Source organism: Acinonyx jubatus, chromosome D4 (assembly GCF_027475565.1).
Source record: "Acinonyx jubatus isolate Ajub_Pintada_27869175 chromosome D4, VMU_Ajub_asm_v1.0, whole genome shotgun sequence".
NCBI lineage: Eukaryota > Metazoa > Chordata > Mammalia > Carnivora > Felidae > Acinonyx > Acinonyx jubatus.
Genome location: NC_069391.1, coordinates 68,346,373 through 68,585,499, shown reverse-complemented (window position 1 = coordinate 68,585,499; position 239,127 = coordinate 68,346,373). Strand labels below are relative to the sequence as shown.

At 37.8% G+C, this 239,127-nt stretch overlaps 3 protein-coding genes across 12 annotated transcripts; 1 reads left to right on the top strand and 2 right to left on the bottom strand.

Moving 5' to 3' along the window:
• Positions 1-31,073: 31,073 nt before the first annotated feature.
• On the bottom strand, positions 31,074-124,768 carry GKAP1 (G kinase anchoring protein 1). Of its 4 annotated transcripts, none has more exons than XM_053205212.1 (13): positions 124,748-124,768; positions 114,346-114,479; positions 101,398-101,650; positions 99,825-99,968; positions 90,242-90,319; positions 86,360-86,483; positions 83,949-83,971; positions 55,524-55,677; positions 43,365-43,462; positions 38,526-38,589; positions 34,443-34,513; positions 33,591-33,668; positions 31,074-31,396 (listed from the first exon to the last, which is right to left on the bottom strand). In XM_053205212.1, exons 3-13 carry the CDS (start codon positions 101,605-101,607, stop codon positions 31,349-31,351), a joined length of 1,092 nt encoding a protein of 363 aa, XP_053061187.1. In that variant the 5' UTR covers positions 101,608-101,650; positions 114,346-114,479; positions 124,748-124,768; the 3' UTR covers positions 31,074-31,348. The 4 variants fall into 4 exon arrangements, with proteins under 4 accessions (XP_053061187.1, XP_053061186.1, XP_053061189.1 ...); XM_053205211.1 differs by lacking the exon at positions 124,748-124,768 and adding an exon at positions 114,909-115,048; XM_053205214.1 differs by lacking the exon at positions 124,748-124,768 and adding an exon at positions 114,584-114,805.
• Positions 105,202-143,717, top strand: LOC113596113 (translation initiation factor IF-2-like). The gene is made up of 5 exons (XM_053204265.1): positions 105,202-105,575; positions 106,300-106,417; positions 114,487-115,162; positions 117,708-117,820; positions 142,835-143,717. The coding sequence occupies exons 1-4, from the start codon at positions 105,202-105,204 to the stop codon at positions 117,722-117,724; spliced, it is 1,185 nt and encodes a 394-aa protein (XP_053060240.1). The 3' UTR covers positions 117,725-117,820; positions 142,835-143,717.
• KIF27 (kinesin family member 27) lies at positions 127,144-225,261 on the bottom strand. Of its 7 annotated transcripts, XR_008291223.1 has the most exons (20): positions 225,110-225,260; positions 218,666-219,034; positions 208,635-208,862; positions 204,500-205,458; positions 197,660-197,803; positions 188,284-188,490; positions 182,605-182,774; positions 182,031-182,134; positions 180,162-180,317; positions 175,959-176,164; positions 171,365-171,562; positions 160,781-160,894; positions 157,526-157,702; positions 150,129-150,344; positions 145,330-145,536; positions 143,772-143,970; positions 140,163-140,327; positions 135,470-135,559; positions 132,182-132,328; positions 127,144-127,630 (listed from the first exon to the last, which is right to left on the bottom strand). XR_008291223.1 is itself a non-coding variant. In XM_053205203.1 (19 exons), the coding sequence occupies exons 2-19, from the start codon at positions 218,961-218,963 to the stop codon at positions 132,270-132,272; spliced, it is 3,897 nt and encodes a 1,298-aa protein (XP_053061178.1). In that variant the 5' UTR covers positions 218,964-219,034; positions 225,110-225,260; the 3' UTR covers positions 131,196-132,269. The 7 variants fall into 7 exon arrangements, 6 of the variants coding, with proteins under 6 accessions (XP_053061178.1, XP_053061176.1, XP_053061174.1 ...); XM_053205203.1 differs by lacking the exon at positions 127,144-127,630 and having other exon boundaries at positions 131,196-132,328; XM_053205201.1 differs by lacking the exons at positions 127,144-127,630; positions 132,182-132,328 and adding an exon at positions 221,725-221,953 and having other exon boundaries at positions 133,823-135,559; positions 225,110-225,219.
• Between the last annotated feature and the right edge of the window lie 13,866 nt (positions 225,262-239,127).

Genomic DNA, 239,127 nt, shown 5'->3' with positions numbered 1-239,127 from the left:
GAAAATGCAGGCGAGGTGCGCTGTCACTTCACATCTTTCCATTTGCCTACTTGTAGGATTTAAAATGCTTGATCTTACTGCCCCGTGCGCGGGAGTTGGAAGCTGAGTTAATGGAAGAATGATCCTCTTCATAACGAAAGGGAAAATGGAGTAGAAGCCGTAGCCACCCTGCGCAATCCTGCGGAGTCATTGCCCCACCGCCAGGGCGTCCCGCCCTCGGGTCAGCCCGGTTTGGTCTGGCGATCAGGCCACCTCTGTTGACAGTGGCCTCTCCTGACAGCCCTGCGCGAGCGCCCCAAATTCTCTGTAAACACCAGCCCTCAAAAGATACGGGACAGAAACAGGATGGTGCCCCCGGACTGCCCATCCAACTGGGGCAGTTTAATGTAGCCGAGATGTTCAATTTATAGTCTATCAAATTAGATTAAGTTAACTGCTGCAGTTCCGACTCTGGTTGTCAGTAAAAGCAGTTGGGAAATTGTTTTCAGCATGGTATGGGTACAATTAAGAAATATGTTTATTATTTTTACCGGGAGAATTCTGATTTTGAAATGACGTCATCATGTGTCTTTAAAGATGACTTGTAAGGAATATGGAACCCAGGACGTTAACTTTATTCATCAGTACTGCGCAAATGGAAACCCTGACAGCCCTCTGTGACTCAACTATACAAAGACATTCTGCATTTCTGTTTTTAAACAATGCAACTCTTCCGGGGATAAACAGTCACGTGAAGACTACCTTTTAGCAGAACCCCTTTGGAATGTGGGCGTAAGAGAAGTTCTGAAAGGATAAATTGCAATATAGACGACATTTGACATCAGCTAAATTTCTGGCAGCATTTTTCAATAAGGTGAGGAGGTTACTCAAGGCTCTCTGCTGAAGGACACCCACTGCTGAAGGGTGACTGCTTGCATACGTCTAGATGTGAGGTAATCACTACTCCTCAAGGTAGAAAGTTCCATTGGACAGCCAATCACTATCTCTGACCCTGCACTTATGAACTTGCTCTGTAATTATCTATGTCTAATTTCTAAAAAATGGTGTATGTGCACAATTTATGAAGTAAAATAATTTATTTCTAAGAATATACAGTATAATTATTATGCCACTTTTTAGAGGTAATCTTACCTTTGAAAGAACCGTTGGCAGTGGGGGTATGAATAGGGATCAGTACATTTTCAGGGAAGACTAGATAGTAAGTATGTTAGGCTTTGCAGGGCATACATTCTCTGCCTCTGCCCTGTAGCACAAAGCAGCCATAGACAATACACACATGAATAAGTGGCTGTGTTCTAAAGCCACTTAGAAAAACAGGCATAGGATCTGATCTGAACCACAGGAAAGGATCTCATTGGAACCACAGCGTCTACATGCCTACTTGAGGTATTTTCTTCTAAATAATTTTTTTTAATTAAATGGTCAGTCTAGAGAAAAATTACAAGAGCATATTTCATTTATTCTATAAACGTTAATTGTGCATGACTAATGTCCAAATAATATGTTGAGAATACAAGATAAAGAAGACGCGGTCTCTGTCCTCAGAAAACCTAGAGCCTAGTTGGATGGGAAGTAGAAGTGGGGGAGATAGCAGTGACATGCTGGTAAATGTTTAATGACCAACTCTCCAGAAAACAAGCTTTGATTTATAGCATTTGGCAGTTTCCTTGATGTAAATATTTGCAAAATGGCCCATCTCAAGCTACCACCTTGAGGTCAACTTGCTCACAAAGTTCCTAAAACTTTTTCAGTGAGTTCTCATCAGCTGATATGAGCCAGCTCTAACTGAATAGGTCCCTATTTGTTGGTCCTAATAACCAAACTTAAAGTATAAGATAAAAGGTTATCCTATGATAGAAGAATTCTTCCTTGACAAAATGAATCAATTAATTCAATCAACACAAATTCATTGAGCACACTTTTTTTTTTTTTTTTTTTTTAAGAGAGGGCGGTGTAGTAGGGGCAGAAAGAGAGAGAATGCCAAGCAAGCTCTGCATGGTCAGTGTCACGAACCTGAGCCAAAATCAAGAGTGGGACACTAACTGAGCCACCCAGGTACACCAAGCCGAAGCTTCTTAACTAGAAATTCAAAGCCTTTCACAAGTAACTCCTGGTTTGTCAAGTTTCACTCCCATTACCTTGTAGATACACTCCACTGCAGTCAGACATGTTTATTACCACCTGTTAGAAGCACTTGTACATTATACTTTTCTCCCCTCTGATTGTTCTTTAAGTCCTTAGGCCCCCCCCCCCCCCGCCATTGTGCCCATTATCACTGCCTCCTCTCTAAAACCTTCCTTGAACACCCAGGCCAACAGAATCAATTTTTTTTTCTCTAATCCTCCATAATTATTAGAACAATTCACTTACCAATTCATCACTTGTAACATAGCTTCTATTATCTATAACTATTTCTCCTGCTATCAGTCTAGTTCACACACTCCTGAACTCTGGCCTAGATTATTACAGCAATAACCTCCTACAGAGGCTCCTCTGCCTCAGTGTAAAGTCTCCAACCTCCTCTGTTGGTGCCATCTTATCCTTCTCCCACTAAGCTTTGGTTATGACACCTGGAAAAAAATTTTCATTAGCTCTCACCAAAGTTTTAGAATAATATCTAATGTTGTGCCATGGTGTTCAGGGCCCTCTCTGGCCAAAAGACCTTGCTTTTCATTCATAACTTCCTCCCAAGTAAGCAAGTCCACTAAGCTCTCCAAACTTGTCCTGCACTTTCCTGAATCAAGGCTTCAACGCAACAATTTCACTGCAAGTAGAAATCCCTCCCTCTCACACTGACCCCATTGTTTTACCCACCCTTGCTGCCTCACCTGAAATGTGACTTTCCCTATCAATTTATCCCTGATAACTTTTTTTTATTAGAAATTTTCTCTAAATACTCTGTATTTCCATATAGCTTTATGACCTTTTTGGTGTCAGGCCTTGTATTACACTGAATTGTGTGTACATCTCCTTTATTAGACAAGGTCCTTGAATGCTCACCCCAATGCTCAAACTAATTTCTTGGCATGAGAGCATTTACCATTGAACTGAATTGTTGTTTCTACTGGAGAGGAAATTCATTTGGAGCAATAGATCATTTTATACACCTTTGTCTTTCCCAAGATTTATGGCATAGTGACACATAGAAAGATAATAGATCTGTACATACATACCTTGAAACTGCTTTGCAATAGGTTCAGAGGAAGGAAACATTATTCATTCCCGTTTGGGATAAGGAAAGGCAAAGTGGGTGAGTCAGAATTTTGAAGGAGATTATTTGAGCCAGCCTTAAGGAATCGGTATGATTTTGTTAAGTGTGTTAAGAGGGGCAGCATCATGAGAAAGACGCAGTGGTGAGAAATAGAAATTCTGCTAGAGCGCTGTTCTCAGTGTGGTCCACAGCCTAGGAACGGTCTGCAACTATCTCCAGGGCTGCTTCAAAATCAAAGGGAATGGAGTAAAACATTCAATAAGTTTCTGAGCGTTAGGGCTGAGGAAGAGGCGGTAGCGATGAGAGGTGCTTACTTTATTGATTTGCCAACGAAACCGTAGACCACTGGGTGAAATATAGCCACCACAAACTTTGAAGAAAGGCTGCCAAGTAGGATCCCACAGCTGTGCCAGGCACTGCATAACATACAGAAGCAAAGAGAGGGCCAGCAGTGCACAAGAGAGGGAGATACAGCCAGCCTCTGAAGAATACCCCTGTGGTCCTTATTTTGTTCTAGTCTCACTATATTTTTACTTTTCATTTTGAAATAATTACAGACTCATCGGAAGTTGCACAAATAGTACAAAAAGTCCCAGGTACCCTTCACCCAGCTTCCCCCCTTAATGGTGACATCTTAAATTGCTGCATAATATCAAACTAGGAAATTGACCTCAACTAGACTGCATGCCGTAGTCAGTTTTCACTATATTTTTTAACCTGCATTCATTTGTGTATGGGTGTGTTTGTGTGGGTCTATGCAGTTTTAGCCATTGTATTGATTTGGAGAACCATAATCACAGCCAAGACACAGAATGATTCTGCCACCAGCCTCACTGTTTAAAATTTTCAACTTTTATTTATTTATTTTTAAAGTAATCTCTATACCCAACCTGGGGCTGGAATTCATGACTTCGAGACTCTACCAACTGAGCCATTCAAGCACGCCAGCCTCACTACTTTTTTTTAATATTTCAGAGAGAGAGAGAGAGAGAGCGCGCCAGTGGGGGAGGGACACAGAGAGGGAGAATAGAGAATCTGAAGCAGGCTCCATGATGACAGCAGAGAGCCCAATGCAGGGCTTGAACCCACAAGCTGCAAGATCATGACCTGAGCCACCCAGGCGCCCCTATCCTTCCTGTACAGCAGGGTTTCTCAACCTTGACACCACTGACATTTAGGGCCAGACAGTTCTTTATTGTGGGTTTGTGTGTGTGTGTGTGTGTGTGTGTGTGTGTGTGTGTATTGTTGGACATTTAGCAGCATTCTGACCTCTACTCACTAGATGCCAGTAGTAGCACTCCCAGCCCAACATACCCCTATCATGACAATCAAATGACACTAGACACTGCCTAATGTCCCCAGAAGGCAAATTGCCTCTGGTTGAGAACCACTGCTGTACAAAGAATCATATTCCACTACAAAGTCTCTTTAGTTCTGAGTCAGTTTAACTCATGATAAACCTTATAGATTTTCCCCAGTATTGGTAAGTATTTCCAGGATTCCATTATGAACTTGCATTTAACCTCGGTTGTTGCATTTTACCCACACAGCTCTTATCAGGAGACTGGAATTTACTCAGGCCTTATGAAAATGCCTAAAAATGTTCTAAGACTATTCTCCTTTGACCTCTTTTATGAGCAGGTACTACTGCTGTCCTGAGTCATGGTCCCTAGGGCGAGCATTGAATATCTTACAGAAGTGGTAAGACAGGTTCTCCTGGACACATATAAATACAACAATAAATATTTTTAAAATTAGACTCAAGCTTGGTTTTATTTTGTATGGAATTCCAAGCCCAGTGATTTCTTTTCAGAAGACAAGTTTATTCAACACATATGTATTTTCAATGTGTTTCCTGACCTAGGAGGTTACATTACATGAAGAGTGTGCCATTATGTTTGTGTGAACTAAGCAAAGGAACCATGGGGAAATTTTGGTACTCTCTGAGGGCAGAGAGAAATAGACTAAAGTGTACAAAACCTATTGTATGAAGCAAATCATCTAGGAACTCCAGAGGATAAAATGCTTCTGGGGAACAAAAATGCTTCTGGATGTTGGGAAGTTCTGTAGCACTCAAGAAGATATCATACACAGGAGGCTGAGAAGTGTTTTTTTCTTTTTTAAGTGTATAGTCTTCTCATCATTCCATTTCATCCAAATAATTCTTATCTCAGTTGCCAAGTGAGTTAAAAGTGAAGACAGAACAACACTATGGTTTGTCTGAGTTGTTCTATAATTTATGGAGAATTGTGAACAGTCCAAGGTTTCCCTCTATTTATAAGCTAACAATTTCATGAATGCTGGCAGAAGATACAAGACTCCTAGGTCAGAAACAAAGTACTTTGTTACTAACAGCAATAGCAGTAGCTGGTGTATCTACATTTTCTTGCACCAGTTCCCCAAGTCCTAACTTGTGCAGAATGATGCAGAGAGGGCCAGTGACACCTGCACATGCAGCGGGGTGCATTCTAAGAGAGGAACCTCAAGCATGGGGAACTTGGATCTTTTAAATGAGCAGTAAACATACAGCCCTTTGCTCTGGGTGGGGAGATATTACATCTTCAATGACTGTTCCCTATACAAATACCCTTGAAAAACCAGTCCAGAACAAAGGCAGTGTATTAGTTTCCTATTGCAGCTGTGACAAATAACCACAAATTTACTGGCTTGAAACAACACAGATTTACTATTTTACAATTCTGGAAGACAGAAGTCCAAAATGGATCTTTTAAAAAAGAAATTTTTAATGTTTTATTTTTGAGAGAGAGAAGGAGAGAATTAGTGGCGGAAGGGCAAAGAGAGAAGGAGACAGAATCCGAAGCAGGCTCCAGGCTGTGAGCTGTCAGCACAGAGCCCGACACAGCTTCGAACTCATGAACTGCAAGACTGTGACCGGAGCTAAAGTCTGACGCTTAACTGACTGAGCCACCCAGGCACTCCCAAAATGGATCTTAAAGGGCAAAAATCAGAGGCTGTGTTCCTTCTGGAGGCTCTAGAGGGGAATCTGTTCTTTGTCTTTTTCAGCCTCTAGAAACTGCCCACATTCCTTGGCTTGGGGCCAAATCACTGCAATCTCTGCTTCCATTGTCAGTTTCTGACTTTCCTGCCTTCCTTTCTCCCTTATAAGGACCCTTGTGATGACATTGGGCCCTCCCAGATAATCTGGGATAATCTCCCCATCTCAGAATCCTGAGTCATAACTGCAGAATCTCTTTTGTATGTAAAGTGCCAGAATCACAGGTTCTGGGGATTAGGATGTGAACATATTGGGGGAGTTATTACATTGCCCACCACATGCAGTCAGTGCCTATATTCACAAAATGTGCAGAATTGTAAGATACCCATGAAGAGCTATCTCCCAGTAATATCCCCCTTGTTGCTACAATTTCTTGGCTTCTAGCCAACTTTCCCATGAGTGTGCCACTCTGTCATCCTGATTAAATTGACCACAGAGGCTGGGGCAAAACCCATTCAACTTGTTTCATATAGCATTTACATGTTTATTTATGTTGAGACAGAGAGAGAGAGACAGAGAAAGAGAGAACAAGAAAGGTAGGGACAGAAAGATAGAAGCCCAAGCAGGCTTTTCCCCATCAGTTCAGAGCCCTGAGGCTTGATCTTACAAACCGTGAGACCATGACCTGAGCCAAAATCGAGTTGGACACTTAACCAGCTGAGCCACCCAGGTGCCCTCATATAGCATTTAATAAAGCTGATATCAACAGGATTCTAAGTAGCAGGATGAGGCCAACCATTAGTATTAATACTTGCACTCCTCAGGGGTCCAGACCCAACCAGCTGAACAAATCCCATAAACCATCAAGGTCTACTTTGGCTGCCTCCTACATATTGTTTCTGCATTGACTTTTCCCCTTGGCCCAAGGTATTAATCTAGGGAGAGTGGGATGCATCAGCAATTGTACATACTCTGCCATGGCCCACATGGAGGAAATCTAGGGCAATTATATCAATCATAACAACCCCGAGCAGCGAGTTGAAGCTTACTTGAATGCCTTCCAGGGCCAATGTGATACATTGATCTCTTCAGCAAAAGTCAGGACAAATTTTGTTCTACCTCTTCTAATTGGGTGGTTCTCATTTTAAGAATAACTGCACACAGGTCACATATAAATAGCAAGTTCTCTCTGAGAAACTCCTCCAAGCAATCAAGGGCAGCATCACTTGGGACATTTCTCCCTGTTATCTGAGGGCTCTGTGATATGCTAATGGTATTTTCTTAAACACCTGAAGTTGTCTTGTGAACACCCCTAAGGTCCAAGGGACTGTTGTTTTCAAGCAAGTTAACTCCTGACTTCCACTTAAGAAGTACAGTCCTGGGAGCTCACATGGTCTACCTGGAAAGAATGTTTATGATTCTTGGAACCCCCAAAATGTGATCTACATCAGCTGGGGGGCACAGGTTGGCAGTGTCTTCATTGTCGCCTCTTAGATGGTTGGTAGGCCTTCAGTGTCCTAGCTCTGTTTGAATTGAGTCTAATCCTTACTTATGAAGTCTAGTCAAAACTGTTCTGTTTGTCCAGGTGGCATCATCCAGTCCACAGAATGACTAGTAAAGGCTACGAGAATGAGGGTGGGAAAGATAGAGGTGTTGACAGATGTTTTTCTTAACATTTATTTATTTTTGAGAGAGACAGAGACAGAGGGCACAGGCGTGCAAGCAGGGGAGGGGCAGAGAGAGGGAGACACAGAATCGGAAGCAGGCTCCAGGCTTCAAGCTGTCAGCACAGAGCCCGACAAGGGGCTTGAACTCATGAGCCACAAGATGGTGACTGAGCTGAAACCAGACGCTTAACCAACTGAGCCACCCAGGTGCCCCTGTTGACAGATGTTTTGCAAGAAAGGTGCAGGAGCTGGGCAATTCCCTGCCATTTTCAATTGGCCTATTAAATCTATGGAGAATGGTGATCATTTGTGGTCAGAGCTGTCTGGTGGGACACAGCTGATCCAGCAGCTCTTTAAATTTAGTGTTAGTTCAGGAGAACCTCACCTGAGTACTTAAGAAAGGTCCAGAGATAGCTTGGAAATGTGGAAGATTATTAATATCTCTTCCTCTCCTGTGCCTCCCAAGGTCCAAGATGTCTCTTTCCCTGGTGCTGGAATTGCTTATATCCACCACCAAAACACCAGTGTTTTCTATTCCAGTAGCTAGAATTTTACCTTTTCCCGAATGGTCTCACACTCACACCCAGACCTTTTGTCCAGAGGGTAAGGTGCAAAAGGGATAAAGACATTTTCCTAAAACTTACAGAGACCCATTATATTCCCCATCTGGGCTCTCATGGGCCACTATAGGGGAACTCAGAATGCAATGTACTCAGGTAGGTAGTTATTATCTGGATGTGCTAGGTTCAGGTCAGTCCAACAGGAGAATCCAAGTAGCTGAGCCAGAATTAAGTTTAAGTCCCTTAGACCCCCTTTTGGCTGGGCTGCCACCATGAGGGTACGCCAACCAGGCCAGCCTGCAATCACCATTAGGACAAAGAAAGAAGCATCATGCCCAGGAATGCCCCAGGCTAGAATTCTGGATTTTCAACTTTATTATTTTTTTTAATTAATTCATTTATTTTGAGAGAGACAGAGAGGGAGGGGCAGCAGGAGGGAGAGAGAATCCTAAGCAGGATCCTCACTGTCAGTGCACAGCCCGACGCGGGGCTCAAACTCACAAACCTTGAGATCATGACCTGAGCCAAAAACAAGCGTTGGATGCTTAACCAACTGAGCCACCCAGGCCCCCAGAATTCTGGATTTTCGAAGTAGGTTTGTAAACTCTCTACCCCACCCATTCTTCCTTATCATAATCTAGGAAGTAGCCAAGACGAGGGGATGACTTTCTGGGGACAGACACATTCAGCGACCAAAATATCCCCAACTAAAGTATATGAACTAGGAGGAGGTAAGGGCTATAGAGTAAGAAAGCTTTCTGAATTGATTTCTGAGGTGAACTGTTGCAACACTCAACACTACCAGATGTCTGGGGATAATACAAAGCATGGAAAGCCCATTAAGTACCTTGGTCATTAGCCCACTGTTGAGTGGCTTTTGCAATAAAAAAGTATACCACTGTCAGACAGCAAACGGCCCAGAAAGACTAACACATGACAGGTTGACTTCAAGGGCCATGTGGTGTGACTACAGTCAGTTAATTGGACTAGACCAGTAACACCAAAGTTAAAGTGTCACAAGCAGTGAGGCACACCAATGGCCCTGGGAGAGGATCAAAAGTCTAATGTAATCCAGGAGTGGGTGGGGGTCATACTCATGCGGCATGGCCTCATTTGCTGTGAGACAAATGTGTCTGTCACCTTTTGTCAGGAGTCCAATCCTGGCAGGCAGTGGTAGCCTTTGCATGGGAAACATTAATTCCTGTTCTCTGTGCCCAGTCCAGGATTGGTGTGGACCGTGTCCAGCACAAAGCTCTGTCAGCAGCTGGACTCTAGTTAGTTGGTCTCCTCAGAACGGCCCCTTCCAGGGACACCTAACACACGAGAGGCCCATGTGGTTGGCTCAGCAGCTGTGATTTGTTTCCATAGCTCATGTCCCCAAAGAAGGGGGATATTTTCCATCTGTCAGCCTGTAGTTTTCCAAGTTCAGACCAAAGAGCCAGGCCATCGGCAACAGCCCAAGGCTCCACACAAATGTAACAAGAGCACTATTGGGCAGAGATAAAGAGAGTGGCCTTGGATTCTGCCCACTGAGTTCCTTTTGGTTCTACACGCTGACGCTGAGATTGAACAGCTGTTACGGTTCTGAAACCTACCAGGCTTCAGTGTAGCCAAACCATCAATGAATCAAACCCAGGCATTTAGGGGAAACCATCAATCTTGGACATACCATTTCCATTTGATAAGCGAGGCTTAGGGAGCCCTTCTCACTTTGGCAGTCATTCAGTCCAAGTGGACCCATCCCAAAATAGGAGTGTCATGCTGAGAGTTGCAAGGCCTTTATCAGTCAGGCCTTCCACTGCAGCAGCAAGAGCTCAGCAGCAAACCAACAGCTGCTTTTCAAAAGGGGTGTGTCCCAAACCCCAAAGTAGAACCTCTTACAAGAAGAGGTGCTGATCAGCAAAATCATCAGACTAATAGCTCAAACTGTGGAGTGTTGAAGGTACTAGCATTTCTCTACCTGAAGCTCTCTCCAATCAGAAAAATCTCCTCTGGCACTTTTGGGAGAGGAAACACAAGGATACACCACATCAACTTCTACTATATATTCAGACGTAAAAGTAACAACATCTGGGCCCGAGTATCCAACACAGCCATACAAGTTCGAGGTCCTCTCCTCCCCCAAATTGCCCAGCATACTTGTCAGGTGCACAGACCTTTGGTTCTCCTGGGTGACAGGGAAACCTTGGCTCTCTTCTAATCACCTTTCCCTTAAAGCAGCCGAGTTGGCATAGAGGGGGAGGGAGGGATCAAGAGGCAGGTAAGAAGGGTGACTACGTGCTGGAAGTAAGGTGCCTTGTCTTTGTTTAAAGAAGTGCAGTGGCTGATTGCAGCTTAATCAAACAGACTTCCAATCTTATCAGTCCACCCAAAGCCCTGCATTAGACAGCAGAGTCATCATTTGCTCAGACTAGTTCAGCCGTAGGAAATGTGGCAGGTCATAGACACTTTTCCCAGCCGTGGCTGCGGTTTGTGCTCTTTGGCCGATGACCTCTTTTGAGGAGTCCACCTCACTCTGATGCATCTGCTGCCTGTTGTCGAAATTCAACGTAAACGCTAGGGGGAAGTTTTCCATGATGGAAGGGCTGACTGCAAGAACTTACCTATATTTCTTTGGGTATGTTTCTCAGTCTTCAGGGGGTTACTTCATCAGCACTGTAAACCAAAACTGGGACAGTAAGAGCCTTAATACTCATCTAAAATGGCTCATTTATGGTTTCTCACAGGAATTGGTCTGCCTAAGGAAAATCTGAGAGGGCCAAAACTCCTTATGGATGCATTGTGAACAAAACCACAAGAACAAAAACTCAGACCCCTTACTATCATCTCTGGATGGATCTAAGATTAGCATGATAGACTTAAGGGAAAGACAGCTAAACTGTTGCTTTTTTTTTTTTTGCACGAGCGCAAGAGCAGGGAGAGAGCAGGGGAGGGGCAGGGAGAGAGAGAGAGAGAGCGCCCCAAACTGTGAGATCATGACCTGGGATCAAGAGGCAGGTACTTAACTGGCTGAGCCACCCAGGCACCCCGCTGTTGCCATTCTCTTGTTTTAATTTTTTTGAATGTTTACTTTTGAGAGAAAGAGAGAGTAAGGAAGGGAGGGGCAGAGACAGAGGGAGACACAGAATCTGAAGCAGGCTCCAGGCTCTGAGCAAAGGTGATATCATGACCTGAACCAAAGTCTGAAGCTTAACCAACTGAGCCGCTCAGATGCCTCCAGCTGTTGCCATTCTTAACAAGCATTGTATGCCCAGTCCCTCATCCCCCGAGCCGATCAGCCCAAATTCTAAAAGTTTGCCTGGTTTCTGCCCATAGCGGTTGTGAATTTCCCTTTCATGTTCAATGTACTGCACGTCTGAGTCACTGTTTTCTGAAAGATGGCAAAACTTAGTACTCATTGTTACAATGGGGTGAAGCTGAGGGTGATCTAATATCAGCCTCTACTGTGCTCACTTCGGCAGCACATATACTAATATCAGCCTCTACTTGCCATCTTGCAAGCTGACAAGCTTAGTCTGCCACTAGTTTCTTTGGTTTTTAACTTTTTTAATTTATTTATTTTGAGAGAGAGAGAGAGAGAGTGCAAGCAGAGGAGGGGCAGAGAGAGAGAGGCAGGAAAAGAGAAAGAGAATCCAAAGCAGGCTCCACATTGTCAGTACAGAGGTTGACACAGGGCTTGAACTCATGAACTGTGAGATCATGACCTGAACCGAAATCAAGAGTCAGACGTTTAACCCACTGAACCATCCAGGCACCCCAGTCCGCTGCAGTTTCATGGGCAGATGTGGATGGAAGACACAAGGCTCTCAGGTCAGAGACAAAGGACTTTATTCTTTATAGCAGTAGCAGTAAGCAGAATATTAGCATTGTCATGGCCCAGGATATAAGCCAGATTTGAGCCTGTGCTCTTAACCACTCTACTACACAACCTTGAATAAGCTAGGAAAGTCCAACTTGGGTGAGAAAAAGCCTTGGTGTGAACATGGAAGTTGTTTTCAAGTATGTGATGTGTAGTCATGTGGTTCCTGAGCACAGAATGAAGACCAATGAGTGAAAATGATAAAGAGGCAGATTCAGTACATCCGAAATGAACAGTCTTTAATAATTAGAGGTGCTTAACAATTGATCAAATCGACTTGTGAGTGTTCATGTAAAAGCCAAATGAAAATTTGGTATTACAGATGTTACAGAGGATTCATGCAGTGGCTGGCCTGGTACCCTTCATACATAGCTCACTTAAAAATTCAGTGTTCATTTTAAAATTCAGCTAAAATTTGTTGGCACAAATATTGTTTTCCAACTCCCAAAGGGGCTGAGTTGTGCCCTAGTTACCTGTGTAGTATCTATTCCTAGTATCCAGGAAGTATCTGAATTTTTTTTAAGTATAAAAAACGCATCTTAAGGGAGCACTGGAATTAGATCTTTATTGTAAGCACAGGCTGAATTTGATAATTAAATGAAAACTTTACAGGATAGGTACATTGGGTCTAGACCTATTTTGTAAGAGTTTAGACTCTGGAAAATAATTTACATAACTAGCTATTGTTTTAGAATGCTGTACCTTTAAATTCACTGCTGTGCAAGCTAGTATAAGAGCAGGGGAGAGAGAGGGAGAGAAACAGAGAGAGAAAAGCCGGGAGGGGGAACATACTTTGGGAGCTGCTGGCCATTGGGGGAAAAACAAATATTTCAAAAGGAGTAGCTTTCCTTCAATGTAGAAACTAGATCTGTTGGGGTCAAATGTACTAAGCATGCATGAGAAAAGAAAGAGGTCACGTTGCAGTAAAAGGGAAGAGAACATAGCCATCACTGAAATGTAAAAGGTATTTTTCTAGTTTGGAGTTGGATTGTTAAATTTATTTTACCACATTATTCAACACTGCGTTTATTCCAAAGGGCTCCAAAGGATAAACCAAAACCCTTATGAATCATATCATCAGTATCTAAAACCCAAGACTTAACAGAGACCCAGGCAATGCACAGCTAAATGACTATCATCAAGTAAACAGTCAACACAGCCAAACATGCAGTCTGGGTTTTCTGATTCTCATCAAGGATGCGTTCTTATTAGATGGACACTCAGAGTTTTCTATCTAGGGGAAAGGCTGAATAAGTAATACTTCTGAATCTCTGATTAATATAAAAGCAATAAAACTGTAGGGACCTGGATTAAATAACTTGAGGAATCCAGAACAAAAAGAAAAGAAAGGTTTTATATTAAATACTGAAGACATTAGCCCCAAATAGCATGATTTTCAGAATCAGGAAACTGCTTCCATGGTTTTACCTCCAAGGATCAGAGGACAGTTTTATTTTCTCCTGGGTGAGCAGCTGAAGGTAGAAATTAACTATTGAGCAAAGGAAACTAAGGAAGGGGGGATTATTTCAATGATTTCTCTTTTTCCTACTAGTAACACTATCAGAAAGTGGCAGGGGCTTGGTCCAATGCATGCCACACTCTGTTTATTCTTCTACTTTATTTCCACTCTTTGATTATTTTCTAAGTTTCACCTGAGTTAAGTTCTCTTGTTTGGGCTGCTTTCCTGTTTAAGGCTCAGGAGGCACCAGACTGCCTTGATAGAATTATTTGTGAAACATGTTAAGCTTCTCTAAAGAAAAGAAAGTTAATGAAAGAAAGTTTATATTCAGAACTCTTAGTTTTTAAGCAGAGGCATGCTGATGAATTGGATGGGGTGGAGGTGGGGGTGCTGATTTGCAGCATTTATGTTGCCAATTTCCATGCTGTAAATATTCCCACATGACCAATTACAAACTATCCATGTCATTGGGATATCACTGATTTTAGAGTTGGGAAGAGATGCACACAATCAACTCTCAGGAGCCAGGGAAAGTCATGACCACATCATTATGATCTTAAGTCACAGATTACTACTCAACATATAGTATTCCCATTTTAGTCATTTATGTTTGTTAAAGGGCAGTTTTAAAACTTGGATGGTGTTCAAAAATTCCCTATTTTTTAAATCACAAAAATGCACAATGAACATTTAAAGGCTTCTAGAGCCCCAAACATATCCATAAGTCGGAAAGAGACAGAGAGAGACAGACAGACTAGTCTCTTCCTAGAAGGATTTAAATAGTTATTTTTATTTAAGGTGCTAGGATCTAGGATCCTTTTCATTTTCTAATAGAGCATGGAACTGCCCTGTGGAGGGTACTAAAACAAGTGATGTTTGTAAAAAGCTTCTTTTTTTTTTTTTTAACTAATTAACTTTGTGATATATATTTTTACATTTTAAACATATTTACATAGAGGGGCTCCTGAGTGGCTCAGTTGGTTAGGCATCAGACTTCGGCTCAGGTCATGATCTAACAGTTTGTGGGTTCAAGCCCTGTGTCGGGCTCTGTGCTGACAGCTCAGAGCCTGGAAACTGCTTCAGATTCTGTGTCTCCCTCTCTCTGCCCCTCCCCCACTGCTGTCTCTCAAAAATAAATGTTTAAAAAAACACATATAAGCTTCTGCACAGCGAAGGAAACAATCAGCAAAACTAAATGGCAACCGACAGAATGGGAGAAGATACCCGCAAATGACATATCAGATAAAGGGTTATTATCCAAAATCGACAAAGAACTTATCAAACTCAACACCCAAAAAACAAAGAATCCATTGAAGAAATGGGCAAAAGACATGAATAGACACTTCTCCAAAGAAGACATCCAGATGGCCAACCAACACAGGAAAAAATGCTCAACATCAATCATCAGGAAAATACAAATCAAAACCACAATGAGATACCACCTTACACCTATTAGAATGGCTAACATTAACAACTCAGGCAACAACAGATGTTCGCAAGGATGCGGAGAAAGAGGATCTCTTTTGCACTGCTGGTGGGAATGCAAACTGGGGCAGCCACTCTGGAAAACAGTAGGGAGGTTCCTCAAAAAACTAAAAATAGAACTACCTTACGACCCAGCATGCACTACTAGGCATTTATCCAAGGGATACAGGTATGCCGTTTCGAAGAGACACATGCACTCCCATGTTTATAGCAGCGCTGTCAACAATAGCCAAAGTATGGAAAGAGCCCATCTATTGGTGAATGAAATGGATAAAGAAGATGTGGTGGTAAATATATACAATGGAGTATTACTTGGCAATCAAAAAGAATGAAATCTTGCAATTTGCAACTAGGTGGATGGAACTGGAGGGTGTTATGGTAAGTGAAAGTAGTCAGAGAAAGACAAAAACCATATGATTCACTCATATGAGGACTCTATGAGACAAAACAGATGAACATAAGAAAAGGGAAACAAAAATAATATAAAAACAGGGAGGGGGACAAAACAGAAGAGATTCATAAATATGGAGAACAAACAGAAGGTTACTGGAGGGGTTGTGGGAGGGGGATAGGCTAAATGGGAAAGGGACACTAAGGAATCTACTCCTGAAATCATTGTTGCACTATATGCTAATTTGGATGTAAATTAAAAAAAAAAAAAAAAAAGAACTGACAGGTGATATCTTGTTCTTGCTGTAAAATGTTAATATTGCTTAAAAATTGTATGATTATTCTTGTACTTGGATTTAATTTTGCTCTTTTGATCTAGATCAAAATACTTTTATATTCTGAGTTACAATCTGCTGTAAATTCAGCACCTGATATTCTCCCAGATAAATCTTGGTGACATAGTAATGTGCTTCATTTTATGTAATAAATATTAAACAGTCATACTGGAGCTACTTGCCATCTTTTCACAAGATACAATAGGTATATTGCTAAAAGCAAAAAAGAAAGCACAATTATTAAAGTATTTGTGGTAAGTAACTTTCAAAATATTTTCTTTACACAGTTTTAAATCTTTCTTCCCCTTGTATTTTAGAAATGTGGTTCTCCAAATGGAGTCCATTTCATTCAAAATGTCCCATTTGAAAGCAGTTCTAGCTCAAACGAAACTTCTTTAAAAGATGCTTCCACATAAAATTCTTTACTTAGAGATTATAATGAACAATACTATCTGCAAGGTTGTTTGCTTCATCCAAAGGAGGGTTATGTGGAGCTGGTGCACTGGTAGATAGCTAGTAATCTTTGCACATAACGTATTTGTTAAACTTGGCAGTGTTTTTTCATTACTTGGTAATGGTAATTTCCAATTATTTGGTATCCAGTATGGTACTTTCCACAGTCACTCTTTCAATACTGAATGTGCATTCTATAGTTTCAAGAGTTCTGTGAAGAACAACACTTACCTCTATTTTATTTGTTTTTTCTATCTTAATGAAAGATGTTAGCTGAAAGAAGGTTTATACACAGTGTACTGTATTTGCAATGAGTTAAGCATATGGCTCTTTCTACAGGCTTCTATAAGTTTACCAACACTTTTTTTTTTAATGTTGATTTTTGAGAGAGCGAGAAAGAGAGTGTGCGCATGTGCAAGAGTGGAGGAGGGGCACAGAGAGAATCCTAAGCATGCTCCGCAGTGTCAGCGCAGAGCCTGATGCAGGCTCAAACTCATGAACCATGAGATCATGACCTGAGCCAAGGTCAAGAGTCAGATGCTTAACCAGCTGGGCCACCCAGGTGCCCCTATCAACACTTCTATCTTAATGAAAGAAAATGTTACTTGAAAGGTTTATACATAGTGTAGTTTCAAAGACTTAAGTATACAGTGCTTTCCATATGCTCCCACACATATGTTTGCAAATGCTTCTATCTTAATGAAGGAAGATGTTAGTTGAAACAAAGCTTATATACAGTGTATAGGCTTAAGTCTATGGTACTTTCCATAGACTTACATAATTTGCCAACACTTCTATCTTAATGAAAGAAGATCTTAGTTGAAAGTAACTTTATACATAGTGTCATTTCAGAGTTAAGTATATGGCACTTTCCATGGGCTTGGACACATATGTTTGTAAACACTTTTTTTTCAAGTTTTAATTTAAATTCCAGTTGGTTAATAGACTGTGTAATATTAGTTTCAGGTGTAGAATTTCTAGACACATAACTTACATACAACACCCAGTGCTCACCACAAGTGCCCTCCCTAATACCGATCACCCATTTAACTAATCCCCTTGCCCACCTCCCCTCCAGCAACCCTCAGTTTGTTCTCTATGGTTATGATTTATTCTTTTATTGATTGCCTCTTTTTGTATTCACCTGTGTTAATCTGTTTTCTTTCTTGAATTCCGTGAGTCAAATCATATGGTATTTGTCTTTCTGTGACTTATTTTGCTTAGCATAATACTCTCTAGCTCCATCCACAGCATTGCAAATGGCAAGATTTCATTCTTTCTTTTTTTAAAAAATTTTTAAAAAATGTTTATTTACTTTTGAGAGAGAGAGAGACAGAGCATGAGCAGGGGAGGGGCAGAGAGAGAGGGAGACACAGAATCCGAAGGAGGCTCCAAGCTCTGAGCTGTCAGCACAGAGCCCGATGCGGGGCTCGAACCACAAACCGTGAGATCATGACCTGAGCTGAAGTTGGACACTTAACTAAGCCACCCAGGCGCTCCAAGATTTCATTCTTTCTTATGGCTGAGTAATATTCTACTGTGTGTTTGTGTGTGTGTGTACACACACATATACACCATATCTTCTTTTATCTATTCATCAATTGATGGACATTTGGGCTCTTTCCATAATTTGGGTATTGTTGATAATGCTGCTATAAATATTGGAGTGCATGTGTCCCTTTGAATCAGTATTTTTGTATCCTTTGGGTTAACACCTAGTAGTGGAGGGAACATACATTAACATAAAAAAGGACATATATGAAAAACCCACAGTTAATATCATCCCCAATGGAGAAAAACCTGAGAGCTTGTCGTCTCTGGTCAGAACAAGGAGGGATGTCCACTCTCACCACTGTTATTTAACATAGTACTAAGTCCTAGTCTCAGCAATCAGACAACAAAAAATAAGTAAAAGGCATCCAAATCAGCAAGGAAGAAGTCCGACTTTAACTATTTGCAGATAACATGATACTCTACATAGAAAACCCAAAAGACTCCAGTAAAAAACTAATGAAACTGATAAATGAATTCAGTAAAGTCACAGGATACAAAATCAATGTACAGAAATCTGTTGCATTTCTATACACCAATAATGAAGCAGCAGGAAGAGAAATCAAGAAATTGATCCCATTTGTATTGCACCAAAACCCATAAGATACCTAGGAGAAATAAACTTAACCAAAGAGGTAAAAGATCTGTACTCTGAAAACCATAGATCACTTATGAAAGAAAATGAAGATGACACAAAGAAATTAAAAAATATTCCATGCTCATGAGTTAGAAAAACAAATATATTTAAAATGTCTATACTACCCGAAGCAATCTACATACTTTAATACAATTCCTATCAAAACACCACCAGCAGTTTTCAGAGAGCTAGAACGAACAATCTGAAAATTTGTATGGAACCACAAAAGACTCTGAATAGCCAAAGCAACCTTGAAAGAGCAAAGCAAAGCTGGAGGCATCACAATTCCAGACTTCAAGTAATATTACAAAGCTGTACTGATCAAAACAGTATGGAACTGGCACAAAAACAGACACACAGATCAATGGAACAGAACAGAAAACCCAGAAATGTACCTACAAATGTATGGCCAACTAATCTTCAACAAAGCAGGAAAGAATATCCAATGGAAAAAAGTCTCTTCAACAAATGGTGTTGGGAAAACTGGACAGCAATATGCAAAAGCATGAAACTGGACCGCTTTCTTACATCATACACAAAAATAAATTCAAATGGATGAAAGACCTAAATGTGAGACAGGAAACCATCAAAATCCTGAAAAACACAGGCAGCAACCTCCTTGACATCAGCCATAGCAACTTTTTACCAGATATATCTCTGATGGCAAGGGAAATAAAAGCTAAAACGAACTACTGGAACTTCATTAAGATGAAAAACTTCTGCACAGTGAAAGAAACAATCAACAAAACTAAAAGGCAACCTTCGGAATGGGAGAAAATATTTGCAAATGACATATCTGATAAAATGTTAGTATCCAAAATCTATAAAGAACTCAACACCCAAAAAACAAATAATCCAGTTAAGAAATAAGCAGAAGACACGAATAGACATTTTTCCAAACAAGACATCCGGACGGCACATGAAAAGATGTTCAACATCACTCACCATTAGGGAAATACAAATCAAAACTACAATAAGCTATCACTTCACACCTGCCAGAATGGCTAAAATTAACAACACAGGCAACAACAGACATTGGCAAGGATTCAGAGAAAGGGGAACCCTCTTATACTGTTGGTGGGAATCAAACTGGTGCAACCACTCTGGAAAACAATATGGAGGTTCCTCAAGGAGTTTAAAATAGAACTAACCTACAACCCAGCAATTATACAATATTTACCTTCAGATCTTAAAAGGACTTCAGATATTATCTAAGAAAATTTTCACTTTACAGATAAAGAAACCAAGGTGAACTTTACAGTTGAAATTAAAGTTTTGTGGACTTAATATTATTTGAGAAGTGACTGTTAAATTGTAATATGTATAAGCTTTTCCTGGGGTGGGGAGAGGAGTTTGTTAGAATTCTTACTCAGGACCATCTCTAGAAATATCGATTCACCATGGCTGGAGTGAAGACCAAAATTACATGTTGTTTTAACAAGTACCACCAGGTAAGCGTAATGCAGATGGTCTGCAGATGAGTTTGGGAAACAGTTTCAGTGGAATAGAATTGCATTCAGAATTCTAGTACCTGGCCCCATGATTTGGCCACTTGGTGCCTTTGTGCAAATTGTTGTTTTATCTAATTAAAAACTATTAATATCCTGGTTGCACACATGAAAACAAGTTTTCTTTTATTCTTCTAGTGATCCATTTCATAAACTTATTAGTAGGAAATAATGCTTCCTTCTGTCTTCTCAGTGTAAAGGATAAAAAGAAACGACAGTACTAGGATAGCGGGAAGAGCTGAAGGAGAGTTATCATTCCAGCATCCTGGGAGTGGAGGAAGTGCCTCTAAGGAAGTCAAGAAGGAACGGTTTATTCACGGAGTTCTAGCACATTTAACACATACTAAGGTATATGGCCTTTTAATGTTTATTTTTGAAAAAGAGAGAGAGAGAGGAGAGGGGGGAGGAAGAGCAGAGAGAAAGGGAGACACAATCTGAAGCAGGCTCCAGGCTCTGAGCTGTCAGCACAGAGCTTGAAGTGGGGCTCAAACTCACGGTCTCCGAGATCATGATCTAAGCCAAAGTTGGATGCTTAACCAACTGAGCCACCCAGTCGCCACTATATTTTCTTTAAATTCTGCTTAAGAACTTAATTGTTCCTTTAGTTCATCAATTTCTTCCTGTATTGTAGCACAGGTATTTATAAGATGTCAATTGTAACTCTCTATAATGTCTGAAAAACCTTCCCAGACAGACTTAACCTTGGTGAGATTCATTTTCTATTTTCTATGTTACTATAGGCAAAAATGTAGCCAATCTTTCTGTCATTTCACAAGAAGCCCCCTTTCTCCAGCTTCCAATAACATTTGTCTCCCTGTCCTTTAAGCTGTCACAAAAGTCTTCTTCTGTATTCATTAACAAGCCCCTTGGGCACTTTCCACCTTCTGCCCCACTACCTGGTGCCAACACCAATGCCATATGCGCTGAGTTTTATTACAATATTATCTTCCTTCCAAGTAACAATTTTTGCTTTGGGTATTTATTGGTGTGTAACAAACTATTCTCAAACTTAGTACCTTAAGACAATAATTTGTTACTACCTCCCACTGTGCTGCAGGCTATCCTGGCAGTTCTCACTTGAGATCTCTCATGCAGTTGCAGTCAGAATGCAGCTCAGGCTGGGGTCATAATGAAGCCTTGACTGGGAGAGATGTCCAAAATGGCTTGCTCATATGGTCTACCGTTGCTGCTGGCTGTCGGCTAGGCTGCGGTCACCAACCAGAGTACCTATAGGTGGTCTTCTGTGTGACTTGTTTTTCACAGCATCAAGGCCTCAAAGTAGTTATACACATTAGCTGGCTTTCCACACAGGGATTATTCCAAAAAGGGTAGGAATGCAGTTGCCAGTCTCTTAAGGCCCAGGCTTAAAAAGAAATATAGTGCCATTTTTGCCATACTCTATTTGCTAAGAGTCACAGAACCCACCCAGATTCAAGAAAAGGAATCATAAATGCCACTTCTTGATAGAAGATAGACCAAATAATTCATGGCCAAATTAAAGAAGGGGCACTACAGAATATTTGTGGGTAACGAATTTCACACACACACACACACACACACACACACACACACACACACACACCTTTCCCTGAACCGATTTTAGTTCTTTTGCTTTTTTAGCCTAGTGGTTTTCAATCCAATGGTTGCAGTTTTTAAATCACCTGGAGAACTGATTCACTATAATATTCCACAATAATTTTGTTTTCTATCTTATAAGCATAAAAGACTGATACTTAGAAATAAGAGGAAAAGAACACATTATTCTGACACAAAAAATAATACTTTGCTAATAAGTCTAGATGATAATAGTATGACTAGCATTCTCCTTTACAGAAACCAAAAAAGGTATATATTATTTCTTAGTGTGTATATCTATATCTGTATCTATAGATACAGATATACACATAGTGTTACTGATCAGGTAACTAGACATAAATGTTTTGTCTGGTAAGATTAAAATCACTGGCTCAAAATGAACTACAGTGTTGAAGAAAAGTAACTAAATTCTAATTGTCAGCTGTTTTCCTCCAGCAATAGCTGGTTTAACGATAGGGCCTTGAAACAGTTATTTAAAAATGTCAACCCAGGCTCTGCAATAAAATAAAGTGGTGGGTATAAATCCATTAAAGGAAATAGCAAAACAGGACTAATAGAACTTTTAGTTCCTATTTTTCCAGGGATATGAGAAACCAGTTTGTTCAGACAAACTCTCCAGTTTGAAAAAGCTAAAATGTGGAAGGACTTCTTAAAGGCACTGAAGGTCTGACAAAGGAAGAGGTCACCAAGTCAATCACTAAAAGAAAATGAGCAAAAGAGAGAAACAAATACAGAAGATGTGTTAGACTGGGATTAAAAAAATTTTTTTTAATGTTTATTTTTGAGAGAGAGAGATAGAATGCAAGTGGGAGAGGGGCAGACATAGAGGGAGACACAGAATCTGAAGTAGACTCCAGGCTCCGAGCTGTCAGCACAGAGCCTGATGTGGGGCTCGAACCCACAAACTGTGAGATCATGACCTGAGTCAAAGTCGGACACTCAACCCATTGAGCCACCCAGGTGCCCCTAGACTGGGATTTTTAAAAGTGTGATATGCTGTGGCACAAAAACAGACACTCAGGTCAATGGAACAGAATACAGAACTCAGAAATGGACCCACAAACATATGGCCAACTGATCTTTGACAAAGCAAGAGAGAATATCCAACGGAATAAAGACAGTCTTTTCAGCAAATGGCGCTGGGAAAACTGGACAGCGACATGCAGAAAAATGAACCTGGACCACTTTCTTACACCATACACAAAAATAAACTAAAAATGGATGAAGGAACTAAAAGTAAGGCAGGAAGCCATCAAAATTCTTGAGGAGAAAGCAGGCAAAGACCTCTTTCACCTTGGCCGCAGTCGTACTCAACACATCTCCGGAGTCAAGGGAAACAAAAGCAAAAATAAACTACTGGGACCTCATAAAAATAAAAAGCTTCTGCACAGCGAAGGAAACAATCAGCAAAACTAAAAGGCAACCAACAGAATGGGAGAAGATATTTGCAAACGACATATAAGATAAAGGGTTAGTATCCAAAATCTATAAGAACTTATCAAACTCAACACCCAAAAAGCAAATAATCCAGTGAAGAAATGGGCAAAAGACATGAATTGACACTTCTCCAAAGAATACCTCCATATGGCCAACAGACACAGGAAAAAATGCTCGACATCAATCATCAGGGAAATACAAATCAAAACCACAATGAGATACCACCTTACACCTATTAGAATGGCTAACATTAACAACTCAGGCAACAACAGATGTTGGCAAGGATGCGGAGAAAGAGGATCTCTTTTGCACTGCTGGTGGGAATGCAAACTGGGGCGGCCACTCTGGAAAACAGTAGGGAGGTTCCTCAAAAAACTAAAAATAGAACTACCCTACGAACCAGCAATTGCACTGCTAGGTATCTATCCAAGGGATGCAGATATGCTGTTTCGAAAGGGCACATGCACCCCAATGTTTATAGCAGCACTATCAACAATAGGCAAAGTATGGAAAGAGCCCAAATGTCCATCAACAGATGAATGGATAAAGATGATGTGGTGGTATATATATATACAATGGAGTATTACTCGGCAATCAAAAAGAATGAAATCTTGCCATTTGCAATGACGTGGATGGAACTAGAGGGTATTATGCTAAGTGAAAGTAGTCAGAGAAAGACAAAAACCATATGACTTCACTCACATGAGGACTTTAAGACACAGAACAGATGAACACAAGGGAAGGGAAGCAAAGATAATATAAAAACAGGGAGGGAACAAAACATAAAAGACTCTTAAATATGAAGAATAGGGTTACTGGAGGGGTGTGGGATGGGGGCATGGGCTAAATGGGTAAGGGGTATTAAGGAATCTACTCTGAAATCATTGTTGCACTATATGCTAACTAACTTGGAGGTAAATTAAAAACAACTACCCATAAAAACTTTTGAGACAGAATTAACAATCATTTTAAGTTGTATTTTTGTTAAATTGCAACAGAGATTAACATGAACTTCTTTGACTTCGGTAAACTTAGGTAGAAAAAGTTTTATATTTAATGTTGATAATTTTAAAGACAGGTTTATCTTAATTAAATCAATAAATTTAAATTCTTTTTAAAAAAGTGTGATATGCTGTTTAGAAGAGATCTATTTAAAATAGAAAGATACTGAAAGACTGACAATTAAAAGGGTGGTACCAAATATACCGATGGATACACTAAGTGAAAGGAAAATAGTGTAGCTATAATAATATTGGATGAAATACTTCTAAAACAAAAACATACTAGGGATAGTCAGTTTGTAAAAATAAAATCAGCAGGAAGACAGGAAACATTCAAATTTGTATATACCTCAACAGAACTCAAAAACATAAAGAAAGTAAACAAGCGCATAATCACTGTTAGATTTTAACATATCTCTCAGTAACTGACAGAATCATTAAGGATACATTAGATTTCAAGAAACCTGATCTAATTGGACATATATAGAACACTGTACTGTGCCCAATAACTTCACAGTGCAAATTCTTTATAAGCCCACACATGACACTTACTAGGTAGGTCACATATTGGTGCCTAAGGCAAATCTTAATATCAGAGGATTAAAATCACAAAGCATGTTCACTTATCCCATTTATTATGTGCAGTTGTATGTCAATTATGTGTCAATAAGGTTGTGTTTTTAAAAACTAATTTTATGTAAGATGGTACAATCAGTGCACACTAATATATTGAGGTATGGAGAAGAAAACTGATCGCTTCCTTAACAAATTCACAATGAGGAGCATACTATATTTAGTAATATTTATAAAATAATTCACATCTTAATTTATAATATGAATATCAAAAAAATTAATACTGAAATGTCAGCAGAACAATATGACATGGTTAATGGTAGTAAAACTTCTAAAATTTTTTAAATGGGAAGACAAAATAAGGGAAACATCAAGCTGATTGATTAAAATTTACAAGTTTTCTTGCAGCCATACAATTATTTGACTCACAATGCTACTTTCTCCGCACCATTTCTACAGTGAAGGGTTCTGGTCTGAAAAACAAAACTTCCACGACCAAAAGATATCCCATAATAATCAACATGATTCACTTGAACATGTCAATAAAATTGGTAAGTAAATACAACATACTCCCATAACAGCAAATTACTTAACAAGTAGTAGTGTTCCTTTTTTATTTTAATTACAAAAACCGGTATATTAGATAAAATTTGGGGGGAAAACACAATGAACCCATAATTACCCATAATCCCCCTATCCCAACACAAGCAGTTTAATTCAGAATTACTACTTTCCAGGGGCGCCTGGGTGGCTCAGTCAGTTAAGTGTTTGACTTCAGCTCAGGTCATGATCTCATGGTTCATGAGTTTGGGCCCCACATAGGGTTTTGCACTAACAGTGCAGAGCCTGCTTGGGATTCTCTCTCCCTCTCTCTCTGCCGCTCCCAAAATTGTGCTCTCTGTATTGAGTGAATAAATAAACTTAAAAAAATTTTTTAAAAAAGAATTACTACTTTCCAGTTTGTCCACATGCACATATATTTTTATATAGCTATAATCAGTATACAAGTTTTATTTTTGTTTTTATATTTAAATGTTGTTCAACATATTCCAGGTTTTTACATAGTTATCCTAATTACACCTTTCTGAAGGCTGCATAATAACAATTCCCACTGATGTGTTATATTATTTAGTCATTCAAGCTGGATATTGGGTTAGACATTGAAGTTGGACATTTGGGTTACTCCATGGTTCCCTACCATGCATACTGTTGTATCTGTATTAGATCTTTTAAAATTTATTCTTCTCTCAAATTATTTCCTAAGGGTTAATTATCCAATATTGGTAATTATTGGGTATAAACATTTTTCTGGCTATTACCATAGAGCTTTTCCTAATGGCAAAAACCAAAGTTCAAGGCTGCTAATAGTACATATGTGCATCCACTTCATAAGAACCCCATAGGCAGTGGGGGTTCATATTAGACAACATTTTGAATTCAATTAAAAATTTACCCCAAGAAAATTCGCCAATGATTTACAGATTTTGGAGAATCTTAGACTTTCGCTTACCATCTTGCTTGTTGCTTCAGTAATTTTTCCTTAGCTTCAGTATAAAAGCTAAGTCATTGATGTTTATTAATGTCTGCATCATTAAATCATTTTGTTTCTTTTTAAAGTCTTTCAATTCTACTTAAACATTCTTAAGTTGTTATATGAAAAGGGCTATATAATTCCACTAACGGAGAGCAGCTTAACTTAGCTTTAAACTACGAATTACAGAAGGTTGATAAGGCAACCAAATAGTGTAATGGCAAGAAAATACCTAATTGGTGAGCTCACAAGACAATTCCTCACTCCCACCCCCAATCTCTTTGTCATCTTGACTGGCTCCTTTCAGTTCATGAACACTGTAAAGGTCTCCTCAGTCCTACATAAAACAAACCAATCCTCATTCAATCCTGTGGCCCCTTCAAGGCATGTTGGGGCTTCTTTAATTGCCAAAAGTGTTAAAGAGTTTAACTTTTTCCTCAATGCCTTGCTCTGTGCCAGAGCTATTTTGAAAGTCATCAATGTGTTTTAGCAGTCCTACAGTTCTTCCATGGGCTCATGACCTGAGACTTCTCTACAACATTCATGACCACGCCTCCCACCTTTCTGACCACTCTGTTTCCCACCATTTCTAAAGTCTAATGCTCAGCAATATCTTCCTTCAAAAACTTTTTCCTTTGGGTGTATCAACTATTCATACAACTTAATTGTAGGTGGATCCTAAAACTGTTAACTCCAGCCTTTCCTCAAAGGATCAGAGGACCCTTTAGAAAGGATCATTTCTAACTTGATGGCCTCTACATTAAGTGTTCTGGGGACAAATTCAATTTAACAAATCAAAGACAATTCTGTCCATTGCCTCTACATTCATTCTTCCATCAGTTGACCCTGCTCATGGTATTCTCTTGTTTATGCATGAGCTCTTGTTTGCATCTCTAATGTCCTTGTTCGTTTTCTCACTCTAAGCAAGTTTGCTAGATTCCACCCTGGGAATGTTTTTTTCATTTTCTGAATCCCATTGCCATCTCTGTAGTTCAGATCCTCTTTACCCCCTATTTCTATTATAGAAGCTTCTTTGACATTCTCTTCCAAATTAATTTCTTCTATAACTTGCTATCAATTTTCTTCTATAATTTGCTGTCATTTCAATCTTCTTAAAGGGCAACTTGGATTACATCACTCCTTTGTCTATAAACTTCTAATGGTTTCCCCATGCCTACCAAATTATGTACAGACCTCTTAATCTGAAATTTAAGATGAATGATAGCTATCCCCAAATCATCTCTCTGGCTATCTCAATACTGTCTTATGCTCCAGGCAAAATGAAGGCAATCCCTTTCCTCAACATATTCTTTGTTTATATTTCTGTTCCCTGAACACATCATTTTTTTTTTTTTTTGGTACATGACCTATACCCTTAAAAGCTACCTATTCTAAATTTAAGAAGCAGTTTAAAAACGTTATTTTTTTCTGTAAGTAACATCAGACTTTCCTAACAAATATATTCTCCTTATGGAATCCACTGTATTCTATATTGAATTTTACTTACTTACATGCTATGCCTTTTTACTCCTATCACACTAAAAATAATTTAAAGGAAGAGACTGCATCTTTCAGTTTTTTACCCAATATTTTCACTAGCTGCTCTCATTTGATACTCAGTTTCACTCTGTTCAATCATTTATTGAGTATTATGAGCCAAGGTCCATACAACTAAGTAATAGAACTGAGACTTCAACATAGTTCTAGTTCCTCTGGCTTTACTAACACTACAAAAAATGTCAAAAATCCCACAGATGTCAAAAATATTTGCTGAATTTAATTAACCAGCTATATTGCCATAATCACATTTTAAGTAAGACCTTATTAATGGAATTTGAAATAATTAAAATGAATTCCCTAATAAGAAATGATATCCATTGACTTACTGAAAATTCTGAAATGTGTATTCATTTCAATATAGCATAATGAAAATTACTTCCAATTTAAAAATAACTGAAGGGGCACCTGAGTGGCTCAGTCAGTTCAGTGTCTGACTTCAGCTCAGGTCATGATCTCACAATTCATGAGTTTGAGCCCCGGACCGGGCTCTGTGCAGACAGCTAAGAGCCTGAAGCCTGCTTCAGTTTCTGTGTCTCCCTCTCTCTCTCTGCCCCTACCCCTGTTCATGCTCTGTCTCTCTCTCTCTCTAAAATAAACATTAAAAAAATAAAAATCTCTTTTTGAATATATACATTAAAATGCAAATAAATTCTTAAATTTTCTTGTGAAGGCTAAAAAATAAACTAAATTGACCAAGATACCCCTTTAAAATGGTAAGATGCATTTCTTCTGTACTCCAATAGCAAATTGAACATATCAGTATTATTATTTATTGGAATATTTTATGAGTATTTCCTTACTTCTGTTTCCTTCCAATTGATTATGGAAATATTTGCATCTCTAGTACTTAGCACAACACCTGGCACATGTTAAACTATCAATAATTTCATTGAGCATTTAGTAAATTGAAAATAATCTAAGTAATAATATTTATTAAAAGAAATGCCTGAGAGGGGCTCACGGGTGGCTCAGTCGGTTAAGCATACGACTTCAGCTCAGGTCATGATCTCGCGGTTCGTGGGTTCAAGCCCCGTACTGGGCTCTGTGTTGACAGCTCAGAGCCTGGAGCCTGCTTCAGATTCTGTCTCCCTTACTCTCTTCCCCTCCCCCACTCATGTTCTGTCTCTCTCAAAAATAAACAAACATTAAAAACATTTAAAAAAATAGAAATGCCTGAGAAATCAATTTAATGGAAAAGAAACCACCACTTGATCACAGATTGTCTTTTCTATCTCTTACTAGATAAAGCTTTCCCTGGTTGAGACTAAGGTATCAGCCTACAAGTGGTAGATTGAGCCACAGAAGTGAATGTATCAATCAGGAAAAAGAAAATTCAGGGAGAAAAACAGAACTATGAATACAGTACTCCAGAGAAGACCCAACTCAAAAGAGGATGATCAATGAAGGTTTCTATGTGCCCAGGTGATTTTAAACCAATATACACTAGTAGAAAATGGCATATCTGTGTGCACCTGCGTGGCTTAGTTGGTTAAGTTCTTGACTTTGGCTCAGGTTGTGATCTCATAGTTCATGAGTTCGAGCCCCACATCAGGCTCTGTGCTGACAGCACAGACCCTGCTTGGTATTCTCTCTCACTCTCTCTCTGTCCCTCCCCCACTTGTGTATTCTGTTTCTCTCTCAAAATAAATAAATTAAAAAAAATAAAGAAAGAAAATGGCATATCTGTTTAGCATCTACCTTGTGCCAGGCACTGTGCTAGAAACTAGATAATGTACTAAATGGATAATGTGCAGGCAGAAAATCAAAAGCAGATGATGATACAGTACGGTTTGGGAATTCAGTTCATTAGCTCCTTGGGTAATTCAATTATAACTGAAACTATTCAGGTTCTGTCTAGCTGGTTCATATAAGACATTAGAAATTTGATTTTGTTCATCACTGGGTTGAAAAATATGGTATCATGGAATATTACCATATATATTTATTAAATTGATTAGGCTCTGATAGTACCTATTCTTTTTTTTTTCTAAGTTTATTCATTTATTTTGAGAGAGAGAGTGCGAAAGCATGAACAGGGGAGGGGTAGAGAGAGAGAGACAGAATCCCGAGCAGGCTCCGCACTGTCAAGCGCAGAGCCTGATGAGGGCCTCGAACTCACAAACCGTGAGATCATGACCTGAATCGAAATCAAGATTCGAATGCTTAACTGCCTGAGCTACTCAGGTGTCCCTGATGGTACCTATTCTTTTTTTTTTTTTAATAGTTTAATAATGCACAACTAAGGTAATAGTTCTTTAGCATCTCAAGACACTTTCTTCTCCTTTCTCCCTCTGTAGAAGGACTGTTGAAAGCTAATCTCAGCATACATCAAGAGGTGAGTTATAAATCATAAGCCAAATCTAATGGATTCATATAGACTAGAAAAACTCAACAAGGCACTTTTTCTTTTATGCAATAGTGAATATACACTTCAATAAGAGTAAGATTTTTTAATTTTCTATTTGGGGGCTTATGAGGTCTGATGGTACCTATTCTTCATCAAAGGTAAAATTAGTAAAGGTAAAACTATCTTAAAAGGCTTTACCACTTTATTAAATAATTATCCAGTATCTATTCTGTGCCACACAAAGGACTAAGTGCTAGGAATATAGGGAGAAATAAGAAGTCCCAATTCTTTGCAAGGTTCATTTAGCCTCATGTTAGAAGCCACACATAAAAGCAATGATGACATTATTTTTTTCTTCAAAAAAAAGAAAAAAAGGAGGCCAACACCAGTATTTATGTATTCATCTCTGATGTAAAACAAACAAGCAAAAAACCTCTGTATTTTTAGGAATCATATTTGTGTTTCACTGACTACACTAAAAAAAGAAAAACATCAATTCCACAAACCACTTATCACTCTAGTGATTGATGATACCAGTGAAAGATCTCTCATTCACTCCTCCCCAACTTCAACACTCTATTCTCAGTGTGTCATATTTTTGTCCTCAAGACATACTGTTCTTTAAACAAATATTTCAGCACAGATTTTGCTCCCTCTGCCTGGAATGCCTCCCGGCAAATTTACAGAATAGAGATCCACCCTGCAGAAACTAGCTCATGCAAGTGTTCTCAATTTCCAAACAATGTGCTATCAACGTTCTAGTCACTCTAATGCATACGTATTTTTCTGTCATCCCCAGCTTCGATGCCCACTGGAGGGTATCCACCACTTTTCACTCATTTTGTATGTCCTGTAGAGTTTAGCATGAACAAAGTGCTGAGTAAATGGTCATTGAACTTCAACAATCCAATTAATACTACTTTCACACCGTTTCTGAAATTTAAAAACTCAAACATATTAGTGGAAGAGTAAATTTTATTGACTGATGAAAAACTAAAGTGATAAGAAGTATGGATAGTAAACAATAATCAGTGAATTCTGCTGGAATTCTATTTTTCTTCTTTTCACTTTAAGCCAAAAGGACATAAAATTATAGACTGTTAGTGAGCTAATCACTTTAAGTTTCTTCAACAAAAACTGCATAGTTTAGCAGTTGCACAGCATTAAATATATACATTTTTGCAAAACCCTGAAAGTGTTAATTTTTGTGTTGACCTCAAAGGCTAATGCAATCACCTACACTGGTCGGATTCAGAGTTTCTTTTCCCTTTTCTGCCACCCTGTAAAGAAAAATAGGGCAAATTATTTAGGAAGTACCATTTTGGGGGCATTTTCATTTTAAGAATAAATGAGACCAAAGGCATTTTTGAGTATGAGAAGGAAACATTTTTTTTTTTTTAGTTTGTTGCAAATCTGAATGTGCAGACCACTAAATTATTTTTATAAGGTTATTTTTTTGCAAATGGTTAAAGCGGGTTGTATGAAATAGTTACTTCTACTTGAACTAGTTTAGACTTAGTAAGACTACCAATATTTTTTAGACCTCATTTGGACTGTCCCAGGTTTTTTTAAAAGTGCAATTTTTGATCACTTCTAAAATAAATAATTTGCTCCATATGATCTGCAAATCTGGTAATTCAGTTATTACCTTCTCGGATAATTCAATTTTTAATTCAAGTTAGTCTTGTTCATATTAGCATCAGAAACCTGATTTTGTTCATCATCAGGTTGAAAAGAAGACTATACTTTTCATATTGCTCAGTGATATACATGAATCTGTATTTAATTTGCTCCAAATAAAACTCCGTCTATGGTGTTTGATTTGAGCCAAGCAAAGAGGTAGGAGCTTAAAATATAAGAAGTATTTTACATTCATTATTTTTAACGTATCATTTTATGCCTGACTCTGATTTAAAAAGCAAATACTCATTGTAAAAATACAGAAAGTACAAAGGTGCAAAGAGGAAAATTAAAATCATCCTGAACTATTCTACCCCTCATTTTAACCACAAAATAATGGTTCCTTACAATAATTTTACAGTTTTCTTCTCCATTTTTATAAATTATGGCAATGATGCCTAAATTTAGTTGATCAACAGAATCACCTAAGTGGTGATATTTTAAAAACTCTGAGGTCTAGACTTTGTCCCAGATCCGTTTATTTATGATTACTAGAAATGGGCTCAACAATCTGTAATTCAAAAAGTTCCCAAGTGATTCTGATGGTCAGCCAGGTTTAGGAACCAGTACTTGGCTGTGGTTAAAGTGGTCAGAGGCCCATGGAATCCAGACCCATTTACTAGTGTTGGCAGCTATTCTCTGTTGCTTTCATCCTTGTTCTGCCTATAACTTCCCTCCTAGTGGTCAAAAACATTTCTTCATCAATCTTTTAAATAAAAAAATCAAGTATGAGAATGTCATGATTCATTCCTGACCAAATAAAAGTTATGCACAGATCTGTCCAGAGGAAAAAAAAACGTATGAAGAGGTTATGTGGGACTTGAGATGTGTAATGCCATGTATTAAAAATAAAATTTATTTCCTGTAGCAGGAAAATACAAATACACTTACTAAAAGCTTTCCTCAAAGTAGATACCCACTATGCATAGGTACCAATGTCACATAGCTTAAAACTCTTACCTTGCTTTTCCACAAGATTAAAAAAAAAAACCCACACACAAAATGATCAATGGATCAATGATATGACTTTTTCAAAGTCTCCCAGGCAAAGGGAATTCTTCCGGGAATGATGAGATGTCAAACCTGGGGCTGTTACAACTTCTATGTTCTCCAGGCCAACAGTGGTGGCTTTCAAACTTTTTTGACTATGACTCCCCACATTAATTAACACATTTTATATCATGACTTAGACACACATACATAAAATGCTTTATGTATGTGTGTGTGTGTATACACACACATACATATACACATATACTGAAACAAATAACTGATTTTTTTACTGCTTTGTCCAGAAAAAAATGCTGAATGCCAGGTGTAAATGCAGAAAAAATAACAGAATTAGAAAAATCACCATCAATGGATGCTAAAACCATTTAGTAAAAAGAAAAGGATATTCATACAATCTCCAAGTATCACTTCACATATTTATTAACTATAAAGGAAAAAGATATCTTTACAATAAAGATATCTAGGAGAAACTGCTGTACCCATGTGATCAAATTTATATAATAGGACAAATGTCATTATGTACCTTCCCTCGATATGATTCACTGGCACATATGCCACATCACATACCAAGGATTTTTCTGAATTTAGTTAGTACTGTAAATACCAATATCTAGAATGACCCTAACATTTTCTAAAGTGTAAATGATATGTCCAATAATAACATTATTAATATGTTTGGCGAATAGATTTTAGACTGAATAAAATAGTACTTTATTCTCACACAGTATCTATCCTAAGTGTATTATTTGTGATGAGAACACTTTCGAAATTAGAAACGCATACCTGGTATTTGGCTAGTTCTGCTTGTAATACTTTCACTTTCGATCTTTCTTGTTCTAATGCAGCATGAAGTGAAGTCACCTAAAACCAAACATTCAATTTAAAAAAGACTTCGTGTCTTCAGTCAAATACTCTTAATTCTTAACACTTACTCCCGGGGACGAATTTGACTACTAGATGACTAGGGATCACAGGAGAACCACCTTCCCACCACTGAGCACACACACAATTTCAATTAGGCATTTTACTCAGTTGTCTATTAAAAGTAGACAGGAGAAGCTCAATATTCCAAGAGAAAATGACAAAGTAAGGATGGGAAAGGAAGAAAGTCACGGTTCATGACTGGGTAAGTTCTACCTGCCCTTTTTATCTCTATATTTAGAGTTGGCATCAACTGAAATACAACCTTATCCTCCCTTACTCTTCAGGACACACCTAACTTTCTCAGCATGGAAAACAGACTCTTCATCCATCTGCTATTACATAATAATAAAAAAGTGTAATTTATTTATTTTTTTTTAATGTTTATTTATTTTTGAGACAGAGAGAGACAGAGTATGAACGGGGGAGGGTCATAGAGAGAGAGGGAGACACAGAATCTGAAACAGGCTCCAGGCTCTGAGCTGTCAGCACAGAGCCCGACGCGGGGCTTGAACTCACGAACCGCGAGATCATGACCCGAGCTGAAGTCGGACGCTTAACTGACTGAGCCACCCAGGCGCCCCTAAGTGTAATTTATATCACTTTACTGCAGTGTTGATGGGCTGTATTTTTGTTTAATCAAGTTTCATAATTTAGGACTAAAGTGTAATAGCTTAAGGAAACCAGTCCTGTATATTCCATAGTTTTTCTTACCTGTATAGTTAGCTCATTCTTGATACTTTGTGATTCATCAACTTGCAGCAGTATTTCTGCTTTATCTTTCACTGACAAGAAACGAAAAACAGCAGTGTAATGTTTTCAGTCACTCAAACACTTGAATAATACTTTAGTGAACCAAGACAGCAGTGCAATTGGGCAAAGATTTGTCCTTGTACTGAATCAATGTATTCCTTAGTTCTATATAGCTCTTATTTTTCACTGGTAAATTCTAATCATTATTATTACTATAGCCGTTTTTCTTGGAAGTTTTACATTTTCTGTGGTGTTAAAATATTAATTGTAAAGGTATCTTGAAAGATTAATTTTTTCCAACTATACTACAGAGAACAAGGGCATAAACAATTTCTCAAAGGGATAAAACAAATACTTTGACTAGTCTTACAGCAAGATTTTAAAAACAACGTAGAATGTTTTTGTTTGTTTTGTTTTGTCAAATTGTCAGGGCGAGCAGTACTGTAAGGCCCACAAAAATGATTTTTATCTGACTGTTCATATCAATACAGCACAGTCAAATAAATGTAGCTCATATGATCATAACTGATTACATAAGCCTGTGGACTTTTAGAACTATTCCTTTGTTGAGAGGTTTTCCCTCTTTGGGGAAGCACGAGCTCTACATTTTGGTGCCAAGGTTTCCTAAGCCTTAAAAATCCCCACATGGCTAACAACTCCTTAACCCATGGTAATGGCCAATGCATGAAAAACTAACTCCTGAACTCTGAAAACAAGCTAGGAGAAACCGAACAGGTAAGACTGTAATAAATTTAGTGAAGGAGGAAAAGATCAACTACATGAGTACTGATATCACCACAGCTGTACCATTATAATATAACACTGTAATTAAAATGTATTTTTTATAGTTTAATGAAGGTGAGACACTGCATCAAGAAACAAATCATAGGCTCTCAAGATTCAACTTGGTAATTTTTTTTTAATTTAAGCAATCTCTACACCCAACGTGGGGCTCAAACCCATGACCTTGAGATTAAGAGTTGCACGCTCTTCTGTCTGAGCCAGCCCAGGTGCCCTTCAATCTGGGAATTTTTATGTATTATGTTTTCTACTCCCCAATCCCCAGAATTACACACACTCACTGAGAACTAATAATTTTTAATAATTACGTAATATTTCAATTATAGTCACTTTTATAAAAATATGCTTGTTTTGAAAACACAAATTTGTTTCACTGAGATTACTGTATTGGGGAACAACTTGAACATAACGCGAACTTTACATTTGCTTGAGCATTATTTCACGAACACAGAAAACTGCACCCATGCACACACCTCAAATATCTCTCAGCTATCTCCATTCCCTGAGTGTTCAGAACTATACCAACTTTCCATCCTTCCACTGCTTCACAGTAAACACAACCTGCAGACCTTCTGAAACCTATTTTCTCAAGCAAATTTCAGGTCTTTCAGGTAAAGTGCCATACTTATTACAGTATTTGTGTTTAACCATTTTAACATGTATAAAACTGTGTTACTGTTTTAATTAGATTCCTATCTTTTTTTTGTAACACGTCTCTGATGAAGTTTTTGACTGTTGTGCACTCCTAATCCCATTCCCCCATAATCCTTGTGGTTTTAATTGTGTACTTAGGCAGAAATTGGTGATTGTTAGGAACATATGTTGCATTATAATAGAACTGACTGTATTTACATTCACATTATAAATTTTTTTTTAATGTTTGTTTATTTCTGAGACAGAGAGAGACGGAGCATGAGTGGGGGAGGGGTAGAGAGAGAGAGAGGGAGACACAGAATCTGAAGCAGGCTCCAGGCTCTGAGCTGTCAGCACAGAGCCCGAGGCAGGGCTCGAACTCATGAACCCTGAGATCACGATATGAGTAGAAATCAGAAGCTCAACCGACTAAGCCACCCAGGCGCTCCTACATTTACATTATAAATGCTAGCGTATGTATGCTCTAATGTACTCTTAATGGTGCTATATAAAATTCTTCTATTTGGATTTTTAAAAAAGTAATCTCAGACACCTGGGTGGCTCACTCAGTTAAGCCTCTGACTCTTGGTTTGGGCTCAGGTCATGATCATGTGCTTTGTGAGTTCAAGCCCCACATGGGCTCTGAGCTGACAGTGTGGAGCCTGCTTGGGATCTCTCTCTCTGCCCCTCCCTGCTCTCTGCCTCTCTCGAAATAAATAAATTTTAAAAAACTAAAAACATAATAATCTCTACATCCAGTGTGGGGTTCAAACTCATGACCTTGGGTTCAAGAGTTGCATGCTCTCCTGACGGAGCCAGCCAGGTGACCTCATTTGGATTTTTTTATAGTATAGCATGGACACTGAAGTCATTTACTGGTAGCCATTTTAAATGAGAGAAAGCTTTTATCATTTAACTTTCTTACTTTTCATAAATGTTTCTCTAAATAGAAATATTACTTTCTTTTTTACATATTTAAAAATCATGCATCCAATGTCCAATGATACCCTTAATTTCTTTAATTAGAAATACAGCTCAGAGGGGTGCCTGGATGGCTCAGTTGGTTGAGTGTCGGACTTCAGCTCAGGTCACAATCTCATGGTTTGTAGGTTTGAGCCCTGCGTCAGGCTCTGTCCTGACAACTCAGAGCCTGGAGCCTGCTTTGGATTCTGTGTCTCCCTCTCTCTCTGTCCCTTCCCTGCTCATGCTCTCTCTCTCTCACAAATGAATAAACATTAACAAAAATTTTTAATAAAAAAAAAGAAATACAGCTTATAAACAATTACTTTATTTTCATAATTTTATTAAATGATCTGCACAGAACTCAGTAACATGCACAGATCTAAAGTGATTTCAGAATGTTGGTATCTAATTGTGCAAATAATACCTTTCCCCATTATTCTTTAACTTCCATTTCATCATAGTTAAGCTGTATAAATTATATTACAAAAAACAGTAAAGTTATAAAACAGTAAGCTTGAATCTATTTCAACACTATATATTCTGTTCAATTGAACATAATTTCTGGTTTTTACTCATACTGTTTTGATATCTGTTTTTTAACATAGTTTAAATTTTGACTAGACAATTATACTCCCAGGATCTTCAATTTCTGTTATCTTGCTTATTCTTCAAGGTGAGTTTCACCATTTCTTGAACACTATACAGTACTCATAAGAGATCTATTTGGTTTATCACTGACACTTATTAACAGGGAAAACTGTTTATAGGCCTTAATTTTGTCTGTTCAGAAGATTTTCTCTTATTCATATCTTTCTATATGTCTTTTATTATTTATAATTTCTTTTGCATAAGCTTCATATTAAAAACTTAACACACAGGGGCGCCTGGGTGGCTCAGTTCATGATCTCATGGTTCATGAGTCTGAGCCCCACGTCGGGCTCTGTGCTGACAGCTCAGAGCCTGGAGCCTGCTTCAGATTCTGTGTCTCCCTCTCTCTGCTCCTCCCCCACTCATGTGTGCATGCTCTCTCTCTCTCCCCCCTCTCTCAAAAATAAATAAAGCTTAAAAAAAAATTTAAAAACTTAACACACACTTCCTTTTCTGTTATGAGTGGAAAATCTTCATAGAACTTTCAAGGTAAGAATCATTAGGTATACATAATCAGGAGTGCAACTGATGTGGGGAGGGGCTTCACATAGCATCTACTTTACTAATCTGATTATTTCTAATCATTTTTGAGTGATTTCCTTGGCTTCCTGCTGGTGAACTACTGCCAAAGTTTAGAGTGGCAACAAAAGTATAAGGAGTTGGGGAGAAGGAAAACCCAAAATAATAAGCATTCTCCTCTAATAATTAAAAAGAGAATCTTAAGCAAGGTCTATTCTTATTTTCCTGCTGAATGTAGTCCAGTACTTTAGAAGAATGGAAATTTCAAGCTTTCTCTTACCCAAATAGTCATAAACCTGTATAATACTAAGGTGCTGTAAGAGTGACTTGTAATAATAAAATTATCAGAAACAATTCAATTTGTATCACTCTGAGAAAATTTTTAATTTTGTTGAGTTAATAAATCATATATCTTGAAAAATTATCTTCAAATATTTTTTAAGGTTAACTTTTAATTCTAAAAACACACAAATCACTTACTTTCACCTTCCTGAAGCATTTTCAATAACTGTGCATTTCTTGCCTTTACTTCTTTATACTTTGCCTAATAGTCAAAGAAAAAAGATTTAATTTTTTAAAAGTAAATAATGTAATTAATGATTTACTATGAATTATGAAGTTATGAATTCTAGGCTTGCTGAAAGACAGGAATTACTTTTGAAAGAGGAAAATGTATTCATAACTGTCTACTCCTAAATTAAATCCCTGGTACAATAACAGAAATTAATGTTATAGGATATTGAAAAATCAAGAAGAGAGAGGTAAAACTGGATAAAATTTGGGACTAAATTTTCCTGGAGTCTTTCTCTTTTTTTCCTTAAATAAAATCCTTACACAATTCAAAATAATTAGGTAAAAACAAAGAAAAATGATTCACAGCTCTAGACCAAGACTGTCCAGTACTATACTAGAACTTTCTGTATCTGTTCTATACCTGCCACTGTCCAAAATGTGGCTACTAAACTACTGAAAAAGTGCCTAGGTACACTCACATAGTGGTTACTCAATTGTACAGTGCAGTACTATGTCTTCTCACTTACTATTTCACTAACTATATATTGTTAAAGTAAATTTGGATGGTATGAATTAATAATTTACTGAAATACCTTCCAATTCTTTTTCTATTTTTCTAAATGACTTAGCTTCTTATACTACATAATGGCACAATTATATACTTATGAACAAGAGGAACTGTGTTCCCACATTAACATCTTTATTCCAGGGAATTTGCCCACTCCACTACACTTATTCAACATATCTTAAATGGACTTAATTATTTATAAATATTTAACATATTAGTACATTAGACATAACACTAGACATAACAAGAGATCAGCGAAAGAAAGCAGATCAGTATAAGAAACTTGTCACTTCTTCTCTTAACATGTACATAGGTAAGTACAGAAGTTACCGATTCAAAAATCTTTCTTATAAAACATATTTAATGTATTTTAAATCAAGTTCAATAAAGATAAAAATGGCTTTTACTAAATACTCTATTCAGTAAATTGCTGATAACAAACCAGTAATGATACTCAGTAATAACTACAGTCAATACATCGAACAGAAGTAAATACCACAGTAAATATAAAAGGAATAGAACTTCTGAGAATCTTAGAAATGAATGAGGGCAGTAAGTCAGATGGACACATGGAAATATGAAGGGGAAAACCATACAAAGTCAACTATAAGTATATTCACTATGAATATAGAAATATATCCCCTAAGAATATGAAACTGTAAGAAATTCTCTCAAGGCTTTAATCAATGTTAATATCTTGCTAAAGGCTACCTCAGCTCAAGCCTTTTGTCCAAGGTATAGATCAGTGTACACAGAAACACCTCTTATTCCAGCTTTAGAGTCTAAAGTCAGCTCATAAAGCAAAAATCTCAAATGAGCAAAATTACCTGTGAAAAATCTTTATATTGCCCATAAAAATAGCATATATAGTTTTGTACATATAACCCTGAATAGCAAATGTATTGATAAAAACAAAATGTATAACACATGTGCCATGCAATTTGTAAGAGCACAAATGAAACATATAGTGCCTTATTAGTATTTTTAATTTCATGAAAAAGAGAGCACTTAAGTTAAATGATACATACGTTGTGAGTCAACTGTGTTCAGCTACATCCTGAACATCTATGCCTACATCTACAGCTATTTCAAACTAAGCATATACAAAATGGGGTATTAGTTCCCATTGCCCAAACCAGCTGAAAATGTGCTCTTCCTCTCACACTCAATACCTGTTCATTGTTTTACCAGACTACCTTCTTCACTCAAGGCTTCAGCCATGTGCATTATTCTCCCACAAAACAATTCTCATGCCACTTCCCTTTCTAAAGACCTTTACTAAAATCCAAATGCCTTCAGGCAGCCATTATAATAGAAGACATCTGCAAATGACATATCTGATAAAGGGTTACTGTCCATATAAAGAAATGATACAACTCAAGATCCCCGAAAACAAATAATCCAATTAAAAAATGGGCAGAAGACACTTCTCCAAAGAAGACATACAGATGGCTGACACGTGAAAAGATGCTCAACATCACTAGTCATCAGGAAAGTGCAAAACCACAATGACAGATCACCTCACACCTGTCAGAATGGCTAACTTAACAACAACAAGAAACAAGTGTTGGTAAGGATGTGGAGAAAAAAGAACCCTCTTGCTCTGCTGTTGGGAATGCAAGCTGGTGCAGCTTGGAAAACAGATGGAGGTTCCTCAAAAAAATTAAAAACAGAACTACCCTATAATCCAGGAATTGCACTTGTGGGGATTTACCCAAAAAATACAAAAACACTACTTCAAAGGGATACATGCACCCCTATGTTTATTGCTGCATTATTTACAATAACCAAACTATGGAAGCAGCCTAAGTGTCCATCGATAGATGAATGGATAAAGAAGATGTGGTGAGTGTGTGTGTGTGTATCTATCTATCTATCTATCTATCTATCTATCTATCTATCTATAATGGAATATTATTCAGCTATAAAAAAGAATGAAATCTTGCCATTTGCAACAACAGGGATGGAGCTAGAAAGTTTAATGCTAAGTGAAATACGTCAGTCAATCAAACACCATATAATCTCACTCATAAGTGAAATTAAAAAAAACAAACAAACAAATGAGCAAAGGGGAAAAAAGAGAGACAAACCAAGAAACAAACTCTTAACTACAGAGAACAAATTGATGATTACCAGAGGGGAGATGGGTGGGGGATGGGGGAAACAGGTGATGGGGATTAAAGAGTACACCCACCATGATGAAAAATATAAAATTAAATAAATAAAATTAAAAAAAACAAAGCTTCATAAATTATGAGCAGGAAAAAAAAACTGCAATTAGAACCACTAGATTGGTGCTACATGAATATATACTTCAATTCTTATCTAAAAACTTGGCCTAAATATATTTATAAGATATAGATGTATATAGTACCTGACAATTTCTTTTTACCTAGGGCCCAGATTGATGTGAATAAATATAAACTAAATGTTAAAAGCTGTCACCAGAAGGGAAATGTTCCATTAAAAGAATTACATCAAAGAACAAAAAGGTACTTAAATTTCTTGGCTTATATATATTTTTTGTTTAGCCATGGTCGACTAAAATTTTACTGCTTTCAATAGTAACTTTAAATTTTAATTTTCAGTTATAAATTCATTTGATGAATAAAAAAAAATCTGTTGGACTCAAGTTGCTAAGATCTTGTTAAGAATTTCCGCATGTTTGTTCATGGCTGATATTGCTCTGTGGTTTTACCTTCCTGTAATAAAATAAAATCCAATTGCCTTCAAATACTGACCCCAAATAACATCTCCAATATAACCTTTTACAACTTTCCATTTCTCTAAATTTCAGCAACAATATATTTCTTACCATTTCCATGCCTTTGTAGGTACTGTCTCTACCTGGAAACACCATCTCTTCTGTGAAAAGCTTAGCAATTTTCAATAGCAGCAACTAATTCAGTATTATTTCTGTGATTTGGGAGCACTCTGTCAAATCTCTATAAATTCTACAATGTACTACAACTATTTACATGTGTATCTTCCTCATTAGACTATGAGCTTCTTGGTAGCTCATATTTGTATTTCTTCTCTGTGCCTGGCACAGAGGAGAAAAGGAAAAGGAAAATATAAACCACAAGGAGAAAGCTAAGGGAGATGGGTGGATGCAGTCCAAAAAGGTTTTAGCAGGGATGATTCCTAAAGGCATAAGTAGAGGAGAAGGGGAAATGTAAGAACCATCAGAGCTCGAACTTGAGTTACCATTTTTTTCACCATTGCATATGTGGGGCCCAGAAAAGCACCTGGCACATTATAGGCACTCAACAGATAACTGTTGAGTGAATAAATATTAGTCAAAAAACAATGACACTTGAGATGAATAAGAGTTAAAAAAAAAAAAAAAGCCTAAGGAAGCAAATCAAAGAGTAATATGCAGGTTTGTGGTTAAAATAAACTGTATAAATAACAAATGTTGACAAGGATGTGGAGAAATTGGAACCTTCATGTATTTTGGTGATGGGAATGTAAAATGTTGCAGGTGCTATGGAAAACAATATGGCAGTTTCTCCAAAAGTTAAACAAATAATTACCATGTGATCCAACAATTCTACTTTTAGGTATATACCCAAAAACTAAAAGCAGGGACTCAAATACTTGTACACTAATGTTCATGGCAGCATTGTTCACAATAGTCAAATGGTGGAAACAATGCAAATGTCCACAAACAGATGAATAAACAAGATGTAGCATTTACATACAATGGACAATTCAGCCATAAAAGGAATGAAATTCTGATACATGCAAAAAACATGGATGAAACTTGAAAACATTATGCTAAGTGAAATAAGCCAGACACACAAAGACAAAAATTATATAATTCCATTTATATGAAGTACCCAGAATAAAGCAAATTCATTGGAATTACAGGTAACCAGTAGCTGCAACAAAAGAAGAACAGGAGTTATTTAATGGGTACAGAATTTGCTTGGGATGATGAAAAAGTTCTGGAAGTAGATAGTGGTTATTCACATAGCACTGTGAAGATAATTAATGCCAATAAATTGTATACTTAAAAATGGTTAAAATGGAAAATTTAATGTTATATATATTGTAACATGAGAAGAAAATTACACTGTCATTCAGATTTTATATCATTAATGAGAGTTTAAAAACCTGAACAGTAGAAATGTTATTTCTATTAATCAAATATTACACATATTTACATGTAAGAAAAACAGAAAAGTACCATGTAAGAGAATTATTTTAGTTTACAACAGTAAATAAATACAAACCTCCCATTGAGTGATCACATTTTTCAGCTTCTGGATTTCAGCATCTTTCCTTTCAAGTTCCAACTTTAGTCTTTCAATTCTTCCATCTTTCAGAACTACTTCCTAAGAGAGAAAAACACTATTTTAGAACTAAGATAGTTCTACCATTTCTGGTTTACAATATTTACAATATTTGTGAACGTTTAAGAGGAAAAAGCCTGATTTTTCCCAATTTTAATTCATTTTCTAAAGCAACCCTAAACCGTTGACTACATTTCCACTTCTACTCAATTATAATTGTAATTATTACAGTAAAAGCAAATAAGATATTTATGATTAATCTCAAACTACAAGCATAACAGAATAATATCAAACTTTGAAATATTTCTATACTGGGATAAACATATTAAAAGTGCTCTGTGACGGGGCGCCTAGGTGGCTCAGTCGTTTCGAGCATCTGACTTCAGCTCAGGTCATGCTCTCACAGTTCTTGAGTATGTAAAGCCCCATGTAAAGCTCTCTGCTGACAGCTCAGAGCCTGGAGACTGTTTCAGATTCTGTGTCTCCTTCTCTGTCTCTGTCCCCTTCACTGTTCATGTTCTGTCTGTCTCTCTCTCTCAAAAATAAATAAAACATTAAAAAAAAAAAAGTGCTCTGTGACAAGTTGCTATTAGTCTATCTTTAAAACTCAAAAGAATTCAAAACGTACTTATACTTTATTTAAGTATTTTATAAGTATTATAATTTTTATTATATAAGTATTATTTTATTATATTTTATAAGTATTTTTATAAGTATTATTTATAAGTATTATTTTATTATATTTTATAAGTATTATTTAAGTATTTTATAAGTATTATAATTTATACTTATTTTATAATTTATATTTTATACTTGATTATAAAATATAATAAGTAACAAATAATAATAGAACCCCAAAATTAACAGCTTTTCTGTATATCAGCAATTACTAGGCAGAAAATATAACTAGAAAAACCAATTCCTCTTCAGTAGCTATAAAAAATACCCCTAGAGGCACCTGGGTGGCTCAGTCGGTTAAGCATCCAACTCCTGATTTCAGCTCAGGTCATGGCCCCACATTGGGCTCGCACTGAGCATGGACCTGCTTGGGATTCTCTCTCTCCCTCTCTCTCTGCCCCTCCCCCTGCTGATGTACGCACATGCTCTCTCTCAAAATAAACATTTAAAAAGTATACCTCTAAAATTAAAATTCAGAAATGTTTAGGATCTATAAAGAAAATTATAAAATACCAAAGAGGACATGGAACAAAGTATGTTTGCAGATGAGAAGACTAAATATTATTTAGGTAGTTCAATAAAATTTCAATTGAAATTCCAGTCAAAACTTCATCCAGGAGAATACAGAACAGAAACAAAATGTTAATGCAATGAAGAGGAATTTGTCTACCGAATAACTGTACACTATACTGCAAAAATAACTAAAGTAGTGTGGTTAGGGTACCTAGGTAGACAGAGCCATTGTGCTAGAAAAGAAATTCCAGAAAGAGACTTAAGATATAAGAATGTTTTAAAATGTTTATTTATTTCTGATAGAGAGAGACAGACCATGAGTAGGGGAGGGGCAGAAAGAGAGGGAGACACAGAATCTGAAGCAGGCTCCAGGCTCTGAGCTGTCAGCACAGAGCCCCACGCGGGGCTCGAACCCCCGAACTGTGAGATCGTGACCTGAGCCGAAGTTGGGCACTTAACTGAGCCACCCAGGCGCCCCTAAAATGATTATTTCATTTAATTTGCACAGTTAACTAGAAGTTGGTAGATCTTATCTCCAGTTTGTAGATTCAGTGGGAAAAAATGACCTTAATTTTATTCACCTGGAGAAAACTACTGATAATTTGTTGTGGTCCTGCTTTTCTAACGATATATACTTTTTTCCTCCAATAATGTGGAAACCGTTCTATGGACCACTTTTTAGCTAAATAAATATGGTGAGCATTTTGAGTTAAGTAATAATTCTTATACATTAAATAATTGAGTATTTTAAAACACTAAATTGCTTTCAGTTACCCACATTGAGAAAAAAAAATATTTTAAATGTACCAGTTTGAGATAACATTTCTTTGCTTACTGGCGAAATTGTGTACTTTCTCATGTTTATTGGTTATATGCCTGTCATATGGTTGTGACTGTTTTTTCCAGTTTCTCATTTACCTTTTGATTTTGTTATAGTATTTTTGTGGAAATTTTTCATCAAGTTAAATCTATCAGTCTTTTCCTTTCAGTTTCTTCTCTTTGGTATGTTCAGAAGTACTTTCCTACTCAAAGATGATAGATATTCATCTAGATTTTCATTTTTTCAAAACTAGAATAGTAATTCATATTATTCCATACTCAGTATAAAACAATTTTGATAAAAGGAAATTTTAGTTTTTTTAAATGTTTGTTTATTTTGAGAGAGAGAGAGAAAGCAGGAGAAGGGCAGAGAAAAAGGGAGAAAGAATCCCAAGCAGGCTTCACACTGTCAGCACAGAGCCTGATGCAGGGCTCGAACTTACAGACTGTGAGATCATGACCTGAGCCAGCTGAGCCACCCAGGTACCATAATAAAAAGAAATTTTTAAATGATAAAGTCAAATTTCTATAATCTCACAAGAATAAATCTCCTAAGAGTTATTACATTTTTAGTGTATATTCTTCCAAATTTCTTCTTTGCATATGGTATCATAATATTAAGACCCTGTGAATGTTTTATAGTTCTATATCATTTTTAGTGATTTTGGAGTTTTCAGTTTTGTGAATTTACCACGTGTTTAGCCTGTACCCTGTTGTTGGGCATTTATTTTTTATTATTTTTTTTTAACATTTATTTATTTTTGAGACAGAGAGAGACAGAGCATGAACGGGGGAGGGGCAGAGAGAGAGGGAGACACAGAATCGTAAGCAGGCTCCAGGCTCTGAGCCATCAGCCCAGAGCCCGACGCGGGGCTCGAACTCACGGAGTGTGAGATCGTGACCTGAGCTGAAGTCGGACGCTTAACCAACTGAGCCACCCAGGCGCCCCTGTTGTTGGGCATTTAAATTGATGTCCAGGGGTGCCTGGGTGGCTCAGTAGGTTAAGCATCCAGCTCTTGGTTTCAGCTTAGGTCAGGTTATGATCTTATGGTTTGTGGCTTTGAGTCTGCTGTCAGTACAGAGCCTGCTTGGGATTCTCTCTCCCCCTTTCTATTTGTCCCTTCCCTGCTCACTCTCTATCTCCCTCTCCACCTCTCAAAGTAAATAAACGTTTAAAAATAATAGGGCTGCCTGGCTGGCTCAGTTGGTTAAGTGTCTGACTTCAGCTCAGGTCATGATCTTGCAGTGTGGGAGTTTGAGCCCCACATCAGGCTCTGTGCTGACAGCTTGGAGCCTGGAGCCTGCTTCAGATTCTGTGTCTGCCTCTCTCTCTCTGCCCTCCTCTTCTCAAAAATAAACATATATATATAATATATATATATATTATATAATTATTATATATATAATATATATATATTATATAATTATTATATATATATAATATATATATATAATAAATTGAAGTCCAGTTTTTTTGTTGTAATAAGTCTTCAGTGAACACTCTGATATTCTCCCCACTTCACTTATCTATTGAAGGTAAATTCCTAGAAGTGCAGTTCTTGGGCCTAATATATATATGTCTAATTTGGATCCACTCCCCTTATTCCTTAAACTAGAATCTTGAAGCCTATCATCCTCACCTGCCACATTCAACCCCCAATAAATACTGTAGATTCTGCTCCCAAATAGTTTTTCCTATGATATACTTCTCTCTATCTAAACTTCTAATCTCAGGCATAATCTTTTCTGACCTGGGTTTGCAGTTGTTATTAAAGGGTCTTTATACCTTTCCTACCCACTCTAATCCATTTTCCACAGCAGTCAAAGTGATCTCTGAAAAACATAAATGTAACATAAATATAAATCTGATAGTCCTGCTCAAAATCTTTCACTGCTTCACAAGGCCCTCCAAGATTAGGCCTCTGTCTTCTACTATCTTCCTCCTCACTAAACTCCAACCATACTGGCCTCTTTCCCCTTCAAATTCAGGCTCTCTCCTGCCTCAGACAGAGCCTTTAAACATACTGCTCTTTCTACTTGGAAATCTCTTACCTCTACTTTTTGCTTAACCAGTTCCTTCCCATCTCTCAAAGTTCATCTCTTTTTTTTTTTTTTTTCCAAAGTTCATCTTAAGTGTCACTACCTCAGAGAACACTTCCCTGATCCACCAGGGAATAGTCCACATTGTTCCCTTTATAGCACTGTGCTGCTTTTCTTCATGGCTTAAAACCTTGCATTGATGTTATATCTGCCTCCTCTGGGACAAGTCCCAGAGAGCAAGAGTCAGTACACACAGCACCTAGCAGTTAGGTGTAGAATTTCTGTAGAGTAAGTTAATGTTGCCACATTAGTCATTAGATAAATAGAACCAATTTATACTCTTATGTGACTGTAAGATGACTTTTTGCATTTAAATTTGTTTTGGGGGGCGCCTGGGTGGCGCAGTCGGTTAAGCGTCCGACTTCAGCCAGGTCACAATCTCGCGGTCCGGGAGTTCGAGCCCCGCGTCAGGCTCTGGGCTGATGGCTCGGAGCCTGGAGCCTGTTTCCGATTCTGTGTCTCCCTCTCTCTCTGCCCCTCCCCCGTTCATGCTCTGTCTCTCTCTGTCCCAAAAATAAATAAACGTTGAAAAAAATAAATAAATAAATATAAATTTGTTTTGGTATGTGGTGCAGGATGGCAGGGATTTATTTAACTTGATTTTTTCCCCAGTTAGCCATTTATCCTGTAACCTACATTTGTTCTGTAATTCAGCCTTTTCTCACTTCTTTAAAATACCGTATGTTACAATAAATTCTTATATTCCCTGCTCATGCTCTGTCTCTCTCTGTCTCAAAAATAAATAAACATTAACAAAAAAAATTTTTTAAATAAAAAAATATATTTTTCTCAATGTGGGTAACTGAAAGCAATTTAGTGTTTTAAAATACTCAATTATTTAATGTATAAGAATTATTACTTAATAACTCAAAATGCTCACCATATTTATTTAGCTAAAAAGTGGTCCATAGAACGGTTTCCACATTATTGGAGGAAAAAAGTATATATCATTAGAAAAGCAGGACCACAACAAATTATCAGTAGTTTTCTCCAGGTGAATAAAATTAAGGTCATTTTTTCCCACTGAATCTACAAACTGGAGATAAGATCTACCAACTTCTAGTTAACTGTGCAAATTAAATGAAATAATCATTTTAAATAATGTTTAATATATGTTAACCTCTCAAGTACTAATTTTTGCTATTATCATTTCTCCACTTTACAGAAAATCATACTTTTTTTTTTTTTAATGTTTTATTTATTTTTGACAGAGAGAGAGTCAGAGCATGAGCGGGGGAGAGGCAGAGAGCAAGGGAAACACAAAATCCGAAGTAGACTCCAGGCTTTGAGCTGTCAGCACAGAGCCCGACGTGGGGCTCGAACTCACAGACCACGAGATCATGAGCTGAGCCGAAGTCCGACCCTCAACTGACTGAGCCACCCAGGCGCCCCGAGAAAATCATGCTGTTTTAATGTACATTCATTTTTATAAAATCCTGTATTTCAAGAAATAACTTTAAAAAATATCTTCTAAGTAGAAAATATTATACTATAATGAAGATACAAGGATGTAGAAGATAAAGTCCATGTCTACAAGGGATTTGTAATCTGTTATAATAAAAATGTGCTCTGTGAAATGTGCCATAAGAAAAACAAAATGCTGTGTAGTAAGAAAAAGAAGGAAAGATCACATCCAGATTTTCTATGTTTCGCGTGTAGGGTGGGGCAGTGAGAGAAAGCTTCACAGAGAAGATAGCATGTGACATGAACCTTGAGCAAAGCTAGGGAGGCTTGAGCATTCTGTGTCAGGTATGCTCTGCTCTAGCTATGAGAAAATCTGGGAAAGAATATAGTTGGAGTTAATTAGGTTGAAACTATATCACAGAACAATGCTTTCCAACTTATATGACAGTGACCCACATTAAGGAATGTTTTAGATCATGACCCAGAATGCACATACATGTCAGTGTATGTATGTATATGTTGTGTATGTGTACATATATGCATTGGAACAAATTTCATAAAATACGAGTAGGTAGATGGTTTATATACTCTTGACACTTTTTTTCTATTATCTACTATATTTTTCTACTATCTATCTATAAATCTACTAAATTGATTTCTGGACCTGTTAAATGAGTTGGAACTCTCAGTTTGAAAAGCACAGACTGAGGACTTTACATATCAGGTCAAGGACATTGTACTTGACTCAACAGACATTGACATTTAAGGGCTTGTGTGGCATGGCGGAAGTCACACTTTTTAAAAAGCTATCTGGTGGCAGTGTATAAGAGGAATTACACCTACCATTAGAAGGCAGGAGGCAGGAAGACTTGTCAAAAATTACCGAAATAATACCAGTAAGACATAATGAGGGCCTAAATTAAAAAAGTATTCATGAAAATAGAAGAGAAGATAGATTTTAGAAATATTTCAATGATTAAAAACTCCCAAACCCTGAAAAACAGAAAAGTAGTAAAAGAAGTTTAGAGTCTGGATATCTGGATAAAATGACAGAACCAAAAACAGAAATGATGGAAGTCAAGCCAAATGTTTGGTTTGGAGAGTAAATGATGGGCATGAGTTTGGACATAGTGAGTATGGGTATCAACTGAACAAAAGAGCAAGATATACCACAAGGGCAATTAATAAAACAGAGCCCTCAAATCCATAAGACCAGGCATGGATGATCCACCCAATGCTGGTAACGTTATGGACAATCTAGTAAGCTCATACCCTGCTACTAGAAGACAATGTTGATACACATCAAGAGCAACACAGATGTTTATATCCTTTGATTTAATTATAATTACTACTTTTAAGAATTTATTTCAAGGAGGGGTGCCTAGCTGGCTCAGTTGGTGAAGTGTGTAGCTCTTGATTTGGGGGTTATGAGTTCGAGCTCCACACTGGGTGTAGACATTACCTAAAATAAAATCTTTAAAAAAAATTGCAAGAAAATAATTCATCAAAAAAATTAAACATAAGAAGATGTTCAATGAATATCAAGTGACCAATTCTCCACCATCTAAATATTCAATAATAGGGCAATGAATGACCAAGTGAATTATACTGTCTTGATTTGACAATATAAGGCATGGTTTACAAAAGGGGCTACAAAACTGTATTCCCTATTGTTATAATTATTTTTAAATACTCATGCATGTGGTATTTTCCTAGAAAAGCAGTATTCAAAAATGAGACATGTTGTGTTAAGGATGGTTGAATTAGGAGGGGATGCCTGGATGGCTCAGTTGGTTAAGTGCCTGACCCCTGATTTTGGCTCAGGTCATGATGTCAAGGTTTGTGGGTTCGAGCCCCATGTCAGGTTCTGCGCTGACAGTGTGGAGCCTGCATGGAATTCTCTCTCTCCCTTTCTCTCACCTGCTCATGCTCTCTTTCAAAATAAATAAATCAACTTTAAAAAAAAAATGGTTAGGGACATCTGGCTGGCTCAGTCAGTAGAGCACATGACTCTTAATCTCAGGATCATGAGTTCAAGCCCCACGTAGGCGTGGAGCCTACTTAAAAAAAATACAATAAAATAAATTAAAAAGATGGGGCGTCTGGGTGGCTCAGTAGGTTAAGCATCCGACTTCGGCTCTGGTCACGATCTCGTGGTTTGTGGACTTGAGCCCCGCATCAGACTCTATGCTGACAGCTTAGAGCCTGAAGCCTGCTTCGGATTGTGTCTCCCTCTCTCTCTCTGCCCCTCCTCTGCTCACGCTCAGTCTCTGTCTCTCTCTCAAATAAAACATTAAAAATTTTTAAAAAACAGAGGTTTATTAGGATTGACTTATTTTCTACCTTTGAAAATTCCTGGCATATTAATGTATAATAAAAGAGGATTTTCACCTTGGCAAAAAGAAAGTTTTCTTTTTCTGAGAAAGGAGCACAATGGAGAGAGGAAGGAGGTAAAGAGAGAAAAGTATTTTTTATTTAAAACAAAAAAATTTTTTTTAACGTTTATTTATTTTTGAGACAGAGAGAGACAGAGCATGAATGGGGGAGGGTCAGAGAGAGGGAGACACAGAATCTGAAACAGGCTCCAGGCTCTGAGCTGTCAGCACAGAGCCCGACGTGGGGCTCGAACTCATGGACCGCGAGATCATGACCTGAGCCGAAGTCGGCCGCTTAACAGACTGAGCCACCCAGGCGCCCTGAGAAAAGTATTTTTTAAATGGTCTCAATCTTTTTCTTTTCCCCGTTACACTCAATGATATACTATGAGAAAATCTTAATTTTTTTAATTTTGAAAAATTTTGCATATGCAGAAGTAGTCTATAATGACACACATTAAGGTAAAAAGAAAATAACCTGAAGGCAGATTAAGAAGTTGAACATTACTTTGGCATTCCCTTCCCTCCTGAGAATATCCACTATTATGAATTTTGTATTGTCTTTCTCTTCCTTTGTTACCTCTTTTACTGCATATAACTGTATCACCAAACAATATATTAAATTTACTATTTTTTGAAATATATATAAATGGCATCAAACTATTTGGTGACCTGCTTTACTCATTAAACACTGTGTTTTTGATATTCATCCATGTTGCTATGTGTAACAGTAGCCCACTGATTTCTCCTATCCATTTGGTTATTACAAACAACTGACTTTTGAACATTCATCTTGAACATGTCCCCAGGGTTTAATCTTAGGATGGAATTTCTAGAAAATGTGGTCTGCCCATCATCTTCAATGTTAGTGGAATTAGAGAGAGACTGGTGAAACAGCCCAAACTTTTAGCTATGAAATGAATTAAAATTGGAGGATCTAATGTACAAAGTGGTGATTATGGTTGATAACACTATACTGCATAATTGACCTTTTAAGAGGCTACAACTTAAATAGTCTAAGAAAAAAAAAAGAAATGTGAGGTGATAAATGTGTTAATTAACAAGATGGGAGGAAACTTCCCACAATGTTTAGGTACAGCAAATCATCATGATGTGCATCTTAAATATCTTACAATTTTATATGTCAATTAAAACTCAATAAAGCTGAAACAAATATTGTTGCATCTTTAACATAAATAAAAAGTTAATACCAAATTGTTTTCCAAAATGGTTATACCAATTTATACTATACCACTAGCAGTATGCTACTGTTGTTCTATACCCTTAATAATACTGAGTACTGTCTTAATTCTTAACACTCGTCTTCAAATTCACTCAGTTTTTCCTAGGCACTGTAGTGAAATTATTATCACATATTTTGTTCTCTGCTCAAAACTTTCAAAAATTCTTTACTTTTGACTAAACCAGAAATCAGACCTTTAAATCCTCCACAATACTTTCTAACCCCCCTTACCAAGCTTATACCATACTCAATGGTCCTTCTGTTTTAATTGAACTGGTTTAACTTCATTGCCTCCATATTTCTACTCATGGCCTTCTAGTTTCTTCTCCCTCACCTGTGCATAATCAAATTCTACTTTTACATTCCAATACAAAAGCCATTTTCTCCTAAGAAAGCCATCTCTGATCTCCATTCTTGCGAATTAGTATGGCACTTTACCAGCATATATCCTTTTTTGGACATACCATTTTCTACCTTGTACAAAAATAATTATATATTAAATAAGTACAGTGTACAACATGGTCTGATAAACATTTTAAGTCATAACTGTTAATTAATCATAACTCCTAATAACAGTACATGAAAGGCAGGTAATTTCATCTCAATGTAACACAGCTGGTAAGCTACAGAAGCTATAGTTTGTGTTATTAGGTCTGTTTGATTTCAAAGACTGTTGATCTACTCTACTGCACTGCCACTTTAGTTTTACTAGACCATTAATAATGTTACTTAATCATTTAAGTGAACTTATATATGCCCAAATTTGTTCAACAAAGGGTTCTGAGACACCTATTTGTTGAAATACACTTAATATAATTTTTTCTATACAAAAATGATCTGAAATGACTTTAAAAAAATAAGATACGGACCACAAAGGGGAAAATCATGGTCAATGAAAAAAGAAACACATATGCTAATGATAAATGTTAACATAGTTTCTCAGACTATACATAAGATTTGACAGTCAAGGCAAGACAGGAATATATTAAAATTCAACACTAGAAAGGAAGAAATTCACAAGTGCTTCTGGGCAGACAAGGATTTCCTGCTACTAAGGTGAAAATAGAGGGGTGCCTGCCTGGGTGGCTCCATCAGTTAAGCGCCTGACTTCAGCTCAGGTCATGTTCTCACCATCCGTGAGTTCGAGCCCCGTATCAGGCTCTGTGCGGACAGCTCATAGCCTGGAGTCTGCTTCAGGTTCTGTCTCCCTCTCTCTCTGCCCCTCCCCCGTTCACTCTCTCTCTCAAAAATAAACATTAAAAATTAAGAAAAAAAGAAAATAGATATCATGTGGAATTATGTTAGTGTTATTTATAAACCATCTTACTGCTACATTAGAATAAAAAGTTCTTAAAGGTCTGACTTCTTTTACGTCTCTCTATAACACAACACAGTAGGTGTTTAATTTGTTAAATGACTATCTTAATGAAACAAATAGATAATGTCAACAGAAGAGTAAAAGGATAGGAAACAGGCTTTTAGAATTTGGAACAGCTAGGGTGCTTGAGTGCCTCAATGGGTTAAGCACCCAACTCTTGATTTCAGGTCAGGTCATGATTTCACAGTTCGTGAGACTGAGCCCCATTTCCGGCTTTGTGCTGATGGCTCGGAGCCTGCTTGGATTCTCTCTCTGTCCTTCCCCTGCTTGTGTGCTCTCTCTCAAAATAAGTGAGTAAATTTTTTTAAAAAGTTAGAATTTGAACAGCCACTGTAGGAATCTTTCAAAGTCAAAATGTACAGACTTGTTAGATCATTATATTGCACACCTGAAACTAATATAACATTGTGTACTAATTATACTTCAATTAAAGAGAGAGAGAGATGAACCAAAGGCCTGTTAAGCAGAAATGAAGATATGGCAAAAGTTACATAGCACTTATTTTCAGAGGAGAACATTACACTGTTTTAAAAAAAACAGGTTGTGCAGCAATACCTGGAAGCCCAGGAATTAAATCAAAATAGAGGAAGTAGGTAATATTGTTAAAGGCAATGCTGTGCATCTGAAAGGGAAGAAGAGAAAATCAAGGAGGAAGGTGTTTGTGGGCACAATACTGAAATTACTACAAGTTCCAGGCTAGGAACAGTTACTGATGGATCAGAGGTCAATTTAAGTTAAAGAACATATTCAAGTTTAAGAACCAGTAAAACAGAAGACTAGCAGTTGTGGTGAGAAAAATAAAGGCAACTTATATGTCTCTACATGATAAGATCTTTACTTTCTTTTTTGGTTTTTGAGTGTTTTTAAATGTGAATAGCATTCTTAGCTTGCGGGCAATAGTTTGCAACCCCTGGTCTACACGTTAAAGTTCCAACTTCTTAGTTCCAAAAAAAGACCTTCATAATCTAAACCCAATCTATTTCCCCAGCCCTGTTACCCCACCTTCACATACCCTGTACATATCTCAGTGCAGAATCTTCTATTTTCTGAATATTCGGTCTATGGCTTATGCAGCTCTGGGCCTCTGCTCTTGCACTTCCCGCAGGCTCCCTCTATTTCTCTTACAGTTTATTCATCATTCAACATCCATCCCAAATGTCAATTCATCAGACACCTTTCACAATTCCCCCAGGGAGGGAGCTAGTACCTTCTCTATTCAAAGCCTCGTGTTTATCGTGCTTCTCTCTCTCAAAGCCTTCATCATGCTGAATGATACTGTATAGGTCTGCCTACTCCTATCCCCACTGCTCTGAGTATCTAAGTGAAGGACAGTCTCACCCATCTCAGTATTCCCACTCCCTGTACTGGTGCCTAACAGTACCTAGCACATAGCACACATTCAGCAATATTCAATGAATGGAGGACCTCACACTTGATAACATAAGAATCTATGTGTGATAATGACTAAGATAATACCCTAAAATTGTAGCATCATATCATAATTGGATTCCACTGCTTAAGTTTTTTTTTTTTTTAAGGAAAACTGCATCTTAATTTCACTGTGATTTTAAGAGAATTTTCTATTTTACATGCCTGGTTGTGTTCATGAGCTGCGCAATTATCTGTTCCATTATATTCTGTAAGCTGTTCTCTTCTTTTTTCTCTAATAAGAATTTTATGAACATCATCTTCCAGTCTATTGAAGAATCCTCCATCATGTGATAAAGTCTGAGAACTCAATTCCTGTCAAAAATGAATTAGGATTTACTATCATTCAACACAAAAGTGGATGCATTTAATAAACCTAGTCAGCCACTACAAGACTAGAGAATGAAAGAAAAATGGTTAACTAAGAGCTAAACAACCATCTGATTCTTTTCTGTCTCCAGAAGATAAATAGTAGAGGCACATTCTTAGATGTCCTTCTCTTCATAGTTTTTTGAGTTGGGTACTGCTTGATTTAAAAAAAAAACAACTGTCCATATACCATACAATTCACCCATTTAATATGCACAATTCAATGGTTTTTAATATATTCACAGGTGTGCAACCATAACTACAATAAGTTTCATCATCCCCAAAACAAATCCTGAACTTATTAGCAGTCATTCCCCATTTCCTCCTAATACCTTCACCCTTAGTTGTCCGCTACATGACATTAATCTACTTTTTGTCTGTATAGATCTGCCTACTCTGGACATTTGATATAAATGAAACCATTCAACATGTGCCCTTTTGTGACTGGCTTCTTTCACTTAGTACAATGCTTTCAAAGTTCACCTATATTATGACATGTATCAATACTTCACTCCTGATTACCAAATAATATCCTACCGATGGATAGACTACACTTTATTTCTCCATCCATTGGCTGATGGACAATTTAGGTGGTTTCTACTTTTGGGCTGTTATGAATAATGCTACTATAAACATTTAAGAACAAGTTTTTGTGTGGCTATGCTTTCAATTCTCTTGGGTTTATACTTATGAGTAGCTGGGACATGTGGTAACTCTATGTCTAACTTCTTGAGGAACTGCCAGATAGTTTTCCAAAGCAGCCATACCATTTTATAATCCCATCAGTAGACCTCATGAGGGTTCTAATTTCTCCACATTCTCACCAACACTTGCCATTATAGTGAGTGTGAGCGGTATCTCACTGTGGCTTTGAGTTGCATTTCCCTGATGGCTAATGGGGCTGAGCATCTCTTTCATGTGCTTATTGGACATTGGTGTATCTTTTTGGAAACACGTCTACTGAGATGTGCTGCCTACTTTTTAAATGGATTGCCTTTTATTTTTGAGTAGTAAGAGTTTTTTCTACATATTCTGGATACAAGCCTCTTATCCAATATATGATTTGGAAATATCTTCTCCCATTCGATGGGTTGTCTTTTCACATTCTTGATAGTGACCTTTGTATTACAAAAGTTCTGAATTTTACAATGTCCAGTTTATCCAAGAAACCATGACCTAACTCAGTTATGAAAATTTACTCATATAATCTCTTCCAAGAACTTTACTGTTTTAGCTCTTACATTTATGTCTGTAATCCATTTTGAGTTATTTTTTTATGTGTATGATGTGAACAAAGGGTCCAAACTCATTCTTTTGCATGTGGATATCCAGCATCATTTATTGTGAAGATCATTCCTTCCTCCACTGAATTGTCTTGGCACGCTTATACAAAACCAATTGAACATAAATTGGTTTCATAAAGAGTTTCCTTCTGGATTCACTTCTATTATGTTAACCTATATGTTTACCCTTATGCCATACCACACAACCCTGATTACTGTAGCTCTGTATTGCTCAATCTTTTATATTTAAGAAATAACTTTTACATAAATTCTACATACCAGTGATAAAGAAACAAGATTTTATCACAATCTATTCAATTACATTAAATTAGAAATTTTACATGTTCTCCAATAAAAGCAGCATTTCCTCTACAACTTCTTGTCATAAAGACAGAGACTAAAGAAATGTTCCTCTTATTCTCCTTGGTTTCACAAATGTCCCACATTCTTGAGCTGTAACACTCAAACTTTACCCATTTCAGTTGTTTTTGTAAGCAAATGATCCAACAGTTCAAATTCCTTTCCTTTCATATTATCTTAGAAAGCATCTGAAAGAGGGGTGCCTGGGTGGCTCAGTTGGTTAAGCATCTGACCCTTGCTTCCAGCTCAGATTGTGATCTCACAGGTCTTGAGATCAAGTCCCTTGTAGTCAGGCTCTGCTTGGCATTCTCTCTCTGCTCCTCCACCTCGCGCACGCATGTGTGGCCCTGTGTGGGGGCTCTCTTTTAACATAAACATTTAAAAAAAGATAGCATTTTACAGAAATAAAGATGTGTATTGCTGCTTAAGAAATAAACAAATGGCATTAAAAAGTTTGTGTATCACTTTGCATTTTGCAAAACACACAAACATCACTTTGATTCTCATTACCATAAGAGATTAATAGAGCAAGACTTATTTTGTCACAAAGTAATCATGGCCTCAGGAAAGTTGAATAACTTGCCCATGAGTAATTCTATTGTTACATGGTACAGATATAACTCTAAGTCTACTGCTTAATAAAATATGTCCAGTATATTCTGGTAAGATTTTACTTTAAAGCAATAAGTACAACAATGCTTAAAACAGCTAAGCTTTGATGGAAGGAATAACATGATGGCAACTAATAGGCCTCTGGATGTCACTTCTCTAAAGAGTACAGTTCTAGTCAACATCGTTGTTTTTTGAAGGCTACTACCATTAGCTGTAGAGGGTTACTACAGCATGCCTGTTCCAAAGGTACTCTGTCCTGGAGTATTATTCAGTGAAGCAGAAAATGTCTTTGTAGAATAAGGATAGAATTTTCCAAAATATAGTTTGATAGGAAACTAGGGAGAAAAGAAGCAAAAAGGAATTACCCACAACTCCCCTTACCACACACACACCCCAACAGAAAAAAGGCAAACATGTGGCAAATGTAAGAACACAGACTCTTTAATAAGTTGAGCCAATTCAATTTCAATTTAACTCAAATACTGAACATCTATTATGTGCCAAGCATACAGTGAGAAAGACAGTATGGTATTTGTATAAGTATAGCCTTATAGATCACTGGAACATAACTGAGACTCTAGATCCTAGCTTTCACATTTATGGTCAGTTTTTTAAAAAGGAGTCAAGGTATTCCTTTAAGGAAACAAGAGTATTCTCAACAAGTGGTACAGGGACAACTGGACACACACATGCCAAAGGTGAATTTGGCTTCTTTTTGCATACTGAATACAAAAATTAACTCAAAACAGATCATGGAGAGGATCCTGGGAAGATGGTGGAGAAAGAACCACCTCATCTAGACAACTGCACTGATAGAATCTATCTGATGTAACTATTTTAGAATTCTGGAATCTGTTGAAGGCTTGCAACTTCCAGGGAAAGACTTAAGTGGTAAACTGAGATGAATTTTGGTTAATTTTAGCTCTTAGTACAGTAGCAGCTACTCATCCCCTGTCCTCAGTTGTGTGGCAGGCAGCTGTGTGAAATGTTTGTGGAGCAATTTGCACAATTTATGGGAACTAAGGTGGGCAAAAAAGGACCCTGTCCTCCCAATAATGGGAATCTGCTCTAGTCACTGATTGTGGCTCTGATCACAGAAGTGCAGACAAGGAAACAAAGAGGCAGGCAGCCATTGTAGTTGTACCTCCTCACACTGTTGCAAGCTCCTCCCCCTCCAGCTGAAGTGACTTCCACTGGATTCAAAGGGTTGGTGCCCTTTTTCCCTCCCTTCATATTTTGCTTTTTCACTTTTGGGAGCCAGACATTAAAAACTAGGACACTCAAAAGCAAATGTCTAGAGGGGAAAATTAAAAAGTGACTGTGCACGTGCAAGGTAAAAGGCCCAGAAAAGACCTAAGAAATTAAGTTTACACCTCATGTTGATCCTTTGAACAGAGATAGCCTACAACAATTTTTAAAAAAAGGTTTGTTTTTTTTTTAAAATAAAACCCACCACTATCCAAGGAAGGAGAATTTGATTTCCAGAGTTACCACATTATTAGTTTCAAATGTCTAGCACTTAACAAAAAAAAATCACAATGTATTCAAAGAAATACAAAAGTACAGCCTATTGAGAGGCAAAAAATAAATCAACAGAAACTGTCCCTGAAAAAGACATATGACAGTTATATGTGACAAAAACTTTAAAATTCTTTTTTTAACATTTATTCATTTTTTTTTGAAAGGCAGAGAGACAGAGCACGACTGGGGGAGGGGCAGAGAGAAAGGGAGACACAGAATCAGAAGCAGGCTCCAGGCTCTGAGCTATCAGCACAGAGCCCAACGCAGGGATCGAACTCACGGACTGTGAGATCATGACCTGAGCCAAAGTCGGCCACTTAACTGACTAAGCCACCCAGGCGCCCCTATGTGACAAAGACTTTATAATAACTATCGTAAAAAGATGCTCAAAGAACTGAAGGAAGTTGTGGAAAAAATCAAGAAAACAATGTGTGAACAAAATGGAAATATCAGTAGAGACAGAAAATCTGAAAAGATACCAAAAAAAAAACCTCTGTAGCTGAAAAGTACAACTGAAATGACAAATTAAAGGCAGAACTGAACTAGCAGAAGAATCAGTGAACTTAAAGATAGGACAATGGAAATTACATAGGCAGAAGACTAGAAAGAATAATTGAAGAAAGTAAACACTCTAAGGGACCTATAGGATACCACCAAGCAGGACAATATACACATTGTGGGGGTCTCAGAAGGAGAAAAGACAAAGAAACAGAAAATATTTGAAGAAACAATAAGAAAATTTGCCATATTTGATGAAAGACATGAGTATAAACATCTAAGAAGTTCAAAGAATTTCAAGTAAGATGAACTCAAAGAGAGCCACACCAAGACCCACTATAAACAAACTTTCAAAACACAAAGAAAAAAATACTAAAAGCAGTTAAGAAGTAAATTACCACATACAAGGGAGCTTCACTGAGATCATCAGCAGATTTGTCTTCAGAAACGTTGGAGTCCAGAAAACATGGGCCAATATATTCAAATGCTAAAAGAAAAAAAACTTTCAACCTTTTTTTTTTTAAAGTGAAAGAGTACAAGCAGAGAAGAGGGGTAGAGGGGGAGAGAGTCTTAAGCAGGCCCCACGCTCAGCATGGAGCCCAACGCAGGGCTTGACCGCATGACCCTGGGATCATGACCCGAGCCGAAAACAAGAGTCAGATACCCAAATGACTGAGCCACCCAGGTGCCCCATAACCAATTATGTCATTCAGAAATAAAGGAGAAATAAAACTGTCATTCAGAAATAAAGGAGAAATAAAACTGTCATTCAGAAATAAAGGAGAAAAAAAACTGTCATTCAGAAATAAAGGAGAAATCGAGACATTCCCAAATAAACAAAAACTGAGGTTGTTTGTAAACACCAGACCTGCCCTGGAAGAAATGCTCAAGGGAGTCCTGACAAGGTAGAAAGAAAAGACAGTGACTCAGAGCCATTCAGAGAAACATAAACCTAAATAAAGGTAAATATATTGGTATGATAAAAGCCGGTGTTACTATAACAATGTATTTAACTAGGTTTTTTTTTTTCTAAAGATTTAAAAGATTAATATATTTAAAGAAAAAATAATTAGGGGTGCCTGGGTGGCTCAGTTGTTTGAGCATCTGACTTTGGCCTGGGCCACGATCTCTGGGTTTGTGAGCACAAGCCCTGCATCAGGCTCTGTTCTAACAGCTCGGAGACTGAAGCCTGCTTCAGACTGTGTCTCCCCCTCTCTCTCTGCCCCTCCCTAACTCGTGCTCTGTCTCTCAAAAACAAATAAACATTAAAAAAAATTTTTTAAAGAAAAAACAATTAGTGTAAAAGCTAGTATTACTATAACTTTGGTTTGTAACTCCCAATCTTGTTTTCTATATAATTTACGAAACTAATGCATTAAAAAAATTTTTTTAACATTTATTCCTTTTTGAGAGACAGAGAGAGACAGCATACAAGTGGGCAGGGGCAGGGTGGGCAGAGAGAATGGGAGACACAGAATCCAAAGCAGGCTCCAGGCTCTGAGTTGTCAGCACATAAGCACAGAGCCCAATGTGGGGCTCGAACTCATGAACCACGAGATCATGACCTGAGCCTAAGTCAGATGCTCAACCGACTGAGCCACCCAGGCACCCCATAAAATAATCATTAGTTTATGTTTTGGGGCATGCAATGTACTAAGATGTAATTGTGTAACATCAACAACCAAAGGGCTAGGGATGGCAGTGTAAAAAGCAGAGTTTTTGTATGCTAATGAAGTTAAGCTGTTATAAATTCAAATTAGAGTGTTATAGCTTCAGGATGTTAACTGTAATCCCCATGGTAATCACAAAGAAAATAGCTACAGAATATACACAAAGGGAAACAAGAAAGGAATTTAAACATTTCACTACAAAAAATCAACTACACACAAAAGACAGTAATTCAGGAAATGAAGGACAACAAAGCTATAGGGCATATAAAAAATAAACAGCACACTGATAGAAATCCCTCATCATCCATAATTACTTTAAATGTAAATGGAGTAAACTCCCTAATGAAAAGACAGAGATAGGCGGAATGGATAAAAACACACATCCAACTATATGGTCTCTACAAGAGACTCACTTGGGATCTAAAGACACAAATAGACTGAAAGTGAAGAGATGGAAAAAGATATACTGTGAATATAGTAACCAAAAGAAAGCAGGAGTGACTATAATGAATATCAGACAAAACAGACTTTAAAATCAAAAAAGTTTACAAGAGACAAAGACAACATTATATATTAATAAAAGGTCTAATACAGCAAGAAAATATAACAATTATAAAAATTTACATACCCAATGACATACCCATAAAAATATATGAAGTAAAAACTGAGAGAATTGAAGGGAGAAATAGGCAGTTCTATAGTAATAGTTGGAGACTTCAATAACCCGCTCTCAATTATGAAGAGAATAATTAGAAGCTAAGTAGGGAAATAAAGAACTTAACACAATAAACCAACTAGACCTAACAAATACAGAACACTCTACTCAACAATAACAGTATACACATGGGACATTTCCTAGGACAGCCCACATATGAGGCCACAAATGTAGTCTCAATAGCTTTTAAAAGACAAATTATATAAAGTATCTTTTCAGACAACAACGGGATGGACGTAGAAATCAAAAACAGAGAAAAGTGGAAAATTCACAAAATTGCAGAAATTAAACAACACAGTTTTAAATAATTAATGGATCAAGAAAGAAATCACAAGGGAAATTAGAAAAATACTTAGAGACAAATGAAAACCAAAACACACCATACCAAACCTTACAAGATGCATCAAAAGCAGTGCTAAAGGGGAAACTTATAGCTATAAATGCTTGCCTTAAAAAACAAGATCTCAAACCAACAACTCAACTTTACAACTTAAGGAACTAGAAAAAATAAAAAACTAAACCCAATGCTAGCAAAATGAAGGAAATAAGATTAGAGGTAAACAAAATAGAGAATAGAAAAATAAGAGAAAATCAATGAAACCAAAAGTTGGTTCTTTAAAAAGATCAACAAAATTGACAAATCTTTTTAGCTAGATGGACTAAGACTCAAATTGCTAAAATCAGAGATGTAAACAGGACGTTACTATTAGTTCTATAGAAATAAGGATTATAAAAGAAGACTATGAACAACTATATGCCAAATAAACTGGATAACCTAGATGAAATGAACAAATTCCTAGAAACAAAAGCCTACTAAAAAGAAATCACGAATAATAGAAAATCTGAATAGACTTATAACTACTAAAGAGATGTAATTAGTAATCAAAATTCTCCCAACAAAGAAAAGCCTTGGCCCTGATGGTTTGACTGGTGAATTCTATCAAACATTTAAAGGACTAGTATCAATGCTTTTCAAATTTTTCCCAAAAATGGAGAAAATGCTTCATAAAGCAGCATAACCTTGATACCAACACACAAAAACACTTCAAGAAAACTATACACCAATGTCTCTTATAAAGGGATGTAAATTAAAAAAAATAAAAAATAAATGTCCCTACAAAATATTAGCAAACAGAATTCAACAACTAATTGAAAGAATTATATACACCATGACCAAGTCAACCCATAGAAAAAGAAAAATATTTGCAAATCATGTATCTACTAAAGGATTCATATCCAGAATATACAGAGAACATCTAAAATTCAATAATAACAAAAAAACAACAAACAACCCAATTTAAAAATGGGCAAAGGACTTGAATAGACATTACTCCAAAGATCTACGAATGCCAATAAGCACATGAAAAAATTTTCAACATCACTAATGATTAGGGAAATGCAAATCAAAACTACAGTGAATTACCACCTCATACCCATTAGAATGGTGTGTCTAGAACGCAAGTGCTGGCAAGAATGTGGAGAAATCAGAACCCTTGCAAGTTGCTGGTGGGAATGTAAAACTGTACAACCACTGTTTAAAACAAGATGACTGCTCCTTGAGAAATTAAAAGCAGAATTACCATATGATCTAGCAACTCCACTTCTGGGTGTATTCCCAAAAGAATTGAAAGCAGGGTCTCAGAGGTATCTGCACACTCATGTTCACAGCAGCAGCACTCACATTAGCTAAAACATGGAAGCAATCCAAGTGACCACTGACAGACAAATAGATAAGCAAATGTGGTAAATACATACAATGGAATACTACTCAGCCTTAAAAAGGGAAATTCTGCAATAATGTATAGCATGGGTGAAACTTGAGGATATTAAACTAAGTAAAATAAGTCACAAAAAGACAAATACCAAATGATTATACTTATATGAGGTACTTAGAGTAGTCAAAGTCATAGAGACAGAAAGTAGAATAGTGGTTGCTGTGGGGCGGGAGAATGGGGAGTTATTAGTAAGTACAGATCTTCAGTTTTATAAGATGAAAAGAGTTATTTATGGGGATGGATAGTGACGATGGCTGCACAATTTGAATGTACTCAGTATCACTGAACTATACACTTAAAATTGGTTAAGATGGTAAATTTTATATGTATTTTCCACAATCAAAAAATGGATCATAGGCTTTAAAGGAATAACTGAAACTATAAGGTTTCTACAGTAAATCACTGTGGACTTGGGTTAGGCAAGAGTATTAAATGAAACACTAAAAGCACAATCCATAAAAGAAAAAAATGATAAACTAGACTTCATCAGAATTAAAAACTTCTGTGTTTCAAAAGACACCATTAAGAAAATAAAAAGGTAAATCACATCCTGGGAAAGAATATTTGCAAATCATATATTTGATAAAGGACTTATATCCAGAATGTGTAAAGGAATCTGACAAAACAGTACGACAATATACTTTAAAAATGAACAAAACATATGAATGGACATTTCACCAAAGAAGATGTAAGGCTGGCTGATGAGTACATGAAAAGATGCTCAAAAATCACTAGTCATTAGGGAAATGCAAATTAAAACAATGAGATATATGTTCTAGTATGGCTATCATCAAAACAAAAGACAACAGCAAATGTTGGCAGCGATGTGGAAAAACTGGAACCCTCATACATCACCGGCGGGAGTGATAAATGGTACATTCTGGAAAATAGCTTGACCTTATTACCCATCAACTGCACTTCTAAGTATCCACTTAAATGAAAACAAATATCTACACAAAGACATGTATCAAGTATTCACAGCAAATGTCCATCAACTGGTGAATAAACATTTATACAATGAAATGCCATTCAGCAATAAAGTGAGATGAACTATTGACAGATGCTACAATGTAACATGGATAAATCTCAAAATAGACTATGGTTATGATTGCAAAGTTCTTTAAATTTATCATAAGTTACTGTATTGAATTATACACTTAACAAAGGGTAAATTATAACTCAATAAGATTCTTTTTATTTATTTTTATTATATTTTATTTATTTTGAGAGAGAGAGAGAGAAAGAGAGAGAGAGAGAGAACACACACAAGCAAGGGAGAGGCAGAGAGAGGGAGAGAGAGAATCCCAAGCAGGCTCTGTGCCATAGTGCAGAGCCCGATGCGGGGCTTGAACCCACAAACCATAAGATCACAACCTGAGGTGAAACCAAGAGTCAGTTGCTTAACTGACTAAGCCACCCGGATGCCCCAAGACTGTTTCTTTTTAAAAAAGGACATCCGTGATAGCACCATTTTAGTTAAAAACTAGAACATTACCAGTACCTTGTTCCCTACATAAGAGTAACTGTTAATATAAGTTTAGGATTTATTATGTCCATATTATATTAGTGTATCATGGATGTATTACTAAACAATATTCATTTTGCATGGTTTTTATTATGAAATTTTCACCCACATACTTTACACCTGCATTTAATAATTTTTAAGGTTTTCCTTCACAATTTATCCCACCTCCTTTTGATTTTTACATTCTAGACATCATTTCACCTTAAAATTCACATGCAATTACAAAACATTTTCTACTTTAACCATATCATCACACTTAACAAAAATATTCTTTAATATTATCTTATACCTAGTTTAAATTGCTTCATAATATTATCTTATACCTAGTTTAAACTGCTTCAGTTATTATCGAAATGTCTTTTATTGCTAATCTAACTAGGGCTCAAAATTATATTGGTCATCTCTTAAATCTCCTTTAATTCAGAACACTCCTTTCCCACACTTCACTGTTCCTTCTCCATAATACTTTCTTATTGAAGAAACCAAGCCAGTTGTCCTGCAATTATCCATCTCCTAGATTTGCCTGACTGCTTCCTTTGGGTATCACTTAATTTGTACATGTAATCCCTAGATTCCTAAAATGGAAGTCAGATCTTAAGGCTTACTTCACCTATGACTTAAACATATTTGGCAAGAATAATTTCTTTTGCTTGATTTTAAGATTTATAATTTGGTTATCACTCTGATGTAGTCTGAGACCTTTCACTCACCATTCTCTTTTGGATTCATCCATGTTACATGTGCCAGGCTCCCAGGACACACATAAGTATCTCTAGGGCATCTATACCTATGAACAAGTAAACTACTAAATCGTAAGTTGTATCAAGGGTTACCAAACTATGGCCCAAAAGAAGCTTGTTGCCTTTTTTGCAAAAAAAGTTATATTAAAACACAGTCATGCTCATTCATTTATGTATTGCCTGTGGCTGCTTTTATACTACAGTGACCAAGTTCAGTAGTTGTGATAAAGATAGGATGTGCCCCAAAGCCTAGAATATTTGCTACCTCGGTTATAATGTATATTCGACTTTACAAAAACACAACATTTATACTAATTTATATTCCCTTCAATGTAAACTGACCTATAATCAATCCCATTCATCTAGAACCTCTGACTCTTAACATTTTCAAACTTCGTAATTTTTGCCTATCAGGTATTGCAGAGTGGTCTTAATTTGCATTTCTCTGATAGTAGCAAGGTTGGACATTTTTTACGGGATTTTTTTGGCTATCGTATTTCCATTTTATAAAATGCTTGATGTCTTTTACCTATATTTAAAATTTCTATCCTTTGAGATAGCAAGAAAACAAGACAGCCATTTCCTTTTTAATCATGTAATAGGAGTTCTTTCTGTATCTGGATAATAATTTTCTAGGAGTTCTGTTTTGAAAATACTTTCTCTCAACTTTGTTTTGTGGGTTTTTTACTATCTTTTTGCTCTTTTTGTAAATACAAGTTTTGAAAATATAAGTTATTCATTTTGAATAACAATTTACCAACCTTTCATTTTACAGTGTTTTTGTTAAGATTTTCTCTATGTATAGAGTCAAATATATATTCCATATTTTCCAGTTGTATGGGGTTTACAATTAATTGCCTTTCACATAGAAGTATTTAATCTATGTGGAATAGATTTGAATTAATGATAAAATATCGAGATCAATTTGACTTTTTCCCAATATGACTAACAACTGTCCCTTGCTTTTCCACATGTAAGACATTACAATGTTAACTAATGAGCACATTGTGGAATTAGCACAGGAACAAATCACTGAAAATGCCCAAAAACAGACCACTGCATATGTGGAATATTGATGAATGATAGTTAATACATTAAATACAGTTCTTCTTTAAGGAGCTCTTGGCTATTATGTAGCCTTTGTTCTTCAATATTAGTAATCTGTTGAGTTCTTAGGGGGAAAAAAGCTTTTAGGATTTTCATTCGAAATGCAAAGACAATTGGGAAAAATTGTTACTTTTATTATAATAAAGCTTATCCACACAAACAGCATGTCTATCTATGTAGATCATCTTAGTCTTTCAATAAAATTTTATAATTTGTTCCATATAGTTTCTGCATACTTAGATCTTTAAGTATCTTGTAATTTTTTTTGTTACTACTGCAAATAGGATCTTTTTGAAAAATAATTTCTCTTTTGCCACTTGCATAAAGAAAATCCAATTCTAAGCTTTTATTTTTTTGAGTTTTTAAATTTGAGTATAGTTGACACACAATGTTATATTAGATTTAGGTGTACCACATAGTGATTCAACTTCTCTATATTCTATTATGTTCACAAGTGTAGCTACCATCTGTCAACATACATCGCTATTACAATATCACTGACTATATTCCCTATGCTGTGCCTTTTATTCCTATGATTTATTCATTCTAGAAGTCTGTTATCTCCCACTCCCCTTCACCCATTTTGCCCATCCCCCCCCCCCATTCCACCGTCCTCTGGCAACCATCAGTTTGTTCTCTATATTTGCAGGTCTGATTCTTTTTGTTTCTTTATTCATTTATTAAATTCCATATATGAGTGTTATCATATGGTACTTGTCTTTCTCAGTCCGACTTCTTTCACTTAACATAATACCCTTAGGTCTACTCATGTTAAGCACATACAAAGCATATATACAGTTTGAAGATTATAAAAAAATGACATGCTTACAAGTTACTGTCAAGGTATTTATAAAACTCTCCTAGCGCCCCAGAAGATTCCTTGCTTCTCCTTTCTTCTCCATTAAGGGGGTGACTATCTGAACTTTCTGTGATAATCTCTTTGACTTTATTGCCTGTCAACCTATGCATGCATCCCTAAACATTAAGTTCAATTTTGCTTGTTTTTGAACTTTTTATGAAATCATGTTGTTCCTGATAACAATAATTCACTCACTTTCAATGCTGACTAGTATTCCATTGACTAAATTTGCCAGTTTGTTATTTATTTCATGGTTGATGGGCATTTAGATTCTTTACAGGTTTTGATCTTAACGAACAATGATGCTTTAAACTCTCATATAGGTATAGTGGTCCACATAAGCACACATTACTACAGAGTATGTACTCGGGAGTAAAAGTGCTGGGTTGTGGGTTATGGGCATCTTCAACTTCAGTTTGGAAAACTAATTTTTACTTACAATTTTTATTTAATTTTTAATTAAATATTTCTTATTGAGGTATAATTGACATAGAGCATTATGTTAGTTTCAGGTATATAACATAATTCATTTGTATATACTGCAAAATGATCACCACAGTTAGTCTAATTAACATGTTACCATACAGTTACAGAACATTTTTTCTATGATGAAAACATTTAAGATTTCAAATAAGTAATACAGTATTAACTGCAGTCACCATGCTATACATTATATCTCCATGACTTATTTTACAACTGTAACTGTACTTTTTGCTACCCTCCACCCATTTTGCCTGTTCCCTCACCCCCAATCAGTTCTCTGTAACTATGATCTTGGCTTGGGTTTTTTTTTGTTTGTTTTTTGTTTTAGATTCCACATATAGGTGAGATCATATATTATTTGTCTTTGACTTATTTCATTTAGCATAATGCCAAAGTCCATCCATGTTCTCATAAATGGCAAGACTTCATTTTTTTTTTTTTATGGCTGAATATTCCATTGTAATACATGTACCATGATTTCTTTATCCAATCATTCGCTGGTGAAACTTAAGCTGTTTCTAGGTCTTGGCTCTTATAAATAATGCTGCACTGAACATGTGGATGCATGTACCTTTTCAAATTAGTGTTTTCTTTTCTTCATATAAATACCCAGAAATGGAATTGCTGGGTCATACGATAGTTCCATTTTTAATTTTTTAAGGAACCTCCATATTGGTTTCCATAGCAGTTGCACCTCTGCATTCCCAACAACAACGCATAAGGATTGCCTTTTCACGACACCTTTACCAACATTTGTTATTTCTTGTCCTTTTTGATAACAGCTATTCTAACAGGTGTGAGATGATATCTCATTGTGGTTTGAGTTTGCATTTTCCTGATGATTAGTGATGTTGAGCATCTCCTCATGTACCTATTGGCCATCTGTATGTTTTCTTTGGGAAAATGTCTATTCATATCCTCAGCCCAGTTTTTTAAATGTTTTTATTTATTTTTGAGAGACTGACACAGAGACAGAGAAACAAAGTACGAGCTGGAAAGGTGCAGATAGAGAGGTAGACACAGAATCCGAAGTAGGCTCCAGGCACCGAGCTGTCAGCACAGAGCTTGATGTGGGGCTCAAACCCACTGATCACGAGATCATGACCTGAGTCAAAGTCGAATGCTCAACCAACTGAGCCACCCAGGTGCCCCCCTCAGCCCATTTTTTAGTGAACAACATGTTTGGGCTTTAGCTCTTGAATTGTACAACTTTTTAATATATATTTTGAATACCAACCCCTTATTAGATATATGATTTGCAAATATTCTCTTCCATCCATTTCTTCCACATCATTTTGATGATGGTTTCCTTTGGAGTGCAAAAAGTTTTTACTTTGATGTCGTCCCACTTGTTTGTTTTTGTTGCCTCTGCTTTGGGCATCAAATCCAAAAAATCATTGCCAACAGTGGTATCCAACTTGCCACCTAGGTTTTCTTCTAGGAGTTTTTTTTAAGTTGAAGTATAGTTGACATACAATACTAAATTCATTTCAGGTGTACAACACAGTGATTCAACAATTCTATACATTACATGATGCTCACCACATTAAGTACAGTCACCATTCCGTGTTGTAATACAATGCTATATTATTATATTCCCTATGCTTATAGAACTTATATGTTATGCCCTATAACTTTTTCATTTTATAACTGGCAGTTGTATTTTTTTTTCAGTATTTATATGGTCCTTTATTTGCCTAGAGTGTTTCAACCGCTTCCTCACACACATAATTCTTTTTTTTAATTAATTTATTTTTATTTTATTTTTTAAATTTACATCCAAGTTAGTTAGCATATAGTGCAACAATGATTTCAGGAGTAGATTCCTTGATGCCCCTTACCCATTTAGCCCATCCTCTCTCCCACAACCCCTCCAGTAACCCTGTTTGTTCTCCATATTTAAAAGTCTCTTATGTTTTGTCCCCCTCCCTGTTTTTATATTATTTTTGCTTCCCTTCCCTTGTGTTCATCTGTTCTGTGTCTTAAAATTCTCATATGAGTGAATTCATATGATATTTGTCTTCCTCTGATTAATTTCACTTAGCATAATACCCTCTAGTTCCATCCACGTAGTTGCAAATGGCAAGATTTCATTCTTTCTGATTGCCGAGTAATATTCCATTGTGTATATATACCACATCTTTATCCATTCATCCATCGATGGACATTTGGGCTCCTTCCATACTTTGGCTATTATTGATAGTGCTGCTGTAAACACTGGGGTGCATGTGCCCCTTTGAGACAGCATACCTGTATCCCTGGATAAATACCTAGTAGTGCAATTGCTGGGTCAGGGGTAGTTCTTTTTTTAATTTTTTGAGGAACCTCCATACTGTTTTCGAGAGTGGCTGCACCAGTTTCCATTCCCACCAGCAGTGCAAAAGAGATCCTTTTTCTCCGCATCCTTGCCTGGAAGTTGTATTTCTTAATCTCTCCATTTTACCTATTCCTCCACCACCCTCCCCTCTGGCAGCCACTAGTTTCTTCTCTATTTGTGAGTCTATTTATGAGTTCTGTTTCTTAGTTTTGTTTTTTAGAAGCCACATATAAATGAAATCATATGGTATTTGTCTTTCTCTGACTTGTATCTCTTAGCATAACACCCACTAGGTCCATCATGTTATCACACATGGCAAGATTTCATTTTTCTTCCTCCTTCTTTATTTCTTCTTCTTCTTGCTAACTTTTCTAGGAATTTTATGGTTTTAGGTCTTACATTTATATCTTCAATCCATTTTAAGTTAATTTTTGTGTATGGTATAAGACATTGGTCCAGTTTTCCCAACACCATTTATTGAAGAGACTGTCCTTCCCCATTCTATAGTCTTGCTTCCTTTGTCATCCACATATGTGTGGATTTATTTCTGAGCTCTCTATTCTGTTCCATTGATCTGTGTCTGTTTTTATGCCAATAGCATACTGCTTTGATTACTGTAACTCCAGTACAGTTTGAAATCGGGGAGCATGATACTTCCAGCTTTGTTGTTCTTTCTCAAGATTGCTTTGGTTATACATGGTCTTTTGTGATTCCATACAAATTTTAGGATTGTTTGTTCTATTTCTCTGAAAAATCCCACTGGAATTTTGATAGAGAGTGCATTGAAACCTGTACGTTGTTTTGGGTTGTTTGGACATTTAAACAATATTAATTCTTCCAATCCATGAGCGTGGGATATCTTTCCATTTATTTGTGCCTTCCTCAATTTCTTTCATCAATTATAGTTTTCAGGGTACAAGTCTTTCAACTCCTTGGTTAAATTTATTCCTACGTATTTTATTGATACAACTGTAAATGGGATTGTGTTAATTTCCCTGATAATTTGTTATTATTAGTATACAGAAACGCAACAGATTTTTGTATATTGATTACATACACTTCACTAGTTCTAACAGTTTTTTGGTGAGGTCTTTATTGGGTCTTTTCTATACACAACATCATATCATCTACAAATAGTGACAGTTTTACTTCTTCCTTTCTAATCTGGATGTCTTTTATTTCTCTTTCTTGCCTAATTGCCCTGGCTAGGACTTCCAGTACTATGTGGAACAAAACTGTTTTTAACAAGTCACCTTTTCATAGGCAGTATATACCATTATTTCGTATCCTCACCAACAATTCAAATCATGAGATGCTTTGGTTTTTGCCAAACTGGAGGTTAATTAATATTCTCACTGTGGTTTTAATTTGCATTTTCATGATTACTACTGAAGTTAAACATCTTTTCATATGTTTTTAGGCCATATGTATATATATATGTATGTGTGTGTGTGTGTGTGTGTGTATATACACATGTATATATATATGTATATATATACACGTGTATATACACACACACACACATATATGTATGTATGTATATATATACATACGTACATACATATATATATACTCTTTTGTGAGTACTTGTTTTTTCATCCATTCTTCAATTGAGTTCTATTTTGGAAAAAAATCTTTTCCTATGCTGAAGATTATCCTTTCACTTTTCTAATATATTTTGATGGAAAGAAGTCCTTAATTTAATGTATAAATTTGAATCTAGTGGGTTTTGTGCCTTTCCTACCCTAAAGTTATAAAAATATTCCTATATTAGCACCTAAAAGCTTTATAACATAGCCTCTGACTTTTAGGTTTTTGATCCACTGTGGAGAAATTTTTATGTATGATATGAAGTAATAATCAAATCTTGTTTTCCATAAAAATACTCAATTGCCCCAAAATAATTTATTTTAAAAAGTTCATCTTTTACCCAGTACTATTCCACATCACTCTGTTACAGATCAAGGTTACACAGTGGTTGGCCTGTTTCTGTGCTATTTTTGTGCTAATGGCTATTTATTAATCATTATCCCTATACCTACTATACTAATTATTAATTTTATAAAAAATCTTGAGGGACACCTGGGTGGCTTAGTCGGTTAAGTGTCTGACTTTGGCTCAGGTCATGATCTCATGGTTCGTGGGTTTGAGCCCCGCATGGGGCTCTGTGCTGACAGCTCAGTCTGGAGCCTGCTTCCGAATCTGTCTCTCCCTCTCTGCCCCTCCCCAACTTGCAACCTACCTCTCTCTCAAAAATAAACAAACATTAAAAAAAATTTATGAAAAATTTTGATATCTGGTTGGGCAAATTCTCCTATCTTTTTCTTCAAGAATGTTTTGGTTATTCTTGGTCCTTTGCATTTCCATATTAATGTTTTACAAGTGCTTTAGTTTTCAGTTTAAAAACTAAATTGTCAGGGCACCTGGGTGGCTCAGTCAGTTAAGCGTCTGACTTCAGCTCAGGTCATGATCTTGCCGTCCATGAGTTCGAGCCCTGCATCAGGCTCTGTGCTGACAGCTCAGAGCCTGGGGCCTGTTTTGGATTCTGTGTCTCCCTTTCTCTGCTCCTCCCCTGCTCACACTCTATCAATCTCTCTCTCAGAAATAAACATTAAAAAAAAAAAAAACCCTAAATTGTCAAAACAAAACAGACTCATAAATGCAGAGAACTGGTGGTTGCCAGAGACAAGGGGGTGGTCGTGGGAGACACAGATGAAGGAGATTAAGATATACAAGCTTCCAGGGGCGCCTGGGTGGCTCAGTTGGTTGAGCATCTGACTTCAGCTCAGGTCATGATCTCGTGGTTTGTGAGTCTGAGCCCCGTGTCGGGCTCTGTGCTGACAGCTCAGAGCCTGGAGCCTGCTTCAGATTCTGTGTCTCCCTGTCTCTCTGCTCCTCCCATGCTCATGCTCTGTCTCTCTCTGTCTCTGTCTCTCAATAATAAACATTAAAAAAAATTTTTAAAGATACACAAGCTTCCAGTTATAAAATAAATAAATCATGGGGATTTAAAGTACAACATAGGCAACATTCTCAGTAATATTGTAATAACTTTATATGGGGACAGATGGTAACTACACTTACTGTAGTGAGCAATCTGTAAGGTATACGAATGAATGTTGAATCATTACATTATATACCTGAAACTAACATAATATTGCAGGTCAACTTTACTTCAATTAAGAAAAAACTGAATTGTGGGGTGCCTGGGTGGCTCAGTTGGTAAGGATCCGACTTTGGCTCAGGTCATGATCTTATGGTTCGTTAAGTTCAAGACCCATGTGGGACTCTGTGCTGACCTCTCAGAGCCTGGAGCCTGCTTTGGATTCTGTGTTTCCCTCTCTCTCCCTCTCCCTGCTCATACTCTGTCTCTCTCAAAAATAAACAAACATTTAAAAATTTTTTTAATAAAAATTCAAAAAAACTAAATTGTGATTTTGATTGGGATTGCACTGATTTTATAAATTAATTTGAGAAAAAGTGACATCTTTATGACAATAAGTCAAGGTATATTCCTCCATTTAAGTCTTTACTCTCTTGCAATAAAGTTTAAAATTTTCCCAATATAGGCCTTCCACATCTTTATTAAATTTATTGCAAGGTGTTATTATAATGTATTATTATAAAAAAATACTGATTTTAATTACACTGTCTGCTGTTAGTGGCATATAGAAATACAATTATTGAAACTGCATCTTCATTTATAGTGAAAAGAACTAAAGCTAGCATCATAAAAACCTTCTGTCAGCCTCCCTACCAGGAATGCAAAAATAACTTTCCTTATTTCATAAACTCCTATAACTCCACAAGGGTAAAATAGTACATCTACTTTGAAAAACTGTAAGTAGTTTCTTACAGTTGAACATACATACATCAAGGCAACAAAAGACTCAGCATAAGGAATATAGCCAATGATATTATAACAATGCTATATGTGATAGCTACACCTGTGGTGAGCACAGCATAACATACAAACTTGTCAAATTACTATGTTGTACACCTGAAACTAATATAACATTGTGTGCCAAATACACTCAAATTTAAAAACAAGAAAGAAAAATAGGGGCACCTGGGTGGCGTTGTTGGTTTAGTATCAGGACTCTTGATCTCAGCTCGGGTCATGATCTCACAGTTCATGAGTTCGAGCACCACACTGGGCTCTGCACTAATGGCACGGAGTCTGCTTGGGATTCTTTCTCTCCTCTCTGCCCCTCCCCTGCTTGTTCATTCTCTCTCTCAAAAATAATGATAATAACAAACTTAAAAAAATAAAAAAATAAAAAATAAGAAAAAAACAAACATACATCTACCCCATGACACAGCAATTTCATTCTTAGGTTTTTACCTAAGGGAAATTAAACATATGTTCATAAAAAGACTTGAATGTTCATAGGAGTATTATTTATAATTTAAAAAATAGAAACAACCCAAATGTCCAACTGATGAATGTGTAAATAAAATCAAATACAATGGAATACTATTAGCAATAAAAAGGAATGAAGCACTGATACATGCTACAACATAAACGAACTTGTAAAAACATCATGCTAAGTGTTAAGAAATCTCAAAAAACCACATTTTGTATGATTCCATTTATACTAAATGTCCAGAACAGGCAAATCTATGCAGACCACATATATTACTTGTTACTTATGCTGGTGGGGGTGGGGGAGAAGCTGGTGGCTGGCTGGGCGAAAGGGGTATGGGGAATAACTGGTCATGTGCACAAGGTTTCTTCGGGGGTTATAGAAATATTCTAAAATCAGATTATGGTAATGGCTGCACAACTCTAAATAAACTAAAATCGACTGAATTATACACTTAAAATGGATAGCTTTTATTGTATTACACCTAAATAAATTGATTTTAAAAAATGCTCTAACAGCCTTATTCATAATGGCAAAAAATGGAAACTAAATGTCCATCAATAGAATAAATAAACACATTATGATATATTCACACCATGGAATACAACTTAGCAATGAAAAGGAAAAAAAGTACTGATACACACAGTATCGATAAACCTTCAACATTTTGGGAGGGAAAGAGCCAGTCCAAAGAATAACATATTGTATGCTTTACTTTAAATAAAGAGGGAAAATTAATCTATGGTGATAGATATCACAACACTGGTTGCCTGTGGAAACAGGGGGCAGACGAGTACATGAGAAAATGGCATAGGGCAGCAGGGAACTTACTGGTGTGATGGAAAATGTTCTTTACCTTGTTAGGGATGTAGGTTCGTATAGTTATATTTATGTGTCAAACTTCATCAAACTGCACACTTAAGACCTGTACATTCTATTGTGTGTAAATTATACTTCAATTAAAAAAACAAACCTCAATTTCTTTATCCTTTCATCAGTTGATGGACATTTAGGCTTTTCCCACAATGGCTATTGTTGAGTACTACGTGGCAATGAGAAAGAATGAAATATGGCGCTTTGTAGCAACGTGGATGGAACTGAAGAGTGTGATGCTAAGTGAAATAAGCCATACAGAGAAAGACAGATACCATATGTGTTCACTCTTATGTGGATCCTGAGAAACTTAACAGAAACCCATGGGGAGGTGAAGGAAAAAAAAATGAGGTTAGACTGGGAGAGAGCCAAAGCGTAAGAGACCCTTAAAAACTGAGAACAAACTGAGGGTTGATGGGGGGGTGGGAGGAAGGGAAGGGGAGGTGATCGGCATTGAAGAGGGCATCTTTTGGGATGAGCACTGGGTGTTGTATGGAAACCAACTTGACAATAAATTTCATATATTAAAAAAAATAAATTAAAAAAAATAAAATAAAAAAACAAACCTACCTTCCTATTGAGTCCCTATTTCCTAATTGAAGAACACATCATTTATAGAATAAACTGACAAATATTAATGCTTGATCAACATTCCTTTTAAACTTCCAGGGGATGCAAGGCACCTTGAGAAGAACAGTCTCCCAGCTTTACAGTTTTAAGATACATTAATATATAGTAACATGCAAACCTCAAATGCTCTATCTACATGCGCGATTTCTCTTTTGATACATTTGAGTGCTTTTAACTTATCCAAGGGGAAATCTAAATAATGGCATTATTAAATGAGCTATTATATTAAAGATGACATTATATATGATGTAAGTCTACTTTCTTCTCCTCCCTAAGATAGATCCTGGTAGATTCAAGTCTTAAACTTGAAATATTTACTTATTAAGCCCTTATTATGCTACATATGGGCTACTCTCATGGAACTCATTATCTACTGAAAAACACGAAAATTAACACATAATAAATACAATTAAGTGCTCTTCTACAGACATGTCAGAAATAGCAAGTATCTATAAGACATGCAGCCACTTCTTCCTCTTTATAAATGGCACACATAATTAATCAATAGTGGAATTTTTTCTTGCTGAGTAAGGATGCAGTCTCAGAATTCTACCTACATGCAATGCTCCATTAAATGGAAGGCCCTAACAATGTGCTTGGACAGAAGAAATAAAATCAATGTGCTTCTGATATATTGTAAAAATATATGGGAGAAACAGACCCAAAAAAGGCTAGAGAAGGTTTTAGTGAGAAAGCAGGACATTCATTCATTCATCAACCAACTTCCATTTACATTACCTACTATGTGAAGGGAATTAGAACTAACAGGAAAACTAAATCAACAACATATAGTCCCAGACCTCTAGGAACTCATTCTAGAGAAGACGCAAAACAATGATAAAAGTGTTGAGTGCTATGAAGTACATACAGAATATCCTGGGCATCTAAATAAGACCAGGAAAAAAAAATGACTCTTTAGCCAAGTTCTGAAGCATAGTTAGCCAAATAAAGAGTGACATCACCAAGATGGCGACATGGGTTGTTCCTGACTTCGCTCCCATCCCAGAACTAACAACTATTCATGCATAAGATACCACTGAGAAAGATGGTAGGGAAGAATACATAGGTAGACAAGGCAACATGAAAAAATACAGTATGTTCAGAAAAGCTCTAAACACTTTTGCATGCTTCATGCAGGGTCAATCATGACATATGAGAATGATTTTTAAAAAGTAGTAAGGGGGGCCACCTGGGTGACTCAGTCGGTTAAGCGTCTGACTTCGGCTCAGGTCATGATCTCACAGTTTTTGAGTTCGAGCCCCACATCGGGCTCTGTGCTGATAGCTCAGAACCTGGAGACTGCTTCGGATTATGTGTCTTCATGTCTCTCTGCCCCTCCCCCACTCACGATCTGTCTGTCTCCCTCTCTCTCAAAAATAAACATTAAAAAAAATTTTTTTTAAGTAGTAAGGGAAGGGCAATGGCTGGGAGACTACTGGTTTCATAAATTCTCCTCTACCATTCAATTATTACTATATGCATGTATTCTTGAAGTAAAAATTTTAATTTAATGAAAAATATGCTCTAAAAACATAATGGATAAAGGAAATAATCATTAATAGTTGCTAAAAGCATTAAGGGGAAACTTTATAATGGTTGACAACACTAGAACCCACTGATCAAGTTTTAAAATAAACTTTTTATTTATTTATTTTGAGAAACCAGAGCGTTGGGGAGGGGCAGAGAGAGAGAGAGAGAGAAGGGGAAAGAGAGAGAGAGAAAGAGAGAGAGAGAGAGAGAGAATCCCCAGCAGACTCGAGTCAACACAGAGTCCAACATAGGGCTCGAATTGATGAACGGCGAGATCATGACCTGAGCTGAAACCAACAGTCGGACATTTAACCAACTGAACCACCCAAGTGCCCCTAAATTAAACTTTTAATTTTAAAATACTCTTAGATTTACGTAAAATTTTGGATAGTACAATTTCCATATATCTCTTACTCAGTTTCCCCTGTTGATAACATCTTACATTATTATAGTATGCTTTCCCACTAAACAACCAACATTGGTACAATAGTATAACTAGATTCCACGCTTTATTTGGATTATACTAGTTTTCCCCTAATGTTCTTTTTCTGTTCCAAGATTCCACCTGGGATATACTACATTTAGTCGTCATGTCTCCTTAGCCTTCTCTGGTCAATGTCAATTTCTCAGACTTTGTTTTTAGTGACCTTGATAGTTTTGAGCAATACTAGTCATTCAGGTCAGGTATTTTGCAGAATGTCCCTTAATTTGGATTTGTCTAATGTTTTTGTTTGACTGGTTTTATGTGTTTTTTGCAAGGAAAATCACACAAGTATAGGTCATTCTCATCACATCATATCAAGATGGCATGCTATCAACATGAAATATCACTAGTAATATTAATATTGATCACCTGGTCAAGGTTCTGTTTACCAGGCTTCTACAGTGTAAAACTAATTTTCCTCCCTTTCTGTACTCTATTCTTTGGAAGCAAGTTACTAAGTACAACCCATACTCAAGAAGAGTGGAGGGAGTTAAGCTCCCTCTCCTGGAAGGGGAATATCTACATAAATTATTTGTAATTTTCTGTATGGAAGATTTGTCTCTTCTCTTTTATATATTTATTCAATCAGTTATTTATGTAAGTAATAGCCAATTCTTCAAGATCAATTTTATTATTATAAAAATAACCATTCTACATCCCCTAATGTGATATAATAGGAAGTAAACCATACCATGTAGGGAATATTTCTGCTTCCCTCATTTCCTCAAAGAAAAGTTGAACTTCAATCTGTCAAGCCTCAAAAGCTAACAGTTTACAGGAAAAGCTGTAAAGATGTACCCCAGGATCCCCTAGTAACCATGCGATCTACCATGACGTGAAGCCATAGATAGCAACTGAGACTTGGGAGAGAAATGAAAAATCCTAAACCTCCATAAATCCCTGGATCCAGTCAACTATGAGGCCAGTTCTTTCCCTAACCTTCCATGGTTTGGTTATACCAATCAAACAAGCAATTCTTTCTTGCTTGTGCTGGACTGAGTTGGGCTTCTTACTTACAACCAAAGAGAACTAACAACAAATATAATAAATACAAATAAGGAAAGGGATGGGAGCAAAAATCAGTTCAGGACATTGAGAAATAGGAAACAGGCTGAAGAGCTAATGTAAAGCCAGATTTTAGGTGAGGTATTTTTTTTTGTTTTGTTTTGTTTTTAACTTGGTAGAATTTATTTGCTTTTAAAATTTAATGGTCTAACTAGTTTTGGTAGTGTTAACTATGTGGTTCAATTTTTAGCACATAATATTTGGTCACATACTGATCATTTATAATTTTGGAAATGTTACTTTTCATCTAACATAACTAAGGCCTAAAATGAATAAATTATTCTTCCAAACTCATACATCTAAGGTAGACATACAAGAAGCAATGTGCAACAAAAATGAAACGGGCTATGGAGCCAGATAAGACCAGGTTTGTTCCCTAGTTCCCTCACTCGTCCATTGCTTTTTATTTTTGATATAATTTTTAAATACATATCACACAGACATAATAAAAAACTTCAACAATTTACACTGGGAAAAGTAAGCCTTTTTCCTATCCCAATAAGCCCTCCTTCCCCTCCCTTTGCTAACCACTATTACAACTTCTTGGGTACTCTTTAGAGATAGTCTATTCAAGAATATTGAAGACTTGACCTTTTAGACTTCAAGACATATGATGATCACTAAAAATTTTAAAGCTACTTAATGGTACCAGAAGGATTGCGGTTGGGAAGGCAAGATAAAAGTGGAGCTAAAGAGAAAGCAGTACCTATGAGACACTCCACCTTGCAGCACTGGTGTTTAAAAAGACAACATAATAGGGGCACCTCAGTGGCTCAGTCGGTTAAGCATCTGACTTCGGCTCAGGTCATGATGTTGCAGTTGTGAGTTCAAGCCCCATGTTAGGCTCTGTCCTGACAGTTCAGAGCTTGAACCCTGCTTCAGATTCTGTGTCTCCCTCTCTCTTTCTGCCCCTCCCCTGCATGTGCTCTGTCTCTCGCTGCCTCTCAAAAATAAATGTTAAAAATTATTTTTTAAAGACAACACAATAAAATTAAAAACAAAAACAACTTTTAAGGATCAAATAATGCTCCTTAAAAGGCATGATTAGTTAAGGTTTCTAAGAGGTATATACAAGCACCTATTCTATTATCCATTCTTCTTGTCTAGAATTCTCATGGGATATTCTTGACTATACTGTAGTGAAGAATGGGTAGGGGACTGGTATAGCAGTGGCAGCCAATATGTCCTGGACATTTAATGAAGAAAACTTGTTCCCATCTTCTAGTCCTGATAGTGTCATTTTTATTCTAAATGTTTCATGGTGAGAAAGATTATAAACAATTGGGACTAGAAAGAAAGCACTGAGATTAGTAACACAAAATCAAGACGGATGGAATAAGCAAAACGGGAATGATGTAACCCAAGAACAAGTTTAGTTGGCAGGCAGTTAGAGGAATATACCAGAAGTACCCCTCATCATCTATAATAAAGTAAAAAATCTTTTCTCTTTTGAATTTTATCCACTAAATACCTGATTTAAGAAGGAATGGATGAGATGCATATTGTTCTCAACAGAAGTTAGGAATTTTAAAGTTCCCATGGAAAAAAAAATCTCTTGGCATAAGTAACATATTAGAGATAGGAAGAATTAAGTCAATTATTGAGTATACACTGTAACAAAGACTCATACATTTTTAGGAGTAGAAAGCAGATCTCATTTCAGACTTGAAATCAGAAATATTTTTTCAGGCTTATTTTTGAACTCTCTGAAAAAGTTCATCTAGATTCCCAGAGCAATGGCATAACCATTGCAACATTTAAATATTCAAGTCATAAGAAAGTGAGTAATACCTCTAATGGAAATGGAACATAACTTTGGTATATTTTTAACAAGTGTTAAAGGATAATGTGAATTACATGTTCTTTTGACCAATTTCTTAAAATAGTTACATAGGAAATAAATTATAATTAGACTGCATTTACAAAAGTAGGAAATGTCTTAATCATTAGGATTATTCAAAGTGAATTTTATTACCTATCAAATTATTTTTAACAGAAGATGATCAAAAAACAGCTGTAAAATATAATGAAAGACAAAATATATGCTGTGTCACATACCTATGCTTGTTTAAATACAACTTAGATTGAATACATTAAATAGATGAGATCCTGTCATTCTGCATTATTTTTTCCTCTTTCAAATCAGGAAAGCAGGAAAAATAAGCATGGAACAGTTTATAAAAATTATTTTTCCCTCTACTAACAGTTGCTGGTAGTCTCTTAGGAATAGGGAGTACCATTTGTACCTGCTTTCTCATTTGCATAAAGTTATCCTCCAAATAAGTCAATGGATTAAAAGATAGACTCAGTTTTTCAAAAGTACATGTTTTCCACACTTCAGACATACAATGAATACTCAGACTGTATTTGTGTCATTTAAATTTTAATCTAAGAAATGGTGACTATGGTTTTTAAATTTAAAAAAATTCTACCATCTGTTTTAATAAATCAATTTTCTGCTTGTGTGCAAAGTTAAGGACTATATTATTACTATAGTCACAGAGATATTCAGATGTGGTTTTCTTAGAGATGATTTCATTTCTCTGACTTGTCAAATAAATACCTGAAACAACACCAAAAATGGTCAAAAACCATTTATATACTATAAAGTGAAATCAAGGAACATCTGACCATGAAAAAAAATCAACTGATAGAATTACTAACAAGAATATATACATAACAGAATAGCAAAGCTTTCAAGTTAGTACCTAAAGAAGTGAAAATAACACTAACATTTTATTAGTACTTCCCTCAATATTAGAAGATATTTTATAGTAGTACCTCCCAATTCTAAAAGGTTTATAAAATCTGGTATTGGAGTCTTTTTTTAAAAAAAAATTATTAAAAAAAAATTTTTTTTAATCTTTATTTTTGAGAGAGACAGAGAATGAGCGGGGGAGGGGCACAGAGATGGAGACACAAAATCCAAAGCAGGCTCCAGGCTCTGAGCTGTCAGCACAAAGTCCCACACGGGGCTCAAACTCACAAACCACAAGATCATGACCTGAGCTGAAGTCAGGACATTTAACTGACTGAGCCACCCAGGCACCTCTTAAAAAAAAAGTTTTTTTTAATGCTTATTCGTTTTTTGAAAGACAGAGAGATAGACAGAACGTGAGGTGGGGAAGGGCAGAGAGAGAGGGAGACACAGAATCCAAAGCAGGCTCCAGACTTTGAGCTGTTAGCACAGAACATCCCCACTTTGGAGTGGGGCTTGAACTCACAAACTGTGAGATCATGACCTGTGCCAAAGTCAGCAACTTAAGTCCAGGTGTTCCTGGAGTCTTAAAAAAAAGAAAACCAACCAATAACCCTAGGAAGTTACGTGTGGGTGGTGCTACTTGTGATGGTGAATGGTAAGAGTAGCATATGATCCACAGGTATAAACTACAGAATCACAGCTAACCTCATAATTTCCATAATTCCTAAATATCTTCAGACATGGTTTCAGGATGTTTTTAATAAAGATTGGAGTGTTACACCACTTTTCCCTAAAATTTTAAGCTTACATGTGGTAACCTTTTGCGGTGTGTGTGTGTGTGTGTGTGCGCGCAGGCACACGCAGACACAAATTAGGATACTAAAGCCAAATAATATACTTCCTTCATGCAAATAGTATTTTCAATCTACTGCAATATATTTTACATCCTTATAATTGCCAGACATGACTGGATTCACTCACAACAAACCTATGGGTTGTCCTTTAAATAGCTAGATCTGAAAAAGCACTGCCAAACACCGACTTATTATTCTTAAAATCATCAAGTATTTTCTAGAATAAAGATGGTTACAATAACACTTACCTCAGTCTTTTTACTAAGGTGATCTGTAAATGAAAAAAAAATGGTGACATTTCACTGAAGAAAATTAACAATAATATTAATACTTTATTAATGTTAATAATTAATACCCAGTATGTAAAAATATTCAAACAAAGTAATTGAGAAGACTTTCAAAATTATAATAAGAGTTAAAGAAGTCATTTGGGGGTTGTCTAAAATATCAGATTTCTTCTCTAGGGATAAGATGTTAAATTTCAACACATAATTACTAATTTGCTCAGCTTAGGGACTACGTTTTATATCCCAGTAAATGCCACCCATACCACAGGGTATTATTAAATTTTACACATTTGAATTCCAAATAATAAGGTTTTTGGTTAAACAATTTTTTTTTGGCCAAAGAGGTGAACAAATATATCTAAAATCAAATCACAGGGTATTATAACTGCAAAATTGTACCAATCACTGCCTTTGTGGGGGGAAAAAAATAGAAGAGTAATTTGGGTCCTTTAAACCTCTTAGTTTGTTTTAAAAATATACATCATAGTGCTTTGATAATACTATAAAAAAATCTTAAAAAGTGACATATATTTATAAAATGAATACAAAAAAGAAGGCAATAACAAAAATATCCAGATCCACAAATCATTGACTTAGTAACAACACAGCATTTTTGGAAAAGGATTACAGAATGAAGAAAAGACAGACATAAGGGAGTCCACACAGATACAAGGCTGAAACTCAAGTACAAAGAGGGAGCAAGAGGTCTTATTTAAATTAGAGATAATCAGGATATCTAATATCTAACATTGCTTCTTATGAACAGCAGAAATTTTCTATTCTCAAGGACTAACAATAATTTAATAGAATAGCATTCTTATGACTGAGAATTTAAAAGCTGGCCCAGTTCTCTAAAGCATTTGTTGATCGGAACAGAGTCTACAAGTATGGTAAATGTCAAAATCACAAGTTTCAGCTCAAACTACCAAATCCTATTTATTTCTAATTTCCTACTTATTCCTAACATCAAAGTCATTCTTCTAGTGTGTTCTACTTAGCATACAATGAGATGCAAGAAACTGAGGAATAATCATAACTTTTTAAATCATAGCTTGAAATAGTTGTCTAGCTTCCCCAGAACAGCATCATATTGATGTCTTTCTCAATCCATTTAATAAATTTACATAGTACTTATAATCAAACATATGAAAAATAAAGTTTTAAAAAGCTTTCTTTTCATGTTTCTGACTAGTTTTTAATAATACATCTTATATAAAATCTTTCTTACCAAAACTGAAAACTCTAACATACACCTGTGTCTTTTAACCTCAAATAAGAAACTTAACATACATCTCTTCTTTTAACCCCTAAACAAACAAACAAAAAAAACCACTTAATAAGAGAGGCAGACTATAGGAAAAACTGTCTTGATCCTTACACCAAAGCAAAACAATGCTCTAAATGTATTCCAAATTTCACAGGTAGGCTTGTTTCTGAAAATGGTAAAGTATTTCACTGTATTTTTCTTTTTAGATTATTGCTATCGTGTTATTAATCCTAACAGAACAAATGCCCAATGTATTCAGAGCTAAATTCATATGAATCAAATAGATCACTGTGTCAATGAACAAACGCAGTTCATTTTGTCAGCAACTATTCTGACATAAGCACAGCACCGTCCAATAAAATTTTCTGTAAGGATAGTAATGTTCCATACCTGTTCTAATGTAGAAGCCACTAGTTACACGTAGCTACTGAGCACCTGAAATGTGGCTGACACAACTAAGGAATTTTTTATTTTAGTTCATTTTAATTAATTTATATTTAAATAACCACATATGAGTAGTAGCTACCATATTTTACAGCACAGACTTAGGGTTTTCACCATTTCTCACATCAAAAGTAATGTGTTTTATGATCTGCCTTTAATTTATCTTTCTGTTCAATAAAAGAATATAACTATTATAAAGTTTTCTGGTAATAAGTCTCCTAAAAATTTGTATTTTAACTTTCTAAGGTGTAGTTCTAGATAATCTGAAGAGGTTGACCAATAGTGGATGAAATCTGAAGATACTATTCCAGGTGTACTGTAAGTCCAATCACTTTATGTATAAGGACAACAACGTTTCAAGATGACTCAAAGACTACAAGTACAATTTTTATTTTCAGTGAGTTTTAGAAAATGGACAAATTCAAATACAAAAAGATAAATCCATACTGAAGCTTTATGGGGATTTAATGACTGCTTTTAAGTTACACACCCCCTTCCCCCCAATTGTTTATTTCCAAACAGGGCTACATTTTTCACAATCTCAGTAACACATTAAAAAAACAATTCTTCTTATTTTAAAAATTAGCAAGGAACTCACAACTTACATATAAAAATACTTAAAATAGTTTCTCTAGCATAATAGATTTCATACATATATTACCTTCAGATTGAAAATCTTTTAGTGATACTGTAAGAGGCCTGTCTTTTCCCTGATGATTCTTTCTTTTATCTTTTTTATTCATAACCTTTGATTGAGTTGAAGCACTTTCAGCATTTTCATACTCCTAAAAAGAATTACCAACAATTAAGCTTGGTTAACACTAGTAAAAAAAAAAAAAATCAACATACCATTAGGTAATATATTTCTTAAAGTTTTATTTTTTAAAGATAAATAGTAAATTAAAAAGTCAACACATTAGGGGCAGCTGGGTGGCTCAGTCGGTTAAGCATCTGACTTGATTTTGGCTCAGGTCATGATCTCAAGGTTCAGGAGTTTGAGCCCCGCATAGGGCTCTGTGCTGACAATGCTGAACCTGCTTGGGATTCTCTCTCTCCCTCTCTCTCTGCACCTTCCCTGCTCATGCTATCTCTCTCTCTCAAAATAAATAAACTAGCCAAATTGTATAAAAAGATAGCTGTTTTTTTTTTATTTTTCAACTCAATCTCTTGCCTCTTAAACATTAAAATAAAAACAAAAAGCTATACCTTGGTTTATAACCTCTCCTAGTTGCCACCTCTTCTTCTTTATTTCAGGACCAAACTTAAGACAATCATCTACAGTCAACTTCCTTTCTCACCTCCCCATCAAATCTGGCTTCCTCTGTTCTCTGCCACTAAAATTAAGGTCAACCTCCCTCTCAATGCCAAATCCAAAAACATTATTTTTTTCAAACACCTCTTAGTTTCCTCAATACACTTCTAACTACTCTTCAGTCTCCATCACTGGCTTCTTTTCTCCAAACTCTTCTCATCATTATTCCACTCTTAAGCTATTCTTTTGCTTTATGACCCTTGTTTCTCAAAATTTAAAGCTCTAATGATACACTCATGATTTTGGTATGTACAGACAACTCAATTGGAATGTTCAGTAAACATCTCCAAGCTAAATATGTTCACCCTGCCTTCCCTACTGGATCCTCTCGTTAAAGCACCGGTTTAATGCTACCATCATCACACAACTCTGCAGACTAGAAACCTGAGTCACTTCTATCTGTTCTTCCTACACACTATATACAAATTAGTCATGAGGTCTTGTTGAGTTTATCTCCTAAAGATCTCTTACATCTGTTCTCTTCAGACCTTCTGTCATTACTCTATCTTCTGCTGGACATTGCAACACCCTCTAATTTTAGCCCCTCCATCTATCTTCTACACTGCTACAGCATGAGTTTCTAAAATGAAAACCTGAAATAAGTCTAACAGTTAACAATATTCAATAGCTCTCTGACAACAGATTTATAAAGCCAAATCTCCTTAACCTGGTGCTCAAGATTCTTTAGATCCTATCCTTCAGAAAGTGTCTCTAGCAACTCCGAATCAACTATGCTATACCCTTTCATACACACATAACCTGTATTCTTGCCACCCCTTCTCTGACAATGCCTACTTTCTCTTGCCTACACTGTGACCTTTTATACGACTTGTAAGACTCCTCTTTAAAAATCCTGTTCTAGGGGTGCCTGGGTGGCTCAGTCAGTTAAGTTTCTGATTTCAGCTCAGGTCATGATCTCACAGTTCATGAGTTCAAACACTGGGCTGCCTCTGCTGTCAGCACAGAGCCCACTTCAGATACTCTGTCCCCCTCTCTCTCTGCCCCACCCCTGCATGCAGGCATGGGCGTGTGCACACACACTGTCTCTCATAAATAAACATAAAAAAAAAAAATCCTTTTCTAAAACTCATCCCCATCAAAGGCAAAGAAAATTCTTCCATCTTTCTGAATTACCACTGCACTGAAAACATTCATCTATCAATACTATGCACAGTAATTACGTACACATCTCCCTCTACTAAATTCAAGGGCTGGGACCATATCTTTATCTTTGTATTATGTGCCTAGCACATTTTGGTTACTCAAAAAAATATTGGTGAATGAGTAATAGAACAGAATATAAAATGCCATCCCAAACTTTAGTTAATATAAAGATAGTTAGGCTAAAATAATTATAGTAATTTTTTTTTGGATATTGACTTAAAACTCAATGACTACGTTAATGTAATCACATCAAACTAGCTACTGCATACAAAAGGAGTTCCTCCCTTCTCTGAGAGTCATTATGGTCTGACAGAACCAATGCTTTTGGGTAATAGGCCTATGATTGTGCTAAGAAAACCGGCAGGGATCATGATATTTTATCAACACCATCTACTCTACTCCTCTAAAGATATAGCTAATTCTTTTAGCTTTAGAATCTAGACATGTATCTCACAACAATAAATCATTATTGTATGATAATATTCTATTTGATAAACTTTATCTCTGATTAAGCAAGTCAGGAGAACTTTTTTTTTTTTTTACACTTTTCCAGTATAACTGAAAGTCCATTTAAATTATTAAATCGTAGGGGCGCCTGGGTGGCTCAGTAGGTTAAGCGTCCGACTTCAGCTCAGGTCACGATCTCACGGTCTGTGAGTTCGAGCCCCGCGTCGGGCTCTGGGCTGATGGCTCAGAGCCTGGAGCCTGCTTCCAATTCTGTGTCTCCCTCTCTCTCTGCCCCTCCCCCGTTCATGCTCTGTCTCTGTCTCAAAAATAAATAAACGTTAAAATAAATAAATAAATAAATAAATTATTAAATCGTAGTAAAGCTAGCTGTATCCATTTTTCTAGTTGCCAGCTTTGTGCTTAAATGGACAACTAATAATAAAGATTATAGTTAGTCTTTATTAATTAGGGTAACAGGAATAGGGACATGGAAAATGAAACTAACATACACAATGCACAAAGTCCACTTTACTGGCAACTTTCATCCTTTTCCCTTGCGCTATAAATAAAAAGCAAAATCATCTGCTGTGAATTTTAATTCCTCTCCTCCCTTCATCTTAACTGAAGGAGCTAGTGTACAATGACATAGTCTAAAGGCCCATAAGCATGATCAGGGTCATTTATGATCAATTATAATCACAAACTGAATACATTTTATGGACCAAAAAAATTCCCAATACATATAAAAGACTAAAATGTCAAATTATATGAAAATAATAAATGTTCAACTTAAATACAGACACTAGAAGGCAACACTACTTTAACTTAAATGTTCCTATAGTTACAAGCTATACAATGCTTTTCAGCACATAAGCCAATACCACAATTTAGTTACACAGTTTAAGCGTGCAACTCTTGATTTCAGCTTAGGTCTTTTTTTTTTTTAATTTTTTTTTTAATGTTTTTATTTATTTTTGAGAGAGAGAGAGACAGAGCATGAGCAGGGGAGGGGCAGAGAGAGAGAGGGAGACACAGAATCCGACGCAGGCTCCAGGCTCTGAGCTGTCAGCACAGAGCCCAACGCGGGGCTCGAACCCACACATCGCGAGATCATGACCTGAGCCGAAGTCGGATGCTCAACCGACTGAGCCACCCAGGCGCCCCTCAGCTTAGGTCTTGATCTCATAGTTTGTGGGACTGAGCCCAGCGTCAGGCTGTGCACTGACAGCGCCGAGCCTGCTTAGGATTCTGTCTCTCTCTGCGTTGCCATCCCAGTGTCACCTACTCTCGCCCTGGCTCATACTCTCTCTCAAAATAAATAAATAAACTTAAAAAAAAAAAAAGGAGTGGGAACCTTTTTTTAAGGAAGAATTTCTTAAGGTGCAAGAATTTCTTAAGGAAACATTCCAAATCACCAAAGTTCAGTCTTCATGTTTTTGTTGCCTCTCAAAACTTGAGGAGTAATCTTATTATAAAAATTTCATAATAATATTGTTATGTTGATGAATTTTTAGGACAAGCTTTAAACGGAAAACTTTTCTATAAAATTCAGGAAGGACTGGTCCAAACCTTTGAACAATTAAACTTCTGAAATATCTAAATCAATAAATGTGTAAATACCTTTTTGTGCTCTTCATATTCTAATTTACTTAGCAATAATGCCTTCTCAAGATCTGCTTCAAACATTTCAGATGTCAGCTAAAACAAAAAGAAAGTTTCACAATTATGCCACATAAGCAAAAGAACTATGACTATATATACAGAAAGGAAAACAAATGCATTAAAAAATAACCTGCGTTCTCCAAAGTTATCTCTCCATGCCAAAGTAGGGAACCCTGTATTTTACAGAAGATACCAAGGCAAAACTTCCAATTTTGATATTTCTACTTCCCTATTCACCATCAATTATGTTTTATATATCAATTTTTCCCTTTAGCAAAAAAAACTTACAAAGAAATTGACAATATATTAGATGTCGATGATGGTATCCAGTTTAAGACACAGAAAAATTTTAATAGGGATTACTACTCAAAAATACTAAAAAATAACACAATCAACATTATAAAACATACCATTCCCTTAATACAGATAAATCCATGGGTACAGAAACTTTAAACAGGTGACCAAAAAACTTTAAAAGGTGACCAAATGTCCTGGTATATCCCTGATGTTATAGCATAATTATTCATAGTGCATCTTTTTACTCATATCCTTTTATTTGGTTGCCCTACCTTTTAAGGTAATCTAATACTATAAAAAATGATTCTTTAATTTTTGATCTATATCTTTTGGTTCCTCTTTCCCACCAGTCAGTCTCATCTTAACTTCTTATAATACAGCTTCCATTACCCTCTAATCAAACTACTCTCCAAGAATTACTTTTCTTAATTGCCAAACAGAATTGCTACAGTAGTTGGGTGGGACTTCGGGTTTCCACCACGGAGATAAGGTTATATCTGTAGCTGTACACAGGAGAGTCACAACATAAACTTCCTGGACTTGTGTACATGTATGTGTTGACCTATGTGGACTAGATAGTAAAAGCACACATTTAGTGGATATTTCTTGTTTCTGTCTGTTCAGAAACCATTCCTTTACTCCTGTGAATAACTGTATTTCATCCCAAAGTCCTATGATTCTAGTAGGACAGCCGGTTATATAATCCTATATACCACCCACCAACAAACCCACACAAAATCCAAGCTACCATCATCAACGACAGCATGGGGGCAAGGGATCCAACTCTTCTTTTGATCTCCTAGCAATTAAATTTTGAGAACAAACACAAAGCAAGCGGGGTCTAGTCATGTGACAGCCCTCTACAAATGAGCATGTACTAGTTGTACTAGGTCACTCCTCTAAGTACTCCAGAATTCTTAGTTTCCATCTTCCCCAAGGCCTACTTGTTTGGTTCTTAATTCAGATCTGTGAAACCTTTCAACAAATGATCTCTGCCAAGTTAATCAGAATTATTTCTACTGCTTGATAACAACAACAAAAATCTAAACCAAAACAGAAACCAACTCCAAAAAGGAGTGATATATTTCCAAGGGATAACTTAAAAATTGGAAAAATAGTAACACTGGACACAATGAACTAAAGCTTTTATTCCTAACCAAATCATACCTCTGAAAGCATCTCATCTAAACCTATACTAAGACAACAAAAAGGGGGGGGGGGGGGAAAGAGTAGGTTTATCACAGAAAAAAATTAATCTAATTCAGAGAAAAATGCAATTAGAATTAAAATGGTAAATAAGGGATTATAGCACTAGAAAATACCGTAAGCCCAGAGTAAATTGTACATAGTTCTATAAAATAACTGAAACAAACTGAAGGATTAATTCAACCCAAATTAGTAATAATCAAGAAAAATAAACTAACCTTTTAAGTAATTTACGATACAAAGGGACATTCAAAAACAATATAGTTATAAGGTAAAAAAGAATTGGATTCATGTGTTACACAAGTTTATATCAATTTCTCTACCTAAACTCATAGCCACTGAGTACAAATATTTCTCTGTATGTAAAGCCAAGAAGTCATCCCAACACGGAAAAAGTAACAAAACGACTTGAGTTTATTCTGAACAAAGTTGATTCAATTTACCACTAAACTTTTAATCCACATTAATGACATTTAACATTTATAAAAATTGCATTTAATATTATTTCCAATATATTACATATTCTGACCGATATTCCAAAAATAAGTTAGCAGGCAGGAGAAGAGGTTAGAGAGTTGGGAGTCTTGCAAGATGTCATTATTCTTTTTTCCATTAACTAGTAGCACTTGAATATTAAAGTAGCTGATTCCAATAGTATGATAAAAACTGAATGAGATAGAACTTTTAAAGTGACAACTATGGTTCTCTTCAGCATTTGATTCTAAATAGCAGTTTAGAACTTTTAATTTTTAACATCAACTAGTATACAAGGAAACATAAGTAGGCAAAAATGATTTAAGTTTCAATTTAAGTTTCTAAGAACTAGAACAAATCTTCCAAAAATATCTGTATGATCCAACAGGGTAACAGAGAACCTGGGGCGTCTGGGTGGCTCAGTTGGTTAAGTGTCCAACTCTTAATTTCGGCTCAGGTCGCTATCTCAGTTTCATAGGCTCGAGCCCCATATCGGGCTCTGTGCTGGCATTCTCCCTTTCTGTCTCTTTCTCTGCTCCTCTCCCACTTATGCTGTCTCTGTCTCTCTCAAAATAAATAAACTTAAGAAAAAAAAAAAGGTAACAGGGAACCTTCTATGTGCTTTGCCTGTAGGGCTTTAAAGAAACAGCATATGTATGGGTTTTGCCCTTAAAGAATTTCTACTCCAGTTGGGGACTAACACATATGAAGTGCAGAAAATAGAATAAGATGTTGAAAGTGCTACAAAAGTGGTGGGAAAAAAACATATACAACAAATAAAATTTAGAGAGGCATACAGAAAAGACATTGATTTAAGTCTGTCCTTAAATGACAGATATAATTTGGACAGGTAGAAAAGGGAATAGAAGAAGTTCAGGAGGAAAGAGCCAAGTAAACAAAGATATGATATTAAAAATAATGTATTATGGGTGACACTGATAAAGAAAGGGGATACCTGATAAAGTGTGAATTCAATACAAGAAAGATGTGGACAAAATCCAGGCTTTGGGAGATCACACAGGTGGATAATTTAAATTCCAATTCCATGTATGCTAGCTGTGACCTTGGGCAAATTACAGAAGTTCTGTAAATTTCAGTTTCTTCATATATAAAAAAGGAAATAGAAATATCAACCTTACAGAGTAGTTTTCAAGATTTAAAGCTATTAATACATGTAAAGTACCTAGCACAGTGCCTGCCTGCCACAAGAGTTACAAACGTGAATTAGAATTCCCCTTCTCTATCTTGGAGTACAGTGGAAAATGAGGTTGCTTAGGTAGGGTAGAATTAGATTCCAGACACTCCCTAAAAATTACAGACTAAGGGAACTGAAGGAGATATGCTGATAAAAGTAATTTTAAAGAAATAAACTGAACCCTTATAAAAATAAAGGCTTAGAATCAATGTGTTTGGCTAACCCTCTGTAATCTCAGCATATAGAAGCAGAACATAAAAGTACAGAAAATAAAGGCTATATCTTGGAAAAGAATAGCCAAGTTTTAGAAGACTAACTGAACATGAAGTATGAAAGAAGAATGAATTAAAGATAAGATTTTTGATCCTAGATAACAGGGAGAACGGTAGCATAAGACTAAAACTTCAAGAAAGAGAAAGAAAACATGATTCTAAATTCTCTAAACATATCTTACAGCATTAATTAATCATAAGACTACTATAAATACAGTTGTCAACCTAATTCATCAGAACACGTACAGGCAGAACCAACAGGGGAAAAGAAGTCTGAGCCTAAAAGATAGGTACCAGGCAAGAAAACACAAAAATCACCATGATTTTTAAAAAGTATCTTCTATTAAGCTTGCAAATAGAGAATTCCTCATTTATGAGAAGAGGAGGAAAGGAAGAAAAAGAGGAAATGGTAGGTAGGTACTACAATGCCTATAGGATTGAAGAAAATACTTACATGTGCCCAAGATGGAGTACTTCAGAACCCCTTCCTCTTGGCTTCCTTCATTGACTCCTATTCCTCATCTAGTAGTAAAACATTTTTTTTTCTATTTAAACAAACCTATAGCTCAAGGGCTTATGATCAGTTAAAGAGTATGAAGAACCAATGAAAAACGGAAAGGACAGTAAACATTTTGGAACTAGATTTTTAAAAATTGATTTGTAAGCCTAAGTACCATAACAATTTTACCCATTTTAAATTCAAGCAAAACCAATTCTAAATGAAGAGTTACTCCTCATTTCCCACAGGCATCATGGGAACAGGATTTTATAACACAACACAGAACATCATTCTGAAGACCTCTCACGCTTGCAGCCAACTGTTTATTTAGTCACAACAGCAGCAGTGCCCTGTCATCCTCTAACTCCATGATCTTCCGAGTGTGGACCACCTATCTTTCACTAATTTGGAAAGCAGAATTATCTTCCCAGAAATCTTCTAATAGTCTTACTGAACATTATTATTTTAAAGGTTGTCAATGTTCTACAAAAATTGGATCTATGTGTACACACTAATTATCAGGTTCAGTTCATTTTAGTTAATGTATCTTGATGTCTTTTGAGTGTTGTTTACATTTTTTTTAATGTTTTTTTACTTTTGAGAGAGAGGAAAAACAGAGTACAAGAGGGGGAGGAGCAAAGAGAGAGAGGGAGACACAGAATCGGAAGCAGGCTCCATGCTCTGAGCTGTCAGCACAGAGCCTGACGCGGGGCTCGAACTCATTAACCATGAGATCATGACCCGAGCTGAAGTCGGACATTTAACCAACTGAACCACCCAGGTGCCCCTTAAAAAAATTTTTTTTTTTAGTATTTATTTATTCTTGGAGTGTTGTTTACATTTTTTGTCTGCATTTTTGTTGTATGCTCTCTTGTATCTCTAAGGAACAAAACTGGTTTAATCATATACTGAGGGATTAAAAGTAGGAATGAAAACAGAACTATAAACATTGCAACTTATAAAAAACACCATGAATTTTTAAATGAACAGGACACAAATACAGTGAATACAGAATATATATCTGTTTGTGTCAGGACAAGAGCGATACCATATAAGCAACTGAAAAGGAAAATTATAAATAGAAAATTAAGACAGTGACTATTCGAAATTTTGATTTGTTGAGTCAACCTATTTGTTCCTAGCTGCCTGCTATGAGACATGGTCAGACCTGTAGCCTGAAGACACCAGTTTTTGTTTCACTTTCAAAGCACAATTGTAGGAGTCTTTTCCAGAACAAGTACCAAGTAATGCTTTTTCCAGAAGAAAAGTGATGAATTTTGTTGCTAAAAAAAGAGCCCCAAAATACAGAGGATTCATTTGAATTTGCACTCCTTATAGAGATATAGAGACACACATGCAAGTCAAACAATTGCCAAGGGTCTTATTATACCAGCCATCAGGTTAATGACAAATAGTATACTCACAAACATAGAACAAGCTATTGGCAAAACACCTTTAATCAAATGGAGTAGAGGATTCAATGTGAAAGAACAATTACTATTGTGCACATGCTAGCAGATAATCCACTTCGGAGTCAGATAAAACCAGTGATGTGCGGTTTGAATCAGTAAGAGGAAGAAACACACAAATTTTCATTGGTTTATCACTAAAAACTTACCATGAGAAGAAATTTTTCTATTCAGTTCATTATTTTTGAGCCATGATGTAGAGTTACAAAAAGGTACACTGGAATCAGTAATATCAATGTATCATGAATAAAGGAGGTATAACTATACCTGAACAATATCTCCACAGATTTATTCCCAGGCAACAGGTATTACTGAACAGTATGTCTCTTGATCTTAATTCAATATTAAAAGTAGTAAAAATTATAAATATGACCAAATCAAAGCAGGCCTATTCATCTGTTAAAAACAGCTTTACTAAGATATAATTCACATACTTCATATATCACATAAAACTCGTGCATTTCAAGTGCAAAGCATATACCTCCTTTTGATGTATACCATTCTGCAAAGAAATAGGAAATATAACACTATCTTTCCAACTCTGAAGTATGCTGAGATGGATACAAGTCTACGAAATGGAAAATGAGATACAAACATTTCTTAAGATACTAATATTGCATTGAAGATTATCTCTACAATTTCTAGCAACTTCCATAACATACCTCAGCAAAATATATAATATCTTGAATAGTCTGAACCTATTCTTTCAGGTCAATGTGTCACAACTTTTAATGTTAAGGAAAAGATAAGAATTAGGATCAAAATGTGTTCTAGGCAGTTTGCCCCCGTTGGTCTTTTAATGGGTAAATTCAACTATTTATATTTATTTATAAAACAAATTATTTGTCTATTATCCTTTTTCATATCTTATTTCAAAGGCTTCCTTGCATCTTCCTTTACTTTATAACTTCTGCTTATATGGACCAGGTTTAATTCGTTTTCTTCAACTGATTTAAAACTTATAGAATGAAAAGTCTTGTATATAAATAGTTCTTTTAAATTAAAAAAAAATTCACACTTGGAACTATGTATCTTGTCATCAATATGAAAAATCTTAAAATACCTATTGGCTTCCCCAACCTACTTCCTTACCAATTTTTGTGTTCAAAAACAGGGGTTCCGTTCCATTTTAGACAAATTCTTCATGTGAATTATGTTCTCATTAAAAACAATTTACAAACACTACTGAGAGTTAATTACGTATTGAACTAGCTTCAATGTTCGCCACTGGTACTTTCCAATTGTGCTCTTTATTTAGATTTGTCTTAATTGGCAGAGAGTGTATCTCAGAAAACTTTGCAGAAAGAATAATGGCAGTATGCCTCCTTAGCCCTTGCATGTCTGGGAATATATTTCTTTAGCATTCAAAAATATGACATCTTGGCTAGATACAGAATTCTTGGTCCTAACATTTTAATTCTGCCGTTTAAAGTAGCTGGTCTAATTTCTTACCTGTTTTCTCCCATGCATATATTTATAGTATTATTTTTGTGTCTCTTATTCTTAAAATTAAATACTTTTAAGAGAATTTTTAAAAAGTTTTCCCAAAAAATCCTTTGAAAAAGGCTTAAAAGTTCTTTCAAGCTCAGATTCAAGTCCTTTAAGAAAATTTTTATCAACATTACCTTTAATGATTGCCTCTATTCTATTTGTTTTAGGGACCCTAACTCTGCCTCTGTTGGATTTCAGTTCTGTGTTCCAATCTATTAGGTTGATTTTATTGGCAAAATTTATCTCAAATTTTCCTTCATACAATTGACTCAAGTTTCTTCAGTGTATACTCTGTTCATTAGTCTTTCTAGTGAAATTTTAGATTCTATGATTTTACTTCCCCAAAATTTTTTATTTCACCCACCCCTCTTTTCAACTTCTTTGGCACTTTTTCACCTCACCTTATATATATCATTACTAATCCCCTTGACTTTTACAAAATGGTCTAGCTCCTTGGTTTTTATTAAAAGAACAGGTGCTGTCTATAATCAACTTCTGCTCCCTGTAATAAATATTTTTCAAAGTATGCTTTCACTCTGGAGACTAAGTACAATGTTCTTTTCCTTTCACATGGCACAAACTTCTTCAGCTGAGATGAGATCAACTAAGTTCCACTGTTTGCTCATATGTAGACGGAGTAGATGCTTGTTTACTATCCACCTGGTTGCTGTTTAATGCCAGCTGTCAGATTTTATGCTGAGGCTCTGTGAAGCCAAAGTCACCTTGGTGATTTAGGAGTAGGAAAGTTTGTCTTAGCATAATTTCTCTCTTGTGATTGAAAAAAGTAGCCACATAACAGGCTAGCTTTCTATAGTCAGCTTTTTGTCTGGCTCAGCCCTCAATACTGGAATTTCTCACTGTGCTGTTTCTTTATTGTGTCAGGGAGAACACCCACCATTCTACAGGCTTTTTGCCTAGCTTAGTCACTGCCTGGTCCCTACTTTTAAAATTTGTTATTCCACACAGTAAAATAGATTCCAAATGGTTTACTGTCCATCTGTTCCAAGGTCTGCCTTTATCTCTTTGCCATTCATCGGTGTTAATTATCCTAGCATCTACTCTACTTCTCATGACCTTGATTATTTTCTGCAAGTGAGACTTCCAAATATGCTACCAGGTTTTCCTAAGTGGCCCATCAATAGCATATCCAGCAGAAGTTCCTCAAAGTTCCTGAGCCAGGGATGATATTCTTGTATAGGGCCAGGGCCATGTCAACTATTTCCTTTTCATAATTACCTGGTCATTCTGGCAGCAATCAGTAGGGGCAGGAAGAAGGGCAATCAAATATCTGTGCTCAGGTTCCCACATTACACAAAATGGATTTTGGTGCAAATTTGAGTAGTTTTCCTTCATTAATTTTCCAGTGCTCTTAGGGCCACTGGGAGAAATTCTCTCGGGTGAAGACACTGGTAAATTCTATTACTGTCTAAACAAAGTAGATCATTACATTTATACTTGTAAGAATTTGTCATAATAAATGCCATAGAAGGAAAAAAAGAAATAATCAAATAAAAACTAGAGGGTTTAATACAAGACAATGTATCTAGTATCCACTGCCTGGAAATATCTTTTAAATGGCATCTGCAAACAGCTCTTGTATAATAACTGATGCTTGTGATGATGAGCCTAAGGCACTACACAATCCTAATGAAAATGTGATAACTAATACAGCTGATGTGTTAAGAGAACACTTTAGTATACTCTAAATCTTTTAAAACTAGTAACTGAAGCATGATAGGTATAGCACTCTATTAAGCCAAATATCTGATAAAACAATACCTCTTCCCAATGGATTAAATGACAGTTTAACAAGTAAGCAAATAAGTAACTATTCATTTCTCATACAGCCAGTATCTCCTAGAGTACATTCTAGGCTTAGTATGTTATTTTCCTGAACACCACACAGAAAAAGAAACTGACTGGTCTTAAAAATTACCTGATTTGGTTATTACTGATATCTATTTAATAGAAGCACAAAATATCATATAAATAAGTTAAACTAACAAATGTCATATACTATGTTACATCAAAGTTGAAGAGGAAGTTTACCTTCAAAGTTTTTCTTTTTTAAGCAAAACTGTGACTAAGTATTAACAAGAGACCTCTGACCCTACAAATACTCATCTCTTGACATGAAAGAATTTAATCCTGTTGTTTTACCTTCTGTATCTCTCCCTCACTTGTAAAAAGGCATACAAACTGAAAACTCACAAAATAACTGCTTTGAATTACATAAAATAACAAATATATCAACTTTTTCCTAGATAAAAAACAGAGCCTCTCAGTAAAAGCAAAAGATGTGTGAATTAATCCAATACAATATGCTCATCAGGATAGTGTTGTCATGGATTCAGATACACTGCCATTTTAAAAATGCATAAATTTGGGGTGCCTAGGTGGCTCAGTCAGCTAAGCCTCCAACTCTTGATTTAGGCTCAGGTCATGATCTCAAATCATGAGCTCGAGCCCTGCCTCAGGCTCTGGGCTGTCAGCATGGAGCCTGCTTGGGATTCTCTCTCTTCCTCTCTCTCTGCCCCTCCCCCGCCAAAATAAATAAATAAACTTAAAAAATAATTAAATAAAAATGCACACATTCATCAAAATACAAAGCAAAACAATCTGATTTACTTAGCTGTACCTGTTCATCTCTTTGCCTCCACTCTTGCCAATTCTCTTCTCGTGAATCCTTCTGCACTGGGTTTGGTAATGAAAGCTCATGGTGAGCATTACAAATGGCATGGGAGGATTTCTGGGGAATTTTCTTAAAAGCAAGATTCCTGAGCTATGAAACAAATGAACAAAATCATTAAATTCAGTCTACCAATTCTAGAATACTAATGATTTTTTGTTAAGAAGTCAATAATATTTCTATTCCACTCATTAAGCTCAGAGTCACTATTTGTGCTTTTCTTAATCTTTGTAAAATAATAACTTCACAGGTATTTAGATAATATTGGTGGGTTTCTAAATGAAACAATAAGTGAAAATGGACTGTATTCTATTATACCATGATTTTAATGATTCTGCTTTACCTAAAGGAAGAAGTTTATAGAAGTGAAAAGCAGGATAACAGGTGTACTTTTCACTATGTTGTACACCTGAAGCTAATATGGCACTGTATGGCTTGTGGTGAGCATAGCATAATGGATAAACCTGTTGAATCACTATACTGTACACCTGAAACTAATGTAACAGTATGTGTCAACTACCCCCCAGTAAAAGAAAAAAATTTTTAAATGGGGATAATGATAATATATCATTACTGATTATTACAGGGTTGTTGTGTTGTTATTAACTGTGTCAACAGATGCAAAGTACTTAAAACATACATACGTGACATACATGACACTCTATGTCAACTATACTTCATTTTTTAAAAAAGCAAAACAGTGGGATTCAAAAAGATTAAAGTTGGGGTGCCTGGGTGGCTCAGTCGGTTAAGTGTCCAACTTTGGCTCAGGTCATAATCTTGCGGTTTGTGAGTTCGAGCCCCACGTCGGGCTCTGTGAGGACACCTCAGAGCTTGGAGCCTGCTTCAGATTCTGTGTCTCTCTCTCTCTCCGCCCCTCTGCTACTCATGCTGTCTCTCTCCCTCTCAAAAATAAACATTAAAAAAAATTTTTAAAAAAGATTAAAGTTTAATGGCTTACAAATTTAAAAGTTTAAACAACTCCAGCAACTACTTTGCTAGTCCTTAAAAATACAGGGCCTAGTCCACAAAATAACATGATGAGCTAAAATTGGACTGGCTAAACCAGTCTCAAGTAACAGTCACATCATCATGATCTGAGATGCAGCAAGTGAAACAAGAGATAAAACTATTAAGAAGTTGTTATGGATTGAATTGTAATCTCCCAACAGATATGTAGTAGGCCTAAAACCCTCAGGTGTCCGTGAATGGGACCTCATTTAGAAAATAAGATCTTGCAGACGTAATCAAGATAACTTACAATACAGTTTCACTGAATGAGAATGGGCCCTAAACCAATATGACTATTGTCCCCACAAGAAGAGGTGAAGACAGAGACACACAAAGGACGCTAAGTCACAGCAGAGGCAAAGACTGAATGATGCAGCCACAGAAGCTAGGAAGAGCCTAGGAAGGGCTCTACTCAGAGTCTCAGAGAAAGCCTGGCTCTCGCTGACCCCTTGGTTTGTACTTCTGCTCACAGTCTATTGGGAAAGCAGACACAAATAGTTCTAATTGTTACCTCATTTGCTTCACTCTGTTGTTGTTCCTTCTTTTTTCTTCTTTTTTCTCTCTTTTTCTCATTTGTAGTTGATTTGCTTGCTTGAGACTTTCCAGTATTCCGACCTTTGCCTTTTCCGGGCTCAGAATCAGAACCACTGCCACTATCTACTTGCAATAGGGCAAAACGAGAAGCAGTAGTGGGAACAGAACTGAGTACTGCTGAGGCCATTGTAACGATTTCTATTTTAAAATACTTTTGTCAAGAATAATTCCTGTAGGGAAGGAGAAGTGGCAGATGAGTAAATATGCTCAGTAAAATCTGTTCTAGATTCTAGAACAACACACACACACACACACACACACACACACACACTTCTCCCAACACTGGATTTAGTAATGGGTTTTTTGGGGTTTTTTTTGTTTGTTTTGTTTTCAAGTAGGCTTCACACCCAGTGTGGAGCTCAATGCACAGCCCAGCACCAGGCTTGAACTCATGACCCGGAGATCAAGACCTGAGCTGAGACTGAGTTGGAGGCTCAACCAACTGAGCCACCCAGGCACCCTTGGATTTAGTAATATTTGGATTCATACCCATAAGGCCTACTGGCAATAATATTCTTTTCTAATTTAAGTAAGCAATATACAACTGTAAAGTAGAAAATAGAGAAAAGATACGAGATTTCACAACTATTCCAAGACTACCACCAATAAAATGTATTCATTTTTCCATATATGGTTTTCAAAAATTCATGATTTTTTTCTTTTTTAAGTGTACTGCTGTAATATATACATATGTACAGAGAACATGTTAAACCAACATGGTTTACAATGAAGTAGGGATATTTTTTACATTGCAGAGACCCTCAGTCCAACTAACTACATGTTAATCTCCAACTTCCAAGACAGGAAAAAAGGAGTAGAAAAGGAAAAACACTCCTATCATTCACAAAATACTACCTTAAAATTGATTCTGGAGACTGCTACTAAGTCACAGAACTGACAACAAAATAGAGAACCAAAGGAAACTTTTTCAAATCACCTTCCACATTATCTTCTGGTTCACTAGCTTCAGCATACCTTGAGTGTACCTATACACTTCGGATATTAAAGGTCTTGCAGTAATATCTAACCCAAATCATTTAGTTTTACAGAGGAGGCAACTGGTACTTAGACTGGTTAAGTGACTTGCCTAAGGTCAATCTGCAAGTTATTGGCAGAGTCTCGACATGAACCTAGGTTTGCTGAACCTTGCTCTGCAAGTTCAAAGTAAGAAGCCCCATAACTACTAGAAGACTCTAGAAGACTTGGTACTCTTTCAATTAAAAAAAATTTTTTTTTCTTTTTTTTAATGTTTATTATTTTTGAGAGAGAGACAGAGAGAGACAGACAGACAGACAGACCACAAGCACAGGGGAGGGGCAGAGAGAGAGGGAGACAGAATCCAAAGCAGGCTCCAGGCTCTGAGCTGTCAGCACAGAGCCTGATGCAGGGCAAAACCCCTCGAACCCACAAACCTTGAGATCATGATCTGAGCTGAAGTTCACACTCAACCAACTGAGTGACCCAGGTGCCCCAAAAAGAACCACATTTTCTTAATAGATTGTGAAATTAAGAAATTTGTTCATTTTTATTTTGAAATGTATCAAGTACACAACTCAGTAAAAAAATTTTTTTAAATAAATGAACATTCCAGGTACCCAGCACTAAGATTAACAGAATGTTAACTCACCCTGTGCCTCTCCCCAATAGCATCCAACTCACCCTGTCGAGAGATAATTATCCTAATTTTCGTGTTATTCATTTGCTTGTCTTTACAGTTTTAACATGTCTATCTGGAGGCACAGTACTCATATCCAAACCAGCTACTGTCATTTCCAAAATATCGTATTTTTTCCACAGGTTCCCCCCTATTCAGTATGGTAGAGGACTATGCAAAAGTACAAATACTAGAAGTGAGAATCACTGAGGTCCATTTTGAAAACTAACCACACACTATAGTTTATGTTTTCATGAGGGAACGAAAAGGAGAAGCATGCATTCAAACTTCCATCTTAACCTAAGAATCCGGAAAATTATTTGGAAAGCTTTCAATTTTTTTGTGAAACAATGCACAAAAATTAAAAAAAAAAAAAAAAGAGCTGATATTTGAAGATGCTACCTAGTAGCTACTAAATCAGAGTATTTTTATTATAAAACCAGGTTAATACTTATTGCTCCTATACCCAAAAATATGCAAATTAAGATTGAATACCATGACATATAGAGATGGCATCACACTGATAAATTATGACATATTTTTATATTTTTTTAACGTTTATTTGTTATTGAGAAACAGAGACAGAGCATGAGCATGGGAGGGGCAGAGAGAAGGGGAGACAAAGAATCTGAAGCAGGCTGCAGGCTCTGAGCTGTCAGCACAGAGCCCGACGTGGGGCTCGAACTCACAAACTGCGAGATCATGACCTGAGCCTAAGTCGGATGCTTAACCGACTGAGCTACCCAGGCGCCCCAATTACGACATATTATTAGACTTAATCTGTGCTGTAAGCATGAGAATTAAGTTACTACACGGGAGAATATACTATATTACAAAATGAAAAAGAAGTTCAAGACTCAAAAACACTATGGAAAGCATTAATACTGCTTCAACTTTAACATGCCACGTTAAAATCCTTTTTTAAAAAAAAGCTTGTTTATTTTTGAGAGAGAGAGAGAGAGAGAGAGCGGGTGCTGGGGAGAGGCAGAGAGAGAGAGGGGGACAAGGGATCTGAAGTGTACTCCACACTGACAGCAGAAAGCCCTATGGAGGGCATGAACTCAGGAACCGTGAGATCATGACCTGAGCCAAAGTCAGACACTTAACCGACTGAGCCACCCAGACACCCCAAATCCTTTAAGTTTTAGTTGCTTTGAGCACTTTAGGTACAAAGATCCTGTACAGTTTTTCAACAACTATTGCCACATTTAATGTTAACTCCTGGGACTATAAATTGCATGTGTCAGCCATTCACAAATACTTACTGCCCCTCCCTGAAGGAGAATTACATACCACTCTCCTACTGAATGGGAGGCATGACCATGTCATTTACTTTGGCCAGTGAAATAATAGCTTTAAAAAGCTTTAAAAGCCAGAATGTGGTTCCTATTTCTGTGATTGTGGAAATATATGCTGAGCTGGAGTCTCCATCAGTCAAGTCTGATGGAGTCTGAAATTACAATGAATAAAATCTCCTTATTAACCTGTAATGGATATGTAGCTTAAGCAGGAAAGCAACTTTGCTGTTTTAGGCTGCTGAAATTTTCAGGTTGTTATTACAGCATAATCTGGCCTTATCGTGACTGATTTCTTGCACAAATAAATTTATTTTTCATTCTAGGACTAATATCAAAACCATGAATTTCACATTTAGATTGTTCTACATGAGCTAAATGTTCACAATTGTCTATCTAAAACATCTTGGGGCACCTGGGTGGCTCAGTTGGTTAAGCGTCTGACTCGATTTTGGCTCAGGTCATGATCTCACAGTTGTGGGTTCGAGCCCTGCATCAGGTTGTGTGCTTACAGTGTGAACCTGCTTAGGATTCTCTCTCTCCCTTGCTCTCTGCTCTTCCCCCTCTTACGCTCTCTCTCTCTCAAAATTAATAACCTTAGAAAATATTCTTAAAAAACTAAAACATCTCCACAAAGCTCACAGAAATTTTCTTTCTGTGGCATAGGGCAGAGCTTTCTGACCAATGTATCCTCAAATATTGTTTCCCTCAGTCCTTGGGGCACCTAAGAAAACCCTGGAGAATTCAGAGATGCTGGGCCCATCACCATCAGATGCAGGCAGCCTCGTGTGATGCTCCCCAGAGGACAGCGCCTGCACATGCTGCTCTGCAGTTATTTGTCAACTGTGAAGAGGGCAGTGCAGAAACCCCTGGAAATCTACTTCCTCAGACAAGTGTAGAAGGCACCGGTGCCCATCAGAGTAGGCAGGTCCAAGGAACTGTTGGAAGAGTTTGTATTCTAGGTGCCCCAAATGCAAGCCGTGCAGTACAGGGAGCAGCGGCTGCTGTGAGGAGGGGCAGAGCACAGAATCTCCTAGTGAGCAAGGTTCCAAGTAATGGCCTGAAAGCTCTATGTTCACAAGTGGCAGGTACTTCCTCCCACTTGCCGGTGATATGCCTTTTTAATGGCATAAATCTAGCTGCAAGGTGACTGCTCAAACAATGCACATGCTTTCTGAAAAAGCATTTGCTTTTTCATTTTTGTCATTTAAAATGACAAAAAGAGTTTTGTCATTTTAAACACTTGTAGTTACAAAGTCTTATTGAACTCCTTTCATTTTATCACAAAAAAAATTCTTTATTACATTTTCAGAGAAATGCTTTTAAATTCTCTAAAAATATTTTCAATTGTTACAAATTATTGAACAGTTATACAACAAAAATGTTTTGTTTTGTTTTGTTTTAATTACCTACTCAGCTAAACAAAATTTCAATGAGAACTCAATTTGAAGAAAACATCATCTAAAAGTCTGGGTCAGGAATAGTATATTTTTTCTGATTTCAGGTTTTTATTTAAATTCTAATTAGTTAATAGATATGGTAAAATTGGTTTCAAGTGTAGAATTTAGTGATTCATCACTTACATATAACACCCACTTGTATATTCTTATTTCATGGATAAACCTGTTTAAAAATTTATGTTCATAGAAGCAAGCACAATTTTCTCATTAGAAACCCTGAAAAGATTCTGAAGTTTTATACAAATACAACATTTAATATCTTTCCTAATACTTTATATTTTGTCTTACCCTAATCAAATACTATAAAGAAAATGTAACACCTTTTTCCACCCAGCTCTTTAAAGACGCTGCAGATCTCCTCCCAGTTTGGGGACAATGAGATGCTCTGGTCTTTTATGTTTGTACTGCAGAAGTCAGAGGGCAGGAAAGCGCTACCTTATGAGTGCTGGCCTGGAGCAAGAAGGCCTAGTCAAACCTGGTCAACTTGCTACTTGCTTAGAGCTCCTGAGCAATCCACCTGCTTCCTCTGTGAAATAGGGACAAGAGTGCATAGCTCACTGGGTTGTTGTAAAGGTTAAATAATATATGTGAAGAGCTTAGAACAGTAGCCAGTACAGCAGAAGCACTCAAATACAAACATCTACTGGTGTTCTTACTATGGTTTTTAACTAAAGTATGTCTCCAGGTCCTAAAAGGCACAGAACTGGCACAAGCTATTTAAAAATTTGGCTAAGCTTGTCTGACTCCATTGCAGAAAGTGTTATGAAACTTAACATCCAGCCCTTCTCAAAGCTAAGGCTTTAATTTATGAAAGGAAAAAGGATTTAGGCACTGAGAAGTAGTGGTCAAGCAGTCAACCACTGAAGACAGTCAAACACCTGAAGATTATGCCTAACAAATGGCAGAAGGGAAACACCCATCTACCTGAAACCCAAGAATCACAGTAAGGACTACGTCTTAAACACAGCAGACAAACAATAAACAATTCCTCAATGAATGTAAAGAAATAATAAAAGAACGACAAAGTGAAAAGAAAGCATTAGAATAGTGTTAATTGAAAAACAGTGAAAAGACAAAAAATGTTTTTCTGAGGAGGCAGCTACCTATGCTACACTTCAGCAACGATGTGTTAAAATACTTTTTTAACTTAAGAATGGATAGCTGGAAAGAGAAATGTTCATGGATAATGTTTCCTTGTTTGGTCAGAGGCAGGGATGTAAAACAGGAGAACAGAATAGGGGGTAGGGAAATGAAACAACTGGAAGGGCTGGATCATCTGTGCTACACGTTGTACTTAAAAAAATTGGGCTCCTGGGTGGCTCAGTTGGTTAAGCGTCCAACCGACTTCAGCTTAGGTCATATTCTCGATTCGTGAGTTCGAGCCCCACGATGGGCTCTGTGCAAACAGCTCAGAGCCTGGAGCCTGGAGCCTGCTTTGGATTCTGTGTCTGTCTGTCTGTCTCTCTCTCTCTGCCCTCCCCATCTCTCTCTCTCTCAAAAATAAATAAACATTTAAAAAAAAAAAAGGTAAGAGCTAACACATCGTCTACCTCAATAGCCATGAAAGAAATCTATGCACCATGTCAAAGGGTACACTAGTACTTCAGAAGTGGAGGAGAAAGGAAATGTAAATTTTAAATGAAAGAAGGAAATAAAAATATAAAAACAATCCCCAATTTGTAAATATGAATATAATTTCCATACATACCAAAAACAAGGAAATCCATGGGATTACTCAATATGCTTACTGTCTTTTCTACAGTTTTCACTATTTCCCTAAATATTCTATAATGACCATATTTCTTCTATAAGAAAAAAATTCATTTTGAAAAGGGAAAATGGTCATCTACACCTAAATTCAAAAGGGTAAATATAAGGTAATCACTGCAATATTGATTTTTTTCCTGCCCTGTATCAAAACTTAAAAAGGGCCAACTACAGGTCAGATTGACATTGAGATGCCCCTGGTCTTCATGTTAGTGATGAAGAAGACAAATGACAGACGGCAGTTGTCAAAGACTACACACTTTTAGGAGAACATTACCTGCATTAACAAACTTTTCAGAAGTTACAAAAAGATAGTCATGTTATACAATCCAGGGATTCATTTGAAACCTTTTTTTTTTTGGTAAACCTTGAAGAAAAAAGGGGAGAAACAGGCAGACCATGACAATATCAGGCATTTTAAAGACACTAATTCAGGGGCACCTGGGTGGCTCAGTCGGTTAAGCATCCAACTTCAGCTCAGGTCATGATCTCACAGTTCATGGGTTTGAGCCACACGTCAGGCTCTGTGCTGACAGCTTAGAGCCTGGAGCCTGCTTCAGATTCTGTGTCTCGCTCTCTCTCTGCTTCTCCCGTGCTCATGCTCTGTCTCTGTCTCTCTCTCATTCTCTCAAAAAATAAACATTAAAAAAAATAAAAAATAAAAATAAATACACTAGTTCAGGGAATGGCTACAGTTACTATGCCTTCAGAACACTATTCTTTCAGTCTTGTGTCCTAAACTTCTACATCTCCATCTATAGTCACAGCTAAGAGATATTAGGATAAACAGGTTCAAATAGAGCTCTTCTCCCTCCCCCTACTATTTCCCTTTTCTTTCTGTCTCATATGGTCTTTAAAATCCAAATACTCAAATGTCCAGATGTTTATATACCCTTAAGTGACCTGGACATAATTAAGATACACAAGGCAAAAAACACACGCCAGACATCCTGTAAGCTGCCAACGTTGGTCAGTCTATGAATGTGGTGGCTAGTGCTGGAAATTAAACAGCCATTTATCTATTACTAAAATACTATACAAATCACGTTGTTAGTCCAGAAATTTAATGATTATTTTGTATATTTCCCCTCTTCCCTTTGAGTCTCCTTTTAAAAATAACTTAAAAGCAGGGTGCCTGGCTGGCTCAGAGCGTTTGACTATTTATTTAAAAAAAAATTTTTAATATTTATTCACATTTTTGAGAGAGAGAGAGAGAGAGAGAGAGAGAGAGTGAGAGTGTGTGAGTGGGGAAGGGGAAAGAGACAGAAGAAGACAGAGCAAGCTCCAGGCTCTGAGCTGTCAGCATAGAGCCCTATGTGGGGCTTGAATTCACAAACTGCGAGATCATGACCTGAGCATTAGTTAGTCGCCTAACTGACTGAGCCACCCAGGCGCCCCAGAGAGCATGTGATTCTTGACCTCAGGATTGTAGGTTTGAGCCCCACGTTGAATGTAGAGATCACTTAAAAATGAAATCTTTAAACAAACAAAAAGGCTATCAGAAAGACAAATTAACAATCCCCTCTACAACTACATCAAAAAGAATAAATTTAACCAAGCAGCTGAAAGACCTGTACACTAAAACCTGTAACACACTGATGAAAGAAATTGAGGAAGACCCAAATAAATGGGTATTTTGTGCTCACGGACTAGAAAAATTAATATTGTTAAAATGTTCATATTACCAAAGCAATCTACAGATTGAATGCAATCCATATCAAAACTACAATGGCATTTTTCACAGAACTAGAACAAATAACTCTAAAATTTGTATGGAACCACAAGAGATCCCAAATAGCCAAAGCAATCTTGAACAAAGCTAGAGATATCATGCTTCTGATTTCAAACTATATTACAAAGCTACAGTAATCAAAACAGTATAGTACTGGTATAAAAACAGACACACAGACCAACAGAATAGAGCCCAGAAAACCCACACAAACATGGTTAATTTACACAAAGGAGGAAATACACAATAAGCAAAGAAGAGTCTCTTCAATAAACGGTACTGGGAAAACTGGACAGCCACATGCAACAGAATGAAACAGAACCACTATCTTATATGGATTACTATCTTATACCATACAAAATACTAACTCAAAATATTAACTCACATTTAGAAAGACCTAAATGTGAGACCAGAAACCATAAAACTCCTGTAAGAAAACATGGGTGGTAAACTCCTGGACATTACCCATGGCAGTATTTGTTTTGGATCCGACTCCAAAGGCAATGGCAACAAAAGCAAAAATAAACAAATGGGATTACAAAAAGCTTTTGCACAGCAAAGGAAACCATTATCAAAACAAAAAAAGCAACCTACTGAATGGAAGAAGATATTTGCACAGCAAAGGAACCATTATCAAAACAAAAAAGGCAACCTACTGAATGGAAGAAGATATCTGATAAGGAGCTACTATTCAAAATATATAAAGAACTTATACAACTCAGTAACAACAACAACAACAAAATCCAATTTAAAAATGGGCAGAGGATCTGGATGACACTTTTCCAAAGAAGTCAGAAGGATGGCCAATGGGCACATGAAAAGATGCTCAACATTGCTAATCATCAGGGAAATGTAAATCAAAACCACGAGATGTCATCTCACACCTGTCAGAATGCCCATTATCAAAAAAGACAAGAGACGTGCCTCGGTGGCTCTGTAAATTAAGTGTCCAACTTTGGCTCAGGTCATGATTTCAGGGTTTGAGTTTGAGCTGCATCGGGCTCTCTGCTCTCAGCTCTCAACACAGAGCCAGCTTTGATTCTCGGTCCCCTTCTCTCTCAGTCCATCCCCCTCTCATATTCTCCCTCTCAAAAATAAGACGTTAAAAAAAAGAAGAAGACAAGAAATAACAAGTGTTGGAAAGGTTGTGGAGAAAAGGGAAGCTTTGTGCACTGTTGTTGAGAATGTAAATTGATACAGCCGCTATGAAAAAACAGTATGGTGATTCTTCAAAAAATTAAAAATTGAACTGCCATATGTTCCAGCAATTCCACTAGTAAGTATATTATAACTGCCAAGATATGTAAACAACCTAAGTGTCCAGTGATGTTTGAATGGATAAAGAAAATGTGGTTTATATACCACACTTACTATTCAGTCACATAAAAGGAAATCTTGCCATTTGTGACAACATGGATAGACCTTGAGAGTATTATACTAAGTGAAATAAATCAGAGAAAGACAAATACCATCTGATTTCATTTATATGTGAAATCTAAAAAGCAAAAGAACAAATAAAACTCATAGATACAGAGAACAGATTGGTGGTTATCAGAGGGGAAGGGGTTTAGGGGATAGGTGAAAAAGAATGAAAGGGGTTAACTGTATGGTGGCAGATAGTAGGTAACTACACTTATTATGATGATCACTTTATAGTATATGCAAACATAAATTATGCTGTACACCTGAAACTAATGTGTTATATACCAATTTTACCTCAACAAAAAAATAAAAATAACATATGCTAACTTAGGTAGCTGAAGGAAGACAAAAGAAAATTCACAAAACAATTTAAAAAATTTTTTAATGTTTATTTATGTTTGAGAGAGAGAGACAGAGCGTGAGCAGGGGAGGGGCAGAAAGAGAGGGAGACACAGAATCTGAAGCAGGCTCCAGGCTCTGAGGTGTCAGCACAGAGCCTGAAGCAGGACTTGAACCCACAAGCCGTGAGATCATGACCTCAGTCAAAGTCAGTCGCTTAACTGAGCCACCCAAGCGCCCCCAAAAACAATTTAAAAACAAATGTTTCAGGTGAAAATGCACAAGAACACAAATAAGTTCACAAATGTAAATATACACGCAGCTTGTAACATATAAGTGCATTATTCTATAATTTCTCAAAGACTACCATTAGTAAAAACTATTAATTGCTCTATACTTGAGATGACAGCAATATCAAATTATAGTGAAATCTCCATTTAAAAAATACTCCATATTCAAAAGGCCAATTATTTGACTTATTAAATATTATAGCATACATTAGGGCTTTCTATAGCAACTGTCCTTCCTCCGATGCTACAACAAAATAAACTACTTAAAAATTTCCTGAACACACTTTTAGTTTTACTTGTTTATATCTTTTTTCTGTTCCCTTCACCTAAAATGCCCTCCCTCTCTTCCACTTACAATTTCTATTCATTCTTGGAGTGCCTGGGTGGCTCAGTCGGTTGAGCATCTGACTTTGGCTCAGGTCACGATCTCACGGTTCGTGGGTTTGAGCTCCACATCGGGCTGTGCTGACAGTTCAAAGCCTGGAGCCTGTTTTGGATTCTGTACCTCTGTCTCTCTCTGCACCTCCCCCACTTGTGCGCGCACTCTCTCTCTCTCTCTCTCTCTCTCTCAAAAATAATAATAAACAATAAAAAAAAAACACACCTTCTATTCATCCTTCAAAATCCTACTCAGGGGCCAGCATCTCTATGAAGCTTTCTCTGACCTGCCTCAAATTAATCATTCCCTCTGTAATATTTCTGTATGTTTATATTTACTTTATTGAATGGATTCCATTAAAATTATCTGTTAACCCTTGTGCCTAGCCACCTACAATCATGATGTCAACAATCTGAAAGTCAATCCCTAACAAAACCACAGGACCGGACACACAAAAGATAATTTCACTGAACTAAAAAAATATATTTATATTCCCCAAGTACACAGCTCTCTATGCAATGAAATATGTATCTTCAAGAAGAATGCACAGTAAAAGAAAATGCAAAGTGCACTATAGATAACCCCCCATTCCCATAATGCAAATGTGAACGAACAATGATTATTAGCAGTTCAAATTTGTTTCATTAGAAATGCCATTCTAGTAAGTGATCATCGCAACCGATTTTGTTCAGGAAACATATTTAAAAAACATACTGGTTAAAGCGTTGATTAAAAAGAATTAGGATATACCAGGTACTTAATTAAATAAACTCTTTCTAAAAATGAATAACCTAAACTGTAAACAGCAGGATTAATGGTTAGTACTCTCAGACTCTTCCACCAAAGTTCTGAGGACTACTGCCACTATGACCTCATTCCTCTAGACTGTGAGCTCTGTAGGGTCAAGAAAAATGGTAGCCGTAGCCCTATCTCAGTCCTGGGAACCACAATTAGGGCAATACAGAATTGACACCTGTATAAAATCCTCAATCAACAACCAAATATATTTCTTTAATAAAATGATAATTATCTTCCATTAACACTATCAACCAGTTTAGCCTAATCAAAAAAAGAAATTAATACAAGGTAGTGGCCTCCTTGAAATATAACTTAGATTTAGGAAAACAGATTGAGAGGAGCCTGGGCAGTTCAGCCAGCTGAGCTACCGCCTCTTAATTTTGGCTCAGGTCATGATTTGAACCCCTTCATGGGTTTGTGGGATTGAATCCTTTGTTGAGCTCCCCACTCACACCACGGAGCTTGCTTGGGATTCTCTCTCCCTCTCTCTCTCTCTCTCTTTCTCTCTCTCTCTGCCCCTCCCTCACTTGTGCTCTTGCTCTCAAAATAAACTTAAAAAAAATTAAAAATAAAAAATAAAATAAAAAAACAGAGTGAGCATAAAATGAAATGGCACTGAGTATCAGTGATTCAGTACCTGGTGAAAAAAATTTTAACGTATTATTTCATGTTCTGTTCCTCAAGGCAACACAACTAAGCAATCTTTCACTTTGGCTTCTTACAAAGTTCACAACCAACACTTGCCAAGTACATACCAAAACCTTGCTCCCAACACACTTACTACAAACAAGCCACGTAAATTTAATGGGTATGTCCTAAATTCCACTTTTTCTTCATAGTTAAGTACCGCTTCCCTAATCCAATCTGTGCCTAATTTTAGCAAAAAGTACAAGCAAGTACTAAGTGTATTTTCATTTGCTCCAATATGCTTTTGGTCAACTTCCAGTTTCTTGCTCTTAGTCCACAGAGTGAAGTCACTAAATTGGTACCTTATAGATAAGTCTGTTATAACCACTTATAACAATTAAGAATACCTCCCATTAATTAGGGGCGCCTGGCTGGCTCAGTCGTAGAGCACACAACTCTTGATCTCAGAGTTAGGAGTTTGAGCCACCCATTGGGTGTAGAGATTACTTAAAAAGTAAAGTAAACTTAAAAAAAAAAAGAATATTTCCCATTAATTAGGATATATGATTAATATCAACGACGGTTACAAACCTGTTGAGAAATAAAATCTGTATTTCCACAGATTAAGTATTTTTTAATATTTCAATTTCCCATAAAGTTTTTCCAACATTCCTATTGCTGCAAGTCAAATATGTTAAACTGAGGATTCAGGTTACAATCACAAGCACCGTTACTACATAAAGAAACAGACAACAGTGAATGATGTAGAAAAAATGTCACTGGCTTTTGAGTAAAAGAAAGATGATCTTTAATTAGTGCTTCTAATGAAAGCCGTAGCACCCACTCAATCGTAAAATCTGACTAAGGTAAGAGTGAAAAATCAAAGAAGCTGAGAGAAAAGACAATTGAACAAGCCATTTTTGTCATTACTGTTGTTCAACATCTACTAAACCCCCCAAAGGCTAGAGATCTGACAAAAATTCTTTGACGGCTGTTCCAAAGAAAAACGGCAAGAAACAAAATTCAAAACCCTTCTCGTTTACTTTTCAACAGCTAGCGGGAAGGAGGAGAAGGAGCACTTTATTCAAAAAGTAATACACTATACCTCATTCATGAACGAAAGCCAAATTTCACCCAGAAGCTGTCAACCGAGGCTCCAAAACTTATTCGCACAAAGTACACGGAGAAAGAAACAGGGCTGGGCGAGACCTAACTCGGGCAGAGATGCGGCTTCCAAACCTGAAAGGAAGAAAACAGCGAGTCCGGTCGTGGCTCCAGAAATTTCCGAGCGCCCGGCTCGACGAGGCAGCGCGATGCCCGCAGCGGGGAGGGGGCGACGGCACCTGTCACCCGGCGGCCCCGCCACCACGGTAGCCCCGGGCCCGGGCCCCGCGGAGTCTGGGGAGGCGCAGCCACGGCCCGGGCGCCGGGGCCTGAGGAGGCGCGGGTCCCTCTCCGCGCCGAGCCGCGGGGCCGCGGCCCTTCCCGAGGAGCGGCCCTCCCCGCGCCCTCTGCCCAGCGGCTCCGACCAGCGGGGCCCGTCGCCTCAGGCCGAGTCCCCAAGCGCCGAGCCCGAGGCGCACGGAGCAGCGCGGCCGAGGCGCCACCACCGCCTCAGGGGCGCCGGAGCCATCCCCCGCGAGGCGGGCCCGCCCTCAGCGTACTCACCCGGCCTCCCCGGCCGCCGGCTCGGTCCTCCTCTCCCTCCTCCCCCCCGCCGCCGCTCCCGCGGCTCCAGGGGCGGCCGCACTGGGCGTTGGGACTAGGCTGGGTCAAGGGGCAGGGGCGGGGGCGAACTCGCGCCGGGCGGGAGTCGCGCGGCGGCCCCGCGAGCGGGCGCCGGGCACTAACGGGCCCCGCGAGCGAGCGCCGGGCTAGGCGGGCTGGGCGGCCCGCGGAGAAGAGCGCGGCTGCAGGCTGCGGTGAGGGGCGGGGAGAGCGCGGTTGCGAGCCGAGGGCGGGAGGGAAGTCCCGGCGGAGGGGGCGGCGTGAGAGCCGCGGGGCGGAGCGGGGGCGGGGCCAGGCGCGCCCGCCGCCGCGCGCGGGGGTTTGTTTATTTTCTCGGTTGGTTGCGGCGCTGGCGCGTGGGTAGAGGTTCGCCGGTGACGTGAGCGCCCAGAGTTGGGGGAGAGAACCAGAACCACCTGCTGGAGAAGGGGAGCTACGGGGGCCGGGCAGGGTCCAAACGGCTCGCGTAGGCGGCGGCGCCGCGGTCCTCGGGGTTACCGGGAAGAGAATGGCTTTCCCTGGGCGTTTGGAAGGAGGGAGGCCTCCCGAGGGAATAGGGCTCCAGGCCACTCCCCGCAGTTGGGCAGTTTCACCTGCGTCGCGGAGAGCAATCTGGGGGCCTTGGAGTGGAAGAGAGTCGTGGGACCTGGTGGACCGGGTTTCACGTCCCGTTAGTGAAGTGGGGATGGTTCTGCAAATCAAGATTTCAGTAACAAGACTGCATCTGCTCTCCCGTGAGGAAAATAACCAACGTTGCTCAGTTTTCTGTAGAGTTACACAGCACTTTAGCGTTCTCTGTCTCTTGGTGCTCCATCAGGTAGGATTCTCATTTTACAAGCCAAGTAACTCACCCAAAGCCTCACAGTTAATAAAAGTCAGAGCCGGAACCCTGCTGTACTGACTTCACATTCTGTACTGCTTACCATCGATCACAAAATCTCCCTAAATCACTTTGATTTAACTAACAGTAGACACATACACTCCCATAGGTAACATCTGCAGAGTTAGGGAGGCTAAAGATGTTATTCTTGCCTTCAGAGACTAAGAAATAAAGATAAAAGTTACAATAAAAGACAAACCGTGATAAGTGCCTTATGAAAAACACGAAGAGTACTGAAGATTAAAAAAAAAAAAACTAATTGTGTGGGATATCAGGAAAGAAAAGGCAGCATGGAGGAGGCATTTGGGATTGACCATGGAGGAGATGGGAATGGTTTCACAGCAAGAAGGATAGCATGAGAACATAAATGAAGACTGATAATGAAAGTCATGGTCAGGAAAAAGCAAATGGTTAAACTCCAGGACATGTTGAGAAGTGGCACAGACAAACAGGAATGGGGCCCTATGCCAAGTGGGAGAATTTTGTATTTAATACAGCACTTTGAGTTTTCGTGGTTTAAAAGCCTTCCTTTTCTTTGACATCTCTGTGAATGGATACAGAAATCAGAGGTGGGAAAACTGCCAAATAGACCTGCAATAGGCCAGGTGAAAGGTAATGATGAGTCTGAACTAAAGGTAAGGCAGGAAGGATTTAAAAGAGCTTGGTTAGAAGATGATGTGGAAGCAGCATCCACAGAATTTGGCGATTGATAAATTGGTTTTACAGCGAGAGGGGATAACATGAGAACATATATGAAGGTGGAAGAGAAAAATCGAAGATAGTGGAGGCTTTGAGTTTAGGTAATTGTAGAAGAAATAGAGATAGAAGTAGGAACTGCTTTTTGAAAGATCAGTTGAGATTTGGACACTTTAAGAGTTTGAAAGATTGTTGAGACAGCCAGATAGAGGTGGATAGTAAGAAGTTAGAAATAAAAGCTTTGAAATATAGGAAAGAGGGTTGAACTAGAAAACAGGTTGGTAAGTTAGCAGCCTATCAATGATATCACTGTGAGAGAAAAGAAGAAAACAAAGGGTAGAATCTTGGAGAACATCTTCACTAGAACTTTGCTACTTGAAGTGTGGTCAGTGGCCTAGCAGTACTGGCATGACCAGGGGATTTGTTGGAAAGGTACAATCTCAGTCCCCCTCATCCCCAACTCGTGCTAAATCAGCATCCTTAACAAGAACCCCAAGTGATTTGTATCACATTACAGCTTGAGAAACTGTGACCTAGGTAAGAGAAGCCAACAAATAAAGAAGAGATCTAATCTAGATGAGGGAAACCAGCAAAGACAGAGGGAGGAGGAAGCAGGAGGGGAATCAGGATAATGCAGAATCACCAAAGCAAGGTAAACTGGAGTTCCATAAAGGCAGGGGCAGGAAGAAGTGTTTATTGACAATAATACCACAGAGGTTAAAGTGCACGAGGAAAGAAGGTATACTTGAATTTTGTAATTGGGTGGTATGATCCTCTGACCGACCATGTTCCCATTAAAAGCTTGGAAATTGCTCCTTTGTGATAGGGGACGACAGCCTAGAAATATAATCCCACCTCCCATCCCCCAGTCTCCACATATATGGGACATATGGAAGTAGGTAGGCTTATGGATTTGATAGAAATTCTTTTCTAACTGCTTCTATTTTCTCTGTGAACTAAGAAGCAAGATCATTCTGGCAGACTGCTAATTGTCTATCACAGGCTCTTCTCCCCTTGTTCCTGGGCACACAGACTATATTTTTCTCAGCTTTTTTTCCAGTTAGTATGGTCAAGTATTAAGTTATTGCTAGTGGAATGTGAGCAGAAATGATGTCTGCCACTACCAGGCCAGCGTGTCTCCATACATTTTTCCTTTCCACCAGCTGGATTATGCAGATGACTACCAGCCCCTGGGGGTGACAGAGCCACAAGAAAGAAGGTACCTGGAAGAAGGAGAGCTGCCCACTGACCAGGAACACCCACTGCCAATTTTCATGTGAGCAAGATATACATTTCTCTATTAAGTTGGAGCTGTAACATTTTGGGGTCTACTTAGCCTCCTCTAGCTAATGTAGTCAATAACTGAAGGGGGGGGGTTGGGAGGGGGAGGAAAGGTGAAATAGTCTGACTGTGGGAGAGACAATTGACTAGGGAAGCATAGTAGGGTTTTCAGGCACTATTAAGGGTCTGCCTGTGTGAGTGGTCATGAACTTACAGTCAGACCAGTCAATATGGTTGTGCATTTTCCTCCAGCCATATTCTGTTGCTTATGTGCAAACACTGAGTAGGTGGTTTGGGATTAACCAGGACAGAGATTCAGCCAGGTAAGTATAAATGGGGAGTGATAGACCAAGAGGCTGAGGGTAGAAGGAAAGGAGGCATCATAATTTCAGGCCAGATAAGAGGTAAGACTATGAGAGGGGTAGGGAAAAGTGCAAAGATGGTAGGGTGTATAGACTGGTGTTTCTGATCAGGTTGAAGAATGGAGTTTTGGTACTCTAGAGAGTGACCTGAAAAGATAAGAGATGGATTGGAGAGGAGGAGCCTTGAAATTAAAATTAGACGAAAATTAGACGTGGGGCTGTAGTTGTCAGCAATGTCAAGGTGTAGGGAATGATCATGAGAGTGGGTTGCTGAGATAGCAGATGGCATACGATCATTTGAAGGGAGCTGGTCAAGGAATTGAAAGACAGGAAGGGTTTGAATGTATTTATCTCACAAAGAATTATCAAAGGACTGTTAGTCATGTTGGAGTAGTGAATAGCCTTGGAGAGAGTGGTAATGAGCCTGGTACCAAAATCTTCAAAGAATGAGGGGTTGAGTTCTCTGAATTAGGGTGTTCCAGGCCATCAGTGCTTTAGTGTGTTAAACTCTTGCAGAGGTCATGTTTCATTTAAACAGGCACTTTTAAGTTTTGTGTTACTAATGTGGGATTTGTGATTGCTTCTCTTTGACCTCTCAGATTACAGATGGTAACTGCTTTCTTTAAGAGGAAATGCCCATCTGTCTGTATTATAAAACAAACACATGCCAGGCTTCCCAGTTTAAATGAATGTTTTAAAATTTGTCATAAACTACTCTGTTCTACCTCCAACATATATCCTCAAATAGATACATCAAATGTGATACTAGCTAACTATGCAGCATCAAATAATGGGCTGTAAATGTTCAAAATCTGCATGAAAAACCTTAGGTATAACTTCACAATAAATAGCAATTCACTAGAAACCTGACCAATTGAAAATAACAAGATTGCCTCTAGTTTAGAAAATGATGCACCACATTATCTACCTACGGGCTCTGGAGTCAGACTGATGGGGGTTGAATCACAACACCCATCTCATGGGTTATTGTGAGGATAAGATATATAATATATAATATACAGTACATAGAGGCATTTAGAAGACTGCTTAGCACATAAAAGCACTCAGTAAAAGTTATAGTTATTGTATCTAATTCTTATGGAATTGCCTATAACTATACTTTGACTTTTCCAACTTAGAAAATATGTGCATTACATCTATACATGTTAAGACCTAACAGTAAGGAGACTTCCAGTTAAACATGGTACATTGAACACAATTTTTTCTCCACTTACTCCAGACACCTCATTAAAATGACAGTGAAGCAGGGGCTCCTGGCTGGCTCAGTTGGTAGAACCTGCAACTCTTGATCTCAGGGTTGTAAGTTTAAGCTCCATGTTGAACGTAGAGATTACTTAAAATAAAATCTTAAAAAAACAGTTAGGCAATAAAAGTATAAACCCATAACATGAACCAAAGAGGAAAAGATCCCTGCTGAAAAAGGATGTCAACAAACCTTAGGAACATGGAAAGCAGATGGATGAATAATAACTTACCGAAACTGAGAAAATTAATACCTAAGCTTTTGGGAGGGGGGGTAGAGCCAGCCAGGGTGGACCCATTCACATCATAGACTCTGATGAGGAAAGGCTCTGAAACTGGAGCTGCCATAACTCTGAAAGCAGAGGTGAAATGGGGCTGAAAACTGAAATTTATTGTGAAAGTTGTATAAAGAACAGTCAGATCCTTCCTTCCCCCGAATCCCTTCTCCCATTCCACACTGCCTTAACTCAGTAGAAGATAGGATGTTTACTTTCTGAAGAGGTTGACTCAGAGCTCCGCTGGATACCAGGCAGAGAGCTGAGGACAGGGGTGACTCACTCCACAGAAAAGCAGAATTAAATGAAGTCATACATATTAAATCATGAGACATATTTCCCCTGTGTTATTCCCAAATTCAGGTTCTAGGTATTTGAAGAAACCTTCTCACATGAAAGGTCCTAAAATGAACTAACAGAAGAGAGAGAAGTAGAGAGAGTAAGGGGGAAGGAAGAAGGAAGGGAGGGAGGGAGGGAGGGAGGAAGGAAGGAAAAAAAGAAGAAATAGAGCAAATAGAGCTAATGCAGGGAACAGAAAAAGATGTCAAAATGAAACAAAAATCTCAAACATTTTAACTCACATATGCTCAGGTAGCTACTGGAGGGAGATACCCCACCAAGATCAGGGTGTAAAATAAGACACGGAAACACATAGGACCTGATAAACAGGAGCTACAACAAAATGAGAAAACAGAGAATTCCCGAGATGAAGGTGAAGAGAGAGGTTCCAGGATAACACCTATGTAGCAGCCTGGAGAGTAGCCAGTCCATTCCAACACAGGACGATGGAAGGCTCCAGAAGGGATGTCACCAAGAAAAAACAAAAACACGGAACTGATCGATTACCTAACATGTCTGAACCTTAGGAACAAAACTTCAAAGCTCTGATAGAACATATAGAGATGAAATGGTGACAAGTATAGAGGAAAGTAAGCAACACCAGAAAGAGGGGATTATAAACTCCAGGGGAAACAAAAGATTGGTGGTGGGCTGTATGACAGAGTATTTGATGTTACCTCCCTGGAGGAGAATTGTACTTCCCTGCTCCATTGTGAATTGCAGTGGCCAGTGACATAGGGGCACAGTGAATATGTCACTCCAGCCAGAAGTTTCAAGAGCCTTGTCTCTGTCCTTGAACAGATGGGCATTGCTCAGATAGAGGCTGCCTCTGGCCATGTAAGTCCTGAGTAAAGACACCATGGAACAGAACTGCAGCTGACCTGCCATCAGATAGGCAGTAGAAATAAGAAGTCAACCTTTATTGTTTTAGGCCACTGAGGTTTTGGTGGTAGTTTGTTAAAGCGGCATAATTAAAAAAAATCTTTTTTAATGTTTATTTATTTTGGAAGGAAAGAGAGACAGAGTGAGCAGGGGAGGAGCAGAGAGAGAGGGAGACACCGAATCCAAAGCAGGCCCCAGGCTCTGAGCTGTCAGCACACAGCCTGATGCAGGACTCGAACCCATGAACTGTGAGATCATGACCTGAGCCAAAGTCGTACGCGTAATTGACTCAGCCACCCAGGTGCCCCTAAGGCAGCATAATTAATCTCTCCTGACTGACACAACATGGGGCACTGTGTACAACATATAATAGACATTAAAATATATATGATAAATACTGAACAGTGTGATAGAAGCATACTGGGCAATTAGTAAATGGCACAAAGTGACTAAAACTGAAAAACTAAGATGTGGCAATAGAAATATGATCTTTCGAAATGTGGAATTAAGTAGCAGAACAACTTTTCTTTGGAAACAGCCATGAGAGTAATGATAGATGGAGCAGGGACTTCTGTTTATTGTCATGAGCCTAGTAATTATTTGACTCTTAAACCATATACATTGTCACTTTGAAAAAAATAAAAATTACATCTTTTTAAAAAATTAATGGTAAGTGGAAGGAGGGGAAGGTTGTATTGTTGTTTTTAATTCAACCAGTTTAACAGACTGACAGCTTATCATCCCACAGAAATACTAAGATTGTAAGTAGAACCTAATTTTTGATTAGGACTTTAAAAATACCCTTTTTCCCCCCAGAATATTGAATAAATTGAGGCACTGAAAGCTAACCTTTTTCATTCTACCTTCACACTGTCCACTGCAAAATAGAAATGTTAATGCTATATTTTGATTCAGCTACCTCCTTCCCTTGCCCTTACTGTGATGTTATTTATAGTGTACTATTTATATGAAGTCAAATGTCACTAACTTGAATTTGAAAAATGACCTACATGTATATGGAATTATGTTGTGAAAGATTATTTTAAACTTCCAAAAATAATTATTTTTAAAAATATCCTCTTACACTAGACCAAAAACTTTTTTCCTCAGACACCTTACAGTGATTAAAATTGATGTTATGGATAGTTACAGATATATATATACATATATATATATATGAATAGAGATATATATCCTGTATATATATATGGACAATGAGTATATATCTGAACTATAGGTGAACAATGGATATGTATCTGAACTATAGTTAAAAATAATATAAATTACTTGTAAATAAATTATTTGTAAATAATTAGTGCTACTTAATGGGTTTGTAGCTCTCTTCTGGTATTTTGTACATCATTTGTCTATGTCTAAAGGATCTGGAGCAGCAAAAGTAGACCAGTCCAAATTGCTGTATAAATTGGACAGAATAAATGTAGTAGGCTTTCCATACTTTGGATTCTTTGGTGTGGGCCCGTTGTGGTCTGAGCTGTCTTCCTATCCTCATTCCCAGCCATCCCCCATACCCAGCACTAATTCAGCCATTCAACAGATACTTATTTGGGGTACCCAATGTACTAGCATGCGGTTCCTTGAGTATGTGATGTTGTCTCCCACTTAGCCTTTGCAAAGTGGTTTCCTGATCTAAAATGATATTCCTCTCCTTCCTATACCTTCTAAAAGCCAACTTTTCCATTAAGATACAAGGAGCACCTTCTTGCAGTCACTCTGGAAAACAGTATGGAGGTTCCTCAAAAAACTAAAAATAGAACTACCCTACGACCCAGCAATTGCACTACGAGGCATTTATCCACGGGATACAGGTATGCTGGTTTGAAGGGACACACACACCCCCCATGTTTATAGCAGCACTATCAACAATAGCCAAAGTATGGAAAGAGCCCAAATGTCCATTGATGGATGAATGGATAAAGAAGATGTGGTATATATATACAATGGAGTATTACTCAGCAATCAAAAAGAATGAAATCTTGCCATTTGCAACTACGTGGATGGAACTGGAGGGTAGTATGCTAAGTGAAATTAGAGAAAGACAAAAATCATATGACTTCACTCATATGAGGACTTTAAGAGACAAAACAGACGAACATAAGGGAAGGGAAACAAAAATAATATAAAAACAGAGAGAAGGACAAAATAAGAGACTCTTAAATCTGGAGAACAAACTGAGGGTTACTGGAGGGGTTGTGGGAGGGGGGATGGGCTAAATGGGTAAGGGGCATTAAGGAATCTACTCCTGAAATCACTGTTGTACTATATGCTAACTAATTTGGATGTAAATTTTAAAAAATAAAAAATAAAGTTTAAAAAAAAGATACAAGAGGCACCTTCTTGGGGTAGCCTTCCCTTACCCCTGAAAGTTAAAAGCCATTCCTCTATACTCTCATAGTACCCTCTATATTTTTATCAGAGCCATTATATTCTCCTTTATTTTGTGAGCCCCATTAAAGCAGGAACTTGGCCTGTTTTACTCACTCGTATGTCACTACAATGCCAGGCTCATTGTGTACATTCAAATGGTCAAAATGTTATTGTCTGTCCTTCCTCAACATACCATATGCTCTTTGGTGGATGGGTCTGTGATTTATTCACCTTTTTTTTTTTCCTTTAGCATTTAGCATTTAGCGTTTAGCAGAAGACCTAGCCCATAGAAATTTGTTGAATAAGTTAGCTTTTTCTGCATTATCATTAATCTTTAAAATATACACACTGAGGACTATATAGAAATATCCTCATAATACAGAGAGATGGGGTGCTGAGGATTATTCCTTTTGTGTTTTACTTAAATAGGAAAAGTACATGTGAAAGACCTAAAACTGGAGATTACAAATGCCAAATTACCTAGCTGTGCTCTATGATCTTACCACCCTTAACCCAGATGAACAAAATAGAAATAATTCTTGAGGAATAATTTTAAAATAACCAGCTAAAAATTTATCAACAGAAGCAACAACAGGTTGGGATTTCTGCTCATTTAGTCAGTTTGTATGGGTAAACATTACCTAAAGCCCTTGATTTGTGGTATGGTGTATTTCTAACAATCAATGGAAACCAAATTATCAATATACAAAAATCAGTTGTATTCCTATACGTTAGCAATGAACAATCTGAAAAGGAAAGAAAGAAAATAACCCCAGGGCACCTAGGTGGCTCAGTCGGTTGGGCATCCGACTTCAGCTCAGGTCATTATCTCATGGTCCATGAGTTAGAGCCCTGTGTCGGGCTCTGAGTGACAGCTCAGAGCCTGGAGTCTGCTTCTGATTCTGTGTCTCCCTCTCTCTCTGCCCCTCCCTCAGTTGTACTCTGTTTCTCTCTCTCTGTCTCTGAAGAATCAATACATGTTAAAAAAAAATTTTTTTTAATTAAAAAAAGGAAAATAAGTCCAGGGGTGCCTGGGTGCATCAGTTGGTTAAGCTCAGGTCATGATCTCGTGGTTTGTGGGTTCAAGTCCCGCATCAGGCTCTGTGCTGACGGCTCAGAGCCTGGAGCCTGCTTCTGATTCTGTGTCTCCCTCTCTCTCTGCCCCTCCCCCCTCCCCCCATCTCTCTCTCTCTCAAAAATAAACATTTAAAAATTATTTTAAAAAAAGAAAACAAGTCCATGTATGGTAGCATCAAAAACAATAAAACATTAAGGATCAGATTACCCAAAGAAGCATAAGACTTTACACTAAAAACTACAAAACATAGTTGAAAGAAAACAAGATCTAAATAAATGGAAAGATAGCCCATGTCCATGGATTGGAAGACATAATACTGTTAAGATGATAGTACTCACCAAATGGAGCTAAAGATTCAATGCAATTCCTATCAAAATTCCAACAGGCTTTTTTTTTTTTTTTTTTGCAGCAATGCATAAGCTGTTCCAAAATTCATATGGAAACTCAAGGGACCCTCAGATAGCCAAAACAACATTGAAAAATAACAAAGCTGGTGGACTGACACTTCCCAACTTCAGAATTTACTACAAAGCTACAGTAATCATTATAGTGTGGTACTAGCAGAAGGAAAGACATAAGCCAATGGAAAAGAATCAAGGGTCCAAAAACAAATCCAAACATCTGTGATCAATTTTCAACAAAAGTGCCAAGATAATTCAATAAGGGAGAAACAGTTTTTTTCAACAAATGGTGCTGGGACAACTGTATATCCACATGCAAAAGAATGAAGTTGGATCCCTATCTCACATCATACGACAAAAATTAATTCAAAATATACCCAAGATATAAATGTAAGAGCTAAAACTATAAAACTCTTAGAGGAAAACATACATGTAAATCTGTATGATCTTGAAGTAGGCAATGGTTTCTTAGCTATGACAACTAAAGCACAAACAACCAAAGGAAAAAATATAAATTGGATTTCATCAAAAGTAAAAACTTTGTAATACAAACGCAACTATCAAGAAAGTGAAGACAACCCACAGAATGGAAGAAAATATTTGCAAATCATAAATCTGATAAGAGACTTATATCTAGAATATATAAAAAACTCTTACAACTCAACATTGAGGAGACAAATAATTTTAAATGGGCAAAGGTTTGAATAGACATTTCTCCAAAGAAGATATGCAAATGGCCAGTAAACACTTGAAAAAATACTCAGTGTCATTAGTCATTAGGGAAATGTGACTTAAAGCCACAGTGAGATACCACTTCACATCTGTTATGATGGCCATAATAATAATAATAAAAAGAGACAAACAATAATAAATGTTGATGAGCTGGTCCTCATACACTGCTGGTGAGAATGTAAAATGATACAGCTGCTGTCAAAAACTGTTTGACAGTGTCTCCAAAAGTTAAACAGAATTACCACGTGACCTGGCAATTTCACTCTGAGGCAATACCCAAGAGAATTGAAAACATATTCACACAAAAACTTGTACACAGATGTTCATAGCATGGTTATTCATAATAGCCCCAAAGTGGAAATAACCCAAATGTTCATCAGCTCATGAATGGATAAACTGTGGTATATCCATACAATGGATTGCTATTCAGCTGTAAAAAGGAGTGAAATACTGTTACATGCTGCCTGAGTGAATCTTGAAAACATTATCCTAAAAAGGCAAAAGCTAAAGGATACGTACTATATGATACTGATATGAAATGTCAAGAATAGGCAATTCCAAAGAGACAGACAGTAGACTGATAGTTGCCAGGGGATGAGGGAAAGGGGAAATTAGGAATGATTGCTAATAGGGAAAGATTTTCTTTTGTGGGGGTGGGGGGGATGAAAATGTTCTGGAATTAGTATGATTGCACAACATACTAGGTATACTAAAGACTATTGAATTGTGCTCATTTGGAATTATACCTCAATTTGAATTTTTTTAAGTGAAATGTGATCCTAAACTTGGAAAAACATCATAAGCAATTGTGAGCAAAGCAGTAGATCTAGAGCAGTTTTCTATTTATGGAAGGGCAAAATGGCCCTGAAAAATTAGTGCTCTTGCCCTCTCATAAAAACTGGTTGGATGTGGGGGCTCCTGGATGGCTCAGTTGGTTAAGCATCTGGCTCTTCATACCCACCCAGGTCATGATCTCACAGTTGGTAAGATAGAGCCCTTCGTGGGGCTCTGTACTGACAGCGTGGAGCCTGCTTGCGATTCTCTCTCCCACTTTCTCTGCCCCTCCCTCATTTGAGCTATCTCAGAACAATAAGTAAACTTAAAAAAAAAACCGGTTGGATATGATTTGTGTTCAGATACAGTTTTTGATGCTTGCTGCTTTTGAGCATGTGTACCTTTGGTCAATTGAAAAGCACTTTTTATGTCTGTGAGTTTACAGCTTTATGTGTGTACCTGGCTCAGAAGCATATTTCCTTCTAAAAAAAACCTCCTTGGAGCACCTGGATGGCTCGGTAAGTTGGGCATCATTAGTTGGGCGTTTGCTCTTGATTTTGGCTCAGGTCATGATGTCATGGTTCATGTGCACAAACCCCACCATCAGACCCCATGCTGCTGCTTGGGATTCTCCCTCTTCCTCTTTGTCCCTCCCCCATGTTCTCTTTCTCTCAAAATAAATAGACATTAAAAAAAATAAAAATAAAAAACCCTCCTTGATTCTCTATTCCTTACACTGCTTTATCTTCTCCATAGTACTTATCATTGGAATGTAAGTTCCCTGACAGGGCTAGAGTTTCAGCTCTGTCCTCAACAATAATAGGTTAGTTAGTAGGAAGCACTAAGCAGGAAAAATGCTTTATTTATAAAATAAATACTATGGAAAATTTCAATCTGTTGTATATAGATGCCCTTTTTGTGATGTTTTCAGAATACAAGTAACTTCCGTTACTGGTTCACCCTTTGGAAGAGGCACAGATCCTTCCCCACATAAGAGTTAAATCCCAGGACGCTGGCCCTGGTTCTAAGCGGTGTTTTGGTTTGCTGTGGCCTGGGCAATTAAACTCACACAATCAATTCCTTATACCTACTTCCCCTTCTCCTGGGAGATAGTAAACTTTGTAATAAACCTTAATGAGAAGACCTCAGTACCATTGAAGGTAACTCTTCCAGGGAAAGTGTACATTAGTATTCTTCCCTTCTGATTTATTTGTTCACAATCCACTAGAATACTTCTGACTGTAGGTTCCATTACTCTTCAAGTCTTGGCCTGTTCTTTGATTACTTGGCTGTGCAGGTCTTGGGTGCTCTGATCTAAAAAGAAACAAAATATTCTGTAACACTGGCAGATACTTGCAAACTGAGGGGAAGGAGCTTCCCTCAAAATGCATATGAAGGAGAGACCACCATGGTAATGTCAGATTTAATTCTAATCTGCTTCTTGTATATAGTAGCCAAGAGCATCAAATGCCAAACAAAGACTAACTTTGCTGTTAATTTGATCACATACTTATACATGTACCCAAAATTAACTTACTGTTTTAGTTTCCTTGAGGGGAAAATTTGAGCTTAAAACATCTTTGTGACTACCAAATGGAAAACATTCTTCTCAGTTTTAAGAAGTTACTTTCTGCCAGATTTCATTAATAACTCACAAATGTAATTGTTACTTAATAAATCAGGAACAAATAGGCAAAAAAAAAAAAAACTGGTGGTTAAAAACCCAGTGAAAACATACTCTTTCATTCATAACTCAAATTGTCATGAAGCACTTCTTACACCTATAAAACAGACTCAGCCAAGTCTTTAAAATATTTTCTTGGGAGAATAGATTTCACATGAAACTTTTCCAGAGAACACCATTGTTTCAACTGTTGCTAACAAATGTAACTAAAACTCTGATAATTTGTTTAAAAATATTTTAGGATATATGTATAAGATAAGCAACCACATTTGTGCTAAAATGTCCCACTTTGACAGCCAATTCTATGGAAAACCTACTTATAATTCCATCATAAACATATATGATGCTTTAGTTTTCAAAGTGCTTTCACGTATTTGATAAAGTAACAGACTATGTGCCTTATAAAATTAGCAATTTCCCTCCCAATTAATTTAATTACTTTGAGTTGCATTTGGTAAGATTTTGATTTAAAACACAAGGGAGTGATTCATAAATTGCTTTTTTTTTTTTTAAGAGAAGGCTGGTGTTTCAGAAAAATATTATTTAATGCACTCCATTAAGATGTTAACCTGAGTCATTCTGGTCATGTTGTGGTTGTATTTTACAATCGGTGACACCTGGTACTAGCTGGGAAAATGTCCAGTGAAACAGATAGGCTTAGCTCCAGGCTTCAGATGGAACAATTCAGACGCTGCCCAACCCCCAGTTTGATAGGGATTTCAAAAGGAGATCAGCCTCTCAGTATATAAACATGTTACCCTGTTCGCATTCTTCCCATCTAGAAAAATCATGCTAGAGAGTAAAACAAACAAACAAAAAACTTTGACCATTTTAATACATATCATTTATTACATAAGTCAGCCAAATTCATGGTGGACAGTGAAATGCCACTGCAGACCACAAACAAAAATGAATAACATCAATTCAGCCTCTCAGGCAGGCCAATAGCTGCCGGTTTGTAATCATGAATGGGAGTCTTTTATCCAGAGGTTTTTCAGTAGAAACATTCGAGGATATTTTAGCAGACAGAAAAACTAAGCAAAATGGTTACGTGTTGTATAAAGATAAATCCTGGCAATTTTGCCTACGGTGTTTGTTTTGGCATACTATTCATGGCTCTTCAATGGTAAAATCGCTTAACTTTATTTTCTTTGGTTTATGTCTTGGCTGTTGGAATCTATCCAAAACTGTTTTTTGTAATTCTCTATTGAATAGCTCCACAATTTCCATCCTATCAAGGATGGCTTCTTTTATATAATCCTGAATTTTAGCAATCATAGGAAAAGGAACTGGTGTAAAAACTGGGATGTATATTTTCAACTGGCAAATTCAATACTAACTGAGAGTATTCTTCAGGGTTTAGAGATAGCCGAAGATTGAAGTTAAGCTTTAGTGTTGTTGCCAGAGAAATAAAATATATTCTCTCAACATATTTTTTAAAACTCTTTTCTGGTCTACAGAATGCTTTAAAATAAACCTTTTTACCTAGTGTTCTTATCAGAGCTATTTGAATCCTAGAACATTATGGGAAATGAGGGTTAAGTAAGCCGTAATTGTCCTATAATTTGTTGTTGATAATTGGGGGGGAGGGTCTAAAAAGTGGTTCTTTTAAAAGACTTTCGGATCAAATAAATTCTAACAATATTTACTACTTTGCATTTAAAAAATGATACTTCCCTTTGTATATACTGTAATAAGCTTGAAAACACATTAATACAGTATACAAATATTGTTTTAAAATACATTTTTCTACTTGAATTACACAAGTATTAACTAATAAATGGAGTTTTAAATTTCCAACAATCATAAGTATGAAACATTTTTTTTTAAGTTTTTTTAAACATTTATTTATTTTTGAGAGACAGATACAGACAGAGCATGAGCAGGGGAGGAACAGAGAGAGAGGGAGACACAGAATCCAAAGCAGACTCCAGGCTCTGAGCTGTCAGCACAGAGCCTGGCGGGGCTCAGACTCATGAACTGCGAGATCATGAGCTGAGCCGAAATTGAGTCGGACCCTTAACTGACTGAGCCACCCAGGCACCCCTGAAACATTTTAAAAAATGTTTATTTTTTTACTCTTCTGTTGTGAATGAACTTGTTCCTTGGGCATATAAGGATCTTGCTCAGTATTAACAGCCTGTGAGATTGTTGTATTTTTCTTTTAAAGTACTATAGAGGGGACACCTGGGTGGCTCAGTTAAGTGTCTGACTCTTGATTTTGGCTCAGGTCATGATTTCATGGTTCATGGGATTGAGCCCTGTGACAGGCTCTGCGCTCACAGCGTGGAGCCTGCTTGGGATTCTCTCTCTCCTTCTGCCCCTCTCCTGCTTGCTCTTGCTCTCTCTCAAAATAAATAAACATAAAAAAAATAATAAAGTACTATAGATAAAACTCAGTAGAAGTGTGTATCACAATTTACCAGTAGAACATAATAGCTAAGTCTAAGTCAATACATTTAGACTCAATCATATTACACTGCTAGCATTTCACATAGGGGCTTTTCTCTTGACTCATTATGGAAATTCCTAGGGAAAAAAATATTAAAAGGGACAAAGAACTATGGAAAATATCAAAAGTCAATATTATAACATCAAATTTTTTTTTAAAGTTTATTTTGAAAGAGAAAGCATGTGTGAACAGGGGAGGGGCAGAGAGAGGAGGAGAGAATCCCAAGCAGGTTTCTCACCACCAGCACAGAGCACAGCCTGAGTGGGGCTTGAATTCATGAACCATGAGATCATGACCTGACCTGAAATCAAGAGTCAGATGCTTAACTGACTGAGCCACCCAGACGCCCCAACATCAAGTTTTTCTGAGCTTTCTTTTGATAATTTCTCATGTTCTAATTACCTCCATGTTGGGGTATTGTTGGGGTCAACACAAAGGTCATGATAAAAATCAAACACCATGTATACACTGCATTCCAAGAGCAAGGAATGCAGGCAGTCCCTCCTGGTGCCAATGACAAAGGGGTGCATTGTTTGTAGAGTATGTAAAACATTGAAACTTATGAAAAGTCAGCTTGCTTTTAATTGTCAGCATTGAGATAAACAATGACAGTGATAAAATATTCCTCCCCGCTGGGCAGATGCCCCTACTGCCCTTTGAAAACACTACTGCCCATATGAGCTCAAAAGTATTACATATCTAATGCACTTGAGATGTTTATTGTGGAAGGATCCATTCCCACATTTCTTTTCAAAAAAAAATTGTTTTTATTTATTCATTTTTGAGAGAGACAGACAGAGCATGAACAGGGGAGGGGCAAAGAGAAAGGGAGACAGAATCCCAAACAGGCTCAAGGCTCTGAACTGTCAGCACAGAGCCAGACACAGGGCTCAAACCCATGAACGGTGAGATCATGACCTGAGCTGAAGTCAGATGCTTAACAGACTGAGCCACCCAGGTGCCCACCTTTGTCTTCAATTTTTGAAAATATAAGTGTTGAAGAATGTGTTAGTACTAATGAAGGGAGCCTTTGGCCTGTTATAAATTTAAATGTAAAATATACATAGTTAATATTTTTTAATATTCCAGTGAAGTTGAGAGAAGAATGGTACACAAGCAGACACTGAACTTTCAGATATTGACGCACCAGTGTTTTAAGAGTCACATGTACCTAAGGGAATAAATGAAAGAGCAAAACGGGTCATTCTTGCATTTGATGCATGAGAATTTAGGTTGACTATAGAATCAAAACTCCCACTAAGGATGTGACTCCCTAGCAATTCATTCTAAGACTTACTATAAGACCTCTATTAACTTCTTTCATATAAGACACCTATTCTTTTTTTTTTTAAGTTCTTATTTATTTATTGTGAGAGAGAGAGAGAGTGCAAGCAGGAGAGGGGCAGAGAGAGAGGAGAGTGGAGAGAGAGAATCCCAAGCAGGCTCCACACTGCCAGCACAGAGCCCGAAGTGGGACTCAAACTCACAGGCTGGTAAAATAGCTACTCTTAAATAAGCATTTACCACATTATTGACCTGAACTAATACAAATAAGCCAATGACTAATGGCAATAAAGTCCACACTACTGAAGATCATTTGTATTTTTGCTGACTCTTCGGGCAAAGTCCATAAAGATATGAAGAACAGAGGGACCAAAAATCAAAACAAAAACATCACAACCAAAAAACCCATTAGCAAAAGAAAACAAATATTAAAGCACAAAATCACCTTCATTGATATTCTCGCCACCCAGAATTCCCATACTTATACGATTCTCCAACTCTGTTACCTGTAACATCTGATGTTACAGAAGGAACTAGTACTTTACAGAGGCAAATATGTTTCCTTCCAAATGCTCTAAGTGGAGAAAAACCTGTAATGAACAAAAAAAGAAAACCACACACATATTTTATATACACTCTAAAAAGGCAAATACAGTGACAAAATTGTTAGACTAAGGAAAGCATATGACTGAGTAAAATTTATTAGTAGCATTTGTTAAAAAATAAGTTTACTTGCCTTGGGGGAAGTGTCATAATTCTCCTTTCCTTTGTGAGGGCACTAAGCTAGAATGACATGGAAGTTCACTTCCAGAACATATTTATTGTTCAGGACATTACTTATAGGTATGTGTTTGTGTAGGTACATGAAATCTATTATAGCATATAAAGGATATATGTTTAACCAAAAGGAAGAAAAATTGTACCTTTCTTATTTAGAAGTCAGTTCACATTTGCATTATCAAATCTAATCACCATTGGTTTGATATAAATTTTTTTGCTTTGTTAGTGCTTTTAGAAAATACTTATCTGCTTTTAGAAAATACTTTTATGTTTCCACAGGCAAAACAAGTATATGTCAATTTCTTAGGGAAGCAAGATTCCAGAGTTAGAATATATTCTTATATGAATAATTTCTAAATCATTACTTAATTTATAAGGAATTTACAATTAGGACCTTAATTAATAACTATGCATTCATTAATAAATATATCATTGTTGTGCTTTGTTAAGGCACTGGCCTTTGCCATTATGTGTGTGTGCATATATATATATATATATATATATATATCACACATATATATATATTACACATACTATATATTGAGTATATATCCTACAAACTAAAGGCAAAAAGAAGAAACTAGCTTAAAACCAGAATCTGACTTGAAATAGTCTCTGCTTAAAATATATTTTCCAAGTTAGTTTGTAAATTCCTTGTCTAAAGTTGTTTCTCATTGGGCCAATATTGGACATTGTGGTAAGTCCATTCCCAGGTAAGTCCACAGCAGTCTATTTAACCTACATTTTTTTTAATGTTTGTTTTTGAGAGAGAGAGCAAATGAGGGAGGGCAGACAGAGGGGACGCCAGAGGATCTGAAGCAGGCTCTGCACATTCAGAACAGAGCCTGATACGAGGCTTGAACTCACAAGCCATGAGACATGATCTGAGCCAAAATCAGATGCTTAACCAACTGAGCCACCCAAACACTCCTATTTAATCTACAATTTAAATGAATTTCAGTACCATGCTTAAGAGATACACAAACTATTCACTGATTTAGAAGTTTGTTTTGTTTTGGTTTTCTTCTCCTCTAGGAACTGGTTTTTAGCAATGAGAACAAGGAACCCTACTCCCCAGGGCCTAGAAACCAGAAAAACAAAACCATAAGTGTTTGAGCACAAAGGGACAGTTTGGGTCTTAGGTAAGAATGCGTAGGGTCAATAACAACAGAGGAAAGGACAAAAGAAAAATATTAGTAGCAGCATCACATAAGAAAAACTGGAGTCAGCAAGGAAGTGGGTGACTCTAATTGAGTAGACATCCATAAGTCAGGGTGGTTTTACTACTGCCCCACCCAAACAGTAATTAGTTTAAGAAAAAATTTTATTTTACAAGTGAAAATGTGGAAAAGTAACACAAATGACAACAGCAGCAACAAAAAGTAACAAAATACCTCTGGTCATTATAATGGGATGTTTTCGTGATTAAAAAGTATGATGAAAAAGTACAAACCGTTTGTTGGGCCAATCAGTGTTCAGTTCTTAATTCCAAACTGAAGTTTAGATTATATAGTAAGATTTAGACTAAAAAAAATCATCAAGAAAAGTTTTCATTTACATATTTACAGTCCCAATGCAGTCTGGTCTGCCTGTGTGCATGACCTGACCTAGCAGGCCGTAGAAAAAAATCTCCCAGTAAGCCCAACGGATCATTAGCTATAGAGCCTCTGGTTAGACGTCAAGTTTATAGTCATACTCCCTGTGACCAGGTATCTTTTCCTTGAAATGCTGTAATGCTTTATTGTTATTCTATTATTGCTTCCCTGTGGCAAGGAACTGCATCCTTTCCCCCAAATCTAGTAGCCTAATGAGATATATGTTGAATAGACAGGGTGGGAGAGAGACGAAGACTTACATTCCATAATATTAGCAAACCAACAATATGACATTCTGAAAACAATCTCAGAAAAAGCAGAGAACCATGTTTAAAAAGTCAAGACTGATCACCTAACCTATGTGGACACTGAGGACCTTAAATTAACTTTAACCATAAACCTAATCAATTACCTTCATCCACAGACTGCATTTTGGCACAGATTTTCAGCTATGCCAAAACATATGCAGCAGGAGACTCCCCTGCTCATAAAGCAATATTTAACTGCATCTCTCCAAAATAACAAGCACATATTTATATTTGAGAATGATAATAATATGAACTTGTAAGATATAATTAATGTATTAAAACATACTTTTATATTATATGGCAATATACATTTGATGGATATTTTAGTTTATAATCCTACTTTTATGTTTTGTTCTTTATATATGCCTGGAGAGAAATTTTAAGCAAAGTTATAAGGGGAAATATTTAAATATTCCATTATTTGATACTATGGGAAAACGTGTTCATTTCGTTATTATGGAAATATCTGCAAGTCATTAAAACTCCCCAAATATACCACAGAAGATACACACGTCTATAGTATATAAAATGATTCCTTCCTTCCCTTCTTCCTTTATCCTGAGGGAAGAACTAGTGAGCATAAGCTTTAATTTCTAACAGGTTAGAAAAAGGAATCTTACACCTCTACTAAATTGAAAATTGTATTATCAAATGCCTATGTTTTAAAGTCACTCGGCTTCCTAGCTACTTCAATGGAATCAGGAGTCATAGATCCAACCCCAACTCCAAGACTGGAACGCCGTAGTGATAGTTCCAAGGCAGAAATCTGACGTAACTCTTTACGACATAACTTTACAGATGTGACACCATGAAGCTGTCCTGCGTTTCCCACTGGCTGGATTTGGGGTGATGGTCGACTGTGAGATTTTATGAAATGATACTCGTCTATTTCTTTTTTATCCTCATTGTTTAGCAAATGCCCACTAGTGGGTGCTAAAGAGCTACAGATTGGAGGTAATTCCGGGGCCTCTTCCAAGAGCTTCTGAGGATTCAGTTGTGTTCTTAAGCTGCTTGTTGAACTGTCTAATTCTCTTTCTCTTCCACTTAACGTTATACTTTCAGTTCTGGATGCCCATTTTAATTCTTCTGGAACCATGACTGCTTCTTCAGGGTTCAGGACTCCATCTCCAGCATCACGATCTTAAAAATAACCCAAAAAGCAAAAAAAAAAAAAAAAAAAATTAGAGATTTCCTCAAAAACAGGAATTTTAATGATATCCTATTATTATCACTCAATATAAATGATGTCTTTCAGATTAAAAAACAATTTTTTAAATCTTTATTTATTTTTGAGAGAGAGACAGAGTGTGAGCAGGAGGAGCAGAAAGAGAGGGAGACACAGAATCCAAAGCAGGCTCCAGGCTCTGAGCTGTCAGCACAGAGCCCGACACGGGGCTCAAACTCGTCAAACTGAGAGATCAAGACCTGAGCCAAAGTCAGATGCTCAGCCGACTGGGCCACCCAGGCGCCCTTTAAGTGACTTCTTTAGACAAACAGAAGTGTGAATACGAATTATTATTTCACTTATAGACATTTTGAATGTGAATAGCTGAGAACTTTTAATTCATGGAACAAAACTGAGAAACAGTCACCTACTGATTTTGTTTCTCCTTGGAAACACAGGAGTACTTTGGGCCTCTCTGGTGCCCTTCCATGCCTGCCCTCCACTGGGCTTGCCACTGTGAACCACAGTCCAAACCTTGGCTAAGTGAAGCCAGCATTGGAGAATACTGGCTCTATGTCTGGGGAATCTTTGGGGACATGGCATCATGTGTGTGAAAATCTAATCTTGGTTAGAAGTCCCAGCATGATGGCAGGGTTATGCTCTCTCAGGGTATTCTGGGGATCCACCATCAAAATGGAGGTGACAGTGTATCTCCTCAGTGGGGATACCCTGATGGAATGACTGACAGGAGTGAGTGAAGAGATCAAAGCTAGAGGTCTTCAAATCAAAGAACTATCTAATATCAAAGATAAAAATTTACTTAAAAGAAGTCCATATAGGCCCTAGACCTAATATGATGAAAAATGCCAACTCTAACATACACTGGCATGTGATTAGTACTTTTTGTCCTATGAATACCAAGTTTAAAAACAGAAGTTGCACACTGGCAGCTTCCAAGCCAAATCTGGCCCACAGACGTGCTTTATTTAGCCTATGAAACAACATGTGACCCCAACATTTTATTTTTATTTTATTTTTCCTTACTGTGTGTGTTTTATTTATTTTTGTTTTGTTTCTTTGGGGGGGGTTGGTTTTTGTTTTGATAATTATTTTTTCTTTTTAACCCCAACATTTTCAATTGGAAAGTTACATATAAAAATATAGATTTCTGAGGCACCTGGGTAGCTTAGTCGGTTGAGCATCTGACTCTTGATTTTGGCTCAGGTCATGATCTCATGGGCATGATCCTGCGTCAGGTTCTGCACTGTGTGTGGAGCCTGCTTAGGAGTCTCTCTCTCCCCCTCTCTCCCTGCCCTTCCCCCGTGTGCTTTCTCTCTCTCAAAATAAATAAATAAACTTAAATAAAGAGACTACTATCAAAAACCAATGAACTGAATACCAAGCCAGCTATGTATTACGGAAACTGAGTACTAAATGTATAATACTTTTTAGGGAATTCAGAATTTGATATATTTAAATTGCTGTATTTATAATTCAAACAAACCTTGTTTAATGTCATTATATTAGAGCAGCATTTTGAGATAGGATATATACAGTACAAGCTATATCTCAAATAGAATTCCAACTGTAACTTTTTTGACATTTGTATGGGGACAATACTGAAAAGAATTATGCTGTTAATGGTTGTGGGTAGAATTATGGGTGATTTTTTTTGGCTTTGTCTCTATATTTTCAAATTTTTCTACAATAACTATATTACTTTTTAGAGCCAAAAAAATAAAAGTATTTAAGATGTTTCTAGGGGTGCCTGGGTGGGTCAGTCAGCTGAACGTCTGACTTCAGCTCAGGTCATGATCTCATGGTTTGTGGGTTCGAGCCCCACATCGGGCTCTGTGCTGATAGCTCAGAGCCTAGAGCCTGTTTCAGATTCTGTGTCTCCCTCTCTCTCTGCCCCTCCCCCACTCACGCACTGTCTCCCTCTGTCTCAAAAATAAATAAACATTAAAAAAATTTTTTAAAAGGTGTTTCTAGGTGGGACAGCAGGTTAGCTGAACTAATATCTTCAACATTGCTATCAAGACTACCTTTTCAGGGCATCTGGGTGGCTCAGTCTATGGAGTATGTGACTCTTGATCTCAGGGTCGTGAGTTTCAGGCCCACATTGGGAGTAGAATTTACTTAAAAATGGATAAACAAAAAAGACTAGACTTCCCAAGTAAGTTGGTCAGACAGGTGTCATCACTTTATATATTTTCAAGATTATTTAACTTTTTCAAAGTTTTTTGCATTTGTCTCATTGAAGAGCAGGACGAGGATCCAGGACAAGGATTAAAGCTCTATAACACCATACCACACTGGCATTTTAAGAGATGTCTAGTTGACTCAGTAATATAAACATGGGACATTGAAACACTAAATACCTAATTTCAGATATCTCGAGTTCGAAAGTGGATTTTTTTAAAGCTAAAATGGCCTTATGCTGATTGTTCTGTTTGCTACTTAATACCTGTTTCCATTTCAAATTTTTATAAGTCATGTTTCAAGTACAAGGTTCAGCTATATAGTGCAGGCAGTATTTCAAGTAAATGTTTTAATTATATCAGTACCTCTCCATTACTACCTTGAAAATAAAAAAAATGTAGTCTCTCTGGCAGGATCTGCATGTTTGTATCCCATTTCTATCTACAACAACTTTTATCCTAGAATATTGAACCAGGGGTCGTAAGACAAAAGACCTTAGACCATGTTCTAATTACTGTTGTGTCTGTAAGTTACTTGACCTAAGTTTCAATTCTCTTCTCTAAAAATGGGATTAGCAGACACTGGCCTACCTTGAGTTTGAGGGTTGAATGAACTACTCATGAAAATGTCCATAAATTATAAATATCATAAATATAAGGTAGCATTAGAACTACTTGTCTAAGATATTACTGTTTTAAACTTTAAAGCTATGTTAATTCTGCTTACATTATATATTCAGCATGTATCTTTTCATTATGCATATATATAACTTTTCACTGGTCTCTTTACAATCTTGTTGTACCCATCTTTAAGTGGTCTTCTTTACAGGTGCAAAATAGGTGTGTGTTCCTAAAAGGTTGTAAAGTCAACTTTGCATGAGCCATACTTGACTTATTAGAATACTTTCTCTAAAGGAAGGCTAATTCTTTTACGAAATGTAAAATATATTATTTTAGAAATAGTGATTCTTCTCTCATTGGCAGACTTGAGGAGGGTATATTTTAATCATGGCACTTTCTACTTTTGCAAGATTTTGTATCATTTCATTTAGGAAGGTGCTACTTCTACATAACTACATACAATTAGGCAAGAAAGCATCTTTGTCTCAACAGTGAGTTTTATTATATTTTTGAATTTCAAGAGGTCATGGTGAAAAAGACCTGACTGATCTTAGAAATATACACAATATACCTTTACTTACAGTATTCACTATTTATTTTACATTTTTGTGATAATCACAACACTTAATTTACGATAATATAGGAAACAACAGCTACCTTAGATTATAGGGTTATTTTAAGTAAGGGGATACAAAAGCCCATGGCACATGACAGCCAATAAATATGTGACATTTCCTTCACACATCTACATTTGTTTCTTCGTTCACTTCCCCTGTGATTCTGTGGCATCCACAGATTAGACAATTTAAAATTTTTAATTCAGTATATTAATATACAGTGTTGTATTAGTTCTAAGTGTACAATACAGTGATTCAACAATTCTATATACTGCTATGTTAAGTGTACTCTTAATCCCCTTTACCTATGTTACCTATCCTTCCACCCATCTCCCCTGTGGTAACGACCAGTTTGTTCTCTATAGCTAAGAGTCTGTTTTTCTGGTTTGTCTCTTTTTCAAACATTTGTTTTGTTTCTTAAATTCCACATATGAGTGAGATCATATGGTATTTGTCTTTCTCTGACTTTTTTCACTTAGCATTATACCCTCTAGATCTATCCATGTCCTTGCAAATGGCAAGATTCCATTCCGTTCTTTTTTATGGAATATTTTATGAATATTCCATGGTATATATGTATGTATATATTTATATATATATGTACTGGACACTTGATATATATGTACTGGACACTTGGGTTGATTCCATAATTTGGCTAGTGTAAATAATGCTGCAAAAAACATGAGGGTGCACATATCTTTTTGAATTAGTATTTTCAAACTTTTGGGTAAATACCCAGTAGTAGAATTACTCGATCATATAGTAATTCTGTTTTTAATGTGAGGAAGCTCCCTACTATTGAGGAAGTCCACAGTGGCTGCACCAGTTTGCATTCCCACCAGCAGTGCATGAGGGTTCCTTCCCCGCATCCTCACCAATACTTGCTGTTCCTTGTGTTGTTGATTTGAACATTACATATAGTTCCTGACAGGTGTGAGGTGGTATCACCTTGTGGTTTTGATTTGCATTTTCCTGATGATCAGGACTAGACGACTATTTTTGTTTACCGAGACCAATACAAGTTAAATATCGAATTCTAAATAACCACATCAATTGGAAAAGGCTAAACTCCAAGTCAGTCACCAAATACTAGATACACCAAATACTGTCAGCGTGACAAGTAACACTAAAGGTCTTACGTTCAGATGGTACTTGTTGCCGCCGAACTGTTTCCCCTACCAATTCCTTAAGTTTCTTCTTAAGATCTCTGCTAGTTTTCTTATAGAAATAAAGGTCTTTTTCCAGCTGCTGGATTTTATCTTCATATGTTTTGAAAGTTTCCATAATGCCTTCCCCCTCTTGCTCTATGAAATAGAAATTTACACTTCAAATCAGTTTAAAATAAATGGCTGAAAATTATGTTCTAACATAGTTTCCAGACTATACTTAATGAGTCAGAAGTATGTTACCTGTATCTGGTACCTGAAAGGATTTGTTTTCAGCTACAACTTGGATTCTTCTAGCCTTAGTCACCTTCTCCACCCTACCCCCTATCAATTACCACATTTTCACAATTCATTACTGCTTTTTGAGTAGCACTCACTAGATTTATCCTTAGAACAGCATAAATAAGGTGTTTTCCATTAAAAGTTCATGTTTGGAACCTGTCCATCAGTTGCATCACTTAAAGTTCCTATCAGGAACTGTGGATGTATGGAAAGTCATAGGCTCAAGAAATCTACAGCCAAGCCTCTACCTCTAAAAAAAAAAACTCCAAAAACCTGTCAAAAGAGACTACAGAAAGATTAAATAACAAAAGCAAATACCCATACAAAAAGACAGGAAAATAGCATAAGTTGTAGTTTATGCTACAATATAACTTAAAGCTTCTAATTAATATTTATGAATGTCTAATAAACTGTCCCTATTGGGTATGTTTTAGAATCAGTAAAACCTAGTTATTGACCCTCTGAAAATAAATACTTTCCGACCTAGTTTTTCCTATTGGTAAATTTACAAAATGGTCCTACTGTTTGTAATGATCCTTTGTTGTAACTGGCTGTTTTGAAAAATGTGATCTAAGTATATTGGATATTTTAAATTAACTCATTATCTTGTATTTAAAAGTACTTTAGGGGCACCTGGGTGGCTCAGTTGGTTAAGCATCTGACTCTTCAGCTCAGGTCATGATTTCACAGTTCATGGTATCGAGCCCCGTGTCAGGCTCTGATTCTCTTTCCCTCTCTCTGCTCCTACCCTGCTCACTCGTGCGCTCTCTCTCTCTCTCTCTCTCTCTTGCTCTCTCTCTCAAAAATAAATAAATAAACTTTTAAAAATACTTTAAATTAGGGGTTCCTGGCTAGCTCAGTGTAGTGTGCAACTCTTGATTTCGGGGTTGTGAGTTTAAGCCCCATATTCAATATAGAGATTAGTTAAAAAAAAATATTTAAAAAAAATCTTTAGGGGCGCCTGGGTGGCTCAGTCGGTTAAGCGTCCGACTTCAGCCAGGTCACGATCTCGCGGTCCGTGAGTTCGAGCCCCGCGTCGGGCTCTGGGCTGATGGCTCAGAGCCTGGAGCCTGCTTCCGATTCTGTGTCTCCCTCTCTCTCTGCCCCTCCCCCGTTCATGCTCTGTCTCTCTCTGTCTCAAAAATAAATAAACGTTAAAAAAAAAAAATTAAAAAAAAAATCTTTAAAAAATACTTGAAATTAGGGGCGCCTGGGTGGCTCAGTCGGTTAAGTGGCCGACTTCGGCTCAGGTCATGATCTCGCAGTCTGTAAGTTCGAGCCCTGTGTCGGGCTCTGTGCTGACAGCTCAGAGCCTAGAGCCTGTTTCAGGTCTGTGTCTCCCTCTCTCTGACCCTCCCCTGTTCATGCTTTGTCTCTCCCTGTCTCAAAAAAAAAAAAAAAAAACAGTTAAAAAAAAATACTTGAAATTAATAACACCATAAATCAGGATCCTCATAAAGAATACATCTGGGCATCTGGGTGGCTCAGCCAGTTAAGCGTCAAACTCCTGATTTTGGCTCAGGTCATGATCTCACAGTTCATAAGATGGAGCCCCGCATTGGGCTCTGTGCTGACAGTGTGGAGCTTACTTGGGATTCTGTTGCTCCCTCTCTCTCTGGCCCCTCCCCTGTCTGTGTGTGCATGTGTTCTCTCTCTCTCTCTCTCTCTCTCTCTCTCTCTCTCTCTCTCAGAATAATTATTTAAAAATATTATATATGTCAACTTAATTTTATATACCATATTTAGTTGAAATTAGAAAATTCATAAATTATTAACATTTTGTTATGAAAAACTTATCCCAGCTATAGAAATGAATGATTTTTAAAATGTTCTTATTTGGCTATAGCGTGAGCTTTTGTGGTACAATGCATGTCACTTGAAAAATACATTAAAAATTCTAATAAGGGGTGCTTGGATGGCTCAGTCAGTTGAGCGTCCAACACTTGATTTTGGCCCAGGTCATGATCCCAGGGTCATGGGATCAAGCCCTGTGTCAGGCTCCATGCTGGGGGTGGAGCCTGCTTAGGATTCTTTCTCCCTCTGCCCCTCTCCTCCACTCTCATGTTCTCTTTCTCTCTCTCTCTAAAACAAAAACAAAAACAAAAACAAAACAAAAACCCCACAAATCTGTTAAAATATCACTTTATAGAGACTTAAGACAGAACTAAAATAAGGTAAGGAGAGCTGTTTGAATGAAGTGATGTATAGGATCCTGTCAAGGAAATCCTGTCATCAGACAACCACTTGCTAATTAACTGGCTATAGAATTAACTTAGCGGCACACTGCTTCAACACTCAAATTTATATATTTCCCAATTTTCTGCTTGCTCAGGTTGTTTCTCCATTGTTTAACCCATTTCCAGCTATAGACTCACAAGAATCAAGACTAAGCAGCTAAGCAGCCTGGATTGAAGCATTACTAGCATCGCCAGGCAGCGCTTCTGTTGCCATGGCAACTATGTACTGGCCAAATGCCAGGTAACATGAGGACCAACTGCTATGACTGCTCTTTCCACACCAGAGTTGATGGCTGAACTACTGTGCACTGATTAACAGTATGTGTCCACTGATGGTAGACTAATTTTGACCTAAGAAATAATCTTAATGCGTAAAACATACAACTAACTGAGAATTGTAACAAATATAACTAGAAATCTGACAAAGCCTATCGCTTTAATTTTCTGGAGGGAAAGTAATTTAAATATCAAGGTACTATATCCTTGGGCGACAGAAACTTTTCAACTGTGTACCACAAAGCTAGAAGTCATCCCACATTTGTACATAGAAAACAGACCAACAACAGGGCACCTGGGTGGCTCAGTAGGTTAAGGGTTTGACTCTTGATTCGGCTTAGGTCATGATCTCAGGGTTCATGAGATCGAGCCCTATGTCAGGCTCTGTGCTGGTAGCGTGGAGCCTGCTTGGGATTCTCTCTCTGGTCTCTCTCTGCCCCTCCCCCATTCATGCTTGCTGTCTCTCAAGATAAATAAACTTAAAAAAAAAAACAGACCAACAACAAACTGAGGGGGGTTCTTGTGTGTAGCACTAGGGACAGGCAGAGGGATGGCATTTCAAGCATGAATAGCCCTACATCACAGTCAACTCTCCCCATGTGTGGTAACCCAACTATCCCCTACGTGTGGTAAACATGCAAAGCACAAAAACAAGTACAAGTCGTAACTATTTATTCATGTTTGACTTTTCATGTTGGAGTTTTCATTAATCAAATTCTGTCCTATCTTTCTTTCCTAGCCCCTCTGACACATCATTTTTCCACAACTGACCAGAAGGGGCAGGTACCTTTAAAATGATGTAACAGCAGCTGCAGTTTTTGCTCATGTTCCTTTTGCTGGAGAGTCAGTCTCCGGTCGCACTGCAATTTCAGATGTTCCAATGCAGATTCCAACTCACGAACCATATTATCCCGCTCCAGAATCTTCATTTTAACTTCTTCATTCTCTAAGTGTAGTTTCCGTTCAGTTTCTCGCAAAATGACCACCTAGCAAAGAAATTTTTTGACCTTTTAACTTTGTCTTAAATAGCCTAATATAATAAGCTACTTCTCTCAGGCTACCTAAAGAACTCCCTTAGTCCCCATGGAATAACTAAGCAAATGCTTTATAACATACCCACAAAATAACCCAATAGTCTTTTGAGTTTGTTGGGATTCTGAACTGGTTACAAGCTTCATTTTAAATATAATGTGGCTCTATCACCCCCTCCATCATCTCTTAGACATGGTCTCTGCAGTTTATATTTACAATCCTATAACTATTTCTCTAGTCTAAGAAGATAACAGGAACCTAAAGACTCTTGTAACATCCAGGTAATTCCCAGTTTTAACTCCAAAATGGATGTTATAAATAAGTAACAGACTTTTCTGAAACCGTAAATACAGAGTTCAGTCTCAGACTGTGCATTTAGTCCAATGGGTTCTTCTCTGCACTGCTGTGAAGTGAAGATACTTCACAGAACTCACTAATGTAATGACCTTCTGTCTAGAAATACTCAGGTTCCCAGGGTCAGAAAACCCACTGACCTTAACCTGGGTGCTTTGGGTTAAGAACCTGTGCTCTAACCTGTGAGTTTCTCTGTATCAGAGCCTCAGACAGCACCACACCATTTTTCTGCCCTTCGTACATGTGGTGATAAGGATGCACTCTGATCAATGATAGTAGCTTACTACTGACAGTCATTATTCAAGAAGAGGGCTGTGTATAACATTTCCATTAATTTTTTCATCTTTATTTCACTTGTCTAACAGAACTAGAATTTTATCTTAAAACTCCAGTGTTTTATTTTTCATTAATTGTCTGATATTCCTTTACACTGAATATACCTTTCAGAGAAAAGAGTTATCTGTTTAACACTTCATAATATATACCTTAAGAGAAGACATCATTCAGGTTAATGCTAAAATCTACTATTATCTTCATTTCAGTTCACAGGTCTGATGATAATGTACAGGTACAACCCCCCCCCCCCCCCGCCCCCAGCAACGAAGGAAAGGGAACCCAAAGTTGGAGGGCCCTTGATTTTTCATGAATGCTGAGCAGCAACAAGCAAATCTAGAAAATATCCAAGAAATAGTAACTGAGGAATAGAACTTGAATTCTTCGGTTTTTAAAACTATTACAAAAAGCCCTTCTTTCAAAAGGCCCTTCCAACTTTAAGAACCTCCTGAAGTTGGACATGCACAAAACTTTCAGATGATTACACTCAGTACTGAGAATGGGAAATCATACTTCAACGGTATTTATGCCATCAAATTTTTAGGCCTTTCAATTTCTTAAATGTGAGACATATAAGCATCCTGACCCACCCTTCTATAAGAAAATCCTGTCCCTCAGGAACAAACCTTATTGAAATATCTGAAAAGAATAGCTCTAATCTCAATGGGACTCAGGCAAATTAGTTTTTCCAAGACATTTGCTTCACTACAAGAGAGGTTTTGGAATGAAGCTCTGAGCGAGTTCTGGCGACTCCGGATACTTTCATTCTTGTATTCAATTGCAGCTTCCAAAGCTTCAATCCCTTCTTCAAGTTGGAAAAGAACATGTTCTTCCTAGATATAATAGAAATCACCCATTTTAAATGTAATACTACAACTTGGACTTGGTCATACACTAAGATCTCAACTATGCTATCGGAGTCTAACGAACATTACCATTTGTCTACTAAATTTTAATAACGTTTATCGAGTGCCTGCAATGCTACACAATGTATGTGTATACACACATATATAAAACATAGAATCATTGAATCCTTGCAATAAACTTTGTGTAGTAAAATGGAAGAGGCAAAAGCTAGCTGAGTTATGAAACGTCCCAAGGTCATACGGCAAATGCCAATAACCAGGAAATACACTTGAACAAAGCCTCAGCCTCCAGGACCAGCACTATTGCCAGGTGTCTCCTTCCACAGCTCCTAAAGTGTATATTATGCGTCCGAGAGATCTGGATACTCCCTAGTATCCCTTCAAAGAGCTATCGAAATAACAGACTGCCAGCAGGGAAAGAAGAAATAGATTTAGAATAAATTATTAAGGACTAGTCATCAGAAGAGAATCTCTTAGGGAGAAAAGATTATGGCATAAAAAAAAAGTAGTGAGAATTTAAGGACATGAAACATTTCATAAAATTCCTATGAGATGTCATTACGGGGCAAACAAAGGCATTAAAAATGGTGGTGGTACAACTTTTTTCATATGCTAGAGAAGATTTCCTTCGTAGGAAAAAAGAAAAACACAAAAAACCTGATGAATCCCTGTCAGTTCTTTGGACTATCCAAACACATAATATTTGGGAGTGTCCAAATTTCTGGCAAGAAATTATTTGAAACTTGGTGAGACTTGGATAAATATTTCTGTATACCTGTATGTGTGGTGGAGGGTTACCACAACTTTGAGTTCCTTGAAGGCAGACCATCTTGTCCATACTCAAGTCCTTACTGCCTGGCACAGTACCTATCATACAGTTTAAACTCAGTAAGTATCTGCTGAATGAGTTAATGAGGAAAAAGGAGAAAAAAATATTTTCATATGTCTGATTATGTGATCGAAATATTTCTTTCCACTCCTTCCCCCAGCATTTCAAGAGAAAATAAGGTTAATATTTCTGATCTATCTAAAGAATAGACTGACTTTCAGAACTCCTTTTCTGGAATCCAGGGAAAAGGTATGTAATAACTCATTCCAGTGTGAGGTTGAGTAATACTTATTAAAAAAAATTTTATAAAAAATCTCCTGAAAGAGCCATTTTGTTTCTCTGTGCAATCACTAACCATCAAGGATTTGATGATCTGATAATCACTCCATCAGGAAGAAAATAATATTCACCTTTTTAAGAAAAACAAACTTAAGTCCTGAAAGGTACATTGGTGAACGGATAAGAGGAACCAGAAAATAAAAGTGGACTATCCAAAGAACATATTTAACTTTTGAATGCATACTATGATATTTTCCAAAAACAAATGTGGCAAGAGTTTACCTTTATATATGTCTGAGAACAATTTGGCCCAAATTTAGTTTCTATAGTTTGCATCTAAGTTAGGGAAGTACTGAGATAATATAAGGCAGTATGACTACAGAACCCTGAGGATGGCCCAATCCAGTGAGGCTGCAGTGTATAAATATTCGTGATTCCCTTGAACCCAGCAATAGGTGTGGGTTGGCAAGATGAATGGCAATGGGAAACTGTTCCAGGATGAAAAATGGCCAGGAGGCAAATGACAGATTATCAAGAGTTGACTAATGTTTTATCACAGAGCACTGCTTTTTCACACATGCACCAGGGATCTTGTTAAAATGCAGATTTCTGATTCAGCAGGTCTGGGTGTGGCCCAAGGCTCTGCATTTCTAACAGGCTCCCAGGTGAGGCTGCTGCAGATCCAGAGAGCACACTGAGAGCAACAAGCACCTAAAGCAGGGAGTCTCCAAACAGTTTAGATCACACATCCCTATCAGTGAAAAACCAAAACCAAAAACAAACACACATAAACACTTTTAAGCACTGTATGTACATATATTTCTATGCACGTTAGTGATAAAACATGAAATTGAAAGTACAAGTGAAATAAACATAATAGTTCTTATATTTTCTCCTATGCCCCTCTCACTGAGCAACTGCTGTGTATTATTAGAAAAATGGAGTTGAAGTATTTTTTTAAATTTGTTTACGGAATTTACCCACAGAACGAAGTATTTGTCTATATTAAGTTGTTGCAGAATCCTGTACTAGTATAATCTAAAATCTTTCTATCACTTCCCATTATGAAAACGGTTTTAATCTATTGTGGCAAGAGAAAATAATTCTAAGCTAGTTTAAAGACATCTAAACAGCCAACTATTGCACCTAGATTTTACTGATGTCTTGTGTCACATCACAATCTCATGTTCCTGATCACCTGCTATTGGCAGATCTGTTTGGTAATGTTAATCTTGGCGTCAAAACAGTAGTGAGAGCAGAGCCCACTTGAGACTGACACTAAGAAGAACCAACCTTGTGGAAGAAGGCTGCACGGAAGCTCCCATGGCTGACGGAACCCCACGAATTGTAGGAGGCTCAGCATTCCCTCAAACCAATCCAGACTGGCTGCGACACAGGTATTATGCATGGTGCTGTGTTTTCCCCACAAAACCCTAAATAATGTTTTTTAGTTACAGAATTCTATATGAAATAGAAATGTAAATGTTTCTTGGTAGTGACAATGGAACTTCTACCCTTTCTGCAAAAATAATTTGCTCGTTCCCTTCTTCATGCCTTATTTATGGTGTTCTATCTACAACGGCCTTCTTTCTTGTATCTACCAGTATTGTGGTTTTCATAATTCAGCTCAAGTTTCTTTAAATTTTTTTTTTTAACATTTATTTATTTTTGAGAGAGCGAGACAGAGCCTGAGCTGGGGAGGAGCAGAGAGAGAGGGAGACACAGAATCCGAAGCAGGCTCCAGACTCTGAGCTGTCAGCACAGAGCCCGATGCGGGGCTCAAACTCATGGACCGTGAGATCATGACCTGAGCTGAAGTTGGACACCCAACCGACTGAGCCACCCAGGTGCCCCTCAGCTCAAGTTTCTAATGCACCAAAGTTGCCTTGATGAATCTTCCCCCCACATGATCACTGCATTGCTTTGTATAAATAATATAATAAGTATAGTTTTATTACATTATTATAACTTGCTTTTTTTTTTATGTTCTTCAGGGTTTAGAGTTTTCTTATATTTGTCTCTTTTCCCCAGATAGAGTATGAATTTCTCAAAAGAAGCATAATGCTTTTTACTGTTTTCGTTTCTTCTATAGGGTCTGGTAACAGTCTTGGGCAGGCAAGAATTCCTTAAATACTAATATTACATTTTGCAGTATCTTAGGCTCTCATACCTCTCGATCTACAAGGCCAGGCTCCAATTTAACAGCCCCAGGAGGACAGTCTGATTCTGTGATCCTCTCAGCTACTCATGTTATTAAACTGGGCAGTGAAGCTTATAATGCCACATAGCCCCCAATCAAGTTAGTCTTCAATTTCTTTCATCCACACAGTGAACAACAATCTCAGTTATGAAATCTTTGCTCTTGTTCCTTCTTACCCAGCCCCCTTAACTTCCATCTCCCATTTGCTCCAATCTAAAACCATACGAGATTCGGCAAGGTGCGTGATCCCCAGCTACTCACTTTCCCTTAACAATCTTCTCTTGCTTTGGTCATGACAGGACAGCAACAATAAATATTTGCATAGAGGGGCATGTGGGGGCCTCAGTTGGTTAAGCGTATTACTCTTGATCTTGGCTCAGGTCATGATATCACAGTTCGTGAATTTGAGCCCCATGTCCGGCTCTGCGCTGACAATGCAGAGCCTGCTTGGCATTCTCTCTCTCTGTACCCCTCCCCTGCTTGTACTCTCTCTCTCCTCTCAAAATAAATCAATAAACTTACAAAATATCTGTAGAGAACATGTAGGCTCAAAAATTCATACTTGTCTGATAAAGTAAGGGATAAGTACCATTGCCAACTGATGTAAAATTTTGAAAAACGACACAGTCTGGGACAATTGTGACAGCCAATAAATATACTATCTTTTATAGAGTTTAAAAAAATAAAGGTGAGAGGAGCCATAAGCTCTCCCAAATGAAAACTGCAACTCAAAGGTATTTTTATTGGGATTTGAGTTCTATGCATCTACTTGGGCTGGAATATGCTCCTGCAGGCTGGGCCTTTCTAAAGGAATTAACCCTTAATGTCCTAGTCATTCATGTATGTAACGAATTACCTAGTATCGTTCAAGAAAGTTGCAGAGAGGAGGTAGGTGCTCTCTTTGGAAGAACTGAGAAAAAGAGTTCTTCAGCTCATCTGTGTTCTGTGATGTCAGATGAGAAACCCCAGCTGAAAAAGTCCCTACTCAAGGTAAGTGTTAGTTTCCCATCCGTGAAGATGCCAGTAGGAGGCCATGTTCACGGACCCCTGTGTGAGGCTATCACAGTCTCTGGTCAAGCATGGCTTATGGCACCTAATGGGTGCCAGCTCAACTCATTACATCTGACAAAGTCTCAAGAAAACAGAGTTTACCAGATTTATCCATTTTTATGTTTAAGTTAACAAAGACGGAGGAAATCATCCAAGTGACCCATCATAGAGCACTTCCAGTTCTAAAGAATACTGACTTACTTCAGGTGACAACACACTACCATTTTTAAGTTTCTCGTCCACACTGTTTCTTCGTCTCTGTAGCTGATCCTTCTCTTTCTGGAGGGCCTGAACTTGTTCAGAAATCTTTATTTTCTCCTCAGCTGTGCTGCGTTGCAGCTCTACATTCTTTTCAGACAACTCTTGGTCCAACAAGTTCAGGCGAGTTGATATTTTCAAACTATCTGTGTTTAAGACCTAAAAAGACACAATCAACCAAACACCCCAAAAACAGTTATTAGAAACCCAAACTGCATATAAATTAGGAAAAACAGAAAAAAGTTACTAACTGAATATATTTTGAGCTTCCACATTATTGTTTTCTCTTATGGAGTTTTTTGGGCTGGGGGGTTCATTTTTTAAAATCTTAAGTCGAATGCCTTTTTTTTTTTTTTTTTTTTAATGGAGATTCCAATGATGAATTTACTGCCAAGTATTGCTTGGCTATACCAGACTACAGAGTATTGGTTTTAAGAGGTAACATTTTTTGGGGGGCGCCTGGGTGGCTCAGTCGGTTAAGCGTCTGACTTCGGCTCAGGTCATGATATCACGGTCCGTGAGTTCGAGCCCCGTGTCGGGCTTTGTGCTGACAGCTCAGAGCCTGGAGCCTGTTTCAGATTCTGTGTCTCCCTCTCTCTATGACCCTCCCCCGTTCATGCTCTGTCTCTCTGTCTCAAAAATAAATAAATGTTAAAAAAAATTATTTTTAAAAAGAGGTAATATTTTTCTTTTTTATTATTTTTTAAATTAAACTTTTCTTCCTTGGCCTGTTACACAGTTATATGATCTGTAACTATAAGTTCTCTATAGGTTGAGATTTGGTTTGTTGTTTAAACATATGATTTGTTTCTGCTCTTATTTCATTCTGGTCAGAAAATATTGCCAATTAGAGTAATGGAGATCTTCATTATGGCCTAACTTAAAAGAATTTTTTTTTAAGAAAAATTTTAAGGTGCACCTGAGTGGCTCATTCGGTTAAGTATCCAGCTCTTGATTTTGGCTCAGGTCAAGATCTCACAGTGAGTGTGAGCCTTGCGTCAGGCTCTACGCTGGTAGTGTGGAGCCTGCTTGGGATTCTCTCTCTCTTCCTCTCTCTCACAACTTCCTGGCTCATGTTCTGTCTCTCTCAAAATAAACAAACATTAAAAAAAGAAAATTCTTAAAATGGATTTTCATCTAAGTAATTACATGTATATATACCACAGGTTTAAAAGTTTTTAAAAAAGCAGTCTCCCTACCCCACCCTCTTACCTGAGTCCCACTCTCCAGAAACAACTATCTTCAACCTTTCTAGCTATTTCTGCTTGTGTTAATGTCCATGTTTCTAAATAATATAACCCATTTCAAATAGTGCCCACAGATGGACTATTATGGAAGATGAGCACTTGGCACTATTATGCCTCCTCTACTTCCCCTCCCTCTAGTCTCCCAGTATAAGGTGTATTACAGTTTTATGTTAAATCAATATTCAGTTCACATAGCTTTGTGAGTATTATTCACAGCTTAAATGTCTCGTATAAAATTATCATTTTCCATAGGGTATGACTGCTGGTATGTTCTACTAATTCTTCTCTAATACAATTATACAGTTCCTCTCAATACTGTTTTTTTTCACTTGACCAAAACTTAAATCAGGTCATCTTTTTGTTCTATTCTTTTTCTGGAAACATTTTGCCTGAAATCTCCATCCTCCTGCTCCAAACTGGACTAGTTATTCTGGAACTTCCTTTTAGTATTATCCCTGGAATTTCCATGTTGGATCACACTTTCAGTACCCCAAGTCTTCCTTTTTCATAGCTGATGCCCTCATTTTTGTGGAGCATATCCTCTAGTAGTTTCCTGAGAGATGAGGTCAGAGATCATTCTTTTCACTTGAAAATGCCCTTATTCTGCCTTCATATTTGATTCAGAGTTAGGCTCAAAAGAAGTCTTGATTGGAAATAATTTTCCTTGTGAGTTGGAAGACTGCTGCAGGTCTTTTAGTGTCTACTGAAGAAGGTTGAGAAATCCAATATCATTCTGATTGTTGAGATTTACAAGTGACTCATGTCTTCTATCTGGTAGTTTTCAGGATCTTTTTTTTTTTTCCTCAGTATACTTAAAACTTCACAGTGATAAGCTTTTGGCACTCATTTTGCAGGCCCTTGATGACCAATTTCCATCTAGAGTCTCATATCTTCAGTGCTGGGAAAATTTTTTGTATTGTCTTTGATAGTCCCCTCTTCTGTTTTCTCTGTTATAGCTTTCTGAAATTCCATTTCTTGGACGTTGGACTTCTGGATTTATCTGCCAATTAAATTTTTTTCTCTTATTTTCTGTTAATTTATTCTTTTATTTACTTTCTGGGATATTTTCTCAATGTTATCCTCCAACGCTTTAAATTTCCAACAGTTCTCAGGGTGCCTGGGTGGCTCAGTCAGTTGAGCATCTGACTCTTGATTTCGGCTCAGGTCATGATTCCAAGGTCATGGGATTGAGCCCTGTGTTGGGCTCCGTGATAAGTGTGGAGCGTGCTTAAGATTCTCTCTATCTCCCTCTCTGTCCCTCTCTCCCTCTCGCATGGTCTCTCTCTAGGATATAAAACATATGTTGAAAAAATTAAAAATAAAATGTTTAAATTTCTAGCAGTTCTCATTTTATGGATAGACTATATAATCTTTCAACACCTTGAGAATATTAAAGGTTTTTTGAAAGTTTTTTTCAGCTCCTTCCTCTATTTCTGATGTCTCTGAGCTTCTTTTTTTCTTTTGGACTCTGACTTTCATGTTAGTAGCATTCCCGACATGGATGTCACATTTAAGAGTTAGGTATGAAAATGCTGATAAGTTCTGTAGTAGGTATACTTTGTCACCATGGGATGTATCTGGGGTCTGGCCACTTAGTTGGGGGCCCCCAAGGGTGTTTTTAGGTCTTTCTTCATGGACTGTTTCAGAAAATCCAACAATGTCTTGTTTGGAAGTATAAATCTGGCTGTCAGCATTTTGGGATCCAAGTAGATGTTAGGAAATGGCTATCTCAGGATTCCTACATAGACTGACTTTTATTCATTACCTCTTTTGAGTATTCTGACTTACCGTGACCATCTGCTGTACCTGGTTCAAACTTCAGAAAATAAACCGTCTGGTCTTCAAAGTGAGAAAAGGGTGGTTTCCTGATGATGTCGTTTCCATCCTATGCCTCACTTCTGCCTTCTGAAAATCTTAGTCCCTTCATTTCGGAGTCTTTTTGTATTCTATGTGAATTCTATCTTATAAAGGTATCATTACTAAAAAAAAAATGTTTTTTTACATTTATTTTTTTTTGAGAGACAGAGCACAAGTGGGGGAGGGGCAGAGAGAGAAGGAGACACAGAATCCGAAGCAGGCTCCAGGCTCTGAGCTATCACACAGAGCCTGACGCGGGGTTTGAACCCACAAACCATGAGCCGAAGTCGGATGCTCAACCAACTGAGCCACCCAGGCACTCCTCTCATAAAGGTATTATTAAAAAAAACAAAAACAAACAAACAAAATACTAGGGGTGCCTGGGTGACTTAGTTGGTTAAGGGTCTGACTTTGGCTCGCGGTCTGTGAGTTTGAGCCCCCACTGGGCTCTGTGCTGACAGCTCAGAGCCTGGTACCTGCTTTGGATTCTGTGTCTCCCTCTCTCTCTGCCCCTATCCCGCTCATGCTCTATCTCTCAAAAAAAAAAAAAAAAAAACAACTCATGCTACAGCTCTCATTCATGTCCTTCTTAAGCTCTCAAGGCATTTGGATTCCAGCCTCTTCTGCTAAGTAAGTAACTACTTACCTATACCTTCCCATCTTACATTTTTTGGTAATCTTTAGTCTTCTGTATCTTTTTTTTTTCCTTTATGGGCTTATAGCGTTTTTTTGAGTAATAGCTTTATTGAGATCTAATTCACATACCGAACAATTCACCTAATTATTTATTTTTAAAGATTTTATTTTAAGTAATCTCTATACCCAATATGGGTCTTGAACTCCCAATCCTGAGACCAAGAGTTGCACACTCCACAGACTGAGCCAGCCAGGCACCCCTAAGTCCCCGATTTAAGTGTATAATTCAATGGCTTTTAGTACTCTCACAGAGTTGTGCACCCATCACCACAATCAATTTTAGAACGTTTTCACTGTCCTCAAAAATAAAACCCCATGCCCCCTAGCAGTCATTCCACTCCCCATTCCCCACTCAGCCCTAAGCAACCATTATTCTACTTTTTGTCTCTACAGACTTGCCTCATCTGCACATTGATATAAATTACATGTACATACGACATGGGTCTTTCGTGACTGGTTTCTTTCCCTTAACACAATGTTTTTGGGGTTCATCCACGTGGTAGCATGTATCAGAACTTCATTCTTTTCTATAGCTGAGAAACATACCCTAGTACGGATATACCACTTTCTGTTTATCCCATTCATCGGCTAATGGGACATTTGAATTTTTTTCATTTTGAGGCTATTGTGAATAATGCTGTTATGCACATTCACGTACAAGCTTTTGTGTAGACATGTGCTTTCACTTCTCTTGGATATATACCTAGGAGTGGAGTGGCTGGGTGACATAGTAATGCTATGATTAACCTTTTGAAGAACTGTAAGATAGTTATCCAAGGCAACTGTACCATTTTACAATCCCACAAGCAGTGCACTAAAATTCCAGTTTCTTCATATTGTCGCCAACACTTAGTATCTATTTTTCTGACTACAGCAATCCCAGTAAGTGTGAGGGAGTATCTCATCTATGTTTTGATTTGCATACCCCTGATGGCTACTGATGTTTCATATGTTTATTGGCCATTTGTATATCTTCTTTGAGAAATGTCTACTAGATCCTTCACCCATTTTTAATTGAATTGTCTTTTTATTACTGAGTTAAGACTTCTTTATATATTCTAGAGACAAGTCCTTTATCAAGTATATGATTTGCAAACATTTCTCCCCATTCTGTGGGTTGTCTTTTCAACACCAACTTTCTTGATGGTGTCCTTTGCATAACAAATGTTTTTAATTTTGATGAAGTCCAATTTATCTAATGTTTCCTTTATTGCTTTTGCTTCAGGTATAGCAAAGAAACTATTGCTTAACCCAAGATCACAAAGATTTACACCTTTGTTTTTTTCTAAGGGTTTTATAGTTTTACCTCCTACATTTAGGTCTGCGACTTCCTTTGAGTTGAAATCGTATATGGTATGAAAATAGGTTTTTTATATCACATTCCATGTCCAAAATGCATAGGATTGAACCTTATAAATATTTCTTAAAACACTGGAAAAAAATGTAATCTATTCACACCTTTTGTTCAGAAAAGAACCCAGCAGTATAACATCACCAAGTTTCTCTTCTGTTTCATTAAAACAATCTTCAAAGAATCAATTTTGCTTTGCTCTGCTGTGGGTTTCATTTATTTCTACTCTCTACTTACCTCAGTATGTTCTTGCTTCCTAAATTTTACATCTTGTTCAAAGTAGAAAACTTCAACTTTTTCCCCCCTGTATCATAAAGTAAACTTATTTCAGGAGAAAGGTTTTTTTTTGTTTTTTCCTCTTTTTTCTTTTGTGATATGGAACATATAGTAAAGGTCCCAGTTTATTTTCTTCTATTTACACATTGATATTTAAATGTGTTCATCTCTCTTGCTGTCATTTACATGTTTTGAGGGGTAGCTTTTCAAACTCGGCCCTGACAGGGGCACCTGGCTGACTCCACTGGAGGAGGGTGCAACCTGTGATCTCAGGGTAGTGAGTTTGTGTAGAGACTAGTTAAAAATAATAATAAATATAAACATAAATATAAATAATATATAATATATATAAATATAAATATATATAAATATAATATATAAATATAAAAATATAAATATAAGTAATAATAATAATAAACTTAAAAAATAAAAAAATATATAAAAGTAAAATAAAAATAAAAAAGCAAAGTAAAAATAAAAAAAAAGTAAAGTAAAAATAAAACTTGGCCCTTACAGCCAGCATGAGCAAGCTACCTGATACAGCACCAACAACAAGCCTGGTTAGAGGGGCTGCCCCTATCCCTGGGTGCCAATAGCTATTCAACATGAATGGGGAAAGGAGGACAGAGCAGAGGTAAGTTCAGGTTTCCACACTTGTCTGCCTGTCGTATTGAGGTGGAGAGGCTAAGAACACATGACCATCATCTCAGATCTTACTGGTCTAGATGCAGCCTGAAAGGAAGGTCTACTAAAGAGGCAGGTCATTGATCCTTGCTGTTCAATTACTCAATGTATAGACTGTCCTCGGCCTGATGGGCAGAAAGTCCTCCTCAAGTCTGGGGCAAGCCAGCTTCATTTTCAGATGCTGTTATTGCTATAGTTGAAAATATACATAGCTACATCCAAAAAACGTATCCCCTGGTTCTTCTATTCCTTCCATAATCATTCCTTTTTCAAAACCTGAAATTGAGGCAAACCCCTTCATAAAAATCACTTCTTTGGCTCAAAACCCAGGTTCTCCAGCAAAAGTTCTTGTAAAGGTCCCCAAGTCATTATAATTTGAAAACTGAACAAATTCTTCATCACATAAAAACTCTCTTTTACATCAACCCTGCAAACCCCTAACTTTGGGTAGTAGTGACAGCTAGATCATTTTTTTTTTAATGTTTATTTTTGAGAGAAAGGGAGAGACAGAGTGTGAGGAGGGGAGGGACAGAGACAGAGGGAGACACAGAATCTGAAGCAGGCTCCAGGTTCCGAGCTGTCAGCACAGAGCCTGATGTGGAGCTTAAACTCACAAATGGTGAGATCATGACCTGAGCTGAAGTAGGACGCTCAACCAACTGAGCCACCCAGGCACCCCAATAGCTAGATCATTTTTAAGTCTATTTTCCCAAATTACCAGTGTTCTCTATACAGCATCAAATGGTACAATTTATTTCTTAAATATCCACTAAAGTTAATAACAGAGGTTGCAGGGAGAAAAGGAGAGTTACTGCTTAATGGTTATAGACTTTCTGTTTGGGGTAATAAAACATTTTGGAAATAGGGTGATGGTTGTATAACATTGTGAACGTAATTAATGCCACTGAATCACACACTTAAAACGGTCAGAATGGCCAATTTTATGTTATGTCTATTTTACCATAATTTTTCAAATACCCAAAAATGTTAATAATAATATACTTGGCAGAACATTGAACCAATGAACATTGAACATTCGACTTCAAAATTGCAATAGATTTTAGTGGTGGTCATTAAATAAGCACTAATATGCAAAAATACATTGAAAACCAGAAGCGTTTTCTTTTGGTTTCTAATTTCATAGTAGTATGCTTTACTTCTTAGAGAGAAAGGTAATCCTAGTTTATATGGCTTACACCCAGAATCCAAGAGCATAACAAATCGCATACCTGGCTAGATCTCAACTTCTTATTTTCCAGGTGGCTCTTCTCCTGTAACAGGGCCTCCTTCTTACAAACTATGGCCTCTCGTTTTTTTAAATCTTCTTCCAGCTCCTCCAATTCTTGGCGTTGGTTCAGGACTTTTTCTACTTCTTCATCTAACCATTTCTTTTGCTCATCCAATTTCTACATTAAAATTTCAAAGAAACGTCATTACATCATTTGTTTTTCTTCTGTCATACGATGTATATTGTAATAATGTAATTTCAGATTGGCTAAAATACCTTAAATGAACATTTAAAAACTATTGGTGAGAGTAATAAAACAGTGTTCCGGTCTAAAATCATTAGGAAGTGGTTCCAGTTAACATCTTGCTGTGTTTTATAGGGAATTAAGATGTATTCTCCGAACATGTTTGAGTCTGGGATTTTCTAAGTTGACAAAAGGACTGACAATTTTTCCATACATATATTAAGAGGTAATTCTGAGAACAGGCTGGGGGATCTTTTTCTCTGTCGTAGAGGAACATACCTCCATCACAGCACTTACACTGTTTGGTGCTCTACAGTCTGTCTCCCCGACTGACTGAGTTCCTTGACTGACTGGACAGACTGTCTTTTCTAACTCTCTATCCCCAATGCCTGCTATACTTCCTGGCCCATGACCGGCCTTCAATAAAATGTTATATGAATGACTGAATGAATGCCTGATCCAACTAACTAATCAACGAAGTAAGTAAATGAATACACGGTGGAAGACACATATAATAGGGCATGGAAATCCACTCTGCACTGTAGCCTGTCAACATCAATTATAAGATAAAATGAGCTGGAAGGAGTTCCAAAACAAGTATCTTAGTATTCTCTCAAATCGAGGATACCCAGAAAGAAAAAAATATGAATGGAATATGACTGTCTAAGATCAGTTCTACCGTTAAAAAAAAACCAAAACAATGAGATAGTGAATATGCATGAGGAAAAGAGAGTGAAGTGGCCAAAGCAAAGTAGATCCAGTGCTATGCAGTCCTCCATCCAGACCTAGATAGCATGGCCCTACAAGCACTATCGCATCCAAATAATATTGAAGTAATATTGAAGCCTATAACAGTAGCTCTACAGTTTATAAGAAACAGGAAGGATATCCCAGAACAACTATAGAGACACTTTTGTTTCGTTATATCCAGCTCTACCTTAGAAACTCCATACAGGAGAACCTATGAAGTCTAGCAATTAGCTAAAACATATTCTATGAACATTCCTTGACTTGGAGTGGGGTTTGAAAAATTAATAACAGATCTTTTGTAAGGTCCATTCCAATAGGAGGGAAACCTGAAAAATTATGATTGTTGCTAATAAATGCTGTGTACAGCTAACTCCCAGGTACCATGTCAGCAAAAAGGGAGTGAGGGACTGGAATGGCTCTAAGAAATGTCAGTGCTGGCCTCACAGAGTAAGAAATATTTCGGCAGTGCTTTGAAGAATGGGTAGGAGTGCACATAATACAGGTTTTTTAGGGAAATAATAAATGAGTGGATTTTTCTGCATTTGATATAATAAAGGTTACGATTTATACAATTCACTGTACCTTAGTAAGTTTTCTGAAAATTTCTTGATTTGTCTTTTCTCCTTTAATAGCAAAGGTTCCTATCACACAGTTCCTATCACACAATTCAAAAAATACTTCCTTATAAAGGAGCTTCATAACAAATCAATATCCTATTCTAAGCTCTTTGGATACCCATATTGATTACTTTATAATCTTGTTCTTATTTAGGGTCAAATTCTGGAAAGTGGGTTTTTCTTTTGCAGTGTTTAAAAACATGAAGTTTTGTTTTTGTTTTATTAATATTTTCAACCCAATATAGTGCAAGCTGTGGAAATCTTTTTATTGTTGTATTCATTTAAAATTTAGATCCTTAGTGTTTTGAAAAACAGGTCTCACTGCTCTGTGTGTTCCTACCTCTCTTACTCTCCCACATACCCTTTCTGCCCAGAAATGTTATTACCAAGCAGCACAGAATGTCAGAGTGATAGCGCTTAACCAATGTCTAAAACATACTAGGTAAAATAAATAACTCGGAATACATTCACGTCCTCAATTTTACTAGTAAAATACATAAAATTTAAGAAAGAGCAAATAAATTTTTCAGAAGGTGATGTATTTAGCATTTGAGTGTAATTAGGTTTAATTGCAGTATTTTTAAGATTTTTAGAATTGCCATTTTGAATTTACATAAAAATACAATTTTGTTTCCTTGAACTTTGAGTTAGTTTACAGATATCACTTTTTAAATGTGGCACTAAAACAGGGTACTTGGGTGGCTTAGTTGGTTAAGCATCCGACCCTGTGGTTTTGGCTCAGGTTGTGATCTCACAGTTCATGAATTCGAGCCCCACATGGAACTCTGTGCTGATAGTGTGGAGTATGCTTGTGATTCCCTATCTCCCTCTCTCTCTCCCCCTTCCCCACTCTTTCTCAAAAATATATAAACATTTAAAAAAATAAATGTGGCACTAAAACAATAACTTTTAATACATCATATATGGTACATATATAATTTGGTTATGTTTGAATGGAGGGCTCTGATTTTTAGAAATGTATTGTTTCCATGGGAATAAATACAATCCAGTGAACATGGATTTCATGTTTACATTCTACAACATTCAAATAAATGCATTCTTTTTTTTATGTTTATTTTTGAGGGGGGGAGGGGCAGAGAGAGGGGGAACCACAGTATCCAAAGCAGGCTCCAGGCTCTGAGCTGTCAACACGGAGCCTGATGTGGGGCTCGAACTCACTGGCCACGAGATCATGACCTGAGCCAAAGCCTGATGCCCAACCAACTGAGCCACCCAGATGCCCCCAAATAAATGCATTCTACTGAAAAAAGAATACAAGCACATTTCTGGATGAGAGAGTAATTTTTTTTAATGTTTATTTTGTTTTTGAGAGAGATACAAGTGGCAGAGGGGCAGAGAGAGAGGGAGAGAGAGAGAATCCCAAGCTGTGCTGACAGCAGTGAGTCTGACGCGGGCTCAAATCACAAACTGTGAGATCATGGCCTGAGCCAAATTTGGACGCTCAGGTGCCCGAGAGTAATTTTTTAGTAACAGAAAAGCTTTGGGAGAAATATTAGAAAATTTGTAGTCCAGTGGTAAAGTCCAGTGTTTGAAGATTTTATTCAGAGTACACCACTTTTTACCTCTATTTAAACAACCATCAAAGCAAAGAGAAAGCAGGAAACACTAAACAGAATCGACAAACCTGGAATTGGTCTATACTTCCAAACGAACCTTTTCTCTTTTTCATCTTAAATGCATCAAGGTCCTCGGTTTCCAGTGTCAGAGAGTCTTGCTGTTCTGTTTTTGACTTTAGTTCCTGTAGAGAACAGAAATTAAAAACACCTTATTGCTTTTACTTCCTGGCCATCATTAAATATTTATGCAGATAATCATTTTCTTCACATTTACTTTCTTCCTTGTAAAAAGAAAGATGAAGGTTGGGGCTACTGGAGAGGAAAATAATGTTAGCCCCTCATTGAAGCAATAAAATCTCACAGCAAATCAAGGTTTACTAACATCACTTGGTTTTTTTTCATTGTTTGCCAGTGTTATAAATCAGCACAGCAGGTTAAGAGTCTGAAAATTACAAATGTGCTTTTCTCTTCTGCCTTTCTGAGCTCATGACCTTTTAGTTAGTCTCCCCAAGGCACCCATCTGCCATGGGGATACTAGAAGTTATGACAGTAGAAATATGAAAAGTAATATTCAGTTTCTGTCATTCAGAAATAGGATTTTGTGCATGAGAACAGCCTTTCAAGATAGATGATGGGGGGTGCTTGGCAGGCTGAGTCAGTATAGCATGCAGCTCTTGATCTCGGGGTCACGAGTTCAAGCCCCACGCTGGGTGTAGAGATTGCTTAAATAAATAAACTTAAAAAAAAAAAAGATATGGGGCTCCTGGGCGACTCAGTCAGTTAAGGTCCGACTCTTGATTTCGGCTTGGGTTGTGATCTCATGGTTCGTGAGACTGAGCCCCGCATCTGGCTGTGCTGACATCACAGAGCCTGCTTGGGACTCTCTCTCTGACTCTCTCTCAGCCCTTCCCCTACTCGTGCTCTCTCTCAAAATAAATAAATAAAATTTTTAAAAAAGATAGATCATGGTCCTTTATTTTCCATCCACATTTTAAGAAGCCTCAGGAGTTCTCCTGGGTTTAGAGATGATGCCTCTGTCCACCACTACCTTAGCAGGAATAAGGAAGGAGGCCATGAACCAAAGTGGGCTGGTCTGCATTACTATTGCTTATTGGTCCATGATGGATAAAACTACAGAAATTGAAAGTGTTTAGAAACCTTTATAAAATTGGACAGAATTTTATGTCTGTTGAATATTAATAGTTACAATAAATAATTAAAAGATTAACTTGTATTGTGTATTTTAATTTTTTATTTCATTTTCATTTTAATACTAAAATGGGCTTGACAAGCTAATAATAAAATGAAAACTGCACCTTCTCCACAGGTAATTTCAGAAGTACTGATATAAAGGAAGTAAAAGGAAACTCTATCATGTTCTAGTCCTGGGAATGGCAGAAAGAAAGAAAGAGATGGTAAGAAAGATGTGTGTTCCAGTTTTCCTCCCTCCGAATTTTGGCCCAGAAAGGGGGTGATAAGTAAGGTATATCACTGGGGGCAGAAGGGCAACACGCAGACAGTAGTGCAGAGGACCCACCCACAGGGGGCTGCCCAGCCTCGCTGAAAGAGCAGAAAAGTTCGATCAGGGAAAGAGGGATGAGAGGTGTCTGGGTGGCTCAGCGGTTAAGCATCAGACTCTCGATTTTGGTTCAGGTTATGATTTCACAGTTCACGAGTTCGAGCCCCACGTCGGGCTCTATACTGACAGTGTGGGACCTGCTTGGGATTCTCTTTCTCCCTCTCTCTCTGCCCCTCCCCTGTTCATGCTCTCTCTCAAAAATAAATAAACATTTATTTAAAAGAAGAAGAAGAAAGAAAAAGAGAAGAAAAAATGGAAAGAGACTTATTATATAGACTCCTTGGCATCAAGTGATGTGGATCCTGAGAACCAATGACCGTTTCCCCACGATAACTGACCCCAAAAGTGAAGAAGAGGACAGTCCACTGGGCTAGCAAGATAGATGGGGACCTAGTAGCCTCAATGGGGATTCATAATGCCAGAGGAGGTGAGATGAAGCCAAAGCACCTCCATGCTCTAAACTGAAAGCGAGACCAGACTACAAGTTTATGCCAACTCGGGGCTTCATCATGGGACCCAGCAAAGAAAAGCAGACAAGAGAGAGCACATTCCAGCCAGTCACACCCAAGGACCAACTGAAATTCAGGTGATCCTTTTCTCTTCAACTCCATATGATGCAATAAAAGCTATATACCTGACCATCGCATACACTGGACTGAATATTCTTATTCAAGAGAGCTGAGAGTTACTTACAGGAAATGGTTAAATTACCAGAGTAAGGTTTGAACAGACTGGACATTTAGTTTGTTCCTAGGCTTCCAGCAATTATCGTGATGTGGATTGGGCAGGGTGAGAGGGGTGGTGGTGTCATAAAGAACACAGGTCTGCTGCAGACTAAATAAAAGAAATTTTCTCTGCTCACCTGCACTGTATTACAAGTGAATATGACCCTGTTATATTTACCCATTAATTTTTTCATGCTTCCTAGCCTCTCGTCCGTAGTTATAACTTAGTCCCCGTCATAGTCGCAGCAACGCCAAGATGCTGAAATAAAGGCACCTTATAGTTGCTTGGAGCAGACTCTCTGCCCTTCCTCTTCTTGTGAGTGTACTATAGTAGGTGTCATCCTCTCTACATGTTACTCTAGACATTATTGCCATTCTCTTACGATATAATCCCTGTTATAATATTAAAGTAACTGTTCACCAGGTATGATGCCAGGCTTTTCATATCTATTTAATTGTCCCATTTAATCCTCACGATAATCTTCTGAGACAGGGACTATTAAAAACTCCATTTGATAGCTGGAGAAAATTGGTGTTTAGAGAGGTAAAAAGCTCAAGATCACACTATGACACACAGTTTCAAGGGTTCCCACACTTTTTCTTACAGCCTATGCACGGACTTCAGTTAAGAACTGGTACTCCAAGGAGAACCTACACAGACGTCGTGGTATTCTCCGGAAATGGTTTAGTCAAAGGGAGAATGAAGAAACAGGCATGTTGGAAAGTTAGCCCCAAACAGAAGACTGTGAGCAGCTTTTCTGTTTTTGCATGAAGTAGTGGAAACTTTAATATATCTCTGGAATAGACTTTTTCCTTTTTCTGCAATACTCGTTCTCCCTTTACATAGGGTCGTTTCCCTAGAATGAGAGATATGGCTAGAAGAAACAAAACTGCCCTAGATGAAAATGTAAAAAGTTTAAGTTACAGGCAGATTTGCATTCCAGAAAACTATGTATGCACTCTGACCAAAAGAGTTTTCTCTTTTCCCAAAATAGAGACTTAGTGCTATGTCTTGTTGGTTTAAACCATGATCTAAGAGAGCTGAGAAGCTGAGACCCAAAGATCACGTGACTGACAGGCAGACCTAATCCTCACATTGGAGGAAGGACCATAAGAAAGAGGCTAGGTTGTTGGTAGTAGAAATGAGAATTGAATAGGTTAAAGATATTCAGAAGATATAATCTATATAGGACTTAGTGGTTCCTTCTTAGGAAGAAGACAGAGTCAAGGATGATTGCTAGCTTACCTATTTGAATGGATTGAAATGTTAGGTAAAGCACATGGAAAACTATGTATTTTCCCCTATGAAGGGAGCAGGGAGGGGAATTGTGGTGAGATAAGTAAGGAAGATCATGAATTTAATCTATAAGACAACCTAATGAGGATGTCAATGGTTGGATATAGGAATCCAGAGCTCCAAGTACAAATCTGGGGTTAAGGATTAAATTTGAAAGCTATCAGAGTTAAATTGTAGCCATGGAAAAAGATGAGGTCATCAAAGATAGAAGACAGAAGATGCATAAGCCTAGAGGTTTGGGGAATTCCCATATATTAAGTACTGATCATGCAGGATGAACTAGCAAAGACAGAGATTAAGCAGTCAGAGGAAAAAAACAAGAATATAATTTCACAAAGGCAAAGGGGAAAATATTTCAGGAAGGAAGGAGTGGTGAACTATGCTGGATGCAGCTGAGGTTTTAAGGACTTTAGTGACCGAGAAAGCACTAGTGAATTTCTCAAAAGCTTTGAAGTAGATGGTAGAGACAGGAACCAGACACCAAACTGGAGAGGATGAGAGAATGAATGGAAGCAGAGGAAACAGAAACAGATGCAGTAAACTTTTCCAACCAGTTCGGTTATAAAGGTGAGAAGACAGAAAGAGAAAAGCATAAGGTTAAAGAAGGATAATTTTAAGATGAGAAAAATCTAGGGGCACCTGGGTTAAGCATCTGACTCTTGATTTCGGCTCAAGTCATGATCTCACAGTTTGTGAGTTCAAGCTGCGCTCTGCACTGACAGCGCAGAGCCTGCTTGGGATTCTCTCTCTGCCCCTCCCCTGCTTGCTCTCTCAAAAATAAAAAACTAAATTAAAAACAAAACAAAACAAAACAAAGGGGGCATCTTGGTGGCTTAGTTGGTTAAGTGTCCAACTTCAGCTCAGGTCATGATCTCAATAGTTGGTGAGTTCGAGCCCTGCCTTGGGCTCTTTGCTGTCAGCATGGAGCCTGCTTTGGATCCTCTGTGACCCCCTCTCTCTGCCCCTTCCCCCTCTCTCAAAAATAAACATTAAAACAAACAAACAAACAAACAAAAAAAGATGAAGGGTGCCTGGACGGCTCAGTTAAGTGACTAACTCTTGATTTCTACTCAGGTCATGATCTCATGGTTCATGAGTTCAAACCCTGCATCGGGCTCCATGCTGACATTGTGGAGCTTTGCTTGGGATTCTCTCTCTCTGTCTCTCTCTCCCTCTTTGCCCATTCCCCGCTCGTGCACACACTTGCACACTCTCCCTCTCTCAAAAATAAATAAATAAACCTAAAAAAAAAAAAGAGAGAGAAAAAAAACAGATGACTCAGATCAATGGAACAGAATAGAGAACCCAGAAATGGACCCAAAAACGTATGGCCAACTAATCTTTGACAAAGCAGGAAAGAATATCCAATGGAATAAAGACAGTCTCTTCAGCAAGTGGTGCTGGGAAAACTGGACAGGGACATGCAACATAATGAACTTGGACCACTTTCTTACACCATACACAAAAATAAACTCAAATAGATGAAATACCTAAATGTAAGACAAGAAGCCATCAAAATCCTCAAGGAGAAAGCAGGCAAAACCTCTTTGATCTTGGCTGCAGCAACTTCTTACTCAACACATCTCTGGAGGCAAGGGAAACAAAAGCAAAAATGAACTACTGGGACCTCATCAAAATAAAAAGCTCTGCACAGCAAAGGAAACAATCAACAAAACTAAAGGGCAACCGACAGAATGGGAGAAGATATTTGCAAACGACATATCAGATAAAAGGTTGTACCTAAAATCTATAAAGAACTTAGCAAACTCAACACCCAAAAAAAAAAAAATAATCCAGTGAAGAAATGGGGAAAAGACACGAATAGACACTTCTCCAAAGAAGACGTCCAGATGGCCAACTGACACATGAAAAAATGCTCCACATCACTCATCATCAGGGAAATACAAATCAAAACTACAATGAGATACCACCTCACACCTGTCAGAATGGCTGACATTAACAACTCAGGCAAAGACAGATGTTGGCAAGGATGCGGAGAAAGAGGATCTCTTTTGCATTGCTGCTGGGAATGCAAGCTGGTGCAGCCACTCTGGAAAACAGTATGGAGATTCCTCAAAAAAATTAAAAATAGAACTACCCTATGACCCAGCAATTGCACTACTAGGTATTTATCCAAGGGATACAGGTATGCTGTTTCAAAGGGACACATGCACCCCCATGTTTATAGGAGCACTATCAACAATAGCCAAAGTATGGAAAGAGCCCAAATGTCCATCAATGGATGAATGGATAAAGAAGATGTGGTATATATATACAATGGAGTATTACTCTGCAATAAAAAAGAATGAAATCTTGCCATTTGCAACTACGTGGATGGAGCTAGAGGGTATTATGCTAAGCGAAATTAGTCAGTCAGAGAAAGACAAATATCATATGACTTCACTCATATGAGGACTTTAAGACACAGAACAGATGAACACAAGGGAAGGGAAGCAAAAATAATGTAAAAACAGGAGGGGGACAAAACATAAGAGACTCTTAAATATGGAGAACAAACAGCGGGTTACTGGAGGGGTTGTGGAAGGGGGAACGTGCTAAATGGGTAAGGGGCATTAAGGAATCTACTCCTGAAATCATTGTTGCACTATATGCTCACTAATTTGGATGTACATTAAAATAATAAAATTAAAAATAAAAAAAGAAAAATCTAAGATGTTTAGTTTTTTTTTATGTTTATTTTTATTTTTGAGACAGAGAGAGACAGAGAATGAATGGGGGAGGGTCAGAGAGAGGGAGACACAGAATCTGAAGCAGGCTCCAGGCTCTGAGCTGTCAGCACAGAGCCCGACATGGGGCTCAAACTCACGGACCGTGAGATCATGACCTGAGACGAAGTCGGACACTTAACCGACTGAGCCACCCAGGCGCCCCAAAGATGTTTAAAGAAAGAATCCAGGAGGGGCGACTGGGTGGCTCAGTCAGTTAAGCATCTGACTTCAGCTCAGGTCATGATCTCGCCATCCGTGAGTTCGAGCCCCGCGTCAGGCTCTGTGCTAATGGTTCAGTGCCTGGAGCCTATTTCAGATTCTGTGTCTCCTTCTCTCTCTGACCCTCTCCCTGTTTATGCTCTGTCTCTCTCTGTCTCAAAAATAAATAAACGTTAAAAAAAAAAGAAAGAATCCAGGAGAAAAGAAAAAGTTGAAAAGATTGAAGAAAAAAAGAAACGAGATAAAGCACATACTGCTTAGAATAGTATTAACTGAAGATAAATGTTAACTACTGCTATAACAATTATTAAGCCTGAGTACTTCAAAGAAATTAAGAAAGTAATTCCATTTACAATATCTAAAAGAATAAAATATCTGGAAATAAATTTAAGCAAGGAGGTAAAAGACTTGTATAACGAAAATCAGAAAGGACTGCTGATAGGAATTAAAGAAGCGGGGCTCAGTTGGTTAAGAATCCAACTTCAGCTCAGGTCATGATCTCACAGTTCCTGAGTTCAAGCCCCGTGTCGGGCTCTGTGCTCACAGCTCAGAGCCTGGATCCTGCTTCAGATTCTGTGTCTCACTCTCTCTCTGCCCCATCCCCACTCATGCTCTGTCTCTGTCTTAAAAGTAAATAAAACATTTTTAAAAATTAGAAATTAAAGAAGACCTAAATAAAAGACACCCCATGCTCATGAATAGGAAGCCTTAATATTGTCATGTGGTGTCAGTATTCCCTAAGGACTCTACAGATTCAGCCTGATCCATATTAAAATTCCAATGGCCTTTTTTGCAGAAATGGAAAGGGTGATCCTTTAATTCATATAGAATTGCAAGGGGCCTGAAATAACCAAAACAATCTTCAAAAAGGACAACAAAGCTGAAGGATTTCTTTCCAATTTCAAAACTTACTACAAAGCTACAGTAGTAAAAATAGTATGGTACTAGCATAAGAACAGACATATACACAAATGGAACAGAACTGAGCTAAGAAATATATCCATAATACAGTCGATTGATCTTTGACAAGGGTACCAAGTCCATTCAATGGGGAAAAAATAGTCTCTTCAACAGATGATGGTGGCACAACTCAATTTCCACATGCAAAAGAATGAAGTTGGACCTCTACCTCGCACTATGTACAAAAATTAACTCAAAATCAATCAATGACTTAAGTATAAAAACTAAAACCATAAAACTCTTAGAAGAAAACAAAGGGGGTAAATCTTTGTGACTTTAGATCTGGCAACAGAATCTTTAAAGGATACCAAAAGCACAAGCAACAAAAGAAAACATAAAATGGACTTCATAAAAAATTTAAAATTCTGCTGCATCAAAAACTATTTTCTTTTTTTTTAACATTTATTCATTTTTGAGAGTGAGAGAGACAGAGCATGAGCAGGGGAGGGGCAGAGAGAGAGGGAGACAGAATCCGACGCAGGCTCCAGGCTCTGAGCTGTCAGCACAGGGCCTGACGTGGGGCGCACGTCCCCTCAAGTCACGGACCGCGAGGTCATGACCTGAGCCGAAGTCGGACACTCAACCGACTGAGCCACCCAGGCACCCCTCAAAAACTATTTTCAAGAAAGTCTAGGGGAACCTGGGTGGCTCATTCAGTCTGACTTCAGCTCAGGTCATAATCTCATAGTTCATGAGTTTGAGCCCCACATCGGGCTCTGTGCTTAGAGCTCAGAGCCTGGAGCCTGCTTCAGATTCTGTGTCTCCCTCTCTCTCTCTGCTCCTCCCCAACTCACGCTCTGTCTCCCTCTCAAAAATAAATAAACAAAAAAAATTTTTTTTATCTTGCAAATCTTGCAGACAGGTATTCACCTGCTGTTTAAAAAAAAAAAAGTTTAAAGACAACCTACAGAGTGGGAAAAATTTATAAAAGTCATGTATGTGAGAGAGTTTAATGTCCAGAGTACATAAACAAACTCCTACAAGTTAAAAATAAAAAGATAATCCATTTAAAAAGTAGACAAAGGGGCGCCTGGGTGGCTCAGTCGGTTAAGCGTCCGACTTCAGCTCAGGTCACGATCTCGCGGTCCGCGAGTTCGAGCCCCGCGTCGGGCTCTGGGCTGATGGCTCAGAGCCTGGAGCCTGCTTCCGATTCTGTGTCTCCCTCTCTCTCTGCCCCTCCCCCATTCATGCTGTGTCTCTCTCTGTCTCAAAAATAAATAAACGTTAAAAAAATTTAAAAATAAAATAAAATAAAATAAAAAGTAGACAAAGAATGGGGCGTTTGAATGGCTCAGTCGGCTGCACGGCCGACTTCAGCTCAGGTCATGATCTCACGGTCTGTGAGTTCAAGCCCTGCGTCGGGCCCGCATCGGGCTCTGTGCTGACAGCTCAGAGCCTGAAGCCTGCTTCGGATTCTGTGTTTCCCCCTCTCTCTGCCCCTCCCCTGCTCACACTCTGTCATTCTCAAAAAATAAGTAAACATTAAAAAAAACTTTTTTTAAAGTAGACAAAGAACTTGAATAGACATTTCTCCACACAAGTTATACAAATGGCCAATAAGAACATGAAAAGATGCTCAATATCATTAGTCATTAGGGAAATGCAAATCAAAACTACAATGAGATACCACTTCACTCACACTTGGATAACTATAATAAAAAAGAAACAGAAAATAACACATGGTGGCAAAGATACAGAGAAATTAAAACCCTCACACATTGCTGGTGGAAATGGAAAATGGTGTTGTCACTATTGAGAATGGTGGTTCCTGAAAAAATGAAACATGGAATTATCATATGACCCAGCAATTCCACTCCTCGAACTTAAACAGTTAACTTACAGGTCGATTTTTACCACAGTATGATTCACAGTAGCCAACAGGTGGAAGCAACTCAAGTGTCTACCAACAGATGAACGGAGGGACAAAATGTGGTACGTCCACAAAACAGAATACTACTTGGCCACAAAAAATAATGAAGTTCTGATACATGCTACAACACGGATGAACCTTGAAAACATTATGAAAAGTGAAATAAGCTAGACACAGGCTAAATCTTGTATGATTCCATTTTTATGAAATAGCTAGAACAGGCAAATTTAGAGAAACAGAAGCAGATGAGAGGTTACCAGGGCACTGGGGGAAAGAGGAGAAAAGTTTTGAAAACAGCTAGTGGTCTCAGTTATACAACATTATGAATGTAATCAGTGTCATGGAACTAACTGTACACTTAACTTGATTAAAATAATAAATTTCATGTCTATTTTGCCAAACCTTATAAAAATTAATAATGTAATATACCCAAACCCACTGAATTGTTTATTTTACATGGGAGAATTGTATGGTATGTGAAGTATATCTCAGTACAGCTGTTAAAAAAAAAGAATCAGTAACTTGGCTTAAATTATGTTCCAAGTCTTGGGTTCAGCTTAACATTTCAATAGAAAAGAGCCCGGTACTTAATGCTAGATGAGTATTTGTTATTGCTGTTGCTATGATCATGATCCTCCTCCTCTTTTTCAAAAAAGTCCTGTGAGGTAAGTATGATTGAGGCCATTTTTGATAAGTATAAACAGACTCAGAGAGGGTAAGTGATTTTCTCAATAAATAATCCAGCCAGGAACCGAGAAGGCTGGGATTTGAACCCATGCTGGCCTGGCCCCAGAGCCCAGGCTGACACCATTAGTTCCTCCACAGCCCAATCCATTCTATAGAACTGCTGGGCATACAGGTCTGATCACTCTTCTGTTCATTATGAATGAAATGGTACTATTTTACCTTGTGCTTTTTCCCATGATGTCACATGGAGGTGAAAGCACTTTGGAAATGGGAAATCCTATCAAATGTCAGGTATTTTTTTAGAAAGTCAGCTTTATGTTTTTGGCAGCCTCAAGTAAAGTAAAGGTCCTAGTCAGAGAAACTGTTATCACTGTACCTACCTTCTTCTATGAAGTGAAAGCCTTCAAGACAGTACTCAGAATTCAATAAAAAGGTTTTACTATGTAAATGAACCAAGCATTAAGTGAATGAGGACAGCAGCCAAGGAAAGGGCAAGGTCAGATACCTCAGAAGCCAAGTGGCTTCATCAGCCCTGAGCCATTTAACATTTCATACTTATGCTTGCAGGAAAGTATGACAATATTACTTTGATTTTTTGTTGATCCCGCTGAATTTCTGCATCCAGTTGCTTCCTTTTTTCATTTTCTTCTCGAAGTCTCTTTTGCAGCTGTACCTTTTGATATTTCATGTGATCTACATTCTGCTCTACTTCATTAGCACGTTTCTCATTTTGGATTGACAATGATGCCAATTTCTTACTATTTTGTTGCTTCTTCTGTAAGACCTGTGAGCATATGGAATATTTCAAAATGAAAAGCTGAATCTCCCACAGACCTCAAGTAAACTTAAACTTTTCATTCTATGGCGAAGGTAGGCATTTGCCTAGATTTTCGTTACTTTTGATAGGTTCATAATTGTTTTCTACATGTCTACTTTTACAATTGGGCCACCATCATAATTTTCACCAGATACAGAGAATGATGAGACTCCCTGATACAGACAGCCAAACAGAACAAATTTGATGTCTCTGCTTTTTTACTGTGTGTTTTAGTTTAAAAATGATAAAAATTAAAAGAATATAAAACTGAACTATATATTTAAAGACTTATCTCTGACCCGAAATCTACTGTCCTGCTTCCGACACAAAGTTACCAATTTCTTAAATATTCTTTCAGAAATAATTTATATGCATGCAAATGAATTCAGATATATTCTAAACAGACTGATTTTCACCCTCCTTTTTTTCCACTTATCTTAGAGATCATCTCACAGAGATCTGTTCTCTTTATGTGATTGCAAAGTAGTCCACTGTGCTCTTCTTTTATAACCAGCTATAGCCTAAATAATTAATCCTGGAGTTAAGATGATCAGTACAGATACCGTTTTCCCTGACAGTGACCAACTGTTATAATTACCAGTTTAATTATTTGAAATAAAGCTTCTCCTCATCTAGCTCAAATATAATTGAATAGCATAAAAAATGTTGAACATTTACTGAGTTTATACTAATATAAAATATCAGTGTTCCAATTTACTCCTGAGCAAACATATTAAACGTGTATTATGTGTCTTAGCATTGCACTAAGTACGTGTTATGTTACATAAAAAAGTTAAAGTGAGGTCATTTGTAAATTATGCAAACTACAATTAATTGTTCCCTTTATTTTGGCAGTAAGTTGTCGGCAAAAACATATTTTGTTTAAACTCAACTAGGTATTCACAGAGGCACTGTAACTTACAGCGCTACGAAAACTGTAGTCTGTGAACCAGTACTAGTCCCAGTCTCGTTGTTAGCCTGCACCGCTAAGCATGCTATCGGATTCAGCTGACGCTGTTTACGTCAAGCCTTTTTTTTCCCCAAATACATAACATTTATTATTAAAAAAATTTTTTTAATGTTTATTTATTTTTGAGAGAGAGAGAGAGAGAGAGTAAGAAAAGAGCAGAGAAAGAGGGAGACACAGAATTCAAAGCAGGCTCCAGGCTCCGAGCTGTCAGCACGGAGCCTGACGTGGGCCCAAACTCACGGGCTGTGAGATCATGACCTGAGCCGAAGTCGGATGCTTAACCGATGGAGCCACCCAGGCGCCCCATACGTTAAGGCTTCTTTGATGAAGGGAGCTATGCTCCCATTTGCCTTTATCTCGTCAGAGACCAAAAACAATCTGCAGACAAACTACTGTGAGTACCACCAGCTTGGAGACCACAGGACTCTGTAGTTTCCTATCCCTAAACTTACTTTTGATAGTAATTGCAATACTGCAGCAAAAATGATAATATTAGCAGTTTGGTGTCTTTCCACATAATACTGAAGGTATAGGTACTGATAATCTTATTTAAAAGTAAGATAGGTTGCCGTCATCTTTTGTATTTATTCCACACATGCTCAAAAGTGCACCTTTAATGCTATTAGTATTAAAGAATTAATGCATCATATAGGTCTCTGTATATATCTTGACATAAGAATACAGATTTTAGGGGCACCCGGGTGGCTCAGTCAGTGAAGCATACGACTCTTGATTTCAGCTCAGGTCATGATCTCACGGTTTATGACACCAAGCCCTGTGTCGGGCTCTGTGCTGACAGCATAGGGATTCTCTCTCTCACTCTCTCTCTGCCCCTCTCTTTCTCTCAAAATAAATAAATAAAAATTAAAAAAAAAAAAAGATTTTAGATTTTTTAAATTAAAACAATTTAAGTTTTAAAAACTGAAATAACTTTATAATACTAATAAAAACACTAGTATTTCAACATTTAAAAATGGTATGAGGGGTGCTTGGGTGGCCGTTGGTTAAGCATCTGAGTTTTGATTTTGGTTCAGGTCATGGTCTCACGGTTCGTGAGATCGAGCCCCACATTGGGCTCTACTCTGACAGCATGGAGCCTGCTTGGGATTCTCTCTTTCCCTCTCGCTCTGCTCCTCCCCTGCCTGTGCTCTTTCTCTCTCTCAAAATAAATAAACATTAAAACTAATAATAATTAATTAAATAAAAATGGCATGAGATATTAGCATACTGAAAACTGTTACTGTCACCTCCACTATGAGATTCTTGAGCTATTCTACCTTTTTACAACTTAGTTTCCTCATTTGTAAAACAGGGTAAAAATATTCATTCTAAAGGGTTAAATAATGATTAAATAATACTTGTGAAACATCTGGTATGTAGACACTTAGAAGCTGGTAACTATCATCCTCCTCCCATCCCCACCACCATCCTCATCATCTTTATCGTCCCCATCCCCACTGGGTGTACATGAATAGGTCAAAAGCCCAGACATTTCTAAAACTACATGGGAATCCCGTTTCAGTCCTCGGCTATATGGGATATTTCTTTTGAGCTTAACTGTGTTCTGTGTCTTCTTTCCTTTCCTTATCAGTCCTCTTAGCAGAAAAGAATATGCAACAAGAAACACGGAAAACAAAAAACATGATAATTCGCAAACCCTATTAATAGCCTTTCACTTAGAGGCATCTGAGTGGCTCAGTCGGTTAAGTGCTCTTGATTTCGGCTCAGGTCATGATCTCATGGTTTGTGGAATTGAGCCCTGAATCAGGCTCTGTGCTGACAATGCAGAGCCTGCTTGGGATTCTGTCTCTCTCTCTCTCTCTCTCTCTCTCTCCCCCCCACCCCTTCCCTTCTCTTCTCCCCTACTTGCACTCTCTAACCTTTCACTTAATCTTTTAATTCAATCAATTTAGCTGTGTGAAACTGAACATATAATCTTTGCTAAATCCACAAACAAGGTTTAAACCATACATGTATATGATAAACTACTCCTTTTGAAACCAATCATTCTGGCTATTATTGAGTATAAGAATTACAGTCAGAACTGAAGCTTGGATATAAAACTATGAAATTATAAGTAAAATTTCATAATAAACACAAAGGAAAAATCTTAACTGTTTTGTTCTACTAATATTTTGTTAAAAGGAGTATTTTGTTAGACATCGCAGCCTTAATTTTAAGGGTCAAGAAGTGAAAAAGAACAGATCCCAAGACTCTCTGAGGTGAACTGCTAAATGGAAATATGTATTCTGAAAACAAGTACGGTGAAGGAAAGTAGCCCTCCTCTAAGTAGTTCACACGTTAAGTCATACTATTTTAACTTTGTGTTGAGAGGCTACTTAGCTAAACATTTTAGTGGGGATGGCCAGATGTTGGAGGTGGCATTAAAAACCCTAGAAGGGGGGTTCCTAGGGGGCTCAGTCAGTTGAGTGGCAGATTCTTGATTTCAGCTCAGGTCATCATCCCAGAGTCATAGGACCAAGCCCCTGTGTCAGGCTCTGCACTAAGTGCGGAGCCTGCCTAAAATTCTCTCTTTCTCTCTCCCTCTGCCCCTCTCCCCCGCTCACGCTCTCTCTCTCAAAACAAAACCAAAAATTTTTTTAAAAACCATAAAACCCTAGGAGGAGGGATTTGGTTTTTGGTCTGTTCATATGCAATGAACACGGCCCTTGTTGAGAGAACAATTGTGGCACAGTTTCAAAAATAAATAAATAATGCTCTGAATAGGTGAATGACAATTCCATTCTACCTACAGTGGAAACATTAAAGTAAATAGATTATGAATGAAAAAAAATGGAGACAACATTCTAGCAGATTCATTATAATCACACTAACAAAGCACTCTGGTCATCCCAAAAGCATCTGAAGACGGCTTCATTATACACAAAATCTTTCTGTAATGGAATATTTCTCATAGAATACAACTTTTAACGGTAGCCACTTCTGAGGCAATAGCTAAATCCGGCATTAGGAAATCAAGGATGAGATGTAGGAGTCAATTACTAACCTTTCGTAAAGCAATCGGTTATGGTTTCAGAAAACTATCTGAAATAATTAGCATTTGTGGCATGTCTACAAAATGCCATATACATCCCAGATGTTTTATATATATTCCTTAATCATCAATCTTTTGTCCTTCAGAAAAGAACACAACTTCTGTGGTTATCTTTATTTCTTACCATGGTTTTTGACAAAAAGTTTAAAATAATACACTTTTCAAACAAAGGGTGTAGTACCCAGATAGAAAGCAGGCAAATCTGCCAGCATACCGGAAAAGAAAAGCTGCCATCCAGTTCCTCCTGCTAGGAAAAATTGAATCCTACTTCTTTCCTAACCAGGTACACAAGCAGTAAACCCCTAAGGAAGTTTGCTCAATCACGTTTTTTAAATTACCTGGACTCTTAGCTTTGCGGCGTCCATCTTTTTGCGGAACTCCTTCTGTAATTTTACCTTCAGGGCGATATCAGAAAGATCTTTGTTTTCTAGTTCCTGCAGCTGCTTCTCTGTTTCAGTTAATTCCACTTTTGCCTGTTCTGCTTCGTGCTCAAGTTTTGTTACTTTCAGAGAATACTGTTTGCTTACAGACTTGGCATGGTTACCTTCACCACAGTGATAACAATTAGAAAGCATGTTAAAAAAAAAAAGAAACAGCCAAGTAAAATAGCAAAATCTTTAAAATGCTCTATTCTTCAAAATCCTGCTGGGCAGTATATCTATTTAAGGCAGAGCATTACGTATCAAGCTGTCCCCACCCATCTCCATCAAACACAACTTGCCACCTGGCCTCTTAATAATTAGTTGCTCAATGGCTGTTCCTGTCTGGTGCCATTCCGTCACAGGTTCATCTTTGTGTGTGTGTGACATTTCTGATTTTCTGAATTTGCAGTGTAGCTTTGCGGGCATCAAACTCCAGGTAAGAAAATATTTGGGGTGACTCTGGCTTTTTGCTAACTACACTTTGGTTTCTTGCTACCTTTAAATCTTTTTTTTCCTAGTATGAGAAATTCCCAACATATCAAAAGTAGAAAACTAATATGATGAATGATGAACCCCCCATCACTGAGATTCAAGAGTTATTAAGATTTTGCCATAGTTGCTTTATCTATGTCTTTCTTCTGTTTTTATTTGCTTAAGAATTATAAAGCAGGGGCGCCTAGGTGGCTCAGTCAGTTAAACGTCCAGCCTCGGCTCAAGTCATGATCTCATGGTTCATGAGTTCAAGCTCCACATTGGGCTCGCTGCTATCAGCACTGTGCCCACTTTGGATCCTCTGTCCTCTCTCACTGCCCCTCTTCCACTCATACACATGCTCTCTCTCTAAAAAAAAGCCAGGGGCGCCTCGGTGGCTCAGGTCATGATCTCATGGTTCGTGGGTTTGAGCCCCACACATTGGGTTCTATGCTGACAGCTCAGGGCCTGGAGTCTGCTTCAGATTCTGTGTCTCCCTCTCTCTCTGCCCCTCCCCCACACATGCTCTGCCTCTCTCAAAAGTAAACAGTAAAAAAAAAAAATGTCATCTTACCTATACATACTTCAATGCATCTATATCAAACACGGACATAGCCAAAACTTCTTTCACACCTAACAATATTAATCCCTACCTGAATCTATTCAGACTTCCACAATTGTCTCAAAATGTCTTTTACAAGTGGTTTATTTTAATCGCCATCCAAAAAGGCCCACAATACATTTGATTGTTATGTCTGTTATGAAACTTTCATTCTAGAGCTGGCCCCCTCCTTTTCCACTCAACTAAACTTGTTAAAGATGAGTTCTTTTTCAATGCTTTTCTTATACTTGGAACAGAGAGGAAAAAGAATATAGATCTTTCTGTATCTCTCTTCATTCTAAGCTACTAGGCCCTAAAAATTTGGTTTTAATCTGTTCTGAGTAGTCAACTTATCCTTGAACTAGACTAGCAAACCCATGGCAATGGAAAACTCAGTCCAAAGCTCATGGGATGAATAATTATCAGGGCCAGTTTGTTCTGCTACACTGAAAATCTCTAATTTTTATTAGTAAAAAGGAGTTACTGAACTAAATGCACTATGAGTTTTCTTCTGTCTCTATAACTCTGATTATTTGACTAACATTAAAATGCATATGACTACATTTTAATTAAAGACCCCATATATTGCTCAACACACCAATATTTTATGAGTCACCGAGAAAAAAGGTACAGTGCCCATTACACCAGTTACATGGTAAAATGCCAGGATGCCACTGATGGTAACGGTGCATCCTGATTTTAGAGACATTCAAATGTGAAAGAATGTGATTAGAATTGATGAAATACAGTATAGTTGTCACTTATTGTTGGCTGAAATAGTTACTACTGGGGGGAAGTCTTCGGTGAGGAGGATTTGAAAAGCAAGCACACGTTGACCCTTTTTCTCGTCACCATCCCTAAGGACAGCTCCAAACTGCCCTTGGTTCTCATAAGTAAGAAGAGGACCTTCTCTGTGTACCTTCATGTAGCCTCTATTTTGAGGCAACCAGGATGAACATACTGGGCTACGAGAGCGTGCTCGTTTAGTGAGAGATCTCATGATGGTGTGACCTATCTAAAAATCATTTATTCCAGAAGGTACATATCCTTAACTTTCACAGGCAGTACCCTGATGGAGAAGCTATTTAAACCCCTAAATCAGGGGCGCCTGGGAGGCTCAGTGGGTTGAGTGTCTGACTTCGGCTCAGGTCAGGATCTCATGGTTTGTGAGTTTGAGCCCCGCGTGGGGCTCTGTGCTGATAGCTCAGAGTCTGCAGCCTGCTTCAGATTCTGTGTCTCTCTCTCTCTCTCCTGCTCATGCTCTCTCTTTCTCTCTCTCTCAAAAATAAACAAACATGAAAAAAAAAATTTTAACTCCTAAATCAGTTCCTAGACATTCCTATGAGAGATGTACTGGCATCGATCCTGCCTATGAGGAAGGAACATAGTCAAGTTCAATTAAACATCGGGGACCCCGTCTGGGTGGCTCAGTCGATTAAGCGTCAGATTTCGGCTCAGGTCATCATCTTGCTGTTCCTGAGTTCAAGCCCCGCGTCGGGCTCTGTGCTGACAGCTCAGAGCCTGGATCCTGTTTTGGATTCTGTGTCTCCCTCTCTCTCTGCCCCTCCCCTGCTCACTCGCTCTCTCTCTCTCTTGAAAATAAATAAACATTAAACAAAATAAAAAATAAAAAAACAAACAACCCATCTGGGACACCTAGGCCTGGAACGGTATATAGCACATTCGTCACTAGGACTGAGGAAGGAAAACACTTTGGCACAGCAGTTATGGAGTGGAGGATGAGAGACGCCAGCCAGACAGAAAACAAGCTCATCAGAAAGAGGAGGGAAGTGGGAAGGCAAGTTGCCTTAGGAGCCACCATAATTCATGTAATCTGAGGGTAATTACCGCCTTGGCTTAAGGAAAAGGAAGATGATATTTCCTTCAGTTCCTTTAAATGGGACCAATGTTCATTGGAACTGAGAAAAAACTCTTATCCCTTCAATTCCTTACTGAATTCCAAAGCAGTCAAAGCTCACACTTTGAGTCTATTGGGGGGGGGGGGGGGGGAAGCCTGAGATGTGCTTTCCGAGGCAAGCCTGATAACGTAGCTAAGGGTGAGGGGAGGATGTGGGACATATGCCCAACCAGGCAGAATCTGAGACTAAGGGGAAGAGCTAAAAGCTTGGCTCACTGAGAGAATAGCTCTCAAGAATACATCCTTACATCTTGAGAGAAATAAAAATTATCTACATTTAAAATATAAAGTTTAGGGGTACCTGGGTGGCTCAGTTGGTTAAGCGTCCGACTTTGGCTCAGGTCATGATCTATCTCATGGTTTGTGGGCCCCATGTCGGGCTCTGTGCGGAAAGCTCAGAGCTTGGAGCCTGCTTCAGATTCTGTACCTCGCTCTCTCCACCCCTCCCCTGCTCGTGTTTTGCCTCTGTCTCTCAGAAATAAAAGTTAAAAAAAATTTTTTTAATATAAAGTTTATAAATAACGTTAAAAATGAACTATCCAAGAGAATGAGGACTAATAATTTAAAATAAGTATTAAAGTGGGTTAGAAAACATCTTAGACATATTCCCAGGTACCTAGTATAATGTTTCTTAAAAAGTGGCAAAAAACATTAAATGCCCATAGACTTGCAACACGATACAAAGTCCACAGAATTCTCTCAATTCGCAGATGAAATCCCAATGTAACCACGTTCTTCTGGTAACTAACCTCCACCTACTGGCTATGAAACACACCTTGTTATACCAAATTCTAAGCTACAGTGGATAGTCCTCAGTGTCAAAAACTAAAGTAAATGTTGCAACATCAGAAGCAATTTTAGGGGCGCCTGGGTGGCTCAGTCGGCTAAGCATCCGACTTCGGCTCAGGTCATGATCTCGCGGTCCGTGAGTTCGAGCCCCGCGTTGGGCTATGTGCTGACAGCTCAGAGCCTGGAGCCTGCTTCAGATTCTGTGTCTTCCTCTCTCTCTGACCCTCCCCCGTTCATGCTCTGTCTCTGTCTCAAAAATAAATAAACGTTAAAAATTTAAAAAAAAAAAAAAAGCAATTTTAGACGCCTTTCTTATATAAGCTGGTTCACAGGACATTACCTGTTTTTATTAATTCTTTAATTAGATCTTCCTTCATCTTGATGTTAATTGTAAGTTCTCTCATTTTCTGTTTGGCTTCAGTAAGTATGAGTTCTGAATTCCTTAATTTTTGCAAATTCAACTCTTGACTTTCCTGGAGACATTCAATCTTTAAATCTTTAAAGAAAAAGAAGCAAAACTGAGAAATAAAACTTCCTGCCCATAGAATTTTCCCCAGAAGTGGAGTTAAATAAAAGCAGAAAGAAGCAGTCTAGAGGTAGCAGAGGAAGAGACAAACATAAAGGGAAAGAAAGAAAGGAAAAAATACATGGCAATTGGGACTTTCATTTTCTAGCTGACAGCAAGTTTTAGTCACATCCTGTAGGTTCGGATACATAGGTCATCATTGTCCTTAGGTATGTGATTTGAGTTTTCCTTTAACCTGAGTTATTTAAGAAAGGTATAAAACATCCAGGTGGGCAGAGAGTTGAAATTTTTTCCCACTAACTTCTACTTTAATGGTCATCAGAGAATGTGGTCTGTCTGCACCACGCTACCCAAAGTGTAGTCCAGCACTGTTGGTTACTGGAACGTAAGTCAACTATGTCACTGTTTTAATTCAGCGGACTTTTCTCCCCCACAGCAAGACTCCCTCAGTGAAGAAGCTAGTGCACTGATTTACATTCCGGCGTGAGTTTCTTACCTGGCTGTAGACCAGTAACAAACAGCTCAAGGATGGCTACTTGAGTAGCACTTCTCTATACTATTTATACATTTTTTTTTAACGTTTATTTATTTTTGAGACAGAGACAGACAGAGCATGAACGGGGGAGGGTCAGAGAGAGAGGGAGACACAGAATCTGAAACAGGCTCCAGGCTCTGAGCGGTCAGCACAGAGCCCGATGCGGGGCTCGAACTCACGGACCGTGAGATCATGACCTGAGCCGAAGTCGGACGCTCAACCGACTGAGCCACCCAAGCGCCCCTATTTATACATTTTTAAATTTATTTCAGTTTTATTTGTGACATAAAGTCAATGCTTTGTTAATAGAACAGGCATAGGCTCTTTAAAAGATAAAATGCTCTCTATTTTCATAGTGGACATATCTATTGTGTTATTTATATTTGCTGTGCTCTTTTCTGTGTGTGTGTCTGACCACTCACAGGCCAAGAGAAATGAGTTAAAAATCTCCTACTACAACATAGTTTTGGCAACACAAACATTTTTTATGCTTATTTGATGCATACAAATTCTCATCAGCTGTGTAGTACAACATTATGAGCACTCAGCAGACTAAGTTGGCTCTAAAGTCACATACATCACTACTGGAAGGCAGGTGTGCCAGGGAAGCAGCAGATACCTGGTACATTATTTAAAATGTATTTTAGGGGCACCTGGGTGGCTCAGTCAGATAAGTGTCCGACTTCAGCTCAGGTCATGATCTTGTGGTCCTTGAGTTCAAGCCCTGAATCGGGCACTGTGCTGACAATGCAGAACCTCCTTGAGATTCTCTCTCTCCCTCTCTCTGCCCCTCCCCTGCTCACACACACTCTTTCTCAAAATAAATAAATAACCCTAAATAAATTATTTAAAAAAAATTTTAATGTATTTTACTGTCATCAATGAACAATGTGAATATCAACTCAAGTTTGGGTACAAAAATCCCCATTCTGAGACATTTATCCTATAACTCTAGCCAGAATTAACTGGGGACATTTTTTTTTTTTTTTTTAAATTAAGGAGTAGCAAGTGAAAACTTGGAGGGAGAACAGAGAACAAAAAGGAAGTTTTCCTCTCAAGTTCCCATCTTTGAGAATTAAATTATTGACTAAAGAAAAAGAGAAGTGTCATAAACATTAGATCTAAATTACATGAGAAAGTCTGTGTACCTTCATTCCCCAAACTTGACTTTTGTGTTTGATCCTGAATATCATTCAATTCAACAAGAGAACAAACAGAACTTCGCTTCTGAATCCACGAGCGACTTCTACAACTAAAAACAAAAAAATCAGGATCAAAGGTAACTTGTCTGTTAGTGTTTTCTAATATGCCCTCAAATTAGTTTCCCCACAACTGACCACAATGTTAAAAAATTATTAATTACATAAACAGATTTTTCTAATATTCCTCAAAATAAAAGGATATCTCCCTCAGGCTGAACTCAGGGGAAAATTCATGTTTGTTGCCACTGTGGCAGCAAAATCAGGAAATCCAAACACATTCTCTCTGAAAATTAAAATCCAACAGCTATAAAAGCCCTAAATGCAAAAATATTTTCAATTTTAAGATTGATGACTTGTGTTCAAATGCTGGTTTCATAACACATTAGACACAGTAGACAGTGCTTTAGGCAAAACTTATATTAAATGGTAAAGATACATGTTAATGAATAAAACCCCTATATCTATCTATATTTATTGCACCATATATTATGCTTATGAAATCAGTCTATATTTAACATACCTAATTTCAGATTTCTCTTGGCCTTCTGATTCTTCATCATCACTGTCATCAGAAAATTGGCAGTGGAGGACTTCATCTTGTTCTTCTATATGACCCAGCAGCATCTGACTTCGTGTTCGAAATCCGGCAACTACTCGATCCAGAGAGTACACAGAAGGACTTGTGTAGACCTTACAAGTGATTACCCCACCCAACAACAGAAAAAAGTGATTTTTTTATGTTTATTTTTATCCTATTGCTCAAAGTATTTTTAAAGAGGTTATTAGATAGTTACATGGAAACAGCCAATCACCGAAAATATCCATTCTCCCAAAAAAAGTCAAAGTAAATTTCACCATGCTGTTTTACCCCATAGATACATACTTCCTTCAGAACCTACACAGCTCTTCCTCCTTCTAGAAAGCTATCTTCAATTATACCTTCATGGAAAACAGTATTCAAAAATGAAACCAAAGAGAGGCACGAGTGAAAACATCACTGCTCTTAAGCATCGCACGGGTACTTCCCAACAAAAGTGAAACCCAGACACAGTGTGATAGGAGGCAATGACCTATTTGTACTACACTGGAGGAAATCCAAATGCATGTATTCACACTTTACAGGTGGCGGTTAGGGATAGCTGACTTAATGCTCTAAGTGACATAGTTAATATGTATCATGGATAAATAGATTTTCATGGGCTAGCCTGGGAGCTTTTCATATGATAACATGCTTCTACTGGCAATGCGCCTTCAGCTCTCAAAAAATGACCTTGGAAAACAACAACAGAAAATAGAAATTGCCTTTATACTCTTCTTCTGGTTTTTGTTACAAGTATTTCCTTTTTCACCACCTCTCTGTAACCAAACCTCAGAGTAATTTCTCAAAAAAGGCAGATAATAAAATATTAGAGGAAACATTCCATTTATGAACAGATTTCATTAGAAGCTATTAAAATTATGACATATAGTGGAATGTGTATTTCACAGAGTATCAAGATTCAAGTGATGGAAGTCCCTCACATAATCCCTCCCAGAAAAGCCCGCCTGATATGGAAGATTCCTTGATACCTGTGCCTCTGTTGTTGGCCACCTAATAAGGTCACATTGGTACCATGATGGACACAGAGTAAAGTTTTCTAGGTGGACTCCCAATCCTGGGGTTTGAGGGAGGGGGGAAGGGAATTATTTACAGAAGAACCAACTCAGTAAGTTTTTCTCTAACAAGCACAATTACCCCGCATGTCCATTTTGCCCCAAAACAAACAGGCATCAAGGTTTCTCTTCATCAGAGGAATGCGAATTATTTCAGGAGCAAATAATACTTTCTGTTCAAAGTCAAACATTGTTCTCTAGAATTGTAATCTGCTTTTAAATTTTTTTTCTACAAAAAACCCCAAAGGAGCCAGCCTAATAATGAATACCAAATATATTCTACAATAATCAGTAATATTTAGTAAATTAATTCCTTAACAGTCATTCCACCCAATGCAATAAAACCTGGCACCTTCTCACCTAAGTACTGAGTCCTGCTTCCCTTTAGTTACTTCTGCATTCCATAGCTCCCCGCTTTAGCATTTTCAACCACACCCCAAACAGTACTAATCACTAATGTAAGTACTCAAATAAGCTGATTAATAATTCAGATTAACTGAGGTGTATACACTAGAAGCCAACATTTTATTCTAACCATTTTCTTCCCTAGAATTATATAGCCATAAAGCTAGAGAGAATTTTAAAGCTTACTGAGTTCAACTATTCTACCCATATTTGGCTCTTATTTATAACATGACCTCTGCTGAAGCATTGGCTGCCGGGGCCCTGGTGCCTCTGGAATCATCTTTGGCAGTTTTTTTTTTTTTTTTTTTAACATTTATTTATTTTTGAGAGACAGAGAGACAGAGCATGAGTGAGGGAGGGGCACAAAATCCGAAGCAGGCTCCAGGCTCTGAGCTGTCAGCACAGAGCTCGACGATGGGGCTTGAACCCACGAACTGAGGTCATGACCTGAGCTGAAGTCGGACCCTTAACCAACTGAGCCACCCTGGTGCCCCACATCTTTGGCAGTTTTAAGTGAAGTATTCCCTTAGCACTTCTCCCTGGTCCTGGAGAGTCCAGATTTTTTAAATATATCCCTTAAGAATACTTGGTCGGTTTTCTTAGCATACAATTGTATGAAGTACTAAAAGTGGTATTCGTTACCTATTGTTTTTATTTCCACTCCATATCAGATTTCATCGAATCTAAAATGCCATCAACTGTAAGAGACACCATTATTTTTATCCCATCAAGAAAGAAAAAAAGCTGTCAAACTATGACATGCCATCAATTATAAAACATACCCTGGCATCAAAGATGATAAAATGTGAAAACAACGTGAGTCTTACTATCAATGAAACATGGCAGATTTTCATCAGTATTTGTGATACTGTATTATACCTAAGCATTGACTAACCCCTCTAATTTTTTTTCTCTCCAAAGTGCCCTCTGAGTGGGTATAATACTGGCTCTTGGCCTCAAGTATATCGTATTTACCATGTTAAGAAAGTAGACACCTCTGTTATATTTTTTCTTTAGATTTAAATCAAGATTCAACTTTACATTTCATTTGATGAGCTTTGGTATCTATTCAGACAAAGGAGTTTTTTCTCTTTTTTCCTATTAGTTTGATAAATAATACTAAAACTTTTTCTTTCATTTACCTATACACTACTTAGTTGTGAGGGGCAATTTCTTTAGGAATTCTGCATAAGTAGATATGTTCTATAATTCCATTTTGGTGTTTAACTTTTCAGATTAAGAACTAGTTGAAAACAAATGTGCAATAATAGGAAAAAGTACACAAGATAAATATTATTTAAAATATTATATTAAATATTTAATATAATAAAATATATTAAATAAACATTTAAGATAATATATCTCAATATATTAATATATAGTTAAGGTAAATATTATTCAGCCATTAAAAATCATGATGTTATAAAAGAATATTTAATAACTCTCAAATGTTCATGATATATTAAGTGAGAAAAGCCAGTAATGAAAGTATATGAGTATACACATAATATAACAAATAATGCATTTAAAATAAATAAGATCTTTTTGTTCTTTTCCCTCCAATATGTATACACAAGCATTTAAGAAATATTTTTAAGGTGCCTGGGTGTCTTAGTCAGTTGAGCTGGACTCTTGATTTAGGCTTAGGTCAAGATCTCATGGTTCATGGCTTTGAGCCCCACATCAGGCTCTGTGCTCACAGCCTGCTTGGGATTCTCTCCCTACCCCTCTCTCTTTGCCCCCCCCCCCCACTCATATTCTCTCTCTCTCTCAAAATAAATAAATAAACTCAAAAAAAAAAAAAAAAAGAAAAAGAAAATATTAGCTAGATTTCTGCCAAGGAGATAGAAATCCAGGAGAAAATGAAATGGTATTTCAGATGTCCTCTTGGGAGTAATTTAGTTCATTTCAGTATTCAATATGAAAACTTCCCCTCACTTGTAGAACAAGCAGGACACCAACAAGGCTTGGCATGCCATGTGTCTTCCCACGCAAGCCTGCCTTCTCATGTCTGCTGCAGTAACCAGCCCAAACAAGAAAAGGGGCCTAGATTCTTGGACACATGGTAGGAACAAGAGTTCTTAAAACTGCCGATCATATGACTTTTGCATCTTCTTTCTTTTCCCCTCCTTTTAATGGCTAGCAGAGATCTTTTGGGGTAGAAGGAAAATTATAAAAACAAAACAAAACTCATAACTTGATAATTTGAAACAATAACCACGGAAGTCGTTATTCCACTCATGCCTGTTTCAGGCCTATGCAAACAACTAGAAATAAGAACAAGGGTCTAACTTTTCTCAAGAGCCCACAGAGCTCTATCTCCTCACAGAGTGTATGTGTGTGTGAATGTCTAGTAAAAAGAAGAAAGAGAGACTGAGAGGGAATAAATATGTACAACTTTTGTAATCAGGGGAAAACAAATGTTCTTTAAAAAAAATAAAAGAGGGGCGCGTGAGTGACTCAGTTGGTTAAGCGTCTGACTTCAGCTCAGGTCATGACCTCACGGTTTGTGAGTTCAAGTCCCGTATCAGGCTCTGTGCTGACAGATAGCTAAGAGCCTGGATGGAGCCTGCTTCGGATTCTGTGTCTCCCTCTCTCTCTGCCCTTCCCCACTCATGCTCTGTCTCTGTCTCTCAAAAGTAAATAAACATTAAAAAAAATTTTTTAAATAAAAAATAAAAGAATAAACAGAAAATTTATCCACATTACTAGCCAAGAGTTAATAAATAAATCGCTTAAATACAGAAGACGATATATAATTATTAAGTTGAAATCATAGTTATCAAATTTGAATCCTGCAAACATTTACCTTTCATCCCATATGTTCTATGAAAATTTACTGTGTATTCACCCATAAAGAAAATATCAATAACTCAGGGGCACCGGGGTGGCTCAGTCGGTTAAGCGGCTGACTTCAACTCAGGTCATGGTCTCACAGTTCATAACTTCAAGCCCCGCGTCAGGCTCTGTGCTGACAGCTCAGAGCCTGGAGCCTGCTTCAGATTCTGTCTCCCCTCTCTCTCTGCCCCTCCCCCGCTCGTGCTCTCTGTCTCTCAAAACTGAATAAATGTTAACAAAAAATTTTTAAAAAGAAAATGTCAATAACTCTACAAAGGAAAACTGAAATTAATAAGAACAGTCATTTAAATTTTAAAACTCAACCACTCAGAGCTAAAAACCACACAGGTAAGGATAGCACCTGTCTTACTCTGAAGCACGAAGCCTGGGACACAGTAATGCACCCCATAGGCGTGTGTTGAAGACACAGTGTACCAGGCAGTTTTAGCATCACTATCTTATGTAAATCCTCCACACACACCCACGTTTCCCCCAGTCTGACAGATAAGGAACCGGGGGCCCACATGGGTTTAGGCACACGTACAGGTCTATACAAAGAGCTTGTGTTCACACCCAAGCTTACCTGGCTACAAAGCCTATGACGCTTCCCATATTTCTTACCCCTTTAATGGTAACCATCACATGGCCTTCGGATCCTTTCCAGTCATAAAATTAATAAATAGACACCAAAATTCATGAATCTGCTACTTAGTCTTCTCCACTAGAGATTTCCATTCCAGTAGAGATTCCTTGATTTTTCATGAGAAATCTGTGTACATAGATTTACCACCCACACACATATTTATAAGTAAAAATTAAAATGAAACTTCATATTGATCTCCACACAGTCTTGATTATGTCAGCTTGGCAAGACCGGATAATAGATAAATATCATTTTGAAAATAATAAAACAGACCAAATAAATCAAACTAAGCACCCTCCAATCTCATCTCAACTTGGTGTGGTTAAAGACAGAAAAAAAATTAATGAAGATATCAGACTAAAACATGAAAATATGAAAATATGATGGCATCTGAAAATACGATGACAAAGGATAGCTTTTTCTCCTTGGTGAATACAGACATCACCTTCAACTATTCCTTCCAAATAAAACTATATATTCTCCTATTTATTCATTTTTTGTTAAAAATAAGCATGACTGAAAGCAAGAATATACATAAAAGTCCATGAAACCAAACAGAAAAAGAGAAGGTGCTGAGACTGTACAAATATCCTGTGATATTATACATATTTTTTACGTATCAAAACCAAAACCAGAAAGAAATCAATGTTTAGACATTACCTTCCTGGAATCTGATCTGGCTGGGATATAAATATAATGCCCCAAACGAGTATCAAACGGTACGGTACATGGCCTCTTTCCAGGTGTCCTGGTGTCTGGCCCATCTCCACAAGTTTCCGTAGCTGAAGATGTCATTGACGGATTAAGTCTTGCTAGTTCTTCACTCAGTTGATCCACAAGAAGTTGTTGTTCTATTATTTTTTCATTCTTTGTAAAAGAGAGATGAACATTTTTAAAATAGAGAACCCCAGTGTGTAATGATTAAAAATAAATTGTACATTGCCCGAACTCATGACTACCTTAACAGAACCATAAAACCTCACTGCTCCACAGACTAGCCTTCTGGTGTTCACCAGACGGTTCCGAGTGATAAAAACTTTTGAATAGTAAGCAGTGACAAAGAGAGACTTAAGAATTAAATACTCAAAGTAAATGCCCCATACATTTTGATTGGTTGGTTTGCCAACCTGAAGCATTCTGATTGGCTGATCTCTATAAATGTTTGGCCTTCCTGAGTGAAATCCAAGCAGTAACAGGAAAGAAGAAAGTTGAAAAGGGGAGAAAGAACTACAAATGGCAGAGGTGGCTGCAAAGGAGACTAACTGGTAACAGGTGCAGTGAAGTGAAAGCCTTTACTCAGGGCAAAAGAAAGCCTAAAGCACAAAGAGATAAAAGATAGGTAGTTGGTAGTCCTGGGAGGAAAAAGAACTGGAAAGCAAAGGCTGAACAAATTGTGTCAGGAGTGTGTGTGTGTGTGTGTGTGTGTGTGTGTGTGTGTGTTAGCTTTCTATGTATCCTCTAGAGAAACTTTGTCAACTATACCCAATCCAGAAAGCTCTAACATCAATCTCTGTTTTATCAGCACAAAATTATGTAAACAAGAAACTGTCATTCATCTTAATACTTCACACATACTACACTGTTAAATAGGGAAAAAAAACCTAAAGTTTTACAGTGCTCATGCTAAGCTATAAGAAAGCAACCTTATTAAAAATTCATATATTCAGATAATTAAAATATATGCCAATGGCATAGAAGTTGAGGCAGGGGGTGTGATATGGAGTTTTTACACTGTCTGGGAAAGGGTGAAAATACCAATAATATTAGACTTTATTAAATCAAGAGTGCATGGTACACTCTCTAGGGTAACCACCAATAACTGAAAGAGTAAAAGTACAACACCTAAGCTAATGAAGTAAAAATAGAAAAATTTTAAAAACACAATTAATCCAAAAGAAGATAAGGAGAGAAAAAGGAATGCAGAGCAGTTAGGATAAGTAAAAACCACAATGGTGGGATTAGAACCACAATATGAAAGGAATTATGTTAAATTCAGAAATGAACTAAGTAATCCAATTAAAAGATTACAATATGTCAGGGGATTGTAAAATTATCTAACTTGCTGCTTCCAAGAAACACAACTAAAATAGACCCACGAAGATTAAAAATAAGGTGGAAAAGAGACACCAGGTAATGTTAATCAAAAGAAAGCTGGTAGAGCTATGTGAATACCTAAGTAGACTTTAAGGCAAAAGCCACTGGAAGAGGTAAAAAATATTAAAAAAGTCAATTCACCAGAATGATGTAACAGTCATCATTTCTATGTACTTAATAACACAGCTTCAATATGTATAATGCAAAAATTGTTAGTACTGGGGAGCCGGGATGGCTCAGTTGGTTAAGTGTCTGATCTCACAGTTTGTGAGTTCAAGCCCTCCGGCCAGCTCTGTGCTGAAAGCTCAGAGCCTGCTTCAGATTCTCTGTCTCCCTCTCTCTCTCTCTCTCTACCCTCCCTTGCTTGTGCTAAGATAAATAAATAAACAATAAAAAAAGTTGTTAGTACTTCATGGAAAAGGAAGACAAATCCAAAATTGTAGCAAAAGATTGTAACATCACTCTAAATTACTGATATAACAAAAAGACCCAAAAATGAATAAAAATATAGATATGATTAACAGGATTACCACCACCCAATAATTACAGAATACATATTCCTTTCCAGTACATCTGTAATACCTACAAAAATTGGCCTTATGCTAAGCCATGACGCAAGTTTCTTTTTTTTTTTTTTTAAGGTTTATTTATTTTTGAGACAGAGAGAGACAGAGCATGAATGGGGGCAGGGCAGAGAGAGGGAGACACAGAACGGGAAGCAGGCTCCAGGCTCCGAGCCATCAGCCCAGAGCCCGACGCAGGGCTCGAACTCACAGAGTGCGAGATCGTGACCTGAGCCGAAGTCAGACGTTCAACCGACTGAGCCACCCAGGCGCCCCTGCAAGTTTCAATACATTCAAAGGACTGAAATCATATGGACCACAATGCAATTAAGCCAAAAACTCATAAAAAGAAATCCTCCATGTGTTGGATATAAAGTAACTTATTACCCATGAGTCAGATAAGTCATAGTAAATATAAGGAAATATTTTGAGCAGGTAAACTTAGGAGGAAATCTATAACTTAAATGCACATATTATAAAAGAAGAAAAGCTAAAAATCAATGAACTAAGAATCCTTCTAAAGAATTTAGGAAGATTACCAGCAATGAAAGTGAATCAGTAATCAAAAAACTCCCAAGAAACAAAAAGTCCAGGACCAGACAGCTTCACAGGTGAATTCTACCAAACATTTAAAGAATAATTCTTCTCAAACTATTCCAAAAAATACAAGAGGAAGGAAAACTTCCGAATTCACTCCATGAGGCCCAGCATTACCCTGATCCTAAATCAGATAAAGACACCACAAAAAGAGAAAACTACAGTCCAATATCCTTCATGAATATAGATGCAAAAATCCTCAACAAATACTAGCAAACCAAATCCAACAATACATTTAAAAAAATCCTTCAGCACAATCAAGTGTGATTTATTCCTGGGATGCAGGGGTGATTCAATATTCACAGTCAATGTGATATATCACATCAATAAGAGAAAGGATAAAAACCAAATGGTCATTTGAACAGATGCAGAAAAAGCATTTGACAAAGTACAATATCCATTCATGAGAGAAACCTTCAACAAAGTAGGTTTAGAGGGAACATACCAAAACATAATCAAGAACTTATATGAAAAATCCACAGAGAACATCAATGGGAAAAACTGAGAGCTTTTCCTCAAAGGTTAGGAACAAAACAAGAATATCCACTCTTACACTATTTTTTTAAGTTTATTTATTTATTTTGAGAGAGAATGAGAGGAAGACAGCAAGGGAGAGAGGGGCAGACAGAGAGGGAGAAAGAGAATCCCTAGCAGGCTCTGCACTGTCAGCATGGAGCCCGATGTGAGGCTTGAACTCACAAACTGTGAGATCATAACCTGAGCTGAAATCAAGAGTTGGACACTCAATCAACTGAGCCACCCAGGCACCCACCACTTTTAAAAAAATATTTATTTATTTTGAGAAAGAGAGAGGTAGAGAGAGGGGGGACAGAGAGAATCTCAAGCAGGCTCCCATCAGCACAGAGCCAGATGTGGGGCTTGATCTCATAAACTGTGAGATCGTGACCTGAGATGAAACCAAGAGTTGGATGCTTAACTGACTGAGCCACCCAGGTGCCCCTCACTCTTACCACTTTTATGTACTGGAAGTCCTAGCCACAGCAATCAGACAACAAAAAGAAATAAAAGGTATCCAAATTGGTAAGGAAGAAGTAAAACTCTATTTGCAGAGGACATGACACTATATATAGAAAATCCTAAAGACTCCACCAAAAAGCTGCTAGAACTGATCAGTGAATTCAGTAGTCACAAGACACAAAATCAAAGTTCAGAAATCTGTCTCATTCCTCTACACTAATTATGAAGCAGCAGAAAGAAAATTAAATAACCCCATTTACAACTGCACCAAAAATAATAAAATATTTAGGAAGAAACTTAACCAAAGAGGTGGAAGACTTGTATAGGTGAAAACTATAAAATATTGATGAAAGTAATTGAAGACACACAAAGAAATGGAAAGACACTCCATGCTTATGGATTGGAAGAATACTGTGAAAATGTCTATACTACTCAAAGCAATCTACACATAGAAGGCAATCCCTATCAAGATAGCAACAGGATTTTTCAAAGAACTAGAACAAACAATCTTACAATTTCTATGGGACCATAAAAGACCCTGAATAGCCTGAGCAATCTTCAAAAAGAAAAATAAAACTGGAGGCATCTCAATTCCCAAGTTATATCACAAAGCTGTAGCAATTAAAACAGTATGGTACTGGCACAAAAATGGACACATAGATCCACAGAACAGAACAGAAACCCCAGAAAAAAAGCCACAATTATAAGGTCAATTAATCTTCAACAAAGGAGGATAGAGTATGCATGAAAAAGACAGTCTCTTTGACAAATAGCGTTAGGAACACTGGAGAGCTACGTGCAAAAGAATGAACCTGGGCCTCTTTCTTTCATACACAAAAATAAATTAAAAATGGACTGAAAGCTTAAACGTGAGACTGGAAACCATAAAAATCTTTGAAGAGAGCATAAGCAGTAATCTCTCTGACACTGGCCATTAGCAACTTCTTACTAGGTATGTCTCCTGGGGCAAGGAAACAAAAGCAAAAATAAACTATTGGGACCACATCAAAATAAAAAGGTTCTGTACAGTGAAGGACATAATCGATGAAACTAAAAGGTAAACCTACTGGATGGGAGAAGATATTTGCAAATGATATACTCGATAAAGGATTAGTATCCAAAATATGTAAAGAACTGATACAACTCAACAACCCAAAAAACAAATAATCCAATTTAAAAATGTGCAGAAGTCACAAACAGACATTTCTTCAAAGAAGACATCCAGATGGCCAACAGACACAGGAAAATTTGCTCAACATCTCTCATCATCAGGGAAATGTAAATCAAAACTACAGTGAGATACCACCTCACACCTGTCAGAATGGCTAAAATCAACAACACAAGAAACAGCAGGTGTTAGGGAGATGTGGAGAAAAAGGAAACTTCTTACACTAATGGTGGGAATGCAAACTGGTGCAGCCACTGTGGAAAATAGTATGGAGGTTCCTCAAAACATTAAAAATAAAACTACCCTAGGATCCAGTAATCACACTACTGAGTATTTATCTCCAAAATACAAAAACATTAATTCAAAGGGATACATACACCCTTATGTTTATAGCAGTATTATTTTTTTAATGTGTTATTTATTTGTTTGTTTTGTTCAAACGCAAGTTAGTTTCTTCAGGTGTAGAACTTAGTGATTCATCACTTACATATAACACCCAGTGCTTATGCCAACAAGTGCCCTCCTTAATGCCCATCAACCATTTAGCCCATTCCCCAAACCCAACACCCCATCAGCAACCTTCAGTTTGCTCTCTGTATTTAAGAGTCTCTTACGGTTTGACTCCCTTTCTATCTTATTTTTCCTTCCCTTCCCCTGTTTGTTTTGTTTCTTAAATTCCACATATGAGTGAAATCATATGATATTTGCCTTTCTCTGACTATTTTGCTTTGCATAATACATTCTAGTTCCATCCATATTGTTGCAAATGGCAAAATTTCATTCTGACTGCTGAGTAATATTCCATGGTGTCTGTCTGTGTGTGTGTGTGTGTGTGTGTGTGTGTGTGTGTATTTGTATAATTTGGCTATTGTTGATAGTGATAGCAGCATTATTTACAATAGCCAATAAATGGAAGCAGCCTAAGTGTCCACCAATAGATGAATGGGTAAAGAAGATGTGGCATTTACACATATAGCATATATATACACATCATATATATATAATGTGTATATATATGAATATTATTCAGCCATAAAAAAGAATGAAATCCTGTCTTTTGCAAGGACAAGAATGGATCCAGAGACTATAAATGCCAAATGACATAAGTCAGAGAAATACAAATATTATATTATTTCACTCATATGTGAAATTTAAGAAATAAACAAGCAAAGGAAATTTTAAAAAGAGAAAGACAAACCAAGAAACACTCTTTGCTATAAAGGACAAACTGATGGTTACCAGAGGGGTGGTGGGTGGGGAGATGGGTGAAATAGGTGAAGGGAATTAAGAGTACACTTACCATAATGAGCACTGAGTAATGTATAGAATTGTTGAATCACTATATTGTACACCATATAACACTGTATGTAAATTACACTGGGATTAGAATTTAAAACTTAAAAAAAAAATGAAACTTTTATCAGCAAAACCAAAAGGCAACTGATAGAATGGGAGAAGATATTTGCAAATGACATATCAGATAAAGCGTTACTATCCAAAATCTATAAAGAACTTATCAAACTCAACACCCAAAAAACAAATAATCCAGTGAAGAAATGGGCAAAAGACATGAATAGACACTTCTCCAAGGAAGACATCCAGATGGCCAACCGACACATGAAAAAATACTCAACATCACTCATCATCAAGGAAATACAAATCAAAACTACAATGAGATACCACCTCACACCTATCAGAATGGCTAACATTAACAACTCAGGCAAAGACAGATGTTGGCAAGGATGCGGAGAAAGAGGATCTCTTTTGCATTGTTGGTGGGAATGCAAGCTGGCGCAGCCACTCTGGAAAACAGTATGGAGGTTCCTCAAAAAACTAAAAATAGAACTACCCTACGACCCAGCAATTGCACTACGAGGCATTTATCCACAGGGATACAGGTGGGCTGTTTCGAAGGGACACATGCACCCCCCTGTTCATAGCAGCACTATCAAAATAGCCAAAGTATGGAAAGAGCCCAAATGTCCATCGATGGATGAATGGATAAAGAAGGTGTGGTATATATACACAATGGAGTATTACTCGGCAATCAAAAAGAATGAAATCTTGCCATTTGCAACTACGTGGATGGAACTGGAGGGTATTATGGTAAGTGAAAGTAGTCAGTCAGAGAAAGACAAATATCATATGACTTCATTCATATGAGGACTTTAAGAGACAAAACATGAACATAAGGGAAGGGAAACAAAAATAATATAAAAACAGGGAGGGGAACAAAACAGAAGAGACTCATAAATATGGAGAACAAACAGAGGGTTACTGGAGGGGGTGTGGGAGAGGGGATGGGCTAAATGGGGAAGGGGCACTAAGAGTCTATTCCTGAAATCATTGTTGCACTGTATGCTAACTAATTTGGATATAAATTTAAAAAACAAAATTAAAAAAAAACCCGAAACTTTCAGAGAAATAAAAAAATTAACAACAAACATTGATAAGCATGTGGAACAAGAGGCATACGTATACAGTACCGGTGTGAGTGTAAACTGGGAAAAGAGTGTGATATTATTTGTTAAAGTTGAAAATTCGCCTTCCCTATGACCTACCACTCCAACTTCCAGGAACAAATCCAAAACAAATGTATGTGCGTGTGCACCAACAGACAACTATGAGAAAATGTCCATCCCAGTAAGGACTGAGTAATGTACAGAATTGTTGAATCACTATATTAGACACCTCAAACTAATACAACATTGTTAATTATACCAGAATTAAGAAAAAAAAGAGAGTACCTAGCTGGTTCAGTCAGTAGAGCACATGGCTCTTGATCAATGAGTTCAAGCCCCACTTTGGGTGCAGAGATTACTTAAAAAATAAAATCTTAAAAAAAAAAACCAAAGAAAATAAAATAAATACAATGTCCATCACCAAAAAACATTCATTAAGAGTAGAAGAGAAACATAAATTGCCATATATTCATACAATGAAATCCTATATGTCTATAAACCTAAACAGGCTACAGTTACACACATGATAGGTGAATCAGAACAAAAAAAAAAAATCTTTCAATAAAGGCAACTAGATACTGAAGAATATATGTACTGAATGATTAAATTTCTTAAAATTCCAACAAGTAAACTGTAGTGTTCAAGGATATAGAGTAAAACCACAAAGCAAACCAAGGAAAGCAATACTATCAAGTGAGGAAAGCGGCTCTCTCTGATCAGGACCAACTAAGGACTTCTAAGGGGCAGAGAGCTATTTTTTGACAGTTTACTATTTACCAGCTGGTTACCCAGCTGCTGCTCTCTTTGTGATACAACACTGAATGGTACATTGTGTTTTGTTTATGTTTTATGTTTTTAAACTATTATAGAATGAGAAGAGTTAAAAAAGGAAACAAAAATGAAATGTCAAAATCAAAATCTAACTTGTGCTGGATCAGGTTATTCCTCCCTGATAGGAACCTAAAGGCTTTAAATGAAATTAACTGCTTGGGGCTGTGGGAAGTGCCCCACCACGGATGGGGGTGGGGGTGTTCACAGCCGAGAAGTATAATATTTAGGGACATTAGGGAAGCTAAGATAGAAAAGTAGAAAGTTTAACCAAGGTTAAAGAGCAAATCACTGATAAGAGTATAAAAGGATTATCTAATAAATTTTAAAGTATGTGTTTACTTTCCAACTCTTAACAACATCATGTTGCCTATTACCTTGGCAAACAGCAGAATGGAAAAACATGGAGAAAAGGTAACTGTAATATGTTATGCAAATTAAGTTGTGTATCACCTTCATATTTGTGAAAGTCAGGCTAACAATAAAAATGTTTTCTCCTCGGGGGGCCTGGGTGGCACAGTCAGTTAAGCGTCTGACATCGGCTCAGGTCATGATCTTGCAGTCCGTGGGGTCAAGCCCCACATAGGGCTCTGTGCTGACAGCTCAGAGCCTGGAACCTGCTTTGGATTCTGTGTCTCCCTCTCTCTCTGCCCCACCCCCACTCATGATCTCTCTCTCTCTCTCTCTCTCTCTCTCTGTCTCTCAAAGATAAATAAACATTAAAAAAAATTTTTTTTTAAATAACTGGGATGAGGGGCGCCTGGGTGGCTCAGTCGGTTGAGCGTCCAACTTCGGCTCAGGTCAAGATCTCGCGGTCCGTGAGTTCGAGCCCCGTGTCAGGCTCTGTGCTGACCACAGAGCCTGGAGCCTGTTTCGGATTCTGTGTCTCCCTCTCTCTCTGACCCTCTCCCGTTCATGCTCCGTCTCTCTCTGTCTCAAAAATAAATAAACGTTAAAAAAAAAATTTTTTTTTAAATAACTGGGATGAAATATCTCCTTTAAAAAATAAAATTAATAAAATAAAATAATAAAATAAAATAAAATACAATAAAATACAATAAAATACAATAAAATGCTATTCTGGGGCGGCTGGTGGCTCAGTCAATTAAGCATCTGACTCTTGATTTTGGCCCATGGTTCGTGACATCAAGCCCCACATCAGGCTCTGCACTAAAAGTGTGGAGCCTGCTTGGGATTCTCTCTCTCCCTCTCTCTCTGGCCCTCCCCTGCTCTCTTTCACTGTCTCTCTCTCTCTCTCTCTCAAATAAATAAACTTAAAATGCTATTCTTTTAGCCAAGTACTATTCAACTAAATCTACAGCACTAGATAGGTCAAGAAACTCTACCTGCAATCTATTGACGTTTTGTGCTTCTTTCAAAGATACCACGTGTCCTTTGTTTTCCTGGACCATCATTTGTACTTGATTCTTCAGTTCCTTCACCTGCAATTCCTTCTGATTAAATACAACTTCATCAGCAGCCAGTGCACACTGGGAGGAGGGAAAGAAAGCACAAGAGATTCACCACAGAAAGTACTCCAGACAGCCCAGAAAATACCACAAAAACTGGGATTTCATGATGGTTTGACAATGTCTCTCGAAATTTTTCTCATCCTATTCATTTTCAATTTTTTTTGTATTCTGTAGAAGAAAGGCAGAAACAGTTCGAGGACCTGTCATTGCTATAACCTAAGAATTAATTACCATAAAGAAACAAAGACTTTCCTGGTTTTTATTTCCTGAATTTTAAAACAAAAACAGTCACTTGATTTCTAGACTACACTCAGGAGGAGTTATTTTTACAAGTTTGCTAGAATTGCCATGAGATTTTTTTTTTTTTTTTGCCATGAGACTTTTAAATGTGGGTTTTTAAAAATCAAAGAGGTCACGTTTTCCAAACTGACCCATAGAGTTAAGAACACATTTGGATCTTTTAAATAAAGAATATTTGGTAATTCAAAAAAAATTATTTTTAATGTTTATTTTTGAGAGAGAGAGAGCACAAGCAGGGAAGGGGCAGAGAGAGACACACACAAGATCCAAAGCAGGCTCCAGGCTCTGAGCTGTCAGCACGGTGCCTGATGCGGGGCTTGAACCCACAAGCCATGACATCATGACCTGAGCCAAAGTCAGACACTCAACTGACTGAGTCACTCAGTCGCCCCAAATATTTGGTAATTTTATGCACTTTCACTATGAAGAGATATTTTGAAGATATCTAAAAATATGGTGAAACAGTTTTCTTAATTTCCAATGAATTATGCCTGTTTTCAAATAAACTTGAGATATGCAAGTAATACTTTTAAAACAATTTTTAAATTAAATAAACTGAAAGAAATTTAATATTTGTTGAGTGAATTTTATGCTAGGGGCGCCTGGGTGGCTCAGTTGGTTAAGTGTCCGACTTGATTTCAGTTCAGGTCACGGTCTCACAGTTCATGGGATTGAGCCCCGCGTTGGCCTCTAAACTGAGAGTGCAGAGTTTTGCCTGGGTTTCTCTCCCTCTCTCTCTCCCCCTCCCTCTCTCTCTCTCAAAATAAATAAATAATTTTTTTAAAGTGTATTTTATGCTAGATAGTGACTTGACATTTTAAAAATATCTCACTGTGGGGCGCCTAGGTGACTCAGTCGGTTCAGTGTCCAACTTCAGGTCAGGTCATGATCTCACAGTTCATGAGTTCAAGCCCCACGTCGGGCTCTGTGCTGACAGCCCAGAGCCTGGAGCCTGCTTTGGATTCTGTGTCTCCCTCTCTCTCTCTGCTCCTCCCCCGTTCATGCTCTGTCTCTCTCTGTCTCAAAAATAAATAAACATTTATAAATAAATAAATAAATAAACAAACAAACATTAAAAATACATTTAAAAAAATCTCACTGAATAGACATGATTCTTTTTTCATGAAGAAACCAAGAGATTAAAACCTTTTCCCAAGATGACCCAGTAGATAAACCAAACTCCTGACCTTCAATCCCAGGGCTTTCTGGATCAAACCCTATGCTCTTTCTACTAAGCTATAGGAAAACACAAGAACAAGAGCTGATTTACAAAAATAGTGTTCCCTTTACAAGTAAGATTTAATTCACAAAAACAGAGTATGTACGTGACTACTCAGGCAATGGCATAGAGGGGTAGATGGGTCCCTGTACAGAGAACCCATAGACCAAGGCCAGCCTTGATTTGCCACAGCCTTGTAGCACCACTTAGGGCAAGTCCCTTCTTTTCTCTGCTTGGGATCCTCAAGTGACCAAATGAGGAGAGGACACATGACCCTGATGGTCCTTATTTTCATATGTTTACATATGACCTATGTGACTTCTTTCATAAAATGAGATTAAACTATAATTCTTGTTGGTTAATATCCTCTCCCATGGTAAACTGTACATTTGAGCTTAAAATGTAATTTGTCACGTAGTACTGCATATTCAACTATTTTTACATATGCTTTACAGACTACAGCTATATTATTTATTATTTATTTCAAGTGTTTAACTGTTGAGTAAATTCATGTTCACATACTGCTCTCGTATTCAAAATTTGGAATAAAAAGGCAACAAAGTCCTTCAAGAGGTGTTTATTAGGATATGGAGTATTCCAATAATTGACCAATGGCAAAAACCAAGGATTACAACACTACCTGACACAGGAGCACCTGGCTGGCTCAGTGGGTTAAGTGTCCAACTTCGGCTCAGGTCATGATCTCATGGTTCATGAGTTCAAGTCCCACATCAGGCTGTCTGCTGCTGGCACAAAGCCTGCTTCAGATCCTGTCTCCCTCTCTCTCTGCCCCTCCCCCACTTGCATGCACACTCTCTCTCTCTCTCTCTCTCTCCCAAAAGTAAACATTAAAAAAAAATTAAAAACAAAAAAACAGAAACACTACCTGACAGCATCTAACAAGGAGAAGATGGTGAAGTTCAAAGTGACACTTCCTTAGCAAAAATCTGGTGGTAATTCTACCTGTGATATGGCCCATGATCTCCTGTTGGCTAGGAATTTTATTTTTAAGTACTTACCTGCTTGTGTAACAGGCTCAAGGAAGCAGGGCTGAGCAAAGAGAATGTCCATGCCTCTCCCTGCACAGACCTGCTGTCTTGCTAAGTAGTTTATCAAGCTGACTTCACAGTAACCCCTGGCATGTGGCCCCACGTACAGCTAAGTCCAATCACTTAGCTGCCACTGATACATAACCTCAGCAGGTGAAAAACAGGTGAGAGATAATAATGAGCTGCCTTTATTGAGCCTTACTCCAGACCAGGCAGCCTTCTCATCGTTTTATGGGAACTAGTGTTTTAATAATCTTCACAGGAACCCTACAACGTGCTTGTTATTATTGTTTAATTAGCACAGAGAGGTTAAGTATTTTCCCAAAGTCACAGAGCAAGTAAGCAAAGGAGTTGGAATTCAAATCTTAGGAGTTTGGTACCAATGTTCTTAACCACTATGTTATTCTGTCTCAAACAGAAAGTCTAGAAAACTTTTTAATTTTTTTTATTTATTTTCGAGAGAGAGAGAGAGAGAGAGCAAGCAGGAGAGGGGCAGAGAGATAGGAGACACAGAATCTGAAGCAGGCTCCAGGCTCTGAGCTGTCTGCACATAGCCCGATGCGTGGCTCGAACTCACAAACTGCCAGATCATGACCTGAGCCAAAGCCAGATGCTTAACCAACGGAGCCACCCAGGCACCCCTAGAAAACAACTTTTTAAGGAGACATATGGGGTGAGGAATGACAGCAATCATTTCTCTATTTGCTATTTAGTGGTATCCAAGATTACTACTCCTGCAAGACTTCAGACCAAAAAAAAAAAAAAAAAAATCTATTTTTTTAATTGGGAAATACTGAATATTGTATCTTTCACACTGAGATTAATTACACTAGCACTTTGAATGTTCTGAGAAGTCTTGGGATTTTTGTAATCTAGCATTCCCTAAAGCCATCTGATCATGGTGCCCTTTTTCTTCAAGACTGTTAATATCCTGGGGCTCCTGGGTGGCTCAGTCAGTTAAGCATCTGACTTCAGCTCAGGTCATGATCTCACAGTTTGTGAGTTCAAGCCCCACGTTGGGCTCTGTGCTGACAGCTCAGAGCCTGGAACCTGCTTCCGATTCTGTGTCTCCCTCTCTCTCTGCCCCCTGCCCTGCTCACACTCTGTCTCTCTCTCTCAAAAAGTGAATAAACGTTAACAACAACAACAAAAAAAAGACTGTTAATGTCCTTGGGAAATCTTAATCTAGAGTACATAATCTAGAGGAAGTTAATTCAGAATTTCCAACAGATGGAGAGAAAAACTTACTACCCCGCCATCCGCAATCAGGGGGTTTTATGGGCTTCCATTTCAGCCACCTTAGAAGGATGAAGTACTCCTTATTGTCAACTCCTATAGTGCTCCAAAGTTCAAGCTTCCCATCAACTGTATTTCCTGTTCTGCCACTTTCTTATGCCAAACAGGAAGGATCAGGCCTGCTCTATTATGAAGAAGGTAGAGCAGAGTTACTGCTTTAAAAAAAAAAAATCCATGATTTTTGGGGAACCTGGATGGCTCAGTCAATACAGCATGCAACTTTTGCTCTCAAGGTCATGAGTTCAAGCCTCATATTGAGGGCAGATTACTTCAAAACAAAAATTTAAAACTCCATTATTTTAAAGTTATGACTTTAAATGCTTATATTTAAGTATCAGATGTTGTGAGATAGGGTGCCTGGGTGGCTCAGTCAGTTGAGCGTCCAAGTCTTGATTCTCTCTCTCCCTCTCTTTCTGCCCCTTGATTGGAAGATGCACATAACTTAGTAAACAAATATTTTCCAAATGATCGATGGGTGATGATTGAAAATCACGTGGATGAAAGATCCATTCAAAGTACAAGATAAAGGGGAGCCTGGGTGGCTCAGTCGGTCAAACAACTGACTCTTGATTTCCACTCAGGTCACGATCTCACAGTTGTGAGATGGAGCCCTGTGACAGGCTCTGTGCTGGGAGTGAAGCCTGCTGGAGAGTCTCTCTCCCTCTCCTGCTGCCCCTCTCCTGCTTGCGCGCGCATGTGCTCTTTCTCTCTCTCTTAAAAAAAAAAAGCAAGATAAAAATAAAAATTTTAATGTACAGATCTTAACGTAACAAAAATAGTTTCAAATCCCACATTGCAAGTAACCTTTAGGATGCCGCTACTTGTTGAGTTTTGGTGCAATAACAAAGAAGAATATCCATAATTATCTGAAAAAAAATTAAAATGTTCCTCTTTCCAATTACAAATCTAAATGAGGCTGGATGTTCTTCATGTACTTCAACTAAAACAACATATTGCAACAAACTGTATGCCGAAGCAGATATGAAAATCCACACATCCTCTATTAAGCCAGACATTAAAAGAGATTTGTAAAAATGTACAATTCCACTTTTATTAAGTTTTTTTATTTGGAAAATAGTTATTTTTCATGAAAAAATGTTTTTACTTAACCATTGGGTTATTATTTTGAGTGAATTAATAGCTTAAATTTTTGTGTTTTAATTCTAATATGGTAAATATCAATAGATACAACCCACATAAACAAAAGCTCTTTAGGGGACCTCAATTTTAAAAACATAAAAAAAAAAACAAAAAAACCTTGTATGGGCACCTGGGTGGCTCAGTCAGTTAAGTGTCTGACTTCAACTCATCTCGCGGTTTGTGGGTTCGAGCTCCCCACTGGGCTCTCTGCTATCAGTGTAGTGCTATTAGGCCCACTCCGGATCCTCTGCCTCTCTCTCTGCCCCTCCCCTGTTTGTGCTCTCTCTCAAAAATAAATAATATTAAAAAAAAAACAACCTTGGGAATAAAAAGTTCAAGAACTGCTGCAATAGAGGTTTCTTTCTAATACATATAAAGAGGTACAGAGGAAAGATTTCTAACTAGAAAGCTGTTTTCAGGGCACCTGGGTGGCTCAGTCGGTTAAGCATCTGACTTTGGCTCAGGTCATGATCTCGCAGTTTGTGAGTTCAAGCCCTGCGTTAGGCTCTATGGTGACAGCTCAGAGCCTGGAGCCTGCTTTGGATTCTGTGTCTCCCTCTCTCTCTCTGCCCCTAACCCACTTGCATTCTGTCTCTGTCTCTCTCAAAAATAAATAAACATTAAAAAAAAAAAAAAGAAAGGAAGCTGTTTTCCTATTTTCAAAAACTGGCAGAATACCTATTTGCCCAACAGAATGCAAACTCCACGTAAGCAGAATAGGTACATCTTGTTTTCCATGATTTCCCTAGGGACACGAAATCTTCAGGTTTTTGAATGGAAAGTGACAAATATATTTCGGAACTCAATGTACATATATGTAATACGTACACATGTACATATATGTAATATGTACACATGTACATACCTACATCCCTTAAATATTGTCACATACAATGATTTTGTTTGTTTAAAAAAAAATCAACATTCCGGGGTGCCTGGGTGGCTCAGTAGTCACTTAAGCCTCTGACTCTTGATTTCAGTTCAGGTTACGATCTCGCAGTTCATGGGTTCGAACCCACATCAGGCTCTGCACTGACAACACAGAGCCTGCTTACGATTCTCTCTCTCCCTCTCTCTCTGTCCCTCCCCCACTGTACTCTCTCAAAATAAATAAATAAACTTTTTTAAAAAACTCAACATTCCACACTCAAGGGGTGAAGTTTTTTTTTTTTCTTCAAGAACCACTGACCCAAAGAGGGATAAAAACTCAATAAAGTACTTCACTTTGTTTCTGAAATTATGTTTCTCTTCACCCTCTAAATTAATGACCAGGTCCCCAAGATTCTACTTCATAAATGTAACAAGTTAAAATACTCAAAGAGAGGGGCAACTGGGTGGCTCAGTCGGTTAAGCATCTGACTCTTGGTTTCGGCTCAGGTCATGGTCTTGAGTTTCCGGACTTTGAATCCTGTGTCAGGCTCTGTGCTGACATTGTGGAGTCTCCTTGGGATTCTCTCTCTCCCTCTCTCTCTACCCCTCCCCCACTTGCTCTCTCTGTCTCTCGAAATGAATAAACTTTAAAAAATTAAAAAAATATTAAAAGAGAAAGGAAAATGAGGACAAAGCAGTAGGAAAAGGAAAAAAGAGACTGAGCAAAAGGCAAATGGGAATTTACATATAATCCTTTTTAAAAACTTCTGGAATCCCAAAATGACCCTTGCCCAAACGGAGTCCTTAAACAAGTCACTAACGGAAGTGGTGTCTACATACCTGGCATTTCCTAAGCTCTCGCTTTAGCTGCAGAATTGTCACATGCTGTGGTCCTTCTTCCAGGTTGCCGACGCCGTGGCTCCCTCTGAAAGAGGTGAACACCGCCTTCCTGACATCCTGGGTCATGTTAAACCACTCCTGCAGTTTGTGTTGCTGCTTTTGGTTCAGTCTGACAGCACCCTTTAAGTCCACCAGGAAGGTAAAGGCTTCCTCTACACAGGTTTGGTAACTCTGACACTCTCCTTGTAGCTGAGCTACTTGTTCCTCAAGAGACCGGATCCTGTTTTTATCAGGAGTCCCCTCTTGATGGATCTGGCTGGTTTGGCTGATGCTATCCTGCTGGCTTTGCAGAGCTTCTCGAAGCAACTTGATTTCAAATTCCATTTCGTCCATACGGTCAGACTCGGGGCTGAAGTTTAAGGTGGGTTTGTTTCTAATATTGCGTGCTCTGTTGGCATATTTGAGGGAATTTAAGGACTCGTCAAAATCTGAGGAGGATGGGCTGACGCAAGTGATCATGACAGTCTTGGCACTGCCTCCCAAGGAATCTTTCAGAAGCCGGGTGATTTTAGCGTCCCTATATGGAATATGGGAGCTCTTCCTGCGTGGGTCCCCAAGAGCACTGATTACATTTCCTAAAGCCAACAGCCCACTGTTGATCTGAATGGATTCTTTGAACCGTTCGCCAGTGTTCCCGGTTTTAGTTACTCTTTCCGAGCCCGCCAAATCCACAAAGTGGAACTTTGAGACAATATGCCGATGGGAATACCATGATCCATCTTCAGCTGCCTCTGTATTTTTCTCTACTTGACAAATGCTGATTGTAAAAATTGCATGTGATCTACTGGAGTGCTCGTTCATTTGGGTGGTACCTGTATGCCTGGCTGCATTCCCCATCTCCAGGAGACTCATCACCTCATCTGCATTCTCCACGTGACATTCCTTGGCCCCAACAATCACTTAAAATAGCAACAGCAAGTTTTTAAACCAAATTTTAATCAAAACCCAGTAGAGTTAAACTTAACCACAACAGTTATTATTTGCTAAACTTCCCAGGCTAAGAACGTGTCTTAAAAAATCAAGAGCATTTCAAACAATAGTGACAGCAATATCATTAAGTAATTTTGGATAATCTCCCAAAGGAACTATTTTAATAGACGGCACTCATTTTGATATTTAAATTCTAAAAGATATTATATGTGTGTGTGTGTGTGTGTGTGTGTGTGTGTGTGTGTATTAAACAATCTGGTTTCTTTGGAGTCACATATCACACTCAATTCTTTAAGATGACTGAGAAAAGAAAAACCCTTTAATCCAGTATTTTGACTTATAGAGTCTAACAGACTTATTTAAATAGATTAATTAAATATTAACTCAAAAGAATTAACTAGTAGTAGATTAATTAAAAGAAATCAGTTTCTTTTGAGTCTTCAAACCATCCTTAGGTTTAAGGGTTTTGGTACTGTGTGGTCATAACCAACAATACATGAAGATTTCAGTATAAATAAATTGGCTATTCATTTTAAAAACAGGCTTAACCTACGTAATATCAGAGTATAAGATAAACAAACATGTTGGCAATTCACAAAAAGCAAAAAAGTTTCTATTTCAACAACAGCAGAATAAGAGCCAAAAATAAACCAAAGCTTACCACCCACATTATTTGTTTATATCCAAACATATTTCAAAAAGAAGAAGGTGGATTTGGGCTTTGAATCAGAGTCATAAAGCTCCTGATTCTGTGCTTGAATTACAGAGCCATGGTTCCTCTTTATTCAGATCCGATTATGTCACTGTTTTCTTGAAAAATAATCATTTTGCTTTCATTATTTCCATCATGACACTTTCTTAACAACCTAGTTCATTGAAAGTTCTAAAGTACTTATACTACAAACAGGGAATGCTAACATATCACCAATTATAAAGTATGACAATGTAACTGTAAATCAAAGGATAACTTTCATAAAGTTTTTTAATGTTAGGCTACAGCTTAGCACTATCCATGGTCCTCAAACCTATCTGCAAATCATCTGGAAGCTTTATAAAAGAGAAAGTACTGATGCCCAGGCCCGATCAGACAAATTCATCAGGATTTCTGAAAAGCAGGGCCCAGAAATCAGTTTTTTTTTTAACTTTTTAAACGTTTATTTATTATTGAGAGAGAGAGAGAGACAGAGAGTGTGAGCAGGGGAGGGGTAGAGAGAGGGGGAAACACAGAATCTGAAGTAGGCTCCAGGCTCTGAGCTGTCAGCACACAGCTCGACGCGGGGCTCGAACTCACAAACTGCGAGATCATGACCTGAGCTGAAGTTGGTCACTTAACCAACTGAGCCACCCAGGCGCCCCTGGAAATCAGTATTTTTTAAAAAGCTTCCATGGTGATGCTAACTGTGCAGCATCCAGGTTGGATGCCAACCAGTGCTTTACACGAAGGAACTAAATAAGGATGTCAAAGAAATACATTTTGGTTGTGAGTGGAATACCGTATAAAACATACGGCAATTTGTCTTAAGAGCATTTGTCACATCTTTCCAAAACTTTTGCAGGACTGATAACAGCTATTAAGTTTATCAGGGGTGACAGCATATGGGCTATTTTACAATAAATATGTATTATTTTTGTATCTTTAACAAAAAATAAAAACATTCAAGAATTACCTTTTATATGACACAGAAGCTCAAAACACTGGCCTAGATTCTGTCCAGAAAAGATAAACTACACTGAATTATCTAATAAGACCATAGACTACCATGTATGCTTTCTTTCTAAAAAACAAAACAGGGGTGCCTGGGTGGCTCAGTCGGTTAGGCGACCGGCTTCAGCTCAGGTCATGATCTTGCAGTTCATGGGTTCGAGCCCTGCGTCAGGCTCTGTGCTGACAGCTCAGAGCCTGGAGCCTGCTTCGGATTCTGTGTCTCCCCCTCTCTCTGCCCCTCCCCCACTTGTACTCTGTCTCTCTCTCTCTCAAAAAATAAATAAATGTAAAAAAAAATTAAAAACAAAACAAAAACCAATTTTTTCAAACATTGAGGAATTCCAGGGCTGCCAAGCCAGGGCTAAAAAGGCAACAAACTTCACTGCCCCCTGCAGGCAGTTTGAACAACCTTACAGTCCTACTGCGAGGAGATTCCCTCAAGGGTACACTCCTCAAGCAGGATCCTTTTTCTCCAAGAAGGTTCTACCTAAGTATCCTTTCTTAGAAACACATCTAAGTCATTGTTGTTAATAATAATGAAACTCTGGAAACTGCTTAAATGTCCAACAATGGAATATTAAAGTATAATACATTTAGAAGACAAATTACCACATGACCATGAAGACTCATAACTTTGAGAAATATTTAATGTTGTGTGAAAATGCTCACCATATAAATATCACATGAAAAAATAAGATGCGATGCTATATGTAGGGTTGCAAGTATATTAAAAAAAATTATACATGCATGGGAAAAGAAATCTGGAAGGAAACACACCAAAAACAGAAGTTACTTTTTCTGGGTTCTGGGATTAAAGCTGATCTTTAATAACTTTCTTCCTTAAACTTTTCTATGTTTTCAAAATGTTCTATGTTGAACATATAACCCTTTAAATCAGAAAAGCAGGAGGTGCTATTCTTTAAAATACTTGCATTTTGACCCATTCGAACCTTCTCCCATTTCCAAACAAATTGATATTTAATGAGATTAACAAGTTGCTAGCATAGAAAGTCAGATCTTGAAAAATACAACAAAGTACAGGACAAAATCAAAGAGGACAAAAGGAGAATCTTAGATCAACTTGGACAAACACCAAAGGGAGAAGCCATCTCCAATCTGGGAGAAACTCTGGGAGAAAAAAAAAGTACAAATACTAATTTAGCCTATTTCAAAGTCTCACTGATCTTCAGCCCAGAGCGGGAACAATTATAGAATATAAGTATCTTGAATTACAACTTACTAACTTCATCTAACCAACCAGTCTGAACTACTTTTCACCTGGGTGATTTAATGGATATTGAGAATCAAAAAGGTATTCAATTTTAAAGAAAAAACAAATTCCTTTTGCTTCTATGTCTGTTTTAAAGATTCTTTGCAATATATCCAGAAACTGAATTAAATCACATCTTTTTGGTAATGAAGGCAGTCAATGCTATTTACCTGTGTTTCCTTTTTCATCTTCTCGGATGTGAAGATCCTTCATAGATGTTTCCAATTCTAGAAGATCTCTTAGGTCTTCCTTATATACTTCTATATAAGACACTTTGATATTAAAGTCAGTGCTAGAATTTTCAGAGATGTTTTGAAATATTTCTTGGATAGCTCGAGGAATGATACCCTTTTGACCCTCCACAACTGAAGCTAAAAATTTAGAGAAAGAAAGGACATCTGAAAATTAAAATATAAGAAAAGCCAAAACCCCAAATTTATAATGTATACATCTATTTTCTTACATTTCTCTATATTACAAATTTTTTAAAACTGTAAATTATAATATTGATGTGTAAAAGTTTCCACAATTAAAAAAAATTTTTTTAACGTTTTATTTATTTTTGAGAGAGGGAGAGACAGAGCATGAACAGGGGAGGGTCAGAGAGAGGGAGACACAGAATCTGAAACAGGCTCCAGGCTCTGAGCTGTCAGCACAGAGCCCGACGCGGGGCTCAAACTCATGGACTGCGAGATCATGACCTGAGCCGAAGTCGGCCGCTTAACCGACTGAGCCACCCAGGCGCCCCAACAATTTTTTAAATAGTTTTAAAAATTACAAGGTAAAGTGTGAAACAAGTCAAAGAACAAATTGGGACTTAAGGTTAAATAAGTTAGGTTAATTTAGAAACCTACCCAGCATTTGTAGCATTGTTCCATAGAAAATAAGTTTCAAGCGCAAAGGGTTAGCTTGCAAATGAACCTTAAAAATAACTAGCTTCCAGGTTGAAAATTACCAATGTTTAGATTTTTGGCAACAAACATCCTGAAAATGTGAACCTCTATTAACTTGGACTACCTTTCACCTAATTTAAGATGCAAGACTGCCATCGTGTGGCAAATAAAGGAAGCTGTAGCTTTTTCTAATACAAGAGAGAGTGAAGATTCTTTTTTGAGAGTTTCCAGGAACTAGCCAATAGCATTACCTATGAACTACAGTGCAATATACACATTGTAGATTACCCAGAATATAAAGTCGATTAGAAACAGCTCATTCATTTCCCACTTCAAAAGATAACAAAACACAATAATTCAAAACTTACCAAAACACTGAATTTCAAATATTTATCATAAAGCTTCAATAGGTATTTTGGTAACCTAAATGCCATATTTTCAACGTTACACTTATATTCCGGACACAGCTTCGGAGAGAGAACTTGTAAAGTTTTATACATCAACAGCTATCATTTAGCTATTGTATGTTATTTAAAGAACACACAAAAGTTTCTAGAGAATGTTCTAGTTTCTGGTACAAGTCAGTAAATCCAAGGTTCTGAGAAGCAGGAAAATGACTATTAGTTTAAATAGGCATCCTATTGAAAAAAAAAAGATTATTCTGCCTCAGGGCCTAGCATGGTGCCCTAGGCACTACAAATGCTCGATAAATTATTTATAGGAGGAAAAAACAGCATTAGTTAAAAATCAGACAGCAGGGGTGCCTGGGTGGCTCAGTCGGTTAAGCATCCGATTTCGGCTCAGGTCATGATTTCACAGTTTGTAGGTTTGAATCCCACATTGGGCTCTGCACTGAAAGCTCAGAGCCCGGAGCCTGCTTCAGATTCATTCTCTCTCTCTCTCTCTCTCTCTCTCTCTCTCTCTCTCTCTCTCTCTGCCCCTCCCCTGCTCTCTCTCTCTCTCAAAAGTAAACATTAAAAAAAATAAAGTAAAATAAAAATAACAAGTAGCAACAATGAACTACTGGGACCTCATTAAGATAAAAAGCTTCTGCACAGTGAAGGAAACAATCAGCAAAACTAAAAGGCAATGGATGGAATGGGAGAGGATATCTGCAAATGACATATCAGATAAAGGGTTAGTATCCAAAATCTATAAAGAATTTATCAAACTCAACACCTAAAAAACAAATAATCCAGTGAAGAAATGGGCAAGACATGTTTAGACACTTTTCCAAAGAAGACATCCAGATGGCTAACAGACACATGAAAAAAATGCTCAACATCACTTATCATTAGGGAAATACAAATCAAAGCCACATGAGATACGACCTCATACCTGTCAGAATGGCTAAAATTAACTCAGGCAACAACAGATGTTGTCACTTATATATAACACCCAGTGCTCATCCCAACAAGTGTCCTCCTTATTGCCCCTCACCCCTTTAGCCCTTCCCCCCACCCAACACCCTGCTGGCAACCCTCAGTTTATTCTCTGTATTTTAGAGTCTCTTATGGTTTGTCCCCCTCCCTGTTTACATTATTTTTCCTTCCTTTCCCTTATGTTCATCTGTTTTGTATCTTAAATTCCACATATGAGTGAAGTCATATATTTGTTTTTCTCTAATTTCGCTTAGCGTAATACCCTCTAGTTCCATCCACGTTGTTGCAAATGACAAGACTTCATTCTTTTTGATCGCCGAGTAATATTCCATTGTATATATATATATACACCACATCTTCTTTATCCCTTCATCAGTCAATGAACATTTGGGCTTTTTCCATACTTTGGCTATTGTCAATAGCACTGCTATAAACATTGGGGTGCCCCTTCGAAACAGCACTCTTGTATCCCTTGGATAAATACCTAGTAGTGCAATTGCTGGGTCATAGAGTAGTTCTATTTTTAATTTTTTGAGGAACCTCCATACTGTTTTCCAGAGTGGTTGCACCAGTTTGCATTCCTATCAGCAGTGCAAAAGAGTTCCACTTTTATTCAACATAGTACTGGAAGTCCTAGCCATAGCAATTCGACAACGTAAAGAAATAAAAGCCATCCAAATTGGTAAGGAAGAAGTCGGTTAAGTGTCTGATTTCGGCTCAGGTCATGATCTCATGGTTTGTGAGTTGGATCCCCACGCTGGGTTCTGGGTTGACAGCTCGAAGCCTGGAGCCTGCTCCAGATTCTGTGTCTCCCTCTCTCTCTGCCCCTCCTCTGCTCACACTCTATCTCTCTCTCAGAAATAAATAAAAACTGGAATGGAGGAACTATGGTCCATTCCAATTGTAGAATATTATATAGTCTGAAAAAATGAGTAAATTTCTATGACACAAAAGTGAAGAAATGAAATACTTTATATTGTTAAATGCAAAAAGAAAGTTATAGAAATAATGGTATAATAATTCATTAAACAAAACAACAAGAATAAAACTACATGCATATTTGTAAAATGCCTAGAAAAATGTCTAGAGCACTCTAGAATACTATGCATCAAATGGTTATTTCCTTGGGATGAGACTGGTTTTCATTTATTTTAGTTTCTTTTTTTTTAATGTTTATTCATTTTTTTATGGGGGAGGCAGGAGAGGAGGACAGAAGATCCTAAGTGGGCCCTGCACTGACAGCAGAGAGCCCGATGCCGGACTCAAACTCACAAACTGCAAGATCATGACCTGAGCCAGAGTCTGACACTTAACCAACTGAGCCACCCAGGCACCCCTAATTTAATTTCTTAAGCATCACTTGCAATTCTTTTTACAATGCACATTATTATAATTTTTAAAGAGCCAGGGAATAAGTTTCTAGAAAGATTCCTTTAAAAAATGAGAGAGGACCCAAATAAACAAAATTACTAACAGAAGGGAAGAAATAAAAACCAACACCATAGAAATAAAAGCAAATGTAATAGAATATTATGAAAACCTATATGCCAACAAACTGGACAGCTTAGAAGAAATGGATGAATTCCTAGAAACATATAATCTATCAAAACTGAAGCAGGAAGAAATACAAATTTGAACAAACCAATCACTAACAATGAAATTGAATCCCGACAAACAAAAGTCCACAACCAGACAGCTTCACTGTGAATTGTACCAAACATTTAAAAAAGAGCTAATATCCATTCTTCTCAAACTATTCCAAAAAATACAAGAGGAAGGAAAACTTCCAAATTCATTCTATAAAGCCAGTATCACCCTGATACCAAAACCAGATAAAGACACCACAAAAAAGACGATTACAGGCCAAGATCTCTCATGAATATGGATGCAATCCTCAACAAAATATTAATAAACCGAATTCAAAAATATATTTTAAAAAATCATACACCACGATCAAGTGGGATTTACTCCTGGGATGCAAGAGTAGTTTATAAGCTGCAAAATAATCAATGTGGTATGTCACATCAGTAAGAGAAAAGATAAAAACCATATGATCATTTCAACAGATGCAGAAAAGCATTTGACAAAGAACATCATCCATTCATGATAAAAACCCTCTGCAAAGTAGGTCCAGAGGGAATATATCTCAACAAAATAAAGGCCATATATGAAAAGCCCATAGCCAACAAGATATTCAATGGTAAAAAACAGAGAGCTTGTCCCCTGAAGGTCAGGAATAAGACAAGGATGACCACACTCACCACTTGTATTCAACATAGTACTAGAAGTCCCAGCCATAGCAATTTGACAACAAAAAGAAATAAAAGGCATCCAAATTGGTAAGGAAGAAGTAAAACTCTACTGGCAGATGACACAATACTATATATAGAAAACGCTAAAGACTCCACCAAAAAACTCCTAGAACTGATAAATGAATTGAGTAAAGTCACAAGATACAAAATCAATGTTCAGGCATCTTTTGCATTCCCATACACTAATTATGAAGCAGCAGAAAGAAAATTAAATAATCTCATTTACAATTGCACCAAAAATAAAATATCTAGGAACAAACTAAACCAAAGAGGTGAAAGATTTGTACTCTGAACACTATAAAATATTTATGAAAGAAACTGAAGACACACAAAGAAATGGAAAGATGCTCCATGCTTATGGATTAGAAGAACAAATACTGTGAAAATGTCTATACTACCCAAAGCAATCTATACATTAAATGCAATCCTTATCAAAATACCAACAGCATTTTTCACAGAACTACAATAATCTTAAAATTTGTATGGAACCACAAAAGACTCTAAATAGCCAAAGATATCTTGAAAAATAAAAACAAAACTGGGGGCACCTGGGTAGCTCAGTCGGTTGAGCATCCAACTTCAGTTCAGGTCATGGTATCACGGTTCATGAGTTCAAGTTCCACGTCAGGCTCTGTGCTGACAACTCAGAGCCTGGAGCCTGCTTCAGATTCTGTGTCTCCCTTCCTCTCTTCCCCTCCCCTGCTTGCATTCTGCCTATCTCTCTCTTTCTCTCTCAAAAATAAATAAACATTTTAAAAATTTTTTAAAAAGGGGGGTGCCTGGGTTGGCTCGTTGGTTAAGCATCAGACGTTGGCTCAGGTCATGATCTCACAGTTCGTGGGTTCAAGCCCCGCATCGGGCTCTGTACCGACAGCTCAGAGCCTGGAACCTGCTTCGAATTCTGTGTCTCCCTCTCTCTCTGCCCCTCCCCCACTCACACTCCGTCTCTCACTCTCAAAAAATAAATAAAAAACATCTTAAAAATTTAATAAAAAAATGTAAAAAAAAAAGAAAGAAAAACAAAACTGGAGGAATCACAATTCCAGACTTCGTTACATTACAAAGCTCTAGCAATCAAGATAGTATGGTACTGGTACAAAAACAGACACATAGATCAATAGAACAGAATAGAAAACCCAGAAATAAACCCACAATTATATGGTCAATTTATCTTCAACAAAGGAGGAAAAGAATATGCAATGGGAAAAAGACAGTCTCTTCAACAAATGATGTTGGGAAAACTGGACAGCTACATGCAAAAGAATGAACCTGGACCACTTTCTTTCACTATATACAAAAGCAAAGTGAAAGTGGATTAAAAACCTAAATGTGAGGCCTGAAATCACAAAAATCCTTCAAGAAAGTACTGCCATTAATCTCTCTGACATTGGCCATTGCAACTTCTTACTAGATACGTCTCCTGAGGCAAGGGAAACAAAAGCAGAAGCAAACTATTGGGACTACATCAAAATAAAAAGCTTCTGCACAGCAAAGGAAATAATCAACAAAATTAAAAGGCAACCCTACTGAACGAGAGAAGATATTCGCAAATGACATCCAATAAAGGGTTAGTATTCAAAATATGGAAAGAACTGATACAACTCAACACCCAAAAAACAAATAATCCAATTTAAAAATGGGCAGAAGACATGAACAGACATTTCTCCAAAGAAGACATCCAGATGGTCAACAGATACCTGAAAAGATCCTTGAGGGGAACCTGGGTGGTTCAGTCAGTTGAGCAACTGACTCTTTAAAAAAAAATTTTTTTGGGGGGGCGCCTGGGTGGCTCAGTTGGTTAAGCGTCCGACTTCAGCTCAGGTCACGATCTCACGGTCCGTGAGTTTGAGCCCCGCGTCGGGCTCTGGGCTGATGGCTCAGAGCCTGGAGCCTGCTTCCGATTCTGTGTCTCCCTCTCTCTCTGCCCCTCCCCCGTTCATGCTCTGTCTTTCTCTGTCTCAAAAATAAATAAATGTTAAAAAAATTGTTTTTAATGTTTATTTTTGAGACAGAGATAGAGACAGAGCGTGAGTGGGGGAGGAGCAGAGCAAGAGGGAGACACAGAATCCAAAGCAGGGTCCAGGCTCTGAGCTATCAGCACAGAGCCTGCCACGGGGCTCAAACCCACAAGCCATGAGATCATGACCTGAGCTGAAGTCTGACGCTCAACCAACTGAGCCACCCAGGCACCCCAGCAACTGACTCTTGATTTCAGCTCAGGTCATAATCTCACGGTTCATGAGTCTGAGCCCCATGTTGGGCTCTGTGCTGACAGCGTGAAGCCTGCTTGGGATTCTCTGTTTCCCTCTCTCTTCCCCTCCCCTGTTCGCACTCTTTCTATCTCTCTCAAAAATAAATAAATAAACACTAAAAAAAAAAAAAAAAAGATGTTCAACATCTCTCATCATCAGGGAAGTGCAAATCAAAACTACAATGAGATATCGCCTCATACCTGTCAGAATGGCTAAAATTGACAACACAAGAAACAAGTGTTGGTAAGCATGTAGAGAAAAAGGAACCTTCTTGCACCATTGATGGGAATACAAACTGGTGCAGCCACAGTGGAAAAAGAGTATGGAGTTTTCTCAAAACTTTAAAAATAGAACTGCCTAATGATCCAGTAATTGCACTTCTGGGTATTTACCCCCAAAATACAAAAACAGTAATTCAAAGGGATACCCCTTTGTTTAAACCCCTATGTTTATAGCAGTGTTATTTACAATAGCCAAACTATGGAAGCAGCCCAAGTACCCATCAATAGATGAATGGATGAAGAAGATACCACAGATATATATAATGGAATATTATTCAGCCATAAAAAATAATAAAATCTTGCCATTTGCAAGGACATGGATAGAGCTAGAGTGTGTACTGCTGAGCAAAATAAGTCAGTCAGAGAAAGACAAATACCATACAATTTCACTCATATGTGGAATTTAAGTAACAAAACAAATGAGCAAAGGAAAAAAGAAAGAGAGACAAACCAAGAAACAGACTGTTAACTATAGAGAATAAACTGACGGTTACCAGACGGGAGGTGTGTAGGGTGATGGGGGAAAGAGGGGATGGGGATTAAAGAGTACACTTAACATGGTGGAAAAAAAAATGATTCTTTTAAAAAATAAAAAGATGGGCGCCTGGGTGGCTCAGTCGGTTGAGCGTCCAACTTCGTCTCAGGTCATGATCTCACAGTTCGTTGAGTTCAAGCCCACGTCAGGCTCTGTGATGACAGCTTGGAGCCTGGAGCCTGCTTCCAATTCTGTGTCTCCTCCTCTCTCTGCCCCTCCCCTGCTCATGCTCTGTCTCTCTGTCTCTCAATAATAAATAAATATTAAACATTTTTAAAAATATATATTAAAAAAAATAAAAAGAATAAGAAAACCGAGAGGATAAAATAAAAAACTGTTTCTAAGGGTGTTATCAAGTATAAAGTACTTTAGAGCAGCTATAATTTTTTTTTAAGTTTATTTATTTATTTTGAGAGACGGGGGGGGGAGGGGCAGAGAGAGAGGGAGAGAGGGAGAATCCCGATCAGGCTCCGCACTGTCAGTGCAGAGCCTGATGCAGGGTTTGAACTCATAAACAGTGAGATTGTGACCTGAACCGAAATTAAGAGTCTGTCACTTAACTGACTGAGCCACCCAGATGCCCCAAGAATAGATAAACTTAATAACTTTTTCCCTTAAGGAATTAAAACTGTATGTATGGCTTCTTAATAAAAAACAATATAGCTATATTTAAGTCACCAAGCTCTAAACATAACTCCTATTAGTAAAAAGAACATACTGAGTCTTAAAGATCACAAAACATTTGCCAATTAAAAATGGGGCTACAGCCCTAAAAAAAAAAAAAAACAAAAACCCACAACTTATAACAGAAAATTTGAATTTTTTGAGACCCTAAAATAACCTAGTATCTTTAACCTCTTAATCCTATGTCATACTGATTCTAAAAATGGTGGTGTGGGGGGGTACTGGGCACTAACGGCCTCTCCATTTAATCTTTGCAATCAGGGCTTCCTCAACTCAGCCAGACTCCAACTCTACCCCTCACCAGTCCCTACATGTAATAAGAGATGTTTCTGAGAGTCACATATTCTATATTTGAGAAGCAGGAAAGTAGAAAATACATTAAGAGTCATTACACGTATACAGAACGTAGCAATAATTTTAGACAATAATACATATATATGTACAACATTCAAAAGTTTGCATTTAGTAAAAAAAAAAATCAATACAGTAAACAAGGCCTCAAAAGAGGAATTGGCGGGGCGCCCGGGTGGCTCAGTCGGTTGAGCATCCGACTTCAGCTCAGGTCATGATCTCACAGTTCGTGAGTTCAAGCCCCGCGTCAGGCTCTGTGCTGACAGCTCAGAGCCTGGAGCCTGCTTCAGATTCTGTGTCTCCCTCTCTCTCTGCCTCATCCCCCTGGTGTACTCTGTCTCTCTCTCAAAAATAAACAAACATTAAAAAAGTTAAAAAAAAAAAAAAAAAAAGAGGACTTGGCATTCAATCCCAGCTGTCACTAGCCCTCTAGCTGAGCAAGCCCTTCAGTGATTGCTCCATGGCTGGAGCTCCTCACTTATAAATAAAGAGAGATGATTTTCAAGGTTCCTTCCAGCTCTACAAGAAATCCTAACAATTTCGCCTTTTCCAAACTAGAATTACAAGCAGGAGAAACTATATTCTAAAATATTCAGTATTTAAAACAGAAATCTGTATTTATATGTGAGGTGATGGATGTGTTAACTACATTGGAGGAATACTTTGACAACGTTTACATTCATCAAATCATCATGATGCACACTTTAAATATCGTACAATTTTATTTGTCAATTGTACCTCTATAAAGCTGAAAAAATAAAATAAAAATTGGCTAAAAAATAGGGGGAAAAAAGACACTTTAAACCACATAACAAATTCTACCTACTGCCTCTAAGTCTTGGTTGTAAGACTCTGATATTTACAAGTGGACTATGTTAAAAGACCAAAATCTGGTCATGTTAACTCATTTCTTTCTACTTGAAGTTCTGTTCAAAATGACAAAGGTTTGTCAGAGGCAGGGAGTGGGGGAAATGGGTGAAGGTGGTCAAGATGTAAAAACTCTTGAGTTATAACTAAGTTCTGAGGATGTAATAATATACAATATTGGTGACTGCAGTTAACAACACTGTATTGTGTATTTGAAAGCTGCTAAAATATTAGCTCTTAAAAGTTCTTATCCAAGAAAAAGAAATTTAGAACTATATGATATGATCGATGTGAACTAAACTTACTGTGGTAATCATTTTGCAATATATACATGTATAGAAATCATTATATTGTACACCTTGGACTAATATAATGGTATATGTCAATTATATCTCAATAAGACTGGAAAAAAATGGAAAGGGCTGAACACTGAACATTATCTTAAACTTGTTTCCTCAAGCAAATACAATAAAAAACTGTTGACTAAAACACCAATATTTAAAAATAAATCTTTCAAAGATGATGATCTCATGAACTCACCTGACTATCCTTTATTTCATTCAAGTAATATGCTGAGCACCTACTATATTTTAGCTTGATTCTAGTGTCTCAAATAAAAGTCAAAGGTAGGACGAGAATCTTACCAACATGGCCTCCTCCAATGGTGTAGGTCTTCCCGGATCCAGTTTGTCCATAGGCAAAAACGGTTGCATTATAGCCCTCAATGAGCGACAACACTAGTGGCTTTATACATGCATTATAAACTTCATCTTGAGTGGAATTCTTGCCAAAAACAAAATCAAAAGTAAAGACTCTATCTCTCCCAATGATAATTTGCTGGGTGTTTGGAATAACTCTCACACAAGCTTGATGATTATGAAGAACTTCTTTGCATAGCAGAGGTCGGATTCTTACAGCAACTTTTACTGGTATTTCTTCCATAGCAACTTAGATTTTACTTAATATTCAGTATCTAGTGTGAGAAATATCCATTTTATGTAATTTCTGGACTCCTGTGTAACAAAATAAAAACAAAATTTAGTTATTGACTTCTCTACCCTAATAAATTAACCATCTTCTCAAGCAAAGTCCATTAAAGCAGGTTTTCCTCCAATATAAGTCGGTTACAAAGAGTAAATCTGTCTTATAAAAATACACCTATAATTTACAGATGAAATGTCTGGATTTATTGCAAAACAATCTAAGGAGTAGAGGCCATGAGTTGGTAAATGATGCAGCAAAGTGATAAGTGCATGGGATTCTATTGTGCCATTCTTTCTGTAGTAAAAATAGGTTTCCCAGTCCATTAATCTAAATACTGAATAACTGGAGAGTTAGAAAATTAAGACAAGGAAATAACCGAATAATTGTACACCCGTGTTGAAAGAAAACCCTTTACTAGATTTTATAGCTATGTGCTGGAAAGTAACATCTTTTTGCCACAAATATCAGAAATAAATCCATGAAAATAGTCTCAAGGATTTCTATGATATAACTTGAAACCAAGTTATTGATTATTCAAAAATAATCAAAACTAACTGAAACACTGCTTTTCTACTTCTAAAATATGGTATACTTATTTCTGAAGACTTCTGGTAGAATTAATACATTAAAAAATAAATTGCCCACTATACTTATAAGGAACCTGAAAAATTTTTAAAAATTCCACTTACAGTAGCATCAAAAAGAATATAATACTGGGGTGCCTGGGTGGCTCAGTCAGTTAAGCAACAGACTCTTGATTTCAGCTCAGGTCACGATCTCATGATTCATGAGACTGAGCCCCACGTCAGGCTCTGTGCTGACAACACAGAGCCTGCTTGGGATTCTCTCTCTCCCTCTCTCTGCCCCTCCTCCACTCACATTCTCTCTCAAAATAAACTTAAGGGGTGCTTGGGTGGCTCAGTCGGTTGAGCATCCGACTTCGGCTCAGGTTGTGATCTCGTGGTCTGTGAGTTCAAGCCCTGCATCGAGCTCTGTGCTGACAGCTCAGAGCCTTGAGCCTGCTTTGGATTCTGTGTCTCCTTCTCTCTCTGCCCCTCCCCCATCATGCTCTGTCTCTCTCTCTTGTCAAAAATAAATAAGCATTAAAAAAATAAATAAATAAACTTAAAAAAATACATAGGAATAAGTTTAATAAAAGACATGTAAAACTTATACTCTGAAGATTATAAAAGATTGTTGAAAGTAAAGAAGATCTAAATAAATGGAAAAACATCTCATGTTCATGGACTGAAAGACAGTATTGTTAAGATGGCAATATTCTCCAAACTGATCTACAGATTCTATGCAACACCTATCAAAATCTTAGCTGAACTGCAGAAATTGACAAGCTTATCCTAGAATCCATATGGAAATTCAAAGGACAAAGAATAGCTAAAACAATATTGAAAAAGAACAAATTTGGAGGACACATTTTCCCAATTCTAAAACCAAGCAACAGTAATTAAGACAGTGTGGTACTGGTATAAAACAAACTAAAAGATCAATGGAGAAGAATTGAGAATCCAGAAATAAACCCTCATATTTTGGGCAAATGATTTTTGACAAGAGTGCCGAGACAATTCAATGGGGGGAAAGAATAGACTTTTCAATAAATGGTCATAGGACAACTGGATGTCCACATGCATAAGAATGCAGTTTGATTCCTACTCACATCATATACAAAATTCAATTCAAAATCATTCATAGACCTAAATGTAAGAGCTGAAACTTATAAAACTCTTAGAAGAAAACACAAGAGTGACTCTTAGTAACGTTGGATTTGGCAATGGTTTCTCAGGTGTAACACCAAAGCAAAAGCAATAAGCTTCATAAGGAAAAACAGATAAAATGGATTTAATCAAATTTAAAAGCTTTGTTCCTCAAATATATAAAAGTGGTTAATAAGCACAGGCAAAGATGCTCAGCATCATTAGCCAGTAGGGAAATGCAATCAAAACTACAATAAGATTACTACTCTAACCCCACTAACACAGCTATAATCAAAAAGACATCATATAGCAGACACATGAAAAGATGCCCAACATCACTCATCATCACACAAATGCAAATCAAAACCACAATGAGGTATCACTTCACACCTGTCAGATGGCTAGAATCAAAAAGACAAGAAATAACAAATGTTAGCAAGGATGTGGAGGAAAAGGAACCCTCAAGCACTCCTGGTGGGAATGCAAACTTGTGAGGCCACTCTGGAAAACAGTATGGAGGTTCCTCAAAAAATTAAAAATGGAATTACTATATGGTCCAGTAACTCCACTACTGGGTATTTACCCAAAGAATATGGAAGTACTAATTCAAAAAGACATATGTACCTGTTTCTTGCAGCATTTTTTACAATAACCAAGATATGGAACTATGGAAGCCACCCAAGTGTTAATCAATAAATGAATGGATAAAAAAGACATGGTATATATGGGGTACCTGCGTGGCTTAGTCGGTTAAGCATCTGACTCTTGATTTCAGCTCAGGTCATGATCTCATGATTCGTCAGATCAAGTCCCAAGTTGGGCTCTGAACTAACAGTGCAGAACCTACTTAGGATTTTCTCTCTCCTTCTCCCCAGGTCACACACACACACCCTTTCTCTAAAAATCAATAAACTTAAAAAAAAAAAGATGTGGGGGATATAAATATACATAGTAAAACCTTGGTTTGTAAGCACAATTTGTTCCAGAAACAGGCTTGTAATCCAAAGTACCTGTATATCAGAACCACTGGCTCAGCTGTGATCATGTGATGTTCGGCATCATGTACTACTTGTATTGCAAGACATCACTCATTTATCAAGTTAAAGTTTACGAGAAATGTTTGCTCCTCCTGCACAACACTCACAGACCAAGTTACTCACAATCCAAGATTTGGCGGGGGGGGGGGGGGGGGGGTAATGGAATATTACTCAGCCGTAAAAATGAATGAAATCTTGACATCTGCAACAACATGGATGGACCGAGAGGGTATTATGCTAAATGAAATAAGTCAGATAGAGAAAGACAAATACCATATGATTTCTTTTTATTTCTTTTTTTTTTAAGTTTATTTATTTCTTTTAAGTAATCTCTACATCCAATGTCAGGCTTGAACTCACAACCCTGAGACCAAGAGTCCCATGCTCCACTGACTGAGCCAGCCAGGTGGCCCCCATATGATTTCACTTATATGTGGAATCTAAAAAACAAAACAAACAAACAAAAAGCAAAATCAGATCCATAGAGGACAAACGGACAGTAGTAGAGGGTTAGCAGGATGGGGGATGGACAAAATGGGTGAAGGGGAGTAGGAGATAACAGGCTTCCAATTATGAAATGAATGAGTCTTGGGGCGCCTGGGTGGCGCAGTCGGTTAAGCGGCCGACTTCAGCCAGGTCACGATCTCGCGGTCCGGGAGTTTGAGCCCCGCGTCAGGCTCTGGGCTGATGGCTCAGAGCCTGGAGCCTGTTTCCGATTCTGTGTCTCCCTCTCTCTCTGCCCCTCCCCCGTTCATGCTCTGTCTCTCTCTGTCCCAAAAATAAATAAACATTGAAAAACAAACAAACAAAAAAAAGAAATGAATGAGTCTTGGGGATAAAAAGTACAGCATAGGGTCAATGGTCTTGTAATAGCACTCCATGGTGACAGATGATAGTTATATTTGTGGCAAGCATAGCATAACATATAGACTTTCTGTTCACCTGAAACTGAAGTCACATTGTGTGTCAACTACACTTCAATTTTAAAAAAGGCTTCAATTAAAAAAAAAAAAAAGCAACTCCTGATTTCGGCTCAGGTCATGATCTCATGGTCGTGAGATCAAGTGCCGTGTTGGGCTCCACACTAGGTGTGGAGCCTGCTTGAGGTTCTCTCACTCTGCCTCTCCCCCACTCGCTCGCATTTTCTCTCTCTCTCAAAAAAAAAAAAGGATATTAATATATTTAAATTTTTTTAAGACAGTTCAAAATAAGTATTAGGATGTATAGAATATGGAACCTTCACATACTCCCAATGGAATTGTAAAATGATGCAGCCACTTCGGAAAAGTGTGGCAGTTCCTCAAAAACACAAGAGTTATTATGTGACCCAGCAACTCCACTCTTTGGTATATACCCAAGAGAAATAAAAATATATGTTTTTATGAAAACTTGTACATGAATGTTCAGTCTTGGTAGGATAAAGCTTACACCATATAAAAGCTAAAAAGAAAATGTAACAAACAGTCTATGATAATTTTCAAGTGCAGATAATGAAAAATAATCAGTTTGGGGTGTGGCTGGGCTCTTTCGCGAAGGAGAATCTTGAACACTATCATTAAGTAACCTAGTAGACTATTAGCAGACTAAAATAACATTTTCGGCACTACTTGCTATGGAGATGATAATGAAGACATATTTAATATTCACTAGCCTTTAAAAAACTCTGCAGCAGTACTGCAGATTATAATTTCGTGAGTGGGAAAGTCTGAAAAGGATCACAGTAACAAATACATTAGTCTACTAAAAGCTCAGAGAGTAAAAAAATACCCGCTCCCTTGGGCTGTAAAATCCCAAAACAGAGTCAACATGCTATGTGTAATGGCCAAAACAAAGAGATGCACCCAACCTTGTCACTTTTAATCATTCTAGTTAAAACCGGCTGTGAAAAAATACTCATATGTATGATAAATCCTTTCTTGTATCCTATAGGACTCCACAGTCACTTGGTACTGGAAACTTTTCCAAAGAAACTACAAAGATGCTGAATGAGTTGGTTCTCTCAAATGTCTCTGAACATCTATATTTGAAGTTTTTTATCATACAGATTAGCTTTTTAAAGTTTGTTTATGGCATCACATTAAAACAAAAGTCATAGTCTATGCTAAGTCAAACCTAACTACTTCCAACAAAACTGCTAAAAAAAAAAAGGTGCAGAATGCAACTGGGATATTTTCACTTTCTTGGTTTTTGCAATAGGAAACAATTTTGCTACAAGGGCAAATGAAATTCTATTCTATTCCAATAAATAAAGGCCCTTAAACATATGGCTTGTAAAAGAGTAATATTCAAGAATTTAAGCATTTAAGCATTTAAGCATTTAAAAAATCCATAGCATTTATACTTTAGATTCTGGTCAACTGCAGTAACCAGAAGCATGTGTATTGTCTCGCCAAGAAATGTAAAGAAAGGTGAAATCTGATTGGTAATATTTAGGCATACTCAGTGGAGTTTTGAAATTGAGTAAAGGCAAGAGAATCTTTGATCAATGATGCCATGTCACTGATCAAAAAGAAGTTTCTTCTAATACTGTTTCTATCCTGTCTAAAAATTGTGGTCTGTTAACTATATTTTTGTAAGAAATTTCCCAGCAAATTAACAATGAATCACAAAAGGATCTCAGAAAAGGTCCCAAATGCATAAATGACTAGATAAAGAATATAGAAAGTGAAGTGGAAAAACAAAAATGTGACAACTTGGAGGGGGCGAAGTGTTATTTAAAAAGTGTTTTGGTGTGCCTGCCTGGCTTAGCCTCGGAATCTGCTACTCTTGATCTCCGGATAGTGAGTTCGAGCCTTATCTTGGGTGTAGAGACTAAAACAAAAAAAAGTGTTTCAAACAAAGAATCTGGATACCCTCTCTTTCTCAATCAAACCTGCCTCTGAGGGAGAGGGCTTTCAGACTTCTACAGCGTTGCACCAAAGTTTCAACATCCGCAACGGAAAAAGGAGACCAGCGACAAAACGAAACCCCCAGCGGGGATGGGCCTTCCCATCCGGTTTAGCTCCCGAAGTTGGAAGCACCGGCACAAAAAACACACAGGATCAGCCTCGGTGGGGTCCCGTCCGGCGTTCGCTCACGTCCCTAATCCCCGGGCCTGTCTACCTAGGGGGACCCAACTTCCCCATGCCGTTCTCCAGGGGTCCCAGCAACGACCTCAGCTCCCTCCGACGCCCTCCCTCGGCTTTGCCGGCCCAACCGCCCCCGTCCCCGAGCCGTCCCGCGGCGGCCCCTGACGCCCGACCCCTAGGCGGCGCCCCCTCCCCGAAACGGCTAGAGCGCGGGCGCTGCGGCACTAGGGCGGGAGGGCGCCGCACTGCACCCGGCCGCATCAGCCCCGCCAGGCCGGCACGCCACTTACAGACCGGCTCGAGAAAGCCCTGATCTCCGGCGGCGAGCACAGTACAGGACTCCCCAGCTTCGCTCCGCCGGGCCGCCGCCGCCGCCGCCCGCGCCTTTGTTGTCGCGGGTTCTCCCGGCAACGGCAAAACCAGCAGCCAACGTGCCCCCTCCCGGCCGGCCGTTGCGCCGCGCCCCCGACGAGCCCCGCCCCCGACGAGCCCCGCCCCATCGAGAGGAGCGCTGCGCTGGCCGCCTAGAGACCACCTCCAGGTGTGGCTACAAAGCCAGCTCGCAGGGGACTGCTTTCAGCATGCCGGACCGAAGTCACTCCCCACCAGTTTGTAAACTGAACGTAAGAAAGATTCACGTTGCGTTTCCATATTTTAGCTGCTAATTCAGTTTATTTTTATTGAAGTAAAGTTCGTATAACATACATCGAGCCGCTTTAAGGTGTACATGAAGGCATTCTCAATGCTGTGCAACCATCACCTCTGGTTCCAAAACATTTTCATCACCACAAAAGGAGATCCCCGTGTCAGTTTGCAGCCTCTCCAGTTCCCCTCTCCTGCAGTCCCTGGCAACCACTAATCTACTTTCTCTGTCTGTATGAATCTACAGATTGGGGGCACTTTGTATTCAGGGTATCATACAATTTGTGGCCTTTTGTGTCTGGCTTCTTTTGCTAAACAATGTCTTCCGGGTCCACCCATGTTGTAGCATGTATCAGTAATTTTATTCCTTTTGATGCTGAATAATATTCAATTGTGTGGACTTACCACCTTTTATTTATCCACTCATCTCTTGATGGACACGCTGGTTGTTTCCACTTTTTGGCTAATATAAATAATGCTGTTAGAAACATTCATGTACAAGTATTTGTGCATGTATTTGTTTAACATCTGTTTCCAGTTCTTTTGGTATAGATCTGGGATCTGGGTCATATGGTTATTCTATGTTTAACTTTTCTAATTTACTTTAAAAATTTTTTTAATGTTTATTTATTTTTGAGAGAAAGAGCGTGAACAGGGGAGGGACAGAGAGATTGGGAGACACAGAACCAGAAGCAGACTTCAGGCTCTGATCTTTTTTTTTTTTCTTTTTTTTTTTTCAACGTTTATTTATTTTTTTGGGGACAGAGAGAGACAGAGCATGAACGGGGGAGGGGCAGAGAGAGAGGGAGACACAGAATCGGAAACAGGCTCCAGGCTCTAAGCCATCAGCCCAGAGCCTGACGCGGGGCTCGAACTCACAGACCGCGAGATCGTGACCTGGCTGAAGTCGGCCGCTTAACCGACTGCGCCACCCAGGCGCCCCCTTCAGGCTCTGATCTATCAGCACAGAGTCCCATGCTGGGCTTGAACTCAAGAACTATGAGATCATGACCTGAGATGAAGTCGCTCACTTAACTGACTGAGCCACCCAGGAACCCCTCCTATTTACTTTTAAATGCCTCAATGCCTCCCATTTTTAATAGCACAATCTAAGTGTTTTCTCCCAAGAGATTTTTCTTTTCTTTTTTAAAGTAATCTCTACACCCAACATGAGGCTTGAACTCATGACCTTGACATCAAGAGTCGCATGATCTACTGACTAAGCCGGGCAGGCACCCCTCACAATCTAAGCATTTTTTTTAATTAAAAAAAAAATTCTTGTTTTACATCTATTTATTTTTGAGAGACAGAGAGAGACAAAGCACAAGTGGGGGAGGGGGCAGAGAGAGAAGGAGACACAGAATCCGAAGCAGGCTCCAGGCTCTGAGCTGTCAGCACAGAGCCCAACGCAGGGCTCAAACCCACAAACCGTGAGATCATGACCTGAGCTGAAGTCGGACACTCAACTGACTGAGCCACCCAGGCGCTCCACAATCTAAGCATTTTCAAAAAGCATCCCTTCTCTCATGGAACTTAGAAGTGAAGGTGGAAAAAAAAGTGCTTAGTTATTAAATTGAATTACAAGTATCCCCTGCTTTTCAAAAGTTCACATTATACCTCTTGGCTGAAAGATCTACATTAGTTACCTCTTTTAATTAACTGAAGAAATCTGAAGAGGATTTTCGCTTTTATGATAAAAGGCAAAAGCCACAATAGGTTTGTTTGGCAGCCAATCTTTATAGTATAGAGGCAGCAGGCACCCGGGAAACAAGAGTGGCCCCACCAGCTGCCTTCAAGGGAACTATACTGAGCACCTCAGCATCAAGCCCCCATAGCTTTGAACTTGTCTGTGAGCATCTATGCTTTATCTCGATTTATTTTGTGCATCTGTTAGCAAGATGTGCCCTAAGGTATCAGAAAAGAATTAAGAGAAGGTATTTTGGGGTGCCTGGGTGGCTCAGTCAGTTAAGCGTCCAACTTTGGCTCAGGTCATGATCTCACAGTCTGTGAGTTCGAGCCCCGCGTCGGGCTCTGTGCTGACAGCTCAGAGCCTGGAGCCTGTTTCTTATTCTGTGTCTCCCTCTCTCTCTGACCCTCCCTCATTCATGCTCTGTCTCTCTCTGTCTCAAAAATAAATAAATGTTAAAAAAAATAAAATAAAAAATAAAAATAAGAATAAATAAAAATAAAAGAGAAGGTATTTGGGGGTCTTGGAATGCTCAAAATTTTTTCCATAAAAATTAAGGGTAATTGCTTGTTTGCTTTACACCATTTTGGCTTACAAAAGTTTTTGCAGGACCATGCTACTTCCGGGTAGCAGGGAAACCTGTATTTTGAATTTTTAAAACCCAAAGATGTGAATTCACTAATTATTTTGAATCTTTAGAACTCCTTTTTTTAAGGAGTTCCCCAAACTGTAAAGTGGATACCAGTCATTGTCATCTCCTCCCACACCATCCAGGATGACAGCAGAACAAAGCTAACTCCATTCCAACTCCAACCCTATCTCCTTTCAAAGTCTTTATAAGTGGGACTTGGGAGTGCCAAGGAGAGAGTCATGGGGTCTCGGCCTTGTGGCGTGGGGAATAGAGGGTTCACACATGAAAGGCTTTCCTACTAAGTCAAAGGAGGCTCTAAGAGTGACCCAGAGAGCTGCACCAAGAGGAAACTGGCCTTCTGGTGTCCTTCCCGCGACTAGGGGTAGAGGCTGGTTAATGGGCCTCTGTGCCTCTCTAGACTGAAGCAGAGCAGCTGAATGCGGCACGTGGTTGGCACTGGAATGGAGCAGCCTGCGCTTTCACACTTGGCAGGGTAAGAACCTATGATTTCTCCATGTCTCCAGTCTTGCCCTCACAAATCCATCCTCCACACCTTCTCTAGTGATCTATGTAGGACACAGATGTCCTTTTCCTGTAGCCTTTCTGTGATGCAGCCGAGCACAGAAGCGCAAGAGCACCTGGCTCGGGGAGGCCCAAACCGACCAGGTTCGGCCACTGGGCACTGACAAAACCCAAAGGCAGAGAGACTAGTGGTGGTGAAACAGGAAAGGAATTTATTTCAGTGAGGCCAACACTGGGAAGACAACAGACTAGCATCTCAAAGACTGTCTCCAAAGTGCTGAAGATATTTCCACGTTTAAATAAGGGAAATGTGGGTCAAAAGTTTGGTGGGTATGTGCAAGTAGGCAGTGAAGGTCAAGTTAATCATTGTCTTGGGGTCAGTCACGTGGGGTTTTGCTTGCTCAGGGCAGTCCTTATTGCTTGGGGGGAGGGGGGTAGTTTCGATTCCCATCAGGGGATGCTTTGCTCACAGCATCCTTTGCCTGAGTTAAGAGATAAGCTGGAAAGGGGCACGTGGGTGGCTCAGTTGGTTAAGCGTCCAACTCTTGGTTTCAGCTCAGGTCATGATCTCACAGTTCTTGGGTTCTCGCCCCACATCAGGCTCTGCGATGACAGCATGGAGCCTACTTGGGATTCTCTCTCTCCCCCTCTCTCTCTGCCCCTCCCCTGCTCACACTCTTTCTGTCTCTTTCAAAATAAATAAATAAACTTTAAAACGCAGGGCAGGGGGGAGATAAGCTGGAAAGAAGAACTTAATTTGAAAGTTTGAGGTCAAAATGGAGGTAGTTGAAGTCCTCTTTCAATGCCATGGAGAATATTACCTTTTAACAGCTGGAATGGAGAGACATAATTTTGCTGAGAAGATGCTTTGCTAGTCCACAGCTGGGTTTGAGTTGGTTGGTACCCAGGCTTCAGGAAAGAGGATAATGTTGCTCATATGAGACCAAGAGAAGAATTATTTGAGTGCTCTTGAGAAAGAATGAGGAAGATGGAGGAAGGGAAAGGTGTTGAGAAGAGGCTCAGAGAAGAAGGAGAGGATAGCTGCTGAGGAAATTCCAGAGAGAACAGAAATGGCCAACAACGATCTTTAGGTTGTATGCTGAGAGGTGTGCAGCATGGACCCTTCCCCTCTCTCTCCTGCAAAATCTTTAATAAAGTCTGTGTTGCTAACTGAGGCATTGTGACAGAGGGTTGTTTTGTAGGGACTTAAAAGATATGCTAGTCCCAGGGCACCTGTAATAAAAATAAGCATATAAACAAACAAACAAACAAACAAATAAATAAATAAATAAATAAATAAATAAAAGATATGCCAGTCCTCAAGTCCAGTCTAGTGCTGGACAAAACCAGAGATTGACCATGTGGACCTAGAAGGCAGATTACAAGAAAGCTGAAGTCTGGCTTGCATTTCAGTGACATTTTACTTCACTAATAAATCAAGCAATGCAAATTAAAACAACAAACCATTCTCACCTATAAAGTTGGCAGCAACTTTCATACTGTAAATGCAAGTATTTAGGGAGACAGTCACTTTTATACATAATCACATCTCTTGTCATCTTCCTAAGAAAATAGATAAAGAATCATGTGCAAGAATGTTTATTATACTATTTGTAATATCAAAAACTTGGAAATTACATATATGTTCAATGAAAGGGACTGATAAATTAATAGTGCATTTAAAAAAGAATATTATGTACTCATTGAAACTCATATTTACAAAAAATTGGTATAGGAGAATGGTTACAGATTAAGGATACAAAATAATATCAACTTTTCTCACCTGAAGAATTGGGATAAAACTTGCCCCTACTTCATAAAGTTGTTGTGCAGTTTGAAAGTAGGAATAAAGCACATAGAACTCAAAAATTGTTAGGTAGCTAGAGGGGTACCTGGCTGGCTCCATCAGTGGAACATGTGACTCTTGATCTCAGGGTTGTGAATTTGAGCCCCAGGTTGGGGGTAGAGATTCTTTAAAAATAAAATCACTTAAAAAATTGTTAGGTAGCTAGAATGATAATTTTCTCAATTTTGTTCAGGGGAGAAATACACATATAAAAACACAAGATAGTAAAAAATATTCAACAAAATTCACTGAAGTGGTAACTGTCAGCAACACTGGGTTAATGGTCATTTTTTAAATGATATTTGAAATACATCACTGATCTGGATATTTTTAATTTTGTTAATGTTTATTCATTTTTTGAGAGAGAGAGAGTGTGAGTGGGGGAGGGCTCCAGGCTCTGAAACAGAGCTCCAAAACAGGCTCCAGGCTCTGAGCTGTCAGCACAGAGCCTGACATGGGGGCTCAAACCCACAAACCATGAAATCATGACTTGAGCTGAAGTCAGATGCTTAACTGTCTGAGCTACCCAGGTGCCCCTAAAGGTTATTTTTATAGTTGAATCAATTAGAGTCTTCGTTCCAAGGAACAGAAACCAACTTGGGTTTACTTAAGAAAAAAAAAAAAAACTTTGTTGAAAAGTTTATCATTTGCGTGCTTTATGTTATGAGTAACAGAAACCCCAAGTCAGATTATTTTGAATTAGAAAATGTATTTCATGTAACTTCATATAGTTCATGTATATAGAAGTGAAATGTAAAAAACAATTGTCTTAGAACCAATGAAATAGGACAAACTCCCACATATTCATGGGCTTACTTGAGGGGTTCTCTATTCTGTTGCACTGATCAATTTTCCAGAATCAGCAGAGACCATGTATTATTTTTTGTCCACACTATTGAGCACAGTCAGTGTTTAACAGAGAGTAAATATTGGGATGCCTGGGTGGCTCAGTTGGTTGAGCTTCTGACTCTTGATTTCGACTCAGGTCATGATCTTATGGTTTGTGAGATAAAGCCTCACATTGGGCTCTGTGCTGACAGCAAGGAGACTGCTTGGAATTCACCGTCTTCCCCTCTGTCTGCCCCTCCCCAGCTCTCTTTCTCTCAAAATAAATAAATAAATTTTTAAAAATTATAAATAGGCTCAGATCTCTGGAGAAGGATCTCCTCTGAGTCTGCTGGTGTAAAATAAAACTCAGATCCACCAAGAAAAAAAAAATTGTAAATAAATAAATAAATAGATAAACATTTTAAAAAGATAGTAAATATAAAGCTCATTGCAGAGATTCAATAAGTGTTTACAGAAGTTAAAAAATTAAAAACAGGGGTGCCTGGGAGGCTCAGTTGGTTAAGCATCTGACTTCAGCTCAGGTCATGATCTCACGGTTCATGGGTTCGAGCCCCACATGGGCTCTGTGCTGACAGCTCAGAGCCCGGAGCCTGCTTCGGATTCTGTGTCTCCCTCTCTGCCCCTCCCCTGTTAACGCTCTGTCTCTCTCTGTCTCTCAAAAATAAATAAATGTAAGAAAATTTAAAAAAAATTAAAAACAGAAAGCAAGTAATTTGCTCAAGGTTACATGGTTGATAAGTGACAGAGGCATGACCGAAGCCTGGGTGTGTCAGATGACAAAGTCAACACTGCCTCCCCAAAGATTGAACTCAGGTGTCGCTCTCTACATAATGTATCCCTCTCCCTTGCTTACTCTCTAACAGTATATTTGATCAAATCAGGTCCACATGTAGCATTCAGTTGATATGTCCCTTAATTATCTTGTATTCAATAACAGTTATCTTCTACATTCTTCAAAATTGTGGTAAAATACACATTACATGAAATTTTCCATCTTAACCATTTTTAAATGTACGATTCAGTAGTATTAAGTGCATTCACCATTGTTATGCAGCCAGTCCCCGGAACTCTCTTTATCTTGCAAAACTGAACCTCTGTACCCGTTAAAGAACAACTCCAGTACTCAAGATTCATTCATGTTGTAGCATGTGTCAGAACTTCCTTCCTTTTAAAGGCTGAGTAATATTCCATTATACAGATATACCACATTTTGTCTCTTTACCTGTCTCTCACGTAGGTTGTTTTCCAACTTTTGACTATTGCAAGTAATGCTGCTATGCACAAGCATGTACTACATTATCTCAAGATCCTGCTTTCAGGAGCACCTGGGTGGCTCAACTGGTTAAGCGTCTAAGTCTTGATTTCGGCTCTGGTTACGATCTCACCATTTATGGGATCGAGTCCTGCTTCAGGCTCTGTGCTGACAGCGTGGTGCCTGCTTGGGACACTCTCTCTCTCTCTCTCTCTCTCTCTCTTTCCACCCCTTCTCCAGTCACACGCATATGTGTGTGCGTGTGCTCTGTCTCTCTTTCTCTCTCTCTCTGAAAATAAATAAAAGAACTTTAAAAAAAAAAAAAAGGATCCTGCTTTCAACTTTTTTGGGTATATACCTAAAAGTGGAATTGCTGGATTATATAGTAATCCTATTTTTATTTTTTTGTGGGACTGCCATACTGTTTCCACAGTGACTGTACTGATTTACATTCCCACCAACAGCACACAAGGCTTTCCTTTTCTCCACATTTTTGCCAACCCCCATAGTTTTGAAAAAAATATATATTTAAAAAATTAAATAGCTTTTTAAAAAAACCTTTCATCTATTGAAGAAACAGCACCATTTGTCCTTCAGAACACTCACATTCTTAGATCTGGCAATCGCATCTTTGTGTTGTCATTTAATTTTAACTTGTTCCTGTATTTCCTACATTTCCTGAAAACTAGCAGTTAGATCTAGATTCCTGATTAGATTCATAGTTCAGTGTTTCTGGCAAGAGTAATTCATACACACAGGTCTGTATACTTCCTGTTGTAACACACCAGGAAGCACATAATGTCTGCATATTCCACTTTGAGCAATGTTAACATTACTAGTGAGTTCACATGCCTCCAGCCTAATCCATCCATTTAAAAAGTTCCCCATCAACATTTTACCTCATGGCTTGAACAGACATTGATGATCATTTTCCAGATCTATTATTTCACTGGGGATTCCAAAATGGTAATATTATAATTCTAATTTTCCTTTTCACATTTATCAGCTGAAATTATTTTATAAAGAAGGGTTTCCCAGTGTGGAGATTCCTCAAAATATTAAAATAGCATTACCCTACAACCCAGCAATTGCACTACGAGGAATTTATCCAAAGGATGCAGGAGTGCTGATTTGAAGGGGCACATGCACCCCAATGTTTATAGTAGTGCTATCAACAAATTATGGAAAATTATGGAAAAAGCCCAAATGTCCATCAACTGATGAATGGATTGAGAAGATGTGGCATATATATATATATGTATATATATATATATGTATATATATATATATATATACATATATATACCACATATATAAGAAGATGTAGTGTATACACACACACACACACACACACACACACACACACACGCAGTGGAATATTACTCAGTGATGAAAAATGAAATCTTGCCATTTGCAACAACGTGGATGGAACTGGAGGGTATTATGGTAAGTGAAATAAGTCAGTCAGAGAAAGACAGATATCACATGATTTCACTCATATGTGGAGTTTGAGAAACTTAACAGATGATCATAGGGAAAGGGAAGGAAAAAGATAGAAACAGAGAGGGAGGCAAACCATAAGACACTCTTAAAGACAGAGAACAAACTGAGGGTTGATGGGGTGGGGAAAATGGGTGATGGGCATTAAGGAAGGCACTTGTTTTACGTAAGCCATGAATCATTGAATTCTGCTCCTGAAGTCAAGACTACACTGTATGTTATCTAACTTGAGAATAAAAAAAAGGAAGAAAGGGCTCCTGGGTAGCTCAGTTGGTTGGGCGTCCAATTTTGGCCTAGATCATGATCTCACATTCCTGAGTTTGAGCCCTGCATCTGGCTCTGTGCTGATGGCTCAGAGCCTGGAGCCTGTTTCAGATTCTATGTCTCCCTCTCTCTCTCTCTCCCTCTCCCCCACTCACACTCTGTCTCTCTCGAAAATAAATAAACATTAAGAAAAATTAAAAAAAAAAAAGAAGAGCTTTCCCTCTATGGGGTTAATCTGAAAACAGTACAGCAGTCAGTACAGGAATGACAGGATTCGTGCTTGATTTTTTTCCCTTCCATTTATTGATTTTGAGATAACAAATTGGTCCCTAGCAAGCTCTAAAGTCAACCAATAGGGTTTCTTCTTTTGGAGTATGGGGGAAGGGTGATTATGAATTCATAGATTTTTATATTTTTTACTTACTGTCCAAAGACCATTTTCACTCTTCAGAGTATTTCTAGACTTCTTATTAAACACCATTAGGAAACCATTATTGTTTCTTTTCATTTTAACTCAGCCTTCATCAAAGTTATTGTGCCTTAATAATTGAATTCCATTCCTGCAACCAAAGAACACTAATTAATTCACCTACCAAATAATCCTCAGTCTATCCTAAGAATGTTAAAATAGGAATAGTGAAAGAAGGGAGTTAGTAGGTTTTTCCCACCTTCAGACAGGAAATTGAATTAGTTGTTTTCTTAGACCAATTCAGAATGTAGCCCTACCCCTTTCCCAGCTTTTCTTCGGCAGAGTTCCCTACTTGAAATGATCCTCATCTGCTGAAGAGTTCTGAACTTCCAAAGGTGCAGAACACAAAGTTTGGGGGCTGCCTACCATTCCTCTTCTTCCTACCTTCTCTATTTCCTCAAGAATTGCCCCTGTTCTACCTGCTAGGCCAGCCAATCACTTGGCCTTTGCCCCAGGCCACAGCGGGGACACAGTGGTAGGGTGGTAGGGGACTTGGGACTCAAGCCAGGCTCAGCAGCCAAGCCCCAGGCTTTGGCTTGTGCTACTGGCAAAGATTTGCACTCTGTGACTTGGAATCACTAGCTGTTAGAATGAGCTCTTCCAACAGTGCAAGAAGAAAAACAAGGTGTGGTCTTTGTGCATTTTAATCTCTGGACCATAACTAGGTATGGGGAAAGCCAGCCCTTTCCCTGGACTTACCTTTTTTTTTTTTAAGTATTTATTTTTGAGAGAGACAGAGCACAAACAGGACAGGGGCAGAGAGAGAGGGAGACAGAATCTGAAGCAGGCTCCAGGCTCTGAGCTGTCAGCATAGGGTCTGATGGGGGGCTCGAACCCACAAACCATGAGATCATGACATGAGCTGAAATTGGATGCTTAACCGACTGAGCCACCTAGGTGCCCCTCTTTTTTTTTTTTTATATCATTATACATTTCGTTTTTCACTAAGCTAGTTTCAGCCTGGTTTCTTTCAGTTGAAACTAAACCCAGTGGGATAAATCAAAACAGAAAGGGGTGGGGGGGTGCCTGAGCGGCTCAGTTGGTTAAGCAACCAACTTTAGCTCAAGTCATGACTTCACGGTTTGTGAATTCGAGTCCCACATCGGGTTCTCTGCTGTCGGCCTGGAGCCCACTTCAGATCCTTTGTCCCTCTCTCTCTCCATCCCTTCCCTCCTCTCTCTCTCTTACTCTCAAAGACATTTTTAAAAAGCAGAAATGAAAAGGAAAAGAAGGAATGTAGTTTATGGGAAAAAGAGAAACTTGGATGAATGCCGTAATAATATATTTCTCCAAACTTCTAATGACTTTAGTCATTGAATTTTATACCAGAAAGAAATCCTGCAAATGATTTAGTCCCACCATAAGTTTATTAATTTTTAATCTTATATTCAATATTCTTGGGGCACGTGGGTGGCTCAGTCTATTAAGCCTCCAACTTGGGCTCAGGTCATGATCTCATGGCTTGTGAGTTTGAGCTCCGTGTTGGGCTCTGTGCTGACACCTCAGAGCCTGGACCTTGCTTCAGATTCTGTTTCTCCCTCCCTCTCTGCCCCTCCCCTGCTCATGCTCTCTCTCTCTCTCTCAAAAATAAATAAAACATTAAAAAAAATTATATTCAATATTCTTGAGTTAGATAGGAGCTATTTTGCCATATTACTTATTCATACCTGTATTAGGGTTCTCCAGAGAAACAGAAACAATAGAATATATAGAGAAATGGAGGTAGATATATAATCTATATCTGTCTATCTACCCGTCCATCCCTCTAGAGAGAGAAAAAGTGAGGCTTATTCTAAGGAATTGGCTCGTGTGATTGTGGGAGCTGGCAAGCCCCAAACCTGATGGGCAAGCTAGCAAACAGGATATTCAGATAAGAATTGATGTTATGGTCTTCAGTCTAAAATCTGCATGAGCAAGTGGGGAAGTGAGGCAGGGTTTCTACGTTTCAGTCTTGAGGCAGAGTTGTTTCTGCTTCTGAAAACCTCCGTTTTTGCTCTTAAGGCCTTCAAATGATTGGATGAGGCCCACCCATTTAATAGAGTGTAGCTGCTTTACTCCTCTATTGATTATAAATGTTAGTCATATCTGAAAAATATCTAGACTGGTGTTTGACCAAACTGGCCACTGTAACCTAGCCAACCTGACACATAAAATGAACTACCACAGTCTCATCCTTCCTCATCCTATAAATGATTTGAGACATGCATATATTTTATAAAATGATTTAAAAAGGAAATTGGGGGATGCCTGGGTGGCTCAGTTGGTTAAGTGTCCAGCTCTTGTTGCTGGGTTAGGTCATGGTCTTGTGGTTTGTGGGATCAAGCACCGCATTGGGCTCTGTGCTGGCAGTGTGGAGCCTGCTTGAGATTCTCTCTCTCCCTCTCTCTCTGCCCCTCCCCTGCTCATGCTCTCTCTCTCAAAAATAAATAAATAAACATTAAAAAAATAAAAGAAAATGAATAAAAAGGAAATTGGAACCAGAACTAAAAAATCAGAGTCAGATTATCCCATTTCATATGTAAATTAAATAGACATAGAGATTTTAACTGATTTGTTCAAAAGCTGATGACAGAACCAAGGCAGTGAGCATATAATGAGTCCCCTGAGGGCAACCCGGGCCCTTGGATCTTAACTCCAGACATTTTATACTGTGGAGAATTCACAGTTCTGGACTTCCTTACTTTGAGGGTCATTACCTCCCATGGTTTGAGAGCAAATACAATAAATGAGCAAATAAAAATGTTGTCTAGGCCGTGACAGCCTAATTTATTTCCAACCAATTACCCAGGCACAAGAAAGAATTGATGGTGACAACATTCAACCTGAGGTCTGTACTTTAAGAAAACACTGACATTAAGTTTCTCCAAACTTTTCTTTTTAACTTTTTTTTTTTTAACATTTATTTTTGAGAGACAGAGATAGAGCATGAGTGGAGAAGGGGCAGAGAGTGAGATACAGAATCTGAACGAAGCAGGCTCCAGGCTCTGAGCTGTCAGCACAGAGCCTGACATAGGGCACGAACGAACCAACAAGCCGTGAGGTCATGACCTGAGCCCAAGTTGGACACCCTACCAACTGAGCCACCCAGGCACCCAGGGTGCTGTCGAAAAAGACCACCAGCCGAATAGAAGCGAGGCAAGATTTTATTCACGGCTGGGCCAAATCTGATCTCCTGACCTTAAGGAGGAAAGTGCAGAGAATGGCCCCGAACAAAGGTAGTAGTGAGCTTATATGGATTTTAGCAAGTCAATACGTAAACAATTACAATTTACAACATTTCATGGTAGCCAATTATATTGTGACACACAGACGTTAGTTTGGGCGGGAACCTATCAATTTAAAGGTCTGTCCTAAGAGGGTTTAAAATGATCATAGTTTAGACACCTAAGATGCCGCGGGGCAGCGAGTACGTGACTTTTTACATGTTGGTCTTGCCTAGGCCAGATCTTGGTAGAAGGGGTGGGGGAGCGTTTTGCATCCTAAGTTATCTATTTAGCAAGCAGGCGAGGTTACAGAAGTGAGATAGGGCAGTTAGTAATTTCCGATAACCCTAGTAGGGGACTATATAAGCCTTTTATCTCAATTATTTATGAAAGGTGAGTTTAAGCCAAACTTATATACAATAAGCTTTCCGATATAAGTTGACCTATTACACGCCCCTCTCCAGCCTTTTGTTTTTTGAAATCCCCCACCCTTTTATGTTTTGGGAAACAGTTTATCCAAAAGGACCACCCTTCTCTAAGTGACTTAAATAAGATTAACTATTGAGTCTCATGTCTCCCTTGTTCACCTGTGACAGGGTCCAACACATATCTTTTCCCTTTTGCCTAAACCTGCTAACAAGGCCAGACACAGCCTCTCCAATTCCTCATTCTTTGTATTGTTAATGATTACCTAAGATTAGAACTGTCTGTCCCCCTGAAACTAGCTAGACACAGAGATAATCACTGGGAAATCCTGTCCAGTGAACTGAGACTTGTGGTTGCAAAACAACCCCACCTGTAAATCCCCCCACCTGTAACTTGTCTACTCCTCCCTATAAAAGGTTAGGCCACCATCACCCTGCCAAGGGACTCTAGTCTTTGGATCTGGGGTGCCCTTCATATTGCAAATACTGAACAAGATCCATTCCCTTTGATAGTGGCATCGAAAACCAAAGTTTAAAAAAATTTCTTTAATGTTTATTTTTGAAAGAGAGAGAGAGAGAGAGACAGAGTGCGAACAGGGGAGGGGCAGAGAAAGGGAGGGAGACACAGAATCCAAAGGGGGCTCTGTGCTTACAGCAGACAGATAGCCCTATGCAGGGCTCGAACTCACGAACGGTGAGATCATGACCTGAGCCCGTCGGACGCTTAACCGACTAAGCCATCCAGGTGCTCCTAAAACCAAAAAAAAAAAAAAAAAGTGATCTAAGAGATCTGGGAGAGATGGATCACAGACTCACAAGGAAAAAGAAGGTGCAGTTGCCTCAGGGCTGATTCCTAAATAGCATACTGTGGCTCATAAAACCTGTACCTCCTCAACCAGGTTATTAAACTATTACCCATTCAGTCAGGGGAGGGAGAACAGTGAAGGAGCCCAATAAACGATTTCTGAATTCAATTGAATGAAATCTATTAATTTCTTTAGCACTAATCAGGGGGAAG

Coding starts and splice junctions, on each gene's coding strand:
- GKAP1 (XM_053205212.1), bottom strand. CDS start 101,607: ATGGCCTCAGCAGTACTCAGTTCTGTTCCCACTACTGCTTCTCGTTTT. Junction 99,969..101,397: donor AACAGAGTGAAGCAAATGAG/GTAACAATTAGA, acceptor TTTGTTTCATAG/CTCAGGAATCTTGCTTTTAA. Junction 34,514..38,525: donor AATGCTTCAGGAAGGTGAAA/GTAAGTGATTTG, acceptor GTTTCTTGTCAG/TGAAAGATAAAGCAGAAATA.
- LOC113596113 (XM_053204265.1), top strand. CDS start 105,202: ATGCAGGCAGCCTCGTGTGATGCTCCCCAGAGGACAGCGCCTGCACAT. Junction 105,576..106,299: donor GGCATAAATCTAGCTGCAAG/GTGACTGCTCAA, acceptor TTTGTACTGCAG/AAGTCAGAGGGCAGGAAAGC. Junction 106,418..114,486: donor GCAATCCACCTGCTTCCTCT/GTGAAATAGGGA, acceptor CAAACCTGAAAG/GAAGAAAACAGCGAGTCCGG.
- KIF27 (XM_053205199.1), bottom strand. CDS start 218,963: ATGGAAGAAATACCAGTAAAAGTTGCTGTAAGAATCCGACCTCTGCTA. Junction 205,459..208,634: donor AGATGAAAAAGGAAACACAG/GTAAATAGCATT, acceptor TGCTATTTTAAG/TGATTGTTGGGGCCAAGGAA. Junction 157,703..160,780: donor GAAGTATAGACCAATTCCAG/GTTTGTCGATTC, acceptor ATTTTAATGTAG/AAATTGGATGAGCAAAAGAA.